The sequence below is a fragment of the Seriola dumerili genome, unplaced genomic scaffold, assembly GCF_002260705.1.
Source record: "Seriola dumerili isolate Sdu_G_001 unplaced genomic scaffold, Sdu_1.0 BDQW01000003.1, whole genome shotgun sequence".
NCBI lineage: Eukaryota > Metazoa > Chordata > Actinopteri > Carangiformes > Carangidae > Seriola > Seriola dumerili.
In genome coordinates this window covers 7957113-8245470 of record NW_019174258.1, presented here as the reverse complement: position 1 = coordinate 8245470, position 288358 = coordinate 7957113, and the positions used below count along the sequence as shown (strand labels likewise).

The following is a 288358-nucleotide window of genomic DNA, read 5'->3' as shown; positions in this document are numbered from 1 at the left end:
GTGTGTGTGTGTGTGGTTGTGTGCATGTGGATCTATGATGGTGTGTGCAAAAAGACAGGAACCAAGAAAGAAATGACAAAACACACTGCTGAGAGAGGAAGTGACAACAAAACAAAAGAACAAGAAAAGACCAAGACGGAGAAGGAGAGAGTGACAAAGGCGATGCAAATAAAATGAGGTGACAGAGAGAAAGAGAGAAACATAACAAAAACGAGGTATGTCGAAAGTAAAATAATAGAGGAAAAGAGGAAAAAATGAGGAGTAGGGAGGTCACACAGTACCTGACGAAAAGAGAGAAACTTTAAGGGGGACTGGCTGAGGCAACAAAAACGATCTCTCTATGATTGCGGTTCTCTTTGCAAATAACATATAGTGTCAGTTTTAGTCTGCTCCAAGCACCAGATGGATGGTTTCTTCACATAAGGACAATTCAGATGCCAGAAGAAGAAAAAAAGATACTAAATTGTCAACTGTAAATAAATAAGTTGACTTTTCAAACACTCTAAACTGTCATATGGCAACCCATCAGACTGCACGGAGATTAAAACAAAACAAAAATTTGGCTTTTTGAGGGAGACGTGTGGATGTATACTGCAGCAAAGAGATGTCAACAAAATCTTCCCCTAAGGTTACACCTACACTTAATTACATCTAATACAGTTGTACCTTTGTACCGCAGCATCTAGACTTTGCTGCCAGTGGCTGGGAGAAGTCTGCAGCTGCGGTGACGGGTCGTTCAACACCCGGCTCATCGCGACTAAAGATGGGAGGGATGAGGATTGCGGTATTGACTCACGTTGTCCCAGGTGTGCACACAACTAATTGATCCCTCACGGAAGTACATCCACAAACACGCACAAATGGACGGATAAGTGTTAACGCTGCTGTGTTTTGGTTTTTTTTTTCTACTTTGTGCAGACAAAAGGAAAGTTGTATAAAGTTACATACTGTATTCCTTTTCTGCATTTTCACCCTGCCTGTCACCGTCTACTCTGCCCGTCACTGCAACAGGAACCAACAGGACAAAGCACACACTCAAACACACACTGCACATGGCTCCCCTTTTACCAGAGGATAACCCTGTGATGTTATACCCTTGCAGGGTGCAGCATCTATAAGCTCATTTTTTTGTCTATTGAAGAAAAGCGTTCCACTCTGGTAGATTACGGTCAGGGGCGATTAAGATCTTTGCCTCACTGAAGCAAGGAAAAAGGAAAGAAGGGACGTGCTCTCTGTGTAACTTGAAAAAAAAAAAAGAAAAAAAAAAAAAGAAGACAGAGGAGATAAAACAGATGAAATCCTTCCTTCACTCCAGAGCCCCAGGCTGCTCAGTGGGCGTGGCGATCCCAATGCATGAGCAGCATCATTGGCTTCTCTCGCTTTGAATGTCTCTGTCTTTCTCCTTGTCTCTCTTTTGTAACTCTCTCCCAACTGAATCTCCTTTTCTCTTTTCTCACCTTACTGCTCTCAAAGAGCAAAAGTGGGAAAAAAAATAAATATCGCTTGTGTGTCTTGTGTGTCTTCACTCTCATCATTCTACATACAGTATTAGCCGTACATGGTGGGACCAAATGCTGCATTTTATGATGTTGTATTGTTGAATTTCTGGAAGTCTAATATGAGCTCAGCCTGCTGTTGCACTTATTGTTAGTCAGTCTGGGTAGGTGGTTGAGCAATATGAATAAATCTGCAACTCTCTACCTAAACAATGGATCAGTTTCCAAAACTGGAATAAATGATACTGTCAAAGAACACAGTAGGATTACATCATCCCTTTCTGGGAACAAAACTGATGCACAATTGATAAAAAAAACAGAATGAAATACACCTTAAAAAGTAAATAAATAGACATCTAATGATAAGAGTAAGTAAATGTACGTATCCTGATCAATGACTGCCAGTTTTTTAGCCAAACATTGAGAGAATAAAAACATCTCTTTGCTGCTTTCATTGATCCAGAACTGTTCAGACCCTGCTGCAGCTGCAATGATTTAAGTTATCTGACGACTGAATGTCAATTATTTAAAGTCGCAAGCCTCATCAAGTGATGGAATCAGCTGCTTTGCTGTCACAGCAAATTCCTCATCATCCTGTAGGGGGCTGCTGAAATTTTCAAATCAAGAGGCAAAGCTGATTTTCAGCCCTTCCTAAAAGCCCATCATCTCTGTTTTGAATTGCAATGAGTTCTTCAAGTCCCATGATGCTTTAATCCCTGCCCTGTGATTTTTTTTTTTTTTTTGTGTGTGTTAAGTTGATTCAAGTGATGAAATGTGTCACTCAAAAAACCTAACTTTGACCATAAATACTCTACCTCATACAGCATGAGCAATAGAAATGGCTGCTTTGATGTGGTGCCCTGTTTTTGGTGCTCAATAATTATGATGGAAAGCCAAAACCATTTTAAGCTAAGCTGCCTAATGTCATTATGGGTGAGGAAATCATTGTCTTCTGCTGACATGTCACTGGTAGAGGAGTCGATGCTGTGAAGTACAAATGAAGTTTATAATTTGCCATAGCAGAGTCCACTGTCCTTTGAACTCTACCCACTATTGTAGGAGCACTGTCTGTTACCATTATTTTGATTTATTCCAAGTCCAATCCTCTCTCCATGAAAAATGAAGCAATTTGACTTCTGTTTCACTTCTATCCCGTCGACCTCTCTCTGTGTCTTCCTCACTAAAGTTAAAAACATTACGCCATGTTAAGTGTCATGGGCTCTGTAGATTATTACAGTCCAGCATCCATATGTTTAAAAAGTTAAAATCTACTGCTGAGTCCTCTTTCTCAAAGCCCCATTGCTTTACTGCTGGCCTACATAGAGAGGCAGGGTTTTGGTGAGCATTACATCTTCCAGGCACGTTCTCGAGGAGAGCGAGAGATGGCAAGATAAAAGGTCTTTTTGTGACTCCCACCCTCTGCCTGCCTCTCATGCCCACACTGCAAAAAAAGAGAAAAGAAATAATCATATTAACTATTCAATTTAACTGGGGTTTGGTGTTAAAAAAAAAAAAATCCCTGGTTATTTTCCCACTGAGCGTGTTTCAATTGTTTACCAATTAGTTTAATTTCATTGTAAAGACTTCCAAGAGCTCATACTGTTACATATTGAAATGTGCCAGGATAATGTCAGCTTATTCAGAAAATAGAAGTTGGATTGCATCAAGATCGTGTTGCAACAATGGTAGTTTTCCCCCTGATTTTAAGGAAAATAAGATTCATAGAGCAATGGAAGATTAGATGACTTGTAAAAAATATTCATTTTTCAGTGTTTAATCTGCTTGTCTCTGGTGCCTGCTCTCCCTTTGCTCCGCTCTCTCAACCCCGAGCAGGGAATCGGCCATATGGCAAAGCATCCCCTTACTCCTGCGCGCTCTCCACCCCACCTCCCATCTCCATTCTTCTTCCACAACACACACCCTCATGCATACAGGAAAAGAGTGAACCGCAGGGATGCTATGGGTCCCGGTACAACAGGGCATTGCAGGGTGGGTGACCAGAGCAGATGTCTCTCCCTTTCCCTCTGTCTCTCTCTTACACACAACCCTCTCGGCGGTGTGCGGTGTCAACCCATGCCAGGGCACTAGTCCGGGCACCGTGGCGCTCCACATTGTCTAAAAATGTATTCATACATAAGTTGTCTGTGGAGATAAAGCATCTCTGTGGTGTCGGCAGGACGGGGTCAGAGTTGGCTGGTAACGAGGAGCGGCAGCACAAGCACAGGGCAGACAATAAATCTTTCCTGTGTGCCAGCAGACCCGCGGACCTACAACTCACTGAATGCTTTGTTTTTTAAATGAGCTGAGTTGACCTTAGTGGTGCATTAATGCACATTTCAGATGCAAAGACATTCTCGCCAGCACAAAAAAAAAAAGTAAAAAAAAAAAATAAAAAAAAAAATGCTGCTCCTGGCTGTATAGAGGGGAGAAAAGGAGAGAGAGGAGAGAGCGAGAGAGAGTTTACTGTTATGACTGCTCACCTTTTTACCCTGGCTGCAGAATTAATTTCAGCATTTGAATGGTAACGCTGATGTTTGGCTGAAAGATACTGCCAGTGCAATGATCCTCAATAAAGAGCTATGAGTGCTTTACATGGGAGGAGACATTTGCCATTTGCAGTGGGAGGCCCATCGGATCACTAGCTGAGGGCTTAGAGAGAAAAAAAAAACACTGGGGCTTTTATAGGAAGCTGATAGAATAGCCTCTGCACATAAAAGCTCTGTCATACTAGAAAGAAAAAAAAAAACACTATTCTCTGTACTCAGATTATGGGTTGTTTATGCTCCATTTGGAATTCAAATGGTATTTCACACTGACAAAGAAACAAAGCTGTGGAGATAAAGGCAGCTGGTGTGAGAGTTGTCATAGTGGCAGTGATGTTGCAGGTCCAGCCGTCATGGGCAGATGGCTGCTGTACAGAAAAGCCAGCGTGAGTGCCCGGCACAGCGCCGCCTTCAGGCATAGTGCTTCATGCAGTTCCCTTGTTGAAGTAGACCCAGACTGGGAAAATATTGGCCGGAATGAGCCAAGCTGTCGATTTTTATCATTAACAGCTTATGATTGACAGTGCTGTAATTTTCTCAACCATGCCGCCTCTACCCCAACACCGCCCACCGCTCATCTTGGCCACCTTTGAGACAAATGTCCATCCTCTGATCAGCCGTGCTTGCACAGCCTCATCAGGCGCTCTCTGGAAAGGCCGGCAGCTCGTATAGCTCAGAACATTATGCCAAGATGAAACGAGGGATGAAGGGGATACCAAAGGAGCACTAGCTGGGGCCAGATTAGCCATTATTTGCCACACAAACCCTCATGACGCGAGACCAAGGTCGGACAAGCAGGCAGGCACAGCTGGGCGCAAATACTGAGGCATCCCAGCGGCAAATGGCCAGCCTTTGATCAGGCGTGTCATTTCTGCCACGAAGGTGACCCGCGCGATCAGACCACGTCGACTAGCCAGTGCCTGCGGCTGTGGCAATGAGTGATGACTAACATTCATACTCTCGAGGCACCCTCCCAAGTAAAACTGGAAGATGTCTTTATTTTGCGGCCATGTCAGGCTCATAACATGAGTTCATGCTCTGAGAGAGATCTTCTGTTTTTGTTTCTTAGCAAAGCTTGAGCTGTCCATCTGCCCCCATTCCATGCCCTAACCTCTGCTTTATGAGGGCTTATCACAGAGACAGACAGAAACAAACTGAGAGGCAGACTGAGCCGAGAGGGGGAGGGGCCCAGCAGACAAAGCAAAGCAGCAGTGCCAGCCTCACTAACGGTGCCCCCTGCAGTAGAATTGCAAGAATCCCATGATCCCATGTGCCACAGTCCCCTCTCCTCCTCAGTCTCCACTTCTTTCCCTTTTCAACTATAGGAAGACAGAGTGACACTCAAGTTAATTAAGATTTTAATCCAGGGTGAGCGTGTCAGTGGAGTACCACACAACGAAGGCAAACTCAGGCCTATCAAGACGGGTCTGAAAAAGTAAAAGGAGATTTGGATGTGCGCCATACAACATGACAATATTTGCCCGCCATCCAGGGGTCAGACAGAGTCAGTCACTTTGTAGCGTGATCAAAAGTGTTTGACATCTACGTCCATTTTGCCAGGCTAGCGGCTCAGTTCAATGCCATCTAGAGCTGAAATGATGAGTTCATTTCCAAACACAAAATGCATAATCAAAAGCCATTTCTGATGTTGTAAACATGAGGAAACAAATTACCAACGATGGTAGGGGAGCGACAATCCATGACTGACTAGAGGAAAAGGGGGATGAAATTGACTTGGAGACATTTGAATGCCTCTACTTCTTAAAAATTCTCTCGCAACTCGACTTCAAAATAGGACAGCTTGCTACAGTTGACGTGTTTGGAGATGAAATATGAGCTCGCACAAAGGCTGATTCATTCCTCATGTTTTTCCACTTAGTTCCGAATCAGATTTGAGGACCTTTCTCTATCAATGTGCCCCCGGGTTCACTATAGCCAAGAGTAAGACCTTCTGGGAAATGTAGTTGGAGTGAAAATGCGAGCAAACCATCCCACTGGCCTGATATCAGATCAGGCAGCAGGCTGCAGGAGAGGCAGGGGCCTATCCCATATTAGGAGGGTTCACCTACGTGGCAGGGTGTGTATGGTGGAATAAGTGGGACAACTCCCAGCAGGCTGAGAGAGCACTGGCCAATAAATGATAAAAGAGCAGAACTAGTCCCTACGCTGCCTTATTGAAGTTTACCTTTGTACATTTACACTGAATCCCAATTTGCCCCCCCCCCTGCATTTTTAACTCATACCATATCTCCCATCCCGAAGTCTGGGGACCGTCAGACACATCCAGTCCTGTTCTACCTGACTGGCCTTTGTCACAGTGAAGATAAAGGAGATCAAACTGAGCTGCAGGATAACTACACCTATCCAGTGGCTGTTGTTGATAACAAAACTACTGTATTTCCCTGCAGACACAGAAGTATTTTTTAGATACTGAATGAAAAAACCAAATACTTGGTGAAAAGTATCTGATACAGGTACACATTTTCAAAACATATGAAAAGAGAGAGGTGAAAAAAACCCATGTCCTAGTTCCCCCTTTGGAGCGCAGTTTGAGGTAGAGCCCCCTAAAAGCTGCTGAACAGGCCCTTAACCAAAGATTAAAGGAAGCAGATCCTCTTTAATTCCGGTAGATGGCCTAATTTTCCTGTGAGAGACATAGCATTCCTATGTTACTCATAGGAAGATGTTTGCTTCTTGCCTCTTGAATACCAGCCACTTCAATGTTTAATTATACTTTATCAAACAATTCATTCCTCCTTGACTTGTCCACTGACGGGTGTGATCAGCCATGTGATGGGGCGACCCCGTCTCCAAGAAATTACGTTTCTAATGTGCAACAGCAAATACAATTTGTAGGAAACGTAATCACTGGCTGGATTATGTTCAGCAACATATTCAGCAGCGTAGTTTTTGAATGAATGAAGTGCTATATTTATTAACTGCAGCAGCAGTTGGTTGGGTTTACGCAACAAAAGCGCTTTGGTTAAGGGTAGATAAATGCAAATATGTTATATCTGTATTACAACAGATCACAGTCTTTCCATAACCTTAACCAAATGCTGTGAGTGCCGCAAAGTAACCATAAAATGTTTATTAATATTGTAGTCACTACAAGTGGAGCTTGTACCGCAATATCAGATACAACACAATTTTTGCCTGTGAACATTTCACTGATGCGTTCAGTATCAACGTATTTGCAACTTGCCAAATTAACAACATCTCATTTTACAGCAATAGAAAATAATGATTTGGAGACAGTGTTACGGTGCAGTATCTGGATTCAAATGGATGTTAGTGACAGGACAAACCAAAATAGATTTACATTACATACTCTAATATACCTTTCATCAAAGTATCACTTCTGACCAAGATGAACTAAACATGCATTCCTTCCTGTTTTTTTCATGATATGACTAACCTATGGAGATAACTGCAATCCTGTAGTCACAATATCGCAATATTCTGTAATAAAGCAAAGAACAAGATTGCAGAAACAGTCTTAGCTCTGCTCAAATATCCAGGCAATCAAACAAACATTTAACATTAATAAGCAAGCTAATATTACATAATTCAGTGCAATGGGATAGTTACTTTCAATTTATGATGATGTTTGTATCCTTCATCCGTCCAAAGAGTAGTCCATATACCCTGTAAATCAGTTTAGTGTTTTTGACTTTAGAAAGGAGGACATGCAAGATGTTTTTAAATGTGCTGTTGAACATGTAAAATGGACAACTCAGAGCAAATGTCAGTACATATTCCCTCTTCTTCCTTAGACCTGAACAGACATAAGCCTAATAATACTCTGACCCACTCGGCTGACCCGAAAAACTCTAATCATATTTGCACTGATTCCCAAACATAAGCACTTTAACTTTACTCAAATATGCAAATATGACTTCATACCATTGCCTACAAGACAAACTCTTGGTGATGTGTTTTTGCTTTTCCAGCCAGCTCAATACCTTTCCACTTAATATGCTGCCAAGTTAATCAACGCTGGTTGAAATCCGAGAGATCACAGGCACTTTAGCTGCTGACGCGCCTGGCGTTCCTCAAAGGCAACGGCTGATGGATCTCCTGTGTTCATTATGGAGAGAAAGGGTTCTCTTTAATCAGCCTGGGAGTCACTTATCATAAGGACGCTCTGCCACACGCACATGCATGCACATGCGCACACACACAGAAACGCACACTTTCCCGCACAGAAATACACACATGAACAAACCTTCACCGCAATACACACACACATACAGTAGGTCATCGAGACACTTCCACCCAGGCATACAAAGGAGGCAAAGTGGCCAGATATGATCACAGAGTATAAATGTTCAGATACAGAATATGTATCACACACTGTCATGCATAATCACACTAATGCCAACCAGCAATGCAAAGCAGACCAAGAAGATACACAGTAGGGCCCAAAAGTCTGAGACCACGAGCGGGAAAGTGGTCTCAGACTTTTGGACCCCACTGTATGTGGACAGATCTTACAGAACCTAATATGGACAGGCTTAATTACACTGTGTACACACTGTACACGTACACATACACATACATGCAGTCACACACACACACACACACACACACACAGACGGCTGTAAGTGCTGCAAGTTAGCTGCTATACCCGGTTTCAATGTGACAGGCTGAGAGAATGTGATCTTGTGACAGACCATGTTTAAGACTGAATAAATATTTGAGGTTTTGTGTTCAAATGCTTGTCAGGGGGATGTAGGTAAATATATGCGTCTGTATATTTGGGTCTGTACTGTGTCACTGTGTGTAAGTGTGTGTCTGTTTAAGTGACTGCGCGGGTGTTTGCGGTGTGTATGTGTGTATGTGTGTGTGTGTGTATGCCAATCTCTTTGGCTTGTGGACAGGCGTACACTGATTTAATCACTCCCCAGGCAGAGTGTGGGGGAGGCAGAGGAGGCTGTGAGGCAGATAGGAACAGACAAACGCGACAAGGCGAAAGAAAGAGAGAGCATGCTCGCCCCGCGGGCCAGCTCGGCTGCACAATAAATACAGCCTTGTACACATACTACACTAAAGTTACACCTACATGGACACGTAAATACATACATTTATGTGTGCACTTTAGCCTTTCATATAGACCGTAGATGAACATTAAAGCACAAAAGCCGCGTGCATCCGCGTGCGCATGTGGTTGCATTTGTTTGGTGCTCACGGACGCCAATGCATGTCTTTGTGTGTACGTGTGCGGTTTATTACATGTAACCTTGCCTTTGCGAGTGCGCATGTGTGTGTGTGTTTGTTCGGATTGCACGCACTGTATACATTTAGTCGCAGCCAGAGGTCACTAATGGAGAACAGGGTGGTAATGGGCCTGGCAGTTCAGATTGTTCTGTAATCTCATCATGCTTAACTCAATAAGGTAAAGGTCAGTCTGTCTCCCCCTACCCTGCCCCTGCTCCCCCCAACAGACACCCTGTCCCTGCTTTGACCTGCTGAAAGATAGAAGCATGGCACTGCAACCTCAGGGCATCTACACTTATACAGTTACAAACTCCCTTCGAAGCTTTGTCCCTTTCTCCCGGTGTTAAAGCGGCACAAGCTGGCAGTTTAAATGCAGCACAGAGTGGCAACAACAGGTAGATGCAATTTGATACTGTTCAAACAGTAGGCCCGCACTGCAAACAGCACAGCACACTGATGTCATTTTTTACAAAAGGATTATATTCCATACAACAGCAAAGGGACAAAGGAAAATATCTGATGTTGGTGAGTTTAGTTTTCTTTCTTTTGGCATTGACACTTATTTCAGGGTGACCAGTTGCTCTCATCTGTTTCAATCCCACTTTGTAATTTAGACTAATAAATCAGGCTTATTATTACATTAACATAACTTGATCTACCGCAGCTGTAAGTAAGTTCTTATTGGTCCACAGTATGTATTGCAAATCTTTGACAAACCTTTATATGAATCTGTTTTGTTGTTTTTTTTTGTCTTGCTTGAATGATCTGTTCATTGATGCAGATTTCGCAAAGGCCGTTTTGGTTTGCCTTTTTGTAACTACTAAATTTGTGCTTTTAAACCACATATTTTTTGCACTCTAAATTTGTGGTTTAAAGATGTAGACAATAGTGAAGAACTTGTTCTGAGAACTTTTCAATCAGAAATGCCAAGACACTGTTTCTGTGCCTTCCCTGTTCTGTTCTCCACCCCCTCCCACACACATCCCTCTTTCCAAAACTGCCTTAAAAAAAAAAAAAAAAAAAAGGAATTCTACTAAAAGTAAACAGTTAGGCTAGCACGTTTGATTCACACGACACAGATTTGATCACAATATCAATGAAAATAGTTTATTCTTTCTTCTTCTCTCACCGTCTTCCTCTCTCTCTCATAGCAGTGAGTGGGTTGGAACCACAGTTTGACAGAATCAGACCATGTGATCAGTCAGAGCCGTGACAATGAGGACCGACGGGTAAAAGACTTCACACACACACACAAACACACACACACACACATAGTGGAAACCTGCAACTAACAGCAGTAATTAATTCAGAACTTTATGTAATACACACATACACACACCACAACATGGCTAACAACAGGAGTAACTGGGAGGTAACAGCTGTAAAAAAAATGTCATTTTCCTCAGGAGTCATCACTCTGAGTTGCGGGTGTCTGACATAGCAGGCGTGCAGGAGGGGGGAGGGAGCTTAAAGAGTGACCTGGGAGTCTCCCAGTGAAATGCCTCTAATCAGCCCCGGGGGATAACATCCTCTCTGGGCTCTGGCTGAGCTGGGAGCCGGGGGCAGGCGCATGGCAAGTCTGACAGACTCTCTTCCCAGAGATCAATACCTAGACTCTTTTTAAAGTGTGACATGTTGAGAGGCAGACAAGGAATTCTACTTCTGAATTCCCAGGGAGGAGAGTTTTTTTTATTTTTTTTATGTGATTTTCTGGTGAAATTGCTTGACATATACCAGGTGTGTGAACATCAGTATGTGGTTTTGGGTATTGTGTTGCTTTGGATTACATCAGCCTTATCTTCATTAGGCAGTGTGAATGGGAGGGACTGTGTCTGTTCAATATGTGCACAGCTAATGTGACTGGTGGGCCATTACCAGAGTGGAATATTCATCAAACCAGTGTAATACTTTAAAACACACTGTGACACTTGTGTTTATATATTTCAGAGCATTATTAAGTGCTAACGATAACTGTATGAATTGTCCCTTCATCATGAGTTTCCTATACAGATAAGTAACATTTCAAACACTTTATTTTACACTTTTACTTTTCAAATGTCCAACTGTTCAAAATTCTCCATTTTTTAAGTAGCTGCTCTTAACCTCTCCCTGCTGCCTACTTGAAATTCATTCAATGGATCGCTTCGACTTCAAGTGTGTTTTTTTTTTTTTTTTTTTTTTTTTTGTTATTTTGTTGAGTTTTGGCCACACCGTCTGTGATAAGTGGTCAGCGCTTTGGTGTTTTGCACTTCACTTCCCTATGATCACATGGAAATAGTGTTGGCAGTACTTTGACGTCACACGACTGACAGCAGTTCCCAGAATCCCAAACAAACAAGAACAGGCTGTCCTACTGAGACTAGTGAAACAGCTACAAATAACAGAACAACAGAATTTCAGCCAATGCCTCAGAGCGACCGTGTCTACAGAGACAGGTATTATCTGCATTATATGCATTTATCCAAAACAACTGAATGATTGTTGAGGTACGTTCCTACTGCAAATCTGCAATCAGTGTTGACTGCAACTATTGCACTGTGCTAATTCACAACAGTGAAACCAAACGGTTCAAAAGCAACACTTGCGTCCCCTCTGCTGTTCTTCAATTCGGAATACGCCTAGTCTTCATCTTATAAGAGTAACTGATGTTTGCCCAAGTTTTGGCTCAGAGAAGCTGGTATTTTGTTTTGCATACTTGCTCGCTTTTCTGATACTTCTGTTTATATAAACTGTATACAGTATACTGTATCTCTATTTGAAGGCTGTAGGTACTGTATTTTGTTTGTTGAGACATGGTGGTCTGCTGCTCATGCCACTTAGCAGTTCATCTTATGTTTTTCCAAATGAAGCACTCTCGCTGCCTCTGTAGCTGTGAACCATATAAGCTCCTGCGTGGCAGAGGGGTTTTACTGTTGAAGTGCTAACTGGGTGTTTGGAATAGCAAATGTAAGCTTTCATGAACTCATACACTATGTTCCATTGCTAGTGTATGTATTAATTACAGTAAAAAAAAAAAAAAGTAGAGGTGTTTTTGATTTTTCATTTAATGTGAAAAAAGTAGACCTTAAGTCCAGTATTTGAAATATCCTTACCGTTCAATGCTGTGGTATTAAAAAGGCAAATATAGTACGTGGTGATTTATCAGCCAAATAAAATTTCCTGCGGATTTGTTTTCATTCTGACAATCATATTTATTGTCTTAGGAGCCAAACAAACAACACCCATCTGGTTCCCCACTAGGCAAACTGTAAAAAAAAAAAAAAAAAAAAAAAAAAAAAAAAAGTCTTTGCCAATACTACCTGATCCAAACCTGCTTGTTCCTCTGCATAACTATCTCTGCCATCCATCCCATCTGACATCTGGCACCGGCTGACTGGGCACAGCTCAGCCCAGCTCGGCTCCATAGCTTTAGGGGAGGTCAGCGACTGGGGGCTGAGCGCTGGGGCCGTCAGGGAGGTTGTTCTGCATACTGAGCAGCCTGATTAGGCAGAGGAGCACAGAGGGGCTCCAGCGCGAGAGGGCCAGTGGGGAGACAGGCGTGACGGCACACAGCCCTACTGCTTCCTGCCACCACTGACCAGGTAACCAATGACAACTCACAGACCATCTTCCCCTGCACGGAGGATGAATCTGTGAAATTTCTCCCAACTACTCTGCTTTCTGGGTGTCATCAAGACAGAAAATACAGTTTACATCCTGGGATGAAAATGACATTGATGGGATTAAGTTTTGTGATAACAACTTTCTAGTCTGCACCAGACTGGGCACTGTGATAATGGGCAAATGCATCTATGGTTGTTTTATATCTGCATGAGGCAAAATTACAGGCAAAAAAAATATCTTCACAGACATGTTGGCATACTGATAGAGGGTACAGCATATTTTGCTCGTGAGACATTCATCTTCTGAAACAGTGGCTTCCCACCACTGTCCTTATAGTAAGTACAAATTGATAAAGATAATGAGCCCGTGACGAGGCTGGCTCACATCGAGCCCAGCACAGCTGACTGCCCAGAGCAATGCATCCCCTGCTTTGCCTTCATGGACACATTGCTAGTGTGACGGATAATTTGTGTAATACCTCTCCATTCCGCCTCGCCCTACCACTCCATCCAATCACACCACCCTGAACCAAAAGTCATCATCATCTGCATGGAACATGCCCAGGTGCATTATGGTAACTGATGAGTGTTATCACGGTAAAAAATAAAATCAGAGCCACGTAAATCAGCCGATGATTGGGGAAATTATTCCTGCAACACAGGCATAGGGTTTATGAAGCGTCCCTGACGTACACTGATTACTTTTGATTCTCTCCGCTGTGTCTTCTTTTCCCAATGAGGTGAACAATGGTGGGGGGATGGTGTGCGGGCCAGGAGATGAAGGCTTGTATATAATGGTTGAAATGAAAAATAGGTGTTCAGGGGACGACTCAGTGGTTTTCTCACATCATTCCCCATGGTTCATTGTTGTTTGCACTTTGTCAGAAAGGCCTGTTATGCTCAAGCGTGCACGCAAACATGCCAGCATAAGCAAACACACAACAATATGTACCTGAAAACACACACGTTAGAGAGAGAGAAAAAAAGGGGGAGCCCAACACCGCCAAGAGCAAGAGAAGGAGAGAAAGAGAGTGAGAGCAAGAGAGGTAGAGGGGTCAGCCATCCGCTGAGATGATAATGAAAGAATAATAATAGAGTACAGGATGAAATTACTGAGCTTTACCCACAATATCTTCTCTCATTAGCGCCAGCACTAATGTTGCCGTTTATGCTTGTGTTCTACACCAGCTCCCCCTAATTAGGCGTGGGCTTCTAAAAATAAACAGCAAACTAAATAGTGGCGTGAAAGTACATGCAAATCTGTTGATGTACAGGAATAATGGTGGCGGAGTAGGGGAGGGGTGGGGTGGGGATTAGTGGTGCGCTGCAGACTAAAGTAATTGAGTTGGGTAGTGTTGACACCCAGGCGCAGTCAGAGTGCCCATGTTGTGGAACGTGCTGCGTGTGCGTGTGCTACAAGGCTCAGCCGGCGTTTGTTTTGTGTGGCTGGTGTCATGGTAAAGGTGTTAGCTCTGGATAAAAGGCTGGAGAGGATGCACAGATACTAATCCTTGCGTTACTTTGTGAGAGAGGAACGGGGCGGAGTCTTCCTCCTGTGAAACAGTGTGGACAATCTGTTGCAACACCTGAGCGGGGCACAGTGCGAGCAGAGCTAGGGCACAGGGCTTGGCATTGCACGGATGCGTAACTGTCAGGCATCACTCAGATCCAACATTGTAAGAATCACACAATAAATTATCATATGTTTCATATAATTTTATAAGATTAAAAAAAAAAACAATGCTTAAAATAATACTAGAAATAGACCATATTCATGTATGCAGGGCAGCGTTGCAGCCAGTCCAACAGATTTCTTTAGAGTCTTCAGTGTAGCTGCAGTTGTGCGTCTTTTGCTTGTGGAAGCCAGAGCAAACTGAGGTGCCATTGCAAACGCAATGAAAACTTACAAGTGCCACACTGAAAGGAACAGGGCACCTTCTTTTACCGTGAGGGAACAGTACTAACCACTGAGCCACTGTGTGTAATTTTACTGAGATGAATTTACCATAACAAAGACTTTGAACCCTTACAGAACAAAATTCAAATTCAGTAGCTCTCAAATAAAATCCAATATAAATGAAAATGGGGTAGAATGTTGACAGTTTTATGATATGTGGGAGATAAGGTAGAAAATACAGTGGCTTAGAGCAATTTTCACAGCAAAGTGCCTGTTTAAGCACGACAGGGGCAAAGTAGGGCCAGGCTCATCTTGATAATTCCTTTCTTAGCCTTGTCACTCCAGCTTTACGACTTAAAGAAATTCCTTGATCTCTTGACATTGACTTGTTTTTTTTTCCCCTGGCATTTATCATGTGTTTTTCACCTTCACTGAAATGGAGTTTTTTTTTTTTTTTTTTTTACCATAGAACATTTTCACAAACATCGCTGACTTATGTAGGGTATAGATGATTGTACTATGGGCAGCAGTGGTAAGAAAGTGGTTGAATAACATAACAGCAATGTTGTAAACACTAACAACAAGGCAACAACACATGGGTGGAAAAGTAATTTAGATGCTTAGAAATTGTTACCATGCGTCATTTATGGGTCATTAGGATTTGATATGGTAACAGAACGAAATATTGCTTACTACAGAGTTTGGACTTTGAATGTACACTACGTTAAACTTTTATCACCTTTTACTCACATGAACAACTTTCACTTTGTGCTGTTTTCTCTACAGAGACTGGTGGTGCAATAGAAAAAAATTAATATGACTATATAATATGTGCATTGATAAATTATACTCTCATATGTTGAATCAGTTTAACAAAGAATGCCCTGCAGTAAAAAATAATCCAGGAACAATTCATGGCAAATTATGCAACTGAAATCTACCTTCAAAGCAATCTGGTAATACAACATCATAATAAATTCATGAAAACATAATGTCCAAATTCATCTCAAGTGTCTAATCATCAAAAAATAATTTTCATTTGGTGCGAGGGTTGAAGGGTGAAACAGAAAAATAAGTAATCAGAATGTTTATAAGAACTGATCCATAACTTATATGAAGGATTATTATGTTCTTTATTATTAATGATTTGATGTCTCCTAAAGTTGCACAGCACGAACAAGCCACTAGAAAAAACCCCTAAAAGAGAAAACTTTTACACTCAGACTGACAAATGTCCACTGAGGAGGAGTAAGCAACTAAAACTCAAAGTCTCCGTGTTCCTTTAAAGAGAGACGAGGCTAACTAGAATTACAGGGCGAAGATAAAGTCTGTCAGTACATTGTTTCTCTGGTACTTTAAGAGGCACTTTTCTGTGGAAATAGCTCTAATCCAGTGTATTTTCTACCTTATCTGCTGCATTTCATAAAGCTGTCAACATTCCAGCCAATTCTCATTTATATTAGATGTTATTTGAGAGCTATTGAGTTTGAATTTGTACTCTGAGCAATGTCACCGGAGGACACCAAATCTTTGTTATGGTAATTACAGCTCAGTGAAATTATGTAGATGAAACAAATGAATGGGCCAAAGTTTCAGCGAGCAATGCACTTGGGAATATGCTCTATTTTCTAGTTAGTAATCTTAGAGGAGTAAATACAGTTTGATAAGAATTCAAATCAAAGCAAAGCGTTATGAAAAAAAAAAGAAAAAAAAATCAAATTGACTAAAAACTGCTGTCAACTTCCTTCCAGGGAAATCTGTGACATCCCAGATAGAGAAAGATTGAGAAAATTACACTCAGACGTGTGATCATAGGTGAAACATCCTTTCACGTGACAGGAACAACCTCTATCTTTCCGCTGCTTTGCTGCCACATTCAAACAAGCATGTGTTTTACAAATCCTGCTTTGGTCAATAACTATTTGAAACCTGAAATGGATGAACTGTACTTTATGGATTTACCACTCGCACTACTCATTTTTCTGTGCAAAACTAGTTGTACCATTGTGGTGTGTTCAAAGCGAGAAGTGTGGTGACTAATTTCTGCCTTGAATGCAGTCCATTTGGCCTAGCTTCCAGCCCGGCTCTGTCCATTACTGCAGCTCTGAGTCACAAACCTCCAGACCTGAGGCTGTCAGCAAGAGTCACCCTGGTGGGGGGGCCGTTCAAACACACAGACAAGCAAGCATTCATGTACCCGCACACATACACATAAACATACAAATACACATGCACAGAGAAACAATTTTTCCTGTCTACTTCTCACACCATCACACACATGCACACAATCTTTCTGCCCTTATTCCTTTCTGCCTTGCTCTCTCTCTCTCTCTCTCTCTGTCTCTCTCACACATATAAACACACCACCTCACTTCCACAGGAATCCGATCTTTTTATAGAGCGGCTGTGTGCTGGCGTAGGCGGCGGTATGGCCGTGCTGTTTCACCCAGCTCAGACTGGATCTTAGATCAATATCCTGTCCCCCGCCAGCCAGCTAGTTCGGGCTGGACAGACTGCTTCTGAAAAGCTCTCCTTGTTCATGTCTGCCGTCTCTCATAAAAGAAAAAAAAAAAAAAAAAACGTCTGGTCATATTTACCCACCTCTAACACACGCCACACAATTTCCTCACATCTGTCGCTTGAGAATCACGACTTGATATTGGTTGCTTATAAAGTTGATCTTGGTTTGCATGCTTATGTCCTGCATTTGTTGCAGTGGTAGTAACCCACCCTGAATAAGCATAGTAGTAACTGTCTCAAATGTAGCTCTACCATAAACATATATGAAAACAGAAGTAACAAAAGTGATGGGTTGATATACTCAAAAGGAAGCATTGTGGATTAGTCGTGAGTCTTTGACAAACCTTCTTCACACCTTTACACATAGAATTTATACTGTACGTGTTTGATGCCAAATCTGCACTGGCTTATAATTCTGTACGAAGATAACATCTACAGTACAGAGGGGCTAAGTTATCCCATTAATAAAAAGACAGAGGAGAACCAGGACTTAATCAGTGTCAAGTAAAGCAGGTGCAAACGCCATGATAACCATAACCATTACTTGCATTACTCGTTCATAAGCCGTCCATGAAAATTGCTTTGTACTCTTTTAGACGTAGTCCATGATATTTCCATAGGTAGCCTGTAGATGGACTATTCTCTGCAGTCTGGGTCTGTATGAAGATTATTTTCTGTCCTGAGTGGAAAAATTCTCCTTACATGAATAAAAATTATTTTCAGTTTTTTCCATCAACAACCATTGCTACACCTGTTTGTGAATAAAGACATTTTCAGATATAAAAAAATGCAACTGAATACTATATATTATTTTTTAATGTATTGTCTTATTTAAACAAAAACTTTCTGATCAAGAGTGATAGCTGATGGTACACAAGAGTAAGATTTACAGTTCAATTCATTTCCATCATTCCATCCGAGAAAGAACGAATTTTAGACCAATCGATTGTCCAACACTTGTGTAACCTATATGAAGTTTACAATTACACCCAACAAACGAAGAACTTCAGGACAAGGCAGCACCAGGAAAATCATGACACACTCAAACCAACCTACTTCACCAAAACACATATCATTTTGTATGAAGTATATTTCTGTGAAAGCCCTTGAGGTTGCCAACAGGGTGTCTAAGGCTAACTCTAAAATCTCAACCCTTAGGGTTGTGTTGGGGCTGGGTAGATTGTGCAGCTAAGCTGACCTGAGCTGCAATGATCTCTAAGGCTTGTTGGGCCCTTTCACTACCCTGTCAGCCCCTGACGGCCCCTCATGATCAAGGTGACTTATGGGGGAACGTCTGGTGCTATGACGTTGCGGTCGGGATCTCATTCCCTGACAGATTACAGTGTTGGACAAGCTGCCACTCGCAGCAGTGTGGCTGTGATGACTCTGATAATTGAAGTGCTCAGAGGTGGATGGGTTGGACAGATGAAACCCAGCCAGTCAATGGATCAATAGTGTAATTGTGAGCTCCAGGTGCTGCAGCTAAATGGGCCAGGTGGACTGGGCCCAAGCAGAAGGAAAAAGAAAAAAGGTCACAGGGCCTTTTGTGTCCACACTCTGTCCCTTTTGTTTTAAATCTATTTGTCACCCCCAAAAATATGCCATTATGGGCGCGAAGAGCTCAGTGCAAATAAATCCCATCGAGCCACAGGTGCCCCAGGCAGTGTATATGATGTACAGAAACTGACAGCAGAAAAAATATACCTTTACAAATGATATGACAGCCAATATCTTCTAGGCAGTATGTGGCATTTATAGGCGTATTGGTCAGGGTTTAGCCTTTAGATTCTGCTATTATTGTTTTATCTCGCCCTGTCCCATTTCACTGATATAACCATCTATTTGCCTATCTTCTCCTTGGCAAATAGACAAACAGACTGCTCAGTATTCATTGTGTGGCGGCAAATGCTGGTGACGATTCCATGATCGTCACTGGCATTGCTCACAAGTCAATAGCTATGACTTTATCAGCAGGAAAACACACAGGCGGTTTGTTCATGGACTTAATTGAATAGGAATAGCTGAGCCCCGGCGTCAGGCACGCAAAGTCATTTTCATATCGCTCAAATGTCACCAGCCGACGGGGGTGACAGGCTGGTCTGGCCACCTGTCAAGCCTCCCTGTGACAAGCACCACCAAAGGAAACACCCTGAGCCCAGCATTAAAAACAGACTCCAGCACAGAAGTGAGTATCAGATTCTATGTACTCACCTTCCATAAAAGTACATGTGTTTTTCTTTATGGCACCGAGGAGGCGTTATCAACTCTCATGGTTACGAATGCGTTTAGTCAGTTGTTGAGCAGCAGCAACAGCACTGAACATTCGTTGCAAACGGACAGTGCAGGACAAACAATACATTGCACACTATAAATACCACTTCACAAACATGTCATTCAATCAGTAGGTGCATTCAGGCAGCACGGCACACAGAGGAAGATGAGAAATACTAGCTGTGCGGTTTGCCAAATGGAGGTGTGCATAGGGAGAGCAGCTGCAAGGATCTGCGGGGATGAGGACAGGGAGATGGCTGGGTGTGAGAGAGACAGAGATGATGATTTCTAATCTATGGTGGTCTCTCGAGAGAGGATCAGTCACCAGTAGGAGATGGGCCTAACCAACTAACCGTAGCCTTAACACACACCCCCACTGGTAATTTACACTCATCCACACCATGACTGAGCCTGATTGAAGGTGAAATGCACTACGATGTGTATGAGAAGGAGATTTATCCCTGTCTTTAGATGTTAAGAGGATGCTTGGGTAGAAGGACAAAGGATTACATTTAACCTTTTACATTTACCTGATGCTCTTACCCAGGGCCACCTATCAGAATAAGCTTAAATTGTTATATACCCAACATGACAAGCAACCGATAATAAGTACAGTATGTGCAAGGGTCAGAACTATAGTGACAGGGCCCTAGGATGACAATATGAAAGAGTTGTGCTAGAAAATTAAATAAAGAGGTTGAGGAAGAAGGAACTGACAGGGTCAGATGAAAATAAATGCCAGATGCTGAAGGCCAGAGTTGTGGTTGGGCTCTACAAGAAGAAAAAGAGTGTATATCAAGGACAGAGTAAGAATGAGTTAAAGAAAGACAGCAATAGAGAGTGAGTGACTATATCCACAGTGGATGGGGAGCCATACTGAGGTAAAAAAAAAAAAAGAGACGCAATCCAGGGAGGGGGTAAAAAGTTAAAGCAGAAACAGGGAAGTAGTGAGAAAGAGAAATAGCCAATTAGCAGGAAGCCAGCAGGTGTGCTTTCTCTCTGGAGCCCCCTCTTCCCATACCCCACATCCTTGGTATGGGGTAGGGGGGTGGGCTAATGCTGTGCGGGCCTTAAAGAGCAGGGAGTTGCTATGGCAACCGCCTGGCACGCTCTGTCTCCAGGGAAACAGAAATGTCACAGCTTAAGAGGTCTCACAGAAAGCAAGTGAGGAAGAGAGAAGCGGAGAGAGAAAGGCAGGAAAAAAAAAAAAAAGGTACAGGTAAGTGTGAGGAAACGCAGCGACGGGATCAACACATTACTTCTTACCTTGGTAGCAAGGCTGTCGCATTATCTGTGAAGTTTCTGTACAACCAAATTAATCATCTGGCATTGCCCTCCAATCCTCCCACTCACCCCTTAACTTAGTTTACAGCCTGAACAGATGACAATGTAGACTTTGGCTAATTTAGAGACGGCCCCTTAGTAAGAAACTGAAATCCAAGTCGCCCGCACCTGAGCACAATACACACCATTTCCAGGCCTTTGAGAGCTAATCAACCTTCATTTATTTAATCAAATATTTACTGTCATAAGCAGACGAGGAGCCTGAGGGTGTGGTGGGAAAGCTAAAGTCTGCATTGGCAGCGTGTGGCGAGGGTGAATATGACCGGTGTTTGCCGCTGAACTATGGGCTGACCCTCCAAATCACACATTAGCCAGGGCCGACTAGCTGAAAGCCCATTAACCTGAATGGCCGCTGATTGCTCCACTATTAACACAGTCTGACTCCTCTCCTCCAGGGCTGTACCCGCTTACACAGGTGCTTCAGCACCCCTCAAGGTCTTGGCTTAATCAGGGTAAACAAATGTTGTTTCTTTGTCATGGCAGTGCCACTTTGTTTGATGTATGCCACACGTTACAGCTATAGTCGCTCCCAGTTTTCCCCCAAAATCTTTTTTTAAATTTATTTACTAATTGTGCCCATCTGGCATAATTGACCTTTTGTGTGTCGCCTGTCGTGATTCAGAAAGGTTGTTTCGGTTGTATTGGAAAGTCGCAGAAGAAATGAAAGGTGTGGGCAAACGTGTGTGGTATGTGTGTGTGGGTTCGTGTTAGCGTGAGGACAGTGGGTTCTCTGGGAAAGGAGATGGCCAGCTAAATGGAGCATTTCTCCAGCATGCTGCTGCGTGCCTGAGAGTGTGGCCTGGCCATGCCTAATTTATTTCCTCTTTTGTCGTTGTTGTCTCCATTCCTCGGTTGATTAAACCAACCTCATGCAGCTATGCTCAACAAATAGCCTAATTGAGTACGACCTTGGCAAATGATATATCAGCCCTATCCTCCAAAAACACCACCTGCACCAGACGCCCATCTCCCCAGCCCATCACTCTGCGGGCCGCCGCACCAAGCACAACAAACATAAGCAGGGGATTCGCCTCCTCAGCCAAAGTCATTTCTTGCACGACCTTTCCCACAAATCACCGCGATGACACAGGGCTGGATGGATCACTGAAATGGGACACATTTGTATCACTTAGACCTTTCATCAGATGCAAGCAGATACTCATCTATTATTCCCCCTTCCATTTGCAACTTTCACCGCGCAGCCTGCACACGGAGGGCAAAATAAGTGAACAAAACATTCCTATCTCTGCTCCATGCAGCAGCTGCAGCAGGCTTAAGCAGCACAGAATTGGTTGGGGGGTGGGGGTGGGCTGGTAGTTTGTGTTCAAAGGGGCCTGCTGTAGAAGATCTGATGGCTCTCTCAGTGCAGTCTCTGGTGGGATCTCTCACAGGATACAGATGCCTGCTCCGAGATGGCTTCATACCTAATGAGTCTGAGCTCCAGCAGGGCTGCACACAAAGCAGCGCTGCCCTCGATTCTCTGTTTGTTTGCCACCGCCAGCCCCACCCTCGCTGTCTCGCTCACTCGCTCACTCAGCACTGAGCGATGTGCCTGCCCACAGCTAGTGTGTGACACTGATGTGTTTCTCAGGAGGGATGCATATCCTGCAGGTAAACACCTGGAGGCTGAAAAATCACCCTCCAAAAGCAGGCGACGGCCTGTGCTGTAGCCAGGGACTGTTAACAAAGTGAGACTCATCCCTCTGCCTGTCTCTGTGTCTGCTTCGGTCTTGACACTGAGGCACCGGACCACTAGGACCGGGGTCTGTGCGGTGGGAGAGGGTGAGGGGAAAATGCCTTAGATGCTCAGAGCTGAATGTGTTTCTCTTTGAATATCATAAATGTAGAGGAGCTGTTTGTGTTAGTACTTCTGCATATGCATAAATAAATAAATGTGTCTTTGCGTGTGTTTGTGTGTTGGAGAGCGTGAGAGAGACAGCCCATGCTGTGGTGACCTCTACTAAAGACATGGAGGGGACAGAGGCTTGGTAAACAGCAGATCCTCCTTCCACGTCCCTCAGAGCTGTGTCGCTTCTGGCCTAGAGGTGGGATAGGGACGTGTTGATGAAAATAGGTCACGCTGCCAATATACAGCCTGAGAGGACGGCAGAGAGGTTACCACAGCAAGGAGAGGAAATGGATGGATGTGACTGTCTGTCCGTCATCCTTGGCCTGCTGGGAGATTAGAGGAGAGTTGCAGGGAAGAATTGGAGAAACAAGAGATTTCTGCTCCGCGCTTGCTACTACACAGAGGTCAGACGCTGTTTTGAACACTTGAGCTCTCTGCACTGCTGATAATTTCAATGACCGCATCTGCAGGCATCCACTTTTAAAATAAAATGGAAAAATCTCACTGGGGGGTAATGCATACTATAGCTCATTAAAATGTCACTTTGGAGCTCTTTGACGAGTTTCAAGCTCCAAGACAGCATGTCATCGAGGGCGCGTGAGAATAAGTCCCTCAAGGCCACTCACACAAGACAAACTGCAGGGGGTTTCTACGTTCTGTGCCATCCGGGCGATTAATACTGCTCCATACTGCACCGAGGGCTCCATACAGTCCACACTCCCCATGCCATTATAAGCCTTCCTGGAATGAGCCTTCATCATATAGATGCTGGCTGTCCCAAGGCAGAATGGCTTTAATCAAAGCCTGTGAGGAGCAAACAGTCACTGGGGACAAGTTTCATTGGGAGTTAAGTTATAAGAATGAAGGAGCTATGCAATCTCAACTCCTCCCATGGGATAGAGGGATTAAAAAGTGAAGAAGAGGCGAAGATGGATGGAGAGAAAAAGGACGTTTCTACATGCTCCTCCCCGTCTTTACCTCAGAGAGCTGTCACGGCAGCCGGCCTGGCCTGCTTTATTTATTGAGAGCTTTCATTCATGGGCTGACTGACATGGAACGTTTAAACAGACGTAGGTTTCTGCCCCTCAGCCTGCCTTTGCTTCCTTTTTAAGCGGGCCCTCCTTCATAACCATCAATCAGTTAATAATGTTATCAAGCGCCCCACGTCACTGACAGTCCACACCAGCAGGGCTTCACCAACACAAGACCCTAATAACATATTCCTTTCACTACTTCCCTGCAAATGTGCCAGGGGATTTATTAAAAACTCTTCCCATCGTTAACAATTTACATACGGCCAATATCACAAGACTTCATTAAATAAATAATCTGGGATCACATCTCTTCTCAGATGTTTGTAAATCCAATTATTGCTTTATCAAATTGGATTTCTCTGTTATTATTTTTATTTTCAGGGTGTGGTGCCTGGCAGTAGGATGATGAAATTGGTGCAGTTTAATATCAGCACTGCTGATAAATGTGTTTGGTTTCATCACTGCAGCTGTAGACAGTCCAAAGGGCAAGCACAGTGCTCTGGAGCATGGGCCACTGCTGGGACGACTTCTGCGTTAATCATATTACAGCGCAGCTCCAAGGTGTGCAGAGGACATTTGCACACAAGGAAATGTGTGTAGGACAAAACTGATAGGCAAGGCAGCACCCGGAGCCACTGCAGGGATGCTAGCTTACGGTGCTGCACAGAAACAGCGATACACAGCAATAGTTGTGTTTACTGTTTAAAGACGCAGAGAGACTATAACTTTCTACAGGGAGCGTAATTAGCTGTGAAGCATCAAATAGACAACAAAGAATGCAACATGAAACTGCCTCTGATGCATATCCTTGAAGTCTCAACGAGGAGATGGCATCTTTACTGAACAAAAAGATTCCACATCTTTCTCTCTCATGTCCTCTGATCTTTTCTGTTTGCACTACTATCTACATGTTTTCAAAATAAAAACAAAGGAAATAGAAAAGCCAGGATTCTCCATGGGGCCAGTCTGATAAAATAGTTCTTCACAAGTTTTCCCCTAGAAACAGCGAGAGAGTGTTAGTCCCCAGAGTTCCTATGTCCACTCTGAATGACCCTCCAGCAGCCTCGCACTCTCTGGGGAGGCACTATTCACGAGGCACAGGAAAAAGAAAGAAGAAAAAATTACACAAGAAAAGTAAGAAACCTGCTTTCCCCTCGTCTCGCATCTTTGATGCTCTTCTGGTACAAACCTGGGTTTTCTCTTTCCTCTTTGTAGCACCATGCATGTGAAAACATGTGAGGAGAAGCAGAGAAAAATGAGGCACCCTAAAGTGGAAAGAGAGGGTAGAGAGTGAACAGGGGGAGCACTGGGGCTGTTTTCATACAAACAGCTAAGCCAGAGAGAGGGTGTGGAACATCTTGTTAATGTGACTGCCTACTGTACAACCTTGCCCTAATACTTAATATTCCCCAAAGTGTGAGAGTGTGTGTTCTGTCTGCATGCATGCACACACACGCAAGTCTTGCATACATATGAATACACAAGGGGGACCTATCTAGTGACCCATGCTGACCTATGATGAAAAAGCTGAACATCAAATGGATGGGAGTGGTGGTAACTAATAAGCCTGTCATCTCAAAGTCCCTGAGAGTGAAGGCGGTGGGCAAGAGGACACACAGTAAATAGACCTGGAGCATGGTGGGAAGTTGCGGGCTAATTGGCTAGAAATGCTAACAGCTCTCAACTGTTGACTCTCACTACAGTATGTCCCAGAGAATGTGGGGTCTATGAAACATCATTATCAATAAACAAGACAGAAGATAATTCAGGAGAGAATATGACTGTAAACCCACCCACCCACCCCCTCCCCTTTTTTTTTCAATTTATCTAAGCCCTGCCTCTCTGCATGTATCTGTCACTGATTGTTGTACTGTTCACTCCTCTGAGCACAAAAAAAGGGATTTTGCTAATGCAGATAGCAACTTAATGACTCCAAATCAGGGGGGATTCAGTGCATCGGCCTAGGAGGTTGATAGGCTAAGTCAGACTACATGTGCTGCTGTGGACACACGAGTCAAAGAACTTCAGTGAAACATAAAAGTATCATGCATGGAAAAAGGATTAAAATTGTTGATTGCAAGATGAAGTCAAGCTAAGTTAACATAAAACTAATTATCACATGTAAAATATACGTGAACAACAAAATGACAAGAATTAATTGCGCTGTGTAGCTCACAGGCATAAATATAGACTTGTTAAGGTGCTAGCACTTTACCAATACCCAAACAGGCGATAGCTTTATGCCATCCTGTGCCATCTCCTGAGACCTGAGGGTGTTTATGGTACAGGCATTCCAATCTATATGTGTCTTCTACTGCCGTGGGGAGGGAGCTGTGAAAATGGGGGTTGGGGGCAAAACTGATGGTGGCAAACAACAGGGGAGCCAGCCAGAGCTCTACGTTGTACAGCCCACAGATGCCTCTACTCCCAGGCCCTCTTGCCTGCCAGACACCCATACAGCTCAGGGGCCATATACAAAGAGAAGCTCACAATCTTATCTGTGTCCTCTGCCGTTCTTGTGCCCAGTCCACCACCATCTATTTATTTATCCCGATCCTGAAAATAAAGAGGGAAATGAAAACACCTTTTTCATTATTTTTTTCTTCATTCAAGTGCTTTCCAGCTGACTAAAATTCATATTTATGCTAATATGCAGCACCTCTTGCCGCCTCAGCCTCGCATGGGAGATGGGAGCCAGGCTAGAATTAATGACATTGCATCGGCGGTAATGTTTGCCGCGTTTCATTAGCTGGTATATCTTTAATTTCCAATAAACACAGTAATTAGGGGAGGTATCCGCGGAGACAGGCCCTGGCAGGCTGCTGCCGTGGTAACAGCTGTAACCGAATCTGCACAAAGGTAACAGCAGTCAAGGAGGACTTTCAGCTTAACCAAATCCTGCCTCGCAGTGGGAAGGGCCTCGATTCAATTATATGAAAATGAAGCCCACCACAGATATCAGCCAGGCCATTCACAGAAAAGTGAGAGGAAGGGGAAAAAAACAAATGCAAGAGCGTCTGCAGAGAAGACAGACCCATCTATATGTATATTATATAGACAATATTATGTATATAACACTAAAATAAGAAATGCATTCACACATCACAGCTGGATTTTTCTTCACTTATATAAAAATGAAACTGACATAAATGTAGACTTTCATTTCACCTTTTTTTTTAATTTAAAACCCATTTCAGAGCAAGATCTTCTTTTGCCTCAGCTTTCAAAAGCCTACTCTTTCAAAGAGCACTTAAGAAGGAGGAGAAAACATTCACAGAAATGTTCCAAAAATCTGCCCCTCACATATTACGCAGGCTCTTGCTCACTGTGAGCACAAAGGGCAGGCGATTGGATTAATCCTACACATTATAGTCAAAGGACTAGTCAGACTCATGTACAGAGAGGCAATTTACCATCCTGACCTTTCAATCTTTAAAACGTTCCACATATCCCTCCCTTCCCCCCTACACACATACTTTTGAATGCTCTCCTCCAACGCAAGTGCCGCAATCATCTGAGGATTTCTTCATCTCAACAAGACTTGATGAACAGAGTGAGATAAAAAAAAAAAATGGGGGACAAAAGAACATCAGAAGTAAAGGGAGGGACCAGATGGGACAGTGATATAACGATAGAGACAAAGAAGTGAGAATTTCTCCCTGAGAAAGGATACGGGGCCAGGTAACCGAGCGGCTGTGCTCTAAAGGAGAGGAGAGCTGTAATGGAAGCTGACACTGCCTGCATTCCCAGTTCTGACCTCCCAGTCAGAGTGTCCTGTTTATTTAGACACAAACAAATAGTGCACCGCAAAGAGCTAATAGGCTGTGCTAGGTACTCAAACCAAGTCATCCCAGTGTAAGGAGGATGCTGACTACAAGCTGAACGACAACGATCTCACAGGGTCTAAAGGTGGCAAGCCTTAGATTTGTTAACTAGCTCTCTTAGTGAGACAGAAAGGAAACAACATTTTTAGAAGCTTGTTGTGTAGATCATTTAAAACCTGTGTTGAGATTTGAAGGTTAAACAGCCACTCCTGAATAGTGATTCCATTGGACAATACCTTTAATCAGATATGCTGATTTTGACTCTTAAATTGAATAATATCAGCCTCATCCTTTAAATTTTAACCACATAACAAAAATGTCCAGGAATAAAAAGCTTCACTTCATATCTCAGTTACTTTTTTCACTATCCTGCTTTACGCTTCTTTACACTACAGTCACCTCTAGGTTGCACAATTGCTTTTATTTTCAAGGTTTGACATCAACATGTCAGTTGTTGATCAGCTCCTATCCCTCTGCTATTCTGTTCCACCTCCACGGGATGCATGCCTCACCAGTATACCAGATCAGACAGAGGCTATGGAAAGGTCATAGCTCACTGGTGGGTCCCTGGCAGTTAGCCTCTCCTGCTGGCCTCCATAGGATCTGTTTATAGAGGGGGGGGGCTACTTCCCAGTAGGCTCCATGAAGCCCCAAGCCCAGTCTGGTGCAGAATCCATAATGTCAGACATCTCCATATCCCCAGTAATCACCAGATCAACTTGGGACTGTTGTGCCGGGCTGTGATTAGCGACAGTGGCTTACCAGTCCTGTTCAGACTTCGCACAGGAGAACAATAAGAGTTGACGTCTCCATCTGCTGCCATGAATTACTGCCGCTGCCTTCCTTCACTCCCCTCGCTGACAGGGGGATTCACAAAGAAGAGTAGAAGATCTCGCTCACTTTTGGAAAAGCTTGCACCCTAAGTCGGAGAGCGGCGGGCTCAAGCTGTGCCTCTTCACCCTCCCATCCCAGTTGATCTTTGGGTGAGCATATGGCCTGAGAGTCGAGAAAGTGCAGCGTCTCGGCAGGCTGGATTAGGGATGGAGTAACAGGCTGCAAGGGAGTGGTGATGGGCACTTTGGCTGGAGCACGCTGTAATCTACCCAGCAAGGCAGAGCACAGATGCTGGGCCAGGCAGGGAGGCTCACTCCTCGTTAAGGGTCCATTATAGAAAAGTCCTCGTTAAAGAAACACCACCGGGAAGAGAGAGACCGTCCGATAGATGAGCACGAACAGAGAGAAGATTTAATTAAATAATTAATTAATGGCCCCACCATTTCCAGTGTGATCATGTCTCCATTTCCCTCATTAAATATACAGCAACCTGGGTGGGAGGACCGGCTTAAAGCCAAGCTCATAAAAAGCTCAAAAAACCTGTTTGATTTTTCATCACCGTTGCAAACCCTTTCACAGTTTCTTTCCACCTTTTGTTTGACTGAGTTCTGCCTACCTTTTTTTGTCTGCACCTCCTGACAGGCTTATTTGAGAAAATGCCTTTGGTTAGCAAAGCAAGGAGATGTGGTGAGGTAAGGGAGAGAGAGAGAGGCCTAAGGAAATCTGCTCAATTGTGCACTGGGGAGGATGTTAACATGGGGCCCTGGCACCTCTGCCAAAATGAGTTAGCCTTACTTGATGTTTCAGTGTTGATTAAGAGACAGGGATGGGAATAGGTTTCAACTCTGCTTAGTAAAGGAGCAGCAGGTGCAGGTTGGGACAAGCCAAAGTGATGACGGTGTTGACTAGCGTCAGTCTGTACACTGTAAGAAATATCCCTTCCCATACAAGTGATCCATCGTTTATTTATTGAGCAATATCTACTATAACTAATATGAGTTGAAAGTTGTTTTATTATGAAAATCTAATCTTAATACGATATGAAATAAATGAATACAATAAAAAATAAATAAATTCAGTCAGTGTATAAAGAAAGTTTGACTTGATTCCAATCTAAAAATCAGTCTGAAAATGATCAGTCTGTCAGTTTTTAACAGAATAAAAATTCTTGAACTGAACTGATTGCATTAGAGGTTTAAAGTCACCCTACAACCCTACTAGTTGACTCCTTTTAACAGCAGTAAAATTTACTGATCAAATGCAATTCAGTAACATTTCATGTAGACATTTTCTACAGTGTGGAAGCTAGAAGAGATTCTCTAGAGAAGCACGTAGGCCGAACTGATGTAAGGAAGATTTTCCTCTCCCTCTTTTTCACTGTAACAACCTCCCTGAGCATTTCATAGCTGCATATGCTGCTGCTTAAAGCACCGCTGAGATTTATGCCGTTGTCAGCTCACAAGGGTGCAATCAGGAATAAAGATCCCATAAACCCCTCTGATGTGTCCACAGGTACAGCAGCACTAGGTTATTGCTGATGGCGGATAAAAACCATGTAACTGTAGCTTTGGTATTTTTTCTTTTTCTTATTTGAAGTGAAAACTGATATAGTTATGCTTTGAGTGACTTTCATGACCTGTAGACTTTTGAATCCTGATTAAAACCTATGGCACAATTTTACAAACACATTGACCTCAACAACAACAAACAACAAATTTTTGCTCTTCCCTCCTTCATCCAACGACTATGCTAGCTGAGAACGAGGGAGGGGCAGGGGATGGAGGAAGCCGTAAAGATTGCAGACTGCCAGAGAAAGAAAAAGAGATTAGGATGGATGGGAAAACATGCATGCCACGTCAAAGCTTTAGGCCCCTTTGTTTTAATCCTAAGTAATGCTGATTTCCTCTGGGTTGCTGAGGTTGCCAAGAGTGCTAGTGTGTGTGTGTGTGTGTGTGTGTGTGTATCAGTGTATGCATGTGTAGAGGCCTACAGTATGTGTGTATGTATGTGTGTTTAAATTGTTTCTCCACTCATGAAGTCCAGCCAGGTTGGCATCTGATGCACTGTGTATGCTACTAGCGTGAGTCTGCATGAATGTGTGCTGGACCCCACAGATTATCCACTGTGTGTGTGTGTGTGTGTGTGTGTGTGTGTGTGTGTGTGTGTGTGTGTGTGTGTGTGTGTGTGTGTGTGTGTGTGCGTGTGTGTGCGTGTGTGTGTGCGTGTGCGTGCACGCATGCCCACCTGGCTATCTCTCACCGGGTTACATAAGTATGTGTGAGCCCTACAGGGGACTCCCTAGCTCTGGGTCCAGCTGGCACAATGCTCCCGCTCCTAGGTTTGCCTTTCAACTCCATCAAACAACTGACTTTATTTATCTCTTCCTTCACCTGTACGAAAACCTCTTTTTTCACTTTGTTTGTTTTCTTCATTTTAATTGATTTATTTGTTCGCCAGATAGTCTTAACTGGGGTGACTAACAGGGCTCAGCTGATACAAGCCCACATCACCGCTGAGACAATTCACTTTTTCATACAGTATTTTCATGGTGAGGTTGTCTGTTGTTACGCCTGGCTAGATAGCATCTACTCAGCCCTGCCTGGCTCAAATATGTGGTCAAAACTGCACTGTCAAAGAAGAATAAGAAAATATCTGTAACTGTTCGTATGCCTGCTCAGTTTGATGACTGATGGGAAAAGTATTTGCGTGAAGGCCAAAGTATGAGAGGTGTCTCAGTCCTGTCTGTACGAGATTCCCGAGTAGTAATCAAAGAGGTGGCACAGTGTCATAGCCATCCCCAGGCAGTGTTTTTTTTTTTTTTTCCCTCCCGGGGACAGACAAGACCAATTGGGCAAAGCTTGGATGTCTCGGGCTAAGCTGAGGTTGCACTGCAAACACCCCCTCCAAACCCCCCTCTGGGCTTCTCAAGGGCTGTCTATCCCACTGCATCGCATCACCGTAGCGACAGCTCTCCCCTCGACTCCCCTCCCCATCAATCCCCTGGCCAGTCGCAGCTTCCTGATCTCACTGCCAGCTCCTCCGCCAGTCAGCAGCTGCCCAACAACGCCAGGCCTGACAATCGCTTACCCTGCCGCCTTCAAGTCTGTCAACCTCGGGCCTGTCAAATTACTGTCAGCGTAAACAGTGGGGGAGGGAGGGGGGGAGGGAGGGAGAGAGTTAGGGGGAGAAAGAAAAGAGGAAGGGGTGAAAGTGGATGGGAAAAGAGTGGAGAGCGCAGGGTGGGGCATGTTGGGTGGGATGAGATGGAGAGAGTGTCACACACAGTCACACATATGCGGGCACACGCACACCCACACGCATACACACACACGTGCACACACACACACACACACACACACACACACAAGTCTGACATATATATATCACTCTCGCCCCATTTTCTTCTGATGCTGGCACTCGCTCACTCCCATCAATGTCCCCCTCCCCTCTCTTTTCCCCATCTTTCTTTCAGGTAATTCCCTTGGCCACATCAGTCCTACTCATCTCTGTGCTTTTCCTCCCCCCATTCCTCCCTCTGCCCCTCCACCACACATGTTCCATCTCTATCCCCCAGTCTCAAAGCACCGGCTCAACATTGCTTTGATTCAAAAAAAAAAAAAAAAGGTGGAAAAAAAGAAGAAGAAAAAGAAGTCGAAGAAGGAAAAAGTAATGGGCAGAAAAATGAAATGACTTTCTGGGCCCTCACGTAAAAGCGTGGCTCGCTCTTCGAGACAGGCAATATTCCCTCAATTATTGCCACTCACAGAACCCTCTTCGCCAGTGGATGAAGTTTTAATTCCAGGCCTCCAATAAAATGGATGCCCTAGATATAATGTGGAAATAACTCCTCGATGTTTCAGGATTTGCATGACAGTGTACTGTATATGTGAGTGCTACACACATATGAGTGGGTGTGTTCTCACGTACTATAAGAGAGGAAGAGGTGACATGGAAGCTTCATATTGATCTGACACTAGCCATGGGCTCTCAGCTGTGAACTACAACTGGCTTTTTTTCTTCACAACTGCAGCCTATTTATTCTCAATTATTTACATATTCAACACCACCTTTATATAAGACTGTTGTCTGAACATTTACGAGCCAATACAGTATATCCATAATGCAGCAATCAACCATGCAGCTACTGTCTAGATTATTATCAATCCATCAATAAGAAATGCTCATAAACCAACTATTTTTAACAAGACACACTACATTTATTAATTCAACTGAAAGGGGAGGCAAGGTGTTATTGTACTATGGATGCCTTAAACTGAGTTCTAGTACTATTTCATCTCTGTTTCTAGTTCTGCTTATATTTCGGTTTCACATTTGAGGTGCAATCTAGTTCTGGTTCTAGTACTGGCTCAGGGGTTAAATTGGGATTTGTGAGGAGGGGGAGCCCTTGTACAATGGGGTTGGGGGGTTGGTTAGGGGTGGAAACCATGCTGTGGAAGAGATGTTGATGAATTGATTGAATTTTCTGATGTCATTTTTTTTTTTTTACTTCAAACTAAATTTCCTCCACCTTCGCTGTATTGGTGAAACTTCAGAGACTGTTATCTCAAATAGAATCTAACTATCTAAATGGCCAGATATCACCGTCGTTGAATTTATGGTTCATGAAACATTGAAATTCATGATTAAAAGTAGTCTTATCTTTGCACTGAAAGAACTACAGTAACTTAGAGGCTTAGTGCAATAGTTAGTTTCGTTATTAGGCCTTCTATCTCATGCCTTATTTTTTATTTACTTCAGTGATTAGATAAGTTTCATGCTTGCTGTAATGCCACTTCTGCAAATATCATTGTGTTTAAGCAGCAGAATTGAAAAATCCCTGTAATAATCCACTTGACACGCCGGGGAAAAAAATATTGTAGCAACAGCTTTGACGGTGCTGGACTCATCCTGAGCACGGCTGCTTTGCTCCCAGTGATTTTCTCTGCATAAACTCGGAATCTGTGTACGACAGCTCACCTGTTTGCTGTAAAAATATAATTTGGTTAATAAGGCTTTGGAGACACAGTACGGACACTGCTGCTGTGTGATGACCACAGCTGTGGACTAAAGAAAAGGAGCATACATTCTATGTTTGTTTGGTAAGCGTGAGACAGCGCCTGCAAGACGATGTTTCAGGCCAAAAGTGTGAGAGCTGGCAGAGCTGTGACACTGAAGGAGGCAGAGCTGAGCTCCAGTAGGCTGCCCTTTGTATGTCAGGAGGCCAATTTCACCCCTGATACTAGTTCCAGTTGTATTTCTACTACCTTGACCTCTTGCTCTACTTGTAGTTCTAGTTCTAGTTATATTATGATTGTAATTATATTTCCATTTGATTCCAGGTCAAGTTGTAGTTTTAGGTCTGGATCTAGTCGTTGTGTGTAAAGAAATGTAATTTTTCCTCCTCTCATAGTAATTACATTTCCAGTTCAACTTCTACTTCTGATTTTATTTCCAGGTCTTCTTTACTTCTAGCTGTATTTCCCTATTTTGAGTTCACACTTTAATTCTAGTTCAAGCTCCAGTTGTAGTTCTATTTTTAGTTCTGATGGTAATTGTATCTCCATTCAGTTCTAGCTGTAATTATAGTATAAGTTGCCGTTTTAATTTGGCATTTAGTTGTTGTAATGTGTCTTACTCTCATAGTAATTACCATATTTCCAGTTCAAATCTATCCGGTTGTATTTGAAGTTGTAGTTCCAGCTCTAGGAGAAGTTCACATAGTATATTTCAAGTTCTTGTTTCATGTCCAGTTCTACTTCTTGTACTGCTTCTCTGTCTAGTTTTCATTCTTGTTCTTGCTCTGGTAACATTTGTTTTGAATCCCAGTTTTAGTTAGTTGGTTATGTTTCACTTTCTCACTCTATTTTCCTTTCCATCTCTGGTTTCTTCTCCAGTTCAAGTTCTAGCTCTGGTTGTAGTTTTTATTTTAGTTCTCACAGTATTATATCTCCAGTTCGAGTTCCAAGTTTAGCTTTAGTAATAGTTCTAGTTATATTCGTAGATCTCACTCTAATTTTAGTTGTAGTAATACTCCTAGCTCTTACTTCTTGTAGTAGTTATACTGTATTTTGAGCTCTTGCAGTATTATATTTATAGTTGTAGCACTAGTTTTAGCAACAACAAAGTTCAGCCTCTTTACTCTATCGGACTGCGTTTGACTTTGTGTGGAGACGCTGGACTAATATGCCATAGCGACTAACCTCAGGCACTCAGATTTCTGATTGGTCAAGGGAGGGGAGTGGCCCCACTGTGCACAGATGAGTGCTCAGATAATTGGTTGAGAGAATTGGGAGTCGTCAGCGGCCACTCTAACAAAAATGGGTCTAGCCAGCTGAGCTCCCAGCTCCTTAAGTGCCATTTTAACACAGTCATTCCCCCCGCCTTTTAATTGCAATCAGACTTTGAGGGCATAGACATGGCCCCGGCCTTCCATCATAAACTGACGCACATGAGAAAACATACGCATTGAGGAAGAAATGAAGACCTATACTGATGAGCCACACAAGACACACACACACACACACAGGCTCATACTGACAACGTAGCAGAAATCTTTCACGTCCTGTGTGCTGACACACCAGAGGGAATAAACATGGGCAGAGAATTCAGCTTTGTCTATGACTCAGAGAGACAGAGAGCAGGAAAGAGAGAGGCTTTGTCTTGGGTGTAGTTGTGTGGCTGTGGGAATCGATAGGTTTAACCAGCAGGGGCTTGGGTCTGTGGAGCAGGAAGAGACACAGGCAGGAGGTTAGGGCTGGGCAGCACAGCCTGGAAATGCTTTATCACCACTACCAGCAAGGCACTGTCTACCATCCGGGGCACAAGAAGCTTAGGGGCTTGTATGTGTGTCTGTGTGTGTATCTCTGTGCCGTTCAGGGACAGGCCTGTGTCTGTCTGAATGCATGAACTGTGCATGACAAATATTACATTATCGTCCAGGGTGTTTCACTTGCATGCTGATATTGTTTGATTCAACCTGGCATCTGTGGAAAAAAACCTCAGGAAAGCCCTCTGCTATTGTTTCTGTGTTGTCCTCCCTTACCCAACCAAGTTCAGATGGGGCTATCAGAGAGAAATGAATCTAAATTGTCTGGTGAGGAGAGGAGAGGAGTGGAGAGGAGAGGAGATAAAAGACGTAGGGATACCCGTTCAAAACTATAATATCAGGAAAGGTGTGCTGCTTCTCCATGCTGACAATAACCCGAGACCAAAAAGTTCCATTCTTCTCCTGTCTGTCTTTCTCCACTATTTTGATCAAAGAATGATGTTGTAAGAGAAGAGAAGAGAAGAGAAGAGAAGAGAAGAGAAGAGAAGAGAAGAGAAGAGAAGAGAAGAGAGAACCAAAGTGAACATGAGGCAAGCTGACACGCAGGTAAAGGTGGATTAGATGTCTGCACAGAAGAAAAGAGGAAAAGACAGAGGGGTTTTGGAAACAAGAAGAGGCTGACGCAACATACTGACCCGTCACACTCTAGATTGGTGACAATGACATCACCCAGCCCCGGGGCGATGAGGTGCAGCTGGGTACGAATGCACTATTACTATTGCAGTGGGGCTGCACAAGTTGTTGCACTAAAACAGTGCACGGTGTGCAAAGGGCTGTATAGGCAGACCACAGATTCCACATCTCTGCATTTTGCATATTGTTTATTTAATATTTCTAATAAACTCTTAGTGAGTTTAAAGAAGATCACCGCGTGTTAAAGAAACTCGAGATGACAGATTAAGCCCGTGTGAGTTATTCATCTCAAATGCCAACAGTTTGGTCTCTGACAATTTCATTCATTAAGCCAGGCAAGTCATACAGTAATTGAGCTGAATAAGTTGCCCTAATGTCTTAGCCGTCCAAACAGACAGTGCTATCATAATTTGTTTTTAATCGGATTGCATTGTTTTGGCTGATAAAATATGCTAACTTGCATTATGGGTAATGAACTTACTGAGCAGCGTTCCTCTCCCCGAACAGCAAAAGAGACTGATTGTGTTTGTACAGTAGATGCAAATCAGCCTGTCTTGCTGTTTATTGATTTAGAGGACACTGTCTGAAGTGGATGTTGCTGTCTTTTGGTGTGATTTTTACCTTTCACCTGAATCAGAGTAGTTCGGCACTGTGATCCCAGTACTTTAATTAAAATGCGCTCCACGGCTCAATATTTGGATTAGTTGAGGTTTAAGCGCAGACTGTGAAATTTAATTTGATGATATTTTCAGCTATAACAAATGAACAGGTAAACAACTAAAGACCTTTCATCTAATCCTTTTCTATTTCCACATGGCGTTTGGCTTGTTTAAAACACCTTCAAAAAAGTGTTCATTGTATATGTGCAATGTTGTGTATTCCCTGGTGTGTAGCATACATCAGTGCGCTGTACTCTGTGAGGCCATATTGTTGTTGTTCACTGAGTTTCTGTTTGTATTGTGGAAATGGGCCGGGTGACACTTGGAGGTTAAGGTGACTCTAATATGCGTTCAATCGAAGGCACAACCCAATAAGTTCACCACATTGTATTTTCAAGTACGCTTCTGAATCTGTTGCATTCATTTATAAAATTTCAAATCAAACATATGCACTTAACAATACTTATTTGAATTATGCTGAGAAGGAAAAGTATTATGACAGACATTATCCTTGGATAAAAACACCCAAAATACAGCTGGGATAGGGAAGCAGTAGCTGTAAAGCTGGGTCAAGTAAACACTTCATCCAATTTGCCGTCTGCGTTGCGGTCTGTGTAATTTCTATTTACATGGTAATAGTCTGTCAATTCATGTTTGCAGAGGTACGTGGGATGGGGTAGTGAAGGTGCATGAAAACAGCTTATCCTAAATAAAAAACCTAAATCAGGAAATGAGCTTTTCTTAACTATAACAATCTAAAAACATAAATTGAATGTAAATGTACATTATGAAGCTCATTCTCTTGTTTCACTTTCCCAAATCAGTCCTCGCTGCGCTGCAAACAACTGCGCAGGTGATTAAATGAGTGCGAATCAACAAGTGTCTGAGCTGTCAAACCTGCCTTACAACACTGAGAGCCTGCTCAAACACTGACATGAATGACTTAAACAGTTTGCACTCCGCTCTAATTTTCCTATTTAGCTCTGTGGGTAAAATGAGAGAACAGGATCAACTGCCAAGTGTTGTTCCCTGCCTGTCTTAAAGTGGCACAAGGTATAAAAGTAGATTCCCAGATGTGTGAAAAAATTATCTTTTTTTTTTTTTATTAGATTTTTTTTTTTCTCATAATCTGCATGAGCATGGTGATTTAAAAATGGTTTAAAGATTCGGATGCATCCAAAAATTGTTGGCACTAAAATATATGTGCTGCACATTGAGGGGGTGTTATTGTACAGCTGCTCCAATTCAGGGCTAATCCAAGAAGTGTTAGCATCACAAAAACTGCAAACTGTACATAAATGTAAACATTCCTGCTCGTACACACAAGCTCGGAAAGTAATAGATTACGTGTGTGGGGATTACAATCATTTGACCATAAACAGCCTGTCAATCATTGACTTTGTTTTTCCTTTGAAGGAACACATCAGTTGGAAAATGTGAGACCATACTGCACAAAGGCAAATGAAATGCTGAAGGATGTAAATGTGAGGAAATACAGACAGTCCAAAAATAAGAGTGACCTGTTTGGAAGCAAAATATAATTCACAAAGTTGGCAGCATCTTAAATAAGATTTGGTTCAAAAACTCTTGAATACGTACCCTTTAGTGTTTCTACTTTATTTATCTTACCTTCGTATTTGCTATTATTACTGTAAATGTACTAAGACCTACACCTAAGGACGGAGCTCAAACATTACATACATATCCCTTCCTTTAAATGAAAATTAAACTATCAGCTAATTAATCAGCAGCACAAAGAAATGAGATGATAATAAAACCTTTCCTATGAGTGAATAGTTGAGGCCAAAGTGGATCTAAATAACCCCAAGCTAAGGCGAGAGATAGGACCTGGGCAGCTTAGAAGACTGATAAAGGTTTTACCTCCATTACAGGGGCTAAGACGAGGCTCGGCCTGCTGCAGTTCTGGATTCCAGGCACGCCTCTGATTTGTCAGCTCTGGGAGAATGCTGTAATAGTGGACGTAATGGCACAAGGAGGGTCGTGTGTGTGTGTTTGTGTGTGTGTGTGTGTGTGTGTGTGTGTGTGTGCGTGTGTGTGTGTGATAAAGTGGGATGAGGTGTGTTGTGGGGAGACAGAAGGAGTGAATGACGGTAGAAAAATGTCTGCAGATGGATGTTGAAACAGTCATACATCCTCGTTAGACCCCCTGTCTCCCAGCGGCCAGAAAGTCCCCTTATCACCCACACAGATACACACACACACACACACTCAGACGCACGCACACACATACACACACTCTGCCATTGCTAAACTACATGAGTGCATCAAGTTTTGTGTCAAAACTGTCAAGAACTGAAAGCTGGCATTCTCAAGATTGATAGTCTTACTTACTTACTTTTGCTTTGATTAGATTTTTCCGGATTTAAATAATAATTCAATAATAGTCAGTTTGCTAGTTTTAGACTGTATTCTACTCAAACATAGTTCTTATATAACTGCTTTGAACTAAGACAAAATTAAAGACTGCGATTCCGTCTTATTTTCCTAAACAGAGCACAAGACTAAGGATCTACAGCGACGCTATAGCAGCTCTGTGAGGCTGCACGTGGAGGCACAGTGGTGCTTTGAGCTAAATGCTTAATGCGTTTGCTAACATTTGCCAAAGTACAGCTGAAGCAAAGTACTGGTATCTGTGCTGAAACTCAGGTATCGCATTGGCACTGTTGTCGAGAACAATAAATATCCCTTCACATACAGTTGCGGCTGCAGTTGCTTCAATCACATGCTTATTAAAACCATTCCAAATGTCTTTTTCCACTCACATAAACACCATTATAACTGCTTATAAATTATCCGTTTTTATCCTCACTCATCCCCTCCAGGATACCAATCAGTATATTCTGAAACAAAGACAAAAAAAGTGGCTTTCACACTAACTGCCACCCTCTCTCTCTCTCTTTCTCTCTAGCGCTGCCCACCCCGCCGCCCCCCAGCATCCCCAGTAGCCCACCAAATCATGTCTTTTCCCATGTTGTCACCCCCTCCTCCGTCCGCCCACAGCACAAGTCACTTGCCCTAAAGGGAGCTGGCAGAACTACAGTGAAGCAAACAAAGATAATACAAATGGCCGCTCCAGACAGCTCGCGCTCGCATCTGCATTCATTACCTCCCATTTTCACGACACACCAAAGCTTCTCATGGAGCCGCCGTTGTGCGCTTACAACGGGCTTCACGGTGGCATCACATTCGGCCTTCAGGGCCCGCGGCTTCCACGGTTGAGACAGTCAGAGGTCAGTAATGAATATACATGTGTGGTCTGCAGCAAGGGTGATACTGGGAGAAACAGAGCGAGGGAGGAAGATGAATATTGAGTTAACGTGCTGAGCAGGATAGAGCTACATTCCCAGTTCCCCAGTCACAATGTCCTCTGCTGTTAGTCTCAGTCTGGCTTGTGAACATAAATATTTACACGGCTGTCACAATCAGGATTTATAGGACATTCTCTGCTCTTCCCGTAAGAGAAATATAAAGTATGCTTTTTTTCTTGTGCAGAGGTAAGTTTCCTTTTGCACAATGGGAATGAAATTCTTGTTTGCTCTGGGATGTCTATGCAACCATGTTTTCTCTGTCTTGTATACTGAGTGCATGGGGTGTGAATATTGTCCCATTATATTGACAGTTCTCATCCTTGCCAGTTTCAATAACCAACATTCAGCAAAAGAAGTGCTGCAATATAAACAGTTTGGATATTTCCAACTGGTGAGGGAGAGGCAACAGAGGTAATAAAACACAGACAATATACTTATTGTCTTTCTTTGTAATACTGGATGCAATAACAATACTGCAGGCTAACCTGTCTGTCCATGTGTATTTTTGTGTGTGTGTGTGTGTGTGTGTCCAGACTCACTCATGATGTTTGGGACCATTACTGGAATATTCTCAATTGAAGCAGCACCAATGCAAACACCTTTCTCTCTCTTTCTCTAATCTTCTTCCTCCTGATTCCATCCTAATCTGCCAATGCCAAGTCTATTTTGTCATGTAACTCCTCTGATAGGTTGGCATGTAATTAAGTCCTTGGCATGCACCGTGGGTTGTCATTTGCATGGTAATAAATCTCTGCTTCTTACTGTAGGTGGGGGAAGCAGGTCTGGACTGTGTGTTTAGCTTCAGCAAACATCCCCGTCTAACCCCTTATCAACTCCCCTGACTCCAACCTGTTTGGTCCACCAGGAGCAGTCATCATTTCCAGGTGGCAGACCATATTGATTAAACATTGTGTTTAGTTTTTTTTTTTTTTTTTTTTTTTTTATGAATGTATTTAAGGAAGAGCTGCTGTAAATGAAGCTTTCGGACAATTGACTGCTATTAATCTGACGGTGCATTTGGAGCTTTGTATTTATTTGTTCCTACGAGCCTTCTGCCATCCATTACAGAGTCATTTCCTTTTGTTCACTTTATCAATTGTGGGGATCATCTTTCCTGGAGATCCCTGGCTCTTGCCCAACTACTGCTTATATACAGTGTATCTGTCAAAGCCACAAAGAAGAGGCCAAGCCAAAGTGTGTGTGTGTGTGTGTGTGTGTGTGTGTGTGTGTGTGTGTGTGTGTGTGTGTGTGTGTGTGTGTGTGTGTGTGTGTGTGTGTGTGTGTTTGTGCATGCGTGCGTGCGAGCGTGTGTGAGATGTGTAAATATGTGTGTATTTGTGCCCCTGAGTGCACTTGTACACACACAAATAATACGCCGAAGAGATGAGGCATTTGGGGCAGGGAGGAGTGAGTGCGTGTGTGTGTGCGTGTGTGTGTGTGTGTGTGTGTGTGTGTGTGTGTGTGTGTGTGTGTGTGTGTGTGTGTGTGTGTGTGTATGTGTGTGAGGGGGTGCAAGGTGATTATATGTGTGTGTTTTGAGAGATGGATGAACGGAGTAAAGATTGCACTCATCTGTCGTGGTACAGTGCTCCCATCAGGTCTAATGAGTGTGCCGGGGTGACCTCAGTCTCGTAGGTTCACAGGCCTGATTAAACATCGTCTCCGAGTCGGCTCAGGGGAAGCCGGGCAGACCAGCACTGGCTCCCTGCTCTCCCCTTCTTTGCTCCCCTCCATCGTCCTAATGGCTCCCTCTGATCTAACCCCATTCATCTCTATCACCCCCCCCCCCAACCCACCCACACACACCCCGCTTCACTCTATCAGTGATACTCCCTTTGTTTGACTGTCATCTGTCTTTGTTAATATTTGTTCTCTTGTGCGTGTTTGTATCTTATATGTTCGACAGTTACATGTTTCCTTTTGATTGCCATCAGTAAATGTGTGTGTGTGTGTGTGTGTGTGTGTGTGTGTGTGTGTCTGTTTGCTGCTTTTGCGCCTCCAAAGCCCAACCCCCACATTTTCTTCGACTACCATCTTTCCATGTTTATTCTGAGCTAGTAAGCCATAATGAGGCTGAGGTTGAGGGATGATGATTAACTGCAACAGGATCCAGGAACTGGCATAACTCATGATAAGACAGCTTTCTGTGGAGACTTTGATTTATTTGGCTGTAAGGTGCAGAATATCGGCTGTTCCTCTGAGCTGGGGGCCATGTGGGGTCACGAGTCGGAGACATGCAGTTAAGACGCAGCCGGCTAGTGTGTTTTAATCTTTCTCTCTTCACTTTGATCTCAGTAACTTCAGTCGAAGCTTGCTCAAATCATCAGCAAGACATTTTAAAGGGTTGCAATTAGGGCCAAATAGCCTGCCATTTATCAAGCTCCTTTCATGTCCACCATTTTATTTTATGAAAGCAATCGATTGTCTCTGTGGCATGGAGGCGCAGCCCAACCTCTGCTTGTACTCCTAGGTGAAAGCAATGAGCGCAGTCAGGCCATTGCTCCAGCAGTGAGTGAGCGAGGTAGAGAGTGATTTGGCTGGCTGGAACACCATGACCGACACTTCTTTCACATTTACACCAGAGTAATCAGACAGCCCAGTCTAGTAAAAATATAGCAGCTAGTCAAAATGCCAGGGGCGCCGGGCATCTGTGTTTGCTTTCGGGGTGGGGCTCGGCAGTTTGAAGGGAGACTGAGGAAGAGAGGGAGAAAAACAGACAGAGGTCAGGAGAAGGAGAGGAAAGGATGGAGAACAAGGTAGGCAGTAAGGGAGCAAACAAAGCTAGCGAGTGCTACAGATGTGTGTGCGGTTTATTTACAGTTATGTGTTATTTAATCACCGCTCCAGAGGAGTGCTCAGCTCCTTCGCAGACAGACGGCAAGGGAAAGACATGTGGCCGACTTAGACAAAGAGAGAGGGAGGTTGCACACACTACACTACACACACTTACACAGCACCACACAGACGACATGGGATTTGCTCGTCATAGCAAAAGCCTACTCAGAAAACAATGTACAAAATCAGCAGGTATTTAATACATAAAATATGCATGCATCCTTAAAAGATGTGGTCTGCAGGAGGTGTGTTTTTTTTTGTCATGGCGAGTCTTAAAACAGCCTTTACATGCATATTTATTAGCAGCCTATATTAATGCATTAATTAGAAGAATATGCACACACATACACAAACAAGCAAATTATCTCATATTCACATAGTGGACACATACACTCTCATACACACGCACACACACACACACACACACACACACACACACACACACTGAGAGACACAGAAGCCGAGCAGAGCTCCAGCAGTGCAGGGCAGGAGAGGAGGCTGCAGGGCCCTGACCACATAATCATCTCCTAGAGAGTGATCATCAAGGCCTCCAACATCACTGCACAAATACACCAACCCTGGACCCCCTGGCATGAGGGGAGGGAGGAGGGGTGAAGACAAAGAGTGTTTACAGGAAAAAGGGAGGGAGAAGGAAAATAAAAAGAGAGGGGAAAGGAGGGGGAGAAAAAGGAAATTAAAAAGTAGAGAGCAGAAAGAGAGAGGGAAGAAAGGGTCTGTGTTTACAGGGGGCGGGGGGGTGGTAGGAGGACAGAGAGAATATGAAGTGCAAGATTATAGAAAGAAATAGTTAAAGACGGGAATGGGGAAGGAAGAAAAGATAGATGCTACGTTGACAGGGAAGGGGAAAGGAGGAATGAATTTAGGAGGAGAGAGGGACGGGTTAGGTCGAGGGTAGGGTGAAAATTGGGAAGAAGCGGGAGGAGAAAGTGAGATGGCAAGATGAGAGTCTGTGTTTACAGGCGAGGAGAAATGAAAGAGAAAATAGTGAGAAAGACACATTGAGAAAGAGAGGGAAAGGTAGGAATTAGAGGTGAAAATCAGGCTGTGTTGACAGGAAAGGACCAACCAGGACAAGAAACGGAGGCAAGATGAGAGAAAAAAAGAGGTTTGAGAGAGAGGTGGGAAAGAAACATAAAGCAAGAGACAGAAATAAGGGAGAGAGTGTATCTGTTTGCCACGCATGAATGTACAGCAGCGTTGCCCTGGAAACGCCAGCCGCTTGGATTATGAGCTGATTAGTTGCCCTCCTCCTTGAAGGCCCCCCAGCTGGGCTGCCTCCACTCAACAGGGTGTGTACATGCTACCTGGGACACGGTCTGATGAACAATTGCGTGCACGCACACACACACACACACACACACACACACACACACAGAGTTTTCATTCAGACACATACATACAATAAACTCAGTCTTTGCTCTTGGTTGCCCATTGTATTCACTGTAGCCAATACCTTTCTGCGTCAACATCTCAATCTTTCACTCTCCGCTGGACTCTGCCTCTGTGCCTCTCTGTCTCTCTGTGTGTGACGTGGCAGGGTGCTAATCTTGCCCCTTATCTTTGCCTGCAGCTCTGCTCACATTCCCTTCTCCACAAGCACCTTATCTGCCATCACTGTCAATCAGAGCAGATCAGGCTACCTACAGCTGAGTCCGCTCAACCCCCTTCCCTCCCCTTGCCCCCACCAACAGCCTCCCTACATGTCCATTACCAACACTCGCAACATGCGCGCTCCAGCCTGAAGCATCGTCCACACACATGCGAACTGCAAGACCCACTATTAGAACCATCAGCATTGGCCTTAAATTGACTCACTCTCCCGGTATTTGTCTTGCACAGTGACCACAAATACTTCTTCCTTTGTCAGAAAACCAATTAGCATATATGACCACTAAACTCTGCATCTGCACGAGCTAATTACCAGATCCGTTCTTGTACCTGCTCATGGCAAAAACAAGAGTGAAATTTAATTTTGATTAAAATTTTCCTCAAGGGAAAGGAACCAAAATGCAGCACTAATTCAGTTGTAAACCTTGTAGCAAACAGTCCTTTTGCAATTGCCATTTACAATACATGTACTGCAGGGTCACAATTGAAAACAGGTTTGCTTTTATTGTCACTTTTATACATAAAAAAGTGGAAGAAATGTTAACAAAGAAATTGTAAAAACATTTCTAAGTATTTTCAACTTGCCTCGGCCTTGCTATACCAATCTATTACCCAACCATCATCATGTTTTATAGTAATGACCCCTGGGTTCAATGAGAAACCTAGGTGAAATAACACTACATTTCCATGATGTATTAAATATTTGATGAGGGACACTTGGGTTAATTTAATCTAAAAGAGGTTGTGGTGAAAGGTTTTGGTATGAAAAGTCATTTTAGTTTTTTGTCATTTCATTCTCTGTGTTTTTTTTTCTTTACCTTGAAGCATGATCACAGTGTTTAACTTTTCATTAGTGTTATTACTTTTCAGTTTTCAGAAGTTTTCCATTACTTCTTCTTTTGCCTAGCGCATGATACCCACGGAACAAACTAGTACACAAAGGGAAAGGAAATGTGAATGTATTTTGTACTACTGTACAGTGTAGATCCCACAAAAAGACACACTACTTAAGGTTTTTTTCCACAGCTGAGCAGTCATACACGTTCTTAATACAGCAATGAGACACACAGACAGACACACACACACATACACACTCACACACACACACACACACACACACACACACACTCTCCAGCCCACTGGCACTCTCCTCCAATCAGGCAGGGCCAGTGACCTCCCACCTGTGATCACGCTGCTGGGAAACCCACCCATCTGAGTGCTGTGCACACAGCCCACATTCACACAACCACCCACTAATCAGAAGCACTAATCCAGACTGTCGGCATTTTTGGTTCACAAGCCTCATGATGAGGGCAGCTACAAAGCAGGTACAACAAAAGGAGAAAAAAATAAAATAGCACAAATCCCTTTTGGGCAGGTTTAATATTTTTAGGCGAGGGCACTTTTATGTGGGGGCAGGTGTGCTCTGACTCCCTAATGCTGAAGTAATTGTAGATAATGGAGTTTTAAGGACAGCTGCTGATGCAGGTTTAAGTAGGATTTGGGTAGAGATTTATGGTGAAGGGAAAAAGGGCGGACGGGTGGAAAAGTTGGAGAGGTGCGAGCGTGAGGGAGTGAAGGAGGAGGTGGGAAAGGAGATGTAGAGGTTAGGGAAAAGGGGGGGTCTGCCTCAGCTTATCCCAGCAAAGGTGAGAAGCAGGTGGAATGGGAGAAAAAAAAAAAGATATGGCTCTATCTTCTTGGAGAAAAAGCTCTGGAATTGAGAGGGTAAAAAAAAATTTACTCATCCATAGTTTAGTGCCAGTCCGGCCCGGTGCTTCTCGAGAAAAGGGGGTTATAGAGGGCACAAGCTGGATGACTAATTGGGGAGGATACGAAATGAGGCTTGACTCAATCTACACCCTTGAATCAACTCTGCCCTACAGTATGCGTCAAATGGGCTCCCTAAGTGGTGCTTTTCCATTGATTATACCGTTTCAATGTTACGCTCCAACTCCTTGTTGGAGAAATTTGACAGAAAAAAAAAGAGAGAGGAGGATCTAAAGGGGGCAGTTGAAATACCGGTCAATACTGAGCAGGGGCAAACCAGAAAAGTAGGAAAGCAGAGAGTGAGTAATATCATCTAAACAGATATTCATGAAAGCGATTTTGAGAGAAAGAGAGAGAGAGAGGGGGACAAGGTGTGTAAAAAGTGCGTTTGGCTCGCCGTAAACGCAGCGGTGCGTGGCACTTCGCCTGGCATGGCACTCACACTTTATGAGGTGTGGAGGGGCCATCTCCCTCGCCTCTCTGCCCATTTTAATGATACAGTTTAAATGGAAAAGCTGGAGCTTCACTCGGCACCAAGGACTCCACTCCCTCTGGTCTACACACACACACACACAAACTTAGATGGGCACACACACATATATACTCATACACAGACATCAGCGTGAACTCTGGAAGTTTTGACTTTTTTTTTTTTTTTTAGAATTAAGTTATCACCTAATCACAAACAGGGATGTTTTTACTTGTAAACAACCAAACCATTACCTGAACCTTAGATTGATATTAATGAAAGTAATTTACCCCAATCAAAATTAATTCTCAATCAAAAAAAGAAGAAAAACTTTAGTAAATAGGTGCAGTGGCAGGTTTGTATATACTGCAAAAAATACAAATTCATAGTCATCTACGAACAACAGTACGTTCTGTTTTCATAGGACATGTAGGAACTGGAGTTAGTGTCCATAAGAGTAGACTGCTCACATTCCAACACACAAGCATACACACATGCACATATACACACACATACACACACTTTATACACTATACGCATGCTACACAAATGATCATAGGCCGGAGGTAGAGCCTTGGATGAGACCGGGGAGCGACAGCGATGAAGCCAGGAGGTGAAACTGGCTGTCAGAGCCGTGAAGTCTCCTCAGATCTGCCCTGTGTGCCTGGCCACTGTACAGACAGGAGAGAAGGTTTTTACCCACACCCCTCACCTATCACTGTAACCTCTCAGAGGAGAACATACCGCAGTAATGCAATATTGATCTGACAGTGTTGTGTGTGTGTGTGTGTGTGTGTGTGTGTGTGTGTGTGTGTTTGGGTGAGCTGTGTGCTCACCAGCCCTGTGTACAAGTGACTGAGCTGTGAGAAGTTTGTTGATATGTGTTGCATTGTTTGTGTGTGTGTGTGTGTGTGTGTGTGTGTGTGTGTGTGTGTGTGTGATAGCGCGTGCATGCGTGCATGCGTGCGTGTGTGTGTGTGAGATAGAGAGGCGGCTATGAGAGCGATGCATTAATAAGCAAGAGGAGAGGTGTTAGCCTTGGTGCTATTTCTGACACCTCACTGTCAGAGCCCTCCTCTGCAGCGGCGGGCCTGACTGAACGGAAACTCGTGGGGGCCTGTGCACCCTCATTTCACCTTTCACTCCATGTCTTGCTCCCTTGTTCTCTCTCATTTTCCTTCTGTCTTGCCATCTACCTTCTATGATGAGACAATCTTATATGAGTGGCCATTATTAGTTACAATTGCACTTAAAACTTACACTTTATGTGAGTAAGAGTAAGAACTGTAGAAATGAAGCCTTTGAATAAATGTACTGAGTAAATTTTTAAATCCAGAGTTTCTGATGCACAAACACACACAGAGATGTGCTTTAAACAGCATGACAAACTTTTATCCTTTACTGTTGCACATACTGTACATCTTCAGGAATAATTTGTATAATTAATATCAACTCCAAAATATGGTCAAGAACATATTTTCTGCTTCAGACTATATTTGAAATCCTTTCATTTAGAGTGATCAAATTCACTGATCATATTAATTAATCACTGAAACCACTGGCTAATTACAGTAATTAGTTTTTTTCATGACAATATTTTTGTTTACTTCATTTCCTAATTCATTTTCACTTTTTGCTTAATTTACAGTCATTCACTATGAATAATTATAAATATAAGTTTTTCTTCTTGATTGACAGTCAGGGTTGCTGAAGCATTATCTGAATCGAGAGAAAAAGCAATATCATGGTTACAAAATATGTGTAGCATTACACATTATTGTAACTGTGAAATAATGAATATTATTTGATATTTTTTTCTTCTATGATTGTGCCACTAGTTCACCCCGGCATGAAATGGTAACTGAAAAAAGGAAGGCTGATGCAATACTTGTTCCCATAAAGCAAACAGTACAACCCCATTTCAGTAACTCAAAGTTTCCCCAGCAGATGTCCAGTCGGCCTTTTAGGAATGTAGGACAGACAGCGTGTAAGAAAGAGAAGGATTAAAAATTGAGGAGAGATTCATATTCTGTATGTTCAAAATGCTACTCCTCCTTTTTTTTTTTCTCCTGACCCAGAGAACTTTCTCATCCTGTTCATCTGAGTCAGTGTCTGTGTATCAGAGTCTGCAGAGGGAAAATGGACCAATATTGTAGTGACATGAGGGAAGTAGACGTGGCAGCAATACGAAATCAACAACAAGAGAAAGAAAGAAAGAAACTATCGATTGTCTAACTATACTTGTGAGGACATTAAAAGATGAGTTCATATTTTCCAAGTCCATATTAAATCAACACTCACATGCCCTACATTCAAACAAGTTTTGCTTTCTGTAATTATTTCTTCCGTTCATAGACTGGCCTTTAATGAAAGTGCTTCCAGTGGGTGTCGGTCTTAAAGGCCGATATGAACGGGAGGAATGAGATTAGAGCAAGCGACACCTGCTTCAGTGTTTGTACATGAACAAATGACTATTTAAAGATTTGACAAATTGTTAATGTATCCTTCAATTTAGCACTGATTGATGTACATTAACCACTTCCTTGTCTGGTTAAACATAGGACTGAACTAAACTATAAGCCGAAGCCTTAACCTTAACTTAATTTTTCATCCTACCAAAGTCTCATCTTCATGCTGCCTTGTGTGGTTTTAACATCAATTAATCATTGATGGTTGATCGTTGCCAAAAAATACTGACAGCATCTAATAGCCTCTATGCTGCATTTTGAAGTGAGTCTCACTGGCTGCTGCTCTGATTGTCTGGCTTTACTGCACAAAGGGCTTTATGGCACAAAGAGGTACAAGCTATTGCAGTGCTAACAGATAAAAAGTTATCCCCTGTGGTAAAGCATAGTGAGACAACTTTTGGAGCGGCCAACCACCACAGCAACAACACTTGAGATAGAGAGTTTATTTTACTAAGTAATTACTCTTATTACAAATACAGACAGATATGTAAAAAGACAGAACTAGCTCCCTTCAAAAAAACAAAGTCTAAAGTGTCCTCTTGAAGAAGCCACACATCTTTTAAGGTCTTAAATTCAAACTGATTCTGACAAAAGAAGAGATACAAGAACACTCACATGCACATCACACACACACACACACACACACACACACACACACACATGCACAGATAGTAGTATATGCTGTAGACTGACTCATAGGCGTCCAGAAACACCAGTTATTCCCAGTGCAATAAAACAGGCAGACTAACTAATGGAGCCACCCACACACCAAATATACTTTTTTATCACACACCACCTTCACAAACAAACACACGCACACACACACACTCTTTTTTGTCCCAGCCCACTTATTGCTCGTTAGCTGCTACATCGGGTGGTTGTTTTTGCGTTGCCACTGTGACACAGTCTGGCTGCAGCTCGCTGTATCTGCTGAGAGCGCACCACCAAAAATACTCCACTTAACAAACTCTTCTGATTACAGTTTGACTTTCTCGCTGTCTCCTTCTCTCCCTCCTGTCTTTAATCAGCATGTAAACAAGCGCAAGGTCATTTTCTTTCTTAAACGAAATGGGGGAGATAAGAGGAGCGTGGCGTAGTTAATCCTTTGGACACGCTGATGGAGGAGTTTGTCCTGGTGATGTTCGGATGTTAATTATGCAAGAATGCATCTCCTCTTGTGCTCCTGCTCTCTCTCTCTCTCCCTCTCTCTAATGATGACTCATCAGTTTATCTCTTTCCTTCCTTTTTTCCTTGTTCTCTGGCTATGTCACCTTTCCCCCCTTTTTTTGTCCCCTCCCAAAAATCTGTGAAATCGTCACAAATTCTACACAAGAAATGCCTCCAAACTTCTTTGTGTGTGTGTGTGTGTGTGTGTGTGTGTGTGCGTGCGTGTGTGTGTGCATGCGCACGTGTGCGTGTCACAACACTTGGCGATCCTTTTCAAATCAGCACAAGGTTTACACTTGTCCATGTGTGATTAACTGCAGTGTTTGTTAACTCGGGCTGCCAGAGTGATTTGCTGAACTCAGCAACATGATGTTTTCTTCAGCCCCTGTTTTGTCTTTGAACAAATGCATGCAGATTGCATGGATGTCTTCTGTGATTGCCTGAGTGAATGACTTTGCAATGAAAGGCTACTAACTTACCTGACAGGAGGGCAGAGAGAGGGAGGAAAGGAAAGGAAAGGAACTAGCATGGAAATAAGAAAGAAAAGTAAAGACCCTAAAAACTGTGTCGAAGTAAAAGACAACATCTTTTCTGTTACTACCGACTCATTGTGGGATGTCAACACATATCTCCCATTTTCTAAAACTAGATGGAGACACCTTCTGAGTATCACTTTAAACATTTACACATTGATCTTCTCAAACTGAACGGGATGCAAGTTAATTAACCTAATCTGCTGCATTTTTGATGATTTTGATTATAATCCAGCATCAAATATTCATTTATGGTTTGTTTTTGATTTTTTCTTTCCAGCTGTTTTTGCCAAACAGCCTGATCTTGATGCAACGGAAACTTTGATGTTTAATTGGTTTAGGAAATGTCATATTCCAGCACGCAGCCTAAGAGACAGCGATCCAGCCCGAAAGACTAAAATCATCATTCTTGGAGGTATGACAGCACCCGGGCCTCATTTCCATCCTTCTCCACTATTTGTCAGCCTTCTCCTCTTCCCCAGTGAAGCAGCAATGTTAACAATGCTGTCCCCACATTTACCAGTTCTGCCTCATTACAGCTAAAGAAGTGGATAAATTAGCGCAGGAGAGCATGCACGGCGGAGTCCGACTCCACCTGTCAGCGAGGGGAAGATAGTGAATGTGTCGAAGTGGGGGAAGGGTGTGAAGGAACTGCTCAGCTTACAAGCTTTCAACACATATTAAAACAAAAGCCAGCCACTGAGGCTGATGCTCATCTCTCAAAGATCATTACCTGTGGTGCATCTTTCAATATTTTAGATTGAAGGCAGTCATCATCAACTCATTTTGGTAATCGAAAAGGTTTTCTCATTTTGTCAATCAAGGATTCCCTGTATCCATCATCTTAAAACGTTCTATAATCTTTTGTTATAGCAATCATTGTGAGTGGTTCTACAGGTTCAGCTTCTTGTTTTCAAAGCTTTTGTCAGCACAGAATAAAAACCTGTCACCCATGGGAGGAAGCTGGTAATTTCATGGATACCAGCTTCCGCTGAATTTAGAGAGAGTAGAATGAACGAATTTTGTGGAGAGGCTTACAACTTGGTTTTGTTTAGTTTTTTTTGTGATGGCAACTTTGTTCATAGATCGATCTTTCAATAAATTGTGAGGCTGTGATTTTTCACTCCAACAACCTGGGTACCAGCCTGTTTTTACTGTATTGCAGTATATGTTCAAGATCTAAAGGACAAATGGCCCCGGTTGTTGCCGTCCTCTGAACACCAAAACTCTCCTGCCCTGCGGCCTTTGAAAAGCGCTATCTCTCCTGCTCATCTGTGCAGCGCCTCTGGCCTGCCATCTTTATGGGCTGGTTAAAGGCTCTCTCTTTCACAATCAACTATGTCTGTGCCCTGTCCAAATTCGCCAGTGAAAAAGCCAGGCATTCCACAGCATTCACCCGCCTGCCAGGATTAACATTTCGCACTCTCCAAGGTTGAAAATCCCATCAGATGGAACGAAATTAATTTTTGCACAATATTCAGGGCCACCAGCCACATAATAGGAGACAATGCCGAGTGCATCCCTCGATTGTGATTCCATTCACTCCCTAATCGGCAGGATGGCCATGCACGGTGCAGCAGCGTAGTAAATGCTTTCATCCCAGGGGGATAAGAAAAACAATGGCCCTTTTTAATTTCTTTTCTAAAGCGGGCAGCAGAAAGAAAATGATATAGACGTAATTGATGATGAGGAGAGCAGGGGGAGCCTTAGCAGAGGTCTCACGTCCAGTGCCCAGGCCCAGGCCTTTTTTTTTAAATTTTTTTTGCTTCATAATGGCAACCGCTCAGGGGCACTGGAGGTTGACAAATCTGGCACGGAGGACAAATTGATCAGCAACAGAGCACAATTTGTCCCTTAAAAGAATGGGTAAAGGCTCTGTGTGGCCTGAGTAATTAGTTTAACCTGGAGCATGTCTGTCCAGGAGTGGACCTGCTGGAGAGGAGCTTAGTATGTCCTCTGATACGACACTGTGACACTGCAACATACACACAGCTCTCCCCTGGAGTACTCCTCACACGGCCCCCAACCACTGACTATATCAGCTAACACATTCATTTAGATAAATGAGAATAAAAGAAGTTTTAGTGCAAATGCCACATATCAGCGTGTACATTTGAATGTGTGAGTTTTTTTGTTTGTTTATTTGTTTGTATGCACGAGGGCTCGCATCTTTTACCGCCTCACAGCTTCCCCTGAGAAGTCACTGAGGAGAAGTTACTCTTCACTGAACAAAAATCTGGTTTAATAAAGAGTAAAATTAAGCAACAAACTGTTTTAGAACACTTCCCCAAATTAAATGTTTTGTTTTTTTTTTGGTGATACATTCCTATTCACTGCTTCTTTAATGTGCGTTTTCAGGAGCATAAAAATGAGAAGGGGAAAAATGCTGGTTGCTTGTTCTCCGTGTGCTCTGAGCCACAGAGGAAGACATATGGCCGGTCTACGATGGCCACATCTGTGGTGCGACGTGGAGAGAGAGAGTGTTGAGAACACACATGCACTCGTCCATGGCAGTGTGCTTACTGACACATAATACTGTATTGCACAATGTCCCCCTGACCCATTTTTGTGTGACACGCGCTGAAGTCAATTTTCTGCGCTTTTCATGCACGGAAAACGAAGAAAAGAAATTGTGAGAAAGCCAAACATTTTGCTACTCACTTTGACGAAAGCTGATACCTTCAAGCTTACCCTTTGAAATTTGACGAGAAACACTTGAGAAAGTAGGAGTTGGAAACTTTTTCTCCCCTGTCTTCTTCATTGTTGCGCTTGGCTGCCTCGTCATCGATACAGGGGTCAGGTGCTGCTGGTGCTCTCACTCAGAAACCAAGAAATGTTGATCCCTCCACAGAAACCTCCACATAAATGACAAGTGTAAGGTTGCGGCGCCACCGCACACTCAGCACATTCCACAGAGAAAGAGTGGAAAAAGAGAGCGGGGGAGTTAAAGTGGTATAGATATGATTAGGGAAAGCATTGGGGGTAGGGTAGGAGGCGGAAGATGGCACGAGTGAATGAGAGACAAAGAGAAGCTGGATCTTTTTTTTTTTTTCCTAGAAAATTTTAATTGGCTTTTGGGGCTTCAGTAGCACCCAATTAGCATGCTTGTTACATGCGAACACCAAGAGCTAATTGGCCTGAGAGGAGAAAGCGGCACGGCCCTGAAAGAAGAGAGCAGGATTCATTTGAAGATCCACGGCTCCAATAAAAGCATGTTGGGAAGCTATTAGGCAAACAGTTGTAAATAACATTTTGGTGCTGCAATTGCAAATATTATTTATACTTTCTTTCTGTCTTTATTGCAGGATGCTGTTAACAAAAAGAAAATATATTAGCAGCCATAAAGTTTATAGGCAATGAAAGAAAAGTATTTTGTATTCAGAACTTTGTGATCAACAACTTACCTGATCTACACAAACGGTCTTAATGTAAAAGGGAAATACTAATGGATGGTGCATAAACTACAATTTGGCCCAGGTCTCTGTGGTAAACATCCCAGAACTGGAGAGAAACTATTCACAGGCATGACCTAACCTTTCCATATACAGCAGCAAGAGAAAGTAAATGAACCCTTTGGAATTACCTGTTTTTTTTTGTTTTGGTAATTGGTCATAAAATGTGAGCTCATCTTCATCTAAGTCACATCCAAGTTATGGGTTAATGTCCCTAAGCTAATAACAAACAATTAGAATCTTTTGTGTCTTTCTTGAACACACCCATTAAACATTCACAGTGCTGGTGGAAAAAGTAAGTGAACCCTTGGATTTAATAACTGGTCGAACCTCCTTTGGCAGCAATAACCTCAAACAAGCTCTTTCTGTAGCTGCTGATCAGACCTGCACAATGTTCAGGAGGAATTTTGGACCATTTTTGTTTACAGAACAGCTTCAGCTCAGACATATTCTTAGGATATGTGGTGTGAGTGGCTCTCTTCAGGTTATTCCACAGTCCTCTCTGACTCTGACTCGACTCCAAAAGGTGGATTTTCTTTGTTTGAAGTCGTTCTGTAGTAGATTTGCTTTGATGTTTAGGGTCATTGTCCTGCTCCATCACCCGGCTTCTCCTGGGCTTCAGCAGATGGACAGACACCCTGACAGTATCCTGTAAGATACTTTGATAAACAATAAATTCATTTTCCCCTCGATCATGTGGAGCCGTCCAGGCACACAGGGATGATGTTTTCACGTTGGTATGCAGTTCCCTTTTTTTTTTTTTTTTTACACCATACGTGGTGCTGAATGTTCTTCCCAAACAATTCAACCTGACTTTGATCAGTCCAGCAAACATTTTCTATGTAGTACTGTGGAGTGTCAAGCTGCTCTCTGGCTAACTTCTGACACACAGTGATATTTTATTTTGGAGAGCAGCACCTTCCTCCATGCTCCATGTACCATGATGTGGGTATGGTGGGCTCTCAACAGTGATGTTAACCAGCTCCAATGATTATTTTAAACCTTTTGGAGTCATCTTAGCCAGACGCCCACTTCTAGGGAGAGTGGCCACAGAAATAAATCATCCCCATTTATAGACAGTTTGTCTGACTGTGGACTGATGAATATTTAAACTCTATGAGATGAATCTGTAACCATTTCAGCTTCATGCAAATCAACAATTCTTGATCCTAATTCTTCTGAGCTTTTCTTTACGAGGCATGGTTAATTTCAGCAGATGTTTCTTGTGAATAGCAAACTGAAAGAGTTTTTTTTTTTTTTTTTTTATAATTCAGAGTAGCTCTAACCCACACCTCCAATCTTGTTTCATTGTTTGGACTCCAGGTTTGATAACTCCTGACTCCAATTAGCTTTTCTTGATGTGATCAAGTCAAGTCAAGAAATTCACACACTTTTTCCAGCCTACACTCCGAATGTTAGGATGATTTTTTTTTTCAATAAGGACAAGAACAACACAATGATTTGTGTGTTATAAGTTAAAACTGATTGTTGTTTGTTCATAATTGTAACTTTGATGAAGACCTGAGCTTATTTTGGGACAAATTTATACTCATATGCAGATACCAAAAGGTTCACTTACTTTGTCTTGCCACTGCACAGTGCCACGCTGCCCTACACTGGGGAATATGCTGAATGAGCACGTAAACACAACAGCACTACGAGCTCACCAAGAGCAAGAGGCTGAATCTCTGATTACATTTACTGTACAAACTGTAGCAGCAGGATCTGATGCACAGGACATCAAGAGCTCATTATGCTCTTTACATGCAATTAATCAAACAATGTAAACAAAGCTCGCTTCAGCCACAACAGACAGAGCCGGATTCCCCGGTGGCAATTCAAATGCGGTACGCATAGTACAAGATTTAGTAAATGAAGGAATGTGAATTATGGAAAATGTAAGACTCACAGCCAATCTGGAGATGATGTAAGAGTCTAACTTCCTGCTGAGACCACACACACACACACACACACACGCACGCACACACATCTTTGCCTCCTCTCTGTCTCACTGTTAAGCCTGTAGTCTCTTCGTTTTGTGAAATGCACACAGTGTGATAATGTGAAAATATCTGCGCCGAGCAGGAAAAATGAAGCAAATACATTTTGTAACAATGAAAGTATTATGAAGGACACACAAGTAGAAGTGCAGCACTCTGACCGAGATACTTGAACATGAACATGTTCCTTCGACTGAGTGAACTTCTCATTTTTAGAGGGAAAACTTCTTGTTTAAATCTTTAAAGGCATAATCAGTGAGGCCAATATAAAAATGCTTTTTTTGGTTGAAGTTCAATTTGCGTTAATTAATTCTTTGTATATACAAATGAGTTATTCATCCCTCTAAATCAATTAATATTTCATGTGTTTGTACAGTAACAATATGCAGCAACTAAATCTTTGTGTTGTTGGGAAACTTTGAATCTTACCATATTAGTTACCACCCCACCACCATTTTTTGTGCCATATAAGCAGCCACAGTAAATAACATATTGTAATACATTGCTGTTCATGGACAAACAGTGCAGTGTTACGACTAAGCAGAATACAATGGGAGATTCAAGACTCCACACCATCCCTTATTGTATGTGAATGCTGCATATACAGTATCTCTATATACTTTGCCAATATGTGTATGTGTCCTGCATGATGCATAGGACATGCTGTAGTACTAGCATCTGTCCTTCTTTTCCTCTCAGCAAATCAAGCTTCAACAAACCATAATGTAGCAGACAGACGGCAAAAATGGAAACATGGGACAAGAATTGTGAGGCTCTTATGACCTCTGCTCTCCCCAGTAGAGACTACTTTCCTTTTGACAGATGCCAGAAGGAGCATAAAGCAAGCCATACTCACAATGCTCCGGCTTTGTCTGTCGCAGACCAAAGCCGATTGGTCACCAGGACAACGGTTCATCAAACTCACATGCATACACTCTCTTTCCCGGTCCTCCTCATTTTTTGGTTGGAATGTTTTCAAGTACAAGCTGAATCTGTAGACTCTATGTGAAGAATTATTTGGAAACTGCCAGTCTGGATCAGGGCGGCACGGTTGCACAGTGAAAGACGGTTCATGGTTTGAACCTGCCGGTCGGCTGGGGGCCTTTCTGTGTGGCTTGCAATACTTTCCTCATATGTAAACCCTGTGAAAGTGTGGTGACCTGTCTCGGGGTGTACCTCGCCCAATGTCAGCTGCGATTGGCTCCAGCTCCCACCCCTACGATAAGCTGTATAGCTAATGGATGCGTGGATAGTCTGGATCAAACCTGGGAGATAAATAAGTGAAATCCATCATTCTCTGTGCTTTTAGGCTTTAACTGCTTTAACTCAGTGACCTTTAGGTCTAAGGGAAGATGACATACAATGACTTCATCTGGTATCTGGGAAGAAGTAGTTTGTCTTTCTCCAGATGTAACATCCTCCATATATAAGGAAAAAGATAAACATGGTGATTTAGGCTGCTGAGTGTCAAAGCTCCTTTAAAACCAACACACTCATACATAATTTGCATTTAACCTCGTGTGACATGACTGCTGCAGCTGCTTCTGCAAATGTGATTTACCTGCATCACATTCAGTTTTTTAGGCAGTGTTTGTATTATTTTGTTCACCCCAAATTTTATTTTAATTTAGTTTCACATATCTTCTTGCGAGAGAAAGATGCTGATGTATTTTTAAAAAATGCCAGATGTCTCATTTGAACAAAATTTGCATTTAGGTTGCCTGACAGTCACACAGCCACAACCAGACTGCACAAACATGTCTGCAATGCTGTGTAGAGAAGCTACTGAAATGGCAGCATTATACGATCGAGCATCTCAAACCATCAGGCCATGACAATGACAATGAGGCTTGTCCAGAAGTGTCACCTCTCCCGGTCTTTGTCTGTCTCTGTCTGTCTCTCCCACCCTCACAGTTTTCTCTCTCTCTCTCTCTGTCTCTCTCTTTCTCGCAGACAGACAGAACATCTTTATTAGCCTTCTGTATGCAGGCTGTGCTCACCCCAAGATTGCAGGACTGACCTCTCGCTGTGAGCTGTACAGGGGAAATGTTTACCCAAACCCCACAGAACATGCCATTAACCTCTTTCTTGATAGAAGACAAACAAGAATGTCCCTCTATGAGGGCAATAAAGACAGGAACACCTATCCAGGACCATCATGACAATCATCTCGTTATGAAGCTGTGGGAGGCGGTAACGAGCCAGGGAGCCTGGTCTCCCAGGGACTCTTTCGCCGCAGTGTACCCGTGTGCCTAACATTCAGTGAAGTACCTCAGGTATTCAGTGAAGTGCAAACAACTGATTAACACAACAGTGAGGAACAATATAAAGCTCCTCAACTCCATCAACCACTTCTGCCCCCCCTACCCCACCCTTTGCAAATTATTCCCCATCCCATACTTTCTTCCTTTCCCCCTATCTCCTTCTGTCTCTCCGCACCTCTCTCCCTCCCTGGAGATTTAGATGGATATCCTGAGGCTCTGATTAAAGCCCCAGCCTGGGAGGGTGTCATGGTATGTGGTGAAAGGAAAGTGGGGGTGGAGGGGGGCTAGTGAGGAGCCTGGGCACTGGAGCAGTTTCTCCTTCTTAGGGACCCGCGGGCGTAATTCAATCACACCTCGATAATTCCCCTGATGTGAGAGTCAAATCCCCCTCACACACATCAAGTACAGATAGACACCACAAGCTCACGCTCATCCCAGATTGAGGGTGTCCTCCTGGGTGGGCTTAAGAGCCCACTACTAGGTATGTTTTACCTGTGTCGTTTGAAGAGGCCATTATTTTAATTGAAAAAGTTACCTGCCCGCCAAAGGCAGGCAATAGAAGACGAGGGAAAAAAAAAAAAAACAGGGGAGAGAATTAAAACAAAAACACCAGATGGTGATATACATGGTAAAAATGATTGTTTATACTTACTGTTTGATTATATGTGATAATGAGAGTGGGATTCCTCAAGGCAATTAGTGTCTGCGGCAGCCATATTGTGAGAGGACAGGGGAAGGACGGCACGGGCTGTTATGAAGGAGCACTTATCAAATATCTCCGCCGGGGTGATTAGTGTAATAAGACACTGCAAGGTGAGATAGGCCACTCACACTCTTTTAGTATGTCTGCGCGTGTGTGCATGCGTGTGTAGGTGAGTGGGTGTGTGTGTGTGTGTGTGTGTGTGTGTGTGTGTGTGTTACAGTGAATAAGAAAGGAGGCTGAGAGGGAGTCTGAGAAGTGACTCTTTCCATCTGTTTCCGTATCTGTGTGTGCCTTCTTGTGTGTTTTAATGTATACCGTGTCCCCATGTGCCTCATAGTGTGTGTGTGTGTGTGTGTATGTGTGTGTGTGTGAGCAACTGTGATATAATTCCTATGTTAATGTAGACTCCCGTTCCAGGCTGGTTGCCCTGGGGGCTTTAGCCTGTGACAGAGGGCAGATCGGGGGCACTTACCCCTGGCAGAGTCTTCTGTTCATGGAGGGCGCTCTGGGCCTTCAGTGCTGACTCTCTGGCACAGTATGTTAGAAAGGCACATCCTACAGGGAGACAGGAGAGACATAGGTTTATAACACCAGACATTAGCTACGCAACTACACACCACCATTAACAATGAAAAGAGGAATTAGAAAAAAGTATTGGTTACTGAGGATTCATGGTTGCGTTTAAAAGAAGAGTGCATTTAATGTATGTTGTACTTTTAAGGGCACTTAACAGCTGTAAAATCCAAATAGTCATATTTACGTCATTAAGATACTATAATCTGGGGATTTCAGGATTTAGTACCCATCAAGAATAATGTCTAAAATGTAAAAAAAATACTTGTAATACATTGTAAAAGGCAAAGAGAATCTAAAAAAATAAAATAAAATAAATTCTTCATCACATTTACTGTATGTACACCCATTCAGATTGAACAAAGTGAACTCAGCTGGTTACAGGATGTAACTTGTGCTGATTCAAACACATATCTGATTTTCCACTGTGAAACTCCAATAAGTTGCACTTGTAAAGATGTGAGGCCTCTCTCTCGATGTTTGTTCAGAGATTAGGCAATCGACTATGTCAAACGACTTCCAATCGACAACCAACGTGCAAAAACCACGTTGTGTAATCTTCCAAATGGATCCAGTGATTTGTGATTCCACTGAAGTCATTCCAATCCACACGGCCATAATACAAGACTTATTGGAGTTTTACAAGCTATTGCCAAAAACATGTATTATTTTACAATGGAATTTGTATACTCTGCTGACAATTGGAATGTGGCTCTCTGACATTAATAGTTCTATACCCTCAGAGAAAATAATATTGGTTGGATTAAAATTTAGCACTTTTTTTTCAACATATGACAACAGCTACAGATTAGATTTGCTAAATTTCTGCATATCTTCACTGTTTATCAGAATATAATGTTTGCCACATTGCTTTTACTATTATTATTATTATTATTATTATTATTATTATTGTTGTTGTGATTATTTGTCATCTAATTCTGTCATTTTTTTTCCATTTCCATTTAATATAGTAAAATGGACTAAGCAAAAATAAAACAGAAATAATGTGTTCCTGGAGGTTACATTTAAACAGAGCAGTGATGGAAAATGCTTAGTCACCTGAGATAGATAGATTTTTTTTTTCCAATTACTAAAAACTATGCATACTACTTCCTGAGGAATGATCTCTTTCATAGATATTGATCAGGACACAGAAGTAAAAAGTCAAACAGTATGCAAATTCTTTTGAGCTGCCAAATAATTAAAAAGCTGTGGTGATCAGCTGAAACTGTACCCTCACACATCTCTGGAGACTTTTCTTTAAGTTAGAAAATTCAGGGAAACAGAATGAATATGCATCAGTAAATAAGTCCCAAACAAAAATGTGACAGCTTTCATTAAAGAGTGAATGGTTGCTCTGTTACGCGCTTGGCAGAGTTGACAGTGGGTGACCCCGTTCAGAAGAGGTTTTGCACTATGCAGCATAATTTCCCATTACTACATGTCACACCTGCTGCCAAGGATTCTCATGGGAGAAGAGAGACACACACACACACACACACACACTCTCTCTCACAGACACACACACACACTTACACACACACAGATGATACCCGGCATGCAGCACATAGCACCCATCACCCCCGAAACCCAGCAACACACTCTGGCGCCCGGCCAAGAGAGCTCCCTTTCACGACAACCTTCACCCTCCTCCACAACTAAGCAGTTACTCAAGAGGAAAAATCACCTAAACGACACTGATGAAACAGCATGCCACACAGCAAAGCAGAAAAGTTTGGGAGCCTGGGGAAACACTCTTCATCCTTTGTGACATTACAAAACTGTGGGATGTGAGCCTCCCGGGGCATGTCCTAGCAAAGGCTTATGGGAATCGTAGGCTGCTGCTGACTCTCTTCTACTACTGCCCTAACATTTTTTTTTTGTTCACCTTACTGCTTTGCAGGTGTTTAGTGTATATCTTGGCAATTCGTCATCACTTGAATTTCTGTAGCATGAGTTTAAAAATGTCCCTGCTGCAGATCAGGCAGCACTGACGCAGCAGTGGTAGTGCTTTTTTTCTAGACTGAGTTTACCAGTAAAGTTTATTTGTCTTTGCAGGAAAGCAGCTGTGGACTGTCCCAAGTCCTTTGATAAAATACAAAGTGCATAAAGTTTCCAACTTAACATGGTACTGAAAAAAAAAATCACACTTTGGGTTGTAATAGTTTTATAAAGATATTTGTGGGTTTTCATCTGTTGACCTTCTTTTAACTACCAAGTTCAGTTTCAGTCAGAAAATAACATTTACAGAAGTACTCTACTTAAGTACAGTTTTAAGGCACTTGTTCCGTGTTTGAGTTTTAAGCTTCTTTATACTTCTACTCCACTCTGTTTATTTTACAGCTATAGGCGGTAATTTTAGGATTCATATTTTACATAAAAAGACATGTGATCACTTTATAAAATATGATGCATAAACTACCAACAAGCACAATGATACCGTTTGAGGGGAAGTAACATAGATGCAGCTGATAGCAGGTTAGGGCTGTCATCTTCAAACTTTAATTTGGCTAATAGGATTGCATACTTGCAAGTTATCCCACATTGTTCTCCCCTTGGTATCATATGCAACCATGCAAATGATATGCAAATACCATGCAAATATGGTTTCCTTCAAAAACATACCACTTCCATTGGTCTGTGGTGATGCATCAAACTGATTTCGATGATAACCACAAACAATGTAACTTTGACAGTAGAAGCAGACCCAATGGTTCAGTTCAATGTATTACATAACCTAGGGGACTAAAGCAAGGTTTAAATCTTTAATGGTAATGTAAGGTGCAATTTATTTACAAGTTATTTGTAAAAAAAAAAAAAAAAAAAAACATTAAAAAACACTACTTCACTGCTTTTATACTGATATTTAAAATATCTTCATTTTCAGCAAATACTTCAGATAGCATTTCAAATTTCCTCTGTGAATCAAAGCTTGAATTAACCAAATATTCTAAAGACTGTAGGAAATAAATTGGACTAAATGGGAAGAAGAAGAAGAAGAGGAGGTGAACATGGGCAAGGTTCTGAAAATGAGGGTGGTGGGGGTTCAACAGAAGGACTGGTGGCTCCCTGTGATGAGCAGGTTAAGTGGGGTGAAAATAATACTTTGGTAATCAAAGACAGTTTACCACACTATAATTTCAGTGAGGGACAAAAGTTCAACAAATTATATTTAAGGCAAATGAAAAAGTAAACCCTGCAAACTGGTACAAAGAGAGAGCAGGAAATGGGAGATGTGTCGTTGCTTTTGCAAAACACGTTTTGGGTAATTACTTAAAGAACTTTTCCCCCTGTAACGCTTCTTCTAACAATTTGTTTTAAAATGGAAATTAGTATGTGCTCACAATTGCATGCATCCAGGCATTAAGAGTAAATTGTGCTTTTTTAAGGCATCAGGTACCTGTAATTGAAATAACTCCAGAACAAATTTGTATAAAATTTCAATTCATTAGCAGTGAATTCATGAATCATGAGCAATTTGCTCTCCTTCAGTCTCCTCACACATGTCTGATCCAAGAATGTTCATTAAAGTGGGAAAAGAATGCAAATTAATTTCCGAAAAAGATGTAGGCGCTGAAAAATTATGTAAAACAACTGGATGCTGCTGAATGTGACAGCATGACCCCCTCATGGGTACTGAGACAAATACGATGCGAGGATTCATCCGCCGCTTCATGAGTCTGTGTTAACCGAGCTATTACCTGCCGAGCATCTTTCCATCTTTCAGTCATTCTGTCCATCTGTGCTTGGAGCGGGCTGTTCAGAGCGGTTAGCTGTCTGGTTCACACACGGCCCCCTTTTCTAATGATCAAAGAGGTCATCTGTAGACTTAAACTACAGCTGTCACTCAACTTACATAGACTGTCAATCACTGCCCAACGCTTCATCTACAACACTCACACTGCAGATAAAACCCAATACAAGTATAGATCTGTGGCTCAGTGGACATTACTATAAGTCAACAGAATTGGATTTCATAGAAAACCACAAAACTGTCTACAAGTTGTAAAGACACTTTCAAAGATTTGTTGTTACATTCTATGAGTCAGTTGCAATTAAATATTAGTGCCCTACTGAGGTTTACTTTTGACATTTCAATGCCTATGAGGGTTTTTTATGTCAATTTGGCAGGCTATTTATAGCCAATTACACTGCTTGGACCAACCAAGGAGAGCAGAATGGATGAGGATATTTAACAACTCTTTGTATCTCTTCCTCCTGGCTGTGTGGTGCAGCTCAGAGTCCCTCTTCTCAGCATCAGAGACGGATTGATAGATAACGCTACTCAAGCAAAAGATTTGCCCCCCACTAACATTCAGCATGTCTGAACAATTCCTGCGTTCTGGCACTGACACTAAGTATTATGATAATGTAGTGCTCAGCGAAATGATGGATGTTAAACAGCACGACCTGGCTGCACCACACACTGACGAGCACCATGCCCGCCAATAGTGTCAAGTCATCCCACGCGCCGTGTAAGGCTCCCTGACGACACACAAACTATCAAACCAACATTAAAGGAAACGGTGTCTAACAACTACGGGGTAGGATATAATCATCAGTTAAAAGAAAGGCGTGAAAAAATATTCTCTGAGTAGACGTCAGCATACAGCTACGCTCACCCGCTGAAGTGTACAGGAAATAAAAAACAAAACATAACATGCAACATTCCCCAGATATTCAGACAAGTCCCTGGAGATATCCTTAAATGCCCAAAGTAAGAATTCACAAAGCACAAAACATCTGTTCAAATGGATGCAGTACAATCCACATGAATTAGTCATGAGCAAACATGACATATTTTGATCTGCCCTTAAATCCATAATTATGGTGCAATTCTGTGTCACAGGACTCAGGCTGTGAGAAAAGGTAGTGCTGCAAATCATCCATTAGGTATGGTTTACTAACTGGTGCCAACAGCCATATACATCATCTATCTGCAACAAATCAAATCTTTCTCAGCCACAAACTAAGCTCAAAGAGGGATTTGAAAGTTGTAGTCAAACTAAATTCATGGCGCTCCACTAAATCTTTATGAACTTTATGTTTTTAGGGATTGTGGAGCCAAGCTGATTATATCCTCACCCCCACTCTTCTGTTGCTCTGCTGTGAAAAAAAAAAGTTTGTCTTACTGTCTATGATAAAAATGTGGATGGAATTTGTGATAATGTTACAAGATTAGATGCCTCCCAGGCCTTTGACATAATATCTAACCACTTTCCATTGGCATATTATGCATTTTTGTGCAGCAAGCAGAAGACAAACCACGTTTTAAACCACTGTGGACAAAAGACCATTACAAAACCCTATATTGTAGAGAGGTAGAGGAAATGATCCAAGAGCTATATTGCTACATTGCTGATGATAGTCACACAGCTACAGCATGTATGTGTAGATTAAGATCATTCATCCAGGAAGTGCAACATCAGGTTGAAATGAAACTATCCACTGGCCTGTAGCAGTAGAGATGAAGCTGTATCCCAGGGATTTTTATTGGGTGGCAGTGAGCCTGTGAGACTTGTCACGTGACCCCAACATATGCCCAACCCAGAGAGGTTAAAATGTCCAGGCCTCACCACCAACCATCATAAGTTGATTTAGCAAACTAGCAAACTTAACTGACATATCTAGCAGACACAGAGAATTAGCATTTGCATTCATTTGGAGTCGCTTTCTGGCCACCTGATGAATGTAAATTCCAGTATCCATTCTCCTTGTAGCTATGTTGTTTTGTTCTCACTGTTTCCTGAGGAAAATCTATGAATCTTCAGCTTAAATGCTTCAATATATTCAGCAGCTATCACTCCCTTTCTCTATCTGTCGCTTGGTGCTGGCCAGGTAACATATAGTTAATAGCTCCAAAAACAACACTATGACAGAAGTGACAGTGAAAACAGTAATGTTGAAAACCAAAAGAATGAGCGGAAAGACGCTGAAAAGCTCAAGTGGTTATTAAGATCCATTGTGAGCATAAAGATAATAAGGTGTATATTTAATGGACATCCCAGAATGCTGAAGCAGGTGCGTGTCTTTGATTTCTGAGTTATTGACATGCTGAACAAACTCTGTGATAAAACCTTTAACCCAGGGGAACCTGATCCTGTTCTGTGTTAAAACATAATTCAAATGGGAATTGTAACAAGTTTCTTCGAGTCTTCAATGCAACTATTTCACAGCTCTGCGCTACAACAGCTGCATGTCTTAAACCTCAAAGTCTTTGTGCTACATGCTGAAGAAATAAAGAAACAAATGTAAACCTCATTGTAAAGTTTTAGGTTTTTATATCACAATTTTGACAGGTAAAAGAGGAGGGAAATGATTACCAGTATGACTAGACCCAATATAACAGTTGATGCTTTGCAGTTGTCTTTTGTTATTATAATTACTATTATCATAATTATTATATTGTTGTTTTGTTAAGTGGACTTATTTGTTGGTGCCAAAACAATTTAATTACAATTTAATTTAAAAGTTATAAATGTGATTATATGGAAGAGTGTTGTATTGACCTTAGTGTGTTATTTATAACAGAATTCAATTTGAACACATGAAGCATTTCAAAGAACTTTTATAGTTAAGTAAGTAATTAATTTTACCTTCAATTCCCCTACAAAAGCTCTCCTCGGTTTCAGAGTGGCCATTCACTCACTGTTTTAAACTGCTCTCCTTGACTGACACAGCTAATGATACACTATACCTCCTTCTGTTTTGTTAACGACACTAATCCCATTTTCTTACTCTTGTACTTTCCAGCTTCGGTCTACAGGTATCACACATCGACGCAGCAGGAGGCATGAACATGGTTTAGGTGAGTGGCCAATAAGAAAAACTCATCCATATAATGCGATGGTGAAATCTTATTAAAAGTGCACGCCTGTGCTCCCAAAGTGACTTTGAATGTCATGCGGGATGAAGTGGGCATACTGCATACATCAGAGTGGCCTTGGTGGAGGATGATTTGAACGGGCATACTGTCTGGCTTTGGAACAGGATTATCCTTCCTGAGGCAACCATCCTCCACAGTGTTGACATTCAGGGATGGTTGAGGACAGGCGTAAACAACACGAACATCAGAAATATTGTTTTAATCGATCATTGGGCTCCAAAAGAGGAACACTGGAAAAATGAGGAGCATGTTGAGTACGAGCAACTGATGGCTAAAGGAACAGGTGGTGCATGGAGACCTTCAGGGTTGCACACACACAAGAAAGTAATGCTGAGCCCACACTCATTTCTCCCACAAGAGCGCTTTACTTGTGCTGATCGATAAGATCATGAACTGTAGCCACTGACTTACATATCATACATAATTTGCCTGGCTCGTGAATAGATTATTTTTGCAGGGAGTGAACTGATTGTGAATTCAATGCCACTCATGCTTATGTGCAAATCTGTGTTCAGTGTGCGTGTGTGTGCGTGCGCATGTGTGTTTGTGTGATTTAAAATTATATCCAAAATTACAAGACACATTAATATCTACTATCTACAAAATAGCATAAGTCACGATCAGCAGTAGCAGTGTTATATCATTATTTTTCAATACAGCACAGTCCTTCAGCTGATAGTAAAATAATAAGCTTCAGGCTCGAGACAGTCTGCTTATGATGACATGGGTAATACTGGAAATATGACCTTATTTTGGATTTTTATTCTAAAACAAATCTCTAAAACATTAGACAAAGGCTAAAAAGGTCAGAATTAGTAATAAAAAATGATAATACTTTGTCAATACATTTTAATAATTGTTAGACTTGTAAGCCACAATAGAATAATATTAAACACTAAAAAAAATGGTAGTGTAATTCAAGGCTTGTAATAAATAATAGATAAACATCTAAATGAAAATGGGAACAAAGCAACTAGCTTTCAAAATGTGGTCATTATATTTACAGACGAGTCACTCTGTTCTGGCCGTTTCTGGATTAATTTTTTTCTGTACCTGTCTTGTGTTTACCAGACTTGAACTTGTAATTTTGGACGTGGACTGGATTCTTTTATTTATGTAACTGAAAGACTTTCCAAACCTAACCGCACTCTGGCATTCATTATTATAACTATCATTAGAACTGATCGATCCCTGATTATCCGTGGCCTGACTGACTAATTACTAAGTGAATACTGATCCCGGTCGTTTTGGACAACAATGAGGAGGAGGAGGGGGGGGGCGTTTTGTGGGGAGGGGGGGGGGGGGGGGGCAGAGTGAGCGAGAAGACGATGCATGCTGGATCTCAGCCTCTACTATTATCCTGCTTTGTACTTCCTGACTGCAACCCGCCCACGGAGCAGCAGCAATACAATACAGCTGCCACGTAAATAGTATTTTCCACAGCTAATGACGTCTGAAAAGTATGCTGCATATTAGCCTGCTGAAAGGTCAAAGCAGCATGCCAGCACCACCTTAATCACCGATGCTGATTGCCCGATAATGGTTTGCATTTTCCGCTCCCCTGAAAGCATTTATTTCTCTCCGACAATACGCAGCAAATGGACAGGGACGGACAACAGAGGGGTGTTGTTTTGTTTTTTTTAAGTTGTGAAGAAATTTCTGCAGCTGCAGAAATAACACAGCATCCCCGAGCGCTTGCCTGTCCCGCCCCCTTAAACTGGGATGCTCAGCACATGATAGTCAATGTAAACACACAAAGGCGTTTTCAGCTGTAGTATTCACGTGGACTGGCTGGACGCGGTAACAATTAACCCTGCATTTGCGAGTCATTCACTTCCACGTGTTCTCCCTCTCACGCCCCATATATATATATATATATAACGTGTGTGTGTGTGTGTGTGTTTGTGTGTGTGTGCGCGTGTGCGTATGTTAGTGTGTAGCCTATGTGTGTGTGTGAAGGATATACGGGGCTCCCACTCTGTCCCAAACATCTGCAAATTAACACACTTTTCATGCTGTCTGCCCCAAAACTGAATTGGGGCGTTTTTGTTTTCCTCGTCTCTCTCTTTTTTGATCATTTATAAAGGAACACAAAAGTAAAGATGCCAAAATAACCAACCTTTATGCATTCCCGTAAACCTGTCTTTCAGTACAGTGAGTTCGTATATCTTTCCGAATTCCTCAAACAGGGGTTTCAGGTCTTTTTCCTCCAGATTTCTGGGAATCTGCCCGATGAAAAGCTTGATGGCGTCGTGGTCCTTCATTGGAATGGTGTTCTGGCCGATGGTAAGCCCGTTCATCCTGCCGGCGCTGTTCGTGGTGCTGAATCCATTCTCTTGCTGCACTCCGTTTGCAGTGACTGTAGCCATCTTTCCTCAATGGGCCGGCGGGCTGCTCGCTCTCTCTCTCTCTCTCTCTCTCTCTCTCTCTCTCTCTCTCTCTCTCTCTCTCTCTCTCTCTCTCTCCCTCTCTCTCTCTCTGTAGTTAACTGCACAGTGCACACTGCCCCCCCCTTCCCTTATATCTTCCTCTCTCCCCACTCTTCCTCTGGTTTTCCCTCCCTACTCTCTCCTCTTCCTTTACAGCCTGAGCCCTCTTGTTTGAAATCAGCCTTATTTCATTTTTTTTCTTATGCTTTATATGTTTTCATTTTTTTTAAGTCAAGCCCCAACACCCCCCACCCCCAACCCCTCCCTCCCCTCCGCTGCCACACTACCCGTGACGTCAACTCGTACTCTTATGAATAGACCCCGCCCACCGCCTAATTTGCATAATGAGCGCGGCCCAGGCCAAAGACAGAGCAGGATGGCTGAGTGAGAAGGCAAACACTTGTGTGGAGTGGAAAGCTTGGGGCATTTAAAGGTGCAAAAGCAGTTTTTATGTGCTTCTCCTGTCTTTGTCACATCATATAGTTTTGTTTTAGCAACAAGGCCAAATTGAGGTTAATTTAAGGGGGAATAGTAGCTTTATAATGCCAACTCATGTAATTGAACCTTACTAAAACCCTTTGTGAGGCTTTTTATCAGTTGGTTTTATTAATGGGAAACAATTAACTGGTAAAAAAAAAACTGTGGTTCAAAAAAATGTATCCTTTATTGTTCTGAGTAATCATTTTAATACATTTTAATTATTGTGTAAAGGATTTACAGTATGCAGACCATGCTACTAAGGAGCTCTGTCCTCATAATACTTCTGGTCTGTTGCCCCCAGGTGTGCCTATGTTTCTTTTTTTTTTACTTCTTTTTTTAAATCCTGTCAGGTAAATAATTGCACACATGTGGCATACTGGGCATAAAAAAGTCCCTCTCAGATGTTCAGAAATAAAACCAGCAGGGCTGTAAGTCCTGAGGACCAGTCATGAAAGACACTACTGTGAAGCTTTGTAGAAATGATCTCTACAGTGGTTCTCAATCCTGGACCTCAGGAGCCAGGACACTGCTGGTTTTTCATTCTAACCATCAAACTGGGACTATTTTACACCTGGGATGTCAGGTGAATGCTTTTAACTACCTAGGGTAGATAACCAACAGAGTAGGGATTCCAGAGGACTGAAGCCCACTCCACTGTGGTACTGTGTTCACATGGTCGAATGTAGCTTACTGTGTATTCTTAATTTTAGAAATATTCTTTGTTTGTGATAAAATTCTATAATGAAATAAGTCATCAGGATCTACATTGAAACAATTCCTTCACTCTCAGGGACAACCACAGATCACAGTAAACTGTGATAACAGAGTTTACAGCAGTTGCTTCCAAGGGCTACCCTTCTGTAATCAAGTACTATAGTCTTTTTAACATATTCTTCAAGTCTTCATATGTGTTATCGTCTTTCTATTGGATTTATGTTTTTCTCCATAAGCTTACTGGTACTTTTCAGTATATTCATGTATGGTTGGAAACCTCAGCCTCTTTCATTTAAAAGGACGATTGGGAAAGAAAACGGAAGCTTGGTCAGGTGCTCGGATCAAAGGCATGTTTGGGTGAATAATTAAAAAGAGCGCAGCATGCTGGAATGCAACACACAGCATCCTTTGGAGTATTGCACTATTTAAAAACAAAGCATGCTTCTCTTTCTCAAACACATGAAGACAATGTGAATAGATGGAGGGAAAAATGACAGAATAAAACACTAGTTTGAAATGATGTCAGCTCAAACCTCCACATTCAGAGCTGCCTCGTGTCACTGTCCATGGTGCTGAATCAACGCTGCCATTCAGAGACCGTGAAATAGATTGTTGGAGCTACAATTTTTAACAGTACATGTTTGCACTACAGATTCTCCACACCCTCTGTCTGTCTGCTGTGCACAATTTCTGAACCGGTCTGTCCTTTACTTCACAAAGGGAATGTTGCATTCATCGCCACACTCTTTGGAGTAGTTTTGTTATTCATGCATGTGAGCATGTGCACTGCCAGTGTTGTATTACTCCAACAGTGTATTCTGTACACAGAAATGTCTAATTAGTGCATGTGGGAATATAACATCAATACAAGGGCAGTCCAACTCATACTGAGATGAGTAATCATGCTTGATATGACTGCATTTATTTGGATTATATCATGCATCTGTAATCGATTGTGGTTTTTTCATGGAAATGATTGAAAACAGCTGCATGCTACCATATAGTGTATAATAAGATCTGCCCTGATTAAGTGTCTTTGAGAAACACACAGAGTCTCCGACACCTCCAGAGGTGTTGTTGTGTAACTGAGCCTGACCTATGACCCCCTTTTTGTGGACCTGGGCTCAGTAGAGAATCACAAAAAACTACATGTCTACTATTGAAATGCATTCAACAGACATGCTTAACCTCTGTTAGGTCAGAATTAATTGGCTAGTACAAAGATGTAATTAAATAACAGTGATTAGTTTGTTCTGTTGCCTCTGCTAATTAGTAGACTAAAGCTGCCTCACAATAATATTTAACATTATGAGGTTTCTATCTATCTATCTATCCATCTATCTATCTATCTATCTATCTATCTATCTATCTATCTATCTATCTATCTATCTATCTATCTATCTATCTATCTATCTATCTATCTGTTAATTATCTGCATACAAATGAACCAATCATATATCTAATGATATTTTATTCACAGTGATTAAAAACATTGTTGCCATGAAAAATTGAACATGAACATCATCTCCTATGTGTCAGTAATTGAGCTGACCGGTTTCCCTCCACTCTGGTACCGATGCAAATTTGACATTTGAATGCCTTCTCAGTGAGTTACTTAGTGTTTATGTTATCAGAGGAGTGGTCTTATCTATCATAAATAGACAACGGGGTGGCCATCTTTTTCAAAAATATCTAACGGTATGATAAGCACATAAGTTGTAGGGAGTTGCCCCAGTGGGAAGTGTCACAATGTGCCTCATGAACTTGTTTGGTCACTAGGTAGGAGAGAAGTTAGCTTTGATGGATTATGTGCTGTGTTCTTTGCAGGCCTCCATTTGTGTGTGTGTGTGTGTGTGTGTGTGTGTGTGTGTGTGTGTGTGTGTGTGTGTGTGTGTGTGTGTGTGTGTGTGTTCACCCCTGGTGTCTGTGAGAGTGAATGGTCTTTGGGGATACTGGTATTCTGAGAGCAACTAACAGTAACATCTGGCACTGCATTGGCATTGTTATGAATATTTATTTATTTTCTATTTAATCATGTCTTTGTAGACCACCTCAAAAAAAAATTCCTGCAGAGTTTGTTGCTCTGAATGGGGATCAAAAACACAACGGGTCTCCCTTGTCAATATCATCAGGGCCATTCTTTCCCACAAAGACGTAGCTAATTCAGCTTCAGTGCTGCTTATTGACTTTGTGATTTTTGTTTCCTTGTTTTTGTCATTTCTCTGCGGGATAGTTTGCCTGCACAGCTGTGAAGACTTGGAAACTGCCTGGCAGGAGGAAATGCAGGTACTGCATGATCTCTTCAATTATGCCTGTGTGTAAGCATCCTCTTTGTTCGAACACAGGCAAGCGTATCAGAAAGGTTGACAGGGTTCTTCTTCTTGTCTGTGCCAAGCTCAACACCTGGATGGTTGCACAGGGCACCTCTGTCGATTGCTCTGCTTTCAGACAAAAGAGCAGTCAGAGTAGTTCCAGCTGTGTTTGTGAAAGTGGGTATGAACTTGCAAAAAGAACAACACAGAAGAAAAGAAGTCCCGCAAGAATCCTGGACACTCAAGAGGCACATTTCACTCAAATTATTTCCTTATTATTTCTGGATGGAGACTGTATTTGCCCATTAGCAATGAGTGAGTATTTTCCCTTGCTGGGCTAACTAGACCTGGAATCAGGAGGGGGTGTGAACATAGTAAATGTGTCAGCAAAATCATTTCCAGACTAATGCAAAAAATATTTACCCTCAGTATTTCACACAGTACAACTGCTATTTTCTAGTCCTGAGTGAATGCCATTTCTGTTTTTATTACCAAAATTATTCACACCACTGTCAAGGTGACTTGTTGGAATGTCACAGACACACCACCTGAAACAGCTACCAAAAATATAGTCCCTTGAAGGAGCAAAGTCAGTGACATAAGTCATGCATTGTGCATAACAGCTTGGTGTCATGCACAATTCCTTTATACTGTGTGTTCATTATCCCATTAAACTGGATATATGGAGTGGGCCAGGTGGAACGTAGTCATGCATGAACATTTTTCACTGTCTGTTTTGTAGAGTGAGTCCAAAAGGAGAGCAACCATTGATATTCATGGCACAGCCAGTATGAGGTGTGACAGTATTTTTTGTGAATCTGTGAGTGTATATGGTAATACCAGAGCAGCCTCAAACCTCAACTGCAGTCTCTGCCTGAGGGAGGGGCGCACTGTTCCCCCCACACAGACACTGCAAGATAAAGAACCACTCACTCAGAAGCCATAATTTTCTCTTAAAACACAATTTCTTGCCAGTTCATTTGCTTCTTTGCTGTAGGGAAAATGCAAGAGTGATTGTTGGTCTAGTCTGAGCAATGTTTTTGATAAATTAAATTTTGCTCATTTTTATTTTGAAGAGGTGGATTACATCTCTGTCTTGCCTTTATGGGTGGTGTTCCGTCTGTACTGCTGTTGGTGTACTGCTGAATGATAAGCAGGCATCTCGATGCAAGTTTGCTAGTGATGCAAGGTAGGGAATAAATGAGAGAAAAACAAATAAGAGGTCAGGGAGACCACAATGAGTCATCTTCTTTCTAGCAGCTAATGAATCTCAGAATACTCCGTGCAGGCCTCCCCTGGGTACAGTCACATAGGTTTTACTTCCATTGCTATTGCATGTAAATGCAGCTTTTTTGCTTTCTGTTGGGTCTTAACTGTGAATCAGTACATATGTATATTATGTGTGGGCATCTCCCAGCAGAGCTGCTGAATACAAGTTTGGCCAGTGGTAGGCTTGAGGTCACTTAGGTCATCTTCTAAACTTATGATATAATGTAAAAAGAAACCTTAAATATATAAATACACAATGCTCGAAGAGTGGTTGCAAATTGTTGCTAACATTGCAAGTATTGCTGGTTTGCCCACTGAAATTGCAGCAGAGTCTGAGAGAAAACAGCAATACCACTGTGCAGCTCGTTGGTGTATATGTGTATGTTTTGTGTGTGAGTGTGTGGTGTTAGGGGGTACATGCATGCACACGTACCCTCTCCTCCACACTCCCCTTCCCTTAGGCTGTTGTTACAAAACTAATGTCACTTTTCTGTCAACCTAGATTTCTCTCGATTAAAAAGTGCAAAGTACCTACGGCTGTTTCAGCACATTATCCGTAACAGTAGTTCATGCAATTTAAAAAAAAATGTTTAAAGAAATATTATATTAATGTGTTTTATAATGGAATTTACTGTAATTTTAAAAAAGCAGTTTTTTCTTTCCATTTATCTCTAAAATAAAGATGGACATTTATAACTTTAGTGGAAGTTGCAATAATGTTTTCAGGGGTTTATTATATCACTGCAGTGTGTCCTTTTGATGTAAAATGTATCAAAGCTGCTTTCACAGCCACTCAGAACTAGTATTGTTTCATGGCCTTACTTTGATAAGTTGACCTAGTTATTTTATCTTGCAAATGCTTTTAAAAAGTTTAACACAATACACTATAGTGCACATACACACTCATCCGCACACACACAAAAAAAGTGCTTGTGTGCACAGAAAGTTGAAACACACACGCTTCAGTACTAGAGAGACAGTTGCGGGACAATTACATTGCAGTTAACTAACAAAGACCGTGCCTCAGCAGAATGCAGTGTAAAGCTTTATTGCAAAACGTTAAGAGAAGCTGACTGGAGAGAGGAGGTGGTGGGGTCAGGGGATGATGGAGACTGGGATGGGTTTTGAGACTGAGGGTGTGGGCAACATCTCGGCTTGGAGTCTTCAGGCTATCCCTGAGGTTCCTCAGGAGAGAAGAAAACTTTGGAGAGAGAGCAGAGAAATGAGGGAGGAGGAGTAGGAGGAGAAGATTTGTAAGAACTTGAAGAATCTCCGAGGCCTGGTCTGCATTTTGTAACTTGCATTAAAGGAATAATTCAACATTATTTTGGAAATACGTCTATTTGCTTTCTTGTAAATTATAACATCAATTCCACACACATATTTGCACAGAAAATATGGAGCTGGGGCCAGCAGCTGGTTAGCTTAGCTTAGCTTAACATAAAGACTGAAAACGGGGGAAACAGCTATAGCCTGGCTCTGTCCAAAGTTAACAAAATCTGCCTGCCAGCAACTGTAAAGCACGCTAATTAACACAATACATCTCATTTGTTTAATCAGTACAGAAACCAACGTGCAAAAACAACATATGGTGGTTTTACAGAGGGTTATTTGTAGGACTATTTTTTGAGCAGACGCACTAACTTCCTGGAATCTTGTCATCACTGTGCGGTTGCCAGGCAAGCAGCTGTGACTCAAGGAAGTTATAGCCAGGCAAGATATAGTCAAGCATGTAACCCTCCATAAAACTGCAATTTGTCATTTTTACATCAGCAAACGAGAGATAATATCTTAATTAGTGAGGTTTATAGGTGCTGGTGAGCAGATTTTGTTAACATCAGACATCAGAGCCACGCTAGCTTTTTCCCTCTCTTTCCAGTCTTTGAGCTAAGCTAAGTTAACTGGCTGCTACTGCCTACTGGCTACTCTTCTCATCTGACTGTCAGCAAAAAAAGTGAATTAACATTTGTTCAAAATTCTCAAACCTTTCCTTTCAGGCATCCATAAGTTCATTCTGGAAATAGTGCAAGACTTGCCAGTTACGTACAGTATTGTCCTGCAAGTTATAAGCTCCAGGTTAAAGAACAATATCACTTCCATTCCAATAATACCTGAAGATTTTTAAATCATGCCAGAATATCCTTTATTTGAAAAACCTGATAAGCCGTTGTACAGAATAAATGCATTGCTGTGGATCAGTCACAGATCACTGTGGATTATTTTTACAGGTTTCAGACATGTGCTGAGCCATTCAGAGAAGAGAATAAGCCCCATTCTTCTGAAAAAAAAAAATCCTACTCACTGAGTCAGTAAATGTACAGGACTTGGTCTCATCTGTGCAGATATGAATCAGCAGCTCGCATTTAATACAATCACTACAATGACTGGGATGAAAAACAGTGCCAAAAGAAGGACTGTAGAGCACTCCACATGTGTATGTACTGCATATATAAAACACATGTCTGTCACTGGATGAAAGAGGATAAAACCAAGTGTAATGACTAGTAGTACCTGTAACTGTGCTATGAGTGACCTTTATTTGATTAAATAGACACTTGAAGATTAAGAATGTCTGTCTTTTATAGACCAGGCAAAGACAGCATAATGACTGCAGACTATAAAAGTTATTGGTGTTTCAACAGCTTGCAAAGAGAAGACTTTTCAAAGCTGTAGTCATAAGTGCCTTTAAAATAAACACCCCTCTGAGCTTGTCATTACCAACAATAACATCAGCGCAATGTCATCAGCAAGTGAAAAAAATCAGAGTGAAATTGCTGTTTCAATTTGCAGTAGCATGCTTTGACAGATGTTTTTTTTATATATATAAAATTAGAGCAGACTGAAATGTAGATGTACTGCAGTGTCCTTGGATTTCAAATCAGCATTTAATATTTAGCTAAGCAAGGCCCCTGAAAGCATGGAAACCATTAACATTATGGAAATTAGTATCAGTTATCTGTTCATAATCATCATGACACAATAAAAAATCTAATTGTGAGGAAGCATGATTGAAAGATTATCTTAGTAAAATGCCAATAAAGAGTCTGCCCTCGTGCTTTAATGGTAAAAAAGTAATGTCCTCACTAGAAGCAGTATTTTTTTTTTCAGACTTGCACTAGACATAGACTGCAAATAAATGTACAAGGATTTGTCTTAGTGACACTGGTGCAGAGACAATGACATCTTACAGAGATTCACAATGCATACTGAGGAGACAATGGCACAAGGACAACTGGACTTCATGCACTGTGCAATGCAAAAGACAATGAAATATAGGCTAACTATAAAGAGTAGAATACAGATTTTTCTGCATAGATTACTTGCAAAGTATATGTAATATATAATAACATAGCAAGGAGATAAAAAAAAAACACAGTATGGTAATGACTTGGGTATTTGCTAGTCAAAAAAACAATAGTCAATTCATATTCACAGTTGCCTGGGTGAGATACTGCCGCCTCAGAGGCTGCCCACATTTGTTAAGTAGCTTCAATAGCAGTGATGATGAGACCAGTGTGCAGTTGGTAAGTTGGACTAACATGCTTAGTCAGTGATTGTGCGAGTGACAAAGTCAACGCAAAGTCAACACAAAATGAAAACTCTCACAGAGACACAAAAGCATACACCACAGAGAGAGGCATGTGTTCAAGTGGAAGTAAGAAATCTAATAATCTGTGGGGGTCAGAATGGGTCATTGATAAAAATTCCTGACGACTCAGCAATACAAAAAAGTTCCCACTGGTATTTTTAGGCGATCCCAATACGAATGCAAATTTAGAAACTTTTGAATGAGCCAAACTGGGGCACAGACTAAAGACTGTCTATCAATAAACGGCTGCTATTTGTAACTCGACTGACACCCATGGACAAATTATGAAACAACGGGCCCCTGATGGACACTGACATGTAAAAGGGCCCCAACCCCTCCTAACACTCCTCTCCTGCAAGACACCCAGACGAAAGCTCCTTGGTTGTTTTGCATGTCTTTGTAGTCGATTTTTTTTTTTTTTTTGTAGTTGTTTTGTGTCCATCTCTGTTGTTGTTTTGCTTCTCTTCATGATCATTTTGTGTCTCTTTGTTGTCAATTTGCATGTCTTTCTAGTCATTTTGCATCGCTTTCGTAGTCGTTTTGTGTCTCCTTGTGGATGTTGCTTATGTCTTTGTAATCATTTTCATCTTTTTTGTAGTAGTTTGTGTCTTTGGTTGTTTTGCTTTGCTTTGTGGTTGTTTTGTGTCTCCGTGTACTGGTCACATCGTACAGAAGTTCTGGTCCAGGGGCAATCCCATCCCTGGCCCCTCCTGTGGCCCCTCCCCTATCCCAATACTTTTAACCCTGTCTGCCGCCCGTTCCACCTCTACATGACATGATGCTCTTTACTTCCCGCAAATTCCCCCGTGCCCACACAGACACAAGCATATGCACATAAGCCCAAGTTCACCCAATATTTCTAAAAAATCAGATGAGGACGTGGTGGACCCGCATGCTGTGCAGCCTGACAGAAAGAGCACAGCGGAGCTTACACAGCACTCAGCTATTGTCAGGCTCTATGCCATGCCTTGCACCAACAGCTTGCACTCTGTTTCCATCAGATGTAACGCACAGTCTGGCACTGCAGCCAGTCAAACCTTGTTAGTTGCTTTAGCCTCTGTTTACAAAGACTGGGCATTTTGTCATGTTGATCTTATATGTGGTAGGGATTGTTTGATCAAGGAGGGTGGTTGTTGTATTTTTTTTTTTTGTTTTGTTTTGTTTTTTTTTTTCACTGTAGGCTGCTTTGACAGCTTGAGGTGAGCTGATCTGGAGCTCCCCTCGGCAGCACCAGAAACACTCATTGTTAATAGGCGTCTTTATGGCACCACAGACTTGTCATCACAGTCTATTTTTACTTTGGTGGAGGCCCGGCAGGCTCAGCGGTGTGGCATTTGAAGCTCACGCCGTTGACTCACAAACAGCACTGCTTCACAGAGCCTACACAACTAGTTCACAAGCTGTTCTGTCGCACATGTTGCCTTTCTATCACGCCGCTTTGGAGAGACTGAAATAAAGCAACGTGTTCCCTACTAAATCTATTTTTCATTGGCTTTTAGCACTGTGTTGTGCAAGCTGTTTGATTTCGGCAGTGCTGCCTTTAGAGCTTTGGCTCAACACATCAAAACTCCTACATCTCCTTACAACTCCTAAAACCTTTGGAGGTTCCTTTCTCGTATTTGAGTCCAGAAATAGGAAACGGTGTGCAACACATGTGCCAAAAAGGCAATTTGATAAAGCATATGCATTTTTTTTTTAGTTCAGAGCTTCAGTAAAAATAGAATAAAACCAGTTTTATTAGTTTTCACAAAATGTAAACATACACTGCAAGTTCATTAATAAGAAGAACAGAAAGAAAAGGAATGAGAAAAAGGCACATCATATTTCCTTTTCATCTTTTCTGCACCTGTAACCTTGATCCTTTGCTTGTGCTGAATCCTTTACACTTTACCCACAAGGGTATGTATGGTGAAGGCACAGTGTGCATCAGAGTGTGTATGTGTGTGTGTGTGTGTGTGTCTGTACTCTATACAATTCACACACCAACCCGAGCATGTGGCAGAATGGAAGCCCACCTCTCTTAAGATGTCTGAGGACCTCAGGGGCTCAATATAATATTGTTGTTTTCTACTTATTTTCTAAGAATGTTCCATTCCCAGTAGTGTGCTTCCATCCAATATAATGCTGTTTATTGTGCTGGAAGGACAGGATATGTTTGTTTTGCAGTCTAAAGGATGTATTTTGTGTCTGCAAGCACTCAAGGTTGTATTCTGAATACCGTATAACCACAATGACACAGAGTACAAATAAAGGTCCAACAGCTCGATGTTTCAGTCCATAAACTTTTTATATATTTTACTCTTTATAAAACTTTTTCTTTTTTTTATATGCTGTAACCCTGATGAAGACTGCAGAGCAGAATAATTCTAGTTTATTACTTAGCGCCATTTGTCATGTTGCTGAATTACATATTTTTGTTATAGTCCTCATATTCAAGCACCTTGCTAGAGCAGCAAATTAGAGACAGATTGTTCTATTGAGTGTTTCATAAACTGATTAGCTCATGTTGACCTTTGGCTGAAACTACATTACAAATAACATTTAGTTACAATTATGCTTCTTGAGTGTTTACAGTTCACGTTGTTGTTCTGGTGAGTAAGCTATCTGTAAAATGCAAGCTGCTGCACTGCAATAGTATGAATGTAATGTGAATTTTACCTGTTCCTGTCCTGTCAAAGAGGTGTTTTCCCGCCTTTATTCACCCATATTTCTGAGGATATTTAAGTACAGGATGTTAATTGTTGCCAGCTGCGAGAGTACAGGTTATAGGTTATAGATTCATCACCTTATTTACGGGATGTTATAAAAGTTACACATTTTAAAGAGGGAATTATGAGAATGTAGCTTTTACAGCATAACAGCCAATAGTGAACGGGGACATAGCAGTGTAGAGATATGGATGATGCTTTCACAAACTAACTTTTAAAGTGAAGTCCAACATAAATCTCTCATAAAACTCTGTAACTTCTTTTTGAACCTACAGAGTGGCTTCAAAGGCATTAGGTAAAACTGTCAACCAGTGAACTGGATTGCATCCATTGTTCTCCTCTGGTGGATCATTTGCAACAATCCAGAGATAAATCTGCTTTCTATTTTTGGGCTCTGACAGCCTCTACCTGTATCCAGCCGCCTGCTAGCCCCCACCCAGACAGTGACTGGCCTAATGTCTGGTCGCTGTGGCTTCCTTGAAGCGCTCCTGCAAGTTAATAAATTCTGGGCCATCTGTTTTCATGCAGCCCCTTTCCATTACCAGGTGCCCCCCCCCCCCTCCTTGGACCTCTATCTAATTAACTTTCCTCTCTCTGCCTCTCTTTGTGCCCACATTCGAACTGGGGAAAGAGAGGTAGGGAGAGAGAGGACAAAGAGAGTGAAAGAGGGGAAAGGTAAATTTGTTTAACCTGATGTTTTGAGGCAAAGTAAACCTCGCGGTAACCTAGTTAGCTGCAATGCTTTTTTTGTGCGATTTAGCAACAATGTTATTAATAACCATGTGAATCTGAAGGGTACTTAACCATGCAATAAAGAGATGGGGCATTTGAGTGCCACTGTTCTGCCATCGCTTTGGAGAGGAACACTAATTGCTAGTCGGGGAATCTAATGAAAACCCTCCAAACAAATAACAAAGCAGACAGTGAAGAGTGTATGAAGAAGAACAAAGGGAGGAGAGCAATGCAAGGGAGAGAATATATGAAATAATTATAATGATAAACACTGTTGGTATAGTTATTCAATGCAGTCAAAGCCTCACAGACGGTGAACCAATGGTAATTCAAAGTCACAAGGAGTAGAAACAATAAAACACCAGGCAGCCATGAATTGAGAACGGTATTAGAGATCAATAAAACAAGTATTTATAGTAAGAATAAGGTAGGTAAAAACAAATAATATAAAAAGCCTTTCTGTGAAACATGTTTTTGGAAAAGATTTAAAAGCTGACCCAAAGGGACGTGAAATGATCTCATTTTATCATTGGATAGCCTTTTATCAAATAAACATGAGCTCGGCTCTCACAGATTTTGTGTCCTTTCTGTGGATGAATGCTGTTGTTGAGAACAGAAATGGCTGTGGGAAGAAAAACAGCTCCCTGACACTGAAAAGACCAGCAATGCCCACAGCATATAACGCTTTTAACTACTTTTTGCTCTCACAGTCGAACTCAAAGTATCAACCATCAAAGCCATTAGGGTGCCAGAGTGCCCCTGTGGTTTTGCCATTAGCCTGTAATATATTGGCAACAACATGCCACAACGGCACAACAGTATCAACATACATGCACGGAGGAAAAATGTGGCACATAAATAGCATAGCCAAAAGAGCACTACACTTCAACACAAGGTTAGGATTTCCCATTGTGTGGAGAAAATGTAAGTTATGTGTCTACATTAAGCTGTAATGTTCTTCGAGAAGATGATGCCACTTTTTTATGGTAAGGCTGTTGACTATTCATGAAAATCATGACGGTGGCTGTAGGAGATTAGATTCCTGCTGTTGCAGGAAACCCTTGTAAGTCCAAGTAGTAATTTCCATGGTTCTACCTGAGCTGGAGGTTTATGTGGTTCTTTATTGGAAATGCCAGCTGTGTGACCCCAAGGCCCACAAAATCTATTCATAAACTACAATAAGGATGCATGGTTGTCAGTAAGAAAATAAGGCTGCTTTTCAAAGATACAAGGTTTCTACCCAGTGGCAGCCATATTTCTGACACGTTTGAGGCATTCCCATTTGCATGAATCCTATGCATATTACATCGCTCCGACCTGTTGGCTACCACGGGAATTGTCATCATCGGTTGCAGGCAATAATAGTAAGTTACTGCTGCTTGTCATATGCCATCCTGCTTCTGCTATAATTTATGTGCATAGGACCATTGTCTTCTGGCCCAGGGGGCATTTTGTGTGCCTTCGATTTTAGCTTTATGACGCGAGGAGCAGAGAGCCTCCACCAATTCCAAGTGAACCAAAACCTGGCGGATGTAGAGAATCTCCTCTCCTCTCCAAATGAAGGTTTCGCTTCTCTCCCCATCTGTGAGATGCAGAGGGGAAACCCATGGCCTTCCTGTTGACAGAGTCAGAGAGGGCTACATATAAATGAAACAGAAGGAGCGTGATCGGGATGGGTTACACCTCTGAGGAGCTCGTCGGGAAGGGCATGTCCCTCATTACAGCTGTTTGGAGAGAGGTCTCGTTTTGCCAGCGCACTCTCCTCGGCGTCCTCCACCTGCAGCAGGTCAGGGAGGGAGGGAGAAGTCTCTGACATGACCTCCAGTGAAGTGAGCATGTCGGGAACCGCTGGAGATTGGGGGCGGAACCAATGCCGAAGAGGGAGAAACACAAGCCTTGCAATCAGCCATGAAATGCAACCTGGCACCAATTGGACTGGGTCTGCAGGGAGCCTCAATAGGCCTAAGCCTGCAGAACAACAGGGAGGGAAGCACGGGTAGAGGGTGAGGGATGCGGGGGGTGTAGAGAGGGTTGCGGGGTGCGAGGTCATTCTACCTCACAGGGTGTTTTATTAATGTAATTAAACACGGGCGAGCTCTCTGGCTCTGCATCATAGCTGACCTCCACAGCAGAGGGAAGGGAGGGAGGAAAAAGAGGAAGAGACAGGCAGGGAAAGGGGGGGTGGAGGGGATTGGGCGAAAGAGAGGGAGGATTGGTAGGAGAGACGGGGAGGGGAGTGTGCAGGGGAAAGAGGTAGGGATAACAAGGACATGAGATTGGCAGGATAAGGCAAGATGAAACAAGAGAGGACAGAGCTAAGGAAGAGGGATAAAAAGAGATAGATGCAGCATGATGCATGAGTGGGAGGGGAAGATGTGAATTTAGTCAGAGAATTAGTACATGGGACAAGGCAAGTGAGCCATGGAGGAGTCAAGGCCAGGGCATTTGAGGAAAGAGAGGTCACCACCAGGGCAAATACAGGCCTCTGGGCCTGGTGCAAAATGTGAGGAATGTCATGTAATCATATTAGACACAGTTCAGTGCTCTGTCTAAACACAGGGCTGTGCGCTCTCTCTCAGCATAATGATAATGTTGTGCAATATCGTTTTTCCCCACACTTAGGCGTTTTTTATTTCTTATTAAATATACTACACAGAGGCATACAGAGACTTCAAAGCTCCTGATAAGTTGGTGTCTTATCTTAAGTATTTATCTACAACATTATGTGTTCATGAATAAATAAGGAACAATCAACTTAAGGTTAGAAAAAAAAAACATTCTTATATCATTTATTAAGAGTTTAACCGTCAAAACTTGAGCTGATCTGTTTCAGCCGTTTGACTGTGTGTATGAGGTTTTGATCAGTTTTTCTTAACAGTAGCCTGGCAACATAAGCAAGCAACCTCACAACTGTCATGCCTCTTAGATTCAAATGTTGCTAAATTGTAATTGGTTCACCAAAGTATGTCATCACCTTTTTTTTTCCGACTTGGTCCCGCCTACTTCAAACCAGTGAGAAAAGGATTGACAGCGACACAAATATAGAAATCTCTGATGTGAAATAACCAGAACCGTTCTAGCGTTTGCAGACAGTTTTGTGTTCATGTCAGACCCCATCGCTCACAGTTCGGAGCAGGCTGAGAAAATGTGTTTTCAGGGCTTTTGCAAAAATTTATGAGGCGTTCACATTTCCATCAAAATAGCTGATGAGCTGACCACTTTTAGTACATTTGGTGGTGATGGAAGTCAAGACTTTGTTCTTGAGCAGAGAAGTTGCAATATTCCACTAAAGGAACTCAGAAGGAGAAAAAGATTCAATGCCGCCCTATCTGCTGTACAGGTTTGTGTTTTGTAATTGGGTTCTGATTTGTCACTTTTGATGTTTTCCTTCCTGTGGAGTGTGTTAGGCAACCACACACCAAAAAAAAAAAAAAAATCTTGTAAAAGAGAGCAAATCTGTTATTTCATTTAAGGTACAGCTTATTGCGAAGTCACACACCTGCTCTAAAGTCTCAGACCTGTTATCAGTGGGCAAAGAAAAGTTCAAATAAGTCTTTCATGCTTTTTCTTATCAAGAGTTGGCTTGGAAACATAAGGGCCACAAGCCTTCAAACCACAATGTTGCTGCTTTATTCTTTTGTTTGTTTGGGTGTTTCTTGATTCTCTACTTTTCCCACTGCAGTAGCCGTGTAGTTTTAACCAGGCCACGGCCATACTTCAGTTACAACATAATGATATACATTGTTATCTTATTTTACATGTAAATTAAATACTATGTGAGGTCGTGAAGCAAAAATATAAATTTCAGTGCCATAATAGTGTGTTTCCCCCAAAAATACAAACCATGATAGTCCTCATTTATGTCTCCAGCTCTTCTGTTACTGCACTGTAGATGAACTCAGTCACACACAGCGTGCAGGCAGATAGAGAGACATATGCTTCAGAACACAGACTAGATGGATTGAGCTCTGTAATAGGTCAGGGCTTTTGAAGAGTGCTGCTGTAAGGAAGGGTCGGCGAGAATTCACCACTGTACGTGACAGCTTGAAGCACACCCCGTCACAATCCATTTCTCATCTCCACGGCCTGCATTAGACGCCTTGTCACAATAATTACATTTCTCTGTATTAATTGATGACTTATAATGGAAATAAGAGCTGTCGGAGAATGTATCAAACTACGGCAACAATAATAGCAAAGGCAATAACCAAACAAATATCAAATGGACAAATGAGGGAGAGTATTAGACATGACTGATGAGGGGAGCGGGCCCAACCACACACACTGTGTATGTGCTGTGGGACTTCTGCCGCTGTACATTTGACAGGCTTGTTTGACTCTGAGCACGCATGTATATATTTAACAGAGAATGTAAGAGTTTGGTTGTACTTTATTCATGTGTTGATGTGTATGTGTGTTGCTGCGTGCATCTACCATTCACTTTTAGTAGAGGCTAGAGACTTTGCTTGGAGGGAAATTATAATAACTAATAGAGCAGGAATGAGGAATTTGTAATCCGTGTCAGAATTGAATTACTTTCCAATAATGCTTATTTCAATACACAAAAAGACATAATCCCATTCATCTGTAAGCTTTGCTATTGTCATCAGCGCTGCACAGCAGAATATCAGTGCAGAAATACACAGTCATTACATTATTGATATGAAAGCTCATTTGTCCTTTGCCCTCTAAGTTCAGAGTGGCTTAATGAGGTATATCTGTTGTTTTCAGGTATAAATATTTACAACTGCTGCATAATGGCTATGCGCAAAATGTCATTAGAATGTATGCTTTCCTCAAGTGTAATGAACTGAAAAACCATCGCGCACAGTTAACGATGCACGATGCAAGCACAAAGTGTGTCCATGTATACAGTTAGTAATGCTACAGCGTACTGTAATCGTCTTCTTTTTTTCCTTTTTTCTCTTTTGCTTTGACATTTATCTTCCTTGTCTTTCTGAGAAACGTCTTGCTACTGACGTGAAAAGGAGGAAGGTTTAAAAGACTGAGAATGAACAAACAAACACACGTTTCATTTATGTAGATTGAACCTTTTACCATGAACTTCACCATCAGCCCCACACCGGCTTCACATATACTCCTCTTTTCGTGCTATATTTTCTAAGTGTTAACACTTGCTTTCTTTTCATTTTTTGGGGATATATTTAAACTAACGCTTACAGTGGTGTCATTTACAGTCACACGGCCACTCTGCACCGCTAAGTGCCGTAACTGGAATGTTTACAAATTGACCGTCCCTAAAATTGTGCTGATGATCATCCGTGAAATTATATTCTCAATCAAATCAAACACTGCCTTGATTTTAACCTTGACTCTGGAACAGTCACAAGACTTAAATGGCCTTTGGGGACAACGAAGTTAGAAACTTGCTGATGTAATCTGGCATCAGGCCACGTAAAGACCTGTATGTAATCAGTCACACAATAAACAGGAAAAGACAAGAAGTGATAAACCTCCAGCTGTGTGAGAGAATATAAGAGCAAAGGATTCTCTCAGAATTCCTAAAAGATAAAATTGCACTGCAGAAACAGGTTGAACATGTTTTCTCTATAGAATTTTCTGTAATCAAACCTCATTAAATTTGTGAGAAAACGTGTTGGTATACTCTGCTGGAACAAAATATGCCAGATTTACTTTGCCATGTGTTGCAAGATGGCTAACCATGCTGTTCAGACTTGATCACAGTCTGCCGTGGGTGTCATGTGCAGAGGTGGCAAGGGTACTGCCTTACCTCGGCTCTTGTTGTGTGTTGAAGAAGAAAGATGTCTTCTCTTGGTCTTTAGTTTCATGAGGATCCTGATATCTGGCATTTAGAAAAGATCTAGAAAGAAGCATCTACACAAGTGGGTTTCCATTCAAATGTAGCTCAAATTTTCAAGAAAATATGCAAAAACAAAATGTTAATTCATTCTTTTCCATCCAATATTGTTACGCATATAAAAATATGACATCACATATGCAATATAAAGGGTTGTCAGGTGCCGTCAAATCATTGCCGAAGAAGATGACAATTAAAAGAGCACCAGTCAAACCTAAAATAGGAACATTAGGGGAGGAACATTACAATCTCCTCATTGCTCCAAACAAATGTGTTTGCATCTGCTGCTGTTTTTGGTCTCTTCACTGTATGTTTAAGTCACATGCTCCATGTACGTCATGATTAATTCACTAAGCACGTTACCATTGCACTTTGTGGCATTTTGCTTTTATTGATACACCACCACTTTATTTCCACTTATCCAAAACCATATTTCCAAAATGAAAATGCAGATACAAACTGATGGGTGAAAACCAACCTACTGACATGTTCACTGGTGCTTGGTGCAAGGAGTAAAACACCTAGGATTTTAGGGTAGTCTGATGGATCTGTAGATTCTTGTAGCGGTTGTGTTGACATACTGTGTGTTGACTGCAGTTTTCCTCCAGTGAACTATTCAAGTGAGTGATGTTCAAATAATGATAGCAGCACTGACTACCATGGAGCCTGTCATTGTTTTTGTTCTGATCAACCAGGAACCTGTACCAATTTACATACACAGCACATACCAGTACAGAAACAGGAAAGCCATATGCAATCTCTGTAGCTGACAAATTAAAACGATCAATTGAGACAAAGAAATTCAGACTGGATGAAAAAAAAATGAGGCGAATCAATTCAAGCCAGTGCCAGAAGTACCATCTACTGTCTTAGTCTGTTAAGAGTGGCATGATCAATAGTATCAAAGGTTGTGCTGAGGTCAAGTAAAGCCAATATTGTTCACTCTCCTAAATCAACATGCTTACTGTAAGTACGCCATCAAGTCCTGATCATTTCAGCATCCAGTGAACCCAAGCTCTCCTAAAATATCTGGAACACATCCAGATGAAAGAGAGCTGTTTGGAATAAAAAGCAAACTTGGGCCAACAGTCCTCACAACCTCTCTGAATAAATTCATGGGAATACTGTCAAGGGGAGAGGAGGGCCTTCTGTGTGACACCTTCTCAGTGACAGTATGCAAAAAAAAAAAAAAAAATCAGCCCTAAGCGATTCCACAAATTAGGGAATGGGCAAGGGAGGTCCGCAGCAGAAATTAGAGAAGTTGGAGGAGCGATATGAGTTCTTCTCCAGACTGAGCAAACCTGGGGAAAATTTTTAAAGAGTCGTTTCATGTCGATGAGATAATGCAAACATTTGGAAGCCATTTCAGGGTCCCAGGGATATCACCGATATGTTGCACTCTGTCCTGTTGGAAATTAAGATGCATATGTCATGTCCTGGCAGAGACCACTGCTTCCTCCTGGGGTGAGCGTCTATCTCCTTTCTAACTTAGGTTAAAATGGTCTTCCATAACTTGTCACACAAATTAACTCCATTAAATAACATTACCAAACCATTTTAAACAGCACCACAACCCAAAAAAGCTTTAACTATTGTATCTGCAATAGTGGGAATATCTTATTTTTTTTCCAACTCCTGATTCTGTGCTTAGACCTCTGTGAAACCATTTAATACAAATAATATACAAGATGTAATTTTTCTAATTAAAGCTATGTTATCAGGTCCACTGTTACAAGGCCCAGTAATTTGAAATCTGACCCTTCATGCCACCCAGCTAATCATTAGCATGGGTCAAAGCAAGCACTTTGTCTGACAATTGTAAAAGCACAATACTGTTGCACTGTACAATCTTTCAACAAACAAATTATATACCAAAAATGCCATTAGCAGCTGTTCTGCAACAGCAATGTTTTACATTAACATTTACTGATCAACAGCTCTGTTATTTCTGGTTGTAAATGTGTATTCCGTATTTTTGTCAGAGGATTTACTCTACATTCATATTGGATTAATCTGCAGCATGCACTTAACATCCAACACTAATGTTCAATGCTATTATAGACAAGTATCTCAGCTCAAAAATTCCGTACTCCTGAATCAGATAAAATAAAATGTAACATCACTCATTGCGCCAGCATGAGTCAGCATATCTTTAACAGCATTTCAAAGACGCTGAGACACTATTACAGCTACTATCAACAATATTATACACAATATTATTATTGTTATTAGGATATACTGTACAGAGATGATGTGGACATTTTTCCAGGTTTATAGCTATGCTTAAAAGTAATATGGGAGCTTCTTACAGGTTTGCTTAAACACATTCGATAAATACACATTCTCTTGTATTCTATATGCAACATTTTAATGTTATTTGTGAGTTTTTTATCTTTTCATACATTGAAAAATGAGAGTCCTAGAGGGAGAAAGTGTGAAGAGCTTTAGGGAGTGAAGTACACCGTACAGGGCAGTGACCAGCCACATGAGTCAAGTCTAAGTTTGCCTCATTGCAAACACGGTGTGTGTATAGCACTAAGTATATTCAGTGAATGCCAAACATAGTTCTGACATCTTGGGGAGCTCAAACCTATCACCAGGCTGTTAACATATTTAAACTTGATAATGGGTAATTTGTCAGTGCTAATTTGTTATGCAAATTTTCTCATCAAGCTTCCTAAAAAGATTAGCTTGGTGGAAGCCAAGTACAATGTAAACCACTATGGTAAATTCTTCTTCAGCTTATTTTTTCAGGAGAGACAGATGTGTCATCGGGCCAATACTAGCTAGTTCTCATTTAAACACAGAGTTGGGACACTACTTAATGGTACATATGCTTTTATTTACTCTCAGTATTTTTCTAATAAAGTGCTGCTGCCACAGTTTTTGAAGTCAAAGCTTTTATGCCTTACTGGCAATGCTTCCAACCCCTACTCTTGAACTTGCAAGTGGTAAGCTCCATAATAATAAAATGTGGATTTTATAATATCTTTTATAATATGATCTATTATTTAACCATCTTTCCTATCTTTACCACCCTATATGTCAATTTCTATAATTAATACTTTCTACAGTGCCACTTAATGGTGCTATATGTAAGTGTTCTCTCCCGTCAAACATAGTTTCTTAGTGGTGGTGAATAGTCACTTGACAAGAGCTTCAGCCATTGCTACATTTACAAGACAAGAATACGCCCTCTGATCAGTGCTTCTTCATCCTCTGCTGAATTGAGGGCAGACTGGACGCTACAGTGACTCACTATCACAAAGTAGGATTTCAAGATGGGATGGGCCGGGGCTTGCTGGTTAGCATGCTGACTTGAGTGGTAGAAAAGAAGTAATAGAAATAAAAGCAAAACAAGATTGGCGTTGCTTTCCACCCTTAAGGACAACTCTTGGAGAGTAAAGGAATGAAGTTTGATGCGGAGCTTGCAACATTTTTTCTAGACTGGTAAATTAACAGCTATCAATGCTATCATTGGCAATGTAGCAATAACTAATACTTGCATAAAGCAAGTATTTAACAAGGGGCGGCACACTGATGCAATGGTTAGCTCTGTCGCCTCGCAGCAAGAAGGTTTGCATGTTCTTCCTGTGCCAGCATGGGTTCTCTCCGGGTAATCTGGTTTCTTCCCATAGTCCAAAAACATGCACAACTCTAAAGTTCGCAAAGGTGTGAATGAGAGTGTGAATGCTTGTTTGTCTCTATATGTTAGCCCTGCGATAGACTGGTAACCTGTCCAGGGTGTACCCCACCCTCGCCTAATGTCAGCTGGGATTGACTCCAGCCCCCCGAGCAGTATAGATATTGGATGGATGGAAGTATTTAACAATAAGGTTTAAAGTTTTGACAATAAGGTTGTTTGACTGCGGAAATATTGTTGTTTTTTGATTTTCCACGTCAAATGTTTGGATTGCCAGATTATGATCCCACATGTAATGGCCTTTAAAGGGGCTATTTGTACATTTTTTCTGCCGCTGAATGTGGTTTTTGCCAGGAGCAGGTGGTGGTGATGGTCACTTCAAGATCTTCAGACATCATTGCATTTACAAGACAAGAGGTTATAATACACCCTCTCAGTAGCTACCATTTCAAGACAGATTGTTGGCTGCAGTGAGTCGCTATCAAAAGTGACAAGACGGGCTGGGGCTAACTGGTTAGCATGCTAACTTCAGTAGAAGAAAGGACGTGATAGAGACAGGAGCTAACATTAGCGTTGCTATCCACTGTTGGAGACAGCTCTTCTAGACTGGTAAGGAAACAGCTGTTAATGCTAACGCAGGCTATGTGGCAATAGCAAAACTCACAAATAGCTCCTTTAATAGCTGATGGTTTGTTGTAAAACTGACAAATCCAAAATCCTTTACTGCTTATGTTCCTTATGTCAGCCTCTTAAAAATGTTAGTATGTCATTAGTAAAGTGTAGTATCTTTTTTCACTCTTCAGTAAGCTATCAAGCCTCCAGTTATTTGTGTTAGTGAGTCTTTTAGTCATTTTTGAGTAGTTTTCTGGTAAAGAAGGTTGGGGAGTCAAACAGTCCATGGGAGGGTCCTTTGTGATTAGTTGAATAGCAACCAAAAGAATCATGTTGGCAAAGAATATAAATCCTCTCTTAAATGTGGGTTTACAACTTGAAAAACCCAACATTTTTCTTTTATTTATTCATTAAAAAGCATGACACAAGTATGAATAAATAATTCATTCAACCATCAATGAAGTCTTGTTGAATACATTTGATGCACCGATGCATTATTTACAGCACAATCCTCTATTGTACAGAAAAGCCTATTAGAGGGTGTATGATGATCAGATGTCTTTTGATTTTGGCATTGTTTCACATACCTGATTGCAGGTCATCAGGTTACCAGCATGAAAATTTAAGTAGCACAAAAATCCACCATGCAATTGTGAGACTGTAAGAATCAATATTTACATCAGGAAAATCAATTCAAAAAGAAACCAAGACTTTTGCAGGGGATACATAAACCTTGTAGTTGGCTAAAATTACAGTACAGCAAGTTCACCAAAATACAAAAAAAGATGTTTAGTACAATACCCTTGTTTATACTGTATCTTTGTCTCTAGCATTAACTCCTGCCTTTTTTTTTCCAGTTGCATCTGTACAATTTAAATGCTGTCATAAAATTTCTTGTTGCGAAAGAGAATATGAGTTCAAAATATGTTAAGAAAATAACACATTTGCATGGGGTGCATAATTTTCTCTCTTGAGACTGTAGGCCAGTGCTCCACATAAAAATGGGACATGACAAGTTATTGAACATCTGGAAGGAGGAAGGCGACAAGGAGACAACTTAGGAGTTATAAGGGCATCTGTTTGGCTCTCCTTCCTTCCGGAGCCTCTCTTGGAGCAGAATCTCTCCTTCTTCCTTGTTTCTGGCATCTTTATCCGAGAAAGACAGATGGATTTGCTTCTCCCTGGATACACACTCAATCACACACACACACACACACACACACACACACACACACACACACACACACACATACACACACACACACACTCTAATTCCCATGCATGCATGTATACACACACATATATAGTAACACACAACCGAAGGCACAAATAACTTACAGAGTGCAGGCATAGTGACTTTGACAAACAAATAGACTCCAGCGGGCACACACTCATACACTCAGCGCTTGGGAGACGGACAGCTGTGCAAATATGCCCGGCCCTCATTCTTGGGATCTGAGTGGCGCTCCAGCCACAACAGCAAATATTTCCCCTGCTGTCATCTTCTCTATTTTCTCTCCCTTATTCATCAGAAGCGTGCCCAGGAAGTGGCAGGAGAGGTTCAGCAGCTTCATGGTGCGGCCAGGAAACACCACATCCCTCTTTTCCCCATTTCCCTCTTCTTCCTCCAGGAGCCAGATGCTGATTGGGGGGAAAAGTGGTGGCGAGGTGGGACCCCTACCTGTCCCCTGGGGAAGATGAAATGTAAATTTTGCGACGTGGGCTCATTTGCTGCAGTCTGGAGCTGTCTGATAGGACCTGACTGGAGGCTTATTTGATTAGCTTAATTCCATCCTCGTGTGGACCACCGCAGCAATGTTCCTGGAACATTTGTTACATTAGGCCCACAGTTAATGAACAATTTGTTCCGTTGAGCAACGAACCACACGAGCAACAGTGAGCTGTCCGTGTGCTCTGTGAAAAGGTTTTCATAGTTGTGACACCTGTCCAAGAAATTAGATTGGAGAACTTGTGACTGTAAAAAGTGCAGCCTTATTAATTTTTCTGTGCTCACATGATGGAAAAAACAGCCTTGTTAATTTCTCTGTGCTTGGATGATGCCTTAATTTGATGGCTCGTGCAGGATTTGTATTATCCCAGGGCCCTGCTGTGAATGGTGTTCACTTGTGAATGCATTACATTTTGCCCAGTGCTGCGCATACAAACTGAATTTCCTCCTGGGACAATAAATCGTATTTTGTCTTACAGTATACGTTGCATATAAAGAGGTTTGGTGAAAGGTTGAGGCCTGAAAAGCTTCTCAGCGTGAGCTCAGACATCACTTGTGGCGAAGCCATTCCACACTCGCTTTACATGGTGCATCTTTCACACCCTCTCCATATGTTACATTTCAGCGTACATCTCCATGTGAGAAACAGCATGAGTCACAGCACTGTATAAACAGCAGCAAGAACAATCAAACATGGCTGAGGGAAACGGTACATGTCACAATTGCACACAGATTACAAAGTATTAGACTAAAATACAGTCATTTTGAAAAAATATTATTCTAAATAATATAAAATATAAATGTGTATTTACAGCAGGTGTGAGTGTTGTGAACAACGAGCTGAATCTGCTTCACACAGTGATACTTTGTGGATGTTGGAGAATGTGGAACAGTATTGATTGTAGCTCGTAGTAATGTGGCATCAAAACTCACTGTTGTAATATAACAGGTGTGATTTATGTCTCAGAACAAAACATGAACTCCTACAGGCTAACAGGTGTGCTAACAATGTGTGTCTCTGCATAAATCAAAAATGCACAAAAGCCTCTGGTGAGGGAGGCTTAAATAGTGATTCTCTATTACTGTAATATGATAAGAAATTTTGATGTTTCAAATTGTGTTGACTTCATTGTGCTTTGGCAGAAGGAGCTTTTCCAGGATATTGAATCCAATTGTATGTTACTGATTATATTGTATAGTGCAAGCTACATAAATTATTTGTGTGGTAGGATACATTAATAATCAAATCTGCGGCTAACTGTTCAAATAATTCATGAAATAATGAAAGATCCAGGAAGTCCAGGTTGAGTTACATCCATGAATTTGAAGACATCTGGGCCACCAAAATACAGGTTTCTAATAACTGTGAGGCAATATGAGAGACTAAAGAGTAGAATTACCTTGTTCACATTATAAAGTAATCTATCAGCAATCTACACTTACACACTTGTGTGATTGGCCAGTGCGGTGCGCGGTCAGATGATGTTACATTGCATTGTGGTAAAAGTTGAGCCCTTTCTTTTCATGCTGCTCAATGCAGCAGAGACAGTGACACAGCGTACATGATCTATGTAGATATTTTACTGGCACGTCAATTTTTTTAGATTGAGTAGAAGAGCCGAACTGCATTTCCCTTGTTGGTATACGAGTAAAATGGCATTGTTAAACTGTAGCCAACAAGACTACATCACAAGTGAGACTTTTGGCACCCTCCCATTTTTGTTGTAAAAACACAATTTCTTTTTCCTCTCGCTGTCATGTACGATGACATACAGCATGAAAATTAGCTCAAAGTTACAGGTTTCAGCTGTTATTGACCAAAAGACATGAACCTAAACTGTAGGTGAGGCAGTGGCCCTACAGGACTGTGGCACAGAATGATGTTTGAGCCGATTCAGTGAATGTAAGCCACAGGCGGCAAACAGGTTTGTATGGTAATGTCAGTCTCTACCCAGCTGCTCCTTGATCACACAAGCATTCAGTTATATTTATCAACTTGCTATACCATACCACCATGGGATCTAGCACTAAGTAAAAATAAACCTTTCTTTCTCACCCCTATGCCTTTCTCTCTTTTTCTCTCTCTACTGTCTCTTCAACTCCCCCTCTCTTCTTCCCATGCATGCATGTCTTGCTCACTTTCTCCCTCTCTCCCTCTCCTCCTCTCTCTGCCCTTCCTCCTCCGGCCTGCCGCGCTCTCATTTGTCACATTTACAATGGAAACATCCAAATTTACAGATGCTATCAATTAATCACCTCCGCTCTAATTACAATCCAATTAACCTCTGTTTCCACGCGCCATGCTGCAGGACGGCCAGCACCCTCCCTACTCAATCACACTGCTCAGAGAGAGACAGACAGAGACGGAGAGAGAAGGAGAGTGGGAAGTAGAGTGAGATTTAATGCAAGAAAAACTAAGTCAGATGGAGAGAGCGATAATGTACATGGACAGATAGATATATCGTGTGGCCAAAAGTGTGCGGACACGCTGAAGATCTGGAGTGCTTTTTTATGGTTTGGTCTGGGCCCATTGTTTACAGTTAAGGGAAATCTTAACATTGAAACATATAGTGACATTTTAGAGACTGTATGTAGTGCTTGGAATGACAATGCCCCGTTGCACAAAACGAGATCTATGAAAAAGTGGAAGACTTGACGTGCCTGTGAACAGCCCTGACGTCAACCCAAATGCACATATTTTGGATAAACTGGACCACTAACTGTGAGCCCATGATGCATACATACAGTATGAATACATGCATGTATGCATGCATACATGCAGATATACTATATACCTATAAGTACATGGATGGACCAAAAAATGAGAGAAGAGGAGGTGAGGGAGGAGGCAGACAGTCACGGAAAAAATGAGAAAGAATTGGAGGAGAAGGAAAAAATTAGGCTCAGCTCAAGAGCTGATGTCTCAGCGGAGGATCACAGGTGTGACTTGTGCGGAGACAAAGAGAAAGCTAGAGGAAGGTAGAGAGAGAGAGACGGAGGGAGAGGGAGGGGGGAAGGATGAAGAGCTGTTGCTGTTGTTGTCAAGAGGATTGAAGAAAGTGGAAGGATGTGTCCATTACAGACGAGACTGTTCTCCTGGTGCCATGGGAGACCAGACTGTCACCGTGAACCACCTGTGTATGACTACATATAAGTGTGTGTGTGTGTGTGTGTGTGTGGTGTCTATATGCACATGCACACAAACATACACTCATAATGTGCCAATGTATCCACTACAACATGCACGCACAGTTTCGTGCATGTGCTTACGCAAACGCAGAGAGTACATCCATACAAAAAAAACACCTACAAATAGGAACCCACATAGAAACTGAGACCACCTCATGTGTGCAAACACATATGCATACTGTATTTAGATGCACACACACATGTACCATACATGCATTAATATCATGTACGTGCGTACACATGCAATAGAACAGACACACACATACATGGACATGTAATCCAGCTCTAACACAGATGGATATACACCACCACTATTAGCAGCTCTGGATTTACAGTGGCCCGTCAGCCTTCAGCTTTTAATGCCACGTGGGGCCTGTTTTACAGCTCTGCCCCAGGGCCCCAATCGGCTTTCAATTAGCAGGTGAGCTGCAGCCCTGTTCCCAATCAATAGCCCAGTACAGGCTGGCTGCAGGCACCCTGGGGCCCCCAGCTTGGAGGGAGGAGAGAGGAGGAGGAGGGGGAGGCGGAGGAAGGGAGGGGAGCTGGCAAGAAAGGCTGAGGTGGAATCATGCCATGCTACTGGGCCAGAGGGCTGTTTGAAGGGGCCAGACCTGTCGCTTCCACATACACACAAGCACACAACAAGAAATGCATCAAGGCAAATTGTTTGCAAATTCAGTCTTCAAATCTTTTTTTTTGTTGTTTTTTTTTTTTTTTACACAAGGTAAACCAGGCTAATAAAATCGACCCACTAAGTGAAGAGTGTTAATGCACTGGTGGCAACCTTGGAGGAGAAAGCTGCCCTCCAGTTCAGCTTAGGAAATAAAAGCTGTGTTTATCAGTGAGAAAGGAGAGGGAATTAGAATAAAGAAAACTCACCACATACAAGTTCAATTTCATAACATGGATTACATACTATAATTCGTACAAATAAGTTTTAAATTCATTAATTTGACAAAGCCATGTTTAAAATCTACAATTCAATTTGACAAATACACACAGTTTAAATATTGGTGTTGTTGGCAATAATCTCTCTGTGCAGAGATAGTTTCACGTTTCTTCTCTAATTTACCCCGGTTGCAGAGTTTTCCTCAAAACAAGTGACAGTATCTTCAAAGTCGGCGATTACTCTCCGTTTTTCCAAGAAAATGCCAGATAATTCAAGAAGGCACTTGAAAGTGACTGGGTAGCATTAGACACAAGTGAATTTGTCTTACAAAAAGCGAGACTGTTTTACTGTTGAGACGACTGATTTAAAGACAGATAAGATGAAATAATACAAGATGGACAGTATATCTTTCATCAAGAAATCTGGGAAATCAGTCTCATGCTTCTTTCCAGGAACATCAATAAAACCAACATGAGACGAGTCAAACTCAGCTGATGAACCGCCTGACAAGAGCACTGCCATTTCTACACTTTGTGGTCAGGACATTTTAATCCTCCTGCATTGGAAGTTAAATTATTTATGACTATAGGACTGAATACAAATTAAGTCACTTATTAATTTTTTTTTTGCAGTACACACACACACACACACAAATATGCATCCACATGCATGCACAGCTGTCAAATCTGCACTCTCATCAAGGCTCAGCTGAGTCCAGCTCCTCAGAGAGGAGGGACCAAGCGAAACAAAATTAAGTGTTTCAATTCTTATCCACCTCCCTGAGACACCATTGCATGGCAAAATAGCCAAGTCATTTTAATTAGACCCACAGAGCACCGCATGCTTTGGTCCCTACCTCCAGTGCATGAAAAAGAAAAATCCCATTCCCCTTAGTGACAACAGGGGGGGGGGGGGGTCTGCCAAAGCAGGCAGCTTGGCACAGAACTGGCATTCACTGAATAACGGAAAAGAGCGCCATTTTTACATCATGCTGTACTGATTGTCAGAAGAGCAACCTCCATCAAGCAATTTCCTGTCTCTATTTTTTTTCTCTCTTCTGTGTTTTGTAACCTTGTGAGAAGCTGGTAACAAAGGGAGTGTGGTGCACAGAGGAGAGGTTAGAGAAGATTGGAAGGCACTGAAGAAGAAGAGGAGGAGGAGGAGGAGGAGGAGGAGGAGAGGAGCTACAGGGTTACTGGAGTGACATGGGTGTCTTTGAAGGCACCACAGTAGAGGGGGTTGGTAAGGTGGAGGGGGTTGGGTAGATAGGGGAGAGGTGGGGGAGATAACCGGGTCCCCTCCAACACCCTGCTCCTCTGCTTCTCTGACTGTGCCAGTTTTATCGGAGGGAGGCAATGAGGGTCTTTGAAGGCGTCCCAGCAGGAGGTGTACGATTGTGTGTGTATGTGTGTGTGTGTGTGTGTGCGCACGGTTGTGTTTCATATGTGTGTATATCTGTACAGATGTATATGCATGTGGCAACATTAATATGAGCATGTGAGCAATGAGTGCCTGAGTAAATGAGTTCAGGTGTGTATATATGTACAGTCGGTAAGCACAATTCCCGCCATGTTTGCGCATGTGTTCGCGCATGTGTGTGTGCCTGCATGTGTGATAGGAGAGCAGCCCGCTACAGTACATCTCGCTCTGGTGGAGAGGCAGAGCTGGAGCTGCTGGAAGGCAGAGAGACAGGCAGCTCTTCCCTCCACACATCTCTGTTCAAAGGCGCCATCAAAGTCTGGCAGAAATGTCAGTGCTGCAGGCAGGGGACCGGCCTCTGAATGTCAGTCCTTCTCAGGTCAACACCGAGAGCCAGCCTGCCTCGCACAGACAGAGAGGAAGGGGGGAGGGCCGGGCGCAGGGTTAGATGAAGATAAAAAGAGAAAACATGGGTACAGTGATTAGGGGAACATGATAAAATGATGGAGAAGGAGAGAGTGGGATGAAATTAAGGAGAGAAGAGAGTGATAAGAAACAAGAGGGAGGTTGCATGGCAAAATAATAACAGAGAGAATAAGTGAACAAAAATGTTGGGTTTGGCCGTTTGTAGCAAGACTGAGTTTCTTTCATTCTGTCAGTGTGTGTTTACGCGGGTGCAGCAGGATATCAAGTGACTTCAGGCCAGAGATCTAGGGGAGGCTTTGAGTGAGAGACGTAATAAGGAAAGAAACAGAAAGGTAAAGCAAAGCATACAATGCAAAAACATCCTGGCATCTGTGTGCATCTGAAACGCAATGATACACTCACAGAGACAGATATAACAACAGGCAGACACACACAAACACCAACGGAAAGAGACGGAGAGAGATAGAGAAGTGCACTCGCATAGCAGACACACACACACACACACACACACACACACACACACGCACACACACACACACACACAAAAACACACTGGTGATTGTCCCAGTGCAGGCCATGAGGAGCCTGTCAGATTACAGGAGGGTAATTGAATGGTAAGGGAGCAGACAACACATCTAGCACAGCCGGACTCCAGAGGCGGCCGCCACCATACCAGAGCTCAGGGGAAATTCAGGGCCCACTTAATAGTGAATTGGAGATGGGACATTGTGTGTGTGTGTATGTGTGTGTATGTGTGTGTATGCATGTTTATGCGAGTGTGTGTGCTGTTTTTGTGTAGTGGTGTGTGTGTTTGTGTGTGTGTATTCACTTGGTAGGTGTGGGACAAAGGAAAGCGCTCCTGGCAGCAGCGAAAATGGTCACTAAAAATCTGAAGAAGGCTGATTTGAGAAGCTACTTGGCATGAGCAGAAAAAACACACCCTGAAAAAAAACTGACAAAGCATCAAAAAGAAAGAAAGAAAGAAAGAAAGAAAGAAAGAAAGAAAGAAAGAAAGAAAGAAAGAAAGAAAGAAAGAGAATGTTGCAGATGAATAGAAAAGCAAAGAGGGAGATGCAGAGGGAAGAAAGATAAGGCACAAGAGAAGACGTTGAGCGAAGAACAGCAAAATGCAGAGGCAGAAAAACATGAAGGGGACAGTGGGAGAGCAGGGGGAAAGAGAGACTAGGAGAGAAAAATAAAAAAAAGACAAAGAAGCAAGAAAACGAAGAAGGAGAGCTGCTATACGACGAGCCTGAGTGTCCATCTGCCAATGAACATCTCTAATGGCAGAGGAAAGTGACAAGTGAGCGGAGTGGGGGAGTCAAAGAGAAGCACTGTGCATCGCTTCATGAGGAAAGGAAGACAAGTGACAAATGAATGTAGTTTTTTTTTGTTTTTTTTTCCCAGTTGCACTTTAATGGCTATGATCACTCCGTGTAATTTGATTCCCATATGAATAGGGAAAGGCGAGCTGACGGGACACGCACAGTACATACACACACATTATGACATTGACTGAGTTAGGTGGGAAGATATGTGTGTTTGTGTGTGAGTGAGACAAGCAGACGACTTCTGGTGGGGTGCCTGTCTCCATAGACGGGAGCCCAGCGGCTGGGTAGAAACTAACAAGTAAGTTGGTGAGAAGGAGAGTGAGAAACAGGAGCAGCGCGGAGAGAGAGAGGGAGAGAGAAAATTAAGAGACAGCGTGAGTCTGAGAGAAGGAGAGAGACAGGAAAAGAGAGGAGAAAACAAGAAGGTCTGCTGGGTGTAAAGTTTCCCCTGGATATGATATGTGGATATGGGGATGTCATCAAGCCTGTGAAGTGGAAATAATAAAGAATTAGGATTGTCTCTGAAGACAGGGGAATTAATCCAAAATGAATTACGAAGGGGGAGAGGAGGAGAGGAGGAAAAAAAAAATCAACATCAGCTATTTCCTTTTCCTCTGCTTCGAGGCAGATAGGGGGCGGTTTGTATGAGTACTGTGAATCCCATAAAAATTAAATTAATAACAAAGGGAAAACACACACACACACACACACACACACAAATAGAAGTGGAAAAATTAGTAGTACGGGGGTGGAGAGAGATAGTCGTACAGAGAGCAAGGGTACAGATGGAAAAAAAAGACAAGAGAGAGATTTGAGGGAACTGAGGGTGGGCACTGTTGCTGCCAGATTGCACTGCTCTTTTGTTCCCCCTCGTCTTTCTGGAAAGGGCTGTCGGTGTTAAAGAGGAGATGCCGCGGAGGCCATTGTAATAAATGCCACTTGTAAATTGCGGAGTGGAATTATACAGCGTGCAGATGGATCCATACGCCTGAGCAAAACGTGGCCAAAAAACCGGGAGCGATAATTAAGACTTAGGGGGTGAATGACAGAGCCATTTGTGACGACGGTATATGGCGTCTCCTAGCTCTCTGGGAAACAGAAGGGCTCGGAGAGGCTCGGTGTCACAAAACATTACCCACACAGCTGTTGGCTTTATGAGCAGCAATGGTGCACTCCTTTCCTCCCTCCCTCTCCCTCTCATCCTCTTCTATCTCTTTCTACCCTCTTCTCTCCACCCCCCACCTCACCCCCTCCTCTTGGTCACCACACAGTGGTGCTGTTCTTTCCCAGTTTGTGCAAAACAACCACCCCCTTCCTCTCCCAAATACCGCCGCCATCGGCCCCACTATCCATCGCCAACTCCTTCACCTTCTTCGCCTCACACCACCATCCTTGCCATCTCTGAGGGACTAGACAAGGACTTGTACTCCATCATTCATATCCAGGGAGGGGGAGGAGGCACTCCGCATGCACACAAATATAGAGTAACACCCGGGCTGAAAATTCAATAAAAAGCACTGACACTGACAGTGCTTGGTACTGTTTTGAATGGGAGTTTGGGCTTACTGGGGCTCAGGGCTGACTGTAAAGTAGGAAAATCGAATTCTGTTGTTTTTCTTCTCTCTCTCTTTGTTAAAAAAAAAAACATTTTTGTATGCCATCCCTGTGCTCACAATGTCCACATAAGTCCTTGCATGCTACACTGCTTGTAAGGTTCAGGAATAAGGTCCGTGCTTTGTTCATACGGTGGCTTATATCAAGCATTTTTCTCTAAAATCATTAGACACTGCTTCGGTTGCACTCCTGGGGATTCACCGCACCTGCTCAACAAGTGCAGCCACACTGTCATGTGCACGAATACCTCTTTTGTTTTGTGCCACTGCATAAATTAGGGCTGTATCTCTGCGCAAACACTACCAAGAGTACCTCCTGCACATTTATCCGAATAAAGGGATTCTGATTCTGATGTGTGTCCCCCAAACTCTGCCCTCTTGTCCCCGTCTCTCTGTTAAGTCCATCTATCTCTCTGCCTGGCTGGCCAGCCTGTCTTCTGGTCTCGTCTACCTCTTTGTCTCTGTCCCGGGGGCCTCCGCAGCGTGCAGAGTAGTCTGCGGAGTCTTAACTCAAACGAGACCCCTTCGCGCCCCGTTAAACCCCCGACCTTCTCTGTCACTCCTGTCGCCCGCTGCTGCCGACGACGGGGGCCTGAGCTGCAAGCTAAGAGACCCCGAGCTCAATAAAAGTGTGGGTGATTAAACAACTCCCTGTAATTGCTCCTTTTGTGCAGGAATCAAACGGTCACTCTTATTACGGAGGCAGGAGAGAGGGAGGCTGGGAGCAGTCACTTCCGCCGAGGGCCAGACACCCTCAGTGACCCTGTGCCCTCCCGTCACTACTCCTTTATCTGACCAAACAACCACTGTGCAGTGTGTGTGTGTGTGTGTGTGTGTGTGTGTGTGTGTTTACCTGCATGTGTGTGTATGTCCTAATGCCCTGTGCGTATGTGCCAGGGTGTGTATTAAGCATGCAAAGAAAGCCGTTGAAACAAAGCAGGGTAGAATAACACTAGAGCTCCCCTCAGTGGTGGATGATTGAACTACACAAGAAAAAGACATAGTTGGACCTAAGCAACATGCAGTTGTGTGCCACCAGCCAGCTGGCTTCGGTAATGGGGGACAAAGCCAAACCAGGGGACCATGTCCAACATGAGGGCCGGGTTTCAGAGATCATAGTAACACATGAACCATACACATCATCTGCTAGTAACACACACAAATACAGATATCACAAGGGCCCAGCCACAGCCCCTGTCAAATGAGTCAGCTTACAAAAGGGAGGGACCCAATTACCGTAGCCACAAATACACACATAAAGTGCCTTTCAAGGGTCCATGAGTGCTTCAGCTTCCCCATGATTATGCCCACTCTCCACACACCCAGCACTTGTCGTACACACACAGGGCCTCTGTGCCAAAACAGCCATCAGACTGGACTTTTGCTGAGGAGAAGCGATGAAATGTGTTCAGCTGGTTTGAAAGAGGAGAGCTCTGTGTGTTCGGAGAGACACGGAGAGGGAGGACAGAGTGAGCTATTGGCTGGTCAACAACTATTAGTGATCTGCTCTCTTCGAGGTAGAAGCATACCCTGCCATATTTAAACAAGGAGGGATTCGATTTGAAGAAATCAATGTGAACTTCAGTCAATTTGTGATGCAATAAACTGAAAACATTAAGATGCAGTTTTAGTGAGCCTGAATGTGGTGCAGTTTATATGCCAGTGTATTGGCCTGTCCTGCACCACTTCCTTCAGAATAAATCAATTACTTCTGAAAGGGAAATCTGTTTGAATGGGGCGGTAATGCTTAAGAACATCAGACAGTAGGGTTATCTTTCTTTCATTTACTTACTTCTAATGCAATAACCTCAATATTTTGTTAGCTTCGTGTTTCTCTGTGTACAGTGTGGTGTGCGTCAGTGCAATGGTGACTTTTTAAATCAGTTTATGATTATTATTAATCCTAATTATTTTCATTTTTGCTTCCGGGGTAGCATTAATGAATGATTTTCATATGGGAATTATTAAAGGGATATATTTTGTTGTGTGTCTAACACGCTTTGTGACGCACACAAACCAGATAAATTATAATCAAATATGAATCAAGCATGTTTCAATCAAACACAGAACATTATGGCTCTATGAGTACAAGTGCTGATGGAGATTCATCGATTGTCATCACCACATAAATGTACAAGGTAAGTTTCGATTAACATGGAAAAGGTCAACAAACTCTGATTACAAGCAAAAAATCCATTATTCTCCACCTATAATTGCATCAACTTTTTCAAGTTATTATAGATGTGGAAGTTATGAATTGGGAAAAAAAAAAATCTGGTTTGATCTCCCGACTAGACTAGACAAAGAGAACAGAGGACTCTGGTGGTTCATGTATGCGTCGGTGGAGTAATGGTGCCCCCTTCTGCCCAAAATGCTAACACAAAGCCTCAGCCACAAAAGCAATTCCACATTTAATGGCCACACTATTTTCCCCAGAGACATCAAAAAAAAGGACACCGTATGTAAAACTGTGCAAAATTAGGCTTTATTCTTTTCTTTTTTTTTTTTTTTTTCCCCGCATCGTCGCTTTTCATCATCATCATAATCACCATCATTGTCGTCAACATCATCTTTGAAAACATTACTCACCAGAGACAGGGAGCGAAAGAATAGATTCTCAAAGAGACTCGGAGCTCAAACCTCTTCGCAAACACAGGCATCAAGTTTTATAGCGCGGTCCCACAACAGAATGAGTCAGCTGTACACCTCGGTCTCTTTCTGGGTAGTACATTTCAACAAGTTCTCCAATGTCCTTATTTACAGTCCATTCTCTTTCAGTGCCTCAAAAGTCCATTCAGTAGTCAGAATTTTCAGTTCCAGGAGACACTGAAAGCCCATATTAGTACAGACATAGTTAAGATTTTGGATATTATAGTCTTCTGACTCCATAAATACTTTTTTTTCCCCCCATTTTTCCTCCACTACCCGTCTACTGCAGGTCTGAGGACAGTCCATTTCTCCAGTTTAGGCAAACGTTGAATAAGTGCAATGTCTAGTATAATGTCAAGAAAATACAAACCCACACGTACATACATACGTACAGTACATGACTAACTGATAAACTTGATTAGCTATACAAGGGTGCCATTCTCCAAGCTGAAACCAAAGAGCTGCATGTTAATGCACCTCTATAACATCCAGTGTCCATTGGGTAGGGGTGGGAAGCATGTGAGCTCACCTGAACTGGATACTGTCAGTAGATAGTTTGGTTAAATTGTCCATGTGTTTCTGTACAGTGACTTTTGTAAGTTGTGAATCCAATGGGAAGTGTAGTTCATACACACAGAGATTTATTCCAAAATGGAATATCCCAAAAAAAAAAAAAAAAAAAGATGTTTAAAATCTTATCTTTTTCATCAAATGTCAAGTTGCTGAAACTTTTCTAGTAAGTAGTAGATTTTTCTTATGAACTTAATGGTTCAGCTCCATGTTTCAGTCTTTGGGACAAATGCAAAAATAATTATGGAGTGACAGCTAGACACGGCAAACCAGAACAATGGGTGTTATTTCTCAGTGGAATCAGTGGTAATACCAACTGGTTTACATTATGGGGTGTATTCTCATTAAATGTTAATAGCAAAAATATCATTAAATGAAGCTTTAGGGAAATTTTATGACCCTTTTTCTTATTTAACCTGTCATGTTACACTTCTGTCCAGTCAGATAAAAGCAATGTTTTTGTTTTTGTTTGTTTGAGGGGCTGTTTTGGGCTGTGAAGTTTTGAAAGTGCATCATCAATCAGAACAGTCTTAATTCTGTCATAAAATATCATAATACTCTCCATGGCTGGATTTTTACCATTGATCATCAAAGTGCCTATAGCATATGTTACTTCAAGCCACACCTCGCTTACTAGATTCTGGCAGCTTCATCCAGAGGACAAGGACAAAATGACAGAGCAATGCCTGACCCTCAGATAACAGTGTCACAGACCTTAATCCATTTCATTAGTGGAAGAAAATTAAATAAACTAATTCAGAGATAATGCCTTTGCAAACACAATAAGAGAACAAACTTCTATGTGCATGTAAATCCGTCCAACCACAAAGGGATCTAATTATCTTTTGGAATGATTATTTTGTCACTAGATATTCACAAAGAGAAATGATAAATAGAGATAATTAGTCCAAAGGATCAGTAAAAGTGCAGCAAGAAAGGAAAAAGCCCAGTTGACCCAGGGTTTGAAAGTGTGTGTATATGTGTGGAGAGCCATACCAGTGACTACCTCCTTTTTTTTTCTTCACCAGAGTGTTACAGTTCTGTTGTAAATGTCATGATCTGAGAAAAGCACACCGACTTTGACCAGGCTAAACCTAACTGAGGGTTAAATGAACATGTAATGTGTAACCACTTGGGAAGAGGGAACAAAGAGGAGAGAGAGAGATGAAGAGAGAGAGAGAGATGAAGAGAGAGAGAGAGAGAGAGCGAGAGAAAGCGAGCGGGGGGAAAATGAGAGGACCAGAACAAAACAAGTCTAGAAATAATGTGCTCGAGAGCTCAACCCTCAGCCTTCAGTATCAGGCCTGAGGTCAGCTCGCCCAAACATTCGCTCTATCTGTCTGCCTGCCTGTGTGCCTCTGCCAGAGAGACGCATTGATCCAAGCGTTGCCGCTGAACCGCCATTAGCTGGAGTAGATCTGGGTCCCAATCACACGCATGATCTCCTTCTGAACCTTAGGCTCCTGGGTGTTGATGTTGGCATCTCCTACTTGGCCATCCTCATACCTGCAAACATACATAGATACATAGAGTTTGCATGCAGTATAGTTAATGATCATTCAGTATAGTTTATAATTCTGTGAAACATTTTTTATTTTCCAGCGTGTTTCTGTAGTACTTGGTGGTGTAATGGGGAAAAATAAATAAAATATACTCTTATCTTATGAACAAGGTATAATACTGTTCAAGGTTTCCATGACAACTGAGCCTCAGTGAGTTACTTTTATCACTACAGTGACTTTATGAGGAGCGATCTTAGGTCTGACACAATAAATCTTCTTTTTTTTATTCTAACCATATCAACCATTTCTTCAAGCTGAAAAATACAACCATACAGACAGCACAAGTTCAGAACTGAATTATATTTAGCTGTGATTTAAATTTGATTGCAGGCCATCTCAAATCTGATTTCCAACTCATTAGACAGCAGTGGACACGTTAATAGACTTTGCCATCTGGTGAAAGCTTGGACTCCGAGAGCCCTAACATCAGCAGTCAGTGTGGATGCCATGTTTTATCTGCTGGGCTCCAACCATCATATTGAAAGTCTTTGACCTGAGAGGAACCCAGTTTAGTGGAGTGGTAGCACCACTCAACCATGAGCACAATTTATTCACTACCAGTTTAAAATGATGATGTGTGACGAGGGACAACAGCATCATGTACCATCATTCTTCATTAAATCACTGTCATCGTGTGCAGCTTAGCAGGTAAAAATAAGCATCCTGAGTGAATGAGCTATGCATTTTAAGTGTGTTGATAGTTTTAATATTTGCTGCCTGTTTGCTATGCCAACTCTTTTGGTAATTAGGCATTCATTCTGTGGAAATGATCGAGGAGTTCAAAGCGCTGGGAGTACTTACACAAAAAAGAAGCGAGTACAGACGTGGTCGGATACAGGACACACCCAGATGTTACCGTGTTTCTGCAGATCCTTAGATGTGATAACTGTTTAAAAGAGAGAAGCATGTTTCACCAAAACTTTCTTATGATTTTATTATTTTTATTATTACTATTGGTTGTAGTAGTAGTGTTGCGTTTGTATTCTATAATATTACATAAATGATGTACTTTATTTCTTCTGTTTATTTTTAACTGATTTCTCCTATTATGATGATTATGATCACATTATGATAATTGCTAAGAATTTTTTTTTTTTTCAAATAAAATTGCATATGAATACACTAGTCACATTACACACTTTTATTTTGATTTTAATCATCTAACTTCATGGAATTTTCTTCCTGTTCTGCTTTTCTTTGGTAAATGGTTTTCAAATTTGATAAGAGAGAGAGACCGTATTCACTAAAATGTTTATTAAGTAATTAATATAATTAGTTAACTAATGTGTTTTTTTCATATTTTTATTTAAATGTGCACTTATTCATAGACAGAACACTTTATCTCAGCTTTAACATATATTATGCCTCCTGCTTGTTATTACCTTCACACAGAGCGATGCAGTTCAGATTTCGACTCTGAAGGAACCTTGATTGTATTGGACGACTCTGTTGAAAAAACAGGCAACAGTAAGGACAACAGCCAAGCTACTAAAGCAAATACTGTGATCTACTGAGTTTTTACCTTGATAGTTACACACTGAAACTGTACAGAGTGCAACAGTCAGAGCCAGGGCAAAGGAAGAAACATTTGAATTCAGTTTATACATTTTAAAATACATTAATAGTCCTCATCTGGCAATCAGTGTAGATTTCCCTCAGGGCCACAAATTGTCCAATTCCTCTGCCCCTCTATTTACATATCTTCTTTGATAGTAATGGGAACCTGGAGCCAACAATCTATTACTTTATAAATTCAATACATATGTGAGGATGTAATATGTCCTGTCATCTCACCTGTGGTATGGTGTTCATACGGTTGTAACGCTGCACCAGTTCATCTTTGGTGGGCATGCGGTGCTGTCCTTTCCCCATTCCTGCAAGAAGCAGCACACAGAGAGCAAACAGCCCTCAGTCAGAACGACCTTACCTTGAGTCATTCAAGCTGTGAAAAACCTTCCTCTAGTGGTCTTGAACTACTTGTACAGATAAATTATTACCCGTGGTGCTAACCTTCATATGAAGGTTATTGGTCCAAAATGCTACTGAACATTTCTACAGAAAAAAAAAAACAACTGCCAAATGATTTTCATCAAAAACAAAGGGGATACAGCAAATATAGCTTAAGTACAACATTATATCAGAAGTACTGCAACTGTGCTTAGAGAAGTAGTTAACCTTACCAGCAAGGACAGATCAAACCAAGTGGTTTTAAGGCCAAAACCTCACACATTTTCATATGTTGTCAGTCTTTAGCTTAGATTCAAGAATGCCATCCTTAAAGTTAGGAAACCATGGGCTTAAAGTGCCGGTGGGCCCTGCTTGGTAACCTGATGACCTGCTGTCCACATAACCAGTAGCAGACTACCATTGTAGGACCTGAAATCCAACCTCTGAGTTTGTGTTTCAGCAGAAATACACAAGGAGAAGTAAAGACTTAGTTAAGGCTTAGTTATATGGTTGTACAGCCCCACCCAACAAAAAGAAAGCAATACAAAAAGCCAACCAAGTACAAAGTAACACACATAAATCCACTGACAGCTCCATTTTATGCAGCCACAACATAAAGTATGGTATGGTAGGCGGCACATAAGCTCAGAGGCACAAGGCCCGGCACCCAAAATGGATACACAACACAGTGCAGCACAATAGGATAGCATGGACAGCTCCCACATGTGAAAATGAAGTGTTCCAGGATGATAATCAGGCCATGTCACACACAGAGAACACACAGAGTCATGTCAACCAACATGGTGGAAAAAAAAGGAAGAGGGGGAGCCGGTGGGGTCTGAGTGGCGAGGAATGAGCCGTTCCTACCTGAGTATCCAAAAGATATGCTGGAGATGGGGCTCAGATAGATGCCCTTTCCATATGCTGCCCCATGCAGCTTGGGTTTAAAAAGAGCAAGAAGGAAGGGTCACTGAGCAGTTGCACAGGACGACCTCACATACACACACACGCGGTATGTGTACTCTCACATACAGTGCAAATACATACCAAACTTACTGTAGTCAAGTCATAGGAAAATCTGTATACATCAGTGTTTTATATGTCTTTCTGCAACAGTTTACATGGCACACCCAACCAACAAAGCATACTAAATACCCATACCCAAACCCATACACACACTCACCCATACACACACAAAAATCGAGAGATGGTGGACAGCAAAGAACCGAAGAGAGATCTTCACACCTTTTAACTGTGAACATATTTTGTCCTTGCAACATAACGCAGTCCAGTTGAGATCATTTCATGCTGTTGAATTTTGTGAGTGAAATTTGTGTATAAAATGTTCAGGTATTCAAGCAATGTTGAAATCAAAAAATGAGACCACGAATCCTGCTTTGAAGATGAAAGATGATATGAAGATGACTGACAATGATGATGATGGGCCTTCACACAAGGATGTCCGTAATAAGGAAAACTGAAGGACCACAGGTGAGCCGCAATGACACCAGAGGAGAAACAAGAGGAAGAACAAAGAGCGACTTGATGGGAATAAAATGGGAGGAAGATGGAGGTCACGGACGTGGAGGACGTGGCACATCTGGGAGAAATCAAAAGGAACAATAGACGAGAGGTTTTGTGTGACGGCTGGACCTGGAGGCAGAGTCAGCCCTCCTCCTCCTCCTCCTGTGGAACACAATGACAGAGGTGGGGGGGGGGGTGTCAATGCTCAAGGTGAAACAGAGAGGAGAAAGAGGAGGCAGACGAGCATTGAGCCAAGATCAAAGATGGAAAGTTCAAAAAGTTGGAGAACAAAGAAGGCATAAATGAAACACATCAGCATGATAGAGCAATCATGGCCGACGTGAAAGTTTCATAGATCCTTGAGATTTCAGATTTAATTGTGTTTAATCTCTTTTCAGGACGTGCCGGTGTATTTCCAAGCAGTCATTATCAGCCGTATTGTGCAAATGAGACAATTCTGTGCTCTAAAGCGCTGACTTCTTCTTTTCTTGTTGTATTATTTATTGTCTTTCACAACCTGGGTCACACAGTGCAACAGCAACCTTGGCAGAACAACATAAAGATGCAGATGTATGCAGACCTGAGTAAAACTGTGGCAGGAAGCAAGGTATGGTTTTTATGCCTTTACCTTGAAATTATCTTTATGGTCCTGATTCGGTCAATTGTACCCTTACAGGGATGTCACGAGAACCGATACCAAATTGATGCCAAAATTCTGAAAATATAATACGTTAAAGGTACCACAGGAACCATATATGTTGTAGGTACTAGAGATCTGATTCTTCCAGGACGGACGCAGGCAGTATAATAACGTGTTCTAGTCTGTAGGCAATATACATACAATAACATGAGGAAAGACAACGGCAAGTGCAGCAGCAGGTCCGACTTCTGGGAAAAAAAACACCCACATGATTATTTGATGCAGATCATCAGCGACAAGTTAGAGATGGCCCAGAGCCAGTATGACATCCAAACGGTGTCACAGAGCGTTTCCAATGAAATAAGGAAACACCTCAAACTTGTATAAGCAGCTCAAAGCAGCTCAAAGACAGTATGTACAGGACGTGTACATAGAATTCAGGGTGAGTGAGTTTCAGTTGTCAATCTTATATTAACAACATGTCCTCAAACTGTTCATGTCTTGAAATGTTACCGTTATTGTTTGTGAACTGTGACAGCTGCCATCTGTTGTAGCAATGCTTCACACACAATGTTCACAAAGGCTAACGTTAGCTTGTTGAGGCTAACGTAGCGACAACTCCTTATGCGAGCTGGAAGGCCGCAACATGACGTCATTACTGTTCAGTCACAATAAAACGCTGACTTTTTAAATGAATATTTTCACACCACAGGTCGGTCTGTCACCTTTCTGCTCATGCTGCTGCATGAGTGTGTGTTTGTGTTTGCACTGTGTGTGCAGCAGCTTATATTGTTTTCTCTGTAGTTTCTTGCTGTTGTATCAAATTTGGTATCGAGAATCGTGGAATTGCATTAGTATCAGTACTGACTACCGAATTCCTGGTATCGTGACATCCCTATAGTCATCTGGTATAATTTTTTAATGATTTAAGGCTAATGTGTGACCTAGGTCTGAATAGATAATGAGTGGTGCCAGTTACTGACCTTATATGGAGGCCTTCCTTATTCACCTTCAGGAAGTATGTACTCACTATCGTGTAGCTTGTCCTTTGCATCCGTCAGCTTCAGACCTAGCCTACTCAGTGCTCTAGGTGGTTTACCCCTACAGGGCACACAAGCAGCCTCCTGACATCACAGCTGACACCACAGTCCCCTCCCTTTGTGCCACAACAGGAAGAGACGTGCTGTCTGCTGCTGTCGGTGGAGTAAAGAAGCAGCCGACATTGGCCAGGAAAATCTCCCAGTGTGCCCTGCTCGCTAAAATGCCAATTGCAAAGCTGATGAAAGGGAAGCTGGCATCCATTAACTGCAAAAATGAATCAGCCGGACAGCGAGCCTGCTCTACCCGAGAGCAGGTTTACTGTCCGAGAGGAGATGCATCGTAAATTCCAGCCAACTGTCAGGGTTACGTACCTGCAGTTTGGTATAAGAGGCATTGACTAGTCCATTTCTCAGAACAGAGTGCCAGTTCTCTATATGGGAACCACTAGAGCAAGTGTAGAGAGAGGGAGAGATAAGAAAGAGGAGATAAAACAAAGTGCTGTGTGACGCGTGGATCTAAATGCGCAGCCACTGATTTGTAGTGGCCAGATCCATGCTGTTCAACCTCTGACTCACTGTACCAAAATCTTGGTAAAAATATTGTGTCAGAAAATCTAATTAAATGAAATAAAAACAGCTTATCTGTTATATCAGCTGTCAATGGAGAGCAGAAAAGGGGATTGGCAAATGGACATTTACTAAAACACTACTATTTGTATTTACTGTCTAAAAAATGTCATGAACTAATAGTCTTGTGTGCAGAGTCTACAAAAAAAGTTATATTAGCTTTACAGCAGCTATTTTCTAAGACCTACTATTCAAATCCATAAAGATTGAGAGTCAAAGATTCAAACTCTCAACCTCAAAGGAAGTACTACACTCATCTATTTATACCATTTGTGAGAGGACATATTAAAAGTACTAAAAGGTAAAGATGAAAGATGACAACCCATCACTGCTGTCTTTCAGTGCAGGATGGGTTATTTGAATACATCTCCCAGTGCAGATATCTGAACTGTCTTAAAATAAAATAGAACAGCGGTCACAGCAGTGTCATCAGTGCTGTTATTTTTAACTACTCTCAAAGCAGCATGAGGTTCTTCTTCCCACAGTCTAAAAAATAAACAGGGAAAAGTTCCTCATTTCACTTATCAGTTGTTTAAAGATTTCTCTTTTCAATCTCGCAGATTGTCATTAATTTGACTCTGAACATGTATTTATATTTTATATATGTTTCTATTTATATCCATATAAAATGATGGCAGCCAAGCTGACTTACATTTTTGGTATTTTCTGCTGAGAATTATTCATTTTGTGGTATTAATCAGCACAAAGAGAGACTGTTAACACTGCTCATGAGTGAGTTGTACCCTGCAAGTGCCCAGATGGGCTGTGTGTGTCTAAAATATTCAGCAGAGCCCCATCTGCTACAGTACAAATCTCTATCTCACAGATATTGCTGGCTCCATGTGCTGGCTTAGCAAGGTGGTTTCTCTGTCCAAGAGAATGGCCACTGCTCTGTGCTGTTGTTTGTTGTGGTTCCATTAAAATCTGCTAGAATGGCCTCTCCATCGGCAACATAATGACCAGGTGTTACACTGAGACATGTTCATGTGTGTACTCCTGTAATGCTAAATTATGCATGTATTTCAGTTCTTATTCTGCTTGATATGAGATTGGTTATTGTGAGTATGTGATTTCCCACATTAATTTTTGCTCTACAAGCCACAATCTTTTACAATTAATTTGTGATATTTCAAGTCACACGAGTTGAAGTAGTTATACAATGAAAAGACAGAGTATCGATTGTATGGCAGCTGCAAAGGCCAATGGCAGGGGCAAATTGGACTCACTGGAAGGCGAAGGTGCTGCCGTATAGCTTCTTGGCAGTGCGAAAACGAGCCTCCTTGGCTGGGGGACTGCTGAGCAGCAGGAACTGGTGGGAAGTGTGCATGAATTTCAGTTGCTACAACAATGAGGTCATGAGGGACAGGTGAGAGCAAGAGAGAGACAAACAGAAATATAGAAAAAGTGAGCATGAGGCATCAAGCTACACAATGCAGCAGTAAACAATTAATTTAATAAAGGAGACTTGAGGGGATGTCGTTCTGGTGTCCTACCCTACTGAGAGGCAGCTTGACGATATGAGACCTGTTACTGGAAATAATCCTGCAGAGAGAAAGAAAGAAGATCAAATAATAAGTGTAACAGAATTTAAAGTGCCTGACATTTTGCTCCCACCCTCACATAATAGCATGAAAAACCACAACAGAACTCTTTCGCAACAGATACTCTGACTTGTCATTGTAGGAAAAGCACTGTTTCTAAGAACATAAATGCTGGTTCTAATCATGTGTCCCAGTGAGTCATGACAGCATGACAAAGAGGCAGTATGTACAATAACAGAACACTGAAACTGAAGCAGCTAAATGGATCTCAGTTATCATTAATTTCATCATTTATACCAGTGCTTTTCCTGCTGTGACGTAATTAAATGTCTATTAAAATGAACCCATTAGCATTACAGTATTGTCCATGAACATTTAACTAATATGGTAAGTTTGACATGCTCTCTACTGATGAGTAATGCTGTATATTATTTTCTGAAATGATGTCAAAAAGCCTGTAAACCTGGAAAGTAGAGTAAATCCATTTTTAGGTCTACTCACCACTGTAGCAGGGGATGTGCCAAAGGATCCAGTTTGTCCATCTGTTTCTTGATCTCCAGATATGAGCCCTGGAAAATCCACACAAGGCAGAAATGTGATTGATACACAGTATAGATGCAGTTCAGGGAAAAGCAACACAGAAAAAATAAACTAATCAGCTGTAACTGTCGCTTTGATAGACAAAAAGCCCCCCCCCCATGTAGCTCAACAACCACTAAACACAGGACTGTGTAACAAACACTATCAGGCCTATGGCGGACATAGAATGAGGATCTCATATAAACCGAAAACCTTCAAATTGTATCTGCACATTATACATGAAGCTTAACAGTAGCCTTGATTCATCTGCTGTGGCCCCTCCCCTTCTGTCCCTCCCATCTCCTCCTTGTACCTGGGTCATTTCCCGGATGGACATGACGCTATCCAGTGCTTTCTGCAGTCTCTCATAATTCTTCTTCTGTGTTCATTGGTTGAGCCAAACATCCATTGGTATGCAATGAGAGAGGGAACAACATACAGATATCTAAAATCACTTGTAAAGGTTAGAGTTTGCTAAAATATTCTAATTAAAAATATCACCTATCCATTTTACAGAAAAAAAAAAGTGTCACTGTTATAAAATCTCATGCATTCATCTTGTGAATAGCTACAGCGGCATTGGTTTTAACAGAATAGATGTTATGCTTTACAAACGGATATGTCATCTTTGAATGAAATTCATGCATTGATATAGTTAGAAATCACGATTCCAGCAGTGAGGATGCTGACCTTTGGGTTGAAGGCCAGAGTCTTGGGGTCATTGGGGTCAACGACTGATGGGTAGGGCTCAAAGATGATGCTCTTACGGGGAGACTCAAGAGCAGCTCGACACATAGCCACAAGTAGGTCCACCACCTGGGAAGACAGGGTTTTAACATATTCATATTAATTTCATGCCTTTAGCTGATGCTGGCATTGACTTATTTTGATGGTTTAATTGACTCAGTGTAACACGACAGTAGAACCCGCCTCAGTTCCAGGAAAACATATAAACATATAAATCTACAGTATGTGAGGCTTTTATTCTTTAATCTAAAACCCAAAAGGACATTTTTGGGAGATGAGAGTAAATTAATGCAGTAGCACTAATAATCAGTGCTAATCAGAGTTACATCATATACAATGTGTTGCTGTCACCTCTGCCCCAGTGGCCACTTCCTCTGCAGCTCCAGACATCACACCCAGAGTGTAAAAGGAGAACACACACAGCTCCCTGGTGCACACTGCGGGCTACATAAGCACACAGACACAAAGAATTATTAAATAACAACTCATTTGGATGTGTACTACATACCTACACAAAAGCAAATCAAGCCACCCACACATGTACTGACACCCACTCTCTAGATAACAGGATCATATTACTAATACAGAGAGAAAACATCCCGTTCATGATGTTCATAACGTTTTAACCAATAGGGAAAGGGTTATAAATCTACAGTGTACGTTTCTCTTTCTTGTCTGAGTTACCTTCAGCATGGATCCATTCTGAAAGACGTGCTGTTCGTCACAGACCACGCAATACTCGTTGAGCGTGGGGATCCTCTGCTCTGAGTACTTCATTATCTGTTAGGAGAAAAGCACAGTGGTGTTCCCAGTTATCACTCCCACTTCCACCACTGCCATATAAAGGAATACAGACACAATGCTTTGTGGGCCCCCAGCCTTTGTCGGTTCCAGCTACCAGCAGATACACAATCCCCCACATAAACAGCTAATACAACAGGGCCCTCGTATCCATGCAGTAGGCCCTAATTGTTGCTTACATACATACCTGAACCTAACATTAATCAAGTCTCATGGAGAGAAACAGACATTTACAGACATTTACAAATCACTCACAGATACTGAATACTATTCTGATGCACTATACTGTATTTTATTGCTCTATAAATGCTCAGAAAACTGTCTCCTCATCAAAATCCAATGAAAAAGTCATTGGTTTTAAATGTCTATCAGGTGTTTACAGTGTAGAGAGGACTCTCAAAGGACCGGGTGTAAAGCTGCCCCTTGCTAAGTGAACTCTTATCTCCTTAAGGTCTAACCTGCACTAAGAAGCCATACTCCAAGGTAGGGATGTTCTTGCAGTGGCCGCCCGCCTGGGATGAGAAAAACAATTCAATCAGCTGCCTCGTGGTAATCTGCGCTGGGGCCCTGGCCGCCGGGACAGCCACAGTCTGATGAGTCAAGTGAAGACAAAGCATTATGGGAAACGGCGCAGCAGCCATGTAACGGTAAGGGTAGGGAACGGCTCAGGTGGGAACAGAGCAGGTGGCGGGTGACTGAGAAGAGGGTCAGAGTGGATCACAGTGGATTAAAACAACATACAGTGCCTTAAAAACAGCATGCAGCCGCCCCCCCACCCCTCCACCCCACCCCCCAAATTGTGCAAAACTGTGGATGACTTTGAACCTGCTATTATAGAATCATTAGTCGAAATATCAGCCATGTTACAAGTGAACGTAAGAAGTGCCGTGTTTATAGTGTCAGTGTTGTGACAACAGCCCTGTGACCACAACATGACGTGAGTGAGACACGCTAAAGGCAACAAAATGAAACTAAAAGGCATCTGAGTAGATGTAGAGCTGCTGATTTGTTCTGACTGGCACTGACCTGGCTGTTTGGGGGATAGCTGAACAGCTCCCCTTTGGGGTTCTTCATGGTACATGAGATCGAGCGGTTCATCAGGCGGGTCACTCTCAGCTCAGGGACGCTCAGCTTCCCTTTTAAAACTGTGTCTTGGATCAGAGGAAAACTTGGAGACCTGGTAAAGAGCAGACACAAAACAATGTGCATCAGTTTATAAATCATTTTTCAAAGATAAGGGAATGCTAATATTGTTGTTGTTTATATCTTGGTTAAAAAAAAAATTGACGGGACGGTTTCGCTTCAAAGCAAAAAAAAATTCTGGTTTTAATAGCTAAATCAGAAATTTTGCTTATTATTCTAATGTTGCTCTGAATAAAATCTTAATTATCAGTGACAGCATTTGCAACATCTCTTCAGCTGTAATCATGTATGGTGAGACTGCCATGTGTTAACCTGGTTGGTCCAGAGGTAATTTAATAGTGACTCCACTCACTACACTTACAGTATTATGCTAGCTCAGACAAGTGAAATCTGTTTAGACAGTAGCTCAAGTCACTAACTGTTAAAATACAAGAACCAGTGTTCACTTCCACCATCACTCTCAGGACATTATCCAGGTCCATTCCTCCTGACATGAGACTCCTGTCAAGTCACGAGGATGTCAAGACAGCCTAGTAGTTAGTGAAGCTGACCTCCATCGAGTGGGCTGAGATTCAGTCCCCGTGCACCCATAACTGTCAAAGCATCCTGAAGGAAGACAGAGGCCGAGAAGAGCACTTTCTCCCTCGGGAAAATTGGTTGAGTGTGTCAGATTTTGAATTTATGTCAATCTGCGCTGTGCTGTGTCAGAGCTTCCTTTCCCCTAGCTCGTCATCTCTGCCTTCAGTTCACCTTTCACAGACAAACCTTCAAAAAGTGTTTTCATCACTATTTTTACAGCTCGCCGTTTGTTGACCAGATGGATGACATTTTGCCTTGATCTCTCAGAAATCTCCAGTCTTAGAAAAATAACTTGCTTGTAAGTGAGTAAAATCTATTTGCTGTATATAGCACCTTTCAAGATCAGACATCATAAAGTCATGTCAAAGAAAGACACAAGAGACACAATGTAGAAGTAATAAATATAAAAGAAAGTAACAATAAAACACATGCTGTAGACATTATTCCCCAAGAAACAGGATATTTCATGGTGAAGACATGTCTAGAGCTAAGTGAGCAGGTATAGACTGAATAAAATAACTTCAGCGGTGCACAATATACTGAGAAACCCTAAGCAATAATAAGATATTTTCAAATTATAATTACCAACCAATTTTAAATTGATAAACTTTAGATACAGCTTTCTATTATTTCCTAAAAAATATGAAGAAAGCAGGATTTGTGCCTTTTAATTTTTTTCTAAAAATTGCTTTTACTTTGGTTACAATAACACTGTCAAATATTTACCTACTGTGGAAAAAAATGCAAGAATATACTACAGATGTTATGCCAAAACAATAATAAAATAGCTGTTTTATGTACTTGAGGTAAATCAATTTGTATTAATCTGTAGTATTTAGAAACAAATCAGAGCAATAACTAATAAACCAGCGCTTTTTAAACAGCAGCATCTAAACAAAGCATCACAATCACAGCATTGCAGGTGAATTCCAACTATAGACATTTTGCAATGAAATGAAAAGTATCTGCATTATTGTTATTGGCCAAAATCGCCTATATCAGTTTATCAGATATTGCTAAAAATGTTCATATCTTGCATGCCTACTACTGTGGTATACCATTACAGTACAGAGCATAGTATGTTTTCATTTGCTTTTTGAAAATGTTAATACATTTATTCTACATTACAGTGTTAGCTACAATCCTAAAATGCTGCTATTTATAACACAGGCGTGATGGAGTGGATGGCTTGAAAGAGATACAGAGTGAGAGAGAGAAACCTACTTGGGTATGGGGGAGAAGATGCTGAGCCCGGCACGGAACTTCTTGATGGTTCCTCCGGCTTTGAACCAGCTGTGCCTCTTCTCCTGCTGGGCCTTGAGGAACTCATTACTGAGGTGCTTCCACTGCTGTGAGGTGAACGTGCTCAGGATCCTGCCGCGTTACAAAACAGTCAAGCAGGAAGAAATGTGAGTGAATCTGGCAGAGGGTGAATTACTCTTTCAGTCAGCTACTGTTTGTCATTAGTGCACATTATTTTGTTTGAGTGGAACCAAAGGATCACAAAGACTAAAGTTTACAATTAAATGTTTATGCCTTATGCAAGTATTTTGTAAATCCATTGGGGATTTTTAAAGTCAAAAATAAATAATCTGTGGTTTCTATTTCTGAGGCTGAACATCTGATTTAGCAAAATGTTACTTTTTATAGAAAACTGTGATTAAATCATGAAATCTACAATGCACAATTTCACTATAAAACATTATAGGTGTTAAACGTAATAGATCACATCGCTTACTTTTTGAGTTGCAGGCCCAGACTGAAACCTTCTTTATTGGAGGGCTGGAACACTTCTACTGACGGCTCTGAGTAAAGATGACTAACATTATTACACAGTGCACATATTCACACACACTCTTTCTTTCACTGTCCCTCTTGTGTAGCACATATCGTACTCACCTCCCACGCTCAGTGAGTAGCACAAATACCTAAAGTCCCTCCCAGAAAACCAACATCCACACTGACATCTTTACTCACCAGGTCCATCGAGGTACTGAGAAAGAGAAAAGCGCAGTCTCAGAATAATGGGCTCTGTTCTGATAACTTTCCAAGCTGTCGCAACCTCCTCCTGAGTCAGACACACACACACATACACACATACACACAAATATACAGAGTTAGCACCCTAATTAAGGCCATTTCTCATTATATAAATAAATAATGAGCACACGATGCATTATAAATGATGTGTTACTTTGCAAAATGGCAACGTTAGAATAGTAATGGGCAAAGATGGAGGACGTGTGTGCACAGAAAGAAGAATGCTGACTCACATCTAAGAAACCGATGTTAATGTGAAGATCGATGTCCACGTCATCAATTGTTCCGTACTCCCTGTTCAGGGACACAACAACAGATACAGTTAATTTATCATAAGTAATGGGATGCATTACACTCCAACCCTTTCAACTGATTATCCCTTGAGGGAGAAAAATGAGGGTTCTTTTTTTCCTGTTTTGTCAGACCGTGCCGAGTTAAAATTAGTACGTAATCTCTTTGAATCACGCCCTTGTATTCTGTACAGCTAATTAAGAATAGCCAGCAGACTGAATCTCACCACCACTTGGTTATTCTGTTTGTTTCAACATTTTTAAAAATAGCTCACATACAGTATATGTGTGTGTGTATCTGTGCCGTACCTGACAGAGACAGCACTGTCAGTGTAGATGTCTTTTACTGCCTCAATGTCTGCATCCAGCTGAGGGTGACGGTACAGGTCGGCAGCACAGCTCCCCTGCAACAAGCACTGGTCACAATTGCAGCACTGAATTCTCCACAGATTCACCTGTCATCTTCCAAATGTGTTCATTTAAAATTTAAAATGATTTTATACTGTTTTCTACTCCACACAAATAATTACACAAAAGTGGATTTCATTGTAATAATGTCTGGTCAAGTTTGCATTTGTGCTCCTACTACTTGGAGTGGCAGAAGCTGAAGTTTCCAACCATTTGTTGATTACTTTCAGCTTACTATTTCAACTGTTAATTATTATTTTTAGCTATCAATTTTCACAATTTATCCATTAGGTTTAGAATTTTAAACAACCACTTTTAGCTAGTACACCCATTTATCCATTGCTGTTAGTTAATATATTTCCATCATTTAGCTTTTAAGCTTTTAGCTAACAATTTCAACCAGCTTTCCATTAATTTAGAAATCTATTTCTATCACTTTTAGTAGTTTTAGCTATTTAAAATGTCCATTTTAGCTAACCAATTCAACTGTTTATCCATTAATTTTACTTTTTCAACCTCTTTTCATTTGCTTTATCAAACTATTTCAACAAAACCTTTTATTAATTAGCTATTTAATTTATCCATTACTTTTAGCTACCTCTCTGCTCACTCGCTAACAAGTTTTTAATGCTCTCTCAGTGTTCAGGTGTTACAGCTGATTCAATGTAAATATGTATCTAAATATATTACATGTAAATATATTTTTTAATCAAATCTATTTCTTTTTTTTCAGTATCTTAATCCTTCCTTGTAGCCACTGGCAACTGCAGAAGTACCCGCCAGGGTACAAGTGCCACTGATTTGGAATCACTGTTGTAGCAAAACTTGTGAAAGAGCATAAGGTACGTATAAGTAGCAGTCAGATAAAACTAGTTTACACTTTACATGAGCTTGTTTTTAACATCAGGCTGACTGTATCTGTGTGTTCTCTTGTCTGTTTGTAGGCCAGTAAACCATTAATGAACCAAACTCCGGCCCAGCTCGTAATGGTATTTGATCATGATATAAGATTCCACTAGTAAGATATCAAAATTTTCCTTTAAGGAAGTGGGATGTCCAGTTCAGCATGGCTTGAAATCTATTTGATTTAGCCATCATTTTCAGCTCTGATGCAACATCAAGCACATTTTATGTTTGCAATAAAATCATACATAGTTTACTGTGTGATAAAAAGGAAGAAATTATGAAACTTCAGGAGGTCTTTGTAAATCGGCTGCAGGCGATGAGAGTCTCTTTAAATGGGATGACTCGACCTACCCAGGATGTCAAACAGTGGTAGATAATTTGATATCCCAAAAAAAAGTTATATTTTTTAATGATTGTCTTACATTTAATATGTTCTGTGGTTACCTCAGCACACTTGGTATCCTTTAAAAAGCATATATGATTAGTAATAATAATAGTTGTCGCACGTGTTCTTGGTGTCTAGACTTGAAGTCAGACTTTCGTCTCCTCAGCTCTGAATGTGTAGAACATATCCCACACTTTCATCCTTATCTTCTCTACGCTGCTTTCATGTTCTCTGACTGCATAGAAATGAGCTTTAAGTCCCAGACTGGATTTACATTTCAATCACAAGACTCGGAAGATAACGGTAAAAACGTGTGAGTAACAGATTAAGATCTTGTGTGGAAGTGAATCATTGAACTTTACGAGATCAGATGATACATTAAATGGAAGCCATGGAAATTAATTTGACAGTGTTGCTTGTGATTGATACTTGCATGAGGTGATAGCACTAAAAAGGTACAGTGATACCTGATTTGAGAGAAAATGCTACATTTCTTCCAGAACCTGATTTGTACTTTAGTGTTGAATGTCATATTTGCTATTGTCACTTTGCAAGAATTCATATTTGAGACCAAGCCCAGGCACATGCCTTACATTTTAACTGAATATTCAGCTTCACATGATTTAAAATGTTTTCCCTGGTAGCAGTGAGGCATTAGGATGGAAATGTCAGTCAGCTGGTCCATCTGTTCTGCACTACCAGAGCAAGATATCTCAACCAGTATTGGCTGAATTTCCATGACATTTAGCCTAGATATTCATAATCCCCAAAAGAATCATTCTAAATTATTTTGGTGGCCCCTGACTTATTGTCTAGCGCCACCATCAGTTCAAAACTACCACCTTGACCGACACTGACGATGTCTTGAAAACCAGTGGCTGGTTTTCTGTGAAACTTGCGGTGGTTATTCATGATTGTTAGGGGGTGAATAATGTTGTCGGTGACCTTTCCTTTAGTGCCACCATTAGGCTAAAATACCAACTTGTACAAATGATATCTCATAATCTAACTGGCAGATTGCCACAAGGTTTGATAAAGACTTTATTTTAATGACCCCTAGGCTTTTCCTTTTGCACCACCCTCAGATTAAATTATATTTTTTTATCCAGACAACTAATGAGGCTCTAAGAATAACACTATCATCTTATGGGTGAAATAAAAACCTCAGCCTATGGGGTGCTGGTTGGTCTTCAGACATTTTAACTTCATTAAATTATTATGTGCTTTTTTTGCCAGCATTTTGCAGTAGTAGAACTTAGTAAAATCTTTGTAGTAGAATCGTATTTGTAAAAAAAAAAAAAAGGGTTAAAATTACATACTAACTTGGGGTTGTTATTGTTTTTTAATTATGCTATTGTTTTGAAATTAAAAGGATAATAACAGAAATATGTTAATATTGACGAGCTGTAAACATAATTTCAAAACCCTGACAACATCAGATTCAACATAGAGATTTAGGAGGGGTAATAGACTCCTCTGTACCTGAATGCCATACAGGAACTGTTCCGACTCATTCTCTCCGTCCGACTCCTCGTCTGTCCAACACTGGCCTTTGATGTCCTGTGGGCCCACACATTGTGAAAAGGCCATTATAGTGGAGCGGAAAGAAATTGTAACCTCTTTCTATCGTCCTTTCATCTCACATCCTTTCTCACATCTCCATATTTAGCCTCCCGTTCAAGGGCTTCAAAACACTACTTTATATAGCATCTCAAAGGGAGAGACAAAAAGGCATGATTTATTTCCAAAAGACAGGATATTCTCTAAATTCAATCTTCAAAAGAATACTCAACTGACAATTAAAAGGGATGAGTTAATAAAAAATAGATTTTCTGAAATATAAATAACCATGTCTTTTGCCATTTCCAAAGCCTGAAGCCCAGAGGTCCTGTTGCATAAACCTACAATTCCTATCTTATCTAATATATTTAGATTAAGCCAATACAATATTCAAATGTCTGTGGAAAGTCTGCACTGTCTGTCAGTAGCCACAACAATGTAATTTTATTTTACCTAAATTTGCCTCTTTCTATATCTTAAACAAAACCACAAATGGATGACTCAGCTTAGTCATAAACAGTGATTTCACCAATAGAATCCTAGCTGTCTTACCATTGGGTCTGCTGTTCATAGGGCTCACTCAGACAGGTTTAGGCCTGTGAATACTGCCAACCATTTCAGCCTATTTCCAGGTGGAAGGAACGAGAACAGAAAACCGGAGAGCTCTGGCTGACCGCCTCTCTTTCTTGCGCTCTATAGAACCGCACAACCTTGGAGAAACAGAAATTAAAAATCAATAATGGTAGAAAACACGAAACAAAGAGGCCATCTCCAGTGATGCCATGCCTTGTAAATGGTGCCCTCGTCCTCTTTTCTTTAAAACGTCTGTACTTCACCTTGCCATGTATCCTGTATCCTAGCAACAGCCATCTCTGCCTCCTTTCAGAGTGGCATTAATCACTGTGGAGAGAACGTGTGGGAGAAATGTGCTGTACATTCAGGACCCGGGATGTCTCCATTTCTTTGTTTTGTTTTCTTTTTTTCTAGGAACTTCATCTATCAATATTGAAACACCAAAGCTTGGCATAAAAATATAGATGCAAAGCAAAAACAGCACATCTGCTAATGTCAGTGCATTGTTAAATTGTTCTTGATTTGTATGAGAAATGAATACAAGGAAATCTTTGAAATTCCGTGTAATTTCCTGGGTTAGCATAAGAAAAGAAGATTGTAGCCAGGGGAAGTCAAGTGCAAAAAACCAAAGAATTGCACATAATAAAATAATGCTTGCCTAATAAAGGAATATTTACAGCTGAGGAGAATTAAAAAGCTCTCAAAAAAATGAATTTTATGAGGCCCGGATTTTGAAATAAATTACAACGAAATAAGAAGACAAACTGCATCATTGACACAGGCAGCCAGAGTACACTCTGTATTTTACAGCGGCCCATCACGTTTCGTGTCAGACATGTAAACAATGAACATAGTGTCTTTTTAATAAGACTTGGAGCAGTAGATGGAGAGATACGTGTTTTCGTCTACAGCATCAGAATTACAATTTACATTTTTTTAGTGCACGTGAAGCCAAAATAATGAGGAATTTATCATCTTTATCAGGACTACATGCTGAGCCTTGGGCAAACAGAGACTGGATGGCAACATAGCCTGGCACCACAAGACAGAGTGCCTAACAAAACCGTCACGCATGAAGGCATCTAAGCTATATATAGGTCCATATAATTAAAGAAACCAATTATTCATTTTCTCTTTGTGTGCTGCACTCACTTAGGACCTCAAGCTCATTCCCTCCATTAGACTGGGCCATTTTTGTCACGTCTACACAAAATAATCACGTCCTTATTATGAATATTTGTCCCTTTTTGTGTTAGGGATAGGCTCCTTTCTTTTAAAAAAAACACCCTTTCAGACATCAACTGCACCCAATTAAACATGGCTCCCCGGTCATTACCATGTCTTCCACTTCAGCTCCTCTCTTTTTCTATATATGCCTGCTGCCCTGCCATGTCCTCAACCCTGCTAGCATCTACACCCTGCCGCCCCCTACTCCTCGCCATTCCCATAGCCTCTGTCGTCTCACATACCAATGGAGTCTCCGATATCTCCCCCACCCCCTCTTACATCCACCACCACCACCGTCCCCATTCCTCCTTCTGATAACTATTAACACAAACACAGATGCAGTCAGGCGGATTTCCCCCTCCCCCCACGCTCTGCACCCCCACCCCAGCCATCCACACTTACCTCCACAGAGGATGGAGACTTGGATGCTGTCCTTGCTTCAGCTGCTCCCCCTCTTAAAGGGCACACCTGCCTCTCTCCCTCGGTGGCTGTTTTCCACTGAAATGATAGATGACAATAAGCCCATTAAAATAAGATATTAGAGAAACCGCTGCCACAGTCCCTCAATTCCACAGCATCTGCCTCTCGATGCTTGTGGTGTGTGTCTGCGAGCAAGCCAGCTGGTGTGTGTGAGTCTGTGTGTTTATCTATTGCAGATCTCTGCTCCTACTGCTGTCTTATATTTTGCCTGACAACACTGAGGGGTCTGAGCATGCTCACTGAGACCAGGCAAGCCGGTCATGTGACCTGCAGCTGACTGCACTGCTGCTGAGAAATAAGAGGAAAAAATGGAGGAAAAATGGCTCCGCTCGTGCATATGCATCTGCCTGTGTGTTTGTGTGTGGAGTGTGTGTGTGTGTGTGTGAGTCTGGTTGAAGAAGTCTGTCTATTAATGTGCACTCATGCTTTGAAGACAGTGTCTGGTTGTGTTTTTGTTATTGTCTAAATTCATTCAAAAAGAAAGGAAGAAAGGAAAAGCACAGATATGCTTGTATGCTACATTTGTGCTTTCATTTTAGCTTCAGTACATGTTGTATAAATGCAGCCAAGCATGCACTCAACATTCAAACTATATTAAAAATTTCAGTAATATAGTACTACTATAAAATTACAATTGAAAAGTACTTGCTCTATCTATGATACACAGTTTCATTGTGGGCATGTGTCAAACAAAGTCATTAGGCATTTGAGTTAATCAGTCTTTAGCCTCATTATCTCAAGGTATCTATTTAAGAACTGACCTAAAGAATAGACAGATTAATGAACAGGTGTTAGACCAACTGTCTGTCTACAGGAAAGCAGAACAGAAATTAAGATTTTTAAGCTTTTATTTGGAAAAAGGACAAAAAGGACACTGACACTGATGGCACAATATAAATAGAGGGGATACAGTCTGACATCATGCCATAGTTGCTTCATCAGCCAATATCATACGGTCTGCTACTTTTTGTATTTGAATAGGTGTTCCAGATCCACTTGTAGTGCGACTGTCCACAACTGTACAGCAACAGCTAGTGTTTGTTTTTCTAGATGAATCCAAAAATGCAGATTGAAACATAAATCCTTTAGACTTTCAGCATGGCCATTTTCTTTTCTCCATTTTCATCTGATTGCTAAAACTGCACCATTATCGGAACTTCCTGAATGTATCTCAGAGGATCATACAATGCAGTGAGCATGCTGTACAGTGAAGGAATTTTAAAATTACATCTCTCTTCTTTTGTGGAGGAAATTATTAACTGTTAACTCTCTTAAAAATATGATGTTATGGCTATATACGTAATTCAGTCAACCAGGCTGATTAAGTAACTAACACGTTGTAGTAAATTTAAAATATTTCTCAATACTTGACTGTAAAGTTCCCCCCCACCTCCACCACCTATTAAGGCGTCCTAGCTCCTCATCTCTGAGATTTATCTGAGGATATTCCCACAGTGTCTTACTGTACCTCGTGGCCCAGGGGTTAGCAGCCATTAATGCTGACTGACAGTCAGGGGCTTGGCCTGTGGACAGGGTGACTGGATGGTAGCTCTGTCCCTCACCTGGACAGGTGTGTCCATTGGCCTCAGGCACTGGCGTGGAGTCGATCCAGACAGAGGCTGCCAGCAACCAGTGAGGCAGCAAAATGGGCAGTGGAAGCAGCAGTGCTAACACCTCCACAGCTGTAAACAGGTGAGAGCAAAATGGGACTCTAGGGAAAGGGGACATTGAAGAGTGTGACTTTACCATAGGCCACAGTGGGAACGGAAAGAAATTGAGATGAACATTAGTGCAAAATAATAGTACTCCAATGAGTATCTTTGCCAGATTGATTTTTCTAATCTCTGCTGCAGAGTCTGAATGTTTAAATTTTAAATGTCACTATGGTTCAGATATGGTGGGTGTTTGTGTCTGTGTCAAGGACTTCTGCTATCTCCTTGGCAGAGCTGATTATCACAACAGAATTAATCATCCAGGGGACCATTTGTAACAAAGCTGCCTAGTGTCTACACTGGACAAAACAAACATTATATCTGTAATTATTGTCTGCCATTAATATAGCACAGTTAATTAGCACAGTAATGCCATTACACTAACCATCTTGACAATCTATAGCAATACAGTGGTGTCGCCTCTGTTCAACAAAGTTTCTTTCTATGTTCTGTGGAACTCAAATAATAATAATATTCTTATTCTTATTATAAACCTCCTAAGAGTATTAGTATAGCACTGCTAATAGGAGATGTATTTCTAATTTGTATAATGGTATTAGCATAGCAACATTGGCTGTGAAATTAAAAAAACATGTCATTTTTGAATGCAAAGTTTAAAAAGTAAACTCAAGTAAATATAGAGTAAATATTAGTGAATAACAATATAATATTTATGTTTATTTTTAATGTTTTTTTCCAATTTTCATATCACTGAAAATCATCTAAAACCTGTTATACCACTTTTCATCACTAGATGGAGGTATTGCCTCAGACACTGCAGTAGCAAGGTACCAGAATATGGAGGGGGTCCTCCTTGATTCATCATCACTCAAGCATCCATAGACCGGCTGCGAGCTGCCCATGCATTTGGTGCAATAAACAGTGATGGGGTGTAATTTTTGTTCCAGCTTTCAGAAGTAAATAGAGACACGAACAATATTTTGGCAGCCTACAAGACAGTTGGCTTAAATTTCCCATGCTTCCTATGAATAATTTGATAATTCGCACGATAATGGAGCCGAAAACACACAGACAGCATGACCAATTACTATTATGAATCTACTGTAGGGCCACTAAAATGGACAAGTCATTGAAAGCCATAACACCCAAACCACTGCGTTTTTCAGGAAACCACGCACACGCCATCAGTAGTCACATGTCGGACCCCATGCGCTACTGATGCATCCACGCTCCCCGATTGGCTCCCTAACTTTACCAAGCACTTCCACCTTGTTTCCGCATATCCTTCCGCGCGGTTCTTAGTTTTGTATCATTTATTGTATTTCCACAAGCGTAATACTGAAATAAAACACATATTTGAATAGTTACAGATGAATGTGGTTTATATGTATATCTTAAGGTAGTTCATTCCTTTCCAATTATCTATTTTCTTTCGGATGGATATGTCTCAGCATCCCTAGAAAGTAGTTCCGCAGAGTGAGGGACTAGGGAGATCACCTTGAGCTTGTCTCAGTGTAACAGCAGTGTTATCGGGCCACGTTGTTCAGCGAGGTAAGGTGGGTATCTTCAACAGGGGCTGCAGCTTCAGTGGTTATCGATACCCTGAATTGAATTAATAACTTGCGGGACACTTGCGTTGTCCCATTACTGCTTTAACAGTTTTGCCTTTTATAGCTGTAGCAACATCCTTCACGCTGGTAAGTCCGGGAATATGTGAGTCGGTCACTGCTGTATTGTATCCACTCTTTACTACTCAACTTCTTATGGAAATCATGTTTTAAAATGCCAGTACACCTGGACGTCTATAATTAGCCAAGATAAGTCCTGCTATGTTGGCTTAGTGTGTGTCAAACAACGTTATTCTTGAAATTGCAGTTAACGATGGATAAACTAATGTGTCCGGTCAGCTCTTTCTTTTACTATCTGATAACACGTTATAGTTACGATTTACTGCAAGCCGCAGTTATTACATTTAAAATTATGCAACTAAATTTGATGCGTTTAGTATTGAACGTTGAAGAATCGCTTCCTGTTGCCTCCTGTTGTGGGTGTGGCCGCTCAGTCCTCACGGCCTCCCATTGGTCAGACACCGTGATGCCTGTAGATCAGGAAAATGTGACGCAGGATGAGAACGTGATCTTTAGCGCATCGTCTCAGCTGTATTAAACTGTATTATAACAAAACGTTATTATGATAATTTGTTATCGTTAAATCGTATTATTATGTCATAAAACTTATAACATGAATTCACCTGAGTTAAAAACATTATTATTGCATTATTAGAAGTCGTGTGTCGTATTTCTTCCTGCCATTCACATGGCAGTTAGTCATTAGATAAGTTCATCACGTTCACCCTTCCATCCAGCTTTAAATAAACCCGAACCTCGTTCGTTATGCTGTAAGAAATAACCATCCTATGATAAATGTAATTTGAAGTGTGCCTCAGCAGCTTCACTGCAGTGGCTTGCTGCAGTGGTACTAAAGATAATAGGCCTTGTACTTGTACATGAGGAGCAAGGCTGATCTCACTCTGCCTTTCTAGGTTGCCAATAATTATTGATTTTATCTCTATGTGTTGCCCCTTTTTATATGATTACAATGTCATGTTTATAAGCCTGTTCCCAAAACAGCTGAAATAAGGTTATTTGACCAAGGCTGGGTCTTGTCTAAAGGTGCATGTAAAATCATAATGTCATATCCTTTGTCAAACATATCTACTGTGACGTGTGTAGGATATGCATAGGGCCTGCAGTGTAGCCTGCTTTGTTTTGTTGTAAGAAATAATTGTTTTGTGTTTAACAAAATTCTGGAGACACTGTCATTGCTATGTCCTTACTCGCCAAAGGCCCTGTTGACAAAATGGAGTCTTAATCCCAGGGGACCTGTCAGGTCATAATGTCAAGTGACTAGGAATTATGTTGAAGTGATGAGCTCAAGAAAGGGAAGTGGTCAGTGTCAGTCTATTACTTAAATCTAGGCTGTTGACCAAGAGCAGATAAGTTCGAAGGATTTCTTCTTTTCCCAAGTGATTTTAAGTCTCAGTTGTCATAAATCATCCCTTATGTCACAGTAGAATCTCATTTACTTAACAAATACATTTCAATCTCAAGTCAGTAAACTTTATCTGTAAATCCAGACTCCAGTATGCTGCAAGTATATACTATTAAATTGTAATTTCAGCTGTCACTGTTGATGTTTGCCTACTTTAAGGAGCACTTTGGCAAGTACACAGCCATTTGCAAAAAATGATAAGGTGGAGTTCATCAGCTACTGCAGTTAATGGATGGCAGAGCTGTAATTTTCTGTTCTGGCAGGAAGTGTCCTTGACCTGCTGTTGTGGTAAAATAATTTGAATGCAGCAGAGCCAGTGGTCAGTGCAGTGCAGGAGGCCTTTTGCAGCTGACACTGCTCCCATGCAGTCCTTCCCCAGTGTAGTCGCACATTTGATGACTAATGCTTTGTAGAGTCATGGGTTGGAATACTACCAATTATGGGTGTTCCATTGCCACTGCAGACACACTTGACTGCACTGACACTCCATGCGCTCAGTTTGATGTCAGGTGATTAGGTAAAATTATTTAACATTTGTAAGCCTATGTGAAATACACTGAATATGCACAGCATTCTGTATTATTGAACCCATGCAATACCTCATCTAAGTTTTGTGTTGGAGGCCTAGTTTACAGGCCTACATAGTGTAAATACCATCGTACATACTGAGTATTAGATTTCTACAAACAGACTCTGCATGCTGTGTTATTTTTAGTCAAGACTCTGCTTTTAGGCTTGGGGCATTGCAGGACCTACGTTGGTTGTAATATTGGTGTGATACTGCTCTGGTGTGTCGTCGTGGAAGTCTCATGTACGTCCATTATATCAGGTCATGGCGATTGCCTGGTCACAGCAGGCACACTCCGTGTCCTTTATCCTCATTGAAAGGATTTACTCTTGAGCTCCTAAAAGTGTCGTACGTATGCATGCGCACTGCAGCAGTCAGTTCTGCTTGGACTGCTGTTGCAGGAAGAAGTTCGCTCATTGGCATTTCAAGTTCCAACAGGCTGGGGTTATTGTGGAGGTCATTGGTAGTAACGTGCCTGTTTGTCCCCAGAAGGAACAGGAAGATCTACTGGTGGTATGTAGTGCAACCTGTAAATGGTACCTTGTCTGAGTGATTGTGACTGATAGAAACCATATACTGTCTCTGTGAGCCATGCTGGATGAGCTTAGTGTTATGTCACATCTATATCAGATGATAGTAGATGTCATGTCACCCTGACAGAAATCGTGCTGTGGCTGCTAATGATTACACACATATTTTTCCTAGATAAAAGAGAAGGAATTGACTAGAAATACATGAGAAGGTAGTAAGTGAGAATATGTTACCATAAGAGAGTATGTTACATAGGTAGATGTGTTGTGAAGGGATTGGAGGGGATTATTAACAGCCAGCTCTAAAGTTAGCCCTGCATCTGTGTCAGGGTTACTATGGCTGCTGTTGGCCTGTGGTGGCTGCTCACTGGCTTTTCCAGGGGTCAGACACGCTATCCATTTTTGGCAGTGGGCCATCCTGGTTTTTTTGTTTTTCCATAACAACCAGGAACAGGCAAACTTGATGAGAGAGGCTAAGACATTACTGCACTTCATGAAGAATGGTTTCTGCCTGAGTTTCTGATCTTTCTTTTTCCCGTGACATTCCCTCTGGTAGCTCCAAATATAACAACTCACATGAGGATACAGGAAGTATCTCAGGTTGAGTTGCAAGAGAATGACATTGCATTCAATGCATTCAATTGATAAAGATAGATGTTATGACTATTTTGCTAAGCTTGACTGGAAATGCATGGAAGTTATGATTCAAATGGAAAAGAGGGAAAAAAGTACATATTTTACTGTCACTATTTTGTAGCAATGGCATTCAAAATTCAGTTATGTTTAAAAAAAAAAAACAACCTAAAACTACTTTTTACCATGGCTATATTTTTGGACATGTAACTGTTTAGTAGTCCATGCATGTGGTCAAGTAGCAAAACAGCTTGTAAGGAGAGCTGCCTGAAACTTAAGCTTTGCCTTTCCCTCAGAACCAAATGTGCATCCCCTTTCAGTTTTGCAATTGCAACTGTCAGTATTGCATTATCTTAAGAATTACATTAAAATGTGAGGTTGGTGATCCCTCCAAAAGCAGGCCAGTTATTTCCTGAATTTAACATGTCAAGATAGGTCGTGATTTATTTTTACTGTTAAATTGTTTTGTCAAATACCTTCATAGGTTACTATAATAATTATTGAAAATATGCAACAGGGAAATAGCATTTGCTCACATTTGAGAGGCTGTAACAAGCAACCGTCTGATATTTGTAATGGAAACAACGCTTAAAACTATTAACTGATTATTGTCATCATCGGGTGTTTTTTTTCCCCCCATCATCAGTGTGCCAGAATTTGGAATGGTCCACTTCTTGTATTTAACGATATGAACATTTTTGCAATAATGCCAATGTAGCATATGCATTTTAAATTCAATTAGGTTTCCTAAAAATGCTCTTACATAAACGGTAAGTTAAGAAAGCAAGAAAATTATTTTAAAAAACAAAAAGACTGCTCCAGTAACTGTGAGTATGTCAGACTCTTTTCTCCCCTCTGCAGCCTTTCCCTGTGGTTCGGCCCACTCGCATGTCTGCCTCTAGCCTTGTCATGGTTGTGTGTGCACAAGTGGGGATGTGACTGTGCTCACGTAGAGCTCTGGTCTGGCACTGGTCTCACCCATTGAGTGAAATGTTACATCATTACTCAGTGGCTCCTGTGAAGGAGCCTGTTGGCATCGTGGCAGTGCCTGGAATCCCCCACCATGATGCATTTGTAGGTAGAATGTGATGAGTAAGAGGCAGTCAGACCGTAAATGTTCATGATGAATGCAACATATTTTCCCCTGAGACTAACTGGGACTAAGTAGTCACTTTGTAATAGAAATGCAGAATCATCCTCAGTCCCTCAGTGGCCTCATGGAGCAACCTTTTAACAAATTGTTTTTTAATTATGGTAACTGATATTACATGTCCAACACTATACATAGTAGACACCCTAGCTGGGTCCTGCTGTACGTATTGTTTTCACAAGGACCACCTGGGATTAGAAAAGGATAAGGGGGTTATGGCTCATTTGTCAACCTGCTGCTCCTGTGAAGAAACAACTAGTCAGAATTTTCTTTGTTGAAGTCCACTTCAATGTATAATTCAAACAGAGGGAACCTAATCTATCCACTGGATGGTTTGGATTGTGCCCTTAGTTGGCACCTGAAAGAGAGTCATTATATTCTTAAGGTAATTGGTTAACATTTTCATAGGGGTGTTGGTATATTCTTTTAATCACTTTTACATCTCTTGTACATTGCCTTTATTTTGTAAATGTTGTTTTACTTTCTTTAGTCACCATTAGCTCCCATTTTATTCTGATTTAATAATAAATTTTTCTTTTTTATTATAAAAAAACTTTCTTTCCTTTTTTGGAAAAGTGTCCTTGACATTACTTTGCTTACTATTCTTAATAGGAAAATGCTGATAATGAAATGTAAAAACAGTGGATAGTGTGCACATGGACCCCCACATGGGATACAGTAGCATGATCAGTGTATTGCAGTGGAAAAATGTGGCTGCATACTTACTTGTTCTTCATCCCAGTTTCAGTAAAGATTAAAAATTTGGCCAAATCTTTACCCAATTTTTGTTTGAATCAATTTCCTACTACTTGCCATATCACTAGATTTACTGTTCAGTCAAGCGTTTCCTCCTCAGTCTGTGGTGTGGTTATGAAACCACAGCAGTCAGAGCCGTAGTAGAAGCAGCAATCCTTATATCTATAGAGAATCAGTGCTACACTCTGCTCAAATACACCTTGTTGGCTGTTTGTTGAAACCTGCCTGAATGATATGTTTATGAGATTATACAGTGCCTCTGATAATTCTGTCAAAAGAGAAAAGGAAGTTTCTCAGGCAAAGCACACACCAATACACACCGTGCACCCATGACGCTATTTAGCCGTTTACTTCTGCACAGGATGCTGTCGTGTACAATGTACTGTTTTTTTTCACTTTTCTAGTACAATGGAATTTATGAAAGTGTCATTATGAATGCTTGGTAATTCCAGCTCTGTAGATGAACATTGTGATGGTATCGTTGCTATGGATGACTCAGAGAGAAGTGGGTAGGGGAAACAGAATCTGCACAGTGTAGCAGCTAAATAAGCTACACCACTCTCAAGTGTTAGCCTTAGCTAGTTCTTTCATGTATCAAACTGCAAATGTCTGGCAGCTGCCTGAAAGGGCTATAGTGTTTTTCACAGTTGTCACAAGTATATATTTATTATCTGTCTGAACTATTGGTTGTGTAAACCTACCTAAAAGCCAAATAGTAACTCAACAAAAGAGTCTTGTGCAAAGTACCTCACAATGACCTATTATTTACATAGAATTGCAGTGGTTACATTTCATAAGCCTAAACTTAAATTGTCTTTAGCCTTTAGCTGAGAAATGGATAATTTTCAGCTCCCAGTTGTACTGCACTTCGATGTCTGCAACCAACATAATTCAGTAATTGATTCCCACAGGGACATTCACCTTACTACCACAAGGTCAAGATAGATGCATGTTGCCAAGGAAACACAGCAGGGCAGATACCTCACTGTCAGCCTGCTAAGTCACATCAGTGCATCTACAGTGCGAAGTTTAATCCTCCTGTTGGCCAAAGGCAATTAAATTTTGACTCTTCATGTAATCTAACAGCCACCTGATGCATACAACTGTCTTCTGTCCAAAGTCCTATTCTATTTTAAAAATCGGTTTCAGTTTAGAGACTTGTAAAGTGGCTGTTAGATTTGAGCCAACAGTGCTTAACAGAAGAAATCTGTTGGTTACATTCACTGTATAAATTCACTTTATTTTTCTTTATTTTTCTTGCAGGACTTCTCCAGTTGCACCAGTGATCACCATGCCTCAGCAAAAGTCAGACATGGGCTCTGCCTTCATCCAGACGCAGCAGCTTAACGCTGCCATGGCTGACACCTTCTTGGAACACATGTGCCTGCTGGACATTGACTCTGAACCCACCACTGCACGCAACACTGGCATCATCTGCACCATTGGTTGGTCTGCATTGCTGGTCTGCACGCTTAAACACAGAAAAAACTTTTACTTTAATTCAAACATAAGGAAACATGCTTTCTATTAAACATGCTATAATAATAGCAGTGAATTCCTCAAGAGAACACTTTAAAAGCTAATTAATTAAATGAAAGGTTATTCATACAGTTAAAGGTTACTTGCCTGTTGCCTTGCATAGACATACGGTTGCTATAGATGCATAAAATGAGCATCACAATCATGTTGTCCCATTATTAGACCATATGTATTAATCACAGCTGTTCATTTATAAATAAGACTGAGCAATAACAATAACAAGCAGTGAACTGAATAAAGAACATCCCGGTACAGAAATGGGAACCTCATTTAGCTGATTTTAATTCTGGCTGTTGAAATTTGGGTTGAGGTTGCTGCACAATTAATTGTGCACCTCTATTACGAGGAGAATTAAATAACATCAAAATTTCAATCCCTTTTCTTTCAATGACTGCCTGCAGGACCAGCCTCTCGTTCTGTGGATATGCTGAAGGAGATGATCAAGTCTGGAATGAACATTGCCCGCTTGAACTTCTCACATGGCACACATGAGGTGGGTCTTTCCACAACTGTCTCGACTGTGTAAATGAGTTGGGCAGGTACAGCTAACCAGTCAGACTGTTAAAAGTCACGTTTAAACTGTGCTGATAATTTCTGTCAAACATGGTTCTGTGCTTTATCTCAGAATACCATTGGTTGGTTTGTTGATCTGTGAGGCAATCTTTACTGTTTCTTGTCTAGCTTCTTTTTTTTTTCTTTGATTTTCACACAGGTTTGGTAACTCTTTGCACAAAGCTCACAGTGAACAGTCACGTAATTCATTATGAACTGCAATCAGCTTGGCACTTTAAGCAAGACTAGACCAGCCAGCATGAAAGGAAAAATAGTGCTAACTTAAGATTAGAGTTTGGGCCAGCTAAACAACATCAAGTCATAAGTGATGCAGCCTGACTGAGTCTGTGTGTCACACAATAACACATGTCCTGTAAGTTATACGAGCTGCAGATCTCACCCGAATGCACCTAGGTGTTTATTATCTGTGAACAGAAAGATATGAGCAAAAGTTAAATTTTTAAGTTGCCATTCAAAAGCACAAGTCAAAATCTAACTAATTTTAAAGGTCAAGCTTCCCTCTTGACTATACCCATTTTAACTTTAAAACAAACAACTGACAATTGGCTAATGAATTTTGTCATCTGTCAGTACAAGTTCTCCAAAAGCCAGATGACTTATGATACCACTTTGATCTCTTGGCTTCTCTTCTGAAAAAGACTGCCTAATAAGTTCACTGCTCGGGCAAACCTAATAATGCATGGCCAGGTGACTTGCTTTTATGCCCAAATTCAGCTCAGGGTAGTACAGAGAGAGGACACAACGTAAGTTGCAACTTAAGACAGTTACACAAAAGGTGGAGGCCAGGGGAGAGGGGGACTGGCTGATTGTCAGCAGTTTGTACACTGTAAACGAGCAGTCACTCCAGGTGAGCTGAACCCACAACCTGACTCTGCTCTCTAGGCTCCTGCAGGGAGAGGGTCATCATATATCCAATCCAGTATGAGTAATGGGTCCATTTAAACCATATAATGACATTGTTGAGATTCAGCAAGAAGCTCATAGAATTCTTTTTTTTAACTTTTAGATTTGTTCTTGCAAAGAAGAATATCCCGCGCACTGCTCTTGCTCAGCATCACAAAACCTTTATATTCACAAATGTAATTTCATAGCAGAAGCATAAATTTACATTTTGTGTAGATGTATAAAAACTGATTCCATTACAAACATTTAACTGTCCAAGAAAAATGATTAATTCTGTTTGAGATCTTTGAAGTCCTCCTCAGTACTGCGCTTTGTGTGGGTGTGGGTATTTCAACAAGTTTAAATGTTCGTGTAGATTCAAAAAACTGCAAAGGAAACCACAGCTGTGTTGACTTGAGGTACTATAAATACGTCATCTGTAGCTTCCTGCCCTGTCTTTATCTCCTCAGCAGGCAGCACACCTAGATTCTGGAAGTGTGTGTGTACACAAACCCACACCAAGGTCAGTCCACTTTCAGCTAAAGTGGCAAGTGGGAAGTAGATTATGTTGCAAATCCAGTAAGACATTTGTCTTAGACCAGTATTGATAATATTGATTGAAAAGAGAACTGAATCCATGTAACTGAACATTAACTTTAGTTTCAATTTACGTTTATAGGGAAAGAATTATAAACCTATGGACCCAGACCTATACACATACCTACAGTAAATAGTCACCTGCTCTAAATGTAGCATTGTTCATAAAAGACTACAATATCTACTTTGCCTCCTCCTGTAATAAAATGCTGCAGCACACTGGACACACACACACATACATATATATTGTATTATTGTCGTGAGATCATCCAGGTTTTCTTTTAGTCATAGTGCAGTGAGTGTAGTGTAGCTCAGTGTGTTGCCAGTGTGAAAGGTAGCCAATGTGATTACCTGCCACTTAAGTTATTACTGAAAGCTCTGTATACCCAGGTGGGCAGCATAAGCCATGTGCAGCAGACATGGCAGTCTTCAAAGTAACAAACATTCTGCTATGTGTTCATTAGCCTGCACTAATGAGCAAAGATGGCTGCATTAATAACATGACGGTGCTGAATTTCTCTGAAGTTCTCTTCCAGAATTTCCCACAGCATTCCCAGGCCCATTTCCAGGCCTGCCGTCATTGTTTCTATTGTTTCAAATGGAATTTGTCGGACTGTGTTTATGGTATAAACAGTATCAGACAATGGGTAATGATTTCATGCAAGTCTCTTTGAACATTTATGACTGAGGTTTCATCATATGACAAAATATGACGTGTGCTCAAGGACTCATGCTACAAGGACATATACCTCTGATGACATTCTGTATCAGTATATTGCTACTCTATGTGATACTGTATGATAGGCAATCTCTCAGGTTTAATTTAATGGCATCATTGAATGACACTTAATTTGCAAAGCATTTTAATTTAAAGGCTCTCCGTTTTTCTTCTTAGTGACAGTGACTCTTAACATATCAGTGAGGGTGGTAGGAAAAAGAATATGACCCCTGGTGATGCTGTCAGTATGACTCATGTTTATGACCATGTGAGTTGTCAGACGCACCTTTATCTTTTGATTGCCCTGTCTGACCTTTATGTCTGTTCAACAAAACTTCTTATGCCAGTGCCACGGCCAAACTGTGATTTCTTTTCATTCAAATTTGTGTCCTAGCAGCAAAGGGTTGGATAGAAACAGAGCTTAGACGTCACAGGTTCTATAACTGTGTGTAAATCAGTATCTTGCTTACTGTTTTTACTCTGGAGAAATTTTAAATGTGTAACAATGCTCTTCCTTTCTGCAGTACCATGCAGAGACCATCAAGAACGTGCGTGAGGCATGCGAGAGCTTCGAGCCTGGCAGTATCCAGTACAGGCCCATTGGCATTGCCCTGGACACCAAGGGCCCAGAGATCAGGACTGGCCTCATCCAGGGAGTGAGTTTAGCGTCACCTGTTCTCCCTCTTCACACCAATATCGTACTCTTTATAATGACTGTAGTAGCTGTTGATGGCAATCAAGAACATTTTACTTGAAAACTAACTGGACAGAAAGTAAAACTATGTCTATTAATGATGTGACAGAGTGGCACAGCTGAGGTGGAGCTGCAGAAGGGCAACATGATCAAGATCACTTTGGACGATGCTTACCAGGAGAACTGCAGTGATGAGATCCTCTGGCTTGACTACAAGAACATTACCAAAGTGGTGGAACTTGGCAGCAAGATCTACATTGATGACGGACTCATATCCCTGCAGGTTAAGGAGATTGGTGAGTGGCGGCGAGGCAAACACATACAGTAAATCTCTTGTGATCCATTAGAGGGTTTAAAAAAACACTGCTATCTCTTAATACCCAATGAAAGACTCAAGCTCATCTATATTGTATTTTCTTTCTCCAGGCTCTGATTTCCTCATGTGCGAGATTGAGAACGGTGGCACCCTTGGCAGTAAGAAGGGAGTGAACCTCCCCGGTGCCGCCGTCGACCTGCCTGCTGTTTCAGACAAGGACGTCAAGGACCTGCAGTTTGGTGTGGCCCAGGGAGTCGACATGGTCTTTGCCTCCTTCATCCGCAAAGCAGCCGACGTCCACGCTGTCAGAGCAGTGCTGGGAGAGAAAGGCAAAGACATTAAGATCATCAGCAAGCTGGAGAACCACGAGGGTGTACGCAGGTGTGTATGTGGATGAAATGTTTTCATTGTGTCTTTTTTTTTTTTTATGTGTATGGTTCAGTAACTCTGATGTTTTGTTTGTGCTGTGTTGTTTATCTTATTTTATTTATTCTTGGGTAGGCTGAGCAACAAGGCCAGATCAAAATATTGTCAATGTATGTGAATTCTTGTGGTTATGAAGACAAAGTTCCAGCTTTGAAAAATTGTGTTTGATGAAGGTCCCATGATAAGTTGTACTTTGTGATTTAATTGGTTGTAATACCTTGTCTGTCATGCAGATTTGATGAGATCATGGAGGCCAGTGATGGCATCATGGTTGCCCGTGGTGACTTGGGTATTGAGATCCCCACAGAAAAGGTCTTCCTTGCCCAAAAGATGATGATTGGTCGCTGCAACAGAGCTGGCAAGCCAATCACATGCGCCACTCAGGTCAGAAAATAGCAAAGGACATTCTGTTTTTTATAGGCTAAATTTTCCAAGGAGGTGTAATTGAAAGAAAAAACAGTGCAGTCTCAGTGTAATCTCGGTAAAACACACTATAAACATTCATTTTGTTTGTACCACTCAGAGGCTGTCATGTTGAGATTTGTTTATCTTCTGAACCCCTTACATCAACACCATTCAGATGTTGGAGAGCATGATCAAGAAGCCCAGGCCAACCCGCGCTGAGGGCAGTGACGTAGCCAACGCTGTGTTGGACGGCGCCGACTGCATCATGCTGAGCGGTGAGACCGCCAAGGGAGACTACCCTCTGGAGGCAGTACGCACGCAGCACATGGTGAGTTAATGTATACTAAATATAACAATAGTGAACACTGGGGGAAAAAACAAAAAAACAGTGGTATGCTTTAGTAAGACCTATTGATTGGAAAAATTAATTAAGTTTACATGATATTGCATGATTTGTCATTTTTAATTCTTAAAAAATGAATTTACAGAAAAAAACATTAGCATCTAGTGGGAGATAGCGCTTTCTTGTTTCCTGATTTTTGTGTTCCTCTGAACACATCTTTTACTTCTCCTTCAGTTGCCCAGTGACACAGCTTTTTTTCCACTTGGCCCAACAGCTGCTCAGTAAAGTGTAAGCAGGAGTGTTAGGCCAACTGGAAGTGACTATCAATTAGTTGATCTTTCTATCCACTTATTTCCACTTTGTATATTCACTGGCATTCAGGTGTTCTTTTGAATAATCAATGAACAATTAATCACCATTAAGAAAAGTGATCATTCAAAAATGAAGATATTAATAGTATAACCTTATTCATGCTTCCTTAGGATAATGGTTCCAGCTGTGCTGGTGTTTTAAATTGCTTAGATAATTCCCATACAATATGGATAACTGTACCAGAGTTTTTCCATAGAATAGGAACACAGTAAAAAAGTGTAACTTACCTTTATGACATGTTGGGACTTCTAAGTCCACCTTAACTGAAGGAAATGCCTGTCGCCTGCACCTCTTCATCTAACAAATTCACTTCGGCTGCTCTTTACCATTTCTTAATTTACTCTAGTATCCCCCAGACTGATCCACCCAGTTCTTGTCAATAAGGATTTATGGTGCACACAGAGAATAACTAAAGACTGGTGAAGAGGGAGCAGGAACAGCAGTTTGGAGTTTGTTTGTTTTTTCAATCAGGGACAGACACAAATATAACACCTTTTTGAAGTCTGAGACCCAGAAGTGTTAACCTCCTTGACGAATGCTTGCATCAAAATCACAGTTATTATGGATGGATAATGCAGCTAATGCTGTCTTGCCTGCCTTTCATCGTTCAGGCCTTTCTTGGCTAACCTACACTGTCCTTGGCTATGCTCTGTTGTTAGCACTGCTATGCAGACCCAGGAGTGACTCAGCAGTCCTACAGCTCCTGTCTTTGGACTCACAGCCCTTATACTGAATTTGCATGGGGCACTTCACAATCCACAGTAAAGCACAGCTTCCATTGACATGAGACCAAACATTTACAGAGAGGACTAGAAAAACTTCACAAGGACCCACTCTGTTTCTAAGCCATTTTTTCTGTTGAGCTTTGTCTTTTTCTCATCTACCTGAGTCATACTTCTCTTGTTCATTCTTCCTGACTGTTTTTAACCATCTCTTCACCTTTGTGTGCAGTGCGTAGTATCTCAACTCCCAGCATGTTTTTTAACTCCCAGCTGACACAAGTCAGCTTTTTTTAATAGTAAGTAAAAGTAATTTATTTTGTGATTCTATTTTATTAAGCTCAGATCTTACATTTTGTCATTAGTTTTTTTTTATCTTAAGGATGAATAGTTTAAAAGGTTATTTCAGCTGTGCAGTTGCCTTCCTTCCAGATTGTATTGTAATACTTTACATTTAATATCTTCTAAATGGTTGTGCTATAATTTGGACTCTTGGATATGTTTTAATGTTGATGTTTTCCTGTTTCCCCCCCACTAACTGCACACCTAAACTCCTCAATGGCCAATGTCCATCCTGTCCTTCCCTCTGTCCCTTTTATCTTCTGTTCTTCTTGTGTCTCTAACATTGTCTCTCTCTGTTATCCATGTTTCTGTCCTTTTTTTTTTTTTTTTTTTTTTCATCCATTTTCCTCATTTTGCACCTGTGTGTGCCTGGTGTGGGAATGCTTTTGCTCGATGCATCTTGCCCTCACTTGTGCCAGATCGCTCGTGAAGCCGAGGCAGCCATGTTCCACCGGCAGGTGTTTGAGGACCTGCGTCGTTCCACACCGCACTGCAAAGACCCCGCTGAGGCTATTGCAATCGGCGCTGTTGAGGCCTCCTTTAAGAGCTTGGCCTCTGCAATGATTGTGCTCACAGGCTCTGGAAGGTAGGCAGGTTATCTGGTCCTGGCAGGTCGAGGAGGACACTGATACTGTTCTCAAGGAGTCTGAGAGAGGGAGAGTAGGGCCAGACAGGGACTGACTGAGGAAGTAACTGGGAGAGCCTGGCAAACACCTTGGGCAGACTGCTGGTTGTTTTTTACCCATGTGACCAAATTTTGAAAAGCAAAAATCTGGTGTTAACAGGTAGAAATGTATACATTAGCCCAAAGATTTCTCCCATTATCCCCTTGACTGAGGTTTTTGGGCCTCTGTATTTGTTTAAGTGCTTAAAGGAACCATTAGCCTATCATGTCCCCAATAACTAAACCAGGAGTCTATCTCAGGGTTTGCCAGTCACTCCCAGTGGTGTGAATGACTCGGCGTGCTGTAGTGGTGGCGTGCGTGACTCAGAGTAACCCCCCCACCCTTCCCTCACGGTCCTTTGGTGCTCAGATAGCACGAGAGGCCGAGGCGGCCACCTTCCACAGACAGCTGTTCGAGGAGCTTAGGAGACACTCCCAACTGACCAGAGACCCGTCGGAGGCTGTAGCTGTCGGAGCTGTAGAGTCATCCTTCAAATGCTGCGCTAGTGCCATCATTGTTCTCACCAAGACTGGGAGGTAAGAAAGAGAAGGAAAGAGGTGAAATGATCCTGGTTCCTGAAGGTAAGGTGTTGCCAAACTGTCACTCTGTGTCTAGCACAGCTCTTGATTCTCCCTCAAGCACTTAATGTGCTCTTATAGATCCCCTCTCATTTTAGTGTGTGTGTGTGTGTGTATGTCTGTTGTGTGATGTTACGTGGGGTGGGTGGAGATAGCAACAGATTTCAAGAGTGAGAGTGTGGGGTTGTCATTAGTCCAGTCCCAATTTCTACCCTACACAGACTTTAAAAGCACCTGGTGTGACTTTGCACCTTCCTGCACTCACGTTTTCACAAAGTCTCAAAATGCAAGGCTGCCATTTGATATGAGATCTAATTAAATTAAGTGCTACATATATATCAAATCATATCAGAGGATTATTTGAAACCATTGGTTGTACACTTGCTGCCAAATACATCTTAAATAAACTTGTGCTTGCCAGCACTTTTTATGCTTACTGGCATTATCAGACATCTCTGTTTTTAACACAGTGCTATTAATTGTGGGTAATTCCTTCAAGAATGTGTGAAGCACTGTCAACTTCCAAACAGTTGATTTCACAGCGGGGAAGTCCTGAGCCTTCAGAGTCTGCTGTTTGAGATGAACATTTGGATTGGGTCACTGACTTTTGTTGTCACTTACTATCACTGTCCTGTTATTCTTGTAGCACGTTAGGGCAGGACAACTCAACATCTTTGTTAATTGGATGGCAGGGTTTTTTAATTTTTAATTTACATGTATCAAGTATTAAGGTGACATGACTTGTATGACTTGAATTTGTTGCCATTTTGCTCTGTAATCATCATAATTATGTGGTCATACATTTGTAATCATTAGTTTAAAGGAAAGCACTCAAAATGTGAATGAAGTAAGGTAATCTTTTGTGCTCAGCTTTATGTATCTGTGTGCATATGTGCAGGTCCGCCCACCTGATCTCCAGGTACAGGCCCCGTGCTCCCATCCTGGCTGTGACCCGTAATGCCCAGACAGCCCGCCAAGCTCACCTGTACCGTGGCATCTTTCCCGTCCTCTACACCAAGCCTGCCAACGACGTGTGGGCAGAGGACGTCGACATGCGTGTCAACTTTGCCATGGATATGGGTAAGGACTTGATATCCTAACTCGCACCCTTTATTCAAAGTGCAGAGGAACATACTGACATAAAGTTGTGTAACTTATTAGAATCCCAAGATGAAAAACAGCATAAATATTATTGCTGTGAAGATCTGAGCCAAGACCCTGCTGAACAGAATTTAAGATGCCAAATAACATTTGCTTGAATGTTTTATGTTTAATCTTCTAGGCAAAGCCCGGGGATTCTTCAAGGAGGGAGATGTTGTCATCGTCTTGACCGGCTGGCGTCCAGGCTCCGGTTACACCAACACCATGCGTGTTGTTCTGGTGGCCTGAACAGCCAACAGGGCTGCTCCGCTTTCTCCCTCCACTTTCCTCTATCTTTCATAGTTCTCCACCCCACACTCCACTCCAGCTGACAACCCTTCACATCCAACGTCCAGGATCACAGATTCCACCCCTGAACAATTTATCATTTAGGCAATAATGGAAAAAAATTTAAAAAATAGTCTAGCCTTCCGTACAATTCCACTTTATGTATCCATTCCATTCTCCTCGATTCTCTCAATCAAACCAGTCTTCGGGGCCTCAGATGAAAACACCCTAACCAGAAACTGCTGTATTTATTCACTCAAACATTTGTACAATTAAAAGCAAGTCCAAGAGTGAATGCATCCTGGTTTGTGTGCATGTGCAAACTGGTTCTTGTTTAGGTGGGGTTGGTGATGGGGCAGACTGATCTTAACAGAGCACCTTGACTGCTGTAACAGTTTATTAACCACACTCCTCCCCCGACTGAAAGAACAAACTTGTGGCATCCTAAAATCAAAGGGCTCCTCCTACAGTGCAGCCTCGGGTCCACCGCTCCACCAAAACAGATCCTTTCTGTCTGTATGAAGTGTCCTCTTTTAAATGCCAGCTTTCACTGTATTTAAGTGTATCTGTAAGTGTTGCACTCCTAATCTACTCCAGACAATGTTACATTCTATATTATACTTGACTTTTGTGAATGGTGAAGTTTTGTTTTGGGACATCCAATACTACTTATATTTTGTCTGACAATAGAAAAATGTTAGTTTTGGATGTCCTCTCCAGAGGTGTTTGAGCTAGTTACTGTATTGGTATTATTAGATGTGTCATAAAGCCTTTACATTTCTTTGCATTTATATCATATCTAAGTTGGCACTTATGAATCATGTGGTTCACTAAAGTTGACTGATATGAATGAGCACTTTTAGGGTTTTTTCACACGCAGGACTGATATATGGATAAAGCCCTGTCCCTGTCTTTCCCAGTGGGTGATGGGTAGAACCCCTTTGCTAATCTTTCTCCTTCTACGTCAGTGACCCACTGTAGCTGTCTTCAAGTGTCTGATGTGCATTTTGATTGTAATGCTAGAGTGTCAGAACTAACTAAATGTAAAGGGGTATTGTAGTGTTAAGCTGGTGTACTGAGCTGTCCTACAAGACTGGATTTCCATCAATAAAAGAGATGAGCACCTATCTTAACTCTGCCTTGCAAATGTTTTGTTTGACAGTGGAATAATCACAAGTTGAGCACCACAGTAAATTTACACCAGTTGAAGAATTCAGGTGAAACATTGTGAAAAGACAAAAAAGTTAAAGCATAATCACAAAGATACTGAGAATCTTTTTATGAATAAGCAAACATTTCAGTGTTTTATTGTGAGGTTAGACCCAAATGATCCAGTGAGGTTGTGGATAGGTTTATGATGAGCTTCTTTATCTGAAAACATGAACCCTACTAGAGCTCACCATGGTCAGCCACAATGACAAGTAGAAGTTGACTCTAAAAAAAATGAACTTTCTTCATCAAGATCACAACATCTTGCATTAACTGCTGGTAGTGTATGGATGTAATGCAGTGTATCACTTGTAAAAATAAGAGCAAATTAGTGTCTATTCTAAACTTGTTGCACTGCAGGGAATCACAATCTTGAGTATATGTTAAGCACTCATTGGCGGTCCTGGCTGTACACCACCCCCACCTGCTTTCGAATCTCATCCTCCAACTCAGCCAGCAGACGAGAGTCAGCATGAGGCATAACTGCACTCTCCTTCAGCCCTATGTGGAACAGACATAGTGTGAGCACGTACACAGTGTACTGTCAGGTCTACATGTACAAACAGAGTACATGGCCGTTATGAGTTTAGTCTCTGATGCCACCTTGTGTTGAAAGTGTGTATAAGTGTCACAACACATTCAGAAAATGTACGTTTTAGATATTGTGTTAATATATTAATTCATTTCTCTATTACAAAGGATACAGAGTAAAACATGGCCATACCTTTGAGCAAACACTGGCGAACCTCCTCTGCTTCATAACGCATCCCTGTGCTGTTGAGGAAGTTGAGAGGCAAATAGGGTTCAGGCACTGGGTACTGAGTCCCCTTTCCATGCACCTCCAATGATGTGGGGCACCACATGTGGGCAGGGACCTGAAAGAAAAATATATAGTTACAGCATATACAGTACATACAATGTGTGCAGTAGATACTTCTCCCTCTTTGTGTTACACAAAGCATTTTTTTTTTTTTTTTTTTTACAACACCCAATTTCCTAATTTCCTTCCTAAATTTCTTCACAGATGACCTTGGTTCACTTACTAACTTTCAATTGTATTCTGAAGATGCCAGTGTGCACAGTGCAAATTGGTATTGCATTTCAGACTGTTTGAATTTTATTTGAATAAGCGGCCTAGCTGTGATGACCCACCTTAATTGTGCCCTTTGTGCCAACAATAATGGCATCATTGGGCAGCTGTACAACCGAAGAGCAGGAAAACACAGCCATTCTGTTCTTGGAAAACTTCAGAGTGACAACCACAGTCTCATCCACTCCTGTAACAACATACAAATATATGATGCACATTTGACAGAGATAATAAAATCAAATACATGAATTTTGTGACATGAAATAAAATGCAACATGAAGGGAGTCATTTCTACTGCATTTTATACTGAAAAAGAATAAAAAAAACTTTATTGTTCCATAAAAGAAGTGACACAGATAAGATCTCAAGTCTTATCACACAGGTACACGCACTCTCTTAATTCTTATAGATTAGGGATCATACTGGCACAAAAGCTGGAGCAAGAACTTTACAAGCTCAAACTTAAAAACTCCCATCTGTTAACACATAAGCAGCTGCAAGTGAGGTCAATGAATCACTGTCAACCCTGTGAGTCGGGGATCACAACAGGTTTCTTTCTTTACTCCTGAGACTGACACCATGTGAGCAAAATACTTTTTTGGTAAACATGTCACAGTGAGGGAAGTCCAGAATGAACCACATATTTTCACCATTGCTGGTGAACTTACATCACCGATTCGGTACGCTATATTATTGAGTAAGTGCAACACTTCCTCTCATGCTAACTGACTGGTTAGTTGTCAGTTGCTTTGGAAAAATATCTATGAGATGCCTCTGGCCTGGTTTTTACTTACCCGTATCCAGGCAGATTCCAGTGGCTTGTATGCACTCTGGCTTCTCTCCATCATACACCATGCATATGAACTGCAGGCAGTAGATGCCAATATCTAGTATTGCTCCTCCACCCAGCTCCTTCTGCGTCGCTCTTGGTACGTGCATCAATGGCACGCCAAACTCCGCTCTGACCATCTTTAAATCACCCACCTCCCCCTGGGCCAGAAGCCTCCTGATCTCCACAGAGGCCGGGAAAAAACGGGTCCAGACAGCCTGGAGCAAAGGAAAAGAAGCAGTTCATACAGCCACATTTTAAACATGAGCTAGGGTTTGGTTATTTAGTGACTTACAAGTTTCACAAATCAACTCAAAATAAGTCTAAAATTATTAATGAGGGTTTGCACGCTCATTTCAAGGTCTTCTAAGATATTGTTACTTGGTTGTTTTTCTGACTTGTGACCCTGCTAACTGGTGAAATCATAATGAAACCATTTATTTTTTAATTTCTTAGTTAAATATGATTAAGACAAGTAATACTTTATATTTTGACAGACAGAAGCAAGAATTGTAGGCTTATTAAAAGAAAAATCCGTGAAATCATCTTGCTCAGAGTGTAAAGTAAATGTAATGCATTTGATCAAATATGAACTTCATTGTCCAATGATGCTGCAGGTGAGAACTGGAGAAGAAGAGAATAGATGTTTTTCTTTTTGCTCTGCTCAATCCATACCTCCATGAGGAAGACGTCGTTCTTCTTGGCAGAGGCCAGGATCTCCTGCACCTCCCTGGAGTTCATGGCCAGCGGCTTCTCACACAGCACATTCTTCTTGGCGTTCGTAAAGAGCAGACAAGTGCTCAGATGGAAGGGGTGGATAACTCCAATATACACCACATCTGCACACATGTAAACGCACAGATCAGAGAACGTCCTGTAGGAAGACACTGACACTGAACTGGAAATTAGCGGAGATTCACCAGAGGGTTAGGGTTAGAAATAACAAATGCAAAGAGCTATCAACCAATCAAATTTGACCGTGGAACGACAAAAAAACTGACCAATGTTTGGATCTCTGGCCAGCTCCTCATAGCTGCCATATGCTTGAGAGATGCTGTGCTTTCTGGCAAACTCCTGTGCACTCTCTAACTTGCGAGCTGCCACGGCCACAACCTGTGAATAAAGTTTCAAAGGATTATTTATTGCAACAAGTTGCTCTGCCCTCACTCTAATAAAAAGACCCACCACAATCTATGTTGCAGCAGTGTTTACTCCAATGCTGATATAAAGGCTTAATTCTGATGTCTTCCGAAGTATATGGACGCATTATTGCCTTATTTAATAAGGCCATGTAATAAGGCTTATCACATTTTCCCGCATAGTCCAATAAAACATCTAATCTCCTGTTAGTTAAGAACTCTGCTTTTCTCAGCCTTTGGTGAATGGGTGCAGGCAAACATTGCTAAATAAATTAATTAGCTCTTGCTTTCCAGAATAACAGTCTCCCACTCACATTCATTTTAGAGCATGAGAGTCTCTAGATCTAATTTTAGCCTTTTAGTTTTCAATGCCGCAGTTTTTTTATTATACTATTGTATTATCTGAGGCTTGGTTCGAGTGTTTTCCTTGGTTTAATTATTGCTGAGATTAGAAAATTATAATAATTAAGATAGAGAATAATAAAAAATAAAATAATTTAGATTTGCACACATACCGTAATTACTGGATTATGGACAGAGAAAGAAATCTTTAATGCGCATTTAGTTCCTGTTTTACGGTATGAAAAAAAGTAAGTAAAATGTAGGAAATGTGGCTTACAATGTACACAAGCCCACTGACATTTTGGACGTAGCTTTCTGCTCGCTGACTGAAACTGCAGGTTTCAGATGCACAAGAATATGTGTATTTAATTTATTTTGTTACAGGTTTTTGACTTAAAATCAGCAGGAACATCAGACGGACAGTCCTCACGGAGGAGCCTCGCTGAGTCCTGAGTTATGAACACGATCGTGTATTTGTGTCTACACTATCACACCTGCTGATACTGATACCTGATGGTCTTCAGTGGGCAGAGTTTTCAAGGCCACAGTAAAATCATGACTGATCCGCCCCGCGCCGCAGATTCCCCACCTGGTTGCCATATTGGAAGAGGAGTGAAAGAATGAGAGGCGTCTGCCTATGCACTGCAGCAGAGGGGCGTGACTCTAAAAGTGGGCGGAACTATAACTTACGCAGCCTGCAGGCGTATCCGTTCGGACAGAATGGGTTTAATGACAGTGGCTGCAATCTGCCACAAGGTGGAGATACAGTATTAGTTTAGTTTTCAGTGTGTGACGTTGCACAAAAATAACAGGATGGTGATGGTTTGTTGTTTACAGAGCGAAAACGTGACCTCCAGATAGTGATCATAAGACCAAAATACGTTGTCTGATCTCTTCCTCCTCCATTGTGGGAAGCTCCCTGCCTCTAATCATGACAGCCTTTTACATATTTCAACTCTTTTGATTATTGTACTCATTATTTTAAACGATTTATTAATTTTTAAAATCTACTCTTTACTATTTGACGATTTGCTTTTAACCTTACTTTGTATTTTATTCTCACCACTGATTAATAGTGTGAATTCTTTATTGTGCTGCATTGACAAAAATAATCTATCTATAATCTATTGTCTATTATATATTTTCACTTGTCTGTGTTTTATTCTCAGTTTGAATTCTACTAATAGTGGGTTCATTTTTTTTCACCAGAAAGTATCATGTCATTGTATTTTATATTGTGTAAACTGTACAACAAAATTAAAAGCTATTATTGATATTCACTTTCCACTGCATCTCTTGTATTACTTTTGATTCAGGATGGATTTGTTTTTGTGAATGTAATCACCAAGAGTGGTTTAAGGTCAGAGGTCAACTACAAAATAGTCCCTTCGGTGCAGGTAAGAGCTGACATGCACAGGGATATTTTGTTAGGGCTGATATTTATCATGGCTTGAAACTGGGAGGTTGATTTATTCAACTTCATATGGTAAATAAGGTTGGTTAGGCTGTGGCACAGCGTGATATGTATAGAAATAAATAATTATGTGAAAATAGTTAAGAAGTTAATGAATAGCAAATTAATCAACATCATCAAAATGTGCCATTTTTGCATTCATGGGCTGCATCGTGTATCAGTGAGACAGCCAATGAGCCCAAAAGGTTGAGAACAAGTATTAAATGAGCCGTGCTCTTTGCTGACTCATAAAGGCCTTTCTCTGTGCTAACCTTGAAAAGCAGACAGTGCAACCTATTTCTGTACGGAGAGAGCATGAATCTATTTGTAAACCGCTGCAAGGGTCAGACATGACAGAACACTTTGATTCAAATGTGCCACTCGAAGTCTCTTCTCCTCTCCAGCGGATGATATTTGAAATGAAACATGGCTTTCCCAATCAGTCCTTTATTGGATTCATCAATCACACGCCTCACACACCCCACAGTGACAGCTGGGTTTGTCTTTAAAGGGCCTAGGATTTGATTACAGGATGGTGACACACGACATGGTTGCTCGGTTTGTTTACATTGTGATTTGTTTGGTTTAAAATATGTTTTCAAGCCGAGATTTAGGAATCTACAAGGTGACTTTACATTGTGACTCTGAGGTAGAATTACTGTGTTTGGAGCTATCATGGGTGAATCTATATGATAAAAAAGAATATAGAGAGAATAAACTCTGTAATAACAGATGTACATGTTCTAATAATTTGCTGGCTGTATCTGTAACTCAGTAGCAGTTGAAAATGTTACTCTCAATGACACTGCGTCTGCTCAGGCTTTGTCACACAGTGCCATGAGTGAGCTGCTTATGCCAAAGATCCAAAGCCTGCCCCGAGCAGCTTCCTCCGTTCCATCTGAGTAGGTTTAGGTCAGGTGAAACAGCTCGGCTTTGGAGTGATGTCACTGGCTGTCCTGGCTGAAGACAACTCCCACCTGTTTCCTGATTTCATCCATGATCTCTGTCAGCAAGACAGACTCTGCCAGAGGCATCCGTGGGCTCTCCTTAAGTCCTGTGGATGAAGAGGAGTTTAACAGGAAAATCAGACACGTCACAAAGACACTTCTGTTTATAAGCACGGTTAAATTATGCACATATAATTATATTCGCATAAATTATGTCAAAGCAAAGATGTAAAGATTATGTAAATTAAAATAGGAAGCAAAAACACAATAGGAGTGTAATGCTGTATAAGCTAGAGGACTTTCCAAGGACTGATAACAGTGGATTCTGGATCAGTCTGATGCATTCCCGGAGCTATGTCAAGCTCCAGGAATGCAACGGTTTCACCGAATTGCAGCGTCTTCCCTTCAAACTCACCTTACCTTTGAAGCAGTGATTCGCGCCGTTCAAACTATTTCATCTATTTGAAGACAAATACACTTTCCTTTTATCATGACCTACCCTTAAGCAGGCACTGCCTAACTTCCTCTGCCTCGTAGCGAAGCCCGGTGCTGTTGGTGAAATTCAGAGGGAGGCGTGGTTCAGGCAGAGGGTACTCCATCTCCTTGTCGTTCACCACTAGTGTGGTAGGGCAGTGCATGGGGCCTAGAACCTGGAGGCCAAAAAGAAAATCACTCATCCAATGCAGTAGGTATGAGTTTGTCTGAAATACTTCTATTTAATTAAACATGAAAGTAATTATGGGTTATCTCAGTGTTTGCACATCTCAATCATTTCTTAATCAAGTAAAAAGCTCCTGTACAGGACTAGCAAAGCGTACTTTAACGGAGCCTTTAGTGCCACTGATGACAGCATCGTTTGGAAGTCGTGCAGAAATTGAAAAGGAACAGAAGGCCATCCTCTTCCTGGAGAACTTCATCACCACAACCACTGATTCATCCACTCCTGCCAATAAAAGGAAATATCTGTATAACCAGTGAAGGGAAGATAAATGAATGAATGCTAACAATACAGCTGTTGATATCGTTTAAATTCCTATTCAGGTTCCATTTTTAAGTTCAGTTCACTTCAGGTCATTTTTATCAGCACACCTCAGTGAGGTCAGTTCAGGTCTATTCAGTTTTGCTTGCATGACTTTTTGATTTAAAAAAAAAAAGAGAATCACAAATATGCACTATGTTTTTTTTTGTATATTGATTAAATTATCAAATATGTTACATAAAGGTCAGTAAAAGATAAGGAAATGTTCATTATATGTATGGTGTGATTGCCCCACATTGAAGGATAACTTGTTGTGAGACATTCAGTTACATATTCCCCTGCCAGTTTTACAGTATTACTGTATTCTCCATGGAGGATTTGGATTAGTCTGACATTTTAAAGATAAGTGTGGGATTTGCTGTGTGATGAATTCTTCCCCGAGGTGTTTACATTTTAGACAGTTCATTTAAAAATGTGATTTTCTGCCTAACTTTCTCTTGCGTTACACAAGAGGTGCTTCTTTTCTTCCTGTTTTTCTTTAATGGTGAACAGTTTAAACGGCCAGTTTATGATCACTGATTCATGCTATGTGTTTAATGATATTAATCTATATCGCACCTCTGCTGCGTGACCTGTGTGCTGAATCATACCTGAGTCAAGCAGCACCCCTGTGGCCTGGACGGACTCTGGCCTCTCTCCGTTAAACACCATCAGCACAAACTGCAGGCAGTACACGCCGATATCCAGCAGTGCTCCTCCGCCCAGCTCCTTCTCCACCGAGCGGGGGATGTGCAGCTGGGGGGAGCCGAAGTAGGCCTTTACCAGCTTCACCTCCCCTACCGCCTCCTCCGCCAGCAGCCTGCGCACCTCAGCGTGAACAGGGAAACAGCGGGACCAGATGGCCTGACAGGGACAGAGGTGATAACATTGCACCACTGTGCACCACAGTTTAAAGTGGAGTTGCACATGAGCAGCAGTTTATTACCACAGTTCTCCACTATGTGTATGAGTACCGTGGCAGATGTGCTGGTCAAACATAACATGACAAGATGTTTTCCTGTACCATGAGCCAGAAATATCCCAGGACATTCAAGGTTTTGCTTTGTGCATGGCTTCTGATCCAGCTCCCAGCAAGGACGTAAGTAAGTGTTTACCAAAATGTCAAACTGCTGCTTTAAGATTCATGATGAAGTTTGGGGCAGTTATTTTGGCTTCACAGCCTCACATACTGATTATTAGATAACCTAATAGCAACAATATTCAAACGCTTTTTCTGCATTTTAATACATTTGCATTAAATTTCACAAGATACGAAACTATTACCTTCCAGTTTTCGTAGCCAAACCCAAACTCTTCTTTCTTTGTTGTTCGGACATACAGCAGCTACTCCTATGGCCAGCAAATGGCCACTAAGCAAATGACTGTAACCTCTAAACCTCACCTCCATCAGGAAGACGTTGTTTTTCTTGGCGGCAGCGACGAGGTCTTTCACCTGTCTAGAGTTCATAGCGAAAGGTTTCTCACACAACACGTTCTTTCCAGCCTTGAGGAACAGCAGACCAACTCTCCAGTGCTCCGTGTGCAACACTCCCAGGTACACAATGTCTGTGAGGACACATATGTTCCAAACAGTAACGCCAACACACCATTCTCTCTGCCTTTGCAGCCAGGCTGTTCCTTGCTCTTAACTCACCTATGTCTGGGTCGTTGGCCAGCTCCTCGTAACTGCCGTAAGCCTTAGGAATACCGTGCTTCTTGGCAAAGTCTTTGGCGCGCTCCAAGCTCCTTGATGCAATGACTCCTATCTGTACATAGGAGAGAAAAACACACAGACATTCATCACAGTGTTGCTCCGTCAGCAGCTCTGTTCACCGAAAAGAGAGACATCTTGTGTGACAATGAAGATGTAGTGAGCTTGTTTTGCACAGAGTACCTGGTGATCTGCAGGAGGCAGAGTCTTCATGGCCACGCTGAAGTCATGACTGATCTTCCCGGCACCGCAGAGTCCCCATCGGGTTGCCATGTTGAATTGGATGGTAAGCGACAAGTGAACGGGGTGATGCTTCGGTAAAGATCTGAGGCCGGTGGCGAGTTGTGACCTTGGCAAAGGTTCAGGAGAAGAAACGTACTAAACTGTCATGCCTTAGCACCAGCAGCACATCAGCGAGAAGGCTCCTGCATTTATATGCTGGGGAGGCAGGGTGTGTCACCTTTCTTCCCTTGTTGGGTTGTTGCTGATACAGGCCTTTCAGTCCAGGCCGAAGTGCTTTGCTCCAGTTGGTTCTAACAATGTGTAACAGGACTATCATTGGGGCTCTCTCCCATCATTAACACACAGAGGGGGAAAAGACATTGCACAGTTTAATGTGTACAGGCCGGGGTGAGGGTTCACCTTGCCCTAAGATCAGCACTCTTCTGCTGCAGTACCGGTCAAGTATTAGAACCAGGAGCAGCTTTGTTTTGTGCTGAGAGAGAGAGGGAGACACTGATTAGCCTGCGATGGTTTGACTGCCACACAGAAGCCAATGATTAAACCAGAGTCTCGTGGAGGTTGCTGGGATAAATAGATATGCTGGGTTCACAGAATGCTCATGGAGCCCACAGCAGGGCAATTTAACTGGCCGGTAAGCTGAGCCAGGATGACTATGGAAAAGCATCAGCTCAGTTGCCCTTGAGCTAAATATTATCCGTTTAGCCAGACAGGCGGTTGTGTAAACTCCCTGCCACATGCTGCCAGTAGAGGACACTGTGTTGTCAGCGGAGTTTACTTTCTCTCTCAAGCTCTGAGGATTTGGCATGGCTCATTGTAAGGAATTATATAAAGGTTTGCAAAATCAGGTGAACCAAGAAGAAAGGAGATAGAGGCACTTTGGAAAGTATCTGCCAGAGGTCATATAAATTTCTGGGCCAGTTTGAAAAGACAAACCAAGGATTTTCGTATCAGCATTGTTACATAGTTTGAAAATAAGGTATCAAATTTGAAAGATTCTTTTCTGCAGTAAAAATGTATTGTAGTTACATTTAATATTGAAATCAGTGTGACCCACATTCACTCATTATCTTGTCCAAAAATAACAGTCTTGAGTATATAATATTTTTTCTCTCATTTTCTGCAGGATCTGTATGGAGAGTGGATTTACATGATTCATTATAGAAGAGAAGGAATTTTATCAATGACTCTCCTCGCTGGCTGCTTTCCTTTTGTATTTCACTTCCAAATGAATTCTGGGAGCTGTGTGCCGTTGTCATAACAACAAGGTACCAGCTGGGCAATTTGTATGCAAATGGCATTGGGCTTGGCCTGATATCCCTGCCTATACCACAGGACCTGGTTGCCATGGGAATGCCCAACTCCTAAGTATTTTTTTTTTTCTGCACTTTTTTTGGGGGAAAGGATACAGCAGTATCTCTCTGACAGGAGCTACACAGTGACATCAGCGAAGAGAGGTAGAAGTGTGAAGGAGGAGGTGTAACCTGACAGGGCAAGTGCAACTGGATTTTGAATTGGTGTGAAGCAATGGATTGGTTTTGTGCTGCCTGACTCAACTGCCAGCAGACGGGCACACACAGCACAGAGGCTCAGGTGGTCAGAGAAGGGTGTTCTGGACAGGGCTCGGACAGGGTCACCTGACAGCCGTGCACTGGGACCCCACTGCTCTCACCCAAAGCTGCGCCACGGATGCCTACTTTTCATCGGAAACTAAAACCTCAACATTTCCTGCTGAAAGCCACTCTTCTCTGTGTGAGCTCAAGGTCGCAAGGAGAACAAGCCTGTAAACTTTCAGTTTTAATGATGAGCTGCTGAACAGTGGCCAGCATAGGGGTGGAATTTGGGTCCTTGGGATTTTGAGGCTGTTGAACCTGGCCCAGGGTTGGAGGGGGGTGGTGAAGATGGCTCCAGAAAGTGAGCGCTGATGAGCCGAGTCATTCAGAAACTTGGCATGCGGAAGGAAGCCAGCGCCTCATTAATTCAGCATGGCCAGGACGATTGCCTTCCACTCCTATCACTTATAAATATCTTTATTTGATTAAGAATTCATGCATCATCTCTTGTCTGTGTCCCTATTCCACCAGGGTGTGGAAGAGTGGCATCGGATGGGTCACGTGACCAGTCACAACAGTTTCCTTGGAGGGGGTGGATCATTTTGCCTGTGAAGGTGGTTGATCACAGCAGACAGTTTTGTTTCACACATTGTCACATCATTTCATCTGTGTATCTTGCTGTCACAAAGACTTTGCCCCTCTTTGTCATTGACAATGGCAATGGCAGTGTTACAGTGAAGCCTCTAAACTCAAATTCTGTTACTGATCATGCCAATATTTGAAAAAATAACAACTTTTTGGAACAAATATTGATGTTGCTTAACTTTTTTAAATGTAATTAGTGAGGACAGTAGAAGCTACAATGTGGCTCTGCAACCCCAGTTACCATGTAACAGCTCCGTATTTCATCAGCAACTTTAAGTTAATGGGAAATAAAAAGGACCAGAGAGAGGCACCCTAATCCTATTTTGATTGACGCGGATATGCAGAACCCCCCCCCCACCCACAGCTGTCAGTGTAAGGGAGAGCCATCTTGCTGCTGTGTTTTTTTTTTTTATGTGGGGGAGAGGAACTGTATTGCAGCAGTTATTGGAGCACCACCACTCCTCCATCTCTGTCTCAAGGTCACTGCAGAGGAAGGGTGACAGGCTAGACAAATGCCAGGAGGTGCCAGCCATTTTGAGGGGAGGTTGGGAGCTTGATGAATCCAGGGAGGGAGAGGAAAGTGTGCAGCGAGGAGTAATAAGTCATTTTGTCAATGCTACAGCATGTTCTGATGTGTGGGCCGGGTTATTTTTTTTCCATTAGAAGTGTGATAGAGGGAGACTGAGAGGAGCAAGCAGAAATGGGAGCCTTTGAGCCGCCCAGCATTGTGCTGGCCCTTTGAGAGTCCTATCTTTGTCTGCAGCACACACACTCTGGGAGGCTGAGCTCTGGAGCAAGAGCAGGCTGGACCAGAGCTGACTTAGCAGCCCTTCATCTGGATGTTAGTGCTGATGGGGAGGGCTGTAGAGTGACCACAGCCACACATAGCGCTATTATGACAAGTTACCATTCTTCATCTCAACCCACTCTCCGTGTAGTTCCATGGTCGTCGTCAGCCAAATCCACATTAGCCATGGTGTGGTGGTTTCACTCCATACGCCTTGATATAGCTGAAAACACTCACATACACAGACAGGGAAGAAACACAAGGCAAAAGGTGGGTGGTTATTATATGGTCGATATTTATTCTATTCAGTACTGTTCATTTGTGTCCTTGATGCTTGCTTGCCTGTTGAAGTTCCAAATTTTGCACTGTTAATGTGTCAGTATAGAATAAGCTAGCAGCCACTGGAACCTAATCCTCACATCTGCAAACCAATGTACTTCAAGCAACTTTTAAGCTAAATTTACATTGATGTGACACTTACAATGTCTCATTGTGGTGTAATCTTATCTAAGTTATACCAGTTATTACTCCAGGCCAAAGTTGCAGGCAGAAATACAAGGTTCACCAAGGTGAGTTTTCATCACAACAGATGTGCTGAAATAAAAGATGTTTGCATCTAATGGACGCAAAAGATGTGAATATATAATGAATGTTTATTTCTGTTTGAGTGCTAAGCAAGATGTCTAGTCTACCAGTGCTGTTGTTCCACTGCTATCTCTGTCCATTAACAGCAGCCTGAATCTGGGAAACATGGGACAGACATTCTCTTTCTTTGTTCTCATTGTATCTCTTTCTCTCTCTCTTCTCTCTCTCTCTCTCTCTTACACACACACACATGCAAATCACCAAGAAGTTGTGTATCTCTCAAAGTCCACCTTGCCACCTTGTATCGGCTGCCTGAGATTGTGTGAGGCAATATGGAGTCCATCACAGAGCCCCTGCTGAGGTGAGAGTAGTAGACATGACAGAAGCCAAGATGTGGGTCAGATACCACCCAGCTGATAATGTCCATTTGGGTTTGAGGAATGTCCACTATGGAGTGTAGATCCATCACCTCCACTACGTTCTGCGTGTGCTGAGGAGAAGCAGCATCAGGGTCAGGATGTCAACCTGCTCAAGGAATTCAGCTGAGATGCAAGTCCCTGCGATCTCAGGTTACAATTGTTTTCCTCGACAATATTATAAGCGATAATGAAACAAGGTAATGTAACTGATGTACGGTTGTCCAAGGACATCAGACAGTGGTGTCGGGTACAGAGCAGATGACTGCCGATGACCAACATTCACAGGTTCACTCTACAGAAGGGGCTCCATTTACCCACCATTCCAAGATAGTAGCAATCTTAGCAGCTGATTCGTAACTTGACTCTGTTCATGATACGAGAGAGGAAACTAGCAAAATAAAACACGGCAATACATGCATTCTTTATATGGGTTTTATAAGTAGTAATTAACTGAAAAGTTGTTTTTATTACAAACCTTTATGCTACTGACAAAATGACAATATTAGTTATTATTAATGAACCCACTAATTCCAACTTACAAACCATTTGTAAAGAGTTAAAAAGGAGGTAAAAATGCAAAGGTTTTGAGGTTGAGCACCAGCCAAAAAGATTTTTCACAACCTGTTACACTTAGCTATTACACTTTTATTGGTTTACAATTTTTACAAAGTGTGACAGAAATTTGTTTATTCATATTGATATTATTCATTTTGAATTAATCAGTTTATTATCATTTCTAACTTAAGTTCACAGTTTAAGCCTTTTTTTTCACAGAAACATTTCCTTCTTCTACCACATGACAGAAAAACTGTTCACTGAGACTGATGTAACTGCTTCAACCACCTTTTGATTTCCCACTTCATCAGTGGTCTGTATCCCCCCCGTTGGCCAGTCACACAGGCTCGTCTGCGGGGAGGCCGAAGCCATTAAGCAGCCAACACACTCCGCTGCATCTCCCTGTTTAATTGCCTGATAGGGCTTGTGATATTTTTATCAGCTGTCCTGTGGCGGATGGCTGCCGAGAGGGGAGATGTGTGTGTGGGTGTGTGTGTGTGTGTCGTTACGTGTCATGCCTCGGTACACCTCTGACAAGAGAGCTGCCTGTTTGCTGCAGGAAACCCTGCGCTCCTGTGCACCTGCATATCAAACTGTGTGACCCAGTCTCTCAGCCGTGACATAGCACAGAACATCCATACCTAAATACAGCTTTGGCTTTGACGCCTCATCATCCTTGAGCATCATGATAATGAATCATGCCCACAGCACTTTGGATCTTTGTTAAATATGATCACTGAGAAATATTTTCACACATTCAGTATACAGCTGCTCCACCACTCTGGTGATAGGAAGATGTTTTCATAAATTTGTGATATAAAAAAAAAAAAAAAAGTGGATGGATTTATCACTCCAGACTGCTATCGGTATCAGATATGGTGCTTTTTCCCGCCTAGAGACTGTATATATAGATACCCCCCCCCCCACACACACACACACACACACACATAATGCTACAACTTCCCTGCTGGCTGTTAGGTTTATTAACTGCATGCTTGTCCACAGTCAGAGTGATTTAGTGGCTTTGGAGGGAGGTGAAGGAGGGAGGAAGAAGCGTCAGTGGGGGAGCCACAGAGGGAGAGCCAGAGACAACATAGGATCCTATTTGGAGAGTCAACTAACTACCAACCATTATAGAACCAGGGGAAAACTAATTCGCTAATTTTTCAGCTCAGTTTTTGGCAGGGGATTAGGAAGTGAATTTCACCTCCATGGGATCTCTTTGAGTGCAAACTCTGTGTTTTGTGGGAATTATTGAATTGGCTCAGCAACTCGTCCCTCCATGCAGTTTGAGACGATTCACCGAGGTCACTCCACACACTGATTGGATACAGCTGGTTAGTCACACTATCTAACAAAGCAAACACAGTTTCTCCTAAATAGGCTACATGTAACACTCCAAACCCTGGAAAAATACATGAAAGCATCTGCACCATATTTCATGTTCAGTATTGATTGTTCCTTACCATATTTTCTGCGTGGACAGCAGCATCAGCAATGATCTTTTTCAGAGCAGTTACCAATTCAAGCAATAAAATAAATCTGAATCTATTGCACTTGTAAACATTTCTCTAGATACATAAACAAGAATTGACTGCTTGCTGAACTCCTTAGTCACTGTCGCAAAATGGACCCACAAACCACACAAACTAATGTATACTGCTTTCAAATGGAACTTGTGAGCTTGTGGTCTCTACATGTCATGTATATGGTCATTCTTTTTTCTTTCAATAAAATGTTGACACTGCATTTCAGCACCATGCAGAGGAAATGAGAAATGAGATGACAAAGATGATGGTTTTTACTTATATTACTCAAAAGTAGCTACTGTTACTGCTTACACAGACACAGTAATTACTAGCTGATCAAACATAATTTGGCTTGGAGCAGTGATGTGTGTGAGCTTGTCAAAATGCAGTGTGCTGGAAGATATATTTGTCCTCCTTTCTTACAGCAGATGTGTGTACTGCACAGAATTACAATATTCACTTACCATCCAATGAAAAATCAACTTCCATGGCTTCCACCATTTTTAAAAACGTCAGCAAACACATCACAACTCATGACACGCATTTACTCACATAGCACTGTTCTACCATAGACACACATTCACACACCCATGATATATGGAGAGCAATTTGGGGTTCAGTATCCTGCCCAGAGACACTTCAGTCGGGAATCGAACCACTGACCTCCCAATTAGTGGACAACCCACTCTACCTCCTGAGCCACAGCTGCAATGTAAACTGGACACGCTAACATTTGCAACTTATGTTAGAGCACTTTAATCCATTCCTTACACTTTTGCTTGTGTTTTTGGTTTTCAAAAAGAGATCCAAAACTCTTCAAATACCAAATACTACTCTTAATGGAGCCTCCTAACTTGCTGTACCTAGTTACAGTTGCTACGCTGTAATTGGATGATCGCTGTTCGGGGGGCGGGGTTAGTGAACAGTCAGTCGGGTGAAACGGTGAACGCGATAGCTGGAAACTATAGGTCAATTAGAAAAACAACACTGTTCACACTCATGATCATCCCAGCAGAAAGGAGCATGTTAATTATCTACATTTCTTTGCGGCTGACACATAATCATGAAATATTCAGTGTTTAACTGCCTCCTTTAATCCCAATGGCAGTGCCAGGATTAGAAAAGGAGCAGAAATGGGTGTTCAAAAACACCGCCTCTTTCTCTCCCTGTTTATTCATCTCTTCTTCTCACTCTTCAGAAACACACACACACACACACACACACACACACACACACACATACCTACACTACACTCACCCTGGATACAGACACACTCCATCACTCCATCCAACACCTCACAGGTCTTTTTCTCTCCCCAGCACAACCCTTTCACATTCACCTCCTCCTTCTTACACAATCACTGCTCGGGGTTCTTTCCTTCACCCCCTCCTTCATCCCTCTTATCAAATACAAAACAGTTTTGCCCATACTGACATATTTACAGCTTTCACGTCCTGGCACGCAAACATACACAAACTCAAAGACACAGGCAAAGAGGCACTGTCACACATTCACATACAATACAATTTTCCCCACTCCTCCCTCTTGTTGTTTTTTTTTTTTCTGTTTTGCTCTGGGGAAGTTGGCACTGTACTGTAACTGTGAATCCACTGCTGTGAGCTATGTGGTTACACACTTACATATATACACACAGACAATTAACATGCAATATAAATCTTGCACATTTTGCATATAAAAATGATTCCCTGTGAAACACCTAAGGAGGAAACATCAAAGCTACAATAGCTCAAAAAGATTCACTTCAGCTAATGAAAGTGAGTCATCTCACAAATTAGCATCTGCTTCCTTCGTGTTATGTAAAGACTCTATAGCCTCTATGAAACCTGCTTCACAGCTGGCTGTTGCAACTGATACAGACTGAAAGATTGTAGTACATGGGCAGATGCAAAAGTGAGCTCACTGCTGGGGCTAACTGTTTCCTTAAAGTGGCTATAATCAATATTTTTTATAATTACAATGAATCAATTGACATTGTGACAACAATCAGAGAGTCAGTTAAAACAGATCTCAGAGTGAAGAGTGCGTAACCCTTTTGGGTTTACATATGCTAGATGGCCAGAAATAAAGCTTCAAAGTGAATGATGGCGTTTCTCCATAACTGTTAGATGTGTAAAATGCAACTGTTTTTCCATGTCAACTTATAATGTGATAAGTCAATGTTGTGTTCAGAACTTGTTCTGCTGCTCCGAAGTGGCCAAAATGTTTTTGCAGGTTTAACCAAATGGTAATTTTAACCCAAACCATGATCTGCTCTTAACTCTGGACCAAGTATTTTTCATGCCTAAACCTAACCAAACCACGTCCATAGCTGAACAGATCAGAAAACAGATTTAATTTTGCAATACTGAGTTGAGATGGTTGGGAAGGAACAAATTTGTTGCATTCTTAAATGAATGAAGTCTGTTTTGTTTGTTCCTCAGCCAGTCACATGTCAGTTTTTGCATGCGTAGCTCTCTGTTGTGAAAAGACAGACATAAACGTTCAAACTTTGCAGTGCTGACAGGCACTGGATGAGAAAATAGCAGCATCACCAAATGCCTGAATGATCTGCACATCTCCTACAGCGGTATGTGACTTGATTCTTTCTGAAGTCATACTGGCATAAGCACAGAAATCATTTCAAAGTGCCCTTTGCAACAGCAGCCAAGAGAGGACCAGACGTGGTCAATAAGGTATGTCAATCAATACACAGGTATTTTAGAATTTAGACCATGTAGCCATTGTGTTAAACGTAATTAATTTTTCTGCAGGTCTCCCTCGTCGCCCACCTCCTGAGCCCACCTCTCATTCTTCTGTCTCCTCCCTCCACAGCCCTTCCCCTTCCCTCCTCCCTCCACAGCCCTCTCTTTGTGTATGTGCTGCTGATTGTTCAACAGTCCTTTAAGCCTTATGGTAAGATCTATTTCTCACTCTTAAGCACACCAGAGGTGGTCAGCGACAGGGAATTTTTATGTCCCATAATAAGAGAAAAAAAAATCATTCACTGAAAGGCCTTTCAGGTTGCTATTGTATGAAGGTCTAACAGTCACAGCTAATTCAGATTTCGCTCAGTGTTGGTATATGTAACAGCTCTCCTGGGCGATATGACATACTATTACAAGCCACTTGACATAAGGAGGATGATTGAAATACTGGCTTTGACTCTTTCACCATGTGTGTTCCATCTGTTACCTGGTTGACAAGAAGCATTTTGTTTATAAATCTGAGGCATGCTTCAGAGTATAAGATGGCCACCGCAGGAATGCCTGTTTGCTTGTTTGTTTGTTTGTTTTCAAATGGTTAAGGACTTAATTGGATGCTTCTCACCTCAGAGGATTATCTTAATGAGGTCTTTGGGTTTGCTCCAACCACATTTGGTATGAGTTTGGAATCCATTACATGAATGGGCCACATTTTTTCCCCTCCCACCAGTAGCTAAGACATTCATTTGCAGGTGAGATGAAGCATGGAGGTCAGCAGGGCCAGCATGACATTCAGAGCTTTGGCTGGCTGACTCGAAAATTGCTCCTCTTCTCTGTTCCCCTCCAAGAGCCGTTCTGCTCAACAGACTGGCTCTTCTGCAAAATTATAATTATCAGAGTCAGTAATGACACTTCAAACTATCTTAATTATTCTGAACAATGGCTAGTCCTGCACTAGTGTAATTAAGCCTCTCTAGATGCATATGGTGGGTGATAATTTGATCCTGGCTCCCTCAGCTCTTCATAGCTAACTCTCACATCATGATTTTATCACAAAATATATTGTGCTGCTAATATTTATTTGGTTTTCAGAGTCAAAGAAAAAAGAAAAAAAAGAAAAAGAAAAACAGATAAAGGACTGTGTTTTTCTGATTTCTCTCAAGGCTGGAAGAGGAGCCATGGCAGGAACACAAGCCTGCTAAGACAGCCAATCAACACGCTCCACTCTGAAGCTTGGCGATGGTTTAGTACAAGGCCATTTACTGTCAGAATTTAAACCCACATGATTTATGGTATGGTATGGCCGTCCTGGTCTGCTTTTTCTCCTTTAGTTCAAAGGATGATTCTGGCTGCAAAATGCTCAAGGGCACGGGCTAATATGATAAACAGGGACCAGAAGCTGCAGGCTTTTGGGGGGGGGGGTTGGGCCTTCTGCTCTCCACAGTTTACCCTCACTCTGCGAGAAGCAAGCGATAGTGTATGGTGAGACACGTGGCATCTCCCGAGCCAAAGGGGGAAGAGGCATACGAGGAAGGGAGATCTTTTTCTCCATCATCTCTCACTGGGGGAAAGGAAAAGGAAGAGGAGGAAGAGGAGGAAGTGAAGGAGGATGGTATTGCAGGGATCACCGGTCATGGAGGATTATAATTGCTAAAAATAAGAAAATGGTATTTTCCTCTCTTTCAAATGAGTTCCTCTGGGTTTCTTTTTTTATTATTATTTTTAGAAGAGCGAGAAAGAGTTTTTATGGAATATGCAGGATTCATCCCTTGAACTAAACAGCATGCTAATGTATTGAGATGTATTTGGTTTCTTTGCAAAATGTTTGTTGTGGAGAGAGAACTATATCAGCTTACTGCTCACCATTTCAAAACCCAGCACTTAACATCACTCATTTAAATTAAAACCCCAAAATATCCACTGGAATATTTCATTCTCATGCCAGCGATCAGTTAAGCGGAGCAGGGGTCATATTTTGGAAATAGCGGATATCACATTTTGGAATGAATCTCTGCAATTCAATCTCAAGGGCTGATTCAATAAACACTATTTAAACATTTCATGAGCATCGCAAGATGGATCTAAGCCTTCCTAGTCAGAACTATATCAGGCTCTGAGGGTCTGTCTGGACAGGAGAATTGGTTTTGCTTAGAAACTGACATTTAGGATGGACTGTTAGCAGATGGCAGGGTGACAACTTGAGCTGCTGGTTCTTGTGTTGACATATCACAGTGGGGTCGCAGCTCAAGGCATCACATCAAAGTCTGTCTCTCTCACTTCTGATTAACACTCACCCACTGACCTGGAAACAACAGAAAAGGTTAAAAAAAAGAGTGGATATTATGTTATATATATATATACTTTCAATGTACATTATGGTATGAGGGCAAGTAAACATTCTTAATTTTAAATCCTATGTTTTCTCAGCAAATTGCACTTAAAGTATCAAAATAACTCATTATACTGTAAAATATATAATTATATATTACATTTTAATATTGTTAATACTGATGCATCAATGTTTAGAGTAAGTAGCGTCTTACTGTTGTAGCTGGTTGAAGTGGAGCTAGTGTTAACTATTTTAGCTTATAGTTTTAACTTATATACAGTTAGCTACTTTCGTCCAGTGGTTACCAGTCTGGGGATCGGGCTCCTCCAAAGGGTCAGGAGATAAATCTGAGGTCAATGGTAAATGGAGGTCATTTAAATAGTGCTTTTACCTAAAGTATTTTCAATTTTGACTCTTATTCACACAACAATGGCAATGAGCTACTGTGCAAGGCACTGGCGTAAGCACTGGGAGCAATTTGGGATTCAGCATCTTGCCCAGGGGCACTTCGGCATGTGACTGTGTGGCCTCAAACTGTTATTTGAATAAAATCATCTGAAAAATTTAGAGGTGAAAATTCCCTCTTAACAATGCCAACTTCATCAATTTTTTTTGGAGGAGGCCCCAAAAGGCCAGAAAATGTATCATTTGTGTTTCATTAAAAATCCTAATTTGAAAAGTAGCTTGTGAAATAAATAGCAAAAAGTACAATATTTCCCTCTGAAACTTGACTCTACCTCTAAGTAGGGCACATATGGCCCATTTCTGACCATCATGATTTTGCAGCAGGCGAGGGAAGAAGTGCGCAGAGGACTGGGTATATTTTTTGGGGGGGTGGGGGAGGGGGGTTTGGCAGAGCAAGAGGAAGAGAGGGGACATCAGGTTGGCAACCTGTGGCCATCTTTCTGATGTTATCCATGCGTATGCTTTCATGAACTTAATCCCAGGGGGCACACACACACACACATACACACACATACACAAATACGCAGAGTCACCCACGTGCATGGACACACACATACACACTGACACAAAAAGAAAAACTTTCAGCCATGCGCATCAAAAGCTGGAGCACTGCAAAGTTGGCATTTGGACAATATTTGTGAACAAACTGGCAGATGTCAAAAGGCTTTGACAGCAGGGTTTTAGAGGGAAAAAAAAAGCACTAATACGGATGTGCTGTAGTTACTGTGTGTTTCTGAGTGCTCTGGGCCCTTTGCTGCCAAAAAAAATATAGTGCCAAGCCTGCATGCTATGAGCGTGACAAGATCTGGAAAGTAAAAGCGTTTTCCTTAAAATCAAACTAACAAATATAACAGGTGTGTTGGACGGGGAAAAAGAAAAAAAAGAGGATGTTGGGAACCAGATAATGGCACATTTTAGGTTCTGAATTTATGTAACAACTCCACTTTTGATGCACTATCACTCTGTTCAGATCTTAGACTTTCAGGACACTCAAGTTTCTCCCCTCTGGTCGACTGACATCCGCCCAAATCCCCGCGTCTCTCTCAAATGTCACTATTAAAATATTTTAATTTATGTAAAAATTGAGGCATCCTCCTCTCCCACTTTCAGCACCAGTGTCAAGTTGAAAGGGGCTATCTGGAAAAAAGAGAAAAAAACTTGCGATACATGTATATACAATGCTTTAACCCTGAGGCCTGCAGGGTAATGGTAGGATTAATTACTGTTGAGTTTGACCCAAGGAGAACTAGAGCAGATTATCACAGATGCTGCAGAGGAAGGCATTAGCGCTGGTTGTCTCTCTATGGCAGCAGAGAGACAGCCACCTCAACCGAGTGAGGATGTCACCATGACCTCACTGATCTGGCCCGTTGCACAGAACCACACAGAGACAGCATACAGGAGGCTCACGTGGCGGCAGCAGCGGTCATGCACCGTTTACGCCACACTCCTGTGTGTGTGTGTGTGTGTGTGTGTGTGTGTGTGTGTGTGTGTGAGAGTGTGTGTATATTTTTTTGTGGCTGTAAGCCAGCTCCTCTCCTCTCAGCAAGCAGGCATCAGAGGAGGAGAATAATGTGTAATTACAATAGACAATCTAAAACAAAGCCCTTCACTTTCAATGAGTTCCTCTTGGAGAAGGGAAGGTTACCTCAAGGGGGAATTCTAATGAAGCAGATGGCTGAGTGCTCACAGGGGCAGACGCAGACTGTCCTCCTTTCTACAGTCTGCCAACATTTGCAGCGTTCTGAGGAGCTTCACCTGTCTCTTGACCGCTCTTTGTGTGCATCTGTGAGTGAACGTGTGTGTGTGTGTGTGTGTGCAAAAGGCTTTTGCTTATTGACACATCTCACAAGATGGAGGGAAAAAATAATGAGTGTAACCTCACAAAGTCGCCATTCCCCGCAACCATGTATGCACAGAGTTGAGAGCATGCAAACAACAGAGAGAAATAACACTCCGGGTAGGTGTTCCTTATATTTTATTCTATACCGTTTTATTTCATCCAGTATGTGTGCTTATCGACAATGCAGTTTTTGCCTCACTCCTTTCACTGCCACACAAACCATGAGCCATTGCTACTGTATGTATATGTGTGTGTGTGCGTGTGTGTGTCTGTGTGTGTGTGTGTGTGTGGTTGTCCTGTGGGTCAGCGCAATGTCCCGTAGGTGCACATCCAGTCACACCATACCTGTACAGTTCTCTTATTGCTTTTTCCCATAGTTCCAGTGTTAAATGCAGAAAAAATAGATATCCATTGATCGATAGCAAAGCGGTCAAAATACTGTCCTCCCCAAAAGGCTGCGTGTCCTTGTAAGAAGTGTTGAACCAGTCGCTGCCTTCATGAAACAAAAAGGTTGAGCCTTCAGGTAGAAAGTCTTGGTCTGTAGCATCATGTAATGAAAATGTCCCAATCCTGCGCCGCGCCAGAGTACAGAGATTATACAATGTAAATGACATGTTTCCATACAAATCATGGACATGAACTCTGTACATACACACAGTTTGGTGAACATTGCTTATTAGTATCTGTTATGATGATGACATCACTTATTAAGAGAGTCTAAAATAAATACAGAAATATAAATAGGTCCTATGGAAATATATAAATCTGTATAAGTAAGTATCTTGCCGACATTACGTTCCCAACGTCAGATTAAGTGGAATTATAGTACATACTTCAGCAAATGAAAGACAGCTTTGAGAAGCAGGATTTTTTTTTTTTTTATGTAAACCCTGATCTCTCCAAATACAGAACCCCCACCACATCTTTAATCCAGTGAAAAGCAGCCTCACCTTTAGCTTCAACACAGGATTTTCCAATCAGCTTCAACCAATAGAGAAACAATTGTACCATATGTTTTTTCAGACCCAAATCTAAGACACTAATTTGTATATTTGTTAGATTACAGAACCAAGTCAAATTTTAATATATGAACAAGCTGTAAAGTAGCATGAATGAATGATTTTATATTGACAGCTACAAAGAGGGACACCTGCCATTTAGCTGTACAGGGCCATTACCCTGAAGGATCTGAAGATGATTCAGTCTTTGAGTGAACTTCTACGCACCCCACTGTTGCATGGTATCCTTAAACTGGGTCAGATCCAGGTTACACTGGCCAGCAGCACACTTTGTTGTCAAAGTAACATTACTGTCGTGTTATTCCATCTCACTGAAGCAGCAGCAAAACAGGTCAGTTGTATTAGACGCTATGATAAACAGACCTTTCCACCACATATAGCAATCTTCATATCATATCAAATCACTCTGAGGTACGCTGTTATATGGAACATGGTGCTTGTGTATGAAATAAACTGAGCGTTTGTGGATGGGTGGGGGGTTGGGGATTTGTGGTTATGAATGAGCAACGAGAGCCTCGGAAAAAAAACAAAAACAAAAAAAAAAACCACACGTGCCTCTTTCTCCCCCGAGAAATTGCAGGTTCGATTCCGCCACTGCTACATCTAATCCTCAATCATAGCAAATGATTTCATTAGTGTGCATCGCTGATTCACCAACACATATTCATGGGCGAGTGGGGCGGCACAAAAGGAGAGGGAGGCTAAGATTAGGCGGCGAAATTGGAAGTGCACCAAGCAAAATCTGAGAATGCTGCATTACAGAAACAACCACGAGTTGGAGGTGGTACAGAGGTGCCATGTGGAGCTCCATCATTGAAGCAACGTAGAAACCTGCTGGCTGTTTCACAACACATTTGGTTATAGGGCCAACAGCAGGGCTGGACCCAGGTACGGCTCCAGGCAGAGAAATGTAATAATATTAATTTTTGCCAGACATTATGAGTTTGCATTAATTTTGCTTTTTATCTCAAAATACACAGTTTCAGTTCCGACACTAGGCAGCCCTGACTTAGATTAGATTCAGTTGAAACAGAGCAACCATTTCATACAAATGCATGATGTTAAAATGAAACAATCCCTGACAGGAGCAAAATACAGACACGTCAGGCGCTTTCCCACTGTTTCCTCTGTACTGATTTCAGAATAGCCTAGCTTGGGCAGACTGCTGGCAGCTGTCGTGATCCTTCAACTGCCCTTCATTGCTATTTCCTCCTTTGCCCTCAAACAGCCGTTTTCTTCCCCTGTTCAGATGGGTGACACAGGGAGACATAATGGAAATAGTTCCCTGCGTGAGCGAGTGAGTCACAGTTGTTTTTCTTTATTCGCCTCTCTCAAAAGACACAAAGTTTCAAAGCCTCCTTATCTAATTCCCAGATGATTCCTCAAAAAAAACAAAAAAAAACACAGTCTCGATACTCCATTACGCTACAGATGCAGCTGCAACAAATAGTCTGCAAGGATGGAAATAGCAAATCCCCTTGAAGAATAAACATTGCTGTCAGGTGAAAATCTTGTTACTCCAAATTTCATGAACCTACGGCTTAAGAAACCCCTTTTTCATTTCCATGACATGATTTCAAAGCTGCATGGTTATCAATCAAAAACTGCTTTTCTTATTTTCATTTTTAAAAAAAAAAAAAAAAAAGAGTTTTCTTGCATATAAAGTCCAGGACAGAATAATTTGCAAAGATTCTGGCCCCAGATGAAACAGACAGGTAAGCATGCAGATTGTGTCAGCTCTCTAACTGTTAGTGACAGATTCAGCTGATACACCCACCCACCCTTCTCCTAAACCACTTATCTGTGATAATAGACCAGACTAAGTTCAGGCCAACTAATCAATCCCTGTCCAATGTCTATCTCTCTGTAAGCTCTGACCTGTGGCTCCCTGTCCCACCCTCCTTAGACAGCGTCCAGCCCCAGTCATCGACCCTGCCAGGCAGCGCAGGAAACACAGTCACACACACATTTATACACTTGCTGCTAGCTACACAGCACAGCTCAAAGCTTTCCTTTATGTCATTCCAATCAATACCACAGTAAGAAGCATCCACTAGCACTCAGGAACAATCATAAGGCAGGGGGCAACATGCCACCGGTCCAACCCGGAACACGCACCCTGTCAGCATGAGTACCCCATGGGGTGCCTGTCTTCCCGGTGACTGAGTGTCCGACTACATTGTTCCCTACACCTAAATAAGGTCATATCATGAGGGGAAAAAGGGGGACTTTTCATGACGTCCAAGGCTAGCAGGTACAGGAAGACCAAGGTTAAAATGCCTACACTGTGTGCAGACAATCAGTATTCCAGAGGTGCAACAGTTCCCTCTATTCGCTTTCTGTCTATACTGTCGCAGAGCTTTGTCCCTTCCACCTCTCTGCCCCTCTAGATGGTGGGCTGAAGATTCCCAGGCCCCGTATCGTGTGGCCAACGTAAACTTTTCAGAGCCTTTCAGATAGTTGTTTACTGTAGATACAGGCAAGGTGTTAAATGGAGAGGAGAGGTGAACAAAACACTGCTCTAGCCATTAGTTACGCCTGCTCTGTCTGCGGAGAAGACCATGAAAAGGTCATGTGTATCCAGTTAAAAGATATAATCCATTATTGATCTCACCTATGTAATATAATACAGGAGTAATTCTCTGATGATCAGCCAAATAATCATAGAGTTCTTGCTGTGTCGACTGCCCCTCAGTCTGTCTCATCTAATTCTACGTCAGGTGTTACATTTCAGGTAATGATAACACAGATCATGTCTGGATATGTTGCATTGAGCAGTTGGTTTTGTCACACTTGCAAATCACAGTAATGTTTGGTGTTACATTGGATTATTGAGGCAGTTCTGACAGAATGACAACAAAGCCATGTGCTTACCATTGTTATGATTAATCATTATATTTTCTCATATTCAGCACTATGGTAGAATTTTTTTTTTCTTTTTTTGCACTGGAATGATCTTGACATCAATGAATGATGTCTACATTTGGCCATTTATCTCAACAAAAGTAAGGAAAAACATCAACACCCTAACATGTAGCACACTGTCAATAGTGTAGCTTTAAAAAAAAAAAAAACTAATTGAAATAGATATTCATATCCCACGTCTGCCGAAGGTTACAGTTCATGTATTCATGTCTTCAACAAAACTCATACATTAAATCCCTAATCATAAAATTGGTAAGAACTACTGGCTATATAAACTGGCCTGGCTGGTGTGAATCCAATAAGAAAGTGGAAAATCAATTGGACATAGATTTGCTTATTGAAAATTCAGTTGAGGATATTTTCAGCAACATAAATGCTGTGGATACAAAAAAAAAAAAAAATGGGATTGTTGAATAGTTTTTATTTTCTGCCAGGAGCAGTCATTGTGTGCTCTTGTGGCTGAGTGCATGTCTGTAAATGTGCACTCCTGCAGCCGAGTGTCATGTCATGTGTATTGCTCTACCTTATTATGGGGACTTCTGGGAACTGTAATGAGGGGAGAGCATGGTCACTGTGCACCTCTGTGTGTGAGTCCATGATAGCCTGTTAGGGTCAAGGGATTACAGGCATGTCTTGTTAAATTAGGCTGCTGTGGCTGAGTGCTGTGACTGAGTTAGGGACTCAGCTGTCTGAGTGGAACCCGGGTCTGTCTTGGTGATGAGCTACAGACAAACATGTAGAAGCATATCACTGCTACACTCCTTTGGGAGCGTGGTGATACCTTGCTCTACTGTGTATTCAGTTTTCTCGACAACTCTGAGGCTCAGAGTCACCAGGATTTAGATGAATGCACATACATAAACACAGAAAGGGCATTTTCTCATCTTTCACTTTTGACTGCAAAAAAAAACCAAACAAATCGATAATAGGCTTGCTCCATGAATGCAGCGTAGGCTATCTGAATCCAGATATACCCGCAGCAATGCAATCGAAACAGGGGGTCTGTTTTTGAATGATGTGCAGTTTCTCTCAGGGTTGTAGTACGCAGTTGTAGTACTTTATGGCGCTCCTGCAGTAAAGAGTGGGCTGTTTTGGGCAGCATGTCGAGTCATATATCCACATTGCCTGACAACAATTTAGCCGGTAGTGGTTCTGTGTCTTCCTAAAGGACACTTTTTTTCGGGAGAAATGGCTGCTGATGAAAACGTCTGTTGTACATATTCAACCAGTGACCTTTTTAGTCATGGAACTGTCTTTACCCCCCCCACCCCCCCCGGGGGCACAGAGCCTTCAGTGCATCTACCATAAAGTACTTACTTTTAACAACAACAAATGTACATACATTCAACATCTCAAACTCAACACAAGCCTTCAGTGAGGAGACATGTCTATGTTGACCATATAGCAGCTACAGTAGAAGAAGTAATGCACAAATCAAATATCAAGTGGCATATTTCTGTTTCTAGCACTTTTAGGATATTTCAGCTTGTGTACTGTATGTACTGTATTTGCTCAATAACTGAAAGTGTAGTGTTGGGGCTACTGTATTTTTTACTAGCTTTGATTTTGAATTGTGAGTGCTACACAATGCAACACACAAGCTGTGGTTTAATGGAAGTCCTAGTTTTTTTTTTGTGTGAAAAAAGGCAAACGTCCTTTTGATCAGTCCAGGGAAAAGTCTTGCCTTGCATCCGACTGTTCCACTGACTCACGCATGTATTCTCACTAACACTCACACATTAACAGTTGCACACAGTCAGGAAGAAAAAAACAACACATGCTTTCTACACAGATTAAGTGGCATGAGCTTGGAAGACAAAGTGAGCTTGTTAGGACATGGTTGAGGACTCTGCAGAAAGCCAGTTGCTCACATACTGTTATGTCTCAATATTGAGATGGAGGGTAGCTCGCTGAACCCCTCTCGCCCTGCTTCAAAAAACAGTATTATTACGATAAAGTGGTATAAAATAAGGATCGATGGGCCAAGAGGAGGCGAATTATTACCCCACAGGAAAAGTCTTTTTGGTTTCCTAAAATCTCTTCTCCATCTCTCGTAAGGTTTTGAAAAGTTTATACAGAGGATAAATAAGTACAATCTAATAGATACATTTAAGGATCAACAATATGTGATCCTAAATGAGATGGTACAAGAGTCAGCCTGTCTCGAAGCATGTTGTTGTAGCTAAAAATGTAGATAATTTTTTTTTTTTTTTGAAACACACAAAAAGCCTTTATACATGCAGGTATTAGTGCATAGGTTCCTGCAGAAAAAGAGTATTATTGTGTTGTCCATTGAATTATCTTCCCAAACATCACCGGATGAATTTGGCATAGTTATAGAAATAAAGAAAATGACTGTCCTGTTTTTCACACCCTCCTAGTCCCTTGATTAACTTATCATTTAAATATATCTCTATCTATATACAGTATGTATGAATAAAAAAAGACGTCAAAAGCTTAAAACAAATTTAGACTATTCTAGAGCTCTGAGTTACCAGGTAAAGAGTCTTTTAAATCACAGTAAATTTAAGATCTTGGTAAAATGAGAGGTGGAACACAGTGAAGTCTTTAGACAGAAAGAAAAGAATGCCACACATGGAGATAGTTTGTGTGTGTTTCAGTTCGGAGGAGCACAGGAGGGTGTGATCAATCCTCACAAATTGGAAGGGAGTTTAGAGCGGACAGTTTGAGGTTCTAGATCTGATGAGTAGGCAGCAGAGCTCCTCCTCAGCGGCAAAGCCGGGGAGGCCCCAGGAGACCGAGTCTGCTGAGGGTGCCCCGGAGACGTCTGGATTGGAGGAGTCATGCGCCCTGGCACTGAGCTACAGGGTTTGGGCACAAGAGTGGGTGAGGAAAAGGGTGAGGGGTAATATCCAGTTTCCACAGAGGAGCGAGGAGTTTGGTGGCCTAAGGCCTGGGCCACCTCCTGCTGCAGAGATGGGTGTGAGCTGGATAAAAGCTTTAGGTCCTCAGAAAAGCGGCCCAGTGGAGAATCTCTCCCTGTTGTGTGTGGCTGGCTGGGAAGCTGTGAAGGGAGAGAAGACTGAGGCATGAGCAGAGAACTGTGGGATCCTGTGGTGCTGGAGGGGTCACTGTAGTGGAAAGTCCTGCCTGCCACTGGGCTTTGAACGGTAGGGCTGGGCGCAACTGGGGTAAGGCAGGGGGAGGCGTTTGCTGAACCATACTGGGCCAGTGAGGCCAGGGCAGACCTCTCTAGGGACATCTGGTGAGGCAGGAAGCCAGACTGGAGGCCTGCTAGGCTAAAATGGCTGAGGGAAGATGGGGAGCCCTCAGCAGGCTGCTGGCTGTGCTGTCGTCTGCTAGAAGTTGGGGAGCCTTGTGGAGGGGAATGGAAGAGGTTTAAGCCACTGGTAGTCCTGCCTCCCCCAGCAAACTGCTGCAGAGGAGCCACCGGAGGAGGCTTGGGAGGTGGCTGGCTATGGAGAAGCTGCCCAGGCATAGGGCTGGATGAGCCAGTAGATATAGGACTCTGACAACGGGAGGAACCAATGAGTCCAGCTGTAATTCCACCAGAAGCCCCTCCTACAGGAAAAGCGGTAGAACCTCCTATATGGCTCCCTACTGCCCCTCCTGCTGCTCTGCCAATATGTCCTCCAATCACCCCTCCCCCTGGCCCACTCAAACCTCCTCCTATATGGCTAGTTGCTGTAGTTGCTGATCCACCAGAAGCCCTTCCCAACGATCCACAAGGATTCCCCACCACTGGATCCCCAGAAAGCCCTCCAAGTGGTCCCCCACACGCCCCGCCTGTCAATCCCCCAGTAACCACTCCCATTGATCCACCAGACGCCCTCCCTAATGATCCTCCAGTAGTCGTGACTACTAGTGATTCTCCTGAAGCCCCTCCCACTGATCCCCCAGAAGCCCTTCCAATTGATCCTCTGGAAACCCTTCTCATTGATCTCCTGGCTGCATCTCCCATTGGCCCACAAGTAACGCCCCCCACTGATCCACCTGATGCCCCACCTGCTAACCTGCCACAAGTAGCACCCACCAATCCTTCAGATATCCCTCCCACTGATTCCCCTGAGATCCCTCCTACTGATCCACCAGTAGCTCCTCCCACACCAAAGTGACCGTCGGGAGTTGCTTCTGTTATTCCAGTTGTAAAGTCCTCTCCAGCCCAAGCAGTGTCTCCTCCAGTGGCTCCTTCCACAGAACCTCCACCTGCAGACCACCCTGTAGCACCACCACAAGCTCCAACTGCTCCTCCACTTATTCCTGACCCCGTGCTTCCTCCTGTAGATCCTTGGTGGAAGAGGTTTGAGAGAGGTGGGGTGCTGGAGCGGAAGGGCTGTAGATGCTGTGGTTGTGGGTGTAGCTGGGCCATACTAGATGAGGGTGAACCAGACGATGAGTATGGTCCGAAGGGGAACGCAGTTGCCCCTCCTCCACTGGACCCAGACCCAGACCCACCCCCACTAGGTCCACGCTGGCCTCCGCTACCTGAAGCCTGCTGGCTAGAGCCAGTTGCCCCTGAACCTGATGTCATGTGCTGAGCCCGAAAAGAGGCCAGCAATGGCATGTCCACCCCAGTGCGCAGTTTCGAGGGTGTGCTAGAGGGAGAGTCCCCAGCAGAGCCAGGTGCTTTGGATGAAGGAACAAATGTGTGGAACTTCTTGAGCCGGCTGGGAGGGTCCTTTAGAGACCCCAGAACAGAAACCGGAGGCCTGAAGAGTGTTGGTGGGAGGTGGGGATGGTGTGTCAGGGCAATGGCTACTGAGGTGGTGGCGGCTGCTGCCTGGAGAGGGGCCTGGATGAGGGGGGCCCAGATGACAGGGGTAGGCGAGGGAGGCGACTGGGGTGGGGCATTCTGCATGAGGTGTGCACAGTGGGCCATGTCCCTGTCATGCTGCACAATCTGCTGGATGATCTCATTCTCCTGGTAGTTGAGTACACCAGAGCTGAGGTCGTGTTGTACCTTGTGCTGCAGGATGGAGTTTTTCTTGCCTTTTAAAGTACATGCACACACAAACACAAAAACAGAAAGAGACACAGAGAGAGTGATAGGTGAGAGAAGAAATAGGTAAAAGGAGAATGAGCATAAATCTTCTAGGCAGATAGAACCAGGCTGACATTTGGGTGTACTCGAATAACCACCCTGTTTTCCAGTAACCATCTCCAATATAGCAACCTAACACAGGAACAGCTATGAAGGAAAAAAATGAAGACAAAAAAATGTACCTGAAAATCACAAGTGGGAAAAGGGAGTAAAAGAGATTTCAGAAAGAGATGGGGGAAGGAGAAGAAGGGAAAAGACAAAGCATAAAAGAGCACAGAATAAGAGAAACAACAAAAGATAGGTGGGAGATAACTACCAAGAGACAGACGTTCAGGATGCATGACAGCCTGAGGTGTAGGCGATGTATGTTTAACTAGCTATTACTGTGATTCCCTAGGTGACAGGGACAAAACATGAAGCAAACATTGTACCACGAGGTGCAGGTTCAGCCTGGGATAGAGTGTAAGCTACGCTGAGGAAATGCGTCAAGTCTGTGAATATCTACTGATGTCATATTTCCTCTCCTGTTATTGGCTGATGACATCAAAAGGGAAGCACCTTTTAGGTCAGGGCTCAGTCTGAAACCGTACTGCCTTAAAATTCTAGCTTTCGTGGGATAAGCCTTCTCATGACACAGAAATAAAAAAATAATTTACAAATTTGAAATTTAGTATCAGGATAGAGCTTTTCACAGTTTGATTTTAAGAAATACTTGCTCATAATATTTTGTGCTCCTTCATATCATCAGCTGTGCACAAGGTCAAAGAGACACATTGGAGTTACATCACTATGAGAGGCATACTAACTGCTGATGCAACCTTCTAGAGAAATGTGTGCAACTCTGACCACAAAGTCCATTAGTCTTTGTTGAATGGTTGCACTAGCAGTGACGGGGTTAATTCACATGGCTGACATTTTCAATTTGGTGCGAACAAAAGGCTGAGAAACCCGAAGATATTGTAAATGCAATTAGGCCCAGATCAATCTCTCCATTTTCTGTTATGACTGGTGGCAGATTAGTAGAGGAACTGCTGTGAGGTATTGTATCTACATCCAGCTTGACCCTGGCACCACCTGACCCTTTATCACCTGCACACCTCCAATCAGATTGTGCACAGTCCATCAAGTAATTAATTTACGGATCAGTGCTGTGTGAGTGACTTTATTAGCGAAGAAGGGTGTACATGAACATCAAGCCCCGCAGATAGGACATACACCAGAGACCATCTCACAGAAACATCACTATCAGCCCACCACATCTTTTCAAAGCAGCCATTTTCTACAAAGAGACCCCCTAAAGCAATTTCTCTATCCTCCATTCTAAACATAGCTGAGGATAAAACAGAGCATGCAGCGATGGCTGAGTGATGATACAGGCGTGCCTTTCATTGTGAATTTTTCATCTGCCCAGGCTGAGCCTGGGAACAGTGATGGATATGGAGAGAATGTCAATTGTATGCCTAAGAGAAGTCACACAGGGATTTCAAAACCAGAGCTCTATCTGCATGTTTATATGAGGATGACTTTGAAAGTAATTTCAGTCATTGAGTATCAGTGTCAACATTTTTACAGCCCTAAAATTTTGTCAAAGAGCTGTGACTGGTTTGAAAGATCTTTTTTTTTTTCTATACGTGTCAGTGTGTCATTCTGAACATACACACACAGAAAGTAAAACATAGATACAGTAAAACTCTTCTACCCCACTGGTGAAATCTACTCTAATCTGACCAGGTTGAAATGAGATTTATTATATGCCTTATTTACAAATATTAAAAACACCTTGATTTGCATTATATTATTATTTCTGACACTAACTGCAGCATTTTTGTATTGATGACAGTTTGCAAAATACAGTTTGTTCAATCTTGAATTGTCTTTTTAAAAGATTATTTTCTTACCAATACGGTCCAGTCTGTCCAGTGCAACAGTTTCAAAGGCCCTTCTCATCATGGGATACTCCTCCAGCACCTCATTGAAGTTGTCGACAGACAGTGAGTACAGGCGACAGTACGTGTCTGCTCGGACGCTGGCTGTCCTTCTACCCCGCGTCAGCAAACAAATCTCTGCAACAAAACATAGCAAATAAAAACAGTTATGTAGTGGGGTTAAATCCTGAAGCTTGCATGTTTTTGAGTTTAAATTTAAAACAGTTACACCAGTGACACTGCTATAGATTTCTCTGATAGACAACCTCTTTATCATCAACAGTCAACCAAAGTCACAAAAATGCTAACAGGTAGCATTTCCTGTTAAAGGCTATCCTAGGAACAGGCTCAGTCCCAGATTTAAAAGGGAAATCCATAATCACAACAAATCTCTATAATTTAAAAATGTCAAAGGCAATGATTTTTTAAAATCCTTTTTTACACACAACCCATCCTACACACAAATAAATAAATTGTAATTAAATAAATTATCTTAGAAAAAAATTGGCTCGACTAAGATCAAGTACAGCATGTTTTTGCACATGCAATAGAAAGTATCCCCCATTTTCCATCCACATATATAGAGCCAAAGGTATTGTCACTGGGAAACTACCCTGGATCTTTGGAGTGGTGGACAAAAGAGTAACACAGAGTAACACATACTAAGACCCACCATTTCCCTGCAGTCAATAATACCCCTGTGATTTTACCTCTTTCAACATGATCTAAAGTGTAGGGATATATATATTGCTTTATCTTCCTCAGCAGATGTAGTAGACCAAGTGACAAAGTAAAATACAGTACAAACTTTCTCAGTAAAATGCGCACTCTCGACTTGTTTTGTTTTATTTTTTTTAGCATTAAAAACCCCAACTTTTCTGTAATCCATTGCTGCAGAACTTAATGCTATTTTCAGAGCTTAGAGGTCTGCCAGCCCTCATCTGCTATGTCCGCTCAGGAAAATAATGCTCCATTTAACAAGCTGCACTGCTGTAGAGCTTTGGCACAGAGGCAGTTTGTGTGGGTGCAAGTGTGTCTATACTGTATGCAGATGTCGCATGTGCCTGCATGCACTACCATGCACAAGTGGGATATGTCTGTGTGAGAGCCTGTGCTGGCACAGAATGTGTGTGTGTGTGTGTGTGTGTGTACAAAAATGGATGTGAATGTACTATATGTGTGTGCCAGTGTTTTATTCATGAGACCAAGGCAGTATGAGAGAGTAAGGTGCTGAAAATATGGGCTATACCTTCTATATATACTTTATATACAAATGTATATGGATATACATGAAGGTACTGTATATATCTATAAAATGCTAAGTATTGTATATATGTTTCTATATATATATGGACGGGGGTTAGGTGACTTTGACATATGTATTTGTTAGAGTGCCATGTGTTTATACACATTCCCTAATGTCTTTTCTCTTCAGCTTTCATCTCATCTTCCGCCCTCCCTTCCTGTGTTCACTATCACACTCCCTCTTTCTCAGAAACCCATTTCCAGCTCATCCAAACACACATGCTCTCAATTCTCCCACAGAATGCACTTTCCTACTTTGCCTCCCCTTAGCCTACATCAAATCAAATTTTTAAAGAATCCGTCATCCAACTTATCTCCAGAAATCTCATGCATAGTTTGACTCTCCACCATTACTGTCTTTCTCTGCATTGTCCTCTGCTTCCTCCTTTGCTTTTACCCTTTAGAATATTGCACATCTATAAAATGTTAGTGCATGTGGGTCTTGTTTTTATATTTCGCAAACTTGCAGCCCCACATACAGCGAGGGCCTCCTTGTACTGTATGGGGCAGTGTCCGCTTTAATCAAAAAACATGTGTAGCCCAGTCTGTTGTGTTTGATGACAGTGAGCTGTGTGTGGGTGTGTGTAAAAAAAAAAAAAAAAAAAAATGTCATCAATGAAGCTGCGTGTGTGTCAGGGGCTGGTAACAATCATGTCGGCTCTTCTCAATCCTCTTAAAAGCAGTGCTCCTGTTGATATATTAACAAAAAACTGCACATGAATTTGCAAAGTCTGAAGATACATTCCAACTCAACATTTATGAGGATCTGGTGTTCTTCATTGCAATTTGATTTAATGCACACCACTTACAATAGGAACCGCAGATGGAAAGGTTTCTGTATAGGACAGCCGTATCAGGCAGCTGCACAAGGAATGAAGAAGGGAAAGCCTTCACAGCATGGCAGATGCTGGTAAGCACCACATATTTAATCTTCACTCTGCCTGAGACAGAATAAACCTTTTTTTTTCTGTGCAATTTAATGTGTACAGGTTGAGGTATCTATTATGGAAGTGACAACAGCAAGCAAAACATGAATAAAAAGATGGATTTTGGAGAGGTTTTTTAAGGGGAGTACCACGTGTACCGCAGTGCATAGTTCACCTACTCTGAGCTGGCAGATGGTACAAAAGGCTGTCAATGTTGACTCCAAAATCCCCCACCCTGCTGCACCTCTGTTCCCACTGGTAAAGTACCAATGGGAAGGAAAAAAAAACCCACTGGGCCATGAAAATGCCTCAGGTACACTCACACATAGACCAAAAACTGTCCACATTATGGGATTTGAGTAAAACTACAGCTGATTCCGTTTGTCAATGTCAAGTTTTCATTATTGTTGTGTCTTTTCTAGCAACTAATAAAGACAGGAATTGCAGCTACTGCCAACCTGGATGAAGGAAATCCATCCTCTCTGGACAGAAAAATATAAAATATAATTCATGTACTATGCAAAGCGATCTCAAACAACAGCCCCGCAATAAAGACACTCTCGTTGTGACACCTGGTTTAATATTTGTAGGGATTTTGCCCACTGCCAAAACATTTCTCAATATGATAACAGCCAATAAAAGCCACCACTAAACATCAAACACACACAAAAAAGTGTTCATGTACAGTATGTAGCATTCACTGCACGGCGACTGCGTTAGATTGCATTAGATTATAAAAAATGTGTATTCTTCTGGTCACTGAGTGTGAAGTGGTTATGATTGTGAGCAATGGTTTGAAAACTGAGATCAGGGAACAGATAGAGGGAGAATGTGTGATTTGACTGGACAGTGAGGGAGGAATATGCAGTGTATATGAAGCATAAGAACAACATCATGTGTGGTGTGTTACTGTTTGTGTTTGTGTGTGTGTGTGTGTGTGTGTGTGTGTGTGTGTGTGTAAGAGAGAGAGCGAGAGCATGGGTGAATGGACAATGGCCAAGTTAGCAAGAGAGCTGTGTGAATGTGAAAGATAAAATACCACGCTCTTCTTTCTGTGTGTGTGTGTTTGTTTGCACATGTGTGAGTGCGTACTCTAAGTGTGTGCTGGCGGGGCAGCCCTGGCTGTAGCTGTGCTGGGGGTCCATTTCCCGCAGCACTGCTCCAGTAATCCCCTCTGGAGAGGAGCATCGCGGCTCTGTATTAAATCCTCTTGTCCCGTGGCTTTCTGGATGAAGCCAACACTGCCAAGATGAGGCGGTGAGCTGCAGTGAGCCCTCTGGCCTCATCTAACTGTCTTTGCAGAAAGCAAGTGAAGCCCAGACACTTAACGGTGCCATCTGAACTACAAGTGTAGAAAAAATAAAAAAATAAAAAATTAAAAAATCCACGGGAGGGTTTGGATCTGGTGCAACCCACCTCCAGCTACACAATAAGAGATTAGTGGTCATCTCTGAGAGCTGAGGGGTTAAACACAGGCAGCTTCTCTGAAGATCAACACTGTCCTGAATATCTGGAACTTTAACACTGGGAGCCCAGTGAAATGTGTCATCAAAATAAAGTGATGGTTGTTTTTGGTAGAAGTGGATTTAATTTAAATAGAAAAATACATGTGATGGAAATAAATATAATAGGGCTCATACTGAAATAGTAAATGAAACTCAAAACCTAAAATGATTTGTTGAGTGGTGAGTGCAATAGACTGCCTCCAAAAGAGGTCTGACAAAACTCACTGCATCTACTCACTGAATTGTATCTGACATAAAAGCAGAAGAAATAAATCGCATCTGCTATTCATCAAACCACCAAACAATTCATTTCAGATTTAGATTTCTCTCAGTTTTATATCAGTTTTTCTATTAAACTCATCATATTTGTTTTCTACTTACAGTTATATAGAGCCCCATGCATTTATTCCATATTTCTTTGTGTAATATTGGACTATTTACTCCACAATGTAAAACATAAAATATGCTATACTGCTGAGTGAACTTCTGTAGTGCACTGTTCAACTCGAGGCGGCTTTTGTGGATGGTTTGTGAGTTACATACAATTTATTTATGAATGCTCTACTCCCACTGCGTACTCACATTTCCTGTGACTCATCGCAGCGCTCCCCAAATCCTGCATGAAATCATAGAACTGGCTTAGTTGGTGTAGCGCTTCCTGTATTCTATAAGGGGCGTGTGTTTTCTCCTCAAACTGACTGCCACTTCTACAATTATTCATTTCTGTGTGGTCCCTACTAACAAAGAGATGATTCATAGTCAGCCCAAAATTGTGGGCTTTGTTTGCTCAAATTAGCAAAGTTATAATATCATCATGATACAAGATAACTAATATCTGGCTGAGAATTCAATATGTCATAGTACTCAATATTATTCATTCTAACAGCAAAATAGGTACAAAGATACAATTCTGAGAATAAACCCATAAGTAATACTTGATGAATCTTTCCATCCCGTCCCCCTGCTGTCCTCTTCTGCTTTGAGTTTATCTAGCCCAGCAGCGATATCTGTTCCCAAAATGGTGTTAGTGAAGTAGACACAACACCGTCACAGTTTCCAGAAGAAAGAAAAAAAACTCATCTCTGCACTAGAAGAAATTGCTTTAAGGTAGCCATAGTGTGTTTCATTTTCACACTTAAGTGACAATGCATTCATCAAAATTGGATGTTGCTCCGAGAAAGAAGGAACTAGACGTCATGTGCTGTGACCTTGGTGAGAAAACACATGACTGGGATTCTGTTGGACAATGCAGCATCAATGCAAGATGCTTCGCCCCGAGTCCCCTGCACCATGCTCTCAAAAGTGGAGAGCCGACTGCATGCTATGCCAGTGTGTGTGTGTGTGTGTGTGTGTGTGTGTGTGTGTGTGTGTGTGTGTGTGTGTGTGTGTGTGTGTGTGTGTGTGTGTGTCTGTGAACGTGCGCGCAGTAGGGCAAGCACAAAAGGGAGAAACAACGATAGACAGCCTGAGCACATATGTGTTTTCATACTGTGAAACAAGGAAGTGAAAGAAACACATTCATTGTGTGTTAGTATTATATATGAAGGAAAATGTATTGAAACCCTGAACCCATTTAACACAGGCAGCAGAGCAGTAGATATGGTTCAGAATTTGTATCTCAAATATAATTAATGTGATTTTTCTGCATCATATTCATTTCTAAACATAATCAAATGGGTCAACTGTTTAGGACTCAGAAAATGATAAATCTCCATTGCCACTGTGTAATGACGAGTCTACATGTGCAGATAAATAAAGGGTTACAAACTATGCTCTCTGTGAGGTTTTATTGACTTTCTTTTTGCTACATCTGCACTGGGAGCAGGAAGCCGAGCAAAGTACAGTCAATAAAAAACAACTCTTTTACGAGGTAAGACTGGTGCAAGAGAGGCTGTAGCACAGAGGTGCAAACAGATTTTCATGTCTAAAAATCATTAATACCCAAGAGATGCATCAGACAGAGCATCAGGGAGTAAAGGGTTAAACTTATTACGGACTTCATTTAGTCAATGAACAGAGTGGAAAATGGAGGACAAAAACTAGAACAATTGCTCAGTCATGAATATTAGTAATGAATGTGTTCATATTGTGTGTGCATATTCTTCGGGTATACGTGGCCAGTTTAGGGAATAACAGTAAAATCTGCTCAGGGCCTTCTTCTCTGTGTATGACTTTCCAATCACGGCTACATTATAATCTACATGTACTGACTATAAACAGTAGATAGCACTATACAGTGCAACATGCATGAACTGTATGTGTCCATGTGCAAATGCTGGCATTTGAAAGTGCTATAAAATAAGTTTTAACTATCTGCATATAATTGCATGTATGGTTATACCTGCCTTATTTCCTGCTTATAAGTGCGTACTGATGTGAATTAATGAGTATGAGCAGGGCTGCTTGGTCTGTGATGAAGTATCTGTGTCCCGCAGCCTGGTCTGGCAAAGCTCACCTGGATCCTGAGTCCTGCTGTCAGCTCCCATCTCCCTCCCCGACACTGCCCCCAGCGCGCGGAACGGACACTCTCTAACCTTTGAAACATCCACAGTGGGCTGCCTGATTCCCCGCGACATGCCATGCTCACTCCCTCACAGCATTAGCATAGCTACGCAAACACCTTCCGTTTGGCTAGCATGCACACACAGGTAGGGGATATCTGGTGTTTCTCAGCACCATGGCGGATGCTGGGGTCCCATCACATCTCATTGTCTCTGATGGGTGATGTTTATGTTGGTGAGAGATAAAAGGAAACAATAAAACAACATTCAAGGACCAGGAGGTGTTTGTTCACATAGTACTTACAAATGTAAATCATTTTTGGTTTAAGTTTTAACTTCGAAAGACATTTCTATTGTTCTATGAATAATATTAAGTGATGCTAGCAGCATGGCTCTACAGACTGGCAATGTCAGGCTGTCGATCAGTCCACCACTTTATCCAGACTGAAATATCTCAACAAGAAAATGGAAATAGGGCTGTTTTTTTTTTTTTTTCAACCCACGGACAATCAGCGTCAATGAGTAAATGCATTAGTTGACAAGACTAATCGACCTGATTCAACTTGCATTTTGAGTCTAACTTCCCTTTTTTTTTTTGCTGCCTCACAGCAGACAGAGCAATGCAGGGGCAACAGTGTAGCAGGCTGTAAACATAACAAACAGAGTCTTGTCTAAAAATGGTTGAACCACAAAACTAACTGATGGAAACAGAGGACAGTATGAGGCAGGGCAGAGCGACTCGTTTCTGTTGGCCGCTCGGATACTTTCAGGTCTGGTGTCCGGCTGATGGCCCCAGCAGGAGAGTCACTCAAAGGTGCAGTAGAATTTGAGCTATGACCAAGATGCCAACTTTTACTCTCTTTGACTGTGTGGAAATTTTCACATCTCAGATGAGTAGAAACATGCGTTTTTAGAGTCATGTACAGGAGATTATGGTGTGGTACAGTTGAGCTGACGTGTAGCAGATTCTATTTGTAGATAAGATGCAATGAAGAAGAAGGTTATAAAAAAAAATAAAATAAATACAAGTAAACAGAAAGCATGAACCAATGAACTACAAGTACCTGACCAATTAATATTCAGAAGAATGACACTGCCCCCACCCCCAACAACAAGAAGCCCTACAACGTCTCAGAAAGTATTGTGTCATATCACATCGCACACTGTGTCAAACACAGCATTGTATCATTTATCATCCCATCCTAACCAACCTGTCATATTATATAAGACTATTCTATGTATCATCATATCTCCCATCCTGTCACTCAGTCATTTGCTGCAGTGCCTCAAACTTCAGGTGATGCTGCTTCAGAATACGAGGTGCAGGGGTGTTAACTGGGTTAAGGACCAGGAGGATTACCTGGGCCTTAGCTGCTGCCAGCCTCTCTCACAGACTCACTCAGTCAGGGTGGGCATTTGGCAGCTCGATAGACCAGCCAGTCTGAGCTCAGACAAGGGGAAAAAGGCAAAAGAAGTGAAAGAGAGGGGAGATGGGAGGAGTATTAGTTCCCTAACCTAGGACTTCACAGGACAACGGACTTAGAGAGCACCATTCACAGAGAACCAGTCAGAGACTGAGTAAAGCCAAAAAGATGACACAAGAAATTTCAAACTGTGCAGTCAACTTACTCTCCTCATTTTCCTTCTCCCGTTCGCTGACTCTGTCACACTTTCTCCCCCCACCCCACTCACACAGCTGCTACAAGCCACTCAGTCAGAGTCAAAGTGAACCATCTTAGCCGTGCAATCAAAGGCAGCTTTTGATAAGCACCTCTGACTGGCATACAGGGCCACCACAAGGTCACTGAGCTCTACTCCCACCAGGAGAGATCCACAGTCTGCACTGGCAACACATCAATTACTGCAGGCAACAAAGGATGAACTATAACAACACAATAACCTGCTCAGTCTGGGCACTGAGGGGGCAGCAGAGATGCTGTTCCGATAAGTGTTTCAACACTGAACTATAAGGAGAGAAAGAGGCGAGCAGAGGCGGGGGTGGAGGGTGCATGTTTACTTTCTGAGCCCAGAGCGGCGTCCAGAAAGCGCGCTTGGCAGCGATCCATGTGTCCCTTGGCGTTAGTACTGCAGTCACATTACATTTCCCCTCTCCACTGGATCGCTGTGTGCCCAGCCGATGCTCCCATCCAGGACATGTCGTGTCCACTTTAGACTTTAGGCTCTCTGGCTCGAGCTAATCCAGCGGCTAACAAACTGGAGCAGACTGCTGAGTATAAATTTATGTAAATAATTCAGGTCGTCTATGAATGAATGAGTTATGGTACATGAGTTTGCTGAGATGTTGATGAGCACATACGCACGCCATTTGCTGTACTGTAAACTGGGACCCGCTGACAGAGTGTGCTTGACAAAACAGAATGCTCTTCAACCACTGGACGGCTTCTGCTCCTCAATCACATGCTCACACAATCAAGAGCACACCCATCACATATACAAGGACTAAACGTTGCAATCCACATCGAGCAGATCTCAGCGTTCTTGCACATGAAAATAAATAATAATAAAAAATACTCGTTGCTTTTGACCTCCTGCTTGCTGATACTGACAGCCACACTGAGATCCACATGTGCCACATACTCCCTGTGCTGATCCTGCACCAATTAATTTCATGAATGACTAACTCGTGTTTGGTAACAAACTCCCAGTGGCTCTAGGCTTACCTCACAAGCCCCTACCCTTACACTCCCAGCGGAGTGCCACTGCTAGGAATAGTCACAGAATAATGGAGTCAAAAGCCTTGTGCTTATAATGCGCAAATGGGAAAAAATAATTACAGATCCATAGCTTAAGATTAAAGCGATCGAGCCAGTTTCTTCTCCAGAACCAGTGTATTTTATACTACTCAGGTTAAAAAAAATATAGATATAGATGCATTCACTCTAATGCATTTAGATGACATTGCCGTCTAGAGCACACTCGGTTCAGCATCTTTGAGTGGCAGAACGTCCAAGCTGTCGCACAAACTGTGCCATTACCCAGATGCATGCGCCAGAGACAAGCCCATAAGCTCACTCAAACTCTCTCTGAATCTGAATTCTGCCTTGCTGAGAAGGGAGGAAACATTTTGGACAACATGGCCCTAGAGAGAGCTGGGGCCATGTTGTCTAAAATGTTGATTAGTTTTGGCATGTGTAGAGATAGATTGCCTGCCATCTTTTCATTATTTCTGTGGAACCCCCCAGGAGAGAGGGCATGGAGATGGACTTGAGCAGGCAAGGCGTAATTAAACTTCTACAGGCAGGTCATGTGCTGTTAAATGCTTTGCCACCATTTCTCATTACTTTACAGTGTAGTCTAAATGATATGCTGTCACTGGGCAAATTAATTGGTATTTGGTGAGTGCAGTATGGCAGCATTGTCTCCTACATGTGTCATAAGCTCTGTAGGACCATGAGAGGGCTACACATTATCTGACCCTGATTAAGAACATAACGCGAGTTAAAGTGATTCAACTACTAAGCACTCATGAATGAATACTGTATGAATACAGAATGTAATTCCTCAACTTTCTGACACCTTTGACCTTTCAATGCATATTTCTTAACTTGCATACAACAAGTGCTGTTTCCTTAATTTGGGTTCGCCCTACATTTAAGAGACAGCTCATGATGTGAATTAAGGGAAAGGTCCTGCATAAACCATGAAGCAGAATTTTAAGTGAGGTGACAAGCACAGCACAACATACTACTTCAAGCTCACGACGAGCTAATATTAGAGCCAGAATAGCATTATCCAAATGCTGTTGCCTCACAAATCAAAATTCTAGGCCAACCTCTTAAGGGGCTAAAGGACAGCATTATTCATATTAAAACAGGGCAGATTTCAGCTCCACAGAACAGAGAGACGTGAGTGTGTGTGCGTTTGTGACCTTTGAGTTTGTGTTTCTGCAGCAGAACTAGCTTGTCTTACCTCCAAAGTAAGAGCCATCCGAAAGCTTGGTCTCTTTATTGCCTTTGGTTAGTACACTGACGACCCCATGTTGGATAAAGTACATTTTCTTGCCGATGGTGCCCTCCCTGATGATGTAATCCCCCGGCTGGAACACCTCGAACCTCAGCTTGGTGAGCATGGATGTGACAAAGTTGGGGTCGGCGTTGGCAAACAGAGGCATGGACGCCACCAGCTTCCGACAGTTGAAGTTGATGATTTCCTGTTTGAGTGTGCAGAGAAGAATTGAAAACAGCCGTTAAGTAAGAGCAGTCGAAGCTTTACAAAATGTATTGACCCCTCACAGTATCAGATAAGTGCTATATTAGAGTAACAATGGGCAAAATGTCAGGTGTGCAGACATTTGTTTTTGTTTTACTCTTGTTTGGATTTTGATTCAAAAGAATAAAATATCTTTTTCTCCTACTTTGTGCTTGTGTAAGGTTAAAATGTCAGTGAATGTGAACTGAACTGAGGGGAATGTCGAGCTGTACACAGACTTTTGAATGCATCACAGCCCCGTGTGCACAAGACCACTCATCCCACCTCTCTGAGAGGCTCGTTCAGCTCTCCCAGGATGCTCTCCTCATCGAACATCTTGCCCTGGTAACGGTGCTCGTAGTAGTCATGGATCCTCTGCCTCATATCTGCCGGCAGCTTGTGGAAGGACATGTACTGCTCCACCTGTTTGTACTGCAGGGACACAGAGACACACAACAATCAGGTTACTCAAAGGCCACAGTCTGTAGCACGGATACACAGCCACAGGGAACAGCTGGCACTGAGGTCAGACACACGAGGAAATGGAGACGGATACATACAAGCCATCGCAGGTTAGGCCCGACAAGACACCACTTTTCCTGTCTTTGATCATGCCTCTTACACTATCGCTGTCTCTCTTAAAAGGCAGAAAGCAGGTGGCAAGTGTTTAGTCATGCTGTCAATTCACGGGGAGCTTGTAAATGATCCACCATTGTGGCAAATCTGGATTGGCACAGAAACATTCTCAAAGTAAATGTGTCAGTGTCTGTGTCAGAGCTCAGGTGGGTAGGAGCTGATCTTACTTTATCTACATGTAGTGAGTTGTAATTTGTAATGGGCAATCTGATTACAGGTATGACAAGCATTTCTACACCAGGGAAATAGAAAAGCTGACACCATATTGATATTCATTAATGGCAATTGCATAATTTGCATCCACCTACTGCATATCTAATACTGTCATACATCAATCAAATGAGTGATTGCATGATACTGTAGTGTCGTGTATGTGGAGGCTACAGTACAATGAAGACAAGTGAGACAAGAGTTGGAGGAAAGGTGTGACATGATTACAAATTCAAACCAAAAGTTAGGACAAGGTGCTGGAGACAATGATGGTGTGTGTGTGTGTGTCTGTGTGTGAATGCGTGTCTTTTTGTATGTGTGTGTAATTATACATTTCTGTGTGTGAACATCATAAATTAAACCAAATAATAATTAATACTGACTTATAGGTCCCATATTGTATAAAGTGATTATTATTTTTTGATTATTAGCAGCTCTAGGTGCTATATTAATACAGAAAAAGTAATAATCGTACAGTCCACAGAGAAATGCACACAGTCTGTATTCAGAAACTGAGCATTAATCAGGCCGTCAGGAGTTCTGTAACTTTGTGATGTCACAAAAAAGTAGTCACCTCCCTCAGCCATGCCCAAAGCTTGGCCCACCCGGACCCACCATCCAGCCTTGCGGGATTTGGTTTCTCTGAGTGTTTACCTAAAATCTGCTATATTTTTACTCGATCACTCAGAAAACAGTCAACCAATCTGATTGGCTCACCGACCTGTTGTTTCTCCAGGAAGAAGCCTGAGAGAGGAGATGTAAAACTAAATTCAGATGTCAGTTTTTGGTTCTTATGGATATAAAAAAAAACAAAACACTGGAAAAATGTAAAATATGGGACCTTTGAAAATCATATTTTTGTTTACCTAAGAATAACAGCGTAGGAAATGACCTCAATACACAATATGCACTGTCATGGTTACATACATACATGCATTACATATACATGCAAAATTTGATTAGAAATTACACTTAAGATGATATCAAAAATATTTGCATAATTTAACTGAAACTCTAAATCTATACAATAGTCCTATTGATAATGCCTATTTATATACCTGAGTGCTGTGTTGCAATTAGTGACAAACAAAGCCCTGTGGCTCCTGTAACACCATGTTCACCAAAACACTTATCAAAGTCAAGACTGTGTGTGTTTGTGTCCTCTGGTCTTTATGTTGTTAAAAATTAAAAATAAATGTATTAAAATGTGTGTCAGATGGCCTTTCACTGATTCTGCAGTATCGGAAGCCGAAATGCAGATCAAAGCACACAGAGAGCACCTCGGGAATAATAACAGGTAGAATCCTTGACCCTCAGAGAAAGAAGAAAAGAAGAAAATTAACCATTCATAGGGCAATGCCGGCGGTGCTCTTTGATCACCATTTCTACACCGCCAACAGCCTTACCACTCAGAGACACCGTTGACCTCAGATGTCTCCCTCTTTGTTATCTGACTTTACTACCCTAGTCACCGCTAATCTTGGAGATGATCATCAAAAGGCCAGTCTTGTGGAAATGTAGCACAGTAAATAAGGACAGCTGCCTCGTGCAAGTCAGACTGTTTTTTTGTGCGAGCAGGAAAGCTGTCAAGCTTGCTGAGAATCAGGGGATGTGACTGGAGCTGGAAAGAAATGCATACCAGGGTTGGAATCCTCTACTCTAAAACATTCATGCAGACTAAACTATAACCACCTTAGGATGAGGTCTGGTCAAGGTTCTGCAGGTAACATCTTCTACCCCTGCACTGACCCACTGACACACACAAACACACTCCCTCCTGTGTTTGTAATCTTCCTTTATGCAGCCCCGGCTTTCACCCTCTACAATGATCGGTCCTGCAACGCTCTCTTTTTTTTTTTTTCTCTCTTGCCTCCTCTTTGCTAAATTTGGATGGGTTTTGGTTAGATTGTGTTTGACCAAAGCCCTTCGAGGCCCTCACAGACAGAGAAAACAGTCTGGAGTCAGTCTGTGCATATTGATGATACAGCTCCCCCCATTGTGACCAGTTAGCTAACAACTGTAAATGCCCCTGCTGGTAATCATCATTTTTATTGCATTGTTAGCTACACAAAGACAAATCACAAACACTGGAATGTATATATGCTACTGTAGGTGCAAGGGTATACAGTTTTGTGTGCATATAAAAACACACAAAATGCAACGTATAAGGCCAGGCTAGGTTTGATGGAAAATTATAATGTATGTCAAACACTAAGAAATTACTCATATGATATACTTAAAATATGAGTTCCTGTCTTAGCAATGTCAAGTGAAGTATTTGACATTATATGTGTCAACGGTGTGTAAAGTGACCTGGAAAATTTAATACTTGCACAGGCAAGAAGAAGACGTGGAAAGAGGCTTTTAGATATCCAGTGGGGTAAGGGTTTCAGTCTTTATCCCTACAATCCTTTTGGCATCAAATTGAGCATTTACTGATCTGATGATGAAATAGAATCCTTCCACATAGAAGAAGAGGGAGAGACGGACAGCTTTAGAAAACGATCGTAGACATCTCCTGCTGCAGTCCCATTGGCTGCTGGGTATTGCAGTGAAGATGGCTTGTTTTTGTGTGATGCCAGGGTGAAGATGACAGGTGTAACCCACATTCTGTATCTTGTCTAATGTCCTTATGTCTCCTGCATTAGACATGGCACAGCATGGCGCTCTGTTTCAAAGGCGTGGATTATCATCTCCTTCAGAATGTCTTCCAACCTTTCTTTTTTTTTCTTTTCTTTTTTACATTCATGAAAAAAAGAAAAATAATACTGTCAACATCTAATACGTCCATTTATCCTCAGCTTTGCAGCATGTTACAAGTGGATTCTCTCAGCATGAAAGGGCATTAGTCAAATGAACAAATGCAAGATAATGTCCTGTTGCTCTTACATTGTGATAAGTAACTAAATAACTGAACTACATACAGTAGCTCAGTGTCTCACTCAAAGGCATTTCGTATTTACTAATCACTGCTGAGTCTCAGAGGAGGAGCTGACAGGGATGTAAAGACGACGACCATGTGGGGGACGGTGCTCTCCTGACACTGTGATGGGCTGATAACACCCTCTGTCATAGGAAATTATCTTATTGCTGCATAGCCGCCATCACACTAGGACCAGAGGATCCCCTGTTCTCCTGCTCTACTTGGCTAAATCAAATCATAGTCAGCATTCAGGAGGTAATCATTCCACCATCAGCCTCCCTCGCTGCTCTCTGAAAACTGGGGGTGGGGTGGGGTGTGCGGGGGGTAAGGCTGCAAGGGGGGGCTGTTCAAAATTTAACAGAAGCAATAGGATTCTTTCCTCTTTCTTTCTTTAGTTCAACATTTTGGGGAATATATTTGTTAGATGAAACTATCAGCTTCATTTTTATATCCGTAATGCTGAGCGGCTGGTTAGCTTAGTTTAGCACAGGAGGAAACAGGTGTCCAGCCTGGTCCGAATGCAGCAAATCATACCTACCAGCACCTCTAAAGCTCAGGGAACAGAGACTCCACATGCCTGGCAATCAGTGGAGTCTGGTAACGTCATGGCGCAGACAAGACTCCAGGAAATTCCTGTGCCTTGCCAAGAAAATAGTCACATGATCCCTGCAAAAATGCAACATGTTGTTTTTACACAAACAAAATATAATGTGGTAATAAGTGAGCTTCAGAGTTGTTGGTATGCAGCTTTTCTTACCTTTGGACAGAGCCGGACAAGCTGAGTCTTTGTGCTAAACTAATCTAATCAGCTGTGTTGCTAAATTAGAGTGATGAAAAATAACCACATTTTTAATTTTCATATAGGAAGGGCTTTTTGTATATATTTTGGTTCATGTGTGTGTATGTGTGTGTGTAAATATATATATAATGGGGTCCCCAAACTAATTTTCCTGCCCAGTCAAATTAGTGGTATTGACATTCTAATCTAACCCTGGCAAGAAAGTGAACAATTGTATTTTCCAAAATGAAAGAGTTTGACAAACTCTTGGTTTTGACACTGCAGTGTTTGGCTGTTGATGCTGAATTGATGTGATGTTTAAAATATTGGATTTTTGTGATATTTCAATTTTCTAGTAGAATAAAAGGCAGTAACACAAAGAAAGCTGCGATCTCTAAACATTTTTTTGGTGTTTAAATAACACAACTGTTTACATTGTCTTCTCCATCTCTGTGCCATCAGGTTGTTTATCTGAATAGGTTAGTACAAAATGTCCTCACTAGCATAGCATGTAGCGACTGGTGGCCTGTCAAGGGTGGACCCTGCCTCTCTATACTCTACTGTAAGTACCTTACCTTAACTTATTATCTTCTAAGTACAGTACAATAGAATTTTTTTTTGTATGTAGGTGAGCCTATTAGCTTCCAGGCTTGGCAATATTACAGGAGTAGCATACACTGCCCACTGAGCTATACATGACTGCATCTTCAAGCTATTTTATTTCATAAATCCTCTCCCTTTCTTCTCAGTTTTGATCTTCCTTCACATGTCCATTCTTTGGTCTGTTTCCCATTTGTACTTCTTTTTTCCTCTCTGCCCCTCTACTCTTTTATTGTGGCCCCCCATCCCCCTCTCTCTCATGCAGCTCTCCAAGCAGATGCAAATTTCTACCAAATAAAACATGAATAATTCATTCCCCAAAAGAGATGTCAGCCACTTAATTATACTTTCTAAATATTTATTTTTCTCCACTCCTCTGTCTCCTTCTCCCTAACCTTGCATTGTATGGTCAAAGGTTAGGGTCATATAATAAAGCTAACTGAAGTCTTAAACATTTGCATGATGTTAGCGTGAAAAATAGGCAACAGAAGACTTAGCAAATCATCTTATAGAGAATGCTCCACCAGCTTTGTTTATTTTTGGTGTGGGTATGTTGGAGGACAGCTTGATCTTATGCAAAATGGCTATAACACCATTGAATTCAGGCCCGAGAGCAGTATTCCCTTTATGTACTAGTAAGCAGTAGTTATAAGTAAGTAGTAACTATTATGCTACAGTGAGACAGGTGGTTTCATAATACTTCCACTAGCCATGGATAAGTCACACTACTGTAATCACATGCCCTAGCTGTGTGAAACTGCATCATGGCTTTTAGCCATGCTAGTGGCTCCAGAGAGGACAAAGTTGTTCAGCTGGACCACAACTTTGGTCCAGACCGAAATGTCTCAACTACTATTGGATAGATTGCCATGAAATTTGATACAAGCATTCATGGTGTCCAGAGGAAGAAGCCTGGTGACATTTTAGTAACATTAGTGGTTTTCAGCTTTTGGATTGATTGCCCTTATATTTGGTACAGAGATTCATGTTCCGCTCAGGATGAATTGCAATTGGCTTTGTTGATTGTGGCTTTTCATTGTGACATCAAAATGTCCTATACTTTGCTTTATGACCAAATACCTGCAAAACTAATGACATTCCTATCAATTTACTATTTTTTTTATGCTAATTAGAAAATGTGTTATCTTATATAGGTGCAAACAATCAGCATATTAGCATCACCATTGTGAGCAGAACGTTCAGCTCAAAGCACCGTTGTAAGTAAGTATAGCCTCATAGAACGTAGGCCCTTTTTTCATATTTTCACTGCATAAAACCTACAGGTAATACAGATTATTCAGTATGGCATAAATGCATTCTGCATTTGCATGTTAACATTTTAATTACACTTTAATGGTAACCAAAATAATCAACATTTTGTTTATTGTCATTATACCCTCAGCTGCTAAGGGTAGTTAGTATGCATTAACTATCAATCATTTAGTGATGGTTAATGGCCACTATGAACCTACTCAAGCAAGGACATTTCTTTGCTCTCTACATACACAATGTTGATACTGCATACCTAATAAAATGCTGTACATCTGTTTGAATGACAATCTTGTCATGAACACTTGCAAATGCAGCGAGAATAAATTTTGCTGTGACATTAAATACACAGTTTATTGACATCGGCTGCACTTTTGATCTGGATTTGGTTGTGCACTCAAAGAGCGGGTATTTCATAGGGTACCTCTGGGGCATGTCAACAGTCCTTGACTCAGCAGTAAAAGTTGTGTGGCAGGCGGGGAGGAAAGGGGAATGTAACAGGGTTTAGATTAATGCCATCAGTCAGGTCCCAACTAATGAGAACAGCTCTTACTGTAAGGCAGAATCAGACTTAAGCTCCTCAACTTGTTGACAGCTGTGTCCTTGGGTTCATTGTACGGGAAAATCATGACTTAACCTCCACCAGGCACTGCCAAGTTGCTGCTATTGTTGGATGAAACCTACATTTTTTACATCATGGGGCTTTTTGAAGGCTTTTAAAATCAATCACAGAGATGACCAAATAAATATTCAGCCTAAATAAGGAAAACACTAAAGCTGCATGTTTTTGCTACTTCCCTGACAGCATTAATGAATTTCCAACCCTCGTAGAGAGGAAGGGACAACTCTATCAAGTGTAAACATATTTATCCCTCTGATGAATATTTACTGTATTTCCAAAGGTCTTGATTGGAGGATTGAAGTGGGGGAACAAAAGATCTCTAGAGCCTCTTCACCCTCAAATAATCAGCTTTGGGCCTCTTATTAACTATTCCCCAAAGAGCCATGTTTAATTGACAAGTGTTAATTAGAGATTTAAAGGGGAGGGCTGCAGAACCCCATTGCCATTTCTTTCTCTAGCCATTAGGGACTGGCATGCCACAACATGCTACTCATATACAGGTCCCTCTTGGGCATCTCTGATTTCATCACTGACTACTAACAACAACAGACCATCACTTAGCTATCCCACTATGAATAATATTAACAGCATACTGGTAAAAACCTGAGTGGAGAAATGCTGAAAAGGATCAGTGAGTTTCTATAAAGTAAGACAACATGGATCACAAGTCACCTACAAATGAATGAGATTATCTCTTTTGTTTGGTCTCCCCATCCCCATCTCTGTGGACTGTATAAATTTCCACAGTAGAGGGCCATAGTAACAGATAAGCGGTGGCTTACAGAGAGCTGGAGTGGCAGGCATACCCTGTATGCACAGTCACATGTGCAGCCATCTTGTGCCCCCAATCTGGAGAGCTGTAATTCTCTTCGTGTGATAATGGTTCTTAACATGCCTGAGACAAGAGGGGGGATCCTTGGGGGAATTTGACGGATGCTTAACCCATTCCAGCTCACAGTCTTTTAGATGGTCGTGTAGCAGAGCTGCTCGCTGGGTAATACAGGGGTTCAGTGTGGAGATGAGTGACTCAAAGAGATTAGTGAATATACTATTACTGCTGTATTATAATACTACAGGAGTCGATAATACAGTAACTAACTAAATCTTACAGTATTGTACTATTCTGTACTACAGTGTAATTCTACAGGAGTAAGATTCTGCTCCTGTAGAGACAGTTACAACTCATCTAATTAAAGGTGTTACAAAAAATTACTGATGTAAACATAAAGAAAAAAAAAAAGCTAATCACTGTTGAATCTGCTCAAGCCATGCATCAGGTCTTCTATCATATTTTTCAAATAGATACTGAATGCTTAAACAATTTGAATAACTATGAAGTCAATTTGATGTATGGCTAATTATTTAAGTCATTTATATAGCAACAAATGCCAAACAACAAATGGTTTCAGATTTTCAAATGGAGGAATTTTGCTGTTTTTTCTGTTTACTGTCATTGTAAATTGAATATATTTGGGTTGTGGACTGTTATTTGAACAAAACAAACAATGTGAACAGTTCATCTTGTGATCTGGGGACATTTTCACATTTTTTCCAGTTTATAGAGTAGAACAAAAGTGATATACAAATGAATCAGTATCTAACAAATATCTAATATATTAGATATTGCTTGAAGTGAACCAATGTTTCTGTCTAGGTTACTTAAATTAAGCACTTAATATTTATTCAATGAATTCTGTTGCATTTTCCTTTTTCTGCCTATTTTTCATGATGTAATGTGACGTTTCACTGCTTTTTTTATGAATTGAAGCTCAACTGACTTTCATAAAAACAAGTCCATGTCAGAGGACTGGCTGGTGCAATTAAACTTTACTCAACTAGCAGAGAGTACAGAGCTCAAATAAAGATAACACATTGCGCATCAGCACCTAAAGAGTAACTCAACACCTCCTAAATATTCCTTTCTTGCGGACCTCTAGTGGTTTCACGTCTTTCCTTGCTGCAGTGATGCACAGGTGTACTTCAGGACCCCGTGGCATCACTGCCAGGTATAGTTACAGGTGTTCATTTCTAACCCAATCACACCCATCAGTGATGCTAAGTGTGGTCAGAGGTAAAACAGGCTTAAAACGTTCAACCAGAGAGGGCAGCAACACACTGTCAGATTGGTGTTAAGCTACTCTTAAAATATAGCTACAATCTCTTGACTAGAGCACTCAGTAATTGGCTCTCTAGCACACGGAAGCATGGAGTAGAACAGGTAGCAATGAGGCAAAGCTCCAGCTCCAATCCGTTTCTCGTTTCAGATCTGATATGGACCCAACCTAATCTATGCAGTCAGATACACCTGCAACAAATTGAGTTGCCAGTAGGTAGAAAATGCACATGCTTTATTATTTTGCATCCACATGCCACAGCAAAAGACTGGCAACAAGTATTCATTTTTAGCAGAGAGAAAATAAATCTAATAAAGCTATTTTTCATCTCAGTGGGGCCACACTTTAACCCCTCGTATTTGGTGTGATTGCTGGGTGCAGTTAACAGGGCTGCCTGATTCCTGTTTAAGAGCTCATTTAAGTCTACTTGCTAGCTTCCGACAGCCCAGGCATTTATCACATGGAGCCATATTGTAATAGAATTCTATTCAGAAAAGATTATACCCGGGCTTTCTGATGATAATTTCACCATCTTTGAGAGCAGAGCTTTTTTTTTTTTTTTTTTTACTTCTTTCCTCTTTCCCGTCTGTACACTTCTGAGATTCCTTCTTAGTTTTCTTCATCACAGTCCCATAGAGGGGTTTCACTGATTTGTTTCACATCTAAATTTAACTGTTACCTGGACATCACTTCTGAATGCCAACAGGACAGATGGCCTCTCATATTGGCCCCTCAGCGATGTGTATGAGGGTCGCACATTCTCTTTTCTATAGCTCATTTACAGTGGTTGAATGTTCCTGTGTCACATCAAAACCAGCACAAGGCAGTTAAATGGGGCATTGGTGCTACTTGGCACAACAATGTTCTAGTTTTTTTTTTTCTTTTAACTTTTTTTATCAAACTAAATAGTGGTTGAAGTGTCTGTCACACTGTGAGCAGTGAGTGTGTTATCGTGCATTTGGGAGTTTGCCTCAGCTTGAATGTCATATACAACACAACTGTAATACAGATCGTACAAAAACTCCATGCTAGCTAATGTTCATTTTCATTTATACTCCCATCCACATTTGAATTTTAAAATGATTGTATAATAAGGAAGATTGTCGGAACACATCAGTGATTTATGGAGCCACACAGATAAGTAAAGCACAATCCACGCTTCTTCACAGACTGCTGGTGTATGCAAATGATGCAGTTTTGTAGTCTTGCTGACAGTATCTTTGGAATATCAACATGGGCATATTTGGCCACTGAGCACAAAAACTCCAAACTGCAAACTGCAGAGCTCCATTTCAGCTTGCCAACAGGCAACAGAAAAAAAGAGTGCTGGCATTTACAGCTTTTACTAATGAGTCAAAAATGTCTAATTCCTCATGTTTCATGGTCTGTAAACTGCAACATCAGCTATGCATGTGTTGAGTCAGATTTGCCAAATTAAGTATTAAAAGAGCGTCTCTGAACACTGTGATGCTTTTTAGAAGCTGTGACGGAGCTGTGGGTAAACACGTTTTTGAGCGCTGAAAGACAAAGCCACCGTCAAACATCTTGGAGATCACTAGATAGAAAGGTTTTTTCTATCAAAAGTGGCACATTTTGTGATCCACATTTCAAGCAATCAAAAAAATCTATGGTGACAGAAACTGTTAAATATGTGTTAATACAACTAATCTTTGTAAGCACTCTCGTAAAATAAGCCTTTAGTTCCAATTCTGGTCATTTCAGACACACAAAAAATTAGATATATTGGACTGTGTGTATGTGTATAGTAATATACCTCCTATTTATAATATAATATGATATTCACAAATTTGAAATTGGGCCTTGAATAAGGATAATATTATGTCTCTTCTATAAAAATAAATAAAATGGCAATACAAAACAAAATGAAAACAAACAATTTTTAATTACATAAAAATGTCTGTTTACTGTATAATTCATTCTATTTGAATGTTCTATGTTATCTAATAAATATCTAATATTGCTTTACTTATTATTATTTTCAAACATGGCTGTTTAGGCTACATATATTTAGTTTATTTGTATCTAAAAAATACATGAGCTTTCCATGAATTCTGTTACATCCCCACCCCCTCTCTTTCTCTTATTTTTCATGACACACTAAAAACAACAAACAGCCACTGTATGTGATCCTGTTTCAGACACTGTTACAAATATACACTACTTTTCATGAGAATGAAAGCTTTTCAATGGCCTTGTACTTTGAGCACCCACCCTGAGACTGAGTTTGTGAGTTCAATGAACTCAACATCAATGCATATACTGTTATTTATCCACCATATAATATGCAAATATGTAAAGAGATTGGGTACCTATGATTACAAAAAGAAATTAAGTGTTTCTTTTTGATATACCAAAGCTGCAGACTTAATGTTTATTCCATTTTTAATGTTTTTTTTCCATTAGTGCCTTAATGCACCATTACCTTTTCTGAGCAAACACAATAAGTGTGATATACTTCTCTGGACTTAAGAATAAAATATTATACTGTATATATCTGCTATATGCTGCTGCGGTTTAGCATCACTGTTTGGAATCATCAGGTATTTTATATTTACCTTATTTCTTTCATATTGCCATCCTCATATTGTGCATGGTTTATTAATAATTACATCTTCACCTGGCTGCTTAAACAGATGTGATGTGTTAATATGTTACATGGAACCACCACACCATACTCTACAGCATAATATCACTCATCCTAACAGACAGGTGTATATGATAACTTGGTGTATGGTGGCAGGTTGGATACTGGCTGCTGTGCTGGTGGTGTCTCCGTTAGTAGGTTTTTGTCCAGGCTGGTTCCCTGCGGACAGGAACAGCTGTCTCTGTCATGGCTCTCTGAGAACAGCCACCTGTCTCCTCAAAACTCCAGAGACTGACCGATGGATTGTCCACTTCTTGAGAGTGTGGATTATGGTATTAGTCTAGCACGGAAAAGCAGAGTGAAATCTCCAGGAAGCCAATCCCATTGTCACACGACTGATGCAGAGGCCAATGACAAAAAGGTTTATTCCTTTGAAGGAACTAACCCTGATAAAAGAGAACGGAGGAGTGGGTGTAGTACAGTGTAGTAGAAATGACTACTATCTGGCTCCCACAGCCAGATGAGCACGCAGCAACAGTGCACCCAGAGAGTTTCTTATCACTGAGGCATGTAGAAAGATAAATGAGAGAATCCGCACTCTTAAAAATTAATTGCAGTCTCCACTAATAACCTTTCTGCAGGCAGGCACCATGGGAAGCTGTGGGAGCACAGGGGAGCCTTTTTAGCTGGCTGGGGGATTCTTAAGGCGCCTGAGGGGGTGATCCCAGAAACGGCAGCAAATGGCTTTGGTAGCACATGCTGACTGGTGCTGAGACAGGCCAGCTGTTCAGTCTACTTGGCAGCAAGGCATCTCTAAAGCAGACCGGCAGACAAATGGACAGTGTTGAGCCTGGAGTTGGTTCACTCGTGTTTCATTAAACAGCTACTCAGATCAGTCGCATTAGTCATGTACCAACTTACATGTTTTACTTTTTGGATTTTTCATCTTTGCCGTTGTTAATTTGTTGGAAACTAGTCTCTTTGTTACTCACCCCTAGATTTGTCAGGTGTTAATTTATCCAGTGGCCTTTTTCTCCTTTTGAAGATGAATAACACGCAGCTATTACGTCAGCTAATCTGCTCCCCCTGCTTGTCTGCCTGGTTCTTTTCCTCTGGCCTCTTAACTCCCACTCTCCCTCTTTCATTCGGGTGGGGTCTCACGAGCTTCTGCCTCCATTCCCTGGAGGTCATCCTCTCCTGTCTCCTCCTCGCTACAGATGGTGGGCAGTGTGGCAGCCTTGGCCGCTCAGCTCATTATCACCCACGCTGGGCCCACTGAGGGCATGGCTCTGTGGAACACGTCTCGGCCTTCACGGCCAGCTGACAGGGCTTTCCTTTCCCTGAAATGGGGATGCTGGAGTTCCTGTCTGTGTGCATGTGATTCCACGGCAAATGCCCATCCAGGCAAAGATAAATAGATGTGGACACCTAGCACACTATGCCCTCATTTTTAGTAACAGTACTTTCTGTGCTCTTTGTCATACAAACAAACCTGGAAACAATGCTGTTTTTCTTAGCCTATGAAAAGCTGATATTTTGGAGATACATGGCTTTCAAGGGACAATGTTATGTCAGTCAAACGTCCTCTACTTGCCGGAACAAAATTGACAATTTCCTGGATTTAGTTTCCTCAGTACAAAAGAACATCTTCTACCTTGAACAGAGGTCACTAATAGGTGGATTGCTGTCTGGACCCAGACGCCATCTTATCTGGACCCATACATATAACCTTTAAATTATTGAGAATTGGACGACGCTTCTAATTTAACCAGCGCTGCTCTTGTAGTGTTTACGGCACTGGTCACGTGATGCTACTCAGCCAATCACTGCGACTTCAGCCATCAAAGCATAGCAGTATCAAAGTAACCCAGTGACAGGAAGTGCTAATAGCTAATATATCATCATTTTATTGGTGCCAATTTACCAATATTTAAGCAAATATAGATGTAAAATATAGAGCTGTATAGTATAGAGCTGTAACATAAAGTTTTGGAATTCAAAGTAAGACAAAAAATAACATTAATTATTCATCTAATTAATAAAATAATGTAGCACTATCAATAAGTTTTTTACAATAGTTACATTACAGGGGTTATCAGGGAGGCACAGCTGTCTTTTGTTAGAGGACTGATGGTGATTGTTTTCCCTTTTTGGAAGAGTGATGAAGGAGCTGCAATACCTACAAGTCAGAGTGTGTTCAGTGTCCGTAAAAACATCACAGAAATTCAATTTTGGGGGTTAACTGCCACATTAAACTACAAAACAAAACCGAGCTTTAAACTGAGGACGAGCAAGCACCCTACCCACCTACCACCGCTGTCCTCTCTTAAAAATAAATCCAGACACAATACAGCCATCAGCAACACGTTGTCTTTACTCACCTTCTCCTGGTACTGCCGTCGAGATGAGTCTAGAGATTGGATTAGCGCGGTGGCGTGGCCCACAAACATGGCGTAGCAGGTAGCGCCCACAATCATGCTGAGGATGGTCAGCCACACGTCTGTCATGCCCACCGGGGGGTACATGCCATAGCCAATACACAGCATGTGGCTCATAGCTTTGAAAAGTGCGTAGGAGTACTGCTGTCCCCATGTGTCATTCTGGATGAAACAGAAGAGACGGGGTTAGTCAGGGTGAGTACATCGGAACACTTTATCTCTCCATCTCACACTCTCCCTCTCATAAGGGTGTTGATGGCACATTAAAGGTCAATGAGCACTCTGACAGCTCACTCACAAACACGCACACATCCAACTACTTAAGACAAAACGAATGGCAGGTGCCCACTTCCAACCGTCTTAGTTCAATACGGAGCAGCTGGCGGGGTATAACATACTTCTCAATATGCAAATATTTGGAGCAAAGCAGACATTTGGGCAGGAGCCTAAAACAGAGCCCTGAGAATGGGAGGATGGAGCATGAGACACTAGAGGCTTGCATGACGGAAAGTAGGTCAGCTATTTAGAAAAATGTGATTTCTGTGTGAGTTTTCTCATTTGTAGATAAATTGCCCCTTTTTTTTCCTTTAGATCCCGATGGTAGTTCATGGCAAATCAATATCAACTCTCTCCTGGGGGTGACATGTCCAAATTGCTTTCAAACTCATTTCCACAGCGGAAAAAGCCAAGAGAGAGATAGCAATTTTATTAGTGCCCTCCTGAAAAGGTAAGGAGCGATGACCCGGCGAGATAACAGGACAGCTACTGTAAAAGAAGACAAAAAATGTCTCCTAATCAGGGTCAGGCCAAGTGTGACTGTGAGTCTATCAATACTAACAACCTCTTTGTCTACCAGGTAATGTGAGCAAAACATGAAGAGCTTTCCATCAGAGAGGTGCCTGCCCCTGAGGCTTGAATTAATTCAGAAAGATATATTTGTTATTCTGTCACATTGAGAACCGTTCTTCTATGTAATGCAATTAATTAGACAGTGTTTACCGTGTGAAACAAAACAAACTCTATTTTGATGTTAATGAAAGGCTACATCCATCACACGGGATTTTAAACTAAGTACATTAGGAGTGTTCCTCCTCAACATCTGAGGGCCTGTCTGCACCCCTACATGCAGAGGGCTGCTTTTCGGGAGCTACAGTCTCAGGAAACATCCAGTGCAAGTTCTGGAAATACGACTCTGAGCTGTAACAACATGAGAAGTAGAAAATGCCTAAATATAAGCTAGTCAGAACTGCATGAAATCATCTTGTGAGAAGGCATTTGGCATGTGAGCCCACACGCCAGAGTTGCTGAGATGGAGGTATTTGAACACTTTAAAAAAAAAAAAGAAGACTGGATTTTTAGGTTTTAATTGTAGAAGTAAAGGTAAAAGTAAAGCTTGTTATTAAGAAAGAGTAGAGGCAACAATTCTCTGAAAATGTGAACATACAAGAGATTTCTTTTATTTTTTTTTATGTAAAAAGCACAGCATGGCAAATGCCTCATATTGCTCTGAGGGACTATTTAAATCTGTTTTTCTTTGTCGTGGCTTTATGTATAATACAGTGTTATTTCTTCATGTACATGTGGTTCAAATATGTTTTTCCAGAATCAAGCAAAGAGATTAGAAGAGCAATCATATCCTTTATTTTTACTGCTGCAAAAAAGACATCAAATCCAATCCTAATCCATGCATACGGTACTGTACCTTAATGATGAGCTACAGTTTACATTATGTTGTCTGACAGCTCTGCCTTACGTAACTTAAGATAATCCCCTTACAACTTGGCTGTATGCATATTGAACTAGTAGTAAAATGCATCTTTCATGGCGCCAAAGGGAAAAGAAACATAAAACTTGGAAGAGGAAAATGTTTGAATGTAACCATATGCAACATAGAGGTCTTAATATATATTTTAGTTTTGGGTCTTAATCTATATCAGTCCAGACTGGAAGGTAAAGGTTGTGTCGTAGTTGCTCTTTTGATCCCTGTCCCTGAGCAGGACCAACTTACCTGAGTGTGCATGTATATCGCTGCACAGACAGGTATGGAAAAGAAGCTAAAATTAGCTAAAGTGTGAAACATCTCAAGGGACAGTGGTCTGCACACATCTGTCTTTTCTTATGATTAAATGTAAGAGAAGCAGATTCTGTGAAACATGTGAGCATGTCAGGGAGGCAGTGAGGCATGATGAACCAAATACATCACACCTTGAGCGATGTAACTACTCATGTGACATCTGTTCTGTCACACAGAGCTGAGCATACAGCTGACTAGAAGCTGGTTCATGTGAACTCAAAGTTGGCTTCTCTACCTGTGTTTTTTTGTTGTCACAGTTTAAGAATATGTTTATTCTGGCCTCCTCATCTTTCTGTTAATAAATTCAGCATTCTACCTGTGACTTGAATATTAATTCACTTCAAAAAAGTTAATTTAGTTACTAGTGTAAGTATTACATTCTAATTAAAACAATGTGTATTTTTCAACAGCGAGAAACTGCGATCACACAGGAAAACCTGCTTGATCAAAACTTCGCCAATAAATCTATTTTTGTTCTTCATTTTTATTGGTGAAGCAAGACAAACACATAACAAGTGATTTAACACAGGCAGACGTTAGATGACATCACACACATAAATATATAGAATACTACAGTGGGACAAACATTACATTGAATTGAACAGAGACTAGGATGAACTGAGATGATGCAAGAATATGAAAGAAAGAAAAGGCAAGGCAAATTCATTTGTATAGCACATTTTCATAAACATTCAATGTGCTTAACAGAAATAAAAGAAGCATAAAGGAGAATAAAAAAAAACTGGCAACTTTTTCATGTATAGTTGTAGATTTTCCTTTCTTCATATCCTTATACTTAAAGAAGAAGAAAAAACAAACAAATAAACAAACAGAAAAGCTTGTTGGATGCTTTCGGCAGAGATGGTTAATGGGACCGAGGCGGAAAGGTGGAGTGACAGGGGAGATGCAAGTTGTTTTGTTTTGTTTTGAATACATTTGTAGTGGCTAATGGATGAATAAATAACTATATACATTCTACAGGGCTGCCCCTGTAGCGGTTGTGCTCCAGACTCTTGGGAGCAGGGTTGACCACCAGATGACGAAACCCTGTCTCCCAACCTGAACTGCTTTTTTGTTCTTCTTCCCTCTCATCTTCCTCACCCCCTTTCCCTCTCTGGAACAAATATTGACATACATACACAAACAGATGCACGCACACACACACACACACACACACACACACACCCACACACACACACACACACACACACACACACCCACACACACACACACACACACACACACACACCCACACACACACACACACACACACACACACACCCACACACACACACACACACACACACACACACCCACACACACACACACACACACACACACACACCCACACACACACACACACACACACACACACACAGACACAAAACACACAGATGTATACAAACATACAGACAAACACGCACACAAACACACACATAATAAAAATATACAGTATGCACATGCACACGCGCGCACACACACACACACACACACACACCCACACACACACACACACACACACACCCACACACACACACACACACACACACCCACACACACACACACACACACACACCCACACACACACACACACACACACACCCACACACACACACACACACACACACCCACACACACACACACACACACACACCCACACACACACACACACACACACACATAAACACATACAGTATATATACACACACGGCTAAAACTACATTAATCAGACAGGACAGGAAGAGGGGGAAATGATTTTGTTATGTAATAACAGTAATAATAGTGATTAGACAAGACTTATATAGCAAGACTGTGTGGTAGAGAGCAGGGGTAAGAAAGGAGTATAAAGAGAAAAAGAAAGAAAGGAGCGAGAGCAGAGGAGAAAAAATGTGTTTGTCTATCGTGTGGGTGTTTGTGAATGCATGTTTGGGCGCCTATAAATCTATTAAATCTAGGAAGCTTTTATTGCACCATGTCGACATCTTTCAATGTTTCACTGCCGACCCCACAAAAGTCCAAACACTGCCCTATTGACACCTCCATTGCCATGTATATTGACAAGCCATCAGTTAGGGAACCATTGCTCAAGGGTTTAATATATGTTGATTTACTGGTGATTGCTGATTAGAGGAGCATTCACTGATGTTAGATCAGTCCCTATTGAGGTTTAGTGGTGGGGCCCACTAAACCTGACAATAAGTCTGATTCCTGTGGAGCTATACTCTTTGTGACACATTAAGTTAACATGAGGCCGTCAGCTGCGGGTGATTCACAGTCACACATCAGGTGTGACACAGTCCGCTTCCGTAAGCAAATAAAAGAGAACTCTATTATGAGTCAGGCTTTAACAGAGGCTCTACTCCGGCAGCTGTTAACAATGCAGCGAAATTAAAGCACAGCATGAGTGCTCACTGGAAACTGTCAATATGCAGCCAATATTGGATAAGGGCCGTCTGTCCTATTCAGGAAATCAATGTTCCATGCACAACCTCGCTGTCTCTCTCCTTTCACAGCAGGGACAGATGTCAAGAGCTCCAAATAAATAAAAACAACCAGCAAATTGAATAAAAGTGGGCAAATGTAGCAGATAAATATATTTGATTTATGGTTTAAATGACAGATATGCAAGGCAATCCTTTCCTAGGATGCTAAAGGGTTTTAGTACAGTAATTACTGAAGCTGACGGTTGAGATAAGACAGGGTATAATCTGATTTGAACAGGCAGGAGGACACGGCGCAGGAGCAGCACTTACCACCATCTTATTTTTGGACACCCAGCAGTCGGCGGGGAAGTCCTGCAGCATGGGCACCAGGAACTGCAAGCAGCCGTCCCAGTGACACAGCAGCAGCATCATGCCAATCAGGTTGACTATCCTCACCATGGCGCTGGCCAGGTCATAGGTCATGTGGAAGATCTGAGGGGTGGGAGAGAGAGGAAGCAGGAAATGGGTTAGGGTAGGATGACTCAACACGCTGATAGTGAAATCCCTGAAATCTCTCTAGATTGAAAAGTACACACATACATACACACACACACACACACACACACACACAGGCCTACATACATACACAAGCGCGCACGTCCTCAAGGGAGATTTTCCTCCTCCACAAGCAGTACAATGACTTCTGGATCTCTTCTTTGATCACGTCATACACAGGGTTTGTGGTTTAGGAATTAGATGACAATGTACTATCTGCCTGTGGAAACCACATCTTATTACACTGCACATAGATGAGCTGCTGGATGCAGATGTTGCCGTTCTGAGAACAATTCACTGGGGACGGTCGGCAGACTGCGACCAGAGTTTTACCTTCCCTGCTGCTGAATCGCTCTTATCAACAGCCTCTCAGCCAAACACAATAATGGTACAAGGGTAGAGGTGGCTGAGCTCCTGGGGTGAGAGTGTTCACAGGCTGGGTTTGTTAATCCTAATGATAAATATACTCATAAGGCGCTGCAGGACTTCTGGGCTGGTGTAGATTTTAATGGCCTCAACCATTCAAAGCCTCTTAATCCCAATGAAGACCACGGTGTACACTGCTAATCGCTCCACTCCTTATTAAAATCCACTCAGTGCCTTTTAAGAGGGCACATTCCATCTTCACTTTGTTGTTCAGCAGTAGGTGATGATGAGGAGGAAGATAAAGACATCATCATATTTGCCGCCCCAAAGTTTAATCTTTAGTGCTTGTTCCTGAAGCGCCGGGGTTGTTTATTTTTCAGTTTCTATCTGAATGCATATGACTGTGAGTGTGTGTTTTTTCGGTGTGCGTGTTAAGAGAGAAGCTGGCAGGGATCAGCATTGTGTTTGTCTGGGACAGTGTGGGCGCTGCTGCACCATCAAATCACATCAATTTAGCTCCGTCAACGGGCTGACATGAAGCCAGAGGTATGCTTAGGAAAATGTGCCCTGGCGAGGAGCGGAGCCAGGCTGTCTCGGAGTGGATGGAGACGTCCCCGCTCACGCACTCTCCATCCGTCTGTCCACACACACAGATACACAGGGAATCTCAGCGTGCCTCTCGCCTACTCTGTCCCTTTCCCTCTTCCTTTGTGTTCTTGTTCAAAATGTTTAGCCTTGGGCACTTTTACATCACCTAAGCTGAATCATCCGCCCAGCTGCACCTTTTTTATTTATTTATTTATTTATTTTTTCTATTTGCTCAACCCACCGAATGCTGTCGTTTTTCTACACCTCCCTTCACAGCTGCACTTCAAATGTGAGCTATTGTTTGTTTTTTAGGAGCCAGCCTTTCCTTTAAACACCGTGATAAATAAGTTATGTTATCTAATATGCAATGTTGTGTGATGTCAAATTTCTTGTTGGAGCCGTAATGGCGTTCCGTAACATTAAAGTGTTAAATTCACTCTGTGGCAAATGAATAAATCATGAGGTATCCCTTTCCATCTCCCACACTGAGCCTGATATATTTTTCATTTGTGAAATCGTATTTCCAGACAGGAAAGGGAAGCTATTTAAAACCAAGGCTGCTTTTAAAACTATGAAAAACTTGCCAAGCAATTTATGAATTTAAATACAACAATTCCTAGGACATTAAGATAGACAGAGATGTAAAGCATACCAACACACAGTGTATTATTTACATTTTGAATTGTCATTTTTAAAATTAGTTGTTTGAGATTCTGACTTGACTTCTGACTTGCCATTGCAATATTACATTTGCCCTCAGGCTATCTGCAAAAGGAAGCTGCACATTTTGTCGAAGGGGAAGAACAAAACTGTGAACTGTAAAGGCAGATATTTAGCTTCAAAGGAAGTGAGATATAGATGATAAATATTGAAATTAATTATTTTTTTCCAAATTTTTATTTTTATTTTCATCTTGTTCTGATAAAGGAAAAAAATTGGTATTAAAGGGGTATTCCACCAATTTCAGACATCAAAGAGGGGGTGAAAAAATGAATTCACATAAGAACTAGGGCTGAACGATATAAAATTAATTTTAAAAAAAAATCATATTGCAATTATTTCAACAGATATTGTGATTGCAATATGAGTCACAATTATAGTGGGAGTGGTAATTTTTGCTTTTAACTGTCACTGAAAAAAAAAAAAATTATGTTAATGTGCTTTTTGCTGTGGTCCGTACCAAACAGCATGTTACTTTCATCTGGAGAAAATGATTTGTAGACCAGGGCATCTCTATAGCATCACAATCCTTCATTTATGATATGTTGTGACACATTTTACCTTTATCAAAAAATTGCAGCTCCTAAGATTTGGACTTCATAATAATGCGATTCTGAAAATATTTCAATACATTTCTGAGCCTTTATATGAACCATGAAACTCATGTTTTATGATTCTGTAGATTCAGTTCATGAATGGCAAAAATCTGTTTTTGCACCAATGTTAGTTAATAATGTTATGTTGACAGAATTGGTTTTAAATCGAGAATCAACTCAATCAAATCATTACATCAAGAATTTCAGTAGTACTTAGTATGTGAAAAAGGTGAAACGTCATTTTACCTTGGGCTTGGAGACTTTTAAAAATGTTATAATCTGGGGATATGGGGTTTGAAAGACCTAGGCATTTACCAATGAAAGACATTATTAGGCTGCGTTATGGGAAATGTAGGATTAAGCATTTTAAGAGCACGTAGAAACTACAAGTCAGGATATCAGAGCCTCTGCTGCATTCTTTTTCTTTTAATCAGTTTCTTGTGAGTGTCCCTCCCTCCCTTACAGAGGTAGTACCCCTTTGATAACTATATTTAAAAGCAGAATTAATACTAGGGCTGAACAAGACACAAAAAACTCATATTGCAATTATTTTTGGCAGATATTGCGTTTGCAATTAGTCATGATTTCAGTTGGAATGATTGTTTTTGCATTTTAATTTTCACTGAGAAAAAATTAAAAACGATGATGTGATTTTTGTTGTTCCCTTACATCTGGAGAATATGATTTGTAGACTTTGTAGCACCACAACGCTTATGATGCTAACAACGCACAACAATTTTGTGACACATTTTACCTTATCATCATATATCAAAAAAATTACAGCTCCTGCGATTTGGATAGTGCATTTGGCTATATTGCGATTTCGATTATATTTCGATTAATTGTGCAGCTCTAATTAATACCATTGGGTTTCATGAGGGGTGTTACCTTTATCATCCAAAATTGTGCACAGCATTGACTCATCTTTGGTCATAACATTTAGTGTGAAAAATGAAATGGTTTACTGTCTTTAGTGCACCTGCCACTGTCTCTTTGCATTGTTTGGGTTGTCCTTCAACATGGCAATATACTGAAAACTAACAAACTTTCTCCAGTGTCAGTATATTTCATTTCTGAAGAAGGATAAATACATTTCAGTATCATGTAGAGCAACCTGAATGACTCATTACAGTTCAACAATAACTCCTGCTACATTCCTACCATAGAAGTGCCCTCAAAAGACCTCTGGCACTTAACCACTGTGTAGAGAATAAAGTCTATGAGAACTGTCAGGGGTAATGCCATGCAAATCTCCGGTTTGTAACCCAAACTGTACTGTCACTAGAGAAAGGTGATTCCCCTATCTCCCTTCACAGCTGTAATCAATTCAAATACACCCATGCCAAGCAGGAACAGACTTTCCAGTTACCAAAAATTGTTCCCAAGATTAGTTCTGTTCATAGGTTGTTAAAGGATCATTATTCTGAGGCAAAGGAAGGATGTTTCTGTATCTCTTCTCCATCTCTTTTAATTTCTTTATTCTTGTATATTTGAAGATAGCCTGACACTCTGTGTAATATAACAAAGCAATATGTACTGTAAACATGCACACATACAGTATTTAATAAAGACACACATGCATACACACATTGTTTTCACTCACAGCATTCCACAACCTGGCTTGTTAAATGGAGGATGATGGATTGCTGACCACTTTCTTTTAATTGATAGGGCCACAGAGTGAGGCTGGCTGTATTAGCATCAGAATAAACAAGAGAGCTTTGATTGATGAGGGCACAGAGACGCAACACAACAGCGTCTTACGGGGTCTCGTTGTTACTCTCACTACCCTCATTAAACCTCTCGATATGAGAGGCCATGCCGATATCTGCTTGCCTTTTCTTAAGACCAAAATCATGGGTCAGGTCACATCACCTATGGTAAGTCAACATCAATACAGTGGTTTCACAAGTGTAACTAATGAAACGGCAATTACATGGTTGCAAGCACTTTGAAGTGGGGGCTGTAATTGTGTGGGAAAAGCCACTTTAACCACAATCAAAGGCAATCAAAATAAAAAAAAAGGGGAAATCAAACACTGACAATTAAACTACTTGTATTACTAAACTGCTGCTGGAAATACAAATCTTGTAAACTATAGCTACTACTGCTGCTTCCAGCACTGCTTTTTAGATCCCAGTAAACCTGGTATCCAAACACACAGTGAGGCAGATACTGTTGTATATGAAAATGTAAATACAAACTGACTTATGCCATACTACTTCTAATATTCTTTCAATATGACGACTACGAATGGAGATAGACCAAACTTATTCACAATGCTCTGCAGATAAATAAAACTAATAAATAAAGATCAGTGTGCACGACAGGCGACAAAAACATTATTACGTGCTTAAGTAATAAAATAACTGTATCCTTGAGAGGCACCGATAAGGCCCAGACAGGCAGAGAGAGAGAGTGTAGAAAGCTGCCAAGTCATCTCACACAGATGGTGTGAGAAGAGTATGATCCAGGTGAGAGAATAGATGCATGGAGGTGATGGTAGCTGCCCAAACACAGTCAGTGTAATACTATACTGAGGCATCTGGCATTTGCTGCTAGCACTGCTAACGATGATGAATGTTTCGGGACACATAAGAGAAAACAAAAAAAGGCTTCACTCACATTGTTTTTCCTGATTCCATTTTGCTGACTGAACCTGTCCACCACAGGCCTTCAACCCCAACCCTCCCCTTCACTATCACTACTATGCTGCCATGTGATAGGCTTTATTAAAAAATGATGCTTCATTTACTTTAATTTGTTTTGAATAATTCACGTAATGATTAAGTTTGAGTGTAAAAGCTACACTCTACAGCAGTTATTTAATTATCAACACGGTGGACATTTCATTTTATCACACAGTTTTGGTTGCAGCAAATCAGCTCTCCAATTGAATAATTTATTATTGTATTTAATGCACTACTAAATCATTTAATTTGAGTAAATTCTGGTTTTGAGGAAACCATACCCGTACACATTGGAGCTCAGTGTGTTGATTTATTGTCATTTGTTTGTATTACGAAGATATTGTTTTAAATATAGATATGAAAGCACAAGACCAATCTTACTGATCAGGTAAAAATACATAATAAAAATAAAAATATTTTAAATTAACAGCTGCTACATATTAGAAAATCATAAAAAAAAATGTATGTTATGTTTAAGTTATGGATGAGCTGTCACTGTCATCTACCTTTTCTCTGACAATAGCGATAATTTTGCATGTACTAAGCAACAGGTAGTGTATGTCATACGTTCAGTACATTTACTGTGTTAATTGCCACATGCTGCATCTTCCTGTGTTGGAGCGAGACATGATTTCCTGTGATAAGTAATGAAGTTCATCAACTAAATCATTCCATGCGTGTTATTTTTAATCATCGAACATGATGGCAGATTCTAGGAGCAGACTGTGGGCAGGGGTTAGATTTCTCACTATAAATGCCTAGACCAAAATGTCATGCTCATGCATGCTGTCACGGTGGACGAAAGCACATGTGGAGAATGAGAAATAGGCCTGGGAGTGGACCACAGGGAACACCCTTCCATCATCTGTCTAAACAGGCCTGGAGGGCTCGGATCACAAAAACCACTCTAACTCTGCTCCCTACCAAGATGCGCCATTGGGTTTGTGCAGGATTACACATTTTTGTGTAATAGTTTTTTAAGCAAATCCACTGCGGGTATTCATATCGCACAAGGCTCATTCAGTGTTGAGGACCTGTCACTGTTGCTGGCAAGTCTCATTGTGCACTCAATAATAGCCCATTAAATCTATTCTTCCTGCTTTTCTTATCTCTGAAAGACCAGTCCTTGGCCAAGGTAATGGGTCAGTGGGGGGTTGGGGGGGGGGGGGGGGCTGATTAGTTGATTTAGATTACTTATTTAAATATTTTTGTATAGATTTACAGGGTGGAAATGAAAGGCACCTCACTCATTTTCTGGATCCACAGGGCGGCCACATGGCTGACTTTGATCAAAGAACCTGAGCATTTAACTGACATATCGTTTTGTTTCTCCTTAACTGCAGTGCACAGCCACTTAGGTGAGCTGAGCCATAAATCTTAACAATCCAAGACATGCCAATATTAATATATATAGACATTCTGCCACTTTTAATAAATGGACACAGGTGAGGTGGCACAGCTCCTAAAGTTATTTGACTACACACCTTACTATAAAATATCTTTGTTTTTTAAAATTCCCTGCCCCCTCAGTAACGGCCTCAGCTCTTGTCTCACAAACTCATCTCCATCCACGCTAAAAGCAACGTTTACAGGGTCGGCCAGTCGAGACGGTTATGTTGTAGGCATCAGGCATGATGAGAGGAAGCCCTCAGAGCTTAGTCATTAGTGCACTGCCTTGAATCTGATTTAACAGGATGACTAATCTCATCCAAGTCACTGGTTCGTCAACAGGAGACAACTCCAATGAGGAGAATATCCGGTCACAGACTTATTTTTATCCCGATGAAAAGTGACAAGAGGAAGCTGACAAGAGGGAGACAGGGGAGGCACCATAACGGCAATCTGCTGTGTGTATATGTGTGTGTGTGTGTGTGTGTGTGTGTGTGTGTGTGTGTGTGTTTGTGATGGAGATCTGCACACCATGTTGAATGTCATTATGCATGACAGTGTTATCACTGGAATATAGCCACCACCGCCAAAACCTCCTTGTTTGTTAACAACATTCTGTCAACATGGCGGTTGTAAAAACACCCTTAATTCTGAAGTATTTGTATAGGAAATGGAGGCAATCAGAGCTAATTTATGACAGCTGTGATAAAAAGGACATACACACGAGAGATTTCACGAGCTGGTGGGGGATCAGGGCATTGCTTCAGTTATGCAAAAGGATACTTATGATGTTAGTGGTGTTAGGATTAGAGTCTTTGAGGAGGTGAAGATGATACAATTGCAGCAACAGACGTCACTTTGCTTGCTGAAACCATTTTGTGCTTTGTATTTTAATGTGTCTTTTCTTTTTCCACTCCTAGACTGTGACCATGTTAGACTGTGAGTGGCAGAGACGCACTGATAACAACAGATTTCACACTGTTTCACAGGGCGGTGGGATAATGTAAATGTTATTAGTATACAAAATGGATTAGTGGCAAATCATTGTAGATTTTCGCTGGAGATGTACAGCTCTGGAGAAAAATTAAAGACACCAGCATCTCTACATGTCTCGCAGCCAACACAGAAACCCCTCATTCTACTTAGTGGGGCACTGATTAGGTGATCACATGAACCAAATCTTATTTAATGAGTATATCACCTCTATACTCCTGCAATAGGACCAGCTGGATGGCAAAAACAGAGCTAGTACTGCCTCAAAAAATAACTACTGACCATACCAAACCAGTTGAAAAGAGAGGTCAGGCAGAGAAGGGTTCACTGGCTTTACTGGCAGAGGGATACAGTGAGCATCAGGTTGCTTCCATCCTGAAAATTTCAAAGACAGTGGTTCATGTGAACAACGTCAAGCAGCAGACACTGGGGGACAAAAAAGCTACAGACTGGCGGAGGGTGAATACGACGGATGACCGCCAACTCACTCGAATGTCGCTCAACAACCGTAGCATGACATCAAGTGACCTACAAAAAGAGTGGCAAATGGCAGCTGGGGCCAAGTGCACAGCGAGGACGGTTTGAAACAGGTTGAAGGGGCTGAAGTCGTGCAAAGCTAGAACGAGGAACAAGACTGAAGTTTGGACTGTAGAGGACTGCGATAAGGTAAGCTTCTATGATCCAATTGTTGAAGACCTGGAGAGACCTATGAGGATAGGAGATGATCTGGGGGTGCTTCAGCAAGGGTGGAATTGTCTTTGTGAAGGACACATGAATTAAGCGATGTCCAAGGTCATCCATAAAGAAAACTTCTGCTCTGACAATGACACCAACTCTGAGGATTGTTTTGTCCAGTAGGACAGTGCTCCATGCCAAACTGCCAGGTCAATCAGGATATGGATGGAGGACCACCAGATCAAGACCCTGTCATGGCCAGTCTGATCTCCAGAACTGAACCCCATTGAAAACCACTGGAATATGAAGATGGATGCTCATAAGCCATCAAACAAAGCCAGGCTGCTTGAATCTTTGCGTCAGGAGTGGCATAAAGACACCCAACAGTAATGTGAAAGACTGCTGGACCGCATAACAAGATGTATGAAAGCTGTGATGGAAAATAAAGGTTATTACACCAAATATTGATTTCTGAATGCCTCCTAAGCTAAAACATTAGTATTGTGTTGTTTAAAAATGAATATGAACTTGATTTCTTTGCATTGTTTGCGGTCTGAAAACACCTTTTCTGTAAATAAATGCTCTAAATGACTTTGTTAGAAATGATGTCAGTAGTTTATAGAATAAAACAAAAATGTTCATTGTACTTAACATTTATATACATAGTAAAACCAGAGAAATATATATCATTTTGCAGAGTCACTTAATTTTTTTTTCTGAATAGCCACCCTGTGTAATATGAATTTTATACAGTACCGACATGTAAATCGGATAAGATTGTCAATCCCCCGTAGATAATGTATGATAGTAAGGATGGAAATACTGTGATCCTACATGAAAGAGAATACTGGAAACAACTTGCCATTTCGACTTTTGGCACTTAAATGGTACAATATAAAGATATTTATACCAACAGTAATTGTCATCATAACACCATGTCATTGAGCTGCAGTATATAGTGCACGGTGGCATTTCACAGAAGACTCCATCTCTGCTTTAACCCACAAACTCCGCCTCCTGTTCTCTCCTGGGAAGCCCCATTGGAGCAGTTTAGGGGTCAAGAATCACGCTCAAGGACACTTCGACAGTTTGTGGTTATGTGCCACCATGTCTGGGCTCCAGGCTACTAGCACTGTATGCTCTTCTAAGGACACGCTATTATAGTTCATGTTAACAAACCAGGCAAAAGCATGCTTACTTTAACACACAGGAAAACACAAGTGACATACATATACAGCAATGAATAGACATCTACTGCATACTGATTGCATATGTATGTACAAATGTGCATTTCAGATTATGGTCTACTTCCTTGACCTGTCACATAATTTCATAAAACCGAAGGTAACGGAGCTCTGAAAATAACATTTATATGTCCATGTCTTCACACATATTATTTCACTTACAAAATACTGACGCTATGACTGAAGATGACACTATGTGTGAGAGTTAGTTAACCGTCTTATGAAACAGATTTATGACTTGTTCGACCGGCCTATTGCTGCAAGAGTGCAGGTCACAGCAGTGCAATTCTTTTTGAGTGAGGATGTGAAACAGTGAATGGTTGATTTAGTGACCTTTTGAAAAAAGTTTCTATACATAATTTGTCCAGAGGTACTCTGTTCAGTATGCCACTATGATTTTATGAATCTATTTTCCTTAGGCACTTCACCTATAATACATTTGAGCTCTGCTTTTGTTATAATTTGCTTCTCCATCTCTTTGGTGCATCTGATAATGTTTTATTCCTTTGTCTTGTCTCGAATTCCTCAAAAGCTTTACTCACTGCAGCGAGTACATGAGAAAAGACCCTTATCCTAAAATTTGTTCCCAAAACTATCACCCTACGAGGCATTAAACCAGGCGGTTTAGTTCACTGAGCTGTATTCAACGCCTCCCAGCCGAAGTGTCCTTTGTGTGACTTCTTACTGAGGAGGAGATGAAACTCAAACAATAACAAACCAAATGAATTTGTGCAGGACTATTTATGGATTGCAGATACTTGTGAAATATGAGTAAAATAAATCGGCTTTGCCTTTTTGGAGGACATTGGGGCATCACAGGTCGGCAGATTCCGCCATGTCAGAGAACTGCATCTCATTGCGGCGCCATATTTAGAGTGGCAAGCAAAGCGGAATGGCATTCAGTGATGGTACAGGGGGGGGGCTAAAAATGTCATGGATCACAAGGATCCTGGCTTAATTCTGTGAGAGCCAGAAAACCAGTTTTGTTTGGTAGGTCAGTCTAGATATACAGCAAAGTATAAAACTGTGACCACAGAATTACTAGTTTTTTTTCTCTCTGAATTTCTCTCCAAAGCTCAATACGCAGGTGAATAGATCAAACTAAGGTCAACGTGAATGTTGCCACAATATTCAAATGGCTATAAGATACACACACATTGTCTGAAGTGTACCTGTCAATAGTAAAAGTCAAAAAGTCAGTCAGGTGGTGAGATCTGGGCGACAAGTTATTCTGCAGTGACAGATGACATTTCTGTGAGGTTGCATCTGGAGTACTCTGGCGCTGAGGCAAAGCTGGCCTTTCACTCTGTCTGCCTAACTAGCATTCATCAGCAAGCCCTTACAAACACACACACTCACTCACACACACACACATACACACATACACACACACACACACACACACACACACACACACACACAACCCACATAGGCATAAAACACGTAAATGGCAGCTGGCTGTCCCCTCTCTTTGTCGTACTGTTTCAGCATTTTTGGGTGTTTTTTTTTTAGGGGCTGGAGTCATCTTTGTCCTGCAATGTCCTTGCAAGTTTTTTTTTTAATGACATGAATAGGAATTTGTGTTTTTCTTCTTTTTGTTTTTTGGTTTTCTCCCGTCCTACTCTTTTCCTTTATTTCTAAGCTTTAGTGCTGGTCTGGGGTGGTGGTCAATAACAATGAGACAAACAGCCCATGGCTATAATCTAGTTCAGCTAGTTCCTTCCTTTTTTTCTCCTCCACCGATGCCTTCTCTCTCCTCTCCTTCCTTTGTTGCCTTATTGCAGGCTCAACATGTGACAGCTCACTGTCAGTGTGTCCACTCTATTCAAATGAAAGTTGGCCTGAACTACATGTATCCCTGCCTACATTTTGGGCTCAGAGGTGGAGCAGCAGGCATGCATGGCGGCACAGCGCGGCAAAGGGATTCTCCCCCAGTGATTCATTTGAACTTTTCCTCTCTTTGAAATGGCATCACAGAGGCCCTGCATGATTAATGTCACCACACTTATATACACTGTTCTGCCCAGAGTGGCAGCTGAATAGCTGAAAACCAGGAACTTTTCTGAATGCCCGTGGGCAGATCTGGGGCTACTGTGGTTTGATTGGCAATCAGCTCACTATTCAACCTTTCCGGTTGCCCATGTAATATCATGCACTCAGGTGAACACACCCACCAACTAACGAAGCAGCGCTGCATTTTGACAACATTGTGCAAACAGGCTAATTAATGAATACCAGTACATTGTTGTTAGCATGTATTCTCGTGGCTCTGATGACAATTCGATTTGAAATCAGGGAAACACTCCACATAAAAATAAAATTACTATCTACTGTTACCATGACCCTGAACAACCCACTGTATGTTTTCTAAAATAGTCTAATTTGAAGCACAAGCTAAACCAAGACCGTAATTTCAGATTTTTTTTTTTTTTTAATTTAATTCATTGTTCCATAAACATGATCATTTTAAAGTTTACTTGTATTTGTATTTAAGACAACAAAAAAAATTATATGTACTTGTATGTGTTTCATAAATGATTTTAAACAAACCAGTAATACCATAAAGAAAGATGCGTATCAAGAGACTCACACTCCGCACCTGTGTGGATGTTTTGATGAAGACAAACAGAACTGTTCATCAGTAATATTGAAGCTAAATGAAGCTTCTTGAGATGAAATTACAGCAAAATTCAATTACTATTTAATAATGAATTTTTCTATTTATTGTCCTGGAGTAGGTCTACTCTGAGTGCTTAAAGTTTTGGGAATCCATTTTATGTAAACTGGAACGACTTTCAAATGTTTTTATACTCTAATAATGTGTATGTTCTCATTAAATAGCAACTACCAAAGCTGAGATCCAATTACAAAATGTCAGTATAATGAAATGAAAAGGTTTCAGAAAAGTCACAAAAATTTAATTCAAAATCTATAATAGCGACAGTGTCCCATACCAATTTATTTCTTTGGAATAAAATGAAAAAGTAATTTTTGTGATCATGTGGAATATTCAATATATGGACACAAAAAAATCATTTCTGGGTAATAAATACACTGGGAAATTCAATACAGTAGGGACCAGTAACATTTCAGTGTGTCACGAACTGCTTACATTAAGTGCAAGACTCATCTGTTAAATTGTTTCTGGTTCTGGAGGCACACAATCTCACTGGTAAAGAAAATATTGCTTTAATCCCTGACACTAATAACAGCATGTACTGCAGCAATGCAGAGCTGCTGCTATAACATCTGTATTATGACCATGCACACTGATTCTGCCAAAGTACTCTTCATCAAGACATTAAACCCTGCCTCGGAGAAATACAAGCATGTAGAGGGCTTTTGGTTATTTTTAGGGAGGATATGCGGAATGACAAACAGTAGTTTAATATGAAAGCACTGAGCCTCCAAGAAGCAGTCCTACTCCTGGGTTTGATTTATTAAATTATCCAGTGTTTTCTCTTATTCTGTGACTGGACAACATACATAACAAAAAACTCTTGTGTGTCTTTCTGCTCCCCTCAGCCTGAAAACATTACCTCCTATAATCTCACAACCAACCAGTGTAGCTCTGACTGTCCTGTATTATTCTCTAGTGGAGTGTCCTCTTGTTGACTCCACACTGAGTCTCTGATTCTCCACTTTGCACCTTTTACCACTGAGACTAAACAACAAGATCCATCCACTGAGAGCAATGGGAACTTTTCTAATTATTGCCGCAATTATAATCATGGTTGTATTGCAGCGAAGCCTCTCTGGGCTCTGTGGTCCCACTGCTAGCTGGATGGGCGCACAGAGAGAAAACGGTAATAACATCCCAGCTTCATCAACTTATTGGTGACTGGGGTACAGGAAAAGAGCCTCTTCACTCCTTTCAAGGGTGGATGTAATCAGAAGCAGCATCTATCTATATTTCCTTTTTAGGGAAAAGGGGAAAATACAGAGTTCTGCGAACATTCTTGCAGTATCTCCCAGGGATGGGAATACCATTGAGATTATAATTGGATTTAGGTGTGAAGTGAAACCCTATGTGTTTGATTAGCTTCATCAAACAGTAGGCTATCCCTGTACGACTGTCAATCATTGTGATTTCCTTGGTATTTCCTCTGTCTCTGCATCACTGACTTTTTGTCTCCATTGTCGACATCCGGGGGATCCACGTTGCCAAAGACAAATCAAAACAGCACTCATCAAAAATGTCATACACGAAAGTGGGCAACATTCAGCACAACTTTAAGTTATAAGCTTTAACATACAGTGTTACACACTCAGGTGTACTTTCTTACCTCTTCCCACTGGTGGATGTAGCGAATGAGTCTCGAGAGACGCAGGAGTCGCAGCAGGCTGAGGATCTTGGTGAAGCGGACAATCCGCAAGGCGCGCGCAGTCTTATAGAAATCTGAGTCGATGCGCGTCTCCACGATGAGGAAGATGTAGTCCACAGGGATGGAGGAGATGAAGTCCACCACAAACCAGCTCCGCAAGTACTTAATCTTGATCTGTTGCGGATCTAGAATGATCTCTGTGTTGTCCTCCTTGACGATACCCGTCCTGAAGTTCAGGACCAGGTCCATGAGGAAGAAAGTGTCAGAGACCACATTGAACACGATCCAGGGGGGCGTGTGCTCATCTTTGAAGAACGTGATGCCCACGGGGATGATGATGAGGTTTCCCACCATCAGCAGCAGCATGGTCAAGTCCCAGTAAAACCTTGTGAGAAAGAAATGGAGAAAGGCAGAAACGGGATGATCAAAGAGAGAACACTGAAGTCAAAAGATAACTGAAACTCTTCAACTAACCAACAACTGGTAATGTTCTGCACAGTTACAGGGTGACAGGTGTTGTTCTGTACACTTAGAGCATCTTCTCACATACACTGTCTAACAAACACATTCCCAAACAATCATGTGACCTTTTACCAAAGGCCTTGAAAATAATGTGTGCTAAAAACTGTACAATCCTCTTTGTTCATAGCATACAGTGTCTATGTCTATCACAATCATCCAGCAAGTTGAAATTAATGGAAAAATTTGCTATAAGTAATATATTATGCATACAAAAAGAAATGAAAAGAAATTCATTTGTAAATATCAATAGAGCAATGTCTTAACAATTGTGGCATTATGAGTAACACCTATACTGTAGTGTTCGATGTAATTGTCTTGCTTATTTGTTAATTTGTAATATTTTGTTGTAATTGTTGTAAAATCAGAAATTTTTGTGTAACTTTTTTTTTTTTTTTTACATTGAAGTATCAATAAATTATACAGATAAACTATACAGTATATGACACAGTGATGCCATATATATGTTAAATTATTTATTTTTGTTCACATTTTTTGTCATATTTTTGTTGTATTTGTCAACGTAGTATAACAGATGACATATTTGACACAGGCATACATAAACTGAACTCAAATCCCCTCTGATGTTATTAAAGTATGATTTCCTTGACCAGGATCTATAAATATGAACCTTTTCTCATCTTTTGAAAGTGACTTGACATTTTTATATGAAACACCAACCCACACACACAGTACAACAGCCTGACCACTGAGGAAGTATGTACAGTAAATTGTTCATTTATCTAACACCAGATTTACGCAACAGATATGTAATTAAATCCTCTCTGTGATACATCACTAGCCTATTTTAACCTTAGATACCTTTGGGTGTTGTGCAGTGTGGTGGAAGCAAGCGTATACACACACATGGCGTAATAATGGTATAATAACCTAAACATATGTAACCTCCTCACCATGCCAGTAGACAGCTTGACATGCAAGTTATTTGTGTTTCACCCATAAATCACAACTCAAAGGTCAATGAGGGTTAACTGTTAATTACAAACTGTACTGTGACCTCGTCCATCTTCCAGGCCTGAGAGTTTGGATATAAATTGCACTCTCTGTGCACTCTTGCTTGGTAATTGAATCCAGATTGGGTCGTTTGTGGTAAGGGTGATGTATCCTGGCTACTCCATAGGTTGCACCATGAGGGCGTTTTGCATGGTGCACTGGGCCATTGAGTTTGGGATGATTTACCCACTCACCTCTAACTGGGCCATAAAGATCTGTCTCTGTGCAAAAACCAATTTCAAGAACAGGACCATAAGAAATAAAGAAGAAAGGATGCTACATACATAACCAGGGCAGGAGATGCATTTTTAGTGTAAGCTAGCTAGAGTCCTGCAGGAAGTAATTACCACTCTTTCACTTCCTTGTCGCAGCTGATGTCTATTGATTTCATAGTTCCTTCACGGTGTGGTGAAGTAAATAACTCATGGGTTTACAGTGAACTGTTGCTCTCCTGGATCACAAGGCCTGATCCAAAAAGACCTACGGTCCAAGTCAAGTCAGGTTGAGCAAAAATCCGTTATTATTTTTTTATTAACACTTTGGTTCATACTATCAACCTCACGGGGCAAAAGCACAGCCAAAAATAACCAGCCACAACTGAGGTGTCTTCTATTTTTAGGAATTTTGTGTTTTTTTTCCTTGCCTCCCTGTGTTTCCTTTGTTGGATGATGTACAGTTTATCATTTCGTTGGTGATAAGTTTGATCTGAAATTGCCTTTTCTCTCTAAAGTCCTCTGTGATTAAGAGCTACATATGCTTAAACTTAAAGGGCTTTATCACTAGACCTTGATATCCCCATAGATACTGCTACAATCACTGGTGTTCCAACTGCTATTAAAGAAATCTCATTTTAAAGGTTGCAGACTTGGCCACAGCTAATAATACACATTTCTTTAGCTGTGTTCTACTTTCTTTTTCTTTCTCTGAGCATGACTAAATAAAAAACTCCAACAGCCATATTCTCCATGTTACTGTTTGTCATGTTAGCCTCTGGGGATGAGAGGTGTCATTGCCTCAACAACATTCATCTATGGACAGTCTTTACATCACTGAGTAAAAAAAATGCTATGGAGCAAATGCTTGGGTTTTAATGTGCTTGGATTACAGTTTACAAGAGCATCTCACACTTACACAAGCAGACATAAATATACAGTACATACCAGCACACATCTCAGTTTCATGTCTATTGCAGACACATGCAAAAACACACAAACACACACACACACACACACATGCACACTGAGGAAACAGTGACAGTAATTGGAATTCTTCAAAGTAAAAGGGTATCTACTGTTCCAGCTTGTTGTCAAGTGGAGTTATATTTAGACAGACCTTGCCACCACTGTGTTTGCTCATGTTAAGACTGAAAACCCAAGAGGACAAGAAAAACTTCAAAGGAAGAAATGCAAACATAGGTAATGACATTTATTCTTCATATTGCCATGTTCCCTAATATAACGAATACTAGATAGCTTGTGCATTTGTATGAGCTACACAACGTATTAATGGGATGTAAGCGTGCTCCCAGCACCTGACAGGGTCTACCAGCAATGAACTAAGATAATCGGTTTCTCTCAGTATCTTTAACAGCTGCAAATCCTTGCTATCTATTTGTACTACTAGAGGACCGTGTTAGGGTCTTTGCATTTCTACAGCTTCTTTACAACAAATTACAAAATACTAAAATACAAAATTAATGTAAAATTGACATACAAAAAAAAAAATATATATATATATATATATTTCTCATTACCACTAATGGAAATGTTATAGATATTTGGTCTTATATGGAAACTTTTACTCGATAAGGCCTTGTGAATGCCATCCCTAGACTGGTCAATAAAAATAAATGCAATCTGAATTCAACAACTGGGTTTCTCTCAGCACCAAAAAAAACAAAAACAAGAACAAGACAAGCCATAGAAGTGGGGGCCAGACAAAGATGTCTGGCTCATAAAACAAAAAATCAAACCTTACAACAAACCCTCAGCCAGCAGTTAGATGATGCCGTGTGAATGACAGAGCGAGGAAACAGAGTGAAAGAAATAGAAAAATAGTGCCAGAGGAGAGCTCCTCAACATCTTCTCAGAAAGAATAACAACACAGAATGCTGTTTAAGACCTCTGAATATCCCCCTGGCATAAAACAGCCACTGCTGCCACCTGTTTGAGCAAGCCTCACTTGTAATAGGAGTGTGGGGATTGGTAAGATTAACAGCAGCAGCTGTATAAATGAAAGGGGAAATGCATGACATGTTACAACACAAAAAAGAGAAAAATAAATCCGATAATGGTAATTTTTCATGGTACTATTGGATATTTTTTTCCAATTAAATCAATCTACCGGCTGAAGAAATCCATATGAAGCTTTAGGACATTCCAAGAACAAATACCATTGTTTTGTTTTGTGTTTTGGGAGAAGGAAATAGTTCAGTCAACAGAATTTCAAAGAGTCGTGTAGGAATCATTTTGCATTCTGTGTATGTTTTCATGTGTACATGCAGACAGTGGCTTTACATGCACGTTTGTGCGTGTGTGAGTTTGTGCATGCGTGCATGCATGTGTAGAGTAAACGCTCATGATTTCTCCTTTTCACTTTTGCAGTTGCCTCCTAATGGAGGTCAGGCCACCTAAACATAGCAAGGATCCATTTACTGTGTTTTATTATGCACTGGGACCCTGACATAGAAGAACATTGTTCTATAAATACAGTCGGGCAAGTGCGGGATGTTAGGCGGACATTTCAAAGGCATTAAACAATCCCTTATCTCTCCCTGTGTGCATCCCAAATCACAGACTCATGCTGTGTGGTGCTGTATCACCTGTCTTGAAACAAAACAGTGACCTAGCAGTGGTGATATGAAAGGGATACTCTCAGGTGTGGCAGGAGATAGAAAGATATAGTAATCTAAGGTACTATCCATTTTTTTTTCTACTTTTAGTTTTATTGTGTTTTGAGACCAAGTGAACTTCTGTGCCAAATTTGAAGAAATTCCCTCAGGTCATTCCTGACATACCATGCTCACAAGAATGGGAAGAACAGACGGACAATCCAAAAGCATAAAACTGAGGCCTACAGCAGCAGAGAAACATTGGAAACACTGAGAAAGAGAAGCAGCTGAATAGCTCACACCTAACTTGTTATGGTGCTGAGAGTTCACTGTACTGATGAAGGGAGCCCTGACATTCTGCAGTCTAAAGGGACAGAGCCACAGCCATCTCTGCTCTCCAGTGGGGTGACCAGAGACAGCAAGAACATGTTGTCACCCCTAGAGTGCATCTGACTACACGATAAGCTTCTCTCATTCTCCTCACCCTGCCAGCCAGGCTACCTGAAGGGACTATGAGAGCCAGCACAAACAGCAAGAGATGGACACACACTTAACTTTCACAGTAGCATTTAAATATTTAAATTAGGGGATATATTGTCATGCATTTACAGGGGATACACAGGGAGTACATGTTTGTATTTGTGCATGCATGTGTGCAAACTTGTTTACATTTCCCTTACAGATATATGTCTGTTTGTTGGCTACCATGCTGGGAGAGTGATGACATGCAAGCAGATCATGTGTTATGTCAGGTACAACTTTCAGACAGCATTTAACAGTGTCTCCCTTTATTCTGCACCACACTGACTGAATGGGAACAGCAGAGGAACAGTGGGTGCTCCCACAAAACACTTCCATGAGGGCACCAGCCAACATGGTTCGAATTGTAAATGTGATTTGGGCTGATTAAATGATTGAAATTTATCTGTTTATGCATAAAAAAGCAGTTTCTGTTTTGAATAATTCATTTGCTTTCTCTGTGGTGTGCGTGTGTGGGTGTGTGTGTGTGTGTGTGAGTGAGTGAGTGAGTGAGTGAGAGAGAGAGAGAGAGAGAGAGAGAGATTGACTTTGCTCCCATTTTCTCTCTGAAGATTAGTTATCAGGGGTCCTGACTCACCATATGCCTGAGAATTATGACTCATGTTAATGTAAATATTAGCAGCAAAAAAACCCTGTTTCATTTTGACCACTTCATTCCAACACACACTTCTCATAAACCACATTTTCTTACCTGAAACCTATTTCAACACGTAAACACCAGTGTTTAAGAGAACATGAAGGTTCTGGAGATATTGATACACCAACATTTTAGACTTGCAAATTTCATCAAAAAGATCTTATAGAAGGTTTATAAAATTGTTATATTTAAGGTTTGACTGTGACCATGAAACTAACGGAAATTGAAGGTAAATCATGTGAATGGGTCACATACCTGATCTGTTTACTCTTGTATATCAGACTGCGTTGTCCATCCGTCTGTCAGTCCCATTCTCATGGACTCAATATCTCAGTTACGCCTAAGGGGAATTTCTTCATATTTGTTACAAATATTAATTTGGACGCAGGGATAAACTGACTAGATTTTGGTGGCCAAAGGTCAAAGGTTAAGGTCACAGTGATACAGTTTTGGTCTTCTGATCATCTCAGGAACTCCTGAAGGGAATCCCTTCAAACTTGGTACAAATGTCCATTTGGACTAAAGGATGAACTTTCAAGTGTCACGGGGACATTATGTTTTTGGGAATCCAATATACCAAGAACACCCAGAGGGAATTTTATTACATCTGGGACAAACATTTACTTGGACTCAATGATCATAGGATAAAATAATGAAGTGATGACGTTTTATATCCAAATGGTCAAAGGTCAACTTCACTTTGACATCATGTTCTGCAAAAACACGTCTGGCCATTATTCAGTGCTGTAACTCAACTTGACCATATTTCCTGCAACTTGGCTGGTTGGCAGAGGTATACAACCACAGGGTGGTAATTCTAGTCTTAAAATACTGTTTTCTTTTCCCCACGGAAGTTGGTTTATGGCATAAATGCTTTTTGACCTACATTGTAAAAACTGCCACTAGATTTTACTGTATCTAATATTCAACTGAAACTAAGTAGGACTGGATACAGACAGACATCCACTTCAATGATCACTTTGAGCACAGATAGGGCAGAGGCTGAAAGTCTGCTCACGAATTCATCTGCACTGTCTGTGACATCAGCCTGACAGCTGTTAGCTAGCATTAGCTCTCTGGCAAGGGCAGACTGAATAAAGTAGAATCCACACACTGTTTTGTCAACTTCAACAGCTTCACATCTCATCGCCTGAGATAATATCTCTTCATACTCAAACCAAAAGAGTCTTTTCTCAGTCTATCCCTCTCTAGATCTGCAACAAGATAGTCAAAGTCAGCTAACCATGAGTCACAAGAGCCCGGTAAACTGTGTAAGGTCCACTTATACTTCAGCTATTGATTTTCACAAAGCAGACATTTTACACACCATGCCGCCCTAACTGAACCACTTTCAACAAGTAGCCACTGCCAACACATAACGGTTAGCACAAATGTACATGTTTACTGAGAAAAGGCACAAATGCAATGATTGATCTTGGGATTTGAAGAATCAATATTGTGTCATTTAAATAAAAATTTAGATTAAGTGGAAAAAAATTTTTTTGTTTGTTTGTTTTTAATCCAGCTCTAAACCTAAGGCATGAGGTTTAAAGGTTCATAACATAAATTACTGTTTTAGTTGTCTACTGCGAAGATAATTTTAATATCATAAAGCATTAATGTTTTGCCATGTATGGTATTTAAAAAAAACGTATTTTCTCTATTTGTTCATTTTATTTCAAATGTATCACATCAGCCTTTTAAAAGCCAGAGTGAGATTAATTTATTATTCTATTTTATTATTTTATTACTCGGCCAAAATCACATTAATTTAAAATAATTTATTATCAAAGCAAAAAAAAAAGTGCAAATCAATACAAAAAATATAGATTATAGAAATAGAAATATAGATTTGTACGGCATTTTTGGGTTTCCTTTGAAACATTTGTTTAGCACTACCTTCCATTTAAGCTGAATTTTAGCTGTGCAAAAAGAGCAGCAGACTCATTAAGTCCAATGCCAGTTTTGAATGAACAAATGAAGTAGACTGAATTAAAATTAAGCATGAAAGGCTCTTGTGAGAAAAAAAAATCACTTCACTTAACAGGAGAACAACATTTGTAACAATATCAGCAACAACAAAAAAAACGTCTGTGTATTGCACATAAAAGAGCAGCCCATCGGTTTTGTTATTAACAAGCTAGTTGGCAAACACAGCAAGATTTAAGTGTTTAGGAAAAAAAACATGGGGTCAAAAGGGTTAATCCTATTTTTGTTGTCACTCGCTCCAATGAACTGTCATAGCGGCGCTGTCTTTGCAAGGCACAGCCAGCAGGCACACTGCAAGCACATCACTGACACTGGGGCTGTGGAGTCACAGGTGGCTATATTTAGGTGAGGCACGCTGGTTTATCAAACCTAGGCTAAGAAGATTTCATCAGAGGTAGAGGCAAAGCTCCCCAACCTTAGGCTAAGAGAAAACAGAGGGATTTACTAAATACCTGCAAAGGGAGAGGAGAAGCAAAATCAACTGAAAGGAGTCAGCCTTACCTAACGCTGCTAAAAGAGGTCCATAAATAAGATTACAAGAGGTTCTACTGGTAGGACATCAAGGAAAGGGTACAGCGTATGATTTTTCATTCACCTCTAAAGCTCTGTCTAGGACTGTTATTCAACACAGCCAACAGAAAGACAATGCTATGACCAATGTCACGTCCGCTGCAGTGAAACACGTTTTCCAACAGACAGAGGTCTGACCCTTTACAGGTAAACAGTGGCAAATGTAAAAGAAGGAAATGCATAACCACTAAAATTCAAACACAAGAAAGGAACCACGAGACTACTATCACTCTGATTTATCTACAGGTCTTTTAAAGCTCAGACTAATACTAAAAACAACTAAATATAAGTTATAAAAAAAAAAACCTTTCCATCTCTTTATGTGTGTCATTGTAGTGTGTCATTTGGTGTTCAGTGCATTTTATATACTGTATAGTTGGCGTTGGATTCAAATAAAACATACACAGCACATTGCCATAATGATGATTCTATATTAATGGTCATATTAAAACCAATCAGTAATATAATAACTCCTGAATTGGTTGGAATTGAAAAGTTTCTTCATCTTTGTTCAAAATTGGAGATGAGGGGATGCGATTCAGACGTCCGGAACCAGGCTGACCATCTTAGGGAAATTCTCTGAATGCTGTAGCATCTGTAGCATCAGTCCCAGACACTCAAAATGATGCCCCAGATCCTCACATTGAAATAAGTCCAACCTAAACTTGTTCTGATGGTTGAATGGCTCACAAGTGTGCACTTAAGAGCCCTGACTAAATCATGAAATCACCAGAGCCACTTTACAAACTGACCAGATGTAATCAGGGAGTCCATTGAGAAGAATGCTCTGAAGTAGTCAAGTCTGTGTTTCCTGTCCCCTTGTCATACCAGTGGGAAGTTTCCTCCTTTATTTTTTTATTTTTTGGCTGTTTCTGGAGAGGCTCTACCTGGTGCCATGAGTGGCTACTCAGTGTCCCTGTCCTTGTCACTGCTGCCCTGCAGAGTCCTTCACAGCTTCCCAGAGAACAAGTTGCTACCTATCTGCTCCGAGAAACAAAAACTGTACCTGGGTAGTCTGCAGTCAGAAAATAAATATGCCCTCTGAGGAGAAAAACATAGAGAGACAGTGAGTGGCAGAGCTGTAGAAGACTCGGAAAGGAAAGAAGGCTCTCTAGCCGGTGCCATCAGCATTCACTTATCCTACCAGCATTTGCCAGTATCTGCACTCTGCGCTTCGTGGACTGTCATCCTGCCACTAATTGCATCTGTGTTTTATCATGATGCCTTGTTATCTCCCACAAGGTCCTTAGGGTCATGTCAAAAGGGTCCCCTGTCAGCCAGCCACAGAGTGTGGCCGAGGAAACACTGGCCAGGGCCTCCCAACTAAACGCAAAATGAAAAAGTCCTCCCCCACCAACACACTGCACTGGTCGACAGGAGAGAGCAAGGGGGAGAGAGAGAGAGAGAGAGACAGAGAGAGAGGAAAGGCGCAATGGGCTTTCTCTTAACATAAATGATGTGCTAAGATCATGTACTGTCTGTAATAGCAGGCGCTGGTCATGCTTTAGACCATCACCTCATGCCCTTGCTCTGGGCCGCACCACTGCTCGGCCATTATCTTCACAACTTCAGGTGCTGCAATCAGCGAATGGAGCAGTCACAATGAAAGCCTTTTCTATCCATCTCCAAAACGGTGATCTGAGGTCAAAGGGTGAGAGGAAGAGTAGGGGCACAAAAAGAAAAAAATAAGGCGAGAGAAAGTGTGGAAAACAGTGGGAGAAAATGAGACCGTACAACATATTAAGACTGAAGGGCAGAGACAGCCGACAGTGTATGCGAGTGTATGAGGAGAGAGCCATGTCAGTATGGTCTTCTGGACATAGGGGTCATCTCTTTTTGTTGCATGCTGTAGTTTTGAGACCAAAATATTTTTTCTGGGATCACCATCTCTTGAAAAAAAAAAAGATGCAAGGGAAAAACAAAAAGAATGAGGTTAATAAATACCAAAATTAATACAGCTTAAAAGCTGATGGAAAACCCTCACTAAGAAGACACTCTGAGCATGAAATCTAATCAAATCGGAGAGAAGATGCAGTTTATCTGATTTTTGCTGGTCTGCGTGAGTAAGAAAAAGCGGAGGCTTATCTGACTGTTAAACCAAATAGGGCAGGATTTATTATTTTGTTAGCTCTATACATTCTCGATTGTACATGCTAGACAAGGTCAGATATTTGATTTATACTATTGATTTTATTTGATTTAACTTTGCTGCTGCCTTCCTATTGAATCAAGCACTGGGTAACTTGGTACAACCAAAGCTGGCATGGGCTAAAAGAGGACGTGCAATTGACTAAAGAGATAGCGAAGATAAATCAGGAGTCACTCCCCCCACCCATAGCAGAGGAGTGGGAACAGTCTGTCTCTCACCACTGCATGTCTTCTAGACACCCAGCGTGTGGCAGGGCCAGGCCTAACACATTGATCCAGGGTAACATTTCCTGTGAATCACGCCAGCCACACACAGAGTTTTTTAGTCAGCGCACTGGACTCTGGTGCTCTCTGAGTGGAAACCCCACTGTTTCCAAAGCACTTTAGCCTTCTATACATTCTTACAGAGTAAAGCATGGAGAAGTCCTTCATGGAAATGCAATCCTCCTGCCATGTGTGTTGTTATATATACAGACGAGTGACAAATTAAAAGGAAAACCCTGAATAAATGAGTGGAGACTTACAGTATAACAAATGCAGATGCTTCCACAAAGGAGGAAAAGATCTAAGTGACTTTAAAAGAGGGTTCATTGGAGGGGCATGGATGGCAGGACCTTCGACTACTCAAATGGCTGCTGTTTCAATAGGAACAGTGATTAAAGTGACATCTGCATTTACATCTATGGGAAAGAAATCAGTAAATAGAATTGGAAATTGTGGTTAACAGCACACATTTGATGACCATGATGTCCATGCATTTGTGCGATATGTAATCAAAAACAGAAGATCAACTCTTCCTCAGGAGACTGAGAATGTGAGTGCAGGATGTCATCAGACTGCGTCCGCAAGAACAGTCCATCAACAATTACATAGAGAGGGATGTTATAGTAGGGTTGCAGTGAATAAACCCCTCATTACAAAGATGAACATTTTTCACATTTGAGAATTCACTGGTGCAAATACAGGGATGCGGTAAAAAGTGACATGGACCAAGAGAACACTACAGACCTGAATGTATACAGTATAGAGACAAAAGTGGCCACAAACTCACATATTTCAATTTGACACAATAGTCTTAACTCAAGTTCCAGCTTTTGTTGCATCTCATGGTTTTCATCAGCAAATGTGTGCATATGCACAGTTGGTTCAGTTACATATTATTCATTATATTTTTTAACACATTAAGAAATAACAACTAAAACATCATAACAACTGAACCAATGCCATTTGCAGATGAAAACCATAAAATGCAGTTGAAGCAGTGGGCCTTGAGTTAAGGTTTAGTGAAGTATGAATGATATGCTTTTGACATTATATTTGGCAAAACGCTTCACATAAAAACATAGAAACATTTTTTTTAACTACAGTTTGATCTACTTTGATTTTGTAAAGCTTTTTTTTGTTTTCTTTTTAATTATATTATCATATAATTAGATTAAATATAAATGATGATATTGATTTAATAACCAACTCCAGCACATGGTAATCATTTGTAATAGCCATACACAGATGGTAAAATAGAACAGAGAAAAAAGAAATTTTTCTCTTTCTTTGCTGTTTACATTTTTTTTTTTAGCATTTTACACATTACTTGATAGTTAAAAGATAAGAAAGACAGAAAGAAGATTTGGAAATGTAGAGGAATGAACTGCAATGTATCTGTCACTGTTACATGCCACATGGTCTTCCACTTGAGTCACCTACAGGTGGAAATGATAATTATTTCTGGCACATTTTGCTAATTGGCTCTGAATTTAATAGACATTGCCTGTTAAGCTGACTTTGAAACGGAGACTGTCTTACATTAAATTCAAAGTGCTTTTTAATATGGTGTTTCTCATATTTTGTCCACCCCCTGAAGCAACATATCAGCGCCAGTTTCACATCTTGGCCATTTCCTATCTAGGCTGATAGGAAAAAAGCAATCCAATTTCAGAGAGACAAGGGGTGTGAGAATCCACCTGGGACACAGGCAGGGCTGAAAAGGTCAACCTGTATGTACTAGATATAGCAGAATCTGTGTGAGGAGGAATGAGCGTGTTGGGGCTGTAGCATGCATGCAGAGGTCAACACATGGGAAGTTGTGATTTTATGTGTGTGTGTGTGTGTGTGTGTGTGTGTGTGTGTGTGTGTGTGTGTGTGTGTGTGTGTGTGTGTGTGTGTGTGTGTGTGTGAATAGCGTGCCTGGATGCTGAATGAAAGATATCAGAGAGAAGCAGGAGATAGAATACAGGAGGTATTTTAACCAAATCAATCTTAATTATTCATTCCAACCATGCTGACAATTCCCATATAATACAGCTCCTGTGCTTACTTGATTGCTGGCAATCAAGTGATTCCTTGTTTTCAAAATGTTCCTGTTTTATGTTAAATAAATAATGTGTTAATGTTAATAAAAACAAAAATACAAGAGAGAGTATTCTTTAGTCTATAAATTAGGTGATGATGCAGACGGCTGGATCACTGCAGTGTCCATAATCAAAGTAAAGAATGCCCTCTTGGGATTCATTGGAAGATAACACCTATATAATCAGTGTTGATGTTGATTACTTTTACGTCCAGCGCTGATTACATGTCAAATGCCACAGTAAAATCAAAACTAACTAACTGTAAAATTATATTTATAACCAGAGTCACTACTGTATGTGAATGCAAAATAATTGTCACTGTGCCACAGGCCAAAATAAAAGCATAAAAAGCAAATAGTAAGCATCAGTATCACATTCAGTCAATCTCCACAGTTACAATCACTTTGCTAGCGGTGAGTTGCAGCCCCTTTTGCAAAATTTACACGTTAAGTGTCACTAGGGTCAACAATCCTGTTGTAACTTGTTCCCTCCCCTTCTCAACGTCTGCCCTGCATGAGCCAAGTGGACAGGTGAAGTCAACTAGGGATCGATGTCAGTCCATTGTAGGGAGAGAGCAGACTCTGAAGACACACATTTGCACTTTTCTCTTTCCCAAAACAGGATATGGTGCTAAAATTATGCTGTAGCATAGCCAGAGGCAGAATGTACAAAAAGGTCTTCAGAGGTCGTGGTTACTCTAATGTCACATACAAGGAACTTCAAATGTGACTTCACTATTGGGTGATAAATTGTTAAAAAAAAATAAATAAATACACGTTTTCTCCATCAACCACCCTGAAATGTTGACATAAGTGAAAGTGACATATTTACCTCTGGTCAGTGGGGCAATAATCACATCTGTACAGTGGCAAGAGAAATAAATTTGACACTGAAATGTGTTAAAAGAGGAAAAACTCGAGAATGGGATCTTGGCTGCCTAGTGCTGTGTATCCACCTGGAGAGATTATAAATTGATGTTGCAGTGCAGAGGATGGTGAAGCGGGAAGGACACACAACATTACATTTGTCAGGTGACCAAAATACATCAAGCATAACAGCTGGGTGACATGCGGCACAGAGAATGCTTCCAGCAGGTTTCCCATTTTCAAAATGTATATAATGTCCAATCAATCAATATAATCTCACCTCGAGATTACTTTTCCAAGGTTAAATTCAGCTCTCTGCAAAATACATAAAGCTGAATTAAGTGATGTGTGTGTGTGTGTGTGTGTGTGTGTGTGTGTGTGTGTGTTGTGTGGGGGGGGGGGGGGGGGGGGGGGGGGGGGGGGGGGGGGGGGGGGGGGGGGGGGGGGGGGGGGGGGGGGGGGGGGGGGGGGGGGGGGGGGGGGGCGGGGGGGGGGGGGGGGGGGGGGGGGGGGGGGGGGGGGGGGGGGGGGGGGGGGGGGGGGGGGGGGGGGGGGGGGGGGGGGGGGGGGGGGGGGGGGGGGGGGGGGGGGGGGGGGGGGGGGGGGGGGGGGGGGGGGGGGGGGGGGGGGGGGGGGGGGGGGGGGGGGGGGGGGGGGGGGGGGGGGTGGGGGGGGGGGGGGGGGGGTGGGGGGGGAGGGGGGGGGGGGGGGGGGGGGGGGGGGGGGGGGGGGGGGGGGGGGGGGGGGAGGGGGGGGGGCGGGGGGGGGGGGGGGTGGGGGGGGGAGGGGGGGGGGGGGGGGGGGGGGCGGGGGGGGGGGGGGGTGGGGGGAGGGGGGGGGGGGGGGGGGGGGGGGGGGGGGGGGGGGTTGGGGGGGGGGGGGGGGGGGGGGTGGAGTGGGGGGGGGCGGGGGGGGGGGGGGGGGGGGGGGGTGGGGGGGGGGGGGGGGGGGGGGGGGGGGGGGGGGGGGGGGGGGGGGGGGGGGGGGGGGGGGGGGAATTACAGACATGCAGAAGAAAAAAAAAAAGCCATTCTTTTACAGTTGTGATCCCATGTCCTGATTTCACACTCCCACACAAGTGTGCCTGGCGAGGTCACACGGTACCGTTCAATCATTCTGTCACTATTACAGGCAACCTTCCACCCACCGGCCACGCACATCCTCCCTGGGCTCCCTCCATTAAATAAATTGTGCTGTAATAATCTCTTGGCTCCTAATATTCGTGGTTGAGCACAGCAGCCTATTTTGATTACCCCACTTTCAGGCCCAGCCAGAACCATCTGTAATCCCCATGTTTTACCCTCACTAAATTAAAGGAGGAATTATTTAATGGAGACCGAAAGGAATAGTGTCATTCATCCTATGTAGTCTCACGCAGCCCTTTTCTCCACCTTCCCATGCAGATTAGCACTATAAGACAAGAAGACATGGCCCATGAAGGCACAGGCTAACACTCTACAGTCTGGATTCAGCTCATGAATTTCTTATTTAACGTGATGATCTCATATGGATATTACAGTCATTGGCATTAAGACTTACAGCACTGAAAAACTGACAAAAGCTGTTTAAATTGGGCTCTATATGTCCAGGCTTTATAGCATCTCATCTTGACTTTGTGTGTAACTCTCAATCAGGCTCCTGCCAACAGCCCCACAGAGGGGAATCACCCTCGCTGCAGCCGTTTATGTTTCTCCATCTCATTTTTCAATGAATCCACTGCCACCGATGGCAAGCTGGAGGCCTCGCAAGACCCAAACAAATCAATAGCAAAACGTAGTCTCAAATCAACCGTAATCAACCTGACTGAAATAGAGAATGTTGTTATTCAATCTGATCCTTCTACACTAACAAACACGACACACACGGACACACACTCTGGTACAGTAAGCATACTATATTTTCAACAAAAAGCCTGTAGCTGTTAGTGGCTGCTAATGCTCGATAAGGACTGCAAAGCTAAGGTTCAAAATTTGTGCAAGATTTATCAACATTCATCAAAGGAATAATAACCATGGAAATTATTTCCCCCAGATTTCCTACAAAATACAAGGGCAGTCTAAGTTCAGGTAGCTCAGCGACCATTCCCTCTTTATTCTTATCGAGTACAGTGAGATTTTCCTGAGCATTTTAGTCTCTTGAAGATTAAGATATGCAGAAATGAACAAGTAAACAGAGCTATGCTAATACCGTGAGAAGCTGTCCAAAAAACACTTTTCTATTTGGGCTAATGGAGGACATTAAAAATGCTATGACTCACTTTAAGCAAGGGAAAGAAATCATCAAATTAGAAAATGGTTAAATTCATATGAATTTGAGAACACTGCGGGCTTTTATTTGGTCAACACTTTGCCTAAAAGTTAACTTCTCTTTAACTGTATCACAGCCTTAATGTGTACTACATTTGCTCTACTTTTCTTTAATATATTCTCTGCAAAAAATAACAGAAGCCAAATTGTAAGGTGTCTTTTCAGAGGATTTATTTTTGCCACTGTCTAGGTATGTGTCCTCTGGGAAACAGAACTGGATGTGCAGGAGGAATGAAAAGGCTGTTGAAAAAGTGGACTTTGGAGAGGGGATGGAAGGATTCGCCTGACTGTTGCAAGGGGATTTAACTGATTGACAGACACTGCAGGACAGCCGACCCCCCTCTCTGATAGTGTTGGCAACACAGTTCTAAAGGAAAAAGGGGGGCTTAATAGAGCCTTCAGTGTAAAGAAGAGTTCTAATGTGCGACATCTTCTTTTCTATCTCTCCAGGGAAATGTGGAAGTCTTTCCAACAGATGTGTCCCCTGGGCTCTGAATCACAAGATAATTAAAAGGCACTTGACGATCAGAGGGATGCATTCTAATATTGTGCCGCATCATTTGTCTAGAACACTGCACAGTGCCGTTGTCAGAGGGCTCTATGCAAATAGGTAAGAAAAAAAGTCATCACCTGGTTTTCATCATGCAACGATAGGGAGGGGTATTATTTTGTCAAACACTGAGATAGCACAGAAATCTGGTTACCTCTAAAAAGGGCACAAGTATTATATGACTTTTGTCACTCTATTTACTACCAAGGACATGCCATATCAGTAGGTCTCAGCACAGCGTATGGTACAGCATCTTTTAAATAACAATCATAAAGTCACATTTTCGGGACAAGTAAGCAGAGCAGATATCCAGCCGAAGCATCCAGTGAGGAGCAGGGCAGAGGGCGCAGTTATCTCAGCACCAATCATATGTATTGCTCAACAATCCTATCAAACCTCCACAGATATTTTATGGTCACCGTGTTCTTAAGGTCAGTAATAATCATATTTATTTTCAGACTCCATAAAAATCAGTCATCTTGTAGGAAAGCTTGTCTCCCCTTTTTCGGGTTGTAGAAGTCACCCTCTGGTTAACTGACCATATCTGTTCACTGGGAGATGCTTGCTCAGAATCGAAGGAGGCTGTTCAGCTTTGGATCTGGAATTGAGGCTGTAGATTGGATTATGATGCCATTTTTAATCCGTCTTTTTCCCTTGCAAGATATTGCTCCACCCCTGCTTCTTAGCGTTATACAATACTTGACAAGAGGAGATTTTGCTGAATTCCGCCACAGTGATGACTATGTGATTCCTTGTGACACTCTAATTTGAGCTTATAGTGCCAAAGCTTTGATGCAGACATGGGAATAGAACTTTTAGTCACAGAGACCCTTCTCTCCTCTGGGTCCATTTAAAAGGTCCCACTCATCTCCTTGTGTACTTTAATTACAGTCATCTTGTCCTGTCCCTGATCCTCATTTTGGAGGAAGTAGGCATCCAAGTATCATGTTTCTCCTTTAGTTCATTAAAAATAAAGTACTAGCTGAAACTCATCTTAACATGCTGTGTTAACTGACATGAAGTAATGTTTTTCTCCAGCTAACATGTGATGGGTTTTAGGAGTTTAATACTGATAAAAGGGTGTCATAGATGTTGCCTTCCTTCAGTAATGGGCTATTATCCTTTAATTGACTTGTATATCTATTAGTTAATTAAGTTTATTTATCTGTTTATGTTTATATGTATGTCTTTCCCCTGTTACCAAGAGAGAAATATATGAGAATCTTTTCCCAAACAGTGATAACCAACCAGCACAGTCTCAGTTTTTTATTCTCCTGATTGAGTGCCACATCTGTGGTTTTAATTGTAGAGTTGATTGATTATGTAATCATAGTGTTGAGTGCTTGAACCGCAAGCAAACTGCTCTCAGATCGCCAAAATGTTTAATTATGGTAATATACAGTATCCACCCTCAGACCCCGGACAAGTGGGTGGCTAACCTCATTTTTTAGAACACTTCTCTCTCAGCACATTTTCATTTATCTATTTATTTTTGGTACATCTCACTGAAAGAGACACACATGCATCTATTTCACTGAGAGCAGTGTGAAACAGATTCCCTGTTTCGTTTGTGTCTTGCTCAAAGACACTTCAAAACTGATGGCTGGTGCCAAATCTCTGACCTTTCACTATCAGGACAGACTCCCCAAGCCCAAAATCACCCTTCCTCATGACATTTAACACAGTGAGTAAGAGAGCAGAGAGGGTCAGAGGAAACACAACCAGCTGGGAGGAGCACAACAAAAATGGCAGACTGTCTAATACATATCTCACTTCTTCACGATGACCTGTCCAGACTGTGTGTTTATTCGGAAATAGGAATCCCTAACCAACATACTATCTGAGTGGTATGAGTATAAAAAACAATATGCCAAGATGCCTGGTATACTTGTTAAAGGTTTTGACTGAGCAGACACAGACAAAATACTATATGGAAACTGACAGCTTATTAATGCAGAATTACCCAATCACCGATTGGAAACACTAAATAACAGAACTGATCACCTGAGTCTGGTTCTACCTGAATGAAACAACTGGCTGAAAGGCAAGCACACGAAATCCTATCATGGTTGTACAGATATCTCTTCTCTCTCTTTCTGTCTAACTCTCAATCATACACACAAACAACTAATAAAAAATAAATAAATAAATAAAAACTTTTCATGACAGCTTAAGATAGTCCATCTTAAATACAAAATTAAGCAGGAAAAATCCAACGATCTCAGCCACCACGGTGTATTTGTCCCTTCTCTCAGGATAAACAGACAGATAAACATGTCTGTTTTCTATTCTAGGAAGAGTCTTATTTAGCCTTTGCCTCCGACACCCCAGGCCTGTAAGCAGCTCGCACTACAACTCACATGTCTCTCAAAGTCAGACATCTTGTTCTTGAGGGAGAAAAAACCCCTCTCTGTGATAAGTGATAGTTTCGATATCGCATGTCATTAAATCATCATAGTCAATCAAACACCAGGCAGCCGAGACAACAGTCAATGTCACAGACAAGGAGAAATGTTACAGTACGTGTAACAATGATGATACTGCTCTATATCCCTTTACACCAGCACTAATGTCTCCACATGATTTAAATGATAGGTGGTGAATGCACTGGTGAACTAAATGCCAAGGCTGACACAGCTTGTAATGAAATAGTTTTGCCTGAATTATTTAACTAGAGAAAAATGTGTTCAATTAAAAGAGGCTAAGGTTCATTCCCTACGTACAATACAAGCGATGAGGTTGTCAAAATAAATGTATTTTGTCAAATTTATTTAAACTATTTTAGTTGAAGGAAGCAAATTATGTGAGCAGTTTCGATCAAAAGGCATTTCATCCTATGAGGCCCGTCTAATAATATCAACTCTGTATACACACCTGTTTATACTATAGAGTGTTTAGTGTGTACAGTATGCAGATCAAGCCACAGCATTGGCAACTGCCTCTGTTTTTGGCAATGAATAACAAGTGCAGACAAACAGCTCATACAAACAGGACATCTGAGATGCTAAAAATCTGAGATGCTAAAAAAGCCATATGCATATGTATGCATTTGCTTATGAGTTTAATTTCATCCACTATTTAAAAGCACTCTTTGATAACCCTTCCGAAATCTTAAAAGCGAGGACCTTAAATCCAGTTAAGAGCCTCCATGTGGCCATGAATCAGATGCATATGGCCAATAACATACTCAAGGGCACTACGACGGAATCTGTCCGACAACGACAGTGCCTATGGACTTTCTCTATTCGCTTTTACTGCGGTATTTTGTCAATAGTACAGACAACACTATTAAATGCTGAAAATGTGTTGATCAATTCAAAATTGCCCTACAAGTATAATTATTAATCACATTTAATTAAGTGTAAATAATTTAACACTGTTGCTTTTCAAAATAAAGAAAGAAGAATAAGAAAATCAATATGTAAGCCTGTAAAGACAATGTGAAGTGAAGGCCTCATCACTAACCCTAATCAGTGATAAATGAAGCCCCCTGAACACAGGTTTTCTCAAATAAAGGAGAAGAAACCACTAAAGGGATTCAATTATGTATCCATTTGGACAGCATCTGCACAAGATAGGTAAACTGGCCTAATTAGCAATGGTTGATATATCAGAGGGTTGTTTCATAACACAACACAGTGTGTCTTCAGGCCTCCTAACTAGTGAATAGAATTTTTCTTCCGTTATGGTACTGAAAAATTCCTCATTCATTTAGCCTATAAATAAATAGATGAATTGTAGGGGTTTCATAAAGCAGCCAAGCACATCAATAACAGTTATGTCTTTGGTCTTTTGTCTGTCTTTGGAAAATGTAATCTCTCAGCATGAAGGAGTAAGATAAGTGATGAAGGTGGTATAAAGCTGGATAAAACGATGACTGGGCTTCTCTTAAGGTGATGAATGCCCTAATAAATGATAAACACACTGAGAAAAAACATCTGGGCCTGTGCAAGGCATCTACGTCAAAGTGACGCCTTATGCTTAAACATTTGTTGTGAGGAGAGCACGTGTAAGGTGTCTGAATTTACCTGAAATCACTGTAAGGATGAATTATCCAAAATCCGGCGGATTTAACCCGCTCTTGTTCCCGTTCAACCGCCTTCTCACTTCCAAACATCCTCAGGGAGAACTTGTTGACCCCTGGTTGAAGCATCGCTCCAAACTGTCTGTGCATGAACCCAGCTTGATATAATCTCTCATCGTCCGGCAGAATTTGATCAATGCCATCCAACTTTATAAACCCTGCCTGCTGGCCTGGGGAGTCGTTTTGGGTACCACCGCCACCGCTGGCACCTTGCGCGCCTTGATCCGGCGGCCCATCACCGATGGCTCCGGGGGGGCTCTCCTCGCTTGGGGTGACATCCCCCTCGGTGATGAGGCGCCTCTCCTCCGCCGAGTCCGAGTCGTGCACATGCCGACTTGTGATGGACGAGAGGCTGCCTCGAAACCTCCGACAATCTCCATTTGAGCTGGTCTTCATCGGTCTCCCTATGTCCGTCTCCATGATCACAGACTCCCCACCTTTGCTCTCCCCGATGCCTTTGCAGCTTCCCCCAGAGGTCGGCGACGGTAGAGGTTTCATCCTAATACTCTTCCTCCGGGTGTCCTTGTCTGCGTCTTCTCCTTCGCCCATTATAGATGCTTTCTGTCCAATGTGCTGTGGCAAACTGTAGAGCCTTTTACGCATGGAGGAGTGCAACCTGTCCATTATGACATTGAGACACAGTGGAGAAAATTAAATGAATCCTGATTGTTAGGCTGTATTGAAACGATTATTGCCACCAGCCCCGCGCTCCCCTATCTGTTTGTGAGAGCGATCAGTCTGGAGCTAATCTGAATCCCTGAAAGCCTGCTACACATGACATGGACCGCCGTGGCTCTACTGAAACAGATGGGAGACACTCTTTTTCATAATTAGACTACCTGACAGTTTGCATATGTCCTCACGCACAGTCTGGGCGGTCCGCTTGGCCACTGCGTCCCCGATGTACATCTTTGTGCCGTTTCGACATTGTGCGCAAAAGTGGAAAAACTGCTTGAAAGTCACCTTTGCGTGACATGTGAGGGATGTGCCGACGGACGGTGATACGGAGACGAGAGAAAGGTCATGCGCGACGAAGGATGCTCTTTTCGTCAGATGTCTTGCCAGCTGCCGTCAAACAACGCGACACAATCATGCAAAATACAGTAGAGCATTCCAGGGACCGCTGACATCACTGATCCATAGTCAGGGTGCGTTTTGGTGAATTGTGAATATTCATGATGCTGATCTATTGGGTTGCCATAGGAGCGAGAACTGCAAATAAGCTCAGCCCACCTTGTTTAAAGGGGAATGCTCTTCCCATTCTTAAAACGCTCCACTGTTCTCTCAAGTTAAGGCTACAGGTAGGCGATGCAAACCCATTGTTCAGCTCGGCGAGGCAGGAGGCTCCAGATGGATAAACCAAGCAGTCTGTTTGCGATCCAGATGATCACGCTGATCCACTGCGTAATTTGCGCACACAAATACAGTTGAAGCTAGAAGAGGCTCGCGTTTTAGGCTCTCATAGGGAACGCAGAGTATGCGCGTGACTTCTCAAATGGTAACAAATACAAACAAATACATGCATTCTTTGACATTTGATATCATTTGTCAACCCAATTAGAAGTTATTATCCACAAAGTAACCTTTTTACAGACGGTGTCACAACAAAAGCACTGTTAAAATAAATAGTTTAACTCGGCTTAATTTCGAATTTGACATATTCTCTTCACGTCCAAGCTGATAACAAACAAAACCATTTTTAGAAAGGTGTACTGTCTTCAGAATAATGCACTTAAGTATTTTGATCTTATGAGTAAACCCTTCCGACAAATATGTAGGCTATTCTTTAATATCTTCAGTAATGATGTGTAATACTAACTTCACCATCGCCCCCCCCAACACACACACACACACACACACACACACACGCTCACACACTCACACACGCACGCGCGCGCACGCATGCACACACACACACACACACACACACACACACACACACACACCACCACCACCACCACCACCACCACCCCACACACAGCCAATAATTAAACATTTACCACATTCATGTGAAAATAGAGGTACCTTCAAGCCTTTATGTCATTCATTCAAGTCCTAAGTAGGCAAATGGGAGTTTCAATATATGAAGATCCCTTTCTTTCTGTCATAAATATCAATATGATCATAACAAAAAAAAACATGATAGTCTAATGTAAGTTTACAAGCAGATCCAGATTAATCCTACAAGAACATGGGAATATATAGGGAGAGCATTTCAGGATTTGTATAATAAAATTAAACCAATCTAACTTATCTATTGATTTATCTTTGCTTTATATTAAAGTGATGAATACAATTTGATTTTCATTTTGGTGAAAATAAAGACTTTTTGTGTTGGATTTTTAAAACTTTCTTGTTTCTAAAAATAATACTCTGCTATGATTAATATTTGTTTAGAAGAGATTTTCTAAGAGAAACATTTAGGAACCCTAAAGGAGTTTTAAATCAAAACGCAACTGGACTTGATTATTTGTCTGGGAAGACGTTTCACCTCTCATCCAAGAGGCTTCATCAGTTCGTGTACGCATCTGACCAGGCTGGGACTGGCTCCTTTAGGATACCATGACCTGGACAAATGAGAATATGCACAGGCAAACATTTAGGAACAAATGTTGCACACACTCCTTTCAGACCTTATAATTTAAGACAAAGAGAGAGGGAGAAAGACCGGTGTTTGTGACTACCATGCTAAACTAATGTCACAGAAATACAAATACAACGCTCCACACGTATAATCTGTAGTATTTTCCCATACTGAACATACCTTCTTTCACAGTGTTGTAAAACTGCCACACAGCCCATGTCAGAAACGTTTGCTTCCACACACTGAATGTACAGCAAACCTAGACAATATAAGTCACATGGCTGCACACTTTAGCATATTCTTGCTTATGTCCTACCTGTGCAGTGCGTTCCTTGTGATGAGTGTTCTCTTGTTAGGCAAGCTGACAGGCTGCCACAGGTATCTGACACAGCTGGACCAATGAAATGTCCAGATGGCTATATCGGCTGATATTAGTTGTTTTATATATATATATATATATATATATATTATATATATGTTTGTGTGTGTGTGTGTGTATTGTATACTGAGGCACTATATGTCAGCTGGTAAGTAAGAAGAAAATGTAGTACAGAAATGCCAAACTAGTTTTGAGGTAATTTAGAAACAATATCCTTTACACACATCTCTAGTGTAGAGCACTGACAAGTGGATTTTTAATCCTAATAATAAATGGAAAAATCTGATGAATCAAGGAATCTCTGTCCGTCTGTTTTTATGTGAGAACACAAATCTACTCAAGTGCACAAACCACTAGACAACAGAAAGTAACAAACTCAGCCTGCGTGCCTCAAACAACTCAACATCTTACCAGACAAGTTACCAGAGCTTGTTAGGGAACAGGACAGAGTTACTGAAACACAGCCATCCATGGAACAAGAAAAAAGATAAAAACCCCAATCTACTGAGGAAGCAGCTCGTGAGCCAGGCCAAAGGCCTCAGCCAGTCAACCCTGGGAGTACTAAAAATCTCAACGTGGTTGACCTTGTGGAGCCATCAACTCAACGACACAGAGTTTCCTTCTCTCCAGAGAGCACCATCAAAACGGCACATAAAGGAGGGACAGAGGACCAGCAAGAAAGAGAGGACTCGGCCTCAGAGGAAGACGGCTTCCACTGATCCATTCAACTTTGTCTTTGGATTGACTGTGATTCCATGACAGCCTGCAGCAAAACCAAAAGAACATTCTTCACTGAAGATGGAAGCAGAGGCAGCTGTGTCAAATTCTGTGTCTACTGACACACAGTCTGCAGAGACAGATGAAGCACAGTCTGCACTGAGGATGGAAGCAGAGGCAGCTGTCTCAACTGCTGTGTCTACTGATACAAAGTCTGGAGTGAAGACAGAAGCAGGAACAGATGTGTCTTTGCCTCTATCTGAAGAAGACCCCGATATGGAAATGGAGCTGACCAAACAGGCCCTCCATCAAATACCTGAGCTAGAGCTAAATCGGTTCATGGGTGAGACAGAGGAGAAGATATAGCTGCTGGAAGTAGAGAACCGAGCCTTGATAATGGAGGCAGAGCAGTTGAGACTAGAACTGACAGACATCACAGAGGAGAAGATGCCTTATAGTTGACCTGTCCACATCATGGAAGATGGAATGGGATGCTTCCCTAAAAATACAAAAACTGGAGGAAGCTCTCAAAGAGGCAACAGAGAAGAAGAAATCCAGGCACCTTCCAGCCTTAAAGCATCATTGATCAAGGTGCAGGAAGACCTGGACAAGAAAAGGCTCTGGACGGCAAGGAACAAGAGATCAAGGGATCAAATGATGGCTAAATCAATCAATCTGAAAAAGTGTTCTTCAGTGATTGAGGTTTACCACTGTATCAAAGTGTTCTCATATGTCTTGGACTAGTTCAACTTTGCAATGAGGATCTGGGCATAAAAACGTACTTTTGACTTCAATCTTAAGGCATGGTGCATTTTTGAAGTTTCAGTTTTCAACTTTTATTCCCAAAAAATGTTGGTACTAGTAAGTCAAAGTAGCTCTAACCCACACCTACAATCTTGTTTCATTGACCTGACTCCAGGTTTGATAACTCCTGACTCCAAGCTAGCTTTTTTGTTTTGGTTAACTTTTGTTAATGCCACTATCCGAGGGTTTCCCATACTTTCTCCTGCCTACACTGTGAATGTTTGAAATGTTTTCAAAATGGACAAGAACAATACAATGATTTGTGTGTTGTTAGTTATTAGTTAGTTTGTTCATAATTGTAACTTGGATGAAGATGTGACCACACTTTAGGACAAATTTATACATAAATGGAGGTAATTCCAAAGGGTTCATTTACATTTTCTTGCCACTGTATTTATAAACACATTTCCTCCATGAACAGAATATGGGGAGAAGTCAGCAGGTTCTTAGTCTCACCTGTAGGGCAGACATGTTGGTGGCTTGAAGAGCTTGCTGTAGAGCCTGGCTGAAGAGATCGTTACTGACTGGGGTCCCTGCTGGCATGGGAGCTACACCACTGGAGGGGTCAGACTAAATCAAAGACAGAATGACAGTTAAGAAAAAAAATAAAATAAATGTATTCATCTGCACGAAGGTGGCCAGGTTTTGTTGCAGAGATCATATTTCAGAAAAATATAAATGTATTGTCATCAGTTCACTGGTTTGAATAAAAATAATGGGTCTGTATATCTTTTTCAAAATGTAAATAAATCTCACCTGGCTTGCTGTTGTGGGAGTGACTGCACTGCTGTCAGGAGTGCTAGCGAGGGCCAAAGCTGTTGCCAGCTCACTCTGTGTTATTGGTCGAGGGCCTGTCGCTCCAATGTGGCTCAGATAAGGAAACATCCTGCCTGTTTCTTAGGAGCACCAAGCAAGCTCTGGGCAACAAGGAGGAAGAGAGATAAAACTTTAGGGATAAACTGATGGGGAGATTAAACAATCAAGGAAATCAGATGCAGGAGGTTCAGAGCAAAACAAAGAAGAAACCTATGTGGAGATGATTCTTCCAGCTATACAAGAACTGTGGGGGGGGGCATGATTCAGTGATCAGGACAGCCTTACAGAAAGCAGCTAAAACAATTTCTTCTTTCTGTGAAAAAAAATTGATGTAATCACATTGTCAATAAAAAATAACAAAAAGTGTAATCTTACAAGCCTTCATTTTGACTCAAACTCAATATGAATTTGTCATCAGTGGGCATTCATAGCAGATCCACAACAGTTTTCAATAGTGCAGCACTGACTGAGGGGGATGCATGCTGGACTTCAAACAATGCTTGCTGGTTTGAAATTTTGCCCAACATTCACTGGTGCTGCAAAACGTCATCAAGACACATGAGATTAAAACCTCACAGCAGCAACCACTTGGAGCCACCTCTGTGACAACAGACCTTTAAACAAGTTGGCTTAAGGCTTAAATGACAACGTGGTAAGTTGACATGACATGTGGTATGTTTTTATTCAAAGAACTTCAAATTAATTATCTCATATTGTCATCTCTCACACAGGGTATGCCATTTGTTTGACCTCCTTCTTCTGGCAGATCTTTTTTTTTTTTTTTTTTACATATGGGAAACATAGACTATAGTTTTCATATCTAGCAAAAAAGTTACCCTTGTAGGTAATAGTTTTATCTTTTAGATTTCTTTTCTTTTCACCCTCCTAGCAATATTTTTCTCGCTCTCTCTCTCTTTTTGATACTTTCAAGTCTATGGTTCTAATCAACATCAAGATCCATAGATTATTACCTTAGAAATTGATTTTTTGTTAAATGCTTTATCTCACAAAAAATCCTGGATCCACCCCTTTAACTTGATGGGCACCAAATTTGAATGGGTTCCTCTATGACCCAAGACCCATAAAGTTTGGTGCAAATCAGTTCAGTACTTTTTGCATAATCGTGCTGACAAACAAACATGAGGTAATAAAGAATGTTATCTCTCTAATACCTGCTCTATTAGGTATTCCATGTGTGACTTCCCTCCCATACACCTTAACCCATCCCCCTAGGTGTTTCCATAAAACATTACTCACATGTTATTTCACATGTGTCAAAAGACTAATGTAACCTTGAGTCTGGCCTGAAAATATTTTAGAACAGCATATGTTTGGGTGAGTAAACAATGTAACAGTGCATTTTGCCTGACATACTGAGAATGGCCCCCTTATTTGAAATGCTGGCCCCCATACACTCATCTTTTAAAATGCAAAAGCACACAACAGCTGTGCATGCACAAGATCACTCAGTGTTGTGAGCTGGCTGACACTACAGGATGTAGAATGTGCCCGACTTGACGGCAGTCTTTTTTTTACCCCACCCCTGCAGTCACCAGCAGCATCACGTCAGTCAAGTCAGTCAGCCTAAGTCAAAATGAATGCAGTTGTTGGTATTAGTAGGTTATTGTAAAATCGTGTAATGTCTGACTCAAGTGATCTGTATCAAGATATTATGTTCATGTTATTTCACTATATGGTAAAAAAAAATCCAATGGCAGAGATCATTTTAGATATTGTAACTCCCAAAATCAGTATCAGTCGGGATATATTATCAAGCCCCAGTTAGTTTCTAGTTTTCTCAAAGGCAGCAGCCAGATGTCAATGGATGGCTGCAGAAGGGTGGCCAGGGGCACCAGCATTACAAATGAGCTGGTATTCTTGAGAGCATCTTTGAACAGAGACCAGGGTTATTTTCTCCCATCAATATATGACGACTTGTCACTTGTTCAGCCATGAGACCATGTGATTCTGCTGAAATATGCTTTTACTGTATTTACACTGGCTGTATATGCATTCTATTATACTAATACTACTTTCGTTCTGTGTATGAAGTCGTAAGGTTAATTAATACAGTATTAATTAATACGGTACATTCATTTTGTCTCCACTTTATACATTTTTATTTCCTGGTATGTCCAGGCCATTAGTTTCTTTAATACTCAGTACTCAGCTACAACATACCAGACTAGATTATGACAAGAACGTAAAAAAGATGCAATCCTAGCTGACTTTTGTAAAATTTAATATGTTTCCCTTATTTTGCTGAGCACATTATCTATCTGTCTATCAGTGGCATGACTTTTACAGACTGGCAAGCAGAGCTAAGCAAAATATTTAGCATTACCTGAGAATGACACACTCCAATGATAATTCAGAATCCTGCACTTCCCTGCTGCAGTGTTGTTACCCTTTCCTGGCTTATATCATCGGGACTGTAGTTGGGAAGCACAAGGGAGAAGCAGGCACTTGGGTCTTGAGGAGTCGTAGCATTTATTTAGTGGCAATCCGCCTGAAGTGCACATATATTTACTGTTATGTAAAAAACTGCACTGCTAACTGCTAACTAATAAGCTAACTCTCTGCTCTTGTTGCCAGCCTAATCTCTCTCTCTCTCTCGCCCGCTACGCACACAACCTACATACTGAGCCATTCCTGAAAGGAGCTGCCGTACTTGTGTAGCAATATTCTGTCTCAAACTTCTCACAGAGATGATAAATCGGTGTAATTTCCACGTTAAACTTGCTACTGCTGCCTAGTAAGTTTAATGCACAAGTTTAGCTTCCGTGTATTCTCAATGCGCATGCGCAAACCTCCAAAAAAAGGAAAGAATTTGTTTTCTGGAAAATGGCCACCAACCAGGTATGGAGATTGAAACGCTATGGGCGTTTCGTCCCAGGCATCAAAGACAAAAGAGGACAGCCTTGGAAGGTAATTACTCGTTTTTAATGAAAGCCGTTATGATTACTAGACAGTTAACATTAGTTTTATTAAGCTAACGTTAGCTCTGTGTAGTAATACATTGTCTGACATTAGAAGCCGCTTGCGCAACTACCATTGTTGCTGGTGTATTGGTTCATTAGCATTGTGTGCGTACATATGAATTACAATTCCCTTATATTGTTGGTGGAGTTCTACCTGCTAGCTAGGATACTCGTTTTGGGGTATCCTAGTTGGCAGGTAGTTAGGTAGGTGGGTCTAAGGGCTGCTGATGTCAGACCACGCGATACTACACAGAACGCGGGTTATTACTTTGAGTCATGGAGCTATTTTTTTTTTTTTTTCTAACTTTCTCTGCATATTGAACTCTGGCTATTTTGATTCCGCCGTATTCATAATACTCTTTTCTATTTTTCCTTTCATTTTCTCCTATTTTTTGAGTAATCCATTGATGATTAAGTGTATGAAAGCTGTCTTTATCATGTTACTAGAGCTCATAAAGCTAGATGACCTGAAAATGTTTATTTTGCCACAGTCACAAAACATAAAGGTATTTTTAGTTAATGACATGGCAAAGATAAACGTTGCTTGTATTGCATACACCTTTTTTTATGTTGGAATCTGTACAGAAGAATTTAGAGATGTTGCAGTTCCAGTTTTTGTTAGTGGGAACTCATGTTAACTGATACGATTTCGTTTGAAGCTTCACTCTCAAGTAAAACAGTTCTGCAATGATTCCCAGTCCTGTTTTAAATTCACTTTTGGAACATGACACAAAATACTCACATGACAAAAACTCTGATTTCCAGAAATATAAATTTTAACAATAGCTTATTAATAATCGTATGAAAGGGATAAATATCTGTCAAAGTTGATACTGAACACGGTTGATTTTGGGGCTCAAGATATATTACTGTAGATCATATATTATAGCAATGATTTGACTTCTACTGTCTGGAAGGCTTGTGGAAGTGTATATTGCCTAATGTTATTTGAGTTTCAAAATATCAGTTCAGTTGTGAGCTGGGAAGATAGTTAACAAGTTGTAATAGTTGTAACAAATTGAGTAAGTGTAGCTTTAAGGATTGTGGCTTTGTCTTTCATTGACTGCATCAGACTCTAGATGGCAAGCTGGAGCTGCATGTTTTGTGTGAAAACAATGGTGATGGAGGACTGTGAAACTGAATTCCACCTACTTTATACTGTATTCTGCGTGACAACTCTGAGAGCAGAACTACAATAATATTCCAAACTATTAATTTAGATGGAATTTAGTTACATTTACAATAAGACTCGCACATAACAGGGTGTAACACACAGTTCAACTCAGTTTGTGATCATGGAAATATAAGCTTTCATCTGATTGATTTTATTTAAAAAATGAATCTGATCAACATTCATTAGCACTTTAAAAAAAACCCAATGATATTGAAAATGATATCAAATACACAGTGTCTTAACAAACAGTCAGTGAAATCATGTTCTCAAAATCTGATAGAATTGAGAACCTTATAAAGCAGTACTTATGAAATGCCTCATTTTATCTCATTTAATTACATCATCATTTAACCAAAGACCCAACACCCTCCAAAATGTATATTTGGAACCATCATGAGATTATCAGGAAAACTAACCAGTCACTGTAAATTTGCTCTGGTTAATATCCTCTTCTCTTCACCAGGTATTTAAGACAAATGACAGTAAACCTGAGATTGTCCTTACAATTGTGGAATCTGGATATTTGCTCGTATTGCAAGGACAGGAAAGCTTGGTAAGAGAACTATGTGGCTAGATTGACTGTTTTTGCTTTTCTTTATTTATATTTTGTTTTCATAAATTGTCCCTTATGCTGTACCCACAACATCTGAAGATTAACCATTATTTTCCATATTCTAGTACACTGCATGTTGTGATCCAGCCTTATGGGTGTGCTTGTTGGTAGTGAGAAGGCTGTTCTTTTAACTAACTTGTTTCTTTACAGCTTTCTGAAACTTGTGCAGTGGTTAATACCATATATGGGATTCGCGTCATTGCTGATTCCAATTCTACCATTTCACTGTAAAGCCTTACTGTCTTTCAAATTATTGGTTTGAAATGTGATTCAACCCTTCAGGAAAAAGAACAAAAAATGCAATAAGACACTAAAATATACCCTGAAAGATTAGCAATTATAGATTGAAATATACAAAAATTGTGCTGCAATAGCATGTACAAAGGGTATTCAAGTGATGATTAAAATTAAAATAGAGTTAGATTTAGGATAGACTTCAGTCTCACAAATACATAAAAATCATAAGTTGAAATTTGGTGGAGCAGCATGGTGCCTCAATTAATTCTTATATTCAAATACAGACTTTCAGCTCAGGGTTAGACCCTGATATTTCAGCTCTGACTGTAGCAGATGTCAGTGCATAAAACACTGTGTTGCATAGGTGTTGCAATGTGCCTTTACATGAAGCTATGTAATTCCAAAAATAAATTGTGGCTATAGGGGAATTGGTTGAAATCATTTAAGGCTGCAGCTGCGAATGTCATGCTCCAACACTGGCAATTTGTAGTACGTCACAGTTATTATTGGTTGTCCTCCCCCATATGGAAGGGAACATTGAATATGAATTCTATTAATTATAAGTAATGCTGGTCCAAAGTGGCATTCCTGGATGAAACATGACTGCTCTGCAGAGTGTACATATAGCATGTATCACTACACTGTAGCTTTTGCGTTTCTTTTTGTGCTTTGTTATTTACCAAGGATTCTATGTGAATATAAAGAAATTAACAAAAAATTATGTTTATGTAGAGACAGTATAATTACTATGTAATAGCATTTTTTTAATAACACCTTTTACAAAAAGGCTAAAAAGCAGATTTACCATTTTCTCAGCAGATTTTTTGGGACGTAAATGAGAAACAGAAATCTGCTTTCCAGATAAAAGGCTTCGATGAAGGCCATATGAAATATTCTGCTGAAGAGCTTGACATTTCTGCTCAAATCTTATGGGACTTGACTGGAGTGTTGGTTCAAGCCACAGGTCCCTCAGAACTTTCTGGGTACAGGTTCAAAATCAGTTAAAGACTATTATTGGGAACAATTTGGGCTCAGGCTCACAAAAAGCCTAAAACCACCTCAGCCTTGGTTCAGATTTTGATCTGGTAGTCAGGTTAGGCAAGAATTTGCATGCCTTTATTCCATTTCTATTTTATGATAAGATGGACTGTGTACATGTACAACTCCACAAGTAGGACAATACCAGTTGTGGAAAATCAGAGCAAGAAACTGAAGCTACCACAACAAATAATGGTAAACAGTGTGGTAATCCAACTGTTTCTGCACATAATCTTTTATCAGGTGTGCTACACTGTAGAAGTCAGCTTAAGCATGTAAAATAGTAAGAGTAGAACACAAATTTGGCATTTTCACGAGTTATTGTGGCCTAAGTTAGCTTCCTGCTCTGCAGACAAAAGACATTTGAGGGACTAACCAATGTCTCATTAATGGCGTTCTGGCAGGACACAAGGCTATCTTGCTGCGCCAGGGTGTCGAGCCAGACAGATATTCAGGTCAGACTGCAGAGAGCTTTCACTGGGGATGATAGACTGGTCTATTATGGCTTGGTGCAGTGAATGCTCAGGAACTTTCAATACAGAGAGCTCAGGCCTCTAGGCTACATGATAAGGTCTGAAAGAAACTTCTGGAATTGTCTTTGAACATCACTAAAATTTTGTTGAATTAGAGAAAGTCAAGCGGGGACTGATGAGCTTAAGTCCTCTCCTTAAAATATGATACTCTTGACTTAACAAAATAACAAAAAAAGCAAAACAAAAAAGTAAAGTCGGTAGTGTTTAATGCTTAATATCTTTTGCATTCATTCTTTCTGCATAAGTGTCAAACGAAGGAAAAAACCCACCACGAGCCACTAGAACAGCTTCAGTGCACCTTGGCATAGATTCTCAGGAAATCCTCTTGACAGATTGACACCATACTTCCGAGGAATATTCCCTCATTTGGTACTGTCACGATGGTTGTGGAGAAAGCTGGCTAACATGCCAGTCCAGAATGCACCAGAGGTGTTCAGTTAGTTTGAGATCTGGTGACTGAGAAGGCTATAGCATGTGATTCATATCATTTTCATAAACCATTCACTGAGCACTGCATGGAAGTATTTGCAGTGAAGATGAGTTTATGTTTTGTTTTCTAGCAAACAGTACAGTGGTCACCTAAGTTTGAATTTTAATACAAATTCATACCAAAGAACATGCTTCAGCATTTATATATCCCACGGAAAATCACATCTTTCTTTCACTGCAACTTAATTGAGACGATTCCCCCCTTGAATTACAAATCATAATATTGCTCAGTCTCAAAAATGTTTGAAAAAATTTTTATATCTACACTCATAATTATAAAGTCAAAAAAAAAATCAAATTTATCAAAATAGGTCATAATATTAGGCTATTGTTACATACATCTGCTTGTTTAAATGTGTGTGTGAATGAGCTTGTAAGCCTCAAACCTGAGGTTTAGAGGTTACTGAGTAAATAGAGACCCCTGCAGGCAGTTTCAGGTAACTATTTTTTTCTTCCTGATAAATCTAGAATACTTACTTTTGTCCTTGAATTTCATTCAGTAGTTGTTTCTGAGTGAATGAGTGGAAATCGAGCTGATGGAGCAGTAGAAAATTTGAATGTTTTTTAATTCAGTGTTTTTTTATGTTATCCATCAGGTAATGTAGCCTGTGGATAGAAATTCCCTGTCCTGGCTGCTAAAGATGTTCATTCTCTTGTCTTTTCTCAGGATACAATCCCATTGCTCTGTGGCTCAGACTCTCTCAAAGTACAGCAGAAATCTGATAACCTGATGCTTCAAGTTACTGTAAAGGTGAGTTGTGAGATGGATTCATACACGCAGTCATATGGTGGGTAGTGGCCTCTCAAGGTCTGGCCTAATACCTTGATTCTCTTGCAAGATCAAGATCCTCATATTTATTACTATAACAAATTGTAAAAGAAAACTATTAATACTCAAAATGTGGATTATTAGGTTTTTTTATACAGTTTATTCCAATGCTGTACTGCTGAACAGCCTCTCCATAGTGAAATTATCACTTGTATGATTTGCTGTTAACATTAAGCGTTTCATCATAGTTGCCTTCATGTGTACCAAACCCTTTTTATCTTAATGAGATGCTGATCCCACAAAAACATCATACAGACAGAAGAATATGTTTTCATTAGACTGACAGATAGAGATCAAATGTGTTTGTGGATTTCTGCAGGGAGAAAGTCGCATGATAAGGATGCAGTTTGATGGAAGTAGCAGGGCAGAGGCTATAAAGGAGTGTTCAAGTGCTGTGGAAAAACTGATGGAGTACTTGCCTGTCACCACTCAGGATGACACCCCACCACCCCATAATCAGCCCCCCACTGAAGTCTCTGCACCAGTGATACAGGTTGCCAACTTTACAGTTCACTAAATAAATTGTCTGTTCTGTAACCAGCACCGACACTGACAAAATGTGTAGCCTATAGAAATCCCCTAAAATATGGCTGTGACATTAAGAGTCTGGTTTGTAGCTGCTGCTTTTTTCTCCCTGCCATAGTCCTTGTTTGATGGGAATGAGACATTGATCTCTATGCAACTATGTATTTTACTCTATTTTTTTAAATTTAAAGATATATCAGTGTAATGTAAATTGCCATAGCTGAAGATATGCAGTTATTATTCACTGCTTAGTCAACAGTATTGTCACAATGCTGTGGTCAGCTTCATCAACAGTGGCCATATCATCCTCACTAGATGGTGCTATTTGCAATACTGTTTTATTCTTAGAGGTGACACTACAACTGCAGTAGGTGGAGTGAGATAGACTATATACTGCACATGTCTCATTAGCCAATTACAATGCAATATATGGTGTAGAATACAGTATGTCCCACCCCAAACACACACGCACAGACAGGAATGTAGAACAATAATATAATTAATTCATAAATACAACCATCAAAGTGGCATACCCCTTAAGCCACTGAAGAAAATAGTTCTTAATATTGCCTGTAACAGTCAAATTGTTGATAAGGAAAACAAACATTTTTGTCCAAAAGCTAAAAACCAACAACAATGACAACAAAAGGAAAAGAAAAAACATTGTCATCAAAGCATTTAACCAGCTGAAATGTACACTCTACAAATGACACAGGGATGAGATTGTTGGTGCCTCATGTCAGTACTTGCCTTTTATTTATTTTCAAACTTGAAAACACTCAAGAGGATATGGTTAATTAGAAACTGGATTCTGAGTTAAACTTAGATCCAGCTCCTCTGGGCTTCATAACATTTAACACGAAGGACTGAGAAAGGAATGGACTCTGCCACAGGGTTGAATTTGACCTTTAACAAACAGACTCACTGAAGGAGTTCACAGTGAAGATGAAAGGGCTTTGAGGGGTGGATATCTTTCAATTAGTAATGAAGCCATTGATTGGCCTCTTAACCCTGTGGTGTCATGCCGGGTTTGTCAAATCTTTTTTCTTCTTTTGTGTGTCACCCTGTGTCTGCAAACTTGGCAGGGAAAGGCTGTTGGAGTTGAGGCTGAGGTTGTCCAAGGATCAGTGTCCATCAAGCATCTTACACAGGTATTCATTCTTAAAAGTTAGAGGAAGCAAACAGCAGGTTATCCACAGCTAACAGCTGCTAAAATTTATCAGTCACTGTGCAATATATTGATTGTAAATTTGTGTTAAGTTTAACTAAGGAGCCAATGTTTTTATTGATTCTTACTGGGGTAAAGGGTTCTCAGTGAATTCACTTTGAACTGTTTCCCATTTTCTCACTGAAATATTCTTTGGACCATCCACAGCACTTCCTGGGAGAGACTGCTGTCACTCTACCTCAAGTATATCACCACGATTCTTTGGCACAGGGTGACTTTGAGCCAATCCTTCGTGTTTGTTTGCTGGATCCCAGCTTTCCTGCATTTGTGGAGAAGGTGGAGGGGGAGCTGCGGAAATTGCTTCAAGAGTGAAGACTTAACAACAGCTGAAGGCAGATAGGTCGAGTCAGTGCAATGGGTTTTTTCTTATACAGTTTGTGTAGGCAGTACCTGGTGGTGGTTTCTTGCTGTGCTGCCGATGATGAAATGTTGTTACATATTAGTTGTTATGGTATATGGCCCAAAGAGGATGTTTTCAGTTGCATCGAATTTAGGTGTTCAGAGGAAGAATTTGCAAAACAAACAAAAAAAAAATCTAGATTCATTTTTTAACGTTTTATTCAGAAAAAAAGTATTGGTCTCACTCATGTTTGATCGTGGCTATATACTCTGGTCCCTCTGTTCCCACCTTAATGCAGGTCCATTCCCACCGCAACACACATGGATACATTGTATTGAAAGAGGAGTCATGCAGCTACAGCAGTGAATTTTGCTATGCCAGCTTCCAAGTGATCCCACAATATTAAAGCTTCACTGAGTAAAACAAACTGCCCTCCATATATCTATTTAAGAATACATATTGCATAGGATTATAGCCATGCTATACAGTTAAAGAGAAAAAAATAAAAAATAAAAATCAATTCATGAAATTGGGAAATATAAAAAAAATATTTTTTTACAGATTTCCTATCATTTGAACACTCATACTTCAACATATACAAGACACCTAAGTTACTCTGGAAATAAAGTAAAAATAATACACATTATCATTTTAGTTTAGATAGTTAAACACACAGTAGTCATTTTCTGTAATCACTCTCAATTAAAGTTAAATACTGCCAGTCATTGAAGCCCTTGCTTCACAATAAAAGATCTGTTAAAATAGGACTTCTTGTCACAAACTCAAACAGTTAAATGACAATGATATGCTGTACAAATCTTTAAGAATAAAGCAAACTATATGTGTATATATATATATATATATATATGTGTGTGTATATATATATATTTATATATATATATATATATGTATGTTAAGGATGACTCCATAAAAAACATAGGTCATTTTCGATGCAAAAAAGCCACACGAGGGATAACAACAGAAAATGTCTATTCTGAGTATCCTATTGCGTAATTATCTTGCATGCATTGTACATGATATGTAATACAAAAGGGATCACCTCATTTGAGGACATGATAAAATTAATAAAGGAGACATCAACAGCACATTAAAAATGTGTACACCTTTGTGGTGGTTTTCGTCATTATTCGTCATCCTGCAAACTCCATGTAAGACTGAATAAGGCATGCTTAAGACAGCCATTATGTTCTTTTTGTTGCCAGTGTTATGCTGATATTGTTTCTCATAAAATGAGACAAGATATGCTTTTTTGAAAACTGCCCGGATCTCTATCCACCGCTGACACCTTCATGTTGTCAAAAAATGCAGTTTAGCCATCTCACCTGTGAAGAGAAAATCAAGAGAAGGTATAACTATGGCTAATCCTCACATTGAGTTCTATATCCAGCCCCATCCTCTACAACAGTGTCTTACTTGAGTAAATTGCTTATTTTGTATTCCTCTGGCGAATGTTTTTGTCCTTGTGGTTGTTCGTTGAATTTGTTTTCCTAGAAAAGAAGCAGTTGCGATTTAGTAACCTGAAGGTAATAGCAATTCAAATTACAGTACCAATATGAGTTATATGTATAGCAAGAAGAATACTTATTTACTTACATTGGTCCAACTGGTTCATCATCTATGACATGAGGATGAGAATTGGACAAAAACAGAACAAAGTCAAATATGAGATAAAGATAAAAGGAAAAAACGTGTTGTATGTTTCAGTACATTTTCAGTTTTCACAGTTATCCCTTTTTTCCCAGGCAGCTATTAGTTTACCATGACTTCACTATGGTATGGAAATCTATTTTCAGAAACTTGAAATTTGTTAGAGATCAGTTACCAAATCCTTCAAACAGTAAACATTAATACTGTGTGATAAAGCAGCTGAAAGCACAGATTTCTTTGAAATATTGTAATACTGGTGTAGCAGAGTCATGCACTGGTGGGAGGCTCTGACATCAGAGACATGGGAGTCAGCTGCCGAACAGCTTTGTATGCAAGAGCTCTGTGTCTTGTAAACAGACTCAGAAGGAAAATACTAAGCACAAACAGGAGTGTAACTTTAGTAGCGTTTTACATTAAAGAAGGTTTCTGGACACTACAGGCTGCTTGGGAGGTGGCAAAAACTCATTCAGAAAGAAGATATATAAGTGTATGCTTTAAATGGTCAGCAGTGACATATTTGTAGTAGAAGGGCTTCAGTGTGGAAAAAACTCTTATGATCTTGTAAACAACCACAGCTTTAACGCCAAGCATTCTTAATTTAACCTCACATGCCATCTGAATCTCAAGGGGTTCCAGTTCATTTCAGACTGAGCATATGTGTAGGAGAGTTACAGATGGCTCACTTAAAGCCATCTTTTAATTACACTAAGAAATGTCATAGTGATTTTGAAAATGCCGAGTACATGGTTGTGATATTATAACTGACTTGGCATAAAAACATGGATCTATTCAAAGATTTCTCTCAGCATCTAGAGGTGTATCAATTCCCTGCAGTGCACGGTGGTAAATATCTCTATGCAGTGCAAATTTCATTCAGATTTTTGACACATAAAACATTTTTAAGTAATAATTTTCTCAGTACTGCAAACATATACATAGATATCCTTTTCTCACATACAGCAGTGCAATAAATGACATATAGTACACTGTCACAGTAAGAAACACTGCAGGAAGAGGAACTGGTGAATAATAGTGAATATTGTGGCACCGAGTGACAAGTTAGTTCGAAAACCCACAGCCTCTGGGTTGACAAGGTGGTTGGTGTTTGGCATACAGATGACAATGTGTCAACAGGTAAGTAACCAGTCACAGTGAGATATTTTCCATGCAGTTATAAGTCTGAGATAAGCAGCATTAGCAGCATTCCATGGCATTAATATGGAGCAGGTTATGGCAGTTATAATGTTAGACAAAAAACATGGTTCTGTGATCTTTTGGAGGAGGAACATCTGTTGGCATATCCCACCCTTTTCACATGTCATATGTGAAAACCACAAAAGCTATGTTTAATATACATAACAAATAACAAATTTTTACTGTGTGAGATTGATAGTTGAATAATAATTACTGTAGTGACCAATATTGTATCTTTTGTAGTTCGTTTTTTGTGTGACTTCAAAAGTGGGTGCACGTTTTTTAGCTTAAATAGAGCTGTTAGTAAGCAAATCATCACACAGCAAAATCTGTAATTTTAGCAACTGGTTTTGAAACACAGGATAGAAATGTCAGCCTCTGCCTCAGAGCCCTTGGCTGCGGAGTATAAAAGTGTTCAAACACAGCTAAGCCATCAGGAGACTAGAATTCATAATGCACGCAGACAGGGGCCAAAACCTCCGGGAATACGGGATGCTAAAAGGAGATTTTAGAGAGGCAGTGCATCGTGAGCAGGGAGTCCTCATTCCTGATTTGAATGGCATAAACATGGCAAATATAATCCACCTTAATCTCTTCATTTTTCCGGTAGATGAAACCAAACTAGAGGCCATGCACAAAGCTTACTTGAGCTGCGTGTTTTGTGTATGTGTGTGCGTGCATGTATTTTGAGCAAGCAGTGCACTAGAGCATTTTTTGTTTTTTTTTTTGTTTTTTTTAAATTATCAAGTAATTAACTATTTTAACAGATCACAAACAAATACTGTTATATATTATCCTATATATCTAAAAGATATGCTTAACTAAGTGAGTTAGAATTTACATATGCCATTATACATTAGCGCTAGATATAGATGACAGATTATTATAGATGTGGTTAACCACCATGGTGTCTCATTTGTCTGGTAAAGAAATTAATTCTATATAAAATATTGGTTAGTAATTAATAACCTTTAAGAAATTAGTTCTAGTTGCTATTATAAACTGATATCTACAGTACTTTGTTAAAGATTATACTCATTAAATGGTTAATAAGTGAAATATCAGTAAACACTATTTTGGACCCCATTAAATGACTGATTCAAATTCAGCATGTCACCCTAACCCTTGCTGAAGAACAGCTAAAGTGTAGCCTATATGATGAGTAAATAGGAAGAAAATGGCAGAGAGAAGAAACATGAGATCTGAAGAAGATCTTTCAGAGATTTAAGTCTAAAACAGATTTATCTATTTAATATTCCTTATACATTTGACTGAGTAAATCTTATTTTGTTTGGGCTATGTAAATGAAAAGCAGGATTGACAATGAAGCTTTATTTGTGTAGTCTGTATTAGATTGTGGCATACAACTGTTGCCCAGCTGGCATGATTCATATTAAGGGGGCGAATGTTATGGTTCTGTATTTTTGCTTGTGTTCATGTTTCATTCCAAAATGAAAAGAAGGCAGAGCCACATGAGTAGAAGTCAGTCAGAACCTTTGGTGCCTTTGGGCCTTCTGGACATTTCTCATCTCGTCACATTCTTATCATGTGATTTTTGTCTTCCTCCTGAAGCACAGGTCACTTCTTTCATCAAATGGAAAAAATCAACTTGCATAGAGGGTACTAGATTTGACAAAACTAAAGTTAAATTAACATTTAAAATAAATGTATACATTTCTTTCATGTTTGACAAGATGAACAAAGGAATGAGTAAATGGATACAGAATTTGAGGAATGAATCCTCCTGTAGTAATTTCTCTTTAATAATTATTCTGTTTTCTCATTCTTGTGTTTGTTTTTGCATTTCTTTGTCCACATTAGATGTGGTTTTGATATTTAGGCATAATGGTCGGTCCAAGGCTGCAGATACTTCAGTGTAACCTCAATTGGCTACCAGAGTAGGAGCCCTGGAAGGTTTTTGTTGCTCTTACTTACTACAATTGTACTGTTCTGAATAGAGTACATTGCTTTTTATTCTGTATAGTGGATTAAAAAATGAGGGTCAACCAGTAAGTCAGACATTTAATTATTCATAACAGTAGTTGTTCTTGCTAAATCGAGCAACTACCAGTGTGTTACAGATTTGGCTTGTTAGTGAAAAAAAGCGTCATGGGTGGTTTAAAGCATTAATGTTGCTCGGTTAGATGGGTCTACCCGCCCATCTACAGCATGTTTGTTTGAGTTAGTCAGTGTCCAGTAAGCTCAGTTTGTTTGAGGCGCTAACATGGAGTTCTTGAAAATGTCTTAGGGAGTCATCACAATGAGCAATGAGTACATCAAGCAATGCTCAAAAGAATGTTCTGGCCAATGCAGGCAGCACAGTAACGTCTTTCATCACAGTGCCATGGCCATGCTAAAGTTGTCATGAAAAGAACACAGTACCATTACTGTTTGAGCAGAGTAAAAAAGTTCCATTGACTGTTTCTAGCTGCAGACTGAATTTACAAATGTAGTCTGGGGTTGATAACTATGCATAGATATCACAGATACCACATTCTACTTATTTTCTGATTTATCTATAGACCTTACTTTATACTTAATGAATTTGAAGGTGCTAACATTTTGTTTTAAATTCTATATCAGCAAACCGATGACGCAGGGGCCACAAATAATTGTAAAATTGAATCAAAGCATGTTGTTGATTTGGATTTTAATGTGTAAAAGTACAATTGAATACTAGGAAATGCCCAAGCCTAAAGGTTTGATCTGGTTTGGGCTTTAAATTGTTGGGTTTTTTTCTCCACTTCTTTCACTTACAACATTGGCTTTGTTGGTGACATTAGGACTGCTAACATACTTGTACAGGCCTTTTTTTATTATTATTTCAAATTAGTCGAGAAACACATGCTTATTTATTTTATGAATTCAAACTCAAAAAAAAACAACTTATCTAAAGTTGTCGTAATAGTTGTAGTTGATAATGTATGGTTAAAAATTGGGCTGATTTGGCTTTGAATGTGACTAAAGATTGTGGTTCCTCAGAAAATGTACGAAATTTAATCCAACATACATCCAAACATCTGACTATCACCTGTGGAAATGCAACACTTTATGGGTTTGACCTAATGGAAATGGAAATGAATGGAGACATTAAATTTATCATAACTGACAGTAAATAAAAAATAAACAATTGTATTAAAATCTCAGCAATATCGAGGCAAAGGTCGTAATGTTTTTGGATGGACTGTAGGCTCGTAAAAACATACAAACTGACAGAAAGAAAAAAAAATCTCTTAAAACCATGCAGGATCTCTCACTTACCACCCATTTAGATTATGTTGCCATTTGGAAAGAAGGGGGGAGGGGAAAAGAATAGTAACCAATTAAGTTATATATATTGGGACTGGTGTGATTTCTAGCTACAGGCTGATAACCCCACGTTTATGAACTCTGTCATTCTATCAACATGGAAACATGCTGTTTCCATTGCTATGAGTACAGCACAGAAATAGCCAACTGTTGGAAAGGTTAGCTGTGGGCCCCCTGCTGTTGTTCACCTAATGTGGATCTATAAATGTCACATATTTCCATACATCTAATATGTGGCATATATGTGCCAATTTCCTTCCTCTCTCTTTCATCACACCAGTCAAGAGGCGAGGAGACAAGTCCTTTGATAGTCAGTTGGCCACTACAGACCTCTAATGCAACCTGATGGATGAAAATCTTACTTGCATCTGTAAACATGCCTGAGGCTTAAGCTCTGACACCATCGTCTGTAGATGACATTTGACCTTACAGTCATTGGCCTTTTGGGTTATTTCTGTACTTGCTTAATTTTCTTATCTGACACTTTAAAGCAAACACATACTGATTTATCATCATTAAGACTTTACTTCTTACAGCAAGTGTCAGGGCAGTATGTACATTAATGTATTCGTAAAATATTGCATATTGCAATATTGCTACTATGGCAAAAAAACTCTTGAGTGTCTCAAGGTTTTGAATTGTTATGTTGTAATTTGAACATAAATAATGTCATATCTATTTTCATAGTTTATTATTTAGTGTTTGCTGCTAGTGACGGAGTAAAAGTTGTCTTACCATCAATAATGTCGTCTGGCCTCTTGCGTTTCTCGTACACAACGATGATGACTACTAGGATTATAATCTCTGCAAGTACACCCAGGAAAGGCCAAAGTGGCGCAAGATGGCTGCGCACCCGTAGTATAGTGGTCTCAGCAGTGTTTCCAATCACGTTAGTGGCATTGCATTCATATATTCCAGGATCTGTAGTTATATCCAGGTTTAATATGTTCAGCTCTGTGTAGTTGTCTCTGTTAGTGATGAAGAAGCGTCCGGTAGAGTTGTCAATGTCCTGGAAAACAAAGACCATTTCTCAGAGTTATTTACATTAAAAACATGCTAAAAATGCTTGATTTGGAGTAGATATATAGCATGCCCTCTATTGTGTCTATCCACACACACACACACATATAAAACATACTGTACATGTACCGTGTAGGATGTTCCGTCCACTTTACGCCATGTCCAGGTGGGATGTGGGTAACCAACAGACTTACAGTACATCATTGCATTTTCCCCCTCGTTCTTATTTTCACTTCTCTTGTGGCCAGTGATATCAGGTTTTGCTGAGAAGGTAAAATAAATAAATAAAAATGATAATTAGCTGAGTTGGCAGAAGTAAAACATTCAAAGGAACGTTTTAACTCGTACCAGATGGCATGAATAAGGGAAGCATGATTGGCTGTTCTGTCTACGGTAATAATTTGAGTTATTCAGATGTCTATATAAGAGAGAGGAGTCTCTATAGCAGGGTGGATTCACTGAAGCAGCTCAGTCTCTTTTGAAATTATCATAACTGTTGCAGACAAGAAGAAGCTTAGTGGGCTCTTTTAAGATATGTTTTAATCATATAAATCGCATTGCACCATTAACTTAAGTCACATTATTTTATCATTCAGTATCTCACACAGATGTTACAGAATTTGTGTGTGTGTGTGTGTGTGTGTGTGCCATGTTTTCCACATTTCCAGGCTATCCTCTATCCTTTTCCACTTGACTCCACAAACTACTCATAGGGTTATTTTTTATCATTCTGTCTAAAAAGGCTCAAACATACTATAAAGGTATTCATCTCATAGTGGGTGTCAAACATTTTAACATGTAGCATAAATTATTTAGTTAGCTCTTAAAGGCTACAGCTCCCATTAGTCTTTGGCATAGGCGTTATGGGGGCTGTAGTTGTTGAATGATTGCAAAGTAACCTTGTTATGAGAGGAATACCACTCTGGGATAGACAAAAGCATTTCAATACGATTCATAATGAGGTCATGGAAGAGGGGGATCAGTATGATATGAGAGCCTCCAGATGTTCCCATTCAAAATAATTCCACAATGAATTCCACAGGAGAGATTTTGAGCCAAAGGAAAACAGTGTAAACTGGCTCTTATTAATGAAATAACTGATAATAAAAATGCAACACAAAGGTTATGAATTTAATAAATTCAGGCATATGTTATAAAGCACTGCAACAGATGCCAAGACAAACTGATCTAGCAATAAGAACAGAGTCTTTCTCAAAGGTGAGACACAGATTCTCTATTTAACTATGCACACCATCAGGAAGATAACAGTTCCTGCTTTTCCGCTAATCCTCAAAATTACAATAATTCCTTCCATGCAATTAAGCAGGATAAGGGAGAGGCCTGGAGTGAGCATTTTTCAGTAGTGCATGGATAATAGAGCAGGAGGGGTCTGAGCTCTTTGGTGACATCACCCCACTCTAATTATGGTGCACACGTGCTCCCTGAGCAGGGGAGTGGCCAAGCTCATTTGTGCCTTATCCTGACTGTATTATGTCAGTGACTGACAGCAGAGAGACAGCGCTCAGAGAGGCGCAAACACGGGCAGAAACCTCTATTTCACACTCCTGACTGCGATTACTGCGATTATTAATCTGCATGTGCCAGACAGTGGTAAAGTGACGTATGAATGTGAGAGGGATGTGTGAAGAGAAGCAAGTTCATGGCTGTCAGAAAGAGGAAGATGACATTAACATGTTAAAGAGCCATTAAATCAAATCCTTCATCAGCTGCTTTCCATATTTTATGTAGCTACATGTAGCTTTAAGTAGCTAGACGTTGTGATTTTTGGCAATTTAAGTGTAAAATTGTATAATCTCGAAGAGTCAAATGTATTTCTTTAGGATACTGTGAAATTATTAGTACGCATGTTAAATCATTTCCATAGAGAAGTGTGCGAAAAATTGAGTAAAACTGGAGAAATATGAGGGACCAAATATGTATCTGTGGTAAGCTTAGTATCACAGACAATAAACTCCACTCCCGCCACCGAGATGGCTGGGACAGGATTCAGAGCCTTAATCCTACAACATCACAGAACCCTCCATCTGTTGCCTCTGAGCTGAGTCCTGCAAGGATGAGTGTGCCAAGGACACTGTAGGCGAGGGATCTCAGTGAACTGCTGCCAGAAGCACGATGCAAAGCTGGCTAGCATAACAGTGGGTTTGCTACCTGGGTCACAAAAGATCTCAAACACCTCTATAAAATCACAAGAACATTTAAAAACTGAAGAAAAATGCTTTGTTTAGACCCAGCACTGGTTCCTACTCTCAATGTCAAAACATTATTTTTTTAATAATCTTTAGACATGGTCTATAGGCCTATTTAAAGGACAAAATCATGCATCATCAGTTTAGTTAAAGCACTGACTCTTTTCTCCAGGGGACAGATAGCAAGCCTCAACAATCACAGGCCTGCAGTCTAGTGAAGGCTCGGACACTTCAGTTTGAATGGCGATGAGTCCCGTCATCTCACAACCCAGTGAAAGCAGGACACACACGGTCATCACCCATGTTACGCAATCAGGCAGCGCTTGAAGACAGCCACAGAATAAGAGGCAGGGCATGCTCAGTATGCACCATAGCCATGCCACGGCAAATTGGCTTAAGCACTACACACAACCAAGATTCCCTTGAACAGGGTTTCACTTGCCCTTTCTCAGAGAGGATTCCTAATTCAAGTTGATGGCTTCGCTGTCAGCTTGAATGAAACCAACACAGTAGTTTAGCTTTGATTAGCTTTGCCAGCTATTACATAGACTGTAGTTAACTTTGTCTGTTGTATTAGCTCTCTGATATTGAAACCAACAAAAAAAAGTAATTAACAGATGTTAAACCATTCTGCTCTTAAAAGAGAATATCTACTCTGAAGGATGCCTCCTCGTGGGCCTAGTGTTTGCATGTTTTGGTGAGCATGTGCTGTGCCTGTCCACTTTGCTAGACTGTCCTCTCAGTGAAAGCCAAGAGTGACAACAGCCTCAGGAATGCTCCCTGTCACTGAGACTGCACTGCATGAATTCAAACATCTTTGTCAACACAATCTCTCTTTACACAGCTTTAGGTGGTTAACTTTTCTAGGACACCTTTATCTCTCCATCTCTCAGCAGAAACCCACAGAAAAAATCATCACGTCATCATGTGGTGAGCTATTTCAGAATTTGAGTACACGATAGAGGACTTTTTTTTTTTTAAGCAATATTTTTGATATTCATGTTACAGAGGTTTAGTTGTCACAGAGGAATCTTACCTTTTACTTCAATTGTTGCGTTTGCATTTGGTGCCATGTCAAATGTGTAAACACACATGTATTCCCCAGAATCATCTGCCCTTGGTTTAGTGATTCTGCAAAAACATACAGCACACCAACTTATTTCATCATTTGAATTTACCAGTCACTTTATTACAAGTAATCAAGTAAATAAAGTCAACTAATTCCAGTTAAACTCTAGTAATTAGTTTGGACTACAGTAGTGAAAGCTTGAGGGGCCTCCAAGGCCATCGGAGACAACATGTTGGCATTATGCTGTTATATTACGGAACAGCAGCTCTGTATTCTGCAGGAAAGGGCACCACGGGCATTTTAGCTGTAATCTTCAGAGTATCACTGATGTAATGTGACAAGGAAGTGACCAATTGGTCTTATCTTGTGGCTAGGGAGAGTCTGTGGTAAGTCTACGGGGGCGACAGAAGCTTTGTGCTCCAATGGTTACATTGTGTGACAGCAGGAACTAACAACTAGTTGGTTCCTTAGGCTATAATAGAGTTTTTCTAGTTAGATGCATAGGTATAGTTAAACATTTGGTTTAAGGCAGTAATATGCTACATAATGTTGAGAGAGTCTGAGGGTATCATATTTGGCAGGGTTATTCACAGTCTCTGGCTTTTGACTATTCTTGACTATTTCAATATATTGCAGATTAAGGCAAAAATAAACAATGAACCATACACTTCAAATTCTGAATTACAATGTACTGACATTTTGTAGCAGCTTGCTAGTAAACCTAGCAGCATAATGCAGTGAAATGTGCTGTAAAATGGAAGTGCAATGTTGCACCATGTCATTTGTTTAGCCATCAATAGCACACTGTCAGCCACAAGATCAAGGTGCTATAAGTACCTGCAATCAAGACACTTTTTCATAAAGAACACAACTCAATAGCAAAGCATTTTTTCTGGTAAAATGTATTTAAATATATGTATTAATTGCCTCAGTAACTTCTTGAGCAAACAATCAAGCTTTGATGAGTTGTTATCTCCATGTCTGTAGGAAATGCACAAACCATACACACTAACTGCTCATTACAGAATAGAAAATGTCTGCAACTCTAGGGTCTGACCCATTTACAAGCAAGCACCAACAGTTAGTTAGCCAAGCAGAAAAGCAAACCTGAGTTACTCCCATTTTAAACTTAGAGCCAATCAGTGCACTGTCTTCGTCTCAGCAAGCTCTTCTTCTCCAGCATTTCCTGACAAGTATCTCTCCTGACTTCCACTGTTGACCGAGACATGACTATGCAAGATTATCTCAGCGTTGTTTTGTTTTGTTTTTTTTTGCTTGCATAGCCATTTTCATTTAACAGTAAAAAAATTTTCAGATAAATTCTCATTCACTTTCCATTGCTGGGAGCACTTACTGTCTGCATTATCTCACTTCCTACACAGAGGCAAGGCTGTTTGTCACCTGTATACTGTGTTCCTCTGCTCTGTCCTTGTATTGCTGATCTCCTTTCCATTCTTCATCCAGAAGCTTTCCTGGTAAGGAGTGTGGGCAGTGGTGAGGTTACACTGCAGGGTAACTGGTTTGCTAGAGGAGTCCGCTGACAGGATGGTCTGATCAGAGGCACTGATCTTTGGTTCTGAAAGACAGAGACAGTCAAACCTTATCACAGAACTGGGGCTCAATGCTGGTTTAATGCTTCCTCCCATGCTGTAGTAGCTGTAGGCTGTATGCTGTTTTTATACGATCTGTGTAGGAGGGTGTCTATGAAGTAAAGACAAGAGTGCACACAACAAATAAACATAATACATCATAAGTATATGAAACAGCTGGAATGTCTTGTGTCAACCATTAATCTTTTGAGTAAAAATGTAATAAGTGAATATTATTTTTGGTTGATGTTGAGCATGTGAATGCTAAATTTGTCTCATGACCTACAGTAATACACATTAATGACACATGACAAGTGTATAAGAGGAGCTGTTTGCATAACATCTCTGATAACTTCTCTGATATTAAAAGATGCATCAAATATTAATTTGATTGGTTATACCTATTTCACACCTATCTCTTGGTCACAGCACTGCATTCATAAATGACTTTCTGAACCCTCTTAATGTGCTGTACAGTCATGCAGACTCCTGGAGGATATTTGACAGATAGAAGATACACAGTAGCTGATAACGGCACTAATTTTTATGTTCCATCGTAATAAGAGGAAACTGGATGGGTTCTTAAATATGCCTTACCCTAAGCTTGCATGTAAATGTCATCAGAATATAGTGGAGAGGTAAAATGTGCCATGTGCTTGGAGATCTGGGCTAAAGACTAATAAACTGAACAGTCATTTGACATTTTTACATTACTGCTGAATGACTACTTGAATTACTTCAGCTTCTAAACTGCTAAGCACACTGGTTACTAAACAATACCAGGGTCCATTTCTCAAGGACGTTGAGGGAAGCAGGAGGTGTCATCTGAGAGCGAGGTGCCCTTTGCTCTGCCTTGAGTAGTGAGCAGGAAGCCTCCTCCGCCCTGCCCCTCCTCCTCCTCCTCCTCCTCCTCCTCCTCCAGGGCGGGCCAACCATGGCAACGATGGAGCCCCCGAGGGGAGGAGCAGAGAGGAGAAGCATCATAATCCTACTACTGGCTGCTGCTGCTGCAAGGCCACTAGCAAGGCAAAAGGGAGGAGAGGGGGGAAAGAAGGGCTACTGAGACTGGCGAGTGACTTCTATTAGCATTCATGGCACCTTCTTCCTGCTATTCTGTATACTCAATAGCTAAGGGGATATCTCTCCCCTCCCCCCCTTACATCTCTCTCTCCCCCACCAAGCAGAACCACATGTACTATTAATAGTATCTTTGAGACATGCGAACACACACAACATGAGGTACATAAATTAACATTTAGCAAACACGGCACAGTGGTCCACAGGCAGTTTAACCAAAAGGTTGTTTGTAGGACACCTTGTCACAACTTAAAATGTGGTAACTACTGGATAATGCATCACCATATCAGGATGTAATGAAATATAAAAAGCTGCTCTAAATGAGTCAAGATGTAGGGAAACCTGATTCCCCCCTTTCCTCTTGCTGGTACTCTAATACAGTGCTGCATTTTGATTAATACTTTATCCAATTAACTGACAAATATTACGTAATGAGGGATGTTATTTTTCTTTTAATTATTGCATTATCAGTACAAATGTGTTTTCTTTTTTACATCATCTGTTACATTTTGCCAAGATGTATGAAATCAATTACACAAAACAGCTGAGGCATAGTAACCAACTTGGCAAGGTCTATATTTAGGGGAGCATTATGTCATTGTAAAAGGCAAAGCAGGGCTCAATTTGTAGCATATTACAATAGAAGAGGTGTACTCCAGAGATAGGTGCCAGTAACTGTGCTGGCACAGGGACAACAGTGGGCCTCATGAGCACGTGGTTGGGCTAAATGGTTTGAGCCAGTCATTCTTAATAAGAATATGCAATACATTTCAATACATGTCTGATTTCAAACAACACACATTTGTGTTACTTTGCAATACATAACAGTAGAAATTCACATACCATTATGAGGGTTTTAAAAAGCAAAGTCTCACAAACGTGCATACTACAAAACAGCTGCTTGGCTTTTAAATGTACAGTATATCTGTACTCAAAATCCACTGAGATCTGTGTAATTAGTGAAAGTGATACTACATGCAAAGGTTACGTGTATGTATTTGAGTATGAGACACTCATCACTTGAAAAGTGGCTGAAAATTTTTTTGGGTTTGCTTTTTCACAAAGACACCAGCTGTGTTTAGCTTGAATTCATGTGGGCCATGAGGAATTCCAAAGGTGAAAAGTTTTCCACCCTGAAATCAAAAGACAACTGAGAATTATCCACACAAACACTCAAGCCATTCCTGCACCACAATCCACTTTTAGCATTCACTTCTCTGGCCATTTGTATCTTGAGTTATGTTCCAAACAGCCATTTTACCAAAACATGGCTAAACAGACATCCATGGGAATGTCACGAGATTCAAGAAGGGTGTAGAAATGGATGTACGACACAGAAGCCGTGTATTTAACCATATTTTGGTGTAACAATCAACAGTGATGGAGGAGTGAATGGAGAACTCTCTACAGACATCCATGCTTTTTTTTTCTGGCATGAAAACTTGTCACCATTGGAATCAATCATAACTGGCATAAATTAAAGCTGATGACAGCTGATGTTCTTTGTTAAAGCAATAGTACAACATTTTGAGAAATATGCTTATTTGTTTTTTTTCATGGAGTTGGATTAGAAGATCAATACCACTCTTATGTCTGTAAATATTAAGTTACAGCCAGTGGCCTCTCATCCTTGGTTAGCATAAAGACCGGAATCAAGGGAAAACAACTAGCCTGGCTTTAGGCAATCACTGCTCCCGGTCAAGAATAAAACCACAAAGTGCCATTTTTGCACTTCGGTTTTCGTATGGATTACTGGGCTGTAAATGTGCTGCTTTACTTTTTACCTTTGGACAGAGGTAGGCTAGCAGCCATTTCCGAAATGTATGCTAAACTAAGCTAAACAGCTATTAGCTGTAACTTATCTTTACCATTTAGACCAGTGAGTGGTATCACTGTTGTCATAAAAAAAAAAAACAACAAACAAATAAGTGTATTTACAAAATGTCAAACTATTCATTTCACTTTTTTTGAGAGTTCCATACTCAAAAGACAGATTAAGTACACATATTTTAAGTACACATAAAAAGCATACATTCAAAAGAGGTATCGACAGTAGATTTTGTCCATGCATGCATGCATGAGGTTTTTTTTTTTGTTGTTGTTGTTGTTTTTGGAAAATTCAACATTAAAATTGCATTTAATCAAAATCCAAATTCCAAATAGAATAGCAATTAAAGAGCTTTGTAATGGGAATGAAATACTGTATATACATATATACATATACTGATTTGGGGAATACTGATTTAGAGCGATTCACATTCACAAACTAAATTAAGCAAAACTAGGAGGCCAAAACAAGACAATCAGACTTCAGCATGTTTCCTCAGCTACAAACTATACATTCATATCAAGTGGCTATTATGTATAGCCTGTTATATACATGTAATAACTTGGATATTACATGTATATGCAAAGAACATTTACTCCTCAGTAATGACAGAATATATGTAGTTATGATTTGAATTGCAGGTTTGGGGGAACATGGGGAACAACTAAATGAAACAAGTGAACAGCTGCTGTCTATTGCACTTCTTATAAGAGTTGAAATTTCATCAACCTGACACCTAATCCAATAGTGCTCACCAGAAGTCAAAATTTGTCAGTCCAATCAGAAGAGCCAGCAAAAATCAGACTCCTCTAAGCTTCTCAGAGAGCTTCACTATGACTAACAACATTCCACATCTCCCTGTGCTCCAGTGGGCAAAGCGCTGAAGCATACACAGATTAGAAGAGTCCAGTTGAAATTCAGTTTGTTTGAATGTTAGTATGCATAGAGCAGAGGGGTTAAAGGATATAATGTCATTACTGATTCACAGTCACACGCTTAATGGCTGAGAAGGCACAAGGTTACACATTGCACAGGCAAGTCCAGAGAGACTTTTGTAGAGGTGAAATCTCTGTCTCGAAGGCCCTCGCGTGGTCATATCCTTTATTTGGATTACCACACACAAATTTGAAAGCAGAAAATGTTTGCTTTTATCAGGAAACAGCTGACAGCAGGAATCACTCTTTTACGCCTTAACGGATCCCTCCTTGTGTCTTCTTACAGTCCCATTTACACTGCGCCCAGAGTGAGAAAGCCAAATCAAAAGCACCATTACTTCAAAGCGCCACTAGGTTTCCGCTGCATTTAGCAGGCAGGGCTTTGAAGTAAATAAAACAATCCACGTAACGCAAAGGACACAACATAATGTTGAGGGAGTAAGTATCACAAATAAATCCAGGAATAGGGAATGGATCAAATTAGGATATAGAGAAAAAGTTAATGATCAGAATATTGCAAAAGGACACATGAGACAGTAAGAACAAAGGTCTGGTGTAGGAGGAAAGAGGGAAATGTAGATAGAGACTGGGTAAAGTTCCTCGGTTTGTGGTCATTTACAACAAGATGCTCAAGGGATTTTGGGAGAGACAGGGGGTTTACTGACTTCAGTGGAAGAGAACATAAATTCTTTCCAAACCAAATAAGGAACAAAATGTAATATTAATGAAAACCAAACAGGAAAAAGCAACCACTGGCATAAGGGATTTAGACGATTAGAATTTTTTTTTCTATTTTTACTACTATAAAAAGAAACTTAAAAAAGGAACATGAATAAATAACGTTGTTTGTTTTATTTTTGCCTGGCCAGTGACCACTGTGGTGAGGGTGAGCTCTTGAGAGGTTTTTACGGGTTGGAGTGGTTGGGACAGGGGTAGTTCGTTCACCATCTAGGTACTACGGGACATAGACCACTCACTCTGTAGCACCGAAATGGTGGCCTGGGCACGGATCCAGGTGATGGCTGGGTTTTGTCGGAGGTCATTGCGCCTGGGGTCGTTGCTGGCCCGGCACTCATAGGTCCCAGAGTCCTCCAGTGTGAGGCGCGTGATGCCGAGCACACTGACCCCATTGGTGCCGTAGGCCGTGTTGATAGATACCCGACGCTTGCGGGCTCCGTCCCACAGCTGCTTGAAGGAGTCGGCCCGGTTGATCTCAGCATACCACCACTGGATCTCTGGAGTGGGGTTACCAACCACGTCGCAGTACAGCTCAAAGGTGTCCCCCGTAAGCTTAGTCTCAGACATGGGCGACTTCACAAACCCAGCTGGAGAGGAAAAGCGCATCGGGGTGGCAGGAAGGAAAGGGCAGAAGAGGGTTAGAGAAATAGGAAGATGTGGAAAGGTCAAGGGATGGAGAAGGAAACAAATTTAAACAAAAGAGAGGATGATTAAAGCCAAAGGAAAAAGAAGCAAGCTTAAAATCATTGATAGGTGAAAAAGAAAAGATTGATGATTGTCTAACACCAGTCCGTTCAACGTCAAGGTTCCCTGGCCCACTGAGGCCTACAACTGTCAAACAAAGTCATAGTCAACCAGTCTTAAGTCTGTACCAGCAAATCATGCTAGTATCTTGTGTATTTTCTTTTTCTTTTATCTCTTTCTTTCTCACATGTAATCTTACAATGGTTAGTGTACCAGGATTTTTAAGGAATAAACTTTCATGTTATTATGCTTGAACAAACAGTGTAAACATTAGTACAGTACAGTGAATGCAGTACATATAAATCTTAAAATTGAACAAAACACTTACAATATATAGACAGTGAAGGAGAGAGCTATCGTAGCATCCTCACTGAGTTTGATCAGTCTCAGCCAGTTCCTTAAAGGTTTGTTTATCAGAGAGCCTTGTCAAGATGAGCAATCACCCAACCCTTTCCTACATTCACTGTGATGCAACAATCAGTGGCACCACTCTTACTTGACCCCATTGAAATGAAAAGTCCTCACGAATGTGCCACACATTTGTCAGTGCTGAAAAAGAAGACTACACAAAAAAATCATGGGACTCATCAAAATCAGCGGCTTAGAGATTTTCCCCTTGACCTTAAGTCTCATTGACACCACTCTATCAGAGGAATGAATGTTATTTAAGAGTTATTAAACCTGCTGAAATGGAAAGCTATGATAATGTGCGTCCTGGGTACAGCGAGCGTCTTCGGGCTTCTAAACTATCAGGTTATTACCTCCACCAGAGATGTTAGTAAGTGTTGTTAGTTAGAACAATGTCTCATCAATAAAATCTTGAAAGTTAGGTCAAGGGGAGTTTGTTTTTGGTTTGGAAAATCCCATAATGTGTCAGAAAGGTGTGCATATCAGGAATACTGATTCCCCCCACATCTCTTGAGAAAGTGCAGTGGAAATCTGTCGTTGAGTGTGATGGTATAAATAGTCTTGCTCCGGTCTGTTCGATTTTTTTGCAAATAAACTCGAAACTTCGAATCCACAAGTCACAGTTCCAGTCTCATCTATTACATCACCCCTTTGGGGCCAAGACAAGTACACCCTGGACATGCCGCCAGTCTGTCACAGGGCTAACACATCCAGATGGACAACCATATTTACACTCACATTCACACCTACGGGCAATTTACTGTCACCAGTTCATAATAATCTGCATGTCACGGGACTATGGGAGGAAACTGGGAGGAGTTCCTGAAGGAAACTCATGCAGACTCAGATTCAAACGCATTGCCTTCTTGCGTCACTGTTTTCTTGCAAATGATATTCTAGAATGCTAAATAATAATAATAATAATAATAATAATGATAATAATGATAATAATAATAATAATAATAGTAATAATAATAATAATACCTATTTTAAAACACAGAATGAAAATGCTCAGATCTATTTTAAAAGTCTGTATAGTTATTTGTCATTATAATATACTTGCACAAAAACTAATACATTTAAATAAAGCTGGAAATGCCCATTAAAAGCAATTCACAGAAATCATCACAAACAGACATAACTGTAAGTATATATGTATAAACCTGATCTCTTTTCGTCCATATCAGCTATTGCTGGTAACACCATAAATTAGGTCAACCAGCTTTCATTTTGGATAAGCTGGAATTTAAGAGCAGGTTTTCAAAACTCACATCTGGTCAGAGTGGAACAGGATAGTTCAACCAGCTTCTGCGTAAAACCCTGAATGAACTGACAGTTTGGAATCACACAGTTGATTTGGGCTTTTAAAGCAAAATTTGCTTCATATAAGTAACACATGGAAACTAAATATGCACCAATATCCCCAATACATCTCGTCAGTGGCATTTAAGGTTATGGAGTCAGACAGACAGCCCCCATTTTTTCTAACACTGCCGGACTACCTCACTTGCATGTGAAGCAGGAAATGCATTTAAAACATGAAACATAGTGGAATTCAAAATAAAATGGGATCCATAGGCATTATTATCACAACTGTAAGCGCACCATGCTGTGTCTGTGCCTGATTCATGACCCTGTTCCACATCAGTAGTTAGCCCAACAATACACTGCCAGCCTTAATGAACCTCATCTAATGACAAATCACCTGGACCACAGACACTGTTCTCTGCAGCCCCTGCAGCCTGTCAGCTGTAAACCACATGTGCTTAAATAAATCAGAAAAAATACACTGCCTTAACTCTGCCCTGAATTGTTGTAGAGGAAATGGGAACAAAGAGCCTGTGGTCTCTTGAGTGTTGTGTCTAACTACAACAGCTTACAGGGCCTCCCAGATCTGTCTGCCTTGCTCAAAGTAATGCATCATAGGCACATGAACAGATAAGCCTGTAGAAGCCAGAGGAAGGAGTGTCAGCAACTGCAGTATTCAGCTCACTCCCACAATGAAACCAGGTACATTTTATTTAAATAAGTTTATTGAAGGTTTAATTGCCAAGTGAAAATAAATACCACTCCCAAGGTTTACATGGTTTATTTTGGTCATTTTCCACAATGCGGTATTGCACAATGTTTGCAAAGCTTGAGAACATTATTCCCATTGCACTGGACTCCAACAGGCTGTCAAAATACAGCCAAAATATTTGACATACTTGACAATGCATGGATTCTAGTTAGTGCCATGGTAACAAGTCTGTTGCCCAACACCAGTTTGTGACTCACAGCCAAACGAAAATAAATTAGACAATAGGAGAGTGAGATTATGAACAGAATTTAGCAAAAAAATTGCAGTCTTCCTATTGGGAGATGTGTCTGAGGATATTAGGTGCTTCCAACTTGTGTTTCTATGTGCAATGCCTAGAGATATGCAGAGTAATTAGCATTTGTTTCCTTTCTCTGGAAACATCTGGGCCCATCAAGCTCACCACATAATCCCAGAGGGTGAATCCAAGCCTATCCGCCTACACTTTGAAAGCAATATTTCAATTTGACAGAACATTTACTATGGCATTCTCTACTATTATTATGGATATGACAGTAAATTGGCTTACCACATGGCATAGATAACCATTGTCAGCCATGCATAAGAGCTCATAATCACAGTATAGTATCTGCTTAAAAAAAGTAATGAATGTCCTCCAAGGTGATGGCAAATTAAATCAGAAAAAGGAACAGATGACTTCATTTAAATTCAGGCTCAGGGAGGCTCTGAGGAGAAATACGCACAGAACAAACTACAGACAACACTCGGCCAATGAGCAGACCAATTTTCATGTTGTTTAAACAAGGAGCTTACACTGGCAGTGAAAACAAAACACAAAGCAGCCAGCCGGTACTCATTCATTTCAAATGCAAGCTGGGAGACAAGAAGTGACAAAGACTGTGGACGGTAGAAATATCTCAGCAACTACAACAGTAGAGGAAAGATGAGCAGAGTTCATCTTTATGCAAATGAGTGGGGAGGCGGTCGACTGAAGGGCAGATGTGTTGACTTTAGTTCAGTTTGTTCTGAACAAATGCAAAAAAAAGAAAAAAGCTGATGCTTTCTATTTATTGTGCATTGACATCAGAAACAGGAAAAAGTGTGAAGGAAAATTACAGAAAACAAATAGTTTTCCAGTCAATTTAATGTTGTTATGGCATGTTATGTAATTCCTCAAAATTCACAGTATGGACAGCAGAGGAAAGACACAGGGTGAACTTCCAGTGCATGACAAAGTCACTATCAGCGTTAGCAAACAGTTAAAATGGACATGTATGCAAATAAAAATAGGACATAAAAAAGCTCTCTAACACACAGTTTGAGAAAGAACATACTGTACATAACAAAAAATACAGTAGGTCTAAAAACAAGTAGATTGGTCTGTTTGAAATCCTAAATGCTGGTGATGGCAGTTTTCATATGTAGACTAAAAGCTTCATTTGAGCTTTAGTAAGTGAAACTATCACCTTAAAGCTCTGTCGATCAGGCTTCTGTCCACTGTTTACACCTAAAATCTATCTTTTAGTATCAGACACTTGCCTTCTATAGGCTTTAAAGGTAGATTATGGATCATGAGTAGCTTGCTCCTTTACGGTGATACTTATATGGCCAGTGGTGTATTGACATTTGCTCAGTTGCTGGACGGGGCTGATTGCTAATGCTTGCAGAGTTAACATAGGGATGTTGTTTCAGCTAATACCTCCGAGTGGCTGCTGGTTGCTGTGTATTGTAATGTCACAAGCATTATTTGTAAGACCAACATAATGCTTGTACCGACACAGATGAAACACAAACTAAAGTGTTAAGTAAGCAGACATTGCTGTGGTGGGGTTTTCTTGCTGGTTAGTGTCACTGTAAATTGGTGGGTGTTATTATTATATATTATTAAATGTGGTATTCTTAAAAGAATATTACGGGATACTTGAAACAAATGAGAGTTTCACTGCAGGGGGAGACATGATGTTTCTCCCTGTTTGGACAAGTGTTTATATGAGTGGATGGTTTAACAGAAATTATTCAAGACAAATGAATTAAGTCCTTCACAGTGCCATGTCTGACTTGCACGCTTTGCCTCACTTTACTCCCAGTCCCAGGTTGACATGTGCACAATAGTATCACAAAATAACCCGTAGTCTTCTGTGACAAGCTCTGTCCAAGGCTGCATGGAAGTCACAGTCATTACAGCCTACCTACTCCAGTGATGTAGGTAGAGAGGAGAGCTTCCCTGAGGACTGACAGCTCGCCACACACCACCACCGTGCAGCCTGAGAGTGAGTCAGCTGCCTGCCTACAACCTGGATCCCTGTCCGCAGTCGCACAACACAGACAGAGAAAGCAGCGAGTAGGAAACCCCCTGGGGCCACTGAACTGGTTATGTGCTAGGCAGTGTGTGTGTGTGTGTTTGTGTTTGTGCGTGTGTGTATGCGTGTGTGTGTGTTTGAGGTTGTGGGTGTGGATGCATCTTCGTTGTACATGGTACTGCGACTGAGAAAGATGTGTGCCTTTACAGGTCATTTGTAGGACACAAAAGATTACAATTGCGCCTATCATTTAGATTTTAGTATCTTTCACTCCCTGTTGTCTATCATGTTGCAAGATCACCTACTGCATTGTAATTTGCAAGGTAAAATGTTACTACTGAGTAACATTTTCTTTGATTTACTCAAAGAAAACCAAGGGATTAGGATCTAATTTAGTGACGGATTTTGGTGAAATCTAAATTCCGATCATGTCCACATTAGACCTAATTTTGTGTTGAAGTTGGGCAGAACTATCCTGGGGGTGTGTCAAGGTCACTGAATACCCAGAAAGAATCATAAAGGTGTAGCTTGGCCTGCGCCGACAGGTGCCACAAAACAAATACTGTGAGTCAGGGAGCTGTCAGTCAAGCATAGTGTGCACACACCCACACAGTCCTGACAAACGGTCAGATTAGGTTTAGGTGACAATGGATGTGTGAGTCTCAATCGGCCATAATATCTTTAAAATTTGTCTACACCCTCTCTCTACTGTTTAATCTACCAGAGGGTGGATAACACGCTTTGACACTGCCTTAATTTAACTTCTCCTGATACATAGTGTGTCAAAAACATTCAATTTAAAGGGCCACATTGGTGATTTTGTGTGCTAGAGCCCATTCACTATAAATCACATGTTCTTTATATTACTGCCAACCATTTCTTTACATTCTACAATCTTTAAGTCTAAGTTTTTAAATGATTGTCTTACCTAACAAACATCCAGTGGTTTCTATTCATTGTCTCCATGTTTGACAAGGGTCATCACCAAAACTGTACTGTTTAACCTGTGTAGAGAGGGGCTGTTTTTTTACATTCTTTTACAGGTTTAATCACTGGCTGTTGAGAAAAACATGGCATTCTCATTCTTTGTTGCTGGAAAATCAAACCCAGAGGCCAAACAAGACTTTCGGTTTGTAAGTTTGATAGATTCTTGTATTAAAATGGTTGCTGTTCGGCAGCCGAAATATGCAGTGCTCACAAATGAATAACCAAAACCACTTACACACAATGATATCAGTAAATAAATATAGTACATTCTTCTAAATGTTTACCATGCTGAGTTACCAGCATCAACCAAGTTTCAAGTTTTTGTAAGGTGACATTCATGTATGCTAGAATGAATGTAAAACAATCTCTGCGTCTCTACAAGCAAATGTACAGGAATATACAGGAAAAAAAGTATGGCTGTGATGATGTACACAAGGCGGCTCTCACCACACGACAAAGCGGTTAGAATTTTCCTCACTGACTTTATCACATCACTGATCTGCCTTATGTGATGTCACTGTGGTTGAGCAACGTGACAAAAGATTGCCGTTCTTTGCAAATCTGAATTTCAAGAGAAAAAATATGACATTTGCGCCGACCATTTCAATCTTACTAATAATACAGGAGTCTGTCACTCAGATCATAGAAGAGAAGAAACAGCTTAATAAGATTTAAACCCCAATAACCCCTGTTCTGGGTAGAAATTCGCTAATCCTATCCTCTAATCACAACCAGCAAACACTTGCTAGTTCTCTTTCAGAGGTCAAAACAAGGGAATTCAAATGATTTGATGTAAAACCTGAGAAGCATGGAGATAGACGCGTCATGTTACACTGATTTTCATCGCTGAAATAACAAGAAAATTCCAAAATTAGAAAAATCACACCTCCACGAAAGTGTCTTCCACCACTAACCATAGTTTTCTTCATGGGCAACTAATGGTATTCCCCAATCTCCTACATCTATCCTATCAAGTATTATTATATATCAACTTAAATGACTCTGCTTTGCTGAACATCAGCTGGCAAGAGTCTGTAGGTAAAAAAAAAAAGCAACCTTGTGTCTGCTACGTCACTTGTTAAAATACCCAGGCCGATGGGAGAAATAAGGCCAGGTTTAAATGAAAATAACCTCTTTGAGTGTTCTGTCTCTGAGCTGCCCTTGTGCCCTTGCTCCGACACAACAGCCAGTAGTACAGAGCTGTGGCTAAATTGGGGAACCTCCAGCTGCGGCTGAGTGTAACTGTATGAATGTGAAGCAGGGTGAGGCTGAAAAAAAAAAAAAAGCACAGCATGCATGCTCAGCAAAAACCTTCCCTTGACAAATCACTATTTAAAAAAAAGAAAAACACTGCTCACCTTACGGCCGTGCATCAGTATGTCCCTGCATTGTGTTTTATATGCTGCTCCTAATCAGTGCAGTTCATATCAGATTTCACAGTGGACAAGCATGACTCATTTTAAGAGCTGGCTTGAGTCCTACAGAATATTTTCCAGACTCACGAATGTAACTTTCTCCACAGCCGGGACAGTAATGTGATTATGGACAAGCTGCTGGATCATGTTGGTCTATTGATTGAATGGTACATAGCTGTTAAATGCTGTTGGTCTGCAGCATACATTGCAATACATGTATAGCTTTCTCTACATCATGTCTTTATACTTCGATAGTGTAACCTTTGGAGGAACTAATCTTTGCTGTTGTGCGTGCCTAGTGGTCATAAGGAACCAGTTAAATGAAAGAAAACAAACGTAAAATGGTTCATTTTTAACATGAAAGTCATTATATCAGCTCATGATTCTAGAGGCTATCTTGACATGAGCTGTGTGTTTGGGCTCACAAAAGCAGTGATAATACAGCAACAGAGTTGGCAGCAGAAGCAGGCTACATGCTTTGTATTGGGAAATTATGTAAGACACAGAGGCACTTCTTCAGGTCAGCCACAGCCACCTTCTCAACAGCCTTTATATTCTTTGCATAAAGATCACATCATCTCTCAGCTTAAATGATTCACAGCCACCTAAGCGAGTCTTTAGAAGGCTGTGCAGCTGTGCAGCTGTGCACAAGGAGGCCGTCCATTAAGAGTTAATGGATTCACTTTCACAAAAGGACCTTAAAGCCACAGTTCTCAGTGCTGTGGCTTGGTGGTAAAAATAGAAACGAGGCAGAATGGACGGATGCTATTTACAGTCCTCCAAATATCTGTCGCAGAAACTAGGCACCTATAGTAGACCTACTTTTCCCTAAACGCGAGGGAGTAATGGCATGAATTCCCTCTGCTTCCCAGATCGTCTCTTGCACTTATAATTATTATTCTCCCTACGTCACTCCCTGAACTCTGTAATATCACAGGAAAATCTAGGATTGCATAAGAAGCCATGCACCGATTACCCTTAATCTGAACTGTGAGAGAGAAATGAAATGGCTTTTGGATGCATGCAAATGTGAGTAAATCTCAGAATATTACCTTCAGTGTTAAACTAACTGTAGCTTAATACAGCTGTGGTCAAACATGTAATAAAAGTAGGGTCTATTTACTGGAAATGAAATGCATCTATATACTTGCTATGAATTTAGGATCTCTGCATACAGTATACAACAGATAACGCACTGATATCCCACTGAACCCTGACTGCGTATATACTGTAAATATATATATATATATATATACACAAATATATACACAGTGTATATGTGTACATTTACAATATTCGTGGGGTCCAAAAACCGGAAGCCCACTATACTTTGTTTGGAACCAAAATACTGGACGCCACATGTTTAAGTGGCTGTTTGAAGGTTAAGGCTTGGTTTTAGGTTAGGGGGTTAGGCATCCATTTGTGATGGTTAAGGTTACTGTAAGGAGCTAGGGAGTGCATAATGTTAGCAATGGGTACCTATGAATATAGTACAACAAGGGTGTGTGTGTGTGTGTGTGTGTGTGTGTGTGTGTGTGTGTTTCTGTGGAGTGAACTGGGCCTCAGTGAGTGGGAGCTAACACAGCGCAGAGACCACAGGAAATGCTTGGAATGCCTTTGCTTGGACATTATCATACAATAGAGGGATTATTGGATGTTTGATTTTTTCCAGCTAGCAAGTTGAGAGAGCGCCTCACTGTGTGTGCACACACTTTAAGCACCTCTGAGACATTAACAAAGAAGAAAGAAAGGAATTCGAGGGATAATATTTTGTTATATAATTCCTGTGGCATTTAAGTTTCCTTTTTTTATCTCCTCACATGCTGAAGATCTAGGCTGATTTTGTGATTTCTTGTAGTATCATCTACATTTCAATAACTATGCACTGTGCTTTGCATATTAGCATTAATCAAAAAAGTGTAGTAATTAATTACACTAGAGTTGTTGAGACTCAAATAGTGTTGAGCATTCTCCATTTCAAATACTTGCTAAATTAAATCCTTAAGGTAGGACAGTGGTGGAGTGAAGTTTTTCACAACCTTCTCATCCTATCATCAAAATACATGTCTTATTAAGTTTTGCACAGTGGGTGTCTGATTATCCCACAGAAAAGACGAAGTGAACATTAAGCATTAAAATTATAAGTATGCGGAGTAATTCTCTGCCTTATCTCATTTTTATTTTATTTTTTTGAAAGGCGATTAGATGATGTCAGTGACGTTGATTTGTCAACACGAGGCCTTGACATGTGGGTATAGCAGCTTCTGAAAAGAAAGGCAATGATTACTTTGTTAACAAAAACTGAAATAGACTGGGCCATTTGCATACTAAAGCACCGACTTGTCGGGGTTGCTCACGGAAGCTATTGAGGTTCTTTTAAAAATTGGAGAAAAAAAAATTCACTTTCATTTCATGAATGTCTGCTGATTTGTGTGCCCCTCTGGGTGATGTGATTCAACAGAATTTGATAACAGGACATGCTGTAGCAGAAGAGGACAGCCTGGAACACCCAACAGCATGTTGCTGCTGACATTTATTTAAACCACATCAAATTGTTTTTATTGTGATTACTGCACAGTGAACTTTTGAAATTAAACTCGCAAATGAACATGCTTTGCAGCTCTGAATGTCTGACAACCAAATGTCTTATGCACTCTATCTGGATACTTGCAGAGAAGAAACATCTGATGCTCAAACACTGAACATCAGATAAGGACATAAGGAAGTTAATTTTGTATTTAGGTTTGCAATAACCAAAGTTAGGCAAAAAAGTAAGGCCCACACTTACTATGGCATTAGTGGAAATGTGGCATAATAGGGAAGCAGTTTTCTCTATGAACAGATGCAGAAGTCCAACACCTGTGAGACAGAAGGGCCTGGAATTTACAGTATTTCAAACACACACTGGGCGAGACTTTAGTCTGTGCTTGTGTGTGTTGACAATACTTCATCAGCATCCAGAGCAGGTTAGTCTTGCTTGACATACTCTGCTCCCTAACCCCCTTTGACTAAACAAACTGCACACTGACAGCCCCAGGCTACCCATAGACTGTACGTAAATATTCACAACTAATTCCATGAAGGTACAAGCCCCAGTTTTGCTCCCAGCAACAACGCACTTTGCCTGTTTTAAAACACATTTGACAACACATTCTATTTGCCCAACAGTGACAGTTAATTCAGTCGCATCTACACTATAGTACAGTGGTTGGCATTACATGAGATAACCTTGCAAAAAAAAAAGAAAAAAAAGATGTCACAACAACGTCAGTTTTCCTTCTGTTTTCTCTGGTTAAAGCTCCGTAAAGGTTTGACTGTGTGGTCAGTGACTGAATCAGATTTGTTGGTGTCTAACTCTGGCCTTCTTGTCGAGATGCGTGAAACTACAGTGTAGTAGAGGCTTTATCGCAGTCATTCTCAAAATCCTCTGTGGCAACATATCGCTCGGGCGTCCTCACACAAGTCAAGTCACTTTCCCTCAACGCGATGTTTACAATTATGCCATGGTCAAATCTGCTTTCTTACCGTTTTGAGCCGAGATGAAAGGCAGCATCAAGTTCCCTAAAAGGGCCACCGCCAGCAGCATCACTGCGTTAGGATGCATTGTTGGGTCTCTCGGTGAGAGTACCAGGGTCTCGGTCGGACGAATGTGGGAGGAGAGCTCGTGTATTGATCACAGGATCTAGAGAGATGGGCCCAGCATAGCACCGGGTGCTTTAAAAATAAGCAGCCGAGGATTATTTGAAAAAAAAAAAAAATGTCTCCCAGATTCAAAGACCTTAAAAGGACAGCGACGGGTGAAGGGTCCGGGGACGAGGCCAGCGGCTCAGGGATGCCGATGTGCAGCCATAGGCGGTGAAGAAGCCTCGTCGGATTGCGGAGGAGAGGTCTTTGGATGTCAGGGAGATTGTCCACAGTGTAGTTGTGAAGATTCAAAGATGCGCAGACCGATGCGCATTTGCGCTCTCACGCTCACGGTTCGGTGATTAAAATGAAAGTGGCGCACAAATTATTCCCGAAGGGAAGTGATGTAGCCGAAACATAAGTCTGTTATCAGCACCGGTCTATTTTTAATACCAAAAAAAAAAGAGAGGAACAGATGCTGGTAGGACACCAACGGCAGCAACGACAAGCTGCGCGTGCCCTATGCGCTCATGACCGTGGATAAACACACATGTACACAGAGAGACACGCTGACACACACACACACACACACACACACACACACACACACACACACACACACACACACACACACACACACACACACACACACACACACACACTTAACACGGATGTAATGTTGTTTGTGAACTCAGGCAGTTACAATGTAGCTCCTCAGCCTTCATTTCCTTATCTGCAGATAAGCTTCAATTTTTTATAAATTTTATTATGAGATGACAGGTCCACATTTCCATCTCCTGCCATTTGGAGGAAGGTGTTCCTGCTCATTCACTATTTCCTGACTCCAGGAATAATCTAGCTGTATAATTTCATAACCCTGTTTAGCCGCTCTTTCAGCAATACTAATGCAACCTATAGATTGCCAGCTGGTTTACACCAGCATACAACTATGCAGAGCAAGTGACAGATGTCTTTAAAATTAAGACATGAGTGGTTGCAATTAAGAAAAAAATGCAAGGGTTAATATGCAAATGAACTGAAGGCAATCCTGCCAGAGTTTTCACCAGTCACATCCTGTGTCTCCAAGCCTGTTTCACAGTGCCTCAATACTCGCTCTTGTCAGGTTTTACTGTGAGGAGATTATGGTGATGCTCTTGAGCTCACTGAGGTCATTTATAAATTATGTCATCACATCAGTGGCCTGGGTGTTCTCAAGCTGTATGTACCACATCCCCTTCAAAGTTCAACATGGCCTCCTGTAATCCGCTCTATCTTTTATCTGTGCTGCTGCATGGGCGCCCTCATGTGGCCAGTTGAGGTAAACTGGCAAGAGTCTGAATGCATCTCTTTTTTTTTTTATTTCACACAATTCAAAAAAAGAAGGAAAAACACCTGAACACATGATACATTTCAAAATAGACGAGCAGTTTTAAGAGGTTAAATAAAATAGGTAAATTATGTGACATTTCTTTCACTAAATATCTTTTACCTGTAACAGTTCCTGCTTTTATTTAGTTGTAGTGTAAATTTGGGCGTGTAACTTGATTATTCAATGTAAAGGCTTACCCTTTGATTTGTGCGAACACCTCCATGCATTTGTTTTTTGCTGAACTACTGCAGAGGGCCAGTCTGTGCTAAACTGCAGAACAAACTTCCCTCCACTTTACAGCCCTCCCTCCAGTTTGTCCATGGGAGACCGCATTTAAAATGTAACCCCACCTGAAACCTCACACAGACCAATCAGCCAGAGAAATGTCAGAGCAGACGGCACACCCTCCTTTGTTCAAAACCAATCAGAGTGGAAGTGTGGCATTTTGCCCGAGGGGAAAACTTACCCCTGGATGAGTTAATTACGCATCACTTAGCTGTTGCCAATGTGTTCACAACGGTGGACCCTCTTTTGGGCTTTTTACAACGATTGTCTTCATTTTTCGGTCAATCTAGTATGGAAAGTAGACAACAATGGCTTACCAGGCTGAAAAATGAACTTAGCAACAGTCCTCTGGTATCAAATGTGGCTTTTGGCTTTATCCTCATGGGACTAGAGAAGCTGGTGGAGCTGGAGTTTGAGTGTCCTTGCAACCCTACATGGAACGGAGTGTTTTCATCAGCATTCTTCATCATTCCTGCCGTCATGGCCTTCACCTTGATGCTAATCATTCAAGGATGCAGATGTGATACGTGGTGCAGGAAAACTGTTTCCCTCTCCAGTTTCGTTCCTGCTATCGTGTGGCTGATTTTGTTGTTCCTCGATGGCCAATACTTTGCTTGTGCTATGACAGACTGGGAGGGTAGATTTGTACTTGTTGACAAGGCAGCTCCGCAGAAGTGGTGTGAGCCAATTAGTGAGGGAGATGTCACCCCACAAGAACTAATGCTCCGCTCGCAGCAGCTGTTTGTTTTTTCTCAGGTGAGTTTAATATTTTTCTAGTTTACAGAGGATTATGTGGGATGAGAGGAGTGGAAACACCTCCACCTCAGACTGTGCACTGTAGAGTATATATCCAAAATGCCAAACGAATTCCCTTTGAAAAGAATTAATATAGCTTTGTTAGTAGTCTTTGTTAACCAAAAATACACGTCCTCTGTTGATATCTACTAAACCAAGTGTTGCTTCACTCTTTTGCACC

General features: G+C 41.2%; 8 protein-coding genes across 16 annotated transcripts in view; 2 read left to right on the top strand and 6 right to left on the bottom strand.

The window, feature by feature from the left end:
* The window catches only part of LOC111221191 (CUGBP Elav-like family member 4), a 134554-nt gene extending 65592 nt beyond the window's left edge, over positions 1-68962 (bottom strand). Inside the window, exons 1-2 of the mRNA XM_022744555.1 lie at positions 68750-68962; positions 59644-59726 (exon numbers count right to left, since the gene is read on the bottom strand). Of these exons, the coding sequence (XP_022600276.1) occupies positions 59644-59726; positions 68750-68930 (264 nt within the window). The 5' untranslated portion in view covers positions 68931-68962. The remainder of the gene's footprint in view (positions 1-59643; positions 59727-68749) is intronic.
* Positions 68963-104070: 35108 nt separating this feature from the next.
* Positions 104071-125536, bottom strand: parp6 (poly(ADP-ribose) polymerase family member 6). Of its 4 annotated transcripts, none has more exons than XM_022744929.1 (23): positions 125294-125536; positions 123644-123801; positions 123014-123091; positions 120142-120248; positions 119776-119836; positions 119480-119570; positions 119241-119307; positions 118727-118876; positions 116807-116957; positions 116239-116370; positions 115664-115759; positions 115331-115423; positions 114923-115048; positions 114546-114611; positions 114155-114222; positions 113606-113654; positions 113339-113451; positions 111858-111930; positions 109149-109218; positions 108129-108208; positions 107717-107780; positions 107136-107220; positions 104071-106278 (listed from the first exon to the last, which is right to left on the bottom strand). In XM_022744929.1, exons 2-23 carry the CDS (start codon positions 123644-123646, stop codon positions 106176-106178), a joined length of 1926 nt encoding a protein of 641 aa, XP_022600650.1. In that variant the 5' UTR covers positions 123647-123801; positions 125294-125536; the 3' UTR covers positions 104071-106175. The 4 variants fall into 4 exon arrangements, 3 of the variants coding, with proteins under 3 accessions (XP_022600650.1, XP_022600660.1, XP_022600670.1); XM_022744939.1 differs by having other exon boundaries at positions 114546-114608; XM_022744949.1 differs by having other exon boundaries at positions 120142-120236.
* A 2966-nt stretch (positions 125537-128502) lies between these two features.
* LOC111222362 (pyruvate kinase PKM-like) lies at positions 128503-145462 on the top strand. 4 transcript variants are annotated; one of them, XM_022746097.1, is made up of 11 exons: positions 128503-128600; positions 134996-135177; positions 135673-135764; positions 138566-138697; positions 138845-139031; positions 139162-139432; positions 139711-139861; positions 140058-140210; positions 142693-142859; positions 143800-143981; positions 144184-145462. In XM_022746097.1, exons 2-11 carry the CDS (start codon positions 135024-135026, stop codon positions 144288-144290), a joined length of 1596 nt encoding a protein of 531 aa, XP_022601818.1. In that variant the 5' UTR covers positions 128503-128600; positions 134996-135023; the 3' UTR covers positions 144291-145462. The 4 variants fall into 4 exon arrangements, with proteins under 4 accessions (XP_022601818.1, XP_022601797.1, XP_022601803.1 ...); XM_022746076.1 differs by lacking the exon at positions 142693-142859 and adding an exon at positions 142078-142244; XM_022746082.1 differs by lacking the exon at positions 142693-142859 and adding an exon at positions 142078-142244 and having other exon boundaries at positions 128525-128595.
* A 138-nt stretch (positions 145463-145600) lies between these two features.
* Positions 145601-149562, bottom strand: LOC111222353 (trans-1,2-dihydrobenzene-1,2-diol dehydrogenase-like). The gene is made up of 7 exons (XM_022746065.1): positions 149449-149562; positions 148459-148570; positions 148133-148296; positions 147423-147675; positions 146691-146815; positions 146263-146413; positions 145601-146039 (listed from the first exon to the last, which is right to left on the bottom strand). The coding sequence occupies exons 1-7, from the start codon at positions 149536-149538 to the stop codon at positions 145930-145932; spliced, it is 1005 nt and encodes a 334-aa protein (XP_022601786.1). The 5' UTR covers positions 149539-149562; the 3' UTR covers positions 145601-145929.
* A 1299-nt stretch (positions 149563-150861) lies between these two features.
* On the bottom strand, positions 150862-154448 carry LOC111221353 (trans-1,2-dihydrobenzene-1,2-diol dehydrogenase-like). Its single transcript, XM_022744717.1, has 7 exons — positions 154251-154448; positions 154011-154122; positions 153759-153922; positions 152968-153220; positions 152157-152281; positions 151838-151988; positions 150862-151445 (listed from the first exon to the last, which is right to left on the bottom strand). Exons 1-7 carry the CDS (start codon positions 154338-154340, stop codon positions 151336-151338), a joined length of 1005 nt encoding a protein of 334 aa, XP_022600438.1. The 5' UTR covers positions 154341-154448; the 3' UTR covers positions 150862-151335.
* A 19868-nt stretch (positions 154449-174316) lies between these two features.
* Positions 174317-242915, bottom strand: LOC111221325 (potassium/sodium hyperpolarization-activated cyclic nucleotide-gated channel 1-like). The gene is made up of 9 exons (XM_022744685.1): positions 242236-242915; positions 221852-222275; positions 208080-208241; positions 203196-203414; positions 189343-189489; positions 188779-189019; positions 178585-178749; positions 175423-176634; positions 174317-175386 (listed from the first exon to the last, which is right to left on the bottom strand). The coding sequence occupies exons 1-9, from the start codon at positions 242913-242915 to the stop codon at positions 174317-174319; spliced, it is 4320 nt and encodes a 1439-aa protein (XP_022600406.1).
* Positions 242916-250435: 7520 nt separating this feature from the next.
* Positions 250436-257687, top strand: rec114 (REC114 meiotic recombination protein). Its single transcript, XM_022741170.1, has 6 exons — positions 250436-250519; positions 252210-252299; positions 255324-255407; positions 255805-255978; positions 257096-257161; positions 257386-257687. Exons 1-6 carry the CDS (start codon positions 250436-250438, stop codon positions 257548-257550), a joined length of 663 nt encoding a protein of 220 aa, XP_022596891.1. The 3' UTR covers positions 257551-257687.
* Positions 257688-257778: 91 nt separating this feature from the next.
* On the bottom strand, positions 257779-286227 carry LOC111218713 (neuroplastin-like). Of its 3 annotated transcripts, none has more exons than XM_022741151.1 (9): positions 285630-286227; positions 274452-274799; positions 269447-269621; positions 268013-268107; positions 264899-265032; positions 264485-264758; positions 259193-259202; positions 259013-259086; positions 257779-258921 (listed from the first exon to the last, which is right to left on the bottom strand). In XM_022741151.1, exons 1-8 carry the CDS (start codon positions 285706-285708, stop codon positions 259026-259028), a joined length of 1176 nt encoding a protein of 391 aa, XP_022596872.1. In that variant the 5' UTR covers positions 285709-286227; the 3' UTR covers positions 257779-258921; positions 259013-259025. The 3 variants fall into 3 exon arrangements, with proteins under 3 accessions (XP_022596872.1, XP_022596864.1, XP_022596879.1); XM_022741143.1 differs by having other exon boundaries at positions 259193-259214; positions 285630-286226; XM_022741158.1 differs by lacking the exon at positions 274452-274799 and having other exon boundaries at positions 259193-259214; positions 285630-286224.
* Between the last annotated feature and the right edge of the window lie 2131 nt (positions 286228-288358).

Coding starts and splice junctions, on each gene's coding strand:
- LOC111222362 (XM_022746097.1), top strand. CDS start 135,024: ATGCCTCAGCAAAAGTCAGACATGGGCTCTGCCTTCATCCAGACGCAG. Junction 138,698..138,844: donor GGACTGGCCTCATCCAGGGA/GTGAGTTTAGCG, acceptor ATGATGTGACAG/AGTGGCACAGCTGAGGTGGA. Junction 143,982..144,183: donor CAACTTTGCCATGGATATGG/GTAAGGACTTGA, acceptor TTAATCTTCTAG/GCAAAGCCCGGGGATTCTTC.
- LOC111218713 (XM_022741143.1), bottom strand. CDS start 285,708: ATGCATCCTAACGCAGTGATGCTGCTGGCGGTGGCCCTTTTAGGGAAC. Junction 268,108..269,446: donor CAGAGGAACACAGTATACAG/GTGACAAACAGC, acceptor ATGTTTTTGCAG/AATCACTAAACCAAGGGCAG. Junction 259,087..259,192: donor GATGAACCAGTTGGACCAAT/GTAAGTAAATAA, acceptor CTTCTTTTCTAG/GAAAACAAATTCAACGAACA.
- LOC111222353 (XM_022746065.1), bottom strand. CDS start 149,538: ATGGCAACCAGGTGGGGAATCTGCGGCGCGGGGCGGATCAGTCATGAT. Junction 146,414..146,690: donor GCACAAAGGGCACAATTAAG/GTGGGTCATCAC, acceptor TTTTTCTTTCAG/GTCCCTGCCCACATGTGGTG. Junction 146,040..146,262: donor TCGCCAGTGTTTGCTCAAAG/GTATGGCCATGT, acceptor TGTTCCACATAG/GGCTGAAGGAGAGTGCAGTT.
- parp6 (XM_022744929.1), bottom strand. Junction 120,249..123,013: donor AGTTCCTGTATGGCATTCAG/GTACAGAGGAGT, acceptor AATTGTGACCAG/TGCTTGTTGCAGGGGAGCTG. Junction 114,223..114,545: donor CCATCCGGGAAATGACCCAG/GTACAAGGAGGA, acceptor TGGATTTTCCAG/GGCTCATATCTGGAGATCAA.
- rec114 (XM_022741170.1), top strand. CDS start 250,436: ATGGCCACCAACCAGGTATGGAGATTGAAACGCTATGGGCGTTTCGTC. Junction 250,520..252,209: donor AAAGAGGACAGCCTTGGAAG/GTAATTACTCGT, acceptor TCTCTTCACCAG/GTATTTAAGACAAATGACAG. Junction 257,162..257,385: donor CCATCAAGCATCTTACACAG/GTATTCATTCTT, acceptor GACCATCCACAG/CACTTCCTGGGAGAGACTGC.
- LOC111221325 (XM_022744685.1), bottom strand. CDS start 242,915: ATGGACAGGTTGCACTCCTCCATGCGTAAAAGGCTCTACAGTTTGCCA. Junction 189,490..203,195: donor GACGGCAGTACCAGGAGAAG/GTGAGTAAAGAC, acceptor GTGTCCCTGCAG/TACAAACAGGTGGAGCAGTA. Junction 178,750..188,778: donor GGATGGCTCTTACTTTGGAG/GTAAGACAAGCT, acceptor GTTTTGTTGCAG/AGATTTGTTTGCTGACGCGG.
- LOC111221353 (XM_022744717.1), bottom strand. CDS start 154,340: ATGGCAACCCGATGGGGACTCTGCGGTGCCGGGAAGATCAGTCATGAC. Junction 154,123..154,250: donor TGCCTCCTGCAGATCACCAG/GTACTCTGTGCA, acceptor TCCTATGTACAG/ATAGGAGTCATTGCATCAAG. Junction 153,923..154,010: donor GGCCAACGACCCAGACATAG/GTGAGTTAAGAG, acceptor GTGTCCTCACAG/ACATTGTGTACCTGGGAGTG.